Raw genomic sequence first — 288358 nt, forward strand, 5'->3', positions numbered from 1 at the left:
CAATGGGGCATGATAGCTTCTGTGTTTTAGAAGTAGATCTAGAATGTAGGTCTCCCAATTTCTGAGTAACATATGTTGTTAACCTACCAGTAAACATCTGAGTCCTTTAAAATGAAAGCACACACACATATACAGATACCCTTGTCATATCTTAAGGCACATATTTGATGACTGAATGAAATGAACAAGAAACAAGATCACGAATGTGCATTTTCAAATCTCCTCATTCATGTAAAGAAACATTGGCTTTTACTATTGTAAGACTACTCTTATGTTTCTGTTATTGTTGAGTTTTGAAGATAATAAAATAAAGATCTTAATTCCACAAGAGTGGAATCAACACATCAACTCTGTCAATTACATCATGGGTTTATTTCATCTTCCCAAGACTTGCATTCTTTCTATTGAGTTTGATGTGCCAGGTCCCTAAATTGGGAATTGCATCAAGACAAATATTTTTTAAATAAAGTAAGTATTGTTGGTTTCAAGTATGATTGTCTCAAATATAAACAACTACACAAATTCAAAACATGTTGGGTGAAATAGCAGAAATAAAACAGAGGAAGAAGCAAAGTAAAAATAGAAGCCATATACATAAGGGTATAGTGGATAAAGCAGAGGGTTTATTCTGGAATTATATGAAGCCAGTGAAAAAGATATCATTTGGAACATAATGTTGTGCAATTCTAGCCAATGTTAGAGGCAATCAAAATGTTTCAGGGGGGCTGAAATGTTTGAAACATGAGGACAAGTGTTGGCCCATTCAATACCTTAGAGAAAAGAAAACTATGGGAAAATTTTTTCCAAGGGTATATACATGAGCCAAATTTTTCACTCACATACTTGTCCATGGGACCTAATTCTGCACTTGGATATTTGTGGCAACCCTGCATTCTGCAAACTTAGTGCTTGTGTGAAACAGGAGTTAAGCATATGGCAGAATTCAGCTTGCATAGCCATGCACTAGCTTCTGTTAGCATTAAACTGCTCATTAGCATGCAGTGGAACTTTTTAAAAGGAAAACAACATTAATGGCTAGGAGCCATTAGTAAGCTATTTTAAAAGCTGGAATTCAAAATACAATTGAACAACCTAAAGCAGATATGGATGTAATCCACCACCCTACACATCAAGTGCTTCCACTAGCCTCCACTAGAACCCGCTCAGCTTAATCTCAGAAAGTATAAACCCAATTTAGCAGCCCATGACATGTTTTTGAGAGGCATACCAAAGACAAATGGAGGGACCCAATGACTCGTAGCTATATCATCAACCAGCTTCCAGGTTCAGAGGAAGAGGAAGTGCCTGTAGAGGCCCTGCTCTCAGCCTCCTGCACCTCCCTAGGAAACAAATGCTTCCCAACCATTAGCAAAGAAGCTTATTTTTTTAAATTTATGTTTAATTGGATTATAATTGCTTTATGTTGTGTTAATTTCATCTGTGCCAGAAAGTGAATCAGCTATACATATACATATATGTACATATACGTATATCCCCTCCCTCTCAAGCCTCCCTCCCACTCCCCATCCTACTCATTAAGTCATCACAGAGCACCGTTCTGTACAGCAATTTCCCACTAGCTATCTATTACACACACAGTAGTATATATATGTCAGTGCCACTCTCTCAGTTCATCCCATCCTTCCCCTAAAGAGCTCATTCTTACGTTACAGATCCTATCTTCTTTGTATTTACTTGGCCGTAATCTTCAAATTGGGCTTCCCTGGTGCCTGCAATACAAGAGACCTGGGTTAGATCCCTGAGTCAGGAAGATCCCCTGGAGAATGGAATGGCTATCCACTCGAGTATTCTTTCCTGGGAAGTCCCATGGACAGAGGAGCCTGGGTGGGCTACAGGCTGCAGTCCATAGGATGGCAAAGAGTTGGACACGACTGAGCAACTAACACTTTCACTTTCACAGTCTTCCAATTATGGAACAGAGAAAAAATGCTCTTACTTTAAAATGCAAAGGCTTTCAAAAGAAAACCAGTCATTTCTGTGAGCAGAACAAATATGTTCTCTGCATTTTCAGTATTCAGTTCTGTTCAGTCGCTCAGTAGTGTCCAACTCTTTGCGACCCCATGAATCGCAGCACGCCAGGCCTCCCTGTCCATCACCAACTCCTAGAGTTCACTCAGACTCATGTCCATCGAGTCAGTGATGCCATCCAGCCATCTCATCCTCTGTCATCCCCTTCCAGTTTTCAGTACTACAGTTTCTTAAATGGGTGGATGTGGTGTTTCAAGCTACTGCACACTCATGGTCTCCTTCCTCTTCTTCATATGTTTCAATGTACTTGATGTTAACCTATAAAAACACATGTTTCTGCTTTCAGGAACTTCTTGGATCTTCCAAGTCTGTTCTTTCTTGGCAAAAATTTGATCTGACAGCTATGGAGGATGCAGCAAGTGTTGAGTGGAAAAACTAAGACTGGGAAAGCAATTAGCTTTAGTCCAAGTTCATTTGGGGTGGTATGCAACATAATATAAAGAACAAGATCTTGAGAGAGAGAGAGGGAGAAAGAGGTTAGATCTGAAGTGAAACCTAAGGAGACAACTGAAATGTATTAAGGATGGAGGTTTTCACCTGTCTTCTTTTTTTTAACAACAGAAAATAAAGAGTGCAGAGCATGATGCCATTCAACAGAAACATACCCCACACAGAGCATACCAAGGAAATCACTTCATTTGGAGGAGCCACTGCCTGACTATAAATGGACAGAGTGTGAAATCAGAACAGAAGTCTGGGTCAAGGTGCTTACAGAAGGGTAGACAGGGAAAAGACAATTGTCCACTGGAGAACAATAAAATAAAACACTCAACTTCAGAAGTTAAAGAATAAACACATACCTACTAACAGTATGGTCCACAGAACTCCATAGCCAGAGGTGAGGGGGGAGAAAAATTGCCAAAACAGTGCTAAACTGCTATAAAAGCCACAGAAAAGCTAGGTTATTTACTCAAGAGAAGGAGCTCAAGAGGGTACACAGAAAATGCAGTGGGAATAAAGAAACTCAGTCATTTCATGTGCCAAGAGAAATAAGCAGTAGCAACAACATTTTAAAACCCCAATTTATGGGGAAAAGAAGAAAATGACTAGTCTCAGCCAAGAAAAATAATAGCTCTGCATATCTTCGGCTATTGGATTTTTGCATTCTTAAATACATGACTGTGGTCTGTGATTCCCAAGTCCTTTCATGAGTGTGAAAATTGACCTCCATAAGCTTCTCACTAAGCCACTTTTCTCCTACCAAAATGTGGATGAGCTATTTACTATCCTGACTCAGCTGATGTACTCTGTAGCATCAGGATATCATTATTTACTGGGAGAATCTTAAAACTCTCTGATAGCTCAGCAGGTCTTTTCCTTATTGCAAATAAGCCCTTCCTCTGGATTCTTAAGAGGGAAAAGGAACAGAAGGGAGTGAATCATTTGTCTGGACTTTTAAGGTAATTGTAACAGAGGAAAACCTGGGAATAAAAATGAGAGCCCGAAAGGGCATGATTCAACTTTGTCTGCAGAGTTTTACTTCAGTTATTAACATAATTCTAAAATACTCAGCAAATGTGATTAAATATGAACAAGTGTCAATACTGGGTGGTGGAGACATTGATGTTTTATAAATTATTATTCTTTTTATTTTTCTAAATACTTAAAAATATTAAACAAAAATTAGTTAAAAGTAAAAAGTTTGCATGGTGTAAAGTTTAATGGTTGTGGCATTGTGATATCAACAAAAATCATGAGGTTTAAAAGAGAAAAGTACAAAATTGCCTGACCTGTTATTTCAATGAGCTTCAACTCCAGATAAAAATTGTCATTACTTTGGGGGGGGAGTTTTTAAAACTACTACTCCAGCTCTGAACTGCCTTATAACCCAGCAATCCCACTACTGGGCATATACACCGAGGAAACCAGAATTGAAAGAAACACGTGTACCCCAATGTTCATCACAGCACTGTTTATAATAACCAGGACATGGAAACAACCTAGATGTCCATCAGCAGATGAATGGATAAGAAAGCCGTGGTACATATGCACAATGGAGTATTACTCAGCCATTAAAAAGAATACATTTGAATCCGTTCTAATGAGGTGGATGAAACTGGAGCCAATTATACAGAGTGAAGTAAGCCAGAAAGAAAAACACCAATACAGTATACTAACGCATATATATGGAATTTAGAAAGATGGTAACGATAACCCTGTATGTGAGACAGCAAAAGAGACACAGATGTATAGAACAGTCTTTTGGACTCTGTGAGAGAGGGAGAGGGTGGGATGATTTGGGAGAATGGCATCGAAACATGTATAATATCATATATGAAATGAATCGCCAGTCCAGGTTCAATGCATGATACAGGATGCTTGGGGCTGGTGCACTGGGATGACCCAGAGGGATGGTACAGTGAGGGAGGTGGGAGGGGGGTTCAGGATGGGGAACACATGTATACCGGTGGCGGATTCATGTTGATGTATGGCAAAACCAATACAATATTGTAATTAGCCTCCAACTAAAATAAATGAATTTATATTAAAAAATAATAATAAAAAATAAAACTACTACTCCAGTTCAGAGTTCAGCTTGGACTAAGTAAATGTGAGAATCAGTGAATATAGGCCCCAGGCATCTGTATTTCTAAAAGCTTCTCTGATGGTTCTAAATGTGTAGCCAGCATAGAGAGCAACTCATATCTCTTGGGACATTATCCTCTATTAACCTGGGATGAGATCAGAAAGAGTGTGACAACAAAAAGATAACTAAAGTACCAGGAAATTCAAGTTCTAGACCCAATTTTATTACAAGCTGCATAATCTTAAACAATTCATTTAATCTCTTTGGAATCCGTTTCCCTTTTCTGGGCCATGAAAATCCTATACTAGATCAATTAAAAGGTTTGTTTCTTTTTCAAAATTCTATTAATTCAATATAAAAAGAAGAAAACAGTTAACATTGATGTATTCTTTGGAAATATTTTCTACAACAATATTTTCAATAGAGTAATTGAATATGCGATCCCCATTGCAGCTAATTTGTATTTGTCTTGCTTAGTATATAAAAGATCCCTACCCATGGCTAACTCTGGAAGATCCTTTTAAGCCACTTTTGGAAGAGGGGGTTCCATCTTTTCATTATCATGAATCAATGGATGCATTCAGCTGTGAATAAAGGTACCTAACTGTGTTTGATGGAATTGCTTGCCTTGTATTAAATAAAGACGGACCTAGCATTTTCAAATGACAAAAGTAAAGGAATACTCTGCAAAATGATTGATGGGTAGCTAGAGGGGCCCTGGGAATTATACCTAGACAATGAAGAGGAGGAAAAATATAAGCAGCCAGGCTAACAGCATGGCCCAAAGTGGATGATAGATAACCAGTCTACTATGCAACCCAAATGGGATAACATTCATTCCTTCAGTTCTGGCAAAAACCAAGTAAGACTCCTTTCCTGCAAGGCTTAAAGAGCTTGTCAGAGTATCATGAACAGGAATTGGACATAACAAGAACTCGAATATGTGACCCAGGTTACATGGTAGAACTCAAGAACAAGGCAGAAAGCAACCCAGGGACATGCCCAGCATCCCAGAGGAAGAGCAGGGCTAGCAGCAGGATGACTAGTTGCTGAACTTACTCTCTAAGTACTAAGATTGGGACTGAGCTGACAGTTTTGGTTAAGAGATCTGTCCTGTAAAGTTGGGAAAATAGAGGGGCAGTCAAACAACCATGCTCTTGCCAAAGCAACTTAGAATTAACTTTGATGAGCTTTCCTATTTTTAGGGGCAAAAAAAAGAGAAAATCTAGCAAAAGTAGTCATATTTTATGCCAGAAGAGCACCATTAATAGATACTGGAAAAAGCTAGACATACTCTGAGAACAGGAAAAGAGCCAAAGGATTAGAAAGAGGAAAAGATATGGAAAACCACTGGAAGAGAGTCAAAACTAGAGGAAAAGGGCTAAGAGCAAGAGAGAGGGTGCCCAGCGAATCCTACCCATACAACTTCTAGTCCCTGAAAGATCAGTCTCTCCCCTTCACAATTCATCCCTCTGGCTTCTATTTTAATACTTTTGTTTCTTTCTTTCCCACTGAGTGGACAAAGCAAGATCTCTTTAAGGTGGGTCTATGGGAACTTTCTTCTTTTCTGTCCTTCCCCAGTGCCAGTCAGTACTGCTGGTAACATGTGCCTAAAACCAGCTTCCACTCTTCCAAACCACTTTCCTTTCTTGTCCAATCCTCGCTCCTTCCCTCCAGTTATAACCCCCTTGTCTATTTGGCTGCTGCAGGACCTCATACCTCCCATAGGCTTCACCTAGCTCCAGTGCTCCTGGGAAATCTGGCTCTTCCTTACAGCGCTGACAGTGGTCCCCTCTCCATCACAATCATCTTAAGAGATGTCTCTGCTACAGAGAATAAACCAGACTTTGTGGGAAAATTATTGTAAGAGTGCCTGCAATACAAACTACACATAAGAAGGATACTTCTTTTGAACTACCATTTCAAAACAACCTTCCATACACACTTGAAAACAATATGTATTCTGCTGCTTTTGGTTGGAATGTTCTCTGTATAAATTAAGTCCTTTTGGTCTATGTGTTATTTAAGACCTCTGTTTCCTTATTGATTTTCTGTCTGGAGCTTCTGTCCCATTGATGTAAATGGGGTGTTAAAGTCCCCTACTATAATTGTGTTACTGCTGATTTCTCCTTTTAAGTCCATTAATATTTGCCTTATGTATTGAAGAGATGTTAGGTTGGATCCAGGATATTTAGAATTGTTACATCTTCTTGGATTTCTCTGTTGGTTATTATGTGGTGCCCTTTTTCGTCTCTTGTAACAGTTTATATTTTAAAGTCTATAGTGTATGATATAAGTATTGCTACCTTGGCTTTATGAGTTTGGATGAACTCTGGCAGTTGGTGATGGACAGGGAGTGCTGGTGTGCTGCGATTCATGGGGTCGCAAGGAGTCAGACACGACTGAGTGACTGAAGTGAACTGAACCTTAGCTTTCTTTTGATTTCCATTTGCATGGAATGTCATTTTTCCTTCTCCTCACTTTCAGTCTGTATGTGTCTCTAGAACTGAATTGAGTATCTTGTATGCAGCATATATCTGTACCTTGTTTTTGTATTCATTCAGCCAGTCTGTCTTCTGGTTGGAGCTTCTAATCTGTTTACATTTAAGGTAACTATTGATACGTATGTTCTTATTGCCATTTTGTTAATTCTTTTGGATTTGCCTTGTAGGTCTTTTTTTTCCATTTCTTCTTTTGTATTCTTGTGATCTGATTACTATCTTTAGTGTTATGCTTAGATTCCTTTTTTTATTTATTATGTATATCTATTACAGATTTTTGGTTTGTGGTTACCATGAGGTTTTTGTATGACAGTCTGTGTATACATGATCATTTTAAGTTGCTGATCTCTTCATTTCAAATGCATTTTTAAAAACCCTGAATTTGTACTTTCCTCCCCTTCATAATTACTGCTTTTGATATTATCTTTTATATCTAATTGTTCTGTGTATCCCTCAATTGCTTATTGTAGATATAGATGATTTTACTACCTTTTTCCTAACCCTCCCTACTGGCTTTATTTGCAGTTGATTCCTACTTTTACTTCTGTTTGCCTTTACTAATGAGCATTTTCATTTCATAATTTTCTTGTTTCTAGTAATGGCTTTTCCTTTTTCACCTAGAGGAGTCCCCTTAACATTGGTTATAAAGCGGGTTTTGGTGGTGCTAAGCTCTTTTAGCTTTTGCTTATCTGTAAGTCTTTTTTTTAATTGGAATATAATTACTTTTCAACACTGTGTTAGTTTCTATTGTGCAGTGAAGAAAATTAGCTATGTGTATAAATATATCCCCTCCCTCTTGGACCTTCCACCTACTACCTCCCATCCCGCCCATTTAGGTCATCATAGAACACCCAGCTGAGCTCCCTATGCTATATAGAAGGTTCCCACTAGTTATCTATTCCCACTAGTTATCTATACACTACACATGGTTAGTTAGTTAGTTAAGTCGCTCAGTCTTGTCCGAATCTTTGCAACCCCATGGACTGCAGCCCACCAGGCTCCTCTGCCCATGAGATTGTCCAGGCAAGAATACTGGAGTGGGGTGCCATTTATATCAATCCTAATCTCCCAATCCATCCTACCCTCCCTTCCTCCCCCGCCATGTCCACATGTCCATTCTTTACATATGCAACTCCGTTCCTGCCCTTGATTTCTCCACTAAGTCTGAACAAGAGGCTTGCTGGATAGAGTATTCTTAGTTGTAGGCTTTTCCCTTTCATTATTTTAAATATATTGTGACACTCCCTTCTGGCCTGAAGTTTCTGCTTAAAAGTCAGCTATAGCCTTATAGTATCTGTTCTGTTGTATGTGATTTGTTGCTTTTCCTTTGCTGCTTTTCTTATTCTTTCTTTATCTTTAATTTTAAATTTTGTATGCAAATACAAAAGTTATCAAATAGTCAAAACAACCTTGAGAAAGAAGAGCACAGCTGGAGGAATCACACTCCCTGACTTCAGACCATATTGCAAAGCTACAGTAATCAAGATGGTATGGTACTGGCACAAAAACTGACATATAGACCAGTGGGACAGGATAGAGAGCCAAGAGACAAACCCACACACTTATGGCCAATAACCTATGACAAAGAAAGCAAGAATATGCAATGAAGAAAAGACAGTCTTTTAAAAAGTGGTGCTAAAAAAAACTGGACAGCTACATGTAGAAGAATGAAATTAGAACTTTCTTTAACACCATACACAAAAATAAACTCAAAATGGATTAAAGACCTAAATGTAAAACCAGATACTATAAAACTCCTTGAGAAAAACTTAGAACACTCTGACATAAATTCCACCACTATTTTTTTGGATTTACGTGCTAAAGAAAATAAAAGCAAAACTAAACAAATAGAACCTAGTTAAACTTACAAGCTTTTAAACAGCAAAGAAAACCATCAACAAAATGAAAAGACTAGCTACTTATTGGGAAAAAATATTTGTGAATGATAAGACTGATAAGGCATTAATATCCATCATACATAAACAGGTCATATCATTCAATGTCAAAAAATAAAAACTATTAAAAACTGGCAGAAGAACCAAACAGACATTTTCCAAAGACAAAATGCAGACAGCCAACAGGTACATGAAAAGATGTTTAGCATCACTAATTATCAGGGAAATGCAAATCAAAATCACAATGAGATATCACCTCACACCTGTTAGAATGCTATCATCTGAAAGAATATAAATAACAAATGTTGGCAAGGATGTGGAAAAAAGGGAACCCTCCTACACTGTTGGTAAGAATGTAAATTGGTGAGCTACTGTTGAAAACAGTATAAAGTATTCTCAAAAAACTAAAAATAGAACTATCATATGATCCAGTCATTCCAGTCCTGAGTAAACAAAAATACTAATTCAAAAAGATATGTGCACCCCAATGTTCATAACAGCATTGTTTAAAATTTCCAAGATATGGAAATAACCCTAATGTCCATCAATAGATGAATGGATGAAGAAGATGAATGGAATACTATTCAGCCAATTAAAAAGAATGAGATTTTGCCATCTGCAGCCACATGGATACCTTGGTGGGCATTATGCTAAGTGAGATAAATCAGACAGAGAAAAGTAAGTACCGTATGGTAGCACTTATAAGTGGAATCTTAAAAATACAACAAACTACCGACTATAACAAAAAAGAAGCAAACTCACAGATTCAGAGAACAAATTGTGGTTACCAGTGGAGAGATGCAGAGGGGGAATATACAGAGGTGGGGGAATGGGAAATATGAACTATTAGGTATATGATAGGCTCAAGTATATATAGTACAACATAAGGAATACAGCCAATATTTTGCAGTATCAATAACTTAAACAGTAAATAACTTTTAAAAATCATTTAATTTTTATATAAAATTTTTAAAAATTAGAAATAAAAAACGTTTAAGTCTACCAGTTGTTTTGCACTTACATCATTTAATTACATAGGACAAATTTTACAGTAAAGTACTGTTTTTTGCATTGGTAAGGATTAGAACACTCTGGCTTAGAGGAAAAATATATGCATGTGGTTTTCAACAGTTTAAGATTATAGAAAAACTGCTTAAGCACCCAGAGAAGGGTGAAGAGAAGACACAGCAAGGACTTTTAGGCTGCAGTCACCCTAGGTCTCTCCTCATCTATCGGTATGTGGATGTAGGTGTGGAATTGATGGGGGTGGAGGTGGATGGTCCTTCCATGATCCTTGGCCTTTATAATATAATCTGGAGAAGGAAATGGCAACCCACTCCAGTATTCTTGCCTGGAAAATCCCATGGACTGAGGAGCCTGGTAGGCTACAGTCCATGGGGTTGCAAAGAGTCGGACACAACTGAGTGACTTCACTTTCACTTTCATAGCCCTTGTCTTTGTTCCAACATCTTAGATGTCCCACTAATTCCTTATTAAAGCTCAGAAACAACTATGTTAAGGTAAGAAAGATCATAAAATTTCGACGTTTTTGTTTTTTATATAAATTGTATGTTATTTAATGAGTTTGAGTAATATGGATGAGTATGTGTGTTTGTTGCCTGGTGGTAGTCACAGCACATTTAAACTTTTTATATTAGCTCTTATGAGAATATATCCAACTATGTAAGTCTCTCACTATACGCTATATTTTCCTGGTATGTAAACCTGACGTATAACAGAGACCTTCTTCACCCTGAATAATGCTGCTGTCCCCATTTTGCCATCTGGGAACAAGCCATTCTTCCTTGAGGGAATATTGAAAATTTTCTCGAGTTCAGATGGCAAATCCTTTGCTGAATGTTTCTTTGTAGAGTTAAGCATGATAATCTTTAAGCCCAACCCCTTTCCCCCTTTAGAAAAGAGGAGTTCTCTCTTGTGGAAGAAAAGCAGCGTCCCTTTCTTAATGAATTTAATCAGCATTCCCAAAAGGGATGGATATTTTCATTCTGCATCTCTACAGAGCTTCAACTCTAGAACTGTATCAAACTGGCATTGGTTGGAGAAGTCCGCGAATGCTTCATTTTAGAAAAACTGAAAAAGACAAAGAAAAAAATCGAACTAAAATTGAACTTAAATCCAGTTTTTAAGTTCACTAATCCTAAAAACTTTCTAGCATTCCACAAAATGTACCAGGCATAAAGAAAAAGTTTGAAACATCTAAAGGAAAATGTTTATGCATGTATATAGGTAGGAGATAGATACATAGCTCAAAAAACAAATTTTTAAAAAGGCAAGATTTTCCACCATCAGTAAAAACAATGAACAATTTGATATAAAAATATGATCAATGGGTGGTTCAAAGAAGATGAAATACAAATAGCCAAAAAATATGTAAAAATGCTTAATTTTACACATAGTTAAATATATGCAAGTCAAAACAGTGGGATTCTTTTATTTTCTCAATTACATAATAAAAGTTTATAAATGCATAGAACTTTAATGAAAGTTTTACATGTCTGATAGCTTTGGAGGACAGGTTTTTTCATTGATTGTTGATGAACATATAAAATAGTGCAACATTTTGAGAGAACAGTTTGGCAATATCTATCAAAATTCTAAGTATGCATGCTTTTGACCAACAAATACAATGGATATAGTCTCCTGAATTAACAGATGAATGTATACCAAAATTCTAAAAAAAAATTAATTGTACCAAAAAATTATGATACCTCTCTACTGCAGAATGTTGAGCAGCTATTAAAAGAGGGTAATTAGATTTATATACGTTATTTCAAAAAAACTCCTAAGATCAAAATACAAGAAATATGTAGTCTGTAATCACTAGACAGCATATTTAAAAGCAGAGATACTACTTGCCAACAAAAGTCCATATAGTCAAAGCTATGGTTTTTCCGGCAGGATGGATGCATAAGTTGGACCATAAAGAAAGCTGAGTGCTGAAGAATTGATGCTTTTGAACTGTGGCGCTGGAGAAGACTCTTGAGAGTCCTTTTACTACAAAGAGATCAAACCAGTCAATCCTAAAGGAAATCAATCCTGAATATTCATTGTAAGGACTGATGCTGAAGCTGAAATTCCAATACTTTGGCCTCCTGATGAGAAGAGCCGACTCATTAGAAAAGACTGTGATGCTGGGAAAGATTGAAGGCAGGAGGAAAAGAGGATGACAGACAACAAGACGGTTGCATGGCATCACTGACTCAATGGACGTGAGTTTGAGCAAACTCTGGGAGATGGAGAAGGACAAGGAAGCCTGGCATGCTGCAGTCCGTGGGGTCCCAAAGAGTCAGACACAACTGAGTGACTGAACAACAACAATCTCATTTGTATAAGCAAAGAAAAGAACAGGTATGGAGAGAAAAGTATTTATATCCATAGATGTAGTTGTGTATATTCATTAGCATTTGCATAAACCTTTTCTGGAAGTTCAGGCAAGAAATAGTTAAGAGAGTTACAAGGCTCCTTCCACTTGTGCCGCTGTGTTTTCATTTCACGTTTGGCAAGCTTTGAGTAGAAGAAGGCTTTCCTTGGCTTTTCTGTAAGTTAGTGTTTCCATGAGTCCCGAGATGGGCGGCCAGAAAGTCTCATCATACTCTGTACTTCCTGTTCCTTGCCTAGAGAGAAACAACTGTAGTATTACTGGAGTTGTCTTTATGATGGTTCCTTTGTGAAACTCATTTCCAGTGTGATCAACTCTTCATAGGCCACATACCTGATAAGTCACTTCAGTTGTGACCAACTCTTTGTGACCGTATGGACTCTAGCCCACCAGGCTCCTCTGTTCATGGGATTCTCCAGACAAGAATACTGGAGTGGATTGTAATGCCCTCCTCCAAGGGATCTTCCCAACCCAGGATCGAATCCATGTCTCTGACATCTCCTGCATGGGTAGTCCAGTTCTTTACCACTAGCATTACCTGAGAAACCCTCCCAGGCCATGAAGACTCCATATATCAGTGTTGTTCATTAGACCTCAGATGTTACAGAAGCTATTGTCATGGTCAGGAAGGAAGTCTCCTTCACCAACTTAGAACATGATAGCCAGAAGAGGTAGTGAGTGACATTGCCAGGTATCATAGGCGTATGCTTGTCAGGTCTGCACAAAGGCACAGAAACATAGGGAAGATCCCTAACTAGATGTAATACTCTCTGCATAAATCATGTTGAAATTCCAGCCTCTGAGAATAGGGGTTAAATAGGCCAGAGAAGCTTCATTTCATGAGAATTTCAAAGTTTCCTCTACAAATATGTATTAGCATTTCCTTTGTCCTAGCTGGTTATTCAATTTTCAATCACTGATCTTCTCCCGCATTCTATTTCCCTCATCCTACAATTCCATCAGACTTACTTCTTTTAGGAAGACTACTCTTTCTTTGTGTACATGAGTGAATATAGACTCACTGGGGTATGAATGAATTTAATGAATTTCCAAATACAGAACTTTATGCAGTTGCTATATTCATTTTCTTTAAAAAGTAGGTTTGCATCATGTTATATCATTTTCAACTCTGCATGTTAAGTCATTTCAATCATGCCCAGCTCTCTGCAACCCTGTGGACTGTAGCTTGCCAGGCTCCTCTGTCCATGGGATTTCCCAGGCAAGAATATTGGAGTGGGTTGCCATTTCCTTCTCCAGGGGATCTTCCTGACCCAGGGATCAAACCCACATCTCTTATGTCTCCTGCATTGGCAGACAGGTTTTTTTTTTTTACCACTAGTGCCAACTAGGAAGTCCTTTTCTAACCTAGACTCTATTAATTTCCCATTCAGTGGTGTGGGAAAATAATAGCAATTATTTTATGCATTTTAATTTATGCCCTGTAAAAGCATTAATAGATAAAGAATTCTCCAAACTGGAATGGTGATGACTGAACTTGATTTTTTTTAAGAGGGTTGTTTTCTAAAGAGTTTACAGAGAAACATTCTTAAAAGGACTGAGGATTTTGCACAGCATTAATTTCATTGCACAAGTCTATTTTGGGTACACACTGTCAACAGATCCTAGTAGCTAGTTTATTTCAAATGCACAGTTCACATACTTCACATACTGGGATATAATGCCAAGAGAAATCATAACCAAGTCCATGACCTCAAGTCTTGGTCTACAGAACATGAAAATCAAAGAATGCATAATCTAGAAAAATGGTACTGATGAACCTATTTGCAGGGCAGAAGTAGAGACACAGACACAGAGAACAGATTTGTGAACACAGCAGGGGAAGGAGAAGGTAGGATGAATTGAGAGAATAACACTGAAACATATATATTACCATATGTAAAATAGCTAGTGGGAAGTTGCTCTATAACACAGGGAGCTCAACCCAGTGTACAGGGGTGGAATGGAGTGGTGGTGGGAGGCAGGCTCAAGAGGGAGGAAACACATCTATACTTATGGCTGATTCATGTTGTTGTATGGCAGAAATCAATACAACATTATAAAGCAATCATGCTCTAATTAAAAATAATTTTTAAAAAAATAAGAATGCAGATTCAGCCTAGTAGAGTTGACACACTATTCTAGAAGGCTGGAGTCCTAGCTCAAGACTCAGCCTCTCTTCTACCTATCAGTAAGACCTAGCACAGACTACTTAAACACCCAGCCTCATCTGGACAATATGTGAAACAGGTTTGATGATCTTGGAGGTCTCTCCTAGCCTTCCAGTCTCATGAAGATGAGTAGAGAAAAAGTGCAAATGATGTTGCTCAGTCGTGTCCAACTCTTTGTGACCATCTGGACTGTAGCCTACCAGGCTTCTCCATGCACGGGATTTTCCAGACAAGAGTATTGGAGTGGATTGCCATTTCCTTCTCCAGAGGATCTTCCCAACCCAGGGATGGAACCTGGGTCTCCCACATTGCAGGCAGACGCTTTACCGTCTAAGCCACCAGGGGAGCCCATGGGTAGAGACGTCCTTACTAAAACCACATTTTCCACTGCTACCTTTTGCTTCAAGAAACTATCATTCCTGCCTCAGGAAGTTAAATTTGTTTCACCTGAAAACTAATTTCAAGGCAAGAAGTTAGCTGTGAACAGAGACAATACATCTGTTTCAAGCAGCCCCTAGCACAGCACGATCTGTCTTGCTCACCCTCAGATGAATATGACTCCTTTATTTCTATGGTTGGCTTTCCTCATGAATACACACCAGTCTGGTTAGTGAAGAAACTCTTAGCTCAATCCAATAACATGAATCTGATTCAGTAATTAACACATTTTCTAAAGGTAACTCTTCAGCCTTCCTCAGGTATGGCATTCATCCATGTAGAAATTTGTTCCCATCCCTAAATCTCCCCAAGAGACTTGCTGCAGATTTGCTGTCCGAGCTCCTCCCTTGAAGATGTGGCTGCTGAGGTGTGATTGGTTCTGCTGGCATTTTAGATGACATGTTGGCACACACCACAGGATCCGTGGTCATGTGTGTGTGTTTGTGTGTGTGTTAGTCACTCAGTCATGTCTGACTGTTTGTGACCCCATGGACTGTAGCCCACCAGGCTCCTCAATAATATTTGACTTCTTTCAGCCATCCAGATTCTACCACCTGCTCCTCATTCTTCCTCTGATGGTAATATCTCTGAGAGTCAGCATTAGAGAAAGCTTAAAGATGAGTAATATCTAACCAGGAAGGAGAATACAACAAATGTTGAGTGGCATTAATTTCATCACAAAGAAAAACAATTGGTTTGTATATTCTATTTACATGTCTTTCTGTTTATCTGTGTATTCGTCTATTTTATTCAATCACAAGGGAAAATGCCCCGTTTCCCGCTTCCTTCCAAATGGCTTTCTCCATGCTGATTCTGCTCTTAGGTCTCTTTTAGACCCAAACCATTTGTTTCTTTGGACTGAAGGAATCTTCGTGAACTTTTCTCCAAATCCTCTACTTCACGGCTTTATGCACTTGAATCATTCATCTAACCAAATCTAGAAAGTTTGTAATTTATTTATTAAGCTACAATTTAATTGTTCCCAGTTGTTCATTTACTTTCTCCTTTGAAGAGGTAAACTGATTGCTTAAAATCAATCATTTTAGCAATTTTAAGCTTTTCTTCTCTGAAACTTATCTTTTTATTTTTAATTCCTTTTTTATTCTGGATTAAAACTTGTTTTACCACCCTTTTCCCCAACCATCACCAATGACTAAAAATGCCCAGTTTTTGTTCTTTCTGTCCATTTTTTTATCAGTCTTCAAAGAATTTTCTGTGTTCATTTCTCTTTTGTGCAGCCCTCCCCAGCTCCCCCATCATTTCCATTTAGCCAACAAGACAACCGTTCTGTAATGATTTGTTTCTCTTTCTCAGATCTTTACACAACTCTCCTTGCTTTCCCCAGTGTGTTATGCACATACTATTTTTGTTAAGTCCCACATTCTTCTTCTTTTTTTTTTTCAGAAGGCCTGCGGTTCTTTGAGCTTTAATTATGATGTCTCAAAAGATTCTTCAGCTGCTTTCATGTTCGTGAATTTTATACTTCCTCTTATTGCACCTTATTCACCAGATTTCTTAATTCCCCAAAATTTACTTTCTTGAAATCTGATACTTTTGTATAGCCGCATTGTTCGAAACTTACATCTCATTATTCCCAATATGAGTCATCTGCGGACCTGGAAACCCTTTTGCCTGCCCAACTGCTGTCTTCAAATTACAATGTTTTACTTCTTCTTTCACCCCACTGCAAAAAGATACCTGTATTATTTTTTCTCTCCAGCAATTTATATTATTATTAATTCTCTCCAGAATCTCTAAAGATAATCAAAGTTCTAATATATCATTAAATCAAAATCTTTTATTTATGACCAAAATGCTACAATAATCTTCTGCCTTCCATTCATCTCTCAATCCAGGCAATACCTTTGTTAGGATCAAGTCAGAATTACCTAGCACTGTGCCAGACTCTGTTTCTAATCATCAGTAATCAATTTCTTAAGGAAAGTAATCAATTTCTCTAGTCCAGAAAGAAGGAAATATTGTCTATGAACCCAAAATCTGAATCAATTGAAAAGAATTACAAAGAAAGCTAGAGTTCCAGAGAAGTTGGAAATACACATATTAAATGTACAAGCATCTACCTTTTTTAAAGCAAGTGACAGATAAATATAGAATTTGAACATGGAAGAATGAAAGTTAAAACCACTTCCTGGAACCAGATTAGTTTTTGGAATTCTTTTGGCTTGAATGTAAGGTTATTATCGTAAAAGTCGTCATGTACTGCAACCCTGTACCAACTTCAAAGGGAAGTATCAACAAAGACGATCACTCTTCAACATGAGAAAGACTATCTTGATGGAGGCAAGGCAAATAACATATGAATTCTGGTTGGTTTGAGTAGAAAGAGAACCTGTAATTGAGGAAAAGGGTTTAACCAAAAGGATTTGAGCCCATTTGATTAAAAGTATTTTTAAAAGTCTCACATAAGCATCCCTGGATATTAGAGTTCTGAGGTTTATCCATCACTAGTCATTTTCCAATTAACTGCACATCCTAATATCCCCTGATCCTAGTTCAATTGCTTCAGTGACTGATAATTTTGTGTCTTTTCAGAACAGATACTTAAAACTGAAGCCTTAGGATTGTGATTACAATCATTCTATGGGTTTGGGTTTGCAATCCTGATTATTCAGAGAGTGTTTATTTCTTCTGGGCCACCGTTTTGGCATCAGGTAGCTTCCACCAGGTAAACCGGGTGCAACTCTGTAGATGTACTGGTGGGAATTTTTCTCAAAAGAGGAAAATTCAGTATTACAATAGTTCCGTTAATTTATTTAACAAAAGTTATAACCATACATGTGAAATAATTATTAACCGTGACATTTACATCCATGTGTTTAAAATGTTATACACATGATTTTAGCAATAAAAATGAAGAAACTTCAAAAGATACAGCATGGATAAATCTTAAGAAATAATGTTGAACCAAACAAACACAAAGTGAGGAAAATTCTATTTAAAATGGAGTAGGGAAAGTTATGACCAACCTAGATAGCATATTGAAAAGCAGAGATATGACTTTGCCAACAAAAGTCCATCTAGTCAAAGCAGTAGTCATGTATGGATGTGAGAGTTGGACTATGAAGAAAGCTGAGCACCAAAGAATTGATGCATTTGAACTGTGGTGTTGGAGAAGACTCTTGAGAGTCCCTTGGACTGCAAGGAGGTCCAACCAGTCCATTATGAAGGAGATCAACCCTGGGATTTCTTTAGAAGGAATGATGCTAGAGCTGAAACTCCAGTACTTTGGCCACCTCATGCAAAGAGTTGACTCATTGGAAAAGACTTTGATGCTGGGAGAGATTGAGGGCAGGAGGAGAAGGGGACGACAGAGGATGAGATGTCTGGATGGCATCACTGACTCGATGAACGTGAATCTGAGTGAACTCCGGGAGTTGGTGATGGTCAGGGAGGCCTGGCGTGCCGCGATTCATGGGGTCACAAAGAGTCAGACACAACTGAGCAACTGAACTGAACTGATGGTTTTTCCAGTGGTCATGTATGGATGTGAGAGTTGGACTATGAAGAAAGCTGAGAGCTGAAGAATTGATACTTTTGAACTGTGGTGTTGGAGAAGACTCTTGAGAGTCCCTTGGACTGCAAGGAGATCCAACCAGTCCATTCTAAAGAAGATCAGCCCTGGGTGTTCTTTTGGAAGGAATGATGCTAAAGCTGAAACTCCAGTACTTTGGCAACCTCATGCAAAGAGTTGACTCATTGGAAAAGACTCTGATGCTGGGAGGAATTGGGGGCAGGAGGAAAAGGGGATGACAGAGGATGAGATGGCTGGATGGCATCACTGACTCGATGGACATGAGTCTGAGTTAACTCCGGGAGTTAGTGATGGACAGGGAGGCCTGACATGCTGCAATTCATGGGGTCGCAAAGAGTTGGACACGATTGAGTGACTGAACTTAACTGAACTAAGGGAAATGTACATATTACAAAAGTTATTTTTATATTTTAAAAAAAGGAATTATCCCTGATTAGAGAAAACTAAAGAGATATGACAACTGAATGAAGGTGATGGCACCCCACTCCAGTACTCTTGCCTGGAAAATCCTGTGGATGGAGAAGCCTGGCGGGCTACAGTCCATGGGGTCGCTAAGAGTCAGACATGCTGAGCGACTTGACTTTCACTTTTCACTTTCATGCATTGGAGAGGGAAATGGCCACCCACTCCAGTGTTCTTGCCTTGAGAATCCCAGGGACAGGGGAGCCTGGTGGGCTGCCATCTATGGGGTCGCACAGAGTCAGACACGACTGAAGCAACTTAGCAACAGCAGCATCGACCCTAAACTATGTCCTATACTAAAGAGAAACTTTCACTGGAAGGGGAAAATTGCTATAAAAGATTATTTAATAAAAGTGTATTGTGGGCAGTAGATCATATTGTATGAATGTAAATTTATAAACTAATCACTGTATTATCCTCCAAGCAAGAATGCTGAAGTGGGTTGCTATTTCCTCCTCCAGGGGATCTTCCTGACCCAGGGATTAAACCCATGTCTCCTGCATCTCTTATACTGGCAGGCAGATTCTTTACCACTGAGCCACCTGGGAAGACCAATTCCATTTATATAAAGTTGCAAACCAAGAAAAATTAAGCTATGTTCTTTAAACCTGCATAATTAGGTGTAAAATTATAAAGAAAGGCAAGGAAATTAATCGCGATTACAGTCATTCTGTGGATTTGGATTTCACTGATTATTCAGAGTGTTATTTCTTCTGGGTCACCATTTTGGCATCAGGTAGCTCCCACCAGGTAAACTTGGTAAAACTCTGCAGATGAATGGTATATGTAGGTATGGGGGCAGCATAATCCCATAATAGGATACCACAATAGGGTAGTGATTATCTCTGGCAGGGAGGGAGGATCTTAGGGCAGGGACCCCCTGGGGACTTTGGAGTGCTAGAACATTCTATCTTGTATCCTGGGTAAAGATTGTGTGAAGATTGTGCTCTATAATTATTAAACAGAATATCTACATTTTATGAACTTCTCTGTAGATGTTTTCTAAAGGAAGGAAAGAAGAGAAAGAGGGAGGGGAGGAAAGAGGAGAAGGAGGCAGGAGAAAGATGCCAAGATACAATTTGTTACCTGACTTTATACTCTTATTGATGAGTGATTTGCACTACTCTAGTCTTCCTTGTTAAAATAAGAAGAAAATTGCCACTTAATCTTATTTTAGAGCAGAAACCCACTATTGCTTCCAGGTTTCTGACTTAGTACAAGTCTGAGCTTTAGCGCTGTCAAATATCCAGGCATAACTTGATGTAATCCAGGTAACTACAGAAACAGGTAATTGACAGACGCAAGATCTGTACGGTCCCGCTGCAGATTTGGAGAACACCCAGGGCAACAGGTAGACAATGGCATCAAAATGATAAGAGAAGAAACCAACAATAACCAGTGTCAGCCTTCCTACATCTTAGCTCTTTAGATCCTCTTCCTGTGACATTCGACTTAGCATATAAGTGAAGGAATGTTGTATGGCTGCATAGACTGGGAACCCAACCACAAAGCTGTGTAACCACCTCCCAGTTTCAGCTCCACTCCTGTCTCCCAGGCCTGCAGGCTCTGACTTGATGTTCATCAGTACCTGAAGTGAGTTGTCCTCTGTCCTGCATCCATTTCACAGGTGGTCCTTTCCCCACTCTTTGCCTAACCTTTGTGCATCCTCCAGTTCTCAGCTGAAATTTTACTCCTTGGAGAAACCTCTTCTAATTCTCCAGTCTAAATCAAGTCTCCTCGTAATACTCTCTCATGGCAATCCATCCTTTTCCTTCATAGCGTTTATCATACCTTATAATTATATACTCATTTGTGAAACTATTTATTTTCCCACCAGCCTTGAGTTCCTGAGAGTAGTATGCTATCTGTTTGATACCAACTGTTTTCCCAGTTACTAGCATAGTATCTGGAATACAGCACCCAAATCTTTTTTTGTTGACTCATGAGAGAATGAATAAATGAATTATTTGTCAACCAGCCTAACAATTTCTACTCTCTCTTCCAATAGGCAGAGACATGACTGAAATATTAGTTAAATAATATCATCACATATAGAAAACAAACTAGTTAGTGGTTACCAGTGGGAAGAGTGAAAGGGAAGGGGCAAGAGAGGGATATGGAATTAAGAGATACAAACTATTGTGTTTAAAATAGGTAAGCAACAAGGATATATTGAACAGCATGGGGAAATACAGCCATTATTCTGTAATAGCTTTAAATGAAGCATAACCTATAAAATATTGAATCACTCAGGTATATACTTGCAACTAATATATTATAAATCAAATATACTTAAAATTTGAAAAAAATACTATCACCAAAAACCCTCCCATAACCATAAAAGATTTTCTATAACACTGGCAGGCTCAAAGGAGATCATGTTTGTGAAAGTACTTTATAGAGAGAATCATTATTCTCTCCCAAATTTTGTAGTTCATATAGGAGACTGACTCATTTTTCCATCTCTTCATAATGCCTACTATAGATCCAAACACACGTTGTTGAGTGATTGAAAATCTAGTTTAATAAAGTGATTGTACTTTTTAAAGAATATTTTAATAATACCTGAAGAAAAACATTACATAGAGAAAGTGAAGTAGGGAAAGTATCTAAGCATAGTTCACTAATTATTCTGCCCTAAGAATCACTGAAGAACACACTTCTCCGGCTCTAAAGTGCCATTATTAGAGGAAATAGCAAGGGCAGTAATGAGATAACTAGTTTTTAGGCTCAGTAAAACCTGTGTTTTTTTACTGAAAAAGTGAAAGTGAGAGTGTCAGTTGCTCAGTCATGTTTGACTCGTTGACTCTTTGTGACCCCATGGACTGTAGCCCACCAGTGTCCTCTTGTCTATGGAATTTTCCAGGCAAGAATACTATAGTGGGTAGCCATTCCCTTTTCCAGGGGATCTTCCAAATCCAGGGATTGAATGCAGGTAAATTCTTTACTGTCTGAGCAACTAGGGAAGCCCATGGGTTTTACTGATGACTAAGTTAATTTTCACCTAACCTCCCAAGTTTGATTTCCTTACCATCAGTTGACCACTGGATTTGATTTGGGGGGTCCATTATCTAACTATTGGGATGCTTTGTAAGATCAATAATTTATTTAAAGGTTATTAAAATGTAAGATTTTTTTTAAAGCTATGACCAACCTAGATAGCATATTAAAGCAGAGACATTACTTTGCCAACAAAGGTCCATCTAGACAAAGCTATGGTTTTTCTAGTAGTCACGGATGGATTTGAGAGTTGGACTATAAAGAAAGCTTAGCACCAAAGAATTGATGCTTTTGAACTGTGGTGTTGGAGAAGACTCTTGAGAGTCCTTTGGACTGTAAGGAGATCAAATCAGTCAATCCTAAAGGAAATCAGTCCTGAATATTAATTGGAAGGACTGATGCTAAAGTTGAAACTCCAATACTTTGGCCACCTGATGCGAAGAACTGACTCTTTTGACAAGCCCTGATGCTTGGCAAGATTGAAGGCAGGAGGAGAAGGGGACGACAGAGAATGAGATGGTTGGATGGCATCACTGACTCAATGGAGATGAGTTTGGGTAAACTCCAGGAGTTGGTGGTGGACAGGGAGGCCTGGTGTGCTGCAGTCCATGGGGTCACAAAGAGTAGGACACAACTAAACGACTGAACTGAAAATGTAAAATTAAATATTCTAACCAAGAATTTGCTTTCTTTTTTAAAAAGATCAGAGTTAAGAATAATTTCTTTGAGGTTTAGATCTAGAAAAATCTTGTACTATCCATAAGAAGTTTATGTTCACTCTTCAATATAAAAGAATAATTCTTTAGAAAGTTTTCTCACAATTTTGTAGCTCTGGGGATACAGGACTTGCTACTGGGACAAACTAATACAGCATAATTAACTCATAATTCAAGCATCATTTCCATGACATTGACATACAGAACATAAAGAAATTCAACTATACAATAACAACTTATAGAAGAAACTGGAAAACTGCTAAAAGCAGTGTATGACCAGCTCTGCATATAGAACTAATTGAAGAAAGAGGTACAAAAAAACAAATAAGGATTTATATTTTAATTTGTGCAAATGCATATAGAAACCATGAAATTAATCTGTTCTGTGTTTGGGTGGTGCCAACTCCTTAAAATTTTAAGTAACATATGACCAAAATTTCTCTAAACTATGCAAATACAACAAGCTAGATTATAGTGTTCTGTTTACTGGTTAGTTTTAGAAACATTTCCTGCCTTAAGTTTAAAGTAAAAATTATATATTTTTCTTAAGATACAATCTACCCTGAAAGGAAGGGTGACATATTTGTTCTGGTCCTAAAAACACCCCCATGTGCAGTCAAGCCAAACAGTAGAGTGGTAGTTAAGGTGACATTCCACTTTTATTGGGGGTGACTAGACTCTGCTTCCTTGAAGCACACCCATTAGAGACCCTAGAAACCAGCATGGTTTCCACAGGAATGGTCCTCTTGGGCACCACAATAAAATCTTGAAAAGTGGTTTAGAAAAAACATCTCATTAAGGTTTTATATTTACCGATTTCTAATGTGGTACACACTGAGCTTGATAAGAAATGCTTAGCCAATGCGATGTGATTCAGAATCCAAAATGAAAAAGAAAAAAACAATTTGCAAAGCAATGGTATGTATACAAGTGTTCTTCTTCCCAAGGTTGATCCACAGAGTTTTATCTGTTCTTCCCTCCCATCCACTCCACCGTCATTCTAAACCCCAGAACACAGAGGTGCAAATTCCATCACCCCTTAAAGAAACTGAGGCCCAGGATGTCTGCAAGTATAAAGCCTTGGTCCAAGTGTTGTCTTTCTGCAAACCTAGTTCTTAATTAATAGCCCTTTAATACTTGCTATTTGTAAAACATTGGGCTGGACTTGAAGCTTGAGGCATAAGCAAACATCTGTGTGTGTGTGTGTGTGTGTGTGTGTGTGTGTGTGTGTGTGTGTGTGTGTAGTTACTTCCTTGACCACTGCTGGTTCACAAACTTAAGTTAAAACCTATTTTTGTTGTAGCCAAATAAATAAATATTTTAAAATAAATAAAATCTTTTTTAGAAGTAAAAGATATGTTATCTGATTTGAATCACTTGAGATGTTTGCAAGATTCAATGCAAAAGATTAAAAATGCAAATTAAAAAGATTATACTTAAAGAAGAAAAATCATACTCTTCTTAAAAGAACTCTAAAATACATTAGCATCTAGTTAAAGCACCCAGGTGGTAAAAAAAAAAAAAATTTGTCTGCCAACACAGAAGACGCAAGAGACAAGGGTTCTATCCCTAGTTGGGTAAGATCTCCTGGAGAGGAAATGGCAACCCACTCCAGTACTCTTGCCTGGAAAATTGCACTGACAGAGGAGCCTAGTAGACTACAGTCCATGGAGTTGACAAAGAGTCAGACATGACTGAACATGCACACATACACATGCACCCACACCCACACCCGCACACACACATGGATTTTAAAGATTTAGATGCACTGTGAGTCTAAGTATGTTCACCTAAGTAGACCGCCACTATAGGTCTATAGGGTGGATGATAGGGTGATTGCCTCCAGCCGTTTCACGGTCACCAACCTCATTTTCCAACTCCAATATTTTAAAGGAGGTTCCAAAGGAGCACTGTCCTATAAAGAAGTAGTATGCCTTGCTATATTGAAAATGGAAAACCAAGAAGACCTACTGTACAGCACGTGGAAGTCTGCTTAATGTTATGTGGCAGCCTGATGGGAGGGAGAGTTTAGGGGAGAATGGATATATGTAGATGGAGACCTGAGTCCCTTCACTGTTCACCTGAAACTATCATGACATTGTTAATCCACTATACCCCAATATAAAATAAAAAGCTTAAAGTTTGGAAGAATAAATAAATAAAGGTTAAGAAAAAAAAAAGCAGTGTGTCTAACAGCCAAGTATTGAGGTGAGCCCCCCTGGAATGGCAGTTCCGGTTCCACACCTGACTCTCTGCTTTACCATGGGAGCCTGCTTCATCTCACAATGTCTCAGTAAAGTGACTGGAATAGTAACCACTTTATTCATGAAGGGACACTGTAAAGACCGTTTTAAATTCTCATAGCAAGACTCCTCACTGGGCCAAATGAGGCATCTTCTGATTTCAGTCATCTCTTTTCTAAATATATAAACCCATGGCCAGCTTATCAGCTAATAATAATAATAGCTTAATAAAAACAACAAGACTCTAATATGTCAAGCAATAAACTAGGTATTTTTAAAGACATCATTGAATAAATTCTCAACCTTCATGTTAAAGTGTGTAACATGTGAGCCATTTTTTACATGTGAGGAATGTGAGATTCAAAGCTATAAGACGCTTTCCCAAGACCAAGCAACTAATCAGAGTATAAACAATTTAAATCCAGGCCTGTCTATAGGATTCAAACTATAGTATTATTTCCACTAGGTCAGAATTATTAAGAGTTTGCAATAAAATTATAATTTTCAAAGCACTTTTATAAAATTCTGAAAGATGAAAATTACTGGGTTATGAAATTTATGATTGAAAATAATAAAATCAGTAGTATATTGGGCATATGTGGCTAAGTCCACATATTATTGTATTTGCTGCTGCTGCTAAGTCACTTCAGTTGTGTCCGACTCTGTGCAACCCCATAGACAGCAGCTCACCAGGCTCCCCCGTCCCTGGGATTCTCCAGGCAAGAATACTGGAGTGGGTTGCCATTTCCTTCTCCAATGCATGAAAGTGAAAAGTGAAAGTGAAGTCACTGAGTCGTGTCCAACTCTCAGTGACCCCATTGACTGCAGCCTACCAGGCTCCTCAGTCCATGGGATTTTCCAGGCAAGAGTACTGAAGTGGGGTGCCATGCTGATTAAGCTTATCAAGTAAATCAGTTCAGTCAGGCAAATTCAAAACGTCTATTAAGAAAGTCAACCAATCTGACAGAAAGCAACACAATACTGTAATTATCCTTCAATTAAAAATAGACAAAAAATTTTTTAAGTCAGCCAAATTGCTTATGGTTTTCATTGAATTTTTAATTTCCCTGTAAGTTACACAAGTGTGTAGAATACACTCACAAACATGGTCAGATATTTTATGTTCTCTAAGGTCAAACTACTGCACAATTGCACTCATCTCACATGCTAGTAAAGTAATGCTCAAAATTCTCCAAGCCAGGCTTCAGCAATACATGAACCGTGAACTTCCTGATGTTCAAGCTGGTTTAGAAAAGGCAGAGGAACCAGAGATCAAATTGCCAACATCCGCTGGATCGTCAAAAAAGCAAGAGAGTTCCAGAAAAACATATATTTCTGCTTTATTGACTACGTCAAAGCCTTTGACTGTGTGAATCACAATAAACCGTGGAAAATTCTGAGAGAGATGGGAATGCCAGACCACCTGACCTGCCTCTTGAGAAATCTGTATGCAGGTCAGGAAGCAATAGTTAGAACTGGACATGGAACAACAGACTGGTTCCAAATGGGAAAAGGAGTATGTCAAGGCTGTATATTGTCACCCTGCTTATTTAACTTCTATGCAGAGTACATCATGAGAAACGCTGGACTGGAAGAAACACAAGCTAGAATCAAGATTGCCGGGAGAAATATCAGTAACCTCAGATATGCAGATGACACCACCCTTATGGCAGAAAAAAGAGGAACTAAAAAGCCTCTTGATGAAAGTGAAAGTGGAAAGTGAAAAAGTTGACTTAAAGCTCAACATTCAGAAAACGAAGATCATGGCATCTGGTCCCATCACTTCATGGGAAATAGATGGGAAACAGTGAAAACAGTGTCGGACTTTATTTTGGGGGGCTCCAAAATCACTGCAGATGGTGATTGCAGCCATGAAATTAAAAGGCGCTTACTCCTTGGAAGAAAAGTTATGACCAACCTAGATAGCATATTCAAAAGCAGAGACATGGGATCCGTCTAGTCAAGGCTATGGTTTTTCCTGTGGTCATGTATGGATGTGAGAGTTGGACTGTGAAGAAGGCTCAGCACCGAAGAATTGATGCTTTTGAACTGTGGTGTTGAAGAAGACTCTTGAGAGTCCCTTGGACTGCAAGGAGATCCAACCAGTCCATTCTGAAGGAGATCAGCCCTGGGATTTCTTTGGAAAGAATGATGCTAAAGCTGAAACTCCAGCACTTTGGCCACCTCATGCCAAGAGTTGACTCATTGGAAAAGACTCTGATGCTGGGAGGAATTGGGGGCAGGAGGAGAAGGGACGACAGAGGATGAGATGGGTGGATGGCATCTCTGACTTGATGGACGTGAGTCTGAGTGAACTCCGCGAGTTGGTGATAGACAGGGAGGCCTGGCGTGCTGCGATTCATGGGGTTGCAGAGTCAGACACGACTGAGCGACTGAACTGAACTGAACTGAAGGTAGTCATGTAATGGGGTGCATGGGGTCAGGGGAAGGTCTGAAGACTATTTTTCAGCATTTCAAAGACTCTAACAAATATCAAATATGTCTACTAGATAAGGCAGAACAGGCTAACTAAATAACCACATTCTTAAGCTTTTGACCAAAATTACTTCAGCTCAATGCAGTAATACTCATGATCTCATCCTGATCTGAAAGACTGATTGGGAATTGCATATGTCTTTGGTTATAAAAAAGTTTCAAAAAACATAATGATTACTTAATATCATAAAGGTATATGTGCCAAGATATTTATGCTTATTACAGCATTATAGTTACGGTACCAAAAGGGGTGGAGACTGGAAACTAGATGCTCAACAATAAAGGAATAACTATGTAAACTATAGCTTATTCATGTAACAGAATACTATCTAACTAAAAAAAGGCCAGGCATCACTTCAAGATATGTTATGGACTAAATATAGAAAAATATAGAATAAAATACACAGGTCACAGAACAGTATTTATTCCTTGCACACTAAGAGCGTTATGCTCTCACCTAGGTTAAGAAGATGTGGATAGAGATATGCATATTCTCTGTATACCCAGTGCACTAATCAGTTCAGTTCAGTTCAGTCGCTCAGTCGTGTCCGACTCTTTGTGACCCAGTGAATCGCAGCATGCCAGGCCTCCCTGACCATAGAAATATGCAAAATTGCTTTAATAGAAAAGGAGAGAAGTAACTGGAACTGGTAGGCTTGCCTTGCATTTCAGTGGTGAAGAATCCGCCTCCTAATGTAGGAGACGTGGGTTCAAACCCTAGGTCGGGAAGATCTCCTGGAGAAAGAAATGACAACCCACTCCAGTATTCTTGCCTGGGAAATCCCATGGACAGGGGAGACTGGAGGGTTACAGTCCATGGGGTGGCAAAGAGTCAAGCACGACTTAGCAACTTATCAACAACAACCACCTAAACTGGTAACAGCAGTAATTTCCAGGAAAGGAAGGAAAATAACGACAGATAAATAGGGTCTTTCATTTTCTACTCTAAATTCTTTTTTTTTCAAATTTATTTAATTGGAGGTTAATTACTTTACAATATTGTATTAGTTTTGCCATACATTGACATTAATCAGCCATGGGTATAAATGTGTCCCACATCCTGAACCCCCTCTCACCTCCCTTCCCATCCCATCCCTCAAGGTCATCCCAGTGCACCGGCCCTGAGCACCCTGTCTCATGCACCAAACCTGGACTGGCGCTCTGTTTCACATATAGTAATATACATGTCTCAATGCTATTCTCTCAAATCATCCCACCCTTACCTTCTCTCACAGAGTCCAAAAGTCTGTTCTTTACATCTGCGTCTCTTTTGCTATCTCACATACAGGGTCATCGTTATCATCTTTCTAAATTTCATATATATGTGTTAATATACTGTATCGGTATTTTTCTTTCTGGCTTACTTCACTGTATATAATGGGCTCCAGTTTCATCCACCTCAATAGCACTAATTCAAATGCATTCTTTTTAATAGCTGAGTAATATTCCATTGCTTATACGTACCACAGCTTTCTTATCCATTCATTGGCCGATGGACATCTAGGTTGCTTCCATGTCCTAGCTATTGTAAACAGTGCTGCAAAGAACATTGGGGTACACGTGTCTCTTTCAATTCTGGTTTCCTCGTGTGTATGTCTAGCAGTGGGATTGCTGTGTCGTATGGCAGTTCTAGCTCCAGTTTTTTAAGCAATCTCCACACTGTTTTCCATAGTGGCTGTGCTAGTTTGCATTCCCTCCAACAGTGTAAGAGGGTTCCTTTTTCTCTACGCCCTATCCAGCATTTATTGTTTGCAGACTTTTTGATAGCAGCCATTCTGACCCATGTGAGATGGTACCTCATTGTGGTTTTGATGTACATTTCTCTGATAATGAGTGATGTTGAGCATCTTTTCTTGTGTTTGTTAGCTATCTGTGTGTCTTCTTTGGAGAAATGTCTGTTTAGTTCTTTGGCCCATTTTTCACTCGGATTGTTTATTTTTCTGGAATTGAGCTGCATGAGCTGCTTGTATATTTCTGAGATTAATTGTCAATTGCTTTGTTTGCTATTATTTTCTCCCATTCTGAAGACTGTCTATTCACCTTGCTTATAGTTTCCTTCGTTGTGCAAAAGCTTTTAAGTTTAATTAGGTTCCATTTGTTTATTTTTCCTTTTATTTCCATTACTTTGGGAGGTGGGCCATAGAGGATCCTGCTGTGATTTATTTCAGAAAGCATTTTGCCTATGTTTTCTACTCTAAACTCTTATATGGCTTGAATTTGGACAAAGAGCATCAATTGTGTTGTAATTTTTTAATTCGTTAATACATGCAAGAGGGTCCTTTGCTTTGGTAAATGTTTCCAACCAAGGGCTGCACATGGAAACAAAAAGAAAATGAGTCCCTGGTAGTGGAAATTAAGTGACCCGCTGGTGTGGAAATACTCTTCCAGTGCACATATGTGACACACGCATCCACTCCACCAGGGAGAGATCAGGAGTGAAGCATTTATGGAGAATGCTCTGTTTCTCATTGCCAGAAATCTGTACCATGTGACAACTCTTCTCTACAACCTTAGCTGGTAGCTAAGCATTGTCAACAAGTTGGAGGAACAGCACAAAGACCCTTCAGGAATGCTGGTACCTTCCTGAGACTGGTCCTGCTCCTCAAAGGACACAGGTGTCCCTGAGAGGGAAGTCACCATGTAAGCTCCTCCTGTGAGGGGCAGGACCACCCTTGCCATTCCCACAATGCAAATAGGACTGGACCTGCTCCATCAGCTGCAATACCAAACAGCTTTCCATCTGCCCAGCTCCAACTCTGGCACAAGAGCTCCGCCCATAATGATAGATGTGCTGTGTGCTGGAAGTACCCCGTCCCCAACCCCCACCCCCACCCCCGCCGCCAAAGGCTCTGCTAGACAGTGAGAATCTCTCTCTAAAAGGTAAGTGATGGGCTTCACAAGCCTTGTAAAAATGCACTTCTTAGGATGTTCCAGTGCAACTATTTCAGCGTGAGCTCAAAGTAGATCTCAGCCATATGGAGATTGATCAGAAGAGAGGCGGTCTTATCTGGACCTCTTCTCACAACTGTTCCACATTCCATCCAAGTCTCTTTGTCTCTTTTTCTAAAAAAAACTTTTTATTCTATATTGGAGTATAACTCATCAACAATACTGTGATAGTGTCAGGTGGACAGCAAAGAGACTCGGCCATACATATACATGTATCTGTTCTCCTCCAAACTCCGCTCCCATCAACCCAAGCCTTTTATTCCAAGTTTCTTAGTTTGTATCAGACCGGCCTAGCCACCACAAGCTTCTGTGCTCTCTTGGTCCAAGTTTTGCCAGGAACTAAACAAGGATGAGTCTCTGCCAATGCTAAGGTTGTTCTGCTGAAGGGGCAGATGCCATCAAATAAGGACCATGGAGGGTGTGGGAAGAGGCAGACTGAGTAAGGAAGGAAGAAGAGAACTTGCCGCACAACTTCTTGACAGTTTGGCTGAGACTCACCCCTCTCTACTTGTGTTCAGGATGCTATGGGATTGGATACATGTCTCTTCCCTCTCTCTGATAAGGCTGGGGTAATGAAGACAGAGAGGTGACTGAGCAGGTGAGCACATGTGGCAATTCAAGAGCCAGTTTGCATAGGTCAATGCAAGCGTGTGTGGTCAAAGCAAAAGGAGACACGTATTAAGTGGGGGTGTTTCCAAGGGACAGGAGAAATCAGAAACAAAATGCTGCATGAAAGAAAGAATAAAGAAAGGGTGAGCATCTTAAAAGGTATAAACAAAAAGACTTACCACGTCCTTGTTCATTCTCAGTTAGTGGTGCCTTTCCAGCAATTTTACTTTTGAATGTATTGGTGCTGGAGAAGACATTTGAGAGTCCCTTGGACTGCAAGGAGATCAAACCAGTCAATCCTAAAGGAAATCAACCCTGAATATTCATTTCAAGGACTGACGCTAAAGCTGAAGCTCCAAAACTTTGGCCACTTGATGCAAACAGCTGGCTCACTGGAAAAAAACTCTGATGCTGGGAAAGATTGAGGGTAGGAGAAGGGGGCGACAGAGGATGAGATGGTTGGATGGCATCACTAACTCAATGGACATGAATTTGAGCATGTCTGGGAGATAGTGAAGGACAGGGAAGCCTGGCATGTTGAAGTCCATGGGGTCGCAAAGAGTCAGACACAATTTAGCAACTGAACAACAACAACAAATAATGAAAGAGACTTTAAAAGTTTTGAACAAAAAAAAGAAGGCACACTCTCAGCAGCCTTTTCTTTTCTTTTGAAACCACTTAAATGAGATGATCAACAATAGGTTGTCCACTGAAAGCTGGTGGATTTCCAGACAGACAATAGGGAATCAGTGTAGCCCACAGCTGCCTGCCAGGCTCTCGGAGAAAGTGTTCATCCACGGTGGGTCTTTATTCTCTGTCCCTGACCCCCGGGCCTCAGCTTCAGGGTTTCCCACATTTTGTGGCCTCCAACAGGATGTTCTCCTCTTAAATATCCATTCCTGTTTCCATCTGTCAGCTCCCTGAAGTCTCAGATTTGAGCACCCTCCTCACCAAACCCAAAGCCACCCAGTCCCACAATCCATTCGACTCACTCTAGCTCTTCACTCCCATTTCTCAGCGGACAATTCACTTCCGCTTTTCACTGGACAACCCCAGCCCAGATGCTCAGTCTGAAAATCTGCACCATGCTTTCCCAAAATGTTTATGATCTTGAGTCAAAAGATGTGAAGTGAAGTAAAGTGAATTCGCTCAGTCGTGTCCGACTCTTTGCGACCCCATGGACTGTAGCCTACCAGGCTCCTCCCTCCATGGGATTCTCCAGGCAAGAGTACTGGAGTGGGTTGCCATTTCCTTCTCCAGGGGATCTTCCTGACCCAGGGATCGAACCCAGGTCTCCTGCATTCCAGGCAGACGCTTTAACCTCTGAGCCACCAGGGAAAGATGTGGGTTTACTTCAATTGCTTACTCGTTGTTTACTATCTGACTCTTGCACTGGGAGAGAAAGCCTTGTGAAACCAGAGAGCTTGTCTTAGATGCTTCCGCATCCTTGGTGCCTGGAGAAAAGTGAAAGTGAAGTCGCTCAGTCATGTCTGACTCTTTGCCACCCCGTGGACTGTAGCTTACCAGACCTCTGTCCGTGGGATTTTCCAGGCAAGAATACTAGAGTGGGTTGCCATTTCCTTCTCCAGGGGATCTTCCCGACCCAGGGATCAAACCCGGGTCTCCCGAATTGTAGGCAGACACTTTACCCTCTGAGCCACCAGGGAAGCCCTTGAAATGGTGCCTGGAGAGGTGCTGCCCAAAATTACAACCTCAAGTTACAATACCTGAATAGCTGCTCTTCTGAATTATTGTTGTTCAGTCACTCAGTCATGTCCAAATCTTTGCGACCCCATGGACTATAGCACACCAGCCTTCTTTGTCCTTCACCATCGCCTGGAGTTTGCTCAAACTTATTTCCATTGAGTCAATGATGCCACCCAACCATCTCATCTTCTGTTGTCCCCTTCTCCTGCCTCCTGCCTTTTCCAAAGGTCAGTGGAAAAGACCTTTCCCAGCATCAAGGTCTTTTCCAATGAATCAGCTCTTCACATCAGGTGGCCAGAGTATTGGAGTTTAAGCTTCAGTATCTGTCCTTCCAGTGAATATCCAGGGTTGATTTCTTTAGGATTGGCTGGTTTGATCTCCTTGCTATCCAAGGGACTTTCAGGAGTCTTCTCCAGCACCAGTTCGAAGGCATCAATTCTTTGGTGCTCAGCCTTTTTTATTGTCCAGTTTTCACATCTGTACATGACTAGTGAAAAAACCCATAGCTTTGACTATACAGATCTTTGTAAGAAAAGTAATGTCTCTGCTTAATAATATGCTGTCTGGGTTGGTCATAGCTTTTTTTCCAAGGAGCAAGTGTCTTTTAATTTCATGGCTGCAGTCACCATCCATGGTGATTCAACTTCTTCTGAATTGGGATGCATTGTACTCTTTAATTCCAAAGACTCCGTAGAAAGAAAAGAATAAAATATATCTTATGAATAATTTTTGTATTGATTACTTGTTGAAATGATATTTACCAACAAAAGATAATATTTTTAATCTATAAGGTTAAAAAGATGTTATTTAAATTAATTTTACTTGTTTATTTTTTAATATGACTAGAAGAGCTTAAATTACCTATGTGGCTTACATTCTATTTCTATAGAGCATTGTTGACCTTAAATTATGACTGGCACATTTTAGGTGGCCAATACTTATTAAACACATATGCATTCACACATTTATAAAAACTGTGGCTTCTTGGGTCCAACATTTAAACTGGCTAAACTTCTTTTCATTTTCACTATTTGACTTGACAATAAAAATATCTATCTGTCAGGACTTTTTATGAAGACTAAATGAAATAATGCTGCCCAAATTTTAAAATACTACCCTAAAGATATGTTCTTTGTATTTAAAGTATGTTGAATGCTTGAAGAATGAGAAATGCACTGTAATTGGATAATCCCTTAATAATTAAGACAGCTCTATTATCAAAACATGTAAACACTGAGAACAACTACTCTGAAAGAGATAGGATTAATACTCTGAAACCACATTCATTATCAATCTTACAATCAGAATGCAGACTTCACCAGAAAATCAGGGGTTTGCCAAAATTATGGCAGAAATAGATTTAACAGCTTAGTGAAAACATAGATCCTAATCATTTTTCATTCCAGATTTCAGCCCAGGTAGGGTGTTTCCCCTTTGGGTAATTAGCTGTTCCATTTGGTAAAGTACATTTTATATGTCAAGGAGAAAAACGGCTTCAAACTGAAAAATAAGATGGAATAACAAATGGGGTGGGTGGAGTCAAATTAACTCAGAAAGAGACAAATCACAGTCATTTTGACCTAAGTATCTCTGAATGTTTGTCAGTAACAACCATATTCTCAACTCTCACTAATGTGACTGAAATACACAGTTTGGAAGGGGGAGGTAGCAGAATCAAAAAATATCCTAGAATTATTTATCACAGAATAAGAGATTTAAATTTATGATAGATAAAAATTTACCTAATTTTCAATCCAGTGAGTATCATACAAAGTTAAGGAAAAGTGGCTATTGATCTAATTTCAGGCTTCAAATTTAAGCAAATGAAATCCACTTTTAAGCATTGACATATTCAGTTTCTTTAAAAGACACCTTTGAATAGGAAGTCTAGGTTTTGTTGTAGAGACCAAGTCTTTGTTGTTTTTTTCTCTCTCCTTTACTTTGCTATGTGTTTGCAATATACTAAAGGAATAGTTCTCCACTGGAGCTGGGAGATTCTGTTCCCCAGGGCGCATATGGCTATGTCTGGGGACATTTTTGTCCCATCATGGGAGGAATTACTGGCATCTTGTGAGCATAGCCATGGATGCTCTGAACATCCTGCCAGGATAGCCCCCAACAACAAAGAGTTGTCCAGACCAAAATGTCAATGGTGCTACTCATGAGAAACCCTGTACCAAAGGGCCAGTTGACTATAAAATGTTTCAGAAACTTTTTTCAAATCAAATGAAGTGGAGTACATTCTTGATGGTCTCAGGCAACCAACAATGCATGCATACAAAGCCAAGGAGGCGACGCATACGTTAACTGGTTATAAGTCATCATAGAAAAACTTAAAGATTATCCATTAGTTTGTGGGAACAGATCAAGGAAAAGATAATGTTAACAAAATGATTAATGTAGCTGAGGCACAGCTTATAAAGATGAAAGATTTTCCTTGACACACTTCATTCAACATTTACCAGGGAGTAAGGACTTTGAAGGATATAAAAGCAGAAAATCCTAAAGTTTATCATCAACAAACTTACAATAGACTAAAGTTAAGACAGCCCTTGAAGAAATATCTCTGCAGTTTAAGAAAATCTGGGAGGCATTGCACCATAGAAAATAAGAATCCTGGCTTTGGAATCATCAAAGGACAAACCAGGACTCGAATCAAGACATACCCTGGGAGAGCCTCTTAATCCCTCTGAGCTTCAGATTTCTCCTCTATAAAGTGGGGATAATAACACCTACTCAGTGGGGTAAGTGTGAGGATTATGTGTGATTAAGTATGTAAATTGTCTGGCATGAAGCCTCTGTCACGGTGGTTACTCAATACATGCCAATGCCTTGCTTCTTGATTACGCTATTAGTGTTTTCATCTTAGCTATACCTAAGTAACCATGGTGAGGTGACATGAAAAGCAAGACTTCTTGCAAGTGCTATGGAAATGCTGGGGTATTTTAAGAAAAAGCTAACTCAAACAAACAAAAACTCTAAACTCCAGAAAAATGATTCGAAAAGAAAGAAGTAGTAAGAGTCAAGAAACTTGCTTGTAACAATAGCGATGACAAATGCTAGAGGATGTAGAAGTCAGTTGATGATGGAACATTCCCAGTTGAAAGAGACACCGCTCCAGAACACACTACAATTTATGTTATTTGAATAAAGTAAGATGTGACCTGAACTTCGAGAAAGAATCACATGTTTATAGCTCAGCAGAAACAAAGAACTGGTTGCAGAAGTTCTCAGATCAAAATTTATTTGCAAAAACCTTTTAGGATCTGTACAACAGCTCCTGGATATTCAAAGGGTTTGAAACATAGACTTAGTTAAAAACTACTAACTAGTAGTATACCACCTAGTATACTAAGAATTCGTTTTTGTATTGGACATATTTTAAAACTTTCCATAGAAATCCTTGTTAACCTTGGTGCTATCATCAGCAACAGATTTCTCAACAATTGTCTAGTATTTTCATACCTGCATTTTAAGTTTTTATGTGTTACCATCCTAAAAGATAAATAAGGCAGGTATTAACGTTCCCATTTTGTTAGTAAGTATATAGAGATTGTGAGGTTAAGCAGTTTGGGGGAGTCTGTGCCACAAACTGGTGGGAAAATTGACTCTAACACTCTCACTCTTTTCAGCCTTCTTTTTATATAATAATTCTTTCTTCTCAAATGTATGATTCAGTCTAATGCATTTTTGAGCATATAAGCAACAAAGATAAGTAGCTTCAAATACCTACAATCCAACAGGTACGTAAGTATAACATGTGGATGACATACTGACATAAAAAATGTGTGAAAAATATGCTCTGTGAATTGAAAGGAGGGAGAGATCACACCAAGAAGGGAGGAAAGACAGGAGGTAGCATTCCAAGGGAACATTGTGGGTGGCATTTTCACAGAAAATGCAGAGGAAGAGATTCCACAGAAGAGAGAGACAGCAGATATTTGATGATATTTTCAGGAATCAGAGAGGAAAAATCTGGCCGCAGCCTATGGTATCACATAGACAGGAAAAAATGGGAGTTGCAAAATTAGATTGATGCCATATTGTAGAAGCATTTGATGCCTGGGTGAGGAGTTTGTATTTAATTGTGCAAACACTCTGGATACTTCCTAGAGGAGAATCATTTAAATTTCTACAAAGAAAAAAAAGCAGAAGGGTTAGTTGCTCAGTTGTCTCCAACTCTTTGCGACCCCATGGACTATAGCCTGCCAGGTTCCTCTGTCCACAGAATTCTGCAGGCACGAATACTGGACTGAGTTGCCATGCCTTCCTCCTGGGGATCTTCCCAACCCAGGGATTGCGAACCTGCCTCTATCTCCCACTGAACTGTGAATGTAATTCTTTATATACTGGTCGCTGCGGCTAGTCGCTAAACTCCAAAAGAATGAAAACTATATCTTAATTATCTTTACATTTCAGTGGCAAGATTACTCTGCAAAGCACACACAGGCACTTTAAAGTTTTCCAGAAAAAAAAAAAAAAAAACAAGAAAGTATGAATGAACTCAGGGATGAGTCAACGAGCTAAAAAGGGACATGAAAAGGAAGGGAATAAATATAGGAAATCATGTGGAAGAAACCCTGCTATTTGGACTGGATGGACTCAGCAGGAAGCAGTGAAGAGGAAAGAGAGGAATGAGTTTGAGTCTTTGCTTCAGAGTAGCTGGGACGATGCTAGGTATCAAAAAGAGGGAAGATGGAACATTGAGTTTATTTGAGATAGGTGATGATCAGGGTAATAGATTATTATTAATGAAAAATAGAGGTTTTAAAGATCATGATAAATTATACATACTACTCTATATAAACTAGATGACTAATAAGGACCTACTGTATAGCACAGGAAACTACTCAACACTCTGTAATGGCCCATATGGAAAAGAATCTTAAGAAGAGTGGATAGATGTATATGTATAAATTCTTCACTTTGCTGTATACCTGAAACTAACTCAGTATTATAAATCAGTTATCCACCAATAAAATTTTTTCAAAATACATTACAGATTTTTACTTACATATAATCCATTTACAAAGATTTCCGTGCAATGTTATCCCATAATAAATGTTTTTTACATGAAAAAATTAAGAAAGATCATCATAATTGATTACCTGTAATATTAATGGAAACTTGGGATGAAAACTAGATACCAGATTCCAAAACAAACAAACTGAAGTCGCTCAGTCATGTCCAACTCTTTGCGACCCCATGAACTGTAGCCTACCAGGTTCCTCCATCCGTGGGATTTTCCAGGCAAGAATACTGGAGTGGGTTGCCATATCCTTACCAACCCAAGAAATCTGTAAAATTCATCTATGCACAATCCCAATACTGGGAGAACTCAGAGACTAGCAGAGGTGACCACTGCACAAATAGCAAGCTTAATGCAGTCAAGTGCTATAAGAGAGGCATAATCCCATGACAATGAGCGCAGCACCTCAAACATGTTTGAGAGGTTTTTCCGTGAATGAGTGGGTCAATTTGTTTGTGAATAAGTGAATGTTGGCTCAGCAAAACCTGCAGAATGCAAAACTGTTTTCTGTTTTGTGTATCTGTATTTGATATATTCTACAGTTCATTTTAATAACTATATCAACCAAAGTTCTTAAAAATATCTCTAAACAATTGAGACAGATATATGAGAAGTGTTGATTCATTTCCAGGTATTTTAAGGCATTTCACTTCACTATGACAGCCTTCTTCTCCTGTCAGGAAAACAGGTAAGGTTAAGTCTGGATAAAGGTATAAATAAATGGGTCAGTTCTTACACAGGATTACAGTACACAAAGCACATAGACCACATGACCATCACACGCACACACACATAAACTAAAGCCAACTGATTCAAATCCAAGTTTGCTAAGTAGAAGCAGAGCCAAAGGTTAGAAACCAATGAGAGAAGCCACAGCAGCCCTCAGTGAGATATAGCAAAGCAGACAGAAAGCAAGCAAGGCTAGAGGAATTGCCAGATGGTTGAGCAGGTACCTATCACAATTGCTAAAATGGTTCCTATCCACTCGTGTGGTTCCAAGAGGTACAGGAAAATGCAATAAAAGAAAACAGAATAATCCTGGTCCCTAGTCATTGTTAGTGGAGGACATTTCTTACAGGCAGATGTATAGAGTTTCTGTTTTCAAAAATTACCATCTGCAGCTTTGCACAAAAATGTTTCAAGTTGTTTTCTTTCATATAAACATGGACTTACGAGTTTTTTAACTTTTGAAAATATAATATATTCAAATTATGTTTTGATAATGATCTATTAGTTTGGGAAGATTCCAGTACAGAAAAAGAGAGAGAGAGAGAGAGAGCATTAAAAACTATAGAAAAGAATCACAAAGAATAGAAAACAATTGAGCATTAAGATTTCTGTTGTGAATGTCATCATTCTCCCCCACCTAATCCGGACAGAAGAGGCCCAATCCAAAAGTCCTTGAATTGATTGGGTTACTCGGGAGACTCAGCACCGAGACCCTAAGCCCAGGACTTAGGGCTGAAGAGTTCTGCGCATGCGTCAGGAAGACAGTCGCTGCAGTATAACGTCACTGTTCAATGGCCGAGTCCTACCAGACTGTTTGCGATCCCAGGAACTGCAGCGTGGGAGTATGATACAGTCGCACAAAATGCCATGATTTCATCAACAGTGCTGCGCAGCCAGTGGGAGGATAAATAGAATGATAATTGTATGGATGAGGTGACAACTCATGTTGGCGACATGACCACCTCACAGATGACGAGGATGTTCAGGCAACTCTCGTGACTCTGGGTTCAACAACTGTGAACCCAGTTTTCTGGCTTAGTTACTTCCAAGTCTGGGCTCAAGACTCCCTTCCTGGTGAAATTATGCATCTTCCCTCATGTCTACCCCAGCTGCTGAAGGTCAAAGAAAAAGCCAGCAACCACCAGGTACAAATTTCAAAGAACTCTAGGAAGCAACTGACATGAGAACCCAAGAACTTTTCTAGAGAAGTACGCATTTAAAATCATTTTTCAAATGAAGTCATAAAAAGCTTCACTCAAGAAAAAAGCATTTCTGGTGTGGTGATAATTTTAATTTTTTTTGACCAAAATGCATGTAAGTGGTGCTTCTGTAATTAAAGATTCCAGATAACAGAAATGTTCAGTTTTGATTTCACATATTATAGATATTATTAGTATCTCAACTTTATTTTCCTTGGATTTTATACCAATAGATATGGGAGTAGGCTCTGTGGTGTTCTTGCCTGATGAGTAATCTTGACCATGGTTGCAAGATTGGCACTCCATCTACCTGGAGACATAATAGCCTCAGTAGAAACTGTGAAGCAACAAAATGAAGGAAGGCGTATGTGCTATTCAGTGGTAAGCTGGCATTTTCACATTTGCGGTATGTTATTTGGCTTTATGAAAACAGCTATTGCAAAAGTACAGAGACATGAGGAGAAAACAGACTATGGAGGAACATAGAGTGTGGACTGGGAAGAATCAAAGTACTTAAAAGTGGTCTGAAAACTTCAGAATAAGTTGTTTGGAGCCATTGTTAGGGACTTTGGGCCTCAAGTGGTCAAGGACTAATGTTGAAATGTTTACCTGGCAGTAACATTGGGCACAAGCTCCACTGCAACCAATATGAAGGAGATGATCAAATAATGTGGTCAAATTGGGATTTCATTAAGTCAGTCAGTGATTTCTAATCTAGAAACAAGGCAAGTTTCAGGTACTCCTGGGGCTTCTGTTGTTATTTTGTAACTATAGAAAAGTGAAAGTGAAAGTCGCTCAGTCATGTCCCACTCTGCCACCCCATGGACTACTGGAGCAGGTAGCCTTTCCCTTCTCCAGGGGATCTTCCTAACTCAGGGATCAAACCCAGGTCTCCTGCATGGCAGGCGGATTCTTTACCAGCTGAGCCACAGGGGAAGCAAGAGAAAGCAAACTGATCTCTTGCATTCTTTTCGTGATTCTTCAATGCCTCCCTGTATCATCCATGGTTAGAAATGTCTGTTGTATTCCTAAACAGTTGTCTGATCTGATGAAGGGCCCTTTGTTCCATCAAAGAGGCTGCTCATCCTTACCATTTTGTTTCTTAACGCTTTAGAACTTTCATGAAAGATCTCATCAAGGAGACACCAGGTGTCAAAGCACCCTAATTGCTGTAGATAATGATCAAGAGCTTAAAGGCAATGTACATGCATGTGAAACATTTGCTGGGGGCCTGATTCCCAGGCAAGAACATGGAAACAGCTGTCTCCCTGGAGTTTAAGTTCTTACAGTTAAGGGGATATGCTATTTCCAAATCAGATCAGACGAATTAACTTTTAAAATAAAGGCTGTCCTTCTGTAGTTACACAAAACATATGCTTAGTTTTAATCAAAACAAATGCTGGGGATAGAAGGACTTCATTCAAATTAATTAAAGAGTGTGTGTGTGTTATGAAGGAGAGAGAGAGGGAAAATGTGTGTGTGTATCTGAGTGTATGATCTGATCTGGGGAAAACAGAAGAGTTTCAAGCTCAGTTGTTACTTTTAACATATTCTTTTTATCTCTGGTTTTAAGCAAATAGACTGTCTTGTGCTTTGATGTAATTTTCAAGTTTCTTATGCTTGGAATTTGTTTATCTGTTTATGTCTGTGAATACATAGTTTTCATCAAATTTATAAACTTTCTAACCATCATTTCTCCCACTATATTTTCTGCCCTCCCTCGTTCTACATCCTCACCATGGGCAGTACAATTACATGCATGCTTGTCCATTCGAAGTCGTACCACTAATCACTGATGTTCTGGTCTTTTCAGTCTTTTTTCTCTGTGTATCATTTTTAGTAGTTTCTACTGCTGTGTCTTCAAATTCATTGGTCTTTTCTTCTACAATATCTAATCTATGATTAATCTCATTTCATATGTTTTTTTCATCTCAGACACTATGGTTTTTGTCTCCAGAAAACTGATTTGAGTGATTTGCCTATCTTCCATGTTTCTACTTAATAAATTCTTCTGGCTTCTTGAATATATGGAATACAGTGCTAGTGACTGCTTTCATGTCTTTGTCAACTGACACTGTCATCTGTGTCATTTCAGTGTCAGTTTTGATTGATTTTGCTCCTCATTATTTGCCGTATTTGCATGCTTCTTCGCATTTTGACAATTTTTTATGGGAACCAGCATTTTGAACTTCACTTTGTTAGATGGTAGTCATTTTTGTATTCCTATAAATATTTTTGAACTTTATTCTGTGAAGTTAAATTACTTGAAAACAGTTTGAGCCTTTCGGGCCTTGCTTAGTTAGGTAGAACTGGAACAGGGTTTAGTCTAGGTTTTATTTTATTTTCTCTGATACTCAGCAAAAGACCCTTCTTAGTACTCTAACTGATACCTCCTGAATTATGAGATTTTCCACTCTGGCCACTGGGAACAGGTATTATTCCTGGCCCTGTGTGAGCCTCAGACACTATTTTCTTTAATGCTCTTGAATGGTTCTTTCCCAGCCCTGAATTTTCTCCCACACGCTTGCTAATCTCTGTCATTCTTTCCCCATTAGGATCTCATGTTTGGTATTCCGTCCTTCCCATTCTAGCTGCATTGTCTTCCCCAGACTGCCTCTTCAACTCAGAAGAGACTGGGTACATCTTCTTATGTTCTAATTTGTGTACTGAAATCTAGAAACTTCCTAAAGAAAATAAACCGGGACAGTTTCAAAGATCATTTTATTTGCTTTCTATCTATCAGGTATTGGAGGTTTGGTTGCCTGATGTCCAATACCTTGAGGGTTGTCATTTGACTATCCAGTTTTTAGTTGTTTCAAGAGGGAGGGTAAATCCAATCCCTATTACTCAATTTTCATTGGAAGTAGAAGTTCTCAAGTCCAGTTATTACTAAACTACTTAAAATTTTATAAAGCAATGAACATCAAGGCATAATGCAAAGTTTGGAGGAGATATTCTTGAGTGAAAAGAAAAACTAAATGAACAGAGGGGCTTCCCAGGTGGCGCCAGTGGTAAAGAACTCACCTGCCAATACAGGAGATGTAAGAGATGCAGGTTTGATCCCTGGGTTCTTATCTGGAGAATCCCATGGACAGAGGAGCCTGGCAGGCTATAGTCCATAGGGCTACAGAGTTGGACACAACTGAAGGGAATTAGTATGCATGCAAATGAATAGAGAGAAGAGAGAGTCTGCTGAAAACTTTTCTTCTAAAAGAAAAGTCTGTTAACTATTTGTTAACCATTGACAAGTTTTTGTGTTTAAAAAAAAAAAAGTTTGGAGATAAATCATTCTGCAAATGTTGTGAAAATTTTGCTTTCATTCACAATAATCTGAAATTTTGAGACTTGGAACTTAGCAGAAAAAAATCACAGTTATAATAATTTGATATTCTCATGGTGGGAAGAATGCCATACTTAGGAGTGTCTTTATGAAGAGAAAGAATCACTCATGGCACAGTGCTAAACATACACACAATAAATGCTGTGCAATCATAATTATTACTGCAGGAGAATATAGAAAATGATGACCAATAAAGAATAAAAATAGTCTGAGATAGTTATGACACAATGTCAAACTACTAGGTACTTTTAAAGACTGTATTGATTTGCTAAAAAGAAATATGTGTTTAAAGATTCTATGAAGACATGGGGCTTCTGGGATACTCAAATTGTTATTTCTGGGCAGGGACTACACAAGTATTCATTCTACATCTACTTATTAATCTGTTCCTTTATATTTTATGCACTTTTATAAGTGTTGATTATAGTACACAGTTATACCTTTTTTTTTAACAATATGAGAAACCGTAGAAGAGCCAGTTTTGATTGTCAACTTTGAAACTAAAAAGTGGAATAATTCTAATCTTCATAAGAAATCATGTCATTATAATACACTATTTACAAGTTTAAATAAAAATTGAAAATAGTCTCTTTTTTTTCATAAATGGCTTGCAGATAGACTATCTTCTTATGACCCTGAGGAATAGGTATAATTATTCACCTCCATTTTCCAGATAGAAAAACTGGGGCTTGAAAGGCTAAATGACTTGTCCAAGACCATATACAGTAAAGAATTAGTGGAGTCATGTTATAGCCACTGCACCATAATCCTATATTTTTCTTGATTTCATAACAATGAAGTATGTGAAGGGCAATATAGCAGACTAATGGTTATCTTAAGGCATTCATTTCTCCATGCTTTCTTTGTTAATATTTTTTGCACAGTAATCAGGTAGCCACGTCTTAGTAAAGGAGTGGAGTAATCCTTCCCAGCCCCAGAAGGTAATATTTTATTCATTTAAGCCAATTACAGTCATCTCATCCCCTTTCCAATAACTGGTATATGAAATGAGCATGTGACGATATATCTTGACCAGGGAGATACAGGAGAAGACATGCTGTGGGCTTATTGTGTAAAGACATGATATTTGAAGCTGTTTGAACATCTTGACAAGCCAGAGAATAAAAGCAACCTGATGAGGAAGGCTAAGGCAGACAGATGAAAAACCAACCTGGATCTCTGATGACATGGTTGAATCCTGAAAGTCAAATCCTAAAATATCTCCTCTTCCAAACTTTTTGCTATGTGGGATAATAAACTTCTTTACCACTCATGCCACCTGGGAAGCCCAGAAATTATACCACTGCCATTTTTTCAGAAGTCTGACAGCTTAAAAAGCAGTTAGCAATTTATAGCAGTTCATCCAGTTAAAACAAAGATTCAAATCTGTTATGCTTGACTCAGACATGTCATCTGATAAACTCTGCAATAGAATCTTTTTCAAAAGATGATGGCTCAGTCACACGGGATCATTAAAAGTTATTTTGTTGCCATCATTTTAGTTGTGGCTACAGTGAGAATCAATGTGTTTTTCTGTTTCCTCCAGTTCTCAGACAGAGAACCCTTCAGGCAAAATTCTTGACTCATGGTACTCTGCAACCCATTCTTCAACAAAGATTTCCTAAAAGTGAAGAGAAGGCAAATATTCCCCCATTCTAAGGAAGTGCTTCCTAACAGCACATGATTACAAAGAATTATCTCAAGAAGTAGTCAGTTCTCTGCCATAGAGTCTTTAAAGCTAGGTGGCCATATAGTAAAAACACAGTGTCAATCTGGCAGATAACTGGGCAAAATAATATTAATTTATAGTTATAAGGTTTCACGAAACTCACAAGTTTTCTGTGGAATAATTTATCTGTGGGTGTGTGCTAAGTTGCTTCAGTCTTGTCCAGCTCTGAGACCCTATAGACCAGAGCCTGCCAGGCTCCTCTGTCCATGGGATTCTCCAGACAAGGATATTGGAGTGGGTTGCCATGCCCTTCTCCAAGGAATCTTCCCAACCCAGGGATGTAACCCTCATCTCTTAAATTTCCTGCTTTGGCAGGCAGGTTCTTCACCACCAGTGCCACCTGGGAAGCCCCATTCTATTTGTCTTTTTTCTCATTCACATCTTCCTTTCTGAAGAGTAAAAGGATGAATGAAGTAAAAACTCAGATAACTTATGATTTCTCTATGGAAAGGTTTTCTAAGGGTGTGCAATGAATATTGGTATCTTATAGCCTGTCATTTCTTTCAATATGCAAATACTAAGTTTCTGCTCTATGCATGTCACTTTGCAAGATATATTCTAAATACAAAAAGAAAATGTAAGACACATTTCTTCCCTTGAAAAATTTGTAACAACTTACTTGATCAGCTGTTGTTGTTGTTCAGTCACTCAGTCATGACTGCGACCCCATGGACTGCAACATGCCAGACTTCCCTGTCCTTCACCATCCTCCAGAGCTTGCTCAAACTCATGTGCATGGAGTCAGTGATGCAATCCAACCATCTCGTCCTTTGTCGGCCCCTTCTCCTCCAGCCTTCAATCTTTCCCAACATCAGGGTCTTTTGTAAAGAATCAGCTCTTCGCATCAGATGGCTAAAGTATTGGAGCTTCAGCTTCAGCATCAGTCCTTCCAATGAATATTCAGGACTGATCTCCTTTAGGATTGACTGATTTGGTCTCCTTGCGGTCCAAGGGACTCTCAAAAGTCTTCTCCAACACCACAGTTCAAAAGCTTCAGTTCTTCAGTGTTCAGCCTACTTTATGGTCCAGCTCTCACATCCATAAATGACTACTGGAAAAACCATAGCTTTGACTAGATGGACCTTTGTTGGCAAAGTAAGGTCTATGCTTTTCAATACACTGTCTAGGTTTGTCATAGCTTTTCTTCCAAGGAGCAATCATCTTTTAATTTCATGGCTGCAGTCACCATCTGCAGTGATTTTGGAGCCCAAGAAAGTCTGTCACTGTTTCCACTGTTTCCCCATTTATTTGCCATGAAGTGATAGGACCAGATGCCATGATCTTCGTTTTTTGAATGTTGAATTTTAAGCCAACTTTTTCACTCTCCCCTTTCACTTTCATCAAGAGGCTCTTTAGTTCCTCTTCACTTCCTTCCATAAGGGTGGTGTCATATGCATATCTGATGTTATTGATATTTCTCCCTACAATCTTGATTCCAGCTTATGCTTCATCCAGCCTGGCATTTCACACAATGTACTGTTCATATAAGTTAAATGAGTAGGATGATAATATACAGCCTTGTCGTACTCCTTTCCCAATTTTGAACCAGTCCATTGTTCCATGTCCAGGTCTAACTGTTGCTTCCTGACCTCCATGTGTTTGAGTTTGGTTAATATTTCCCCTAATATTTTGGGCATCTTAACAAATGAGTAGTGTATTTAGCCTAATATTTTGGGCATCTTAACAAGTGAGTAGCATTTACCTGAGGAGAGCATGCACTTGAGGAGAGCATAGCAACCACTCCAGTTTTCTTGCCTGGAGAATCCCATGGACAGAGGAGCCTGGCAGGCTACAGTCCATGAGGTTGCAAAGAGTTGGACAGGAGTGAGCAACTAACACTTTGACTTTCATGCTAAGTGAAATAAGTCAGACGAAGGCAAATACTATACGATATCATGTATATGTGGAATATAAAAACTAAAACACAGAAGAGGAAATAGCAAAAAAAAAGAAGCACACTCACAGATAGGGAGAACAAACTAGTGATGACCAGTGTGTAGGGGGAGGGAGGAGGAGCAATATAGGCATAGGGGATTAAGAAGTCCAAGCTAAGGGCTTCCCTGGTGGTCCAGTGGTAGTGATTTCACACTTCTGCTGCAGGGGGTGCAAGTTTGATCCCTGGTTGGAGAACTCCTGCATACCACTCAGTGATGCAGCCAAGTTCTACATATAAAAAATAAATAAGCTACAAGGCTATATTGTACAACACAGGGTATATAGTTGATATTTCATAACTATAAATGGTATATAACTTTTAAAAATTGTGACTCTCTATGTTGTACACTCAGAACTTATATTGTACATAAACTATACTTCAATTAAAAAAATTTCACACACAGAACATAAAAAACCACAAATATTACTATGTCACGAATTTGGTACTTTTTAACATATTTTGATGGACATTTCATTTAAACATAATTGATTTTTTTATAATTCTTTCAGTATTCTTGCCTTGAGAACCCCATGAACAGTATGAAAAGGCAAAATGATAGGATACCGAAAGAGGAACTCCCCAGGTCAGTAGGTGCCCAATATGCTACTGGAGATCAGTGAAGAAATAACTCCCGAAAGAATGAAGGGATGAAGCCAAAGCAAAAACAATACCCAGTTGTGGATGTGACTGGTGATAGAAGCAAGGTCTGATGCTGTAAAGAGCAATATTGCATAGGAACCTGGAATGTCAGGTCCATGAATCAAGGCAAATTGGAAGTGGTCAGGCAGGAGATGGCAAGAGTGAACGTCGACATTCTAGGAATCAGTGAACTAAAATGGACTGGAATGGGTGAATTTAACTCAGATGACCATCATATCTACTACTGCAGGCAGGAATCCCTCAGAAGAAATGGAGTAGCCATCATGGTCAACAAAAGAGTCCGAAATGCAGTACTTGGATGCAATCTCAAAAACAACAGAATGATCTCTGTTCGTCTCCCAACAGTTATCCAAGTCTATGCCCCAACCAGTAACGCTGAAGAAGCTGAAGCTGAACGGTTTTATGAAGACCTACAAGACCTTTTAGAACTAACACCCAAAAAAGATGTCCTTTTCATTATAGGGGACTGGAATGCAAAAGTAGGAAGTCAAGAAACACCTGGAGTAACAGGCACATTTGGCCTTGGAATGCAGAGAGAAGCAGGGCAAAGACTAATAGAGTTTTGCCAAGAAAATGCACTGATCATAGCAAACACCCTCTTCCAACAACACAAGAGAAGACTCTACACATGGACATCACCAGATGGTCAACACCAAAATCAGATTGATTTTATTCTATGCAGTTAAAGATGGAGAAGCTATATACAGTCAACAAAAACAAGACCAGGAGCTGACTGTGGCTCAGATCATGAACTCTTTATTGCCAAATTCAGACTTAAATTGAAAAAGTAGGGAAAACCGCTAGACCATTCAGGTATGACCTTAATCAAATCCCTTATGATTATACAGTGGAAGTGAGAAATAGATTTAAGGGCCTAGATCTGATGGATAGAGTTCCTGATGGACTATGGAATGAGGTTCGTGCCATTGTACAGGAGACAGGGATCAAGACCATCCCCATGGAAAAGAAATGCAAAAAAGCAAAATGGCTGTCTGGGGAGGCCTTACATATAGCTGTGAAAAGAAGAGAGGTGAAAAGCAAAGGAGAAAAGGAAAGATATAAGCATCTGAATGCAGAGTTCCAAAGAATAGCAAGAAGAGATAAGAAAGCCTTCTTCAGTGATCAGTGCAAAGAAACAGAGGAAAACAACAGAATGGGAAAGACTAGAGATCTCTTCAGGAAAATTAGAGATGCCAAGGGAACATTTCATGCAAAGATGGGCTCAATAAAGGACAGAAATGGTCTGGACCTAACAGAAGCAGAAGATATTAAGAAGAGGTGGCAAGAATACATGGAAGAACTGTACAAAAAAGATCTTCATGACCCAGATAATCATGATGATGTGATCACTAATCTAGAGCCAGACATCTTGGAATGTGAAGTCAAGTGGGCCGTAGAAAGCATCACTAAGAACAAAGCTAGTGGAGGTGGTGGAATTCCAGTTGAGCTGTTTCAAATCCTGAAAGATGATGCTGTGAAAGTGCTGCACTCAATATGCCAGCAAATTTGGAAAACTCAGCAGTGGCTACAAGATTGGAAAATGTCAGTTTTCATTCCAATCCCAAAGAAAGGCAATGCCAAAGAATGCTCAAACTATCGCACAATTGCACTCATCTCACATGCTAGTAAAGAAATGCTCAAAATTCTCCAAGCCAGGCTTCAGCAATATGTGAACTGTGAACTTTCCGATGTTCAAGCTGATTTTAGAAAAGGCAGAGGAACCAGAGATCAAATTGCCAACATCCGCTGGATCATGGAAAAAGCAAGAGAGTTCCAGAAAAACATCTATTTCTGCTTTATTGCCTATGCCAAAGCCTTTGACTATGTGGATCACGATAAACTGTGGACAATTCTGAAAGAGATGGGAATACCAGGCCACCTGACCTGCATCTTGAGAAATCTGTATGCAGGTCAGGAAGCAACAGTTAGAACTGGACATGGAACAACAGACTGGTTCCAAGTAGGGAAAGGGGTACATGAAGGCTGTATATTGTCACCCTGCTTATTTAACTTATATGCAGAGTACATCATGAGAAACACTGGGCTGGAAGAAACACAAGCTGGAATCAAAATTGCCGGGAGAAATATCAATCACCTCAGATATGCAGATGACACCACCCTTATGGCAGAAAGTGAAGAGGAGCTAAAAGCCTCTTGATGAAAGTGAGAAAGGAGAGTGAAAAATTTGGCTTAAAGCTCAACATTCAGAAAACTAAGATCATGGCATCTGGTCCCATCGCTTCATGGGAAATAGATGGGGAAACAGTGGAAACAGTGTCACACTTTATTTTTGGGGGGCTCCAAAAATCACTGCAGATGGTGACTGCAGCCATGAAATTAAAAGGCGCTTACTCCTTGGAAGAAAAGTTATGACCAACCTAGACAGCATATTGAAAAGCAGAGACATTACTTTGCCGACTAAGGTCCGTCTAGTCAAGGCTATGGTTTTTCCTGTGGTCACGTATGGATGTGAGAGTTGGACTATAAAGAAAGCTGAGTGCCGAAGAATTGATGCTTTTGAACTGTGGTGTTGGAGAAGACTCTTGAGAGTCCCTTGGACTGCAAGGAGATCCAACCAGTGCATTCTGAAGGAATGATGGAATTCCAACTCTGGAATTTCTTTGGAAGGAATGATGCTAAAGCTGAAGCTCCAGTACTTTGGCCACCTCATGAGAAGAGTTGACTCATTGGAAAAGACTCTGATGCTGGGAGGGATTGGGGGCAGGAGGAGAAGGGGACGACAGAGGATGAGATGGCTGGATGGCATCACGGACTCGATGGACGTGAGTCTGAGTGAACTCTGGGAGATGGTGATGGACAGGGAGGCCTGGCATGCTGCGATTCTTGGGGTCGCAAAGAGTCGGACACGACTGAGCGACTGAACTGAACTGATTCTTTATTATGCATTTAGAAACAATATTCTGGGAAAGGGACCGCTTACCTGACTGCCAAAGGGTCCATGACATGAAAAAGCTTAAGAATCCCTGGGATTCAAATATCTTCCTTCTTGAGTTTTAATGAATGTTTTGCTATTGTCTTAGCAGAGATTCATCAATGTTCTGTGTTTCTGGCTTTGTCCCACATTATAGCTTTGAGTTTTCAGTGTTTCAAAGATTGGAATTATAAAAGAGATCATTAGGGATAAAATGTTAGTTGCTCAGTCGTCCCCGATTCTTTGCGATCTAATGGACTACAGCCCACTAAGCTCCTCTGTCCATGGAATTCTCCAGGTAAGAGTACTGGAGTGGGTAGCCATTCCCTTCTCCAAGGGATCTTCCTGACCCAGGGATCAAACCCACGTTTCCTGCATTGCAGGCAGATTCATTAGGATTAAACAGAACAAAATTTTAGTTACTTTAATTTTTAAACTTGTCTCTTGCATATACTTTGGACATTTTTATCCCAATTCAGTAGAAAGGAAATTGGTCCCCGGTCTTTCTGTAGCAGAAGTGTTCAGATATGATGCACAAATTCACCACGTCTCAGATCTGGAACATATTTTATGGATTTCAGGAGTTTCTACCCTGGAAATGAGCTTTTTCCTGCCATGAGCAAAGGTATAATCTCCTTTTTCTTTCTTTTTTCCTTTAAACTCTCTGAGCACAATTTAACCTCAATGAACTCTGTTCTTAAAGATCAGATGCTTGCTCTTTGAAGGGTTTATATTTCTTTTGTATACAAAGCAAGTTAACTCATATTGTATAAATACATGTTTAAAGGTACATGTTAAAACTTTTGTCCAGGCATACAAATTCTCATTTTTCTTTAGGCTATGTTTGTTGGCTCTGAAATTAAATGCAAGATGCATTTATTTCAAAGAAATAAACATGAAAAGGTGATTTTTTTTTTTGCCATTTAAACTCAGATAGTCAATTTATGTTGCTCTATTCATGATGTTACCTAGTATTGTAGATCAAGATCAATAAACAATAAGCATAAGATAGGCCATTACAAAGAAATGGCTCTTATACTGTTTTATTTAATGTGGATTTGGGAAAAGAAATTTAGGATGACACATTCAGAAAGAATTTTGTATGTGTGGGGTGTTTTAAATTTATGAATTTCTTAAAATTCTCCCATTACAAATAGCCTCTGGGCCTATGTACACACTGAAGAAAGAAAAACAAGAAACTGGCCATGAACAGCAACCCCATAGGAAGTCATGGTCCAACCATGACATTTTCGGCCAGAGCCTTGGTCTACAGACTGCTAATTCCCATGGAAGTCCCAGTAAGAATTTAACCATTTCTGGGTATGCGATTTCTCCCTCAAGCCATGTGGAAACATGTTTTTAAAGGAGTAATTGGGGGGATGGGGGTCTCCAACAAAACTCATCCTATCCTTTTTGTTTTTCATGTGATAAGTCATATGAATTTTATGTAAGGAAGTAGTGCTGTTTCAAGTACTTAACTCTTTAAAGTAAATGAAAATGGTTTCAGCCTCAAGCAAATATCACAGAAGATATGTTCTTACAACAGTTGCCCCAGGGAGATCCATTTTTATGGCTCACACAGTTTCATATCTATAATCAGATAAATTTATTTCTTTTTCAAAGAACCATCCTTTGCCTTGGCTTACATGTTTTTGATCATCTGTACCTTCACAAGAGATCCAGTATGAAATCTAAGGGCCATTCAGAGCCTCAAGTCTTCAAGATCCACGGATGATATCAGTTTTGATATCTCCTTCATGTTTTCAAACATAACTGGCTCATTTCTGTTTTTAAACCCTACAGAACCTACTAGAGAGATTGTTATTGCTGTTGTTTAGTCACTAAGTCATCTCTGACTGTTTGCGACCCCAACAGATTGCTCTGTCCATGGAATTTTCCAGGCAAGAATACTGGAGTGGGTTGCCATTCCTCCTCCAGGGCATTCTTCTCAACTCAGGGATCAAACCTGCATCTCCTGAATCTCCTTGATTGGCAGGTGACTTCTTTACCACTGAGCCACCAGGGAAGCCCCATGAGAGAGATTATGAAGTTGTTTTATGCCTTAGTGTTTTATTTAAAAACAAAAAAACAGGAGTTTGCCTTGAAGTCATAGAGACCTGGGTGGAGGTGTGTGTCGCTGGATTAAGGAAGATTGTGATATCTGATATGCTGATGACACAGAGCAACAGTGGAAGGTGCAGAATGAGTGGAGTATCAGAGCTGCAGTAATTCATGCACACTTAATTTATCTGGAATGTGGCTGTGGTTTTGGCCATGAAATTCTCCGAGGGTGAGTAATTTCCACAACACTCTTCAAGCTTGCAGATGGTTTCACATTTTGAGGAGGGGGTGAAGACTAGAGAAAAACCTAAGATTCTTGTTTTCCAAAATAAAAAGTAAGTTATTTATCCTGAGAAAACCTAGAATGAATGGCAGACATCTAAAGGAGAAAAGGACAAATCGTTTTCATAAGACTCTTTGAACCCCTAAAGATAAACTGATTAATATAAGTTTATGCTCAGAGGACGGAAAAAAATTTTTCACACTCAAATTTGGAATATTCAGTTAAATGTGTTCTGATATAGAGATCCCTAGATGAAAAACAACATAGTGTCTTTCTGGAACCGCTCATGCAGCTTTTGATTGCTTCCTTTCAGGTCTAGGAAGTCATCATTTGACTCACAAACTAAATGAAGGTTGAATACTAGTTTTCCCAATGATGAAGATACTAACTATATAACCAAGATTGATTTTTAAAATATTTCCTAAGAAAAATTAAATTATTTATTTTGACAGCTATTTAAAATTCAAGTGATAATATCAAGTTAACTATAATCTAAGCAGCCCATGTAGGATATGTTACATGCAAATCGGCCCAAATGCAGAGAAAATCTTAAAGGACATTTCAAAGTAGTAAATCCAAGAAGACATGCTGTTAGAAAAAACATGGATTTGCAAACAATCAAAGACTCTTACTATTATTAATATATCCCCCAGCCCAGTTTTTAGCAAATCTCATGTTCATCAATTGTAAACATGCTAAAAACATAAGATCTGGAAATAAATAGATCAGAATTTAAATCCCAGAACATCAGATTCACCCCAGTGTGACTTTGAGCAAGTAATATAATTTTTTCAAACCTAATTCTTGCTATAAAATTGAACTAGTTGTCCCTACTTCACGGGGCTGTGTGAGAATTAAATAAGCAGCTGTCTAGGAGGTGCTGAGCAAAACACTTATCACTCACTCATTAAAGGATACCTATAATTGTTTTCATTTCTATCATCTTATTAGTTGATTCAAGGAAGCTTATAAATATGCATGAAATAAGATGAAATAAATGCACAAGCATATCAGCGCAAAAGGAAAACAAGGGTAAGAAAATAATGTGAAGCCAGGAAAGAAGTAAGTACATGAAGCATGGGCTGTTTATTCTTTCATTCATTGATTCAACAAATTTTACTGAATAAATAAAAGTAATCGTGAGGTGGGACAGTGCAGTGAACAAGACACATGAGTCTGCCTTCATGGAACATATGCTTCTGTATATCTGAGAAAGATGAGGACTATATAAAACACCATCAGTACTAAGGCTTTAAATTTTCTTCATATTTTTGATATGTCATCTTTAAATCATAGTCATGCCAATATAATTCTTCGGATAAGTTTTCTAACGTGGGTAGTTTATAATCTGCAACCTTGCAAGGAATGTAGAATACATGCTTCTTTTATCAGAACAGCTAGGAAGATAGAACCATGTATGTGCACACACATACTCACACACGTGTGTGGAGCGAGTGTAGCATGCTTTGTTGTCTATATCTCAGCATGGCCTCACCACGTGGGGATACATCCCAGAGGATCAGGGTTGTACATCCTGAGTCAGTCTGTCCTGCATCTGGGAGCACTTGCCCCAGTTATCCTCTCCAGTTGTCACGTCAAAGAAGTAGTACTGTGTACCCAAAGGGACAGTCGAAGTGATGACTAAGGTGGAGGAAAACAAATTCAGACATTATAGTTGGTAATATTAAAGACTGTAATATTTAAAAAGAGATAGACACTACTTATAGTTTGTAATATTAAAAAAGATAAATGATACTTTGCTAATATTTAATGTACAGGTTGGCACTAGTCTATATGCCAGGTGGGGTAACCTGAGGGAGGAATAGAAGCTTCCTAACCCAGCGGGACTTGCAGGTAGCACCTGTGCTCAGACTCTCACATGCAGCATACTGGAAAAGTCTGCAGTTCACACGTGCAAGACTAAGCTGTTTTAGGAGTGACGTTATCCGGTTTTAACAAAATGGACTAGTGGATTAAAAAGAGTCTGGCAAAAAACAAAACAGGGGAATGCATTGAAGACAACACAAATAATGAAATACAAGGGAACAATTAAAGCAAATAAAAAAGGCAGAGCTGAGACTTCTCCTGTCCCCAGTAAAAGCTCTTTGGAATCATATCAGTAAAAATAATGACAGTCTAATTGGATCTGGTAGGAGGACCACCAGCAAAACTGGACACAATCAAAACTCTGAAGTATGAGTTTTCATCTACTATATTGATCAATGCCTTTACCCTCAATGTGTTTGATGGGCCCTGAGATATTATTTGATAATGGGTTTCAGTCACAATGATTAACAAGGCAATTTAAAACCCAAGCATCAAGAGCATGAAATCCAAACTGTGACTTTTTTTCAACAATTTTTAACATAATACTCGATCAAGGCTTTACAAAATTGTCTCTGAAATTGAATGGGAAAGGTTTTGAAGTCATTTTTGAGGTTTCTTGTATGATAATGAAAGAGAAGAATGCTTTTCTGGCACAAACACATCATTTGGGACCAAGATTACAGGGATATTAGTACGCTAGAAACTCGGACCCTGCCCCACTCAGAGCTGCTGCAACAAAGTGAAAGTCAGATGAACACCAAGTTCCCGAGGAAGCCTTTCAAGTGCCTCCTTTTCCAAAAATCAGCACTTTCCTATAACAGAATGTTCATCATGCTTTTCATGAGACAGAGTAACAGTGAAAAGGTTTGGTACCACAGAGGTTTCCTCATTGTCCCTTAATTAAGTAATTTTGAAAGTTTCTCAGTTTAAAAAAGTTATATATATATTTTATTACAACACGTATGTTCCAAATTTGTCAACATTTTCTGTAATAACTAGAAATTCTCAGTTGCATGTTACCTAGCAGATTTATATCATATTATCCCTATGTATTTCTGTCTACCTGTGTGTATGTATGGACTTCTCAGGTGGCTTAGATGGTAAAGAATCTGCCTGCAATGCAGGAGACCTGAGTTTGATCCCTGGGTCGGGAAGATCTCCTGGAGAATGTAAATGTACATATTTAAATTTCATCTGTTCTTTCAAAGGTGACAGTTCAATAATAATTGGATAATGATATTGCTTTTAGAGAATAATTCAAGCTATGAATTTTAAGCATTTGAAAGCAAAAGTTTAAAAATGTTTTCATTGTTACATGACTTGTGGAAGGAAAAAAATATGTCACTAAGAAAATTAGGATTTATGTACTCAAACGTGGAAGAGAACTTTCTAACCTGGTTTGAAATCTTCCAAATGAGAAACTTCAGAGTTTTTTAAAAGTTTGTCAAAAATGTAAAAATTCAGCAATTTTTTATTAATTTGAAAAACATTAAATGACATCAGAGAATACAGATATTTATCAGCCAGATTTCATATTGCATGATTAATGGATGGAATTTTAAAATGAATATCATGGTTTAGAAAGCCCAGCCATGGACGTATGTTTTCTTTTGAATCTGTGAATCTTTGAAATGTTTTTCTTCCAGCTATGAAATCTGTTATAACCAAGGGTCAAAATAAACTGAACTTTGAGATGATTTTTAGATAACTGTTTCATGATATAGTTACCATATTTTCAAAATAATAGAGCATGTTTGATCACATGGCTCTCATTAAAACATAATTAGTATTAACTGCATTAAATATGTTAATAATAATTCTAGTGAGGGCAAAAAGAGTAAACTATATAAAATAATGAACAAGATAAGGCTCAAAAATGTATAAAATATAATTTGTTTCTTCTTGAGAGCACTGTAAAATGTTTAACTGTCATTATTATATATGTTTTATGATGAACAGAATGTGCATACATAAAAAAGCAGTATGTGATTTTAGGTAATTTATAAATAAAGTTACTTTATTTACAAATAAGATTACTTTATTTGTAAATAAAGTTACAAATAAAATTACTAATAGGAGTTTAGGTTTAAAAAAAAAGAGAGGTAGATAACCCGTTCCAATGAATATTTCTTAAAATGCGGTCCATGACCTACCTGCCTCTGGATCACCTAGGGTACTCGTTAAAAATTAAAATTCCAGAATTTCACCCCAGAACCGCTGATTCATAATCCCTAAAGGTGCAGCTCAAAACTTTGCATTTTTAGCAAGCTCTTCAGGTGATTCTTGTACATGTTACAGCTTGAAAACCAAGGCCTCTGGGCCAGAAAATATGCCTATCTCTAAGCTATCATATGCACTGCTTGTGCCCGAGACCGAAGATTCAGTATAAAAGGTCCATCCCCTTTTATAATAAACCCATTAGCCCATTCTCAGACTTACTAAGATTAATTGTCAGGGTAAGCAGCAGCTATACGTCCAGGAAAAAGAGATCACACCACATATACTCACCTGAAAGAAAAAAGAATTGGCTTTATTAGGAAATTTTTAACTTTTCTAAAACTTATCCTTCCTAGCATTCACGTTAATTCATGGATGTTAAGTTCTTCAACCACACAGACTCCTATGGGCTTGTCAGAAGGCAAGACTATGAAATTCTGAACAAAAACTATCTAAAGGATAATATCATAAAGAAATATAAATATTAGAATAGGCATTTATACTAGTTTATCTCCAAGCAAAATTACAGGGAAATAAAGTGTCTTTTGCATCCAATATCTTGAAAAGCTTGTATATCCATATTTCCCCCCATTTTAGAAATACATCGGACTTTGCTTCAGTAATGCAGAACCAAGCATAGCAATTCCAGTGCTTCCTGAGCGCCTCCCTGGCCTTATAACCACAAAGTCATATGCTTTTGGGATCTTACCTTACAATTTGAAGGAAAATCTCAATTTTCCTCGTCAAGCAAAGACTTTCTGCATTTTCTTAGTCCTGTTCTGTGTCATCTGCCTGTCAAGAAAGCAGTTGCCTGTTTGATTGTTAATTGCCCTTGTTTTTATTATAGAACACATTTGAATTTTGGTAAGTAACATGTTCTTCTTTGTAATTAGATACAGTAGTTAAAACATCTTTCAATTCACCATGCCATTTTCCTTTAATCAGCACATCAGCCGGGCTTTATGATGATGGAAGTCTATCTGTATTTTGCCATAGCGGTGCAGCTCAAAGAAAATTGTGTTGTGAATACATGTTATAATTGGAATGAAATTCAAAGGTAGGAGTGCTTTTATTTTACAGGCCTGAAATGTGTCAATACATAAAATAAAATGCAGATATTTCAATTATTTATATCTCTGAGATTCAAAGATTTTCTGCAGGCCTTGGGACATCGATAGCTATAGTTACCTAGTGACCACGTACAAGGTCCTTCTGAGAGGTAACTTAGAGCAGATAGGCAAGCTGGAAATTCTGGCAGCAGTCAATGCTGCTAAGAGAATTTCTCCTTTTCCAGGAAACCTCAGTTTTTGCCTTTAAGGCCTTCAACTGATTGGAAGAAGCCTGCCTACATTATCAAAGGTGGTCTCCTTTACAAAGGTCAATGAGAAATAAGTTTGCTTATTCCTGTAGCATAAAAATCTGTGCCTTGGGATTTGGCGAACTCTCAGAAAGCATGCTCTGCCTCCTGCTGGTTGTGGAAACATTTTCCCTGCAAAAAGTTGTTGAGATGCTTGAAGAAGTGGTAGCAAGTTGGCGAGAGCCAAGGTGAATATGGTGGCTGAAGCTTCGTAGCCCAATTCATTCAGTTTTTGAAGAGCTGATTGTGTGATGTGCAGTAGGGCACTGACATGGAAAAGAATTGGGCCCTTTCTGTTGATCGGCGCTGGCTGCAGGGCTGCAGGGCTTGCAGTTTTCGGTCATTCTTTTTTGCTGAGTATGCTTCTCAGATGTCATGGTTTTTCGAGGATTCAGAAAGCTGTAGCGGGTCAGAAAGGAAGCAGACCACCAAATAGTGACCGTGACCATTTTTGGTGCAAGTTTGGCTTTAGGAAGTGCTTGAAACTTCTTAGTCCAGCCACTGAGCCGGTCATTGTTGGTTGTCACATAAAATCCACTTTTCGTCGCACATCACAATTGAATAAAGAAATGATTCTTTGTTGTTGCATAGAATGAGATAATGACACTTCAAAATGATGATTTTTTTCTTTTTTTTTTCTTTTTGGTCGACTTATGAGGCACTCAAGGGCTTCCCTGGTGGCTAAGACAGTAAAGAATTGGCCTGCAATGCAGGATACCTGGTTTCAACCCCTGGGTCAGGAAGAGCCGCTGAAGAGGAGAATGGGGTCCTACTCCAGTATTCTTGTCTGGAGAATCCCATGGACAGAGTAGCCTGGTGGGCTACAGTCCATAAGTTCACAAAGAGTTGGACACGACTGAGCAACTTTCACTCACTCATGAGGCACCCACTTATCAAGCTTTTTTCACCATTCCAACTTGCTTCAAATGCCTGAGGACCATATAATGGTCAACACTGAGTTCTTTTGATGATGCTCTCAGTTAGTCATTAACAACTTCCAGTGGCCTGCCATTATGTACCTCATCTTCAAGCCTCTCATCTCCTTTGCAAAACTCCTTGAACCACCACTACACTATATATTCATTAGCAGTTCCTTGACCAAATGCATTGTTGATGAGGTGAGTTATCTTCACTGCTTTACGGCCCATTTTGAACTTGAATAAGATGATTGCTTCAATTTGCTTTTTATCTAACATCATTTCTGTAGTCTAAAATAAATATATACACAGCAAGTGGTAAGTCATTAACAAAAAAATAAATGGAGAAATACACATTAAAATGGTGTATAACATAACCACATTTATTTAAGAATGTATTCCAGTATTAAGCAGCAAAGTTCAACAATGCAAAACCGAATTTACCGCAACCTGATAAAAAAAGATAGTGGGAAGCTGCTGTTTGGCACAAGGAGCTCACCTTGGGAGGTCCAGGAGCGAGGGGATATGTGTATACATAGGGCTGATTCACTTTGCTGCACAGTAGAAACTAACACAACATTATAAAGCAATTAAACTCCAACAACAACGACAAAAAATCTCAGGGTAACAGCCTAGCTAAGCTGACATGGAAAACGAAGCATCACAGAAGATGAGAATGTTTTAAACACTTCTCATTACATTCCTTTTCACAAATGTTTTATTAGCTGCATTTTAGAGGTAAAGAAATTGAGGATTAGAGAGGTTAAGTGATTTGTCCAAGGTCAACCACAAAAGGAAAGAAGAAGCAAATCAATCAAGCTTTCCTGAGTCAGGCTCAGGATCCATGGAGCATCCATCTTATGTGGTTCTCTCTCTGTCAATCCGGAAACCATAAGAATGGGACTGTATCATCCTTGCTTCCCGTGTTTATCTCCTAGTGAGCTAGACCCACTTCCTCCCTTTACCTTGGAAGGAACTCGTTCATGAATGAAGGATCAATCCTAGTGACAAACTGGAAAGTGGGAATCACTGGATACAGGAAGTGACTGAAAAAATTCTGGAGTCAGTCTCCTATAGTTCAAATTTCAGTTTTGCCATTTACTACTTGTGTGACCCTGGGCAAGTAACAGAATCTTTCTAAGACTGAAAAGGCAGGATGTTCAGTGCTTAGATGCTAGAGCAGAGAGTGTCTGGATGTGACCCCAGCTCTCCCTCTGATCAGCTGAGCGACTCTGGGCAGCTCCCTACTTCTTTTTGCCTCTTTTTGTCTATAAAATGAGGACAGTAATACCAATCACATTCTTTGCATGCACGTTCAGTCATTTTCAACTCTTTGTGACCCTATGGACCATAGTTCACCAATCTCGTCTATCCATGAGATTCTCCATATTGGAGTGGGTTGCCATGCCCTCCTCCAGGGGATCTTCCTGACCCAGGGATCAAACCCACTTCTCTCGGTCTCCTGCATTGACAGGTGAACTCTTTACCACTAGTGCCACCTGGGAAGCCCACCAACCACATAAGAGTTGGGTTTTAATGAGAAAATATATGTGAGGCACTTAGATCCAAGTCTTACACAGACTAAGTACCCAGTTATCATTAGCCATTACCTTTAAAGTTCTACTTCCAGTCTGTAAAATGAGAATAAAAATAGGGCATCAAGGGGTTATTGTAGGAACTAAATATGATGTTGAGAATGGAGTGCTGAACCTAGTCATGGCTCACTGGTAGACATCAACAGCCAACACTGACTGTCCAGTTGTCCACTGAAACACAAGTTCCTAAGAGTAACGACCTGTCACCCCTCCTTGCCACTGTATCCCCACCACCTGATATGGGTCAGGCGATTGGAAACGTTGAGAAAGACACTTAATATTATCTGCAACTGAAGGCCACATCTAGCCGAAAGGTGAACTGGGATTAACACTCACTGGAAAAGAAGAGGGCTAGAATGTATTACTGTGAGTAAATACACAGATAATTGTGTTTTTTGAATCAAAAAACAAAAAGAATTGGAGACAAACTATAGTTTTCTTTCATACATACACATTGTTAAACATGTGTATTTCTCTACTTTTGTTATGCCTCTTCAGAAAGCAGAAACAAACACAAACACAGCACTTAGAAGATGGGTTCCTTGGTGAAACACCTGAGGACCAAATCCTACCACCACCTGTTTGTATATGACCTCCTCAGTCAAGAAGAGGTCCTACAAATGAACATTTACAAATGATTTGATGATGAACCGCTAACTTTGAGCCCAAATTAAATGAAATGTTGAGTAATAGTGGTGGTTTCAGAGAAGGCAATGCCACCCCACTCCAGTCCTCTTGTCTGGAAAATCCCATGGATGGGGGAGCCTGGTGGGCTGCAGTCCATGGGGTCGCTAGAGACAGGCACAGCTGAGTGACTTCACTTTCACTTTTCACTTTCATGCATTGGAGAAGGAAATGGCAACCCACTCCAGTATTCTTGCCTGGAGAATCCCAGGGCAGAGGAGCCTGGTGGGCTGCCGTCTTTGGAGTCGTACAGAGTCGGACACGACTGAAGCGACTTAGCAGCAGCAGCAGCAGTGGTGATTTAGTTACTAAGTTGTATCCAACCCTTGCAACCCCATGGACTGTAGCCTGCCAAGCTCATCTCTCCATGGAATTTCTCAGGCAAGAATGCTGGAGTGGATTGCCATTTTCTTCTCCAGGGCATCTTCTCAATCCAGGGATAGAACCCAGGTCTCCTGCACTGCAGACAGTCTGCTGCATTGCAAGCAAATTCTTTACTGACTGATCCACCAGGGAAGCCCACAAATGAAATGCTATCCCACCCCCCAAAAAATACATTCTTCTCATTAGTGGGCCTGCATTACAAAAATCATACACAGTGAGTATCATGATTATTGTATTTTTAATCTTGCCAGTTAAAAAATCTATGGAAAATGTTTCTGTCTTGTGACATGAGTACCTACATAATATCCCTGATTTTGCCTACTAGCCTGCAAAAATTAAAATGTTTATTCTCTGCCTCTTCACAGAAAAAAAACTGCTGTCAGAGAATCTGCCTTGTGACTTTCTGTTTCCAACAGCTGGTTACCATGAACTACAAGCTTCTCGCTGAGGAGCACATCTGCTTCGCAATGGGAGAGTATAACAGGGCTTCAGAACACTTCTTAAACCACAGGAAAAAACAAGTTCTATGCCTTGGTATCACTGACTCAATGGAGATGAGTTTGGGTAAACTCTGGGAGTTAGTGATGGACAGGGAGGCCTGGCATGCTGCAGTCCATGGGGTCACAAAGACACGACTAAAGTGTCTGAACTGAACTGATGCCTTGGTAGTTTTAAACTAAGGAAACTTTAAACACCCAGTTCCAGTCCCACGCACTTAGGCGTGAAACATATTTATGAAACCATGTGATCAGAAATATTGTGTAGTGTTTTCTGGTCGTGGGAAACAGGGTCGCCTTGTTGCCTAAATGGACCCATTCTTTGGAAAGAAGTTATCTCATATCACATGGTTAAAAGTTAACTTCCAGGAACCTCTATTGAGGTTCAGGAGGCCATCATCCTCTAATTTATTTCACTTATTTATTTCAAATGTCACCTTTTCCCAAGAGCACTTAAAAAGTACGCTGTACTTCAGTTTCATGCTGGATTAAGACATTTGGGCTGTTGACATTTCTTAAATGATGAAAGCTCTTCATTTCAACCAGCTTCAAACATTAAAAGTCTATTAAAGAAAAACATGAGCTGAATTTTCTGTGAGGGAAGACAGCTCTTGCCCAATAGCCAGAAAGTTACAATTTTGGAACTCTGAAGCCTGAACAAGAAGAGAAATTACAGAGACAAAGTCCTTTATCAAGATCCTTATGATCCAAACAAGGTTCTTGCTGGAAATCCAAAAATCAGGATCTACACCAAGTGGGGAAAAAAAGGGACCACCAAAATGAGCTAGAAATTTGTAGCAGTCTCCAGTGAAATGGTATGTATATACATATACCATTTGTTTATATACACACACACTTACATTATATTAATATATATTAGCAAAATATCCTAAAATATGTCAGAATATGAGAGAAGCAGGAGTGCAGAAGTATAGAAAGAGAAAGGCTGTACCAGATGGGCTTGTCTTGCGTTCCTCGGAAAGTCAGTAGGAAAATGAGGTTGAATGCTAATTATGACACTCCTCACTGTCAGATGTGCAGATAATAAGAGAGCATTGCAAACACTGCTCTCCCAAAATAGAAACTCTTCACTTATAAGAAGGCATAGGTCATGACCTCCGGGGTTTTGGCCCCCTTATGTATCATCCAGTCCTAAAATTACCCTCCACTTCTGCCTGCAGGGTCCATGCTGGGAAAAGAAACAAAGAGGTTTTGATGACTCTTAAAAAGTAGAAAAAGAAAAACAGCAATGTCTTTGCCTTTTTTTCCCCCCTTTTCACCCATTTGGATAGGGAACGTTAAATTCTATATGTAGATAGTTACAAATAATTTATTAATACATCCAAGTGTTTAAACAGTTTTGGGGGGCTTAACATGTCCTAAGCACCCATACATCTCTTTAAAAAGGCAAATATGTATAATTTCTCACCACAAAAATTCAAAATACACATTTGAACTAAATAATGTAAACTGTCAAAAGATCTTTAATGGTGCCTTACATTGACTTGAAGTTCTCATAAAAGGGTCTCCATAATTCCATTGCTTCTATAACAAGTTTTACTACAGAAAGAAACAAAATCAAAGAGAAGCCACAGAACCACAAATTGTAAAGATGAAATTGACCTTGAGACATTAATTGCTTCCTCCCTCCCTGCTTCTCCTGCCTCCACATTTACCCCACACCACAATCCAAAGAATATCTTTCTGTTTAAGCCTCAAAATATGAGATACCACAAATTTCCAAAACATGCAACTGCCTCTTATAGAAAATTCAACTTACTAGTGACCTATGTATATAAATGGCCACTTCCTGTTCCCTTTTGATTCCACTCTCACAGGTAGCAGTGCTAAACCTTCCTAAGGAACCCCTCAACCCCCTCACCCTTCCTGAGAAGACTTCCCCTCATCCCACTGCCCTCCTTCAGCCATTCATGTACCAATTCTCATGGCAGCACCTTCCTAGAAGTCACTGGAGTTTCCAGACCCTATTCCCGGTAGACAAATCTCTGCCTCACACCTTCTTCAAGCCTGCACCTGACTACACTTCTGTACTACAAGTTTGTCTAAAGAGACTAAAAGGAGAACCGGAAAAGCACCAAAATTAAAAGGCATGTATTTATAACCATACAAATACACAAGAGCACAACATACACATAAATACAAAGATTCATAGGTATATCTTTACATGTGTTATATGCACATGGAATTCATAGATACAGATAAACATATGTAGAGGAAAGGAAAATTTCTTGATGTGTCAAGCTAGATAAAAGTGTCGTAGACATAACTAGCCCTCCACCAAGGTCTTCATTCCTGACGTCGTACTCCCCAGCTAGTTGAGATGAGGGCTAACAGTTCAGCACTGTACCCTTCTCCATCAAATTACCCCTAACTAGAGGAGAAGCAGCTTCCCTGGTGGCTCAGATGGTAAAGAGTCTGCCTGCAATGCAGGAGACCAGGGTTCCATACCTGGGTTGGGAAGATCCTCTGAAAAAGGGAATGGCAACCCACTCCAATATTCTTGCCTGGAGAATTCCACAGACAGAGGAGCCTGGCAGGCTCCTGTCCATGGAGTCACAAAGAATATGCTAAGTTGGTAGAATTCCAAACCAAAGGTCTGCCTCCTTTCCTCAAGATGGGACGACTCTTGGTGTCTTTCACAGCCCAGAGGTCCATGTGGGGTCAAACTGAGGTTCGGCTTCAGCTAAAGTCACATTCTGCCTGTCTCACATCTCACTCTGCTACACTTCCTCCCTGGCAGTGTCCACTTGAAAGCACTGCCTCAATAAATCAGTTGCTCAAGAATTACTCTCTCTGGTTTGGCATCTAACAAATCCAATCAAAGCCAGAGAGCTGCAGAGGAAACAACCAAACATAAAATCAGAAGAAAGATATGTATGTTCATACATACAAAGTCATCTGTTACTTTAGAAGTTTGCTAAAGAACATGTCAACTGGAGAAGAATCACACTGAGAGGTATTGCTGCTATTGTTCCCAAGAGGGAATTGAACCCAGGCAGAATGGTAGAAGAAGCACAAACCCTAGACTGAGGGGTGATGGTTGTGGCCTGCTGCGTGGCAAATGACAGATACCCACCCAAACTGGTTAAAATTAATGCAAGTGGTGGTGGTGGAAATAAAGATGCAGACTTATGAAATTCAAAGGAACGCTTGACAATCAGCCTCAAAAAGAATAAAGAAAAGGAGAGCACTAGGACCTCAGCAGGATTTTGTGAACTTTTCCTTTCATATGCCACCAAATGTTGTTCCTTTTATTTTTAATAATATCTGATGTAGGCATTTAAAACCTCAAGTAAAATCCCATAGAATTCTAGAGAGATGGCTGAAATCACAGCAGCAGTTTGGGGATCTTCCTGAATCCCTACACAAAAACTACAGAGCAACTGGAAAGCAAAATCAAAACTTCACAGACATTTCAATAAAACAGAGTGACAAGGATGAATGAATAAATAAATCATGATATGTATCTGAAATGGAATATTACCATATTCCATTAAAAGAAATGCAGTAAGAGTACATGCTACAAAGTGGATGAACCTTGAAAACATTATGCTAGGTGAAAGAAGCCAGGCACGAAAGGTCACATAGTGTATGATTCCATTCATATGAAATGTCCAAAGTAGGTAAATTTACAGAGATAGAAGGCAAATTGGTGGTTGCCAGAGGTTGGGGCCCTGGGAGAACAGAGAAAGATTGCTTCATGGCTATGGGATTTTCTTTTGGAGTGATGAAAATGTCTTGGAAGTAGATAGCAGTTGCCCAACATGGTGAGTGAACTAAGTAACATTGGACTGTACACTTTAAAGCAGTTAATTTTATGTTATATGAATTTCACCTCAGTTAGAAACAAAACATTCCCAGCCAATGCACTAAATAAATAAACATTTTTTAAAAAGAAACTGAAGATAAAAACTAAATTATGTGACAAGGCAGTCTTATACCCCAAAATATAAGTAGACGGGGCCAAATTGCCAAAGGCCTCTAGATCTGTATGTTATTGGTTCTGAATAGATGAAAGCACAGGGAAGCATCAGGGCATTTGATAAACCTGAGAAGAGGAAAATAACACAAAAGTAGACAGATTTCCCTGGGAAATGCGAAGGGTCCATTCGAAGTCCACAACTCGAAAGGGTCATGGCTACCCCAGCAGTGGATTCAAAGGAGTTTCCCAAGGATTCTTGAAGAGGCTGGGGCAGGGTAGCCCCTGTGAACTCTCACAACTAGCCTCAGGCTAACTTCCAGAACAGAGATCCAGCCTGAAGAGAAACACTAGAAGAAAAACAAAACTGAATAGAACTGGGACAACAGAGATGAAGAAAAGAGATGGTTCAGATGATAAAGGATGAGAGGAAGAACAGCCAGGAAATCTCAGAAAACAACCCGCCATTTTTATTGAACGTGAAAAACGAAAGGAGGAGTTCTGTGAAGTTGAAAAGCTTTCTGAACCCAGTTCCTGTCTAAAGTTCAGGAAAGCTGCATAGGCAGGTAGATTCTTTGCCATTTGTGCCACCTGGGTAGGGGTTCCCTGGTGGCTCAGACATTAAAAGAATCTGGCTGCAATGGAGGAGACCTGGGTTCCATCCCTGGGTCAGGAAGATCCCCTGGAAAAGGGAATGGCTACCCAATCCAGTATTCTTGCCTGGAGAACTCCGTGGACAGAGGAGCCTGGCAGGCTACAGTCTATGGGTTCACAAAGAGTTGGACATGGCGGAGTGACTTTCACTTCATTTTGTGGGAAAATGAAACTCTCTTGTTACAGCCCTGGTGATACCGTCCAGGGTTCTTTGCCTTCCCCAATCAGTAGAAATTCACACACACACACACACACACACACACACACACACACACACACACACACCCAAAAACAAAAAGAAAGAAATTGACTAGAAACCAGACAAGAAATTCAGACAAGGCTTTACTGGTGTTCCTGCTACAGCGGAGGAAAGTGAGAACCAACAACAGGTTCCCTTGCTCACCAAGGAGGGGGTGAGCTTGTGGAATGTCCTTATATGGGATGAGGGTAGGGGTGTGTCCAGGGCTCAGGAGGAGGGGTGGCTTAAGTGGTTTGCCCAGCTCTCTGGTGTTGCTGAGTGCAGGGAACATGCATGGTACCCTACTTTTGCTCCCAACACCCTGCTAGTGCTCCTGGCTCTTCCGAAGTGGCAGTAGGGGGTTTGTTTTTGTATCTTTTGTCCAGAATTTGCCCCAACTGCACATGCATGCAGTTATTTTTAGTTCCATATAGTTTCTTTGTATTTTGTTGCTGGAGGAGAGGCGTGTCCAGGTAGAAGCGTTGAGGCGCTGCAGCTTGAGGTCCGAGGTCCCAGCCTGTTGGGACTGCCATCCCTTGTTGTGCATGCTTTTGAACTGTGGTGCTGGAGAAGACTCTTGAGAGTCCCTTGGACCGCAAAGAGATCAAACCAGTCAATCCTAAAGGAAATCAACCGTGAATATTCATTGGAAGGACTGAAGCTGAAGCTCCAATACTTTGGCCACCTGATGCAGAGTCGACTCATTGGAAAAGACCCTGGAAAAGATTGAGGGCAGGAGGAGAAGGGGGTCACAGAGGATGAGATGGTTGGATGGCATCACCAACTCGATTGACGTGAGTCTGAGCAAACTCTGGGAGATAGCAGCAGGGAAGGACAGGGATGCAGGTGTGCTGCAGTCCATGAGGTTTCAGAGTCTGACACAGTGACTGAAGGACAAATATTCTGTCCTTCATATGTGGAAGATCCAGTGTTGGAATTCTTTGATGTAAACAAATATTTGTTTTTACTTATCAAGGTTATTCCCCCTGTAAAGATCTAACTGGGTGGATGTCATGTTCACATCTGAGGGGCCTGTAGCCCTGTATCGTGGAACCTTGCCAAGGCCCCCATTTTTATACACCCCTTGATCAACCCATGGTACCAGGCAAGAGAGAGATGCCCTAAAAAGGCACCACAAGCCAAAACATCTCTGGGGATTAAGGATCCTTTGTCATAAAATTCATTTTGTATCTCAGCAGTGCAGGGACTGAGGGTGGGAAAAGTCCCTAGTTTGTGTGTGTGTGCGTAAAGTGGATTTTCCTCTGTAATCCAATCACCTAAGTTTATCAGGTGCTTCCCTGAGGAAGCCTAGTTTTTTAACATGATAGCAAAACCATCAGCTCTGTATTTTCTCCTCTTGTTTCATTGCAATAGCTGCTTGCAGGGACTAAGAAAAATTCCTCCAACATATTTTAAGGGCTGAAGTCTTAGCTCCTCATTCTCCCACTTTCATAGATTCTCAAGTATTTCTCACCTGAGCACTATCAGTTCAGTTCAGTTCAGTCGCTCAGTCGTGTCCAACTCTGTGACTCCGTGAATCGCAGCACGCCAGGCTTCCCTGTCCAGCACCAACTCCCACAGTTCATTCAGATTCACATCCATCGAGTCAGTGATGCCATCCAGCCATCTCATCCTCGGTCATCCCCTTCTCCTCCTGCCCCCAATCCCTCCCAGCATCAAAGTCTTTTCCAATGAGTCAGCTCTTCTCATGAGGTGGCCTAAGTACTGGAGTTTCAGCTTTAGCATCCTTCCCTCCAAAGAAATCCCAGGGTTGATCTCCTTCAGAATGGACTAGTTGGATCTCCTTGCAGTCCAAGGGACTCTCAAGAGTCTTCTCCAACACCACAGTTCAAAAGCATCAATTCTTTGGTGCTCAGCCTTCTTCACAGTCCAACTCTCACATCATACATGACTACTAGAAAAACCATAGCCTTGACTAGACGGACCTTAGTCGGCAAAGTAATGTCTCTGTTTTTGAACATGCTGTCTAGGTTGGTCATAACTTTTCTTCCAAGGAGTAAGCATCTTTTAATTTCATGGCTGCAGTCACCATCTGCAGTGATTTTGGAGCCCCCCAAAATAAAGTCTGACACTGTTTCCACTGTTTTCCCATCTATTTGCCATGAAGTGATGGGACCGGATGCCATGATCTTCGTTTTCTGAATGTTGAGCTTTAAGCCAACATTTTCACTCTCCTCTTTCAGTTTCATCAAGAGGCTCTTTAGTTCTTCACTTTCTGCCATAAGGGTGGTGTCATCTGCATATCCGAGGTTATTGATATATCTCCTGGCAATCCTGATTCCACGTTGTGCTTCATTCAGCCTGGCATTTCTCATGAGGTACTCTATATAAGTTAAATAAGCAGGGTGACAATATACAGCCTTGACATACTCCTTTCCCAATTTGGAACGAGTCTGTTGTTCCATGTCCAGTTCTAACTGTTGCTTCTTGACCTACATACAGATTTCTCAAGAGGCAGATCAGGTGGTCTGGTATTCCCATCTCTTTAAAAATATTCCACAATTTGTTGTGATCCACACAGTCAAAGGCTTTGGCATAGTCAATAAAGCAGAAGTAGATGTTTTTCTGGAACTCTCTTGATTTTTTGATGATCCAGCAGATGTTGGCAACTTGATCTCTGGTTCCTCAGCCTTTTCTAAATCTAGTTTGAACATCTGGAAGTTCATGGTTCACGTACTGTTGAAGCCTGGCTTGGAGAATTTTGAGCATTACTTTGCTAGCGTATGAGGTGACTACAATTGTGTGGTAGTTTGAGCATTCTTTGGCATTGCCTTTCTTTGGAATTGGAATGAAAATTGACATTTTCCAGTCCTGTGGCCACAGCTGAGTTTTCCAAATTTGCTGGCATATTGAGTGCAGCACTTTCACAGCATCATCTTTTAGGATTTGAGACATTCAACTGGAATTCCATCACTTCCATTAGCTTTGTTCATAGTGATGCTTCCTAAGGCACACTTGACTTCACATTCCAGGATGTCTGGCTCTAGGTGAGTGATCACACCATTGTGGTTATCTGGATCATGAAGATCTTTTTTGTCTAATTTTCCTTGTATTCTTGCCACCTCTTCTTAGTATCTTCTGCTTCTGTTAGGTCCATACCAATTCTGTCCTTTATCGAGCCCATGTTTGCATGAAATATTCCCTTGGTATCTCTAATTTTCTTGAAGAGAGCTCTAGTCTTTCCCATTCTATTGCTTTTCTCTATTGGCACTGATCACTGAGGAAGGCTTTCTTATCACTCCTAGCTATTCTTAGGCGCTCTGCATTCAAATAGGTATATCTTTCCTTTCCTCCTTTACCTTTCGCTTCTCTTCTTTTCTCAGCTATTTGTAAGGCCTCCTCAGACAACCATCTTGCCTTTTGGTGACCATTTAGAGTGGGTATTTATCTTTCTTGACCCTTTCATGCCCTGGAATGCTGCAGGGGAGGAGGATACCATGTTGAATCTGTGCAGAAGGTCTAAGCACCGGATGTGCCAGAGAAGCAATCTGTGATTACTTTTGCACTGGTTGGGATTTGAACAGGCCACTTATGACAAATGTATTCTTTCTTTTGAGATGGTGAGGAGGATTGTAAATCAAGACTTCACATCCCACCCCTGTAGCTCAGAGAACCTAGGTGTAATTGAGGCTGATGTGGGAAGCTGCAAACAGCTGAACCTCCTAATACGCATCAGACCTTGCGAGAAACTGAAGGTGAATGCAGAAGACTTGAAACGCCACCCAAAAGCCTTTTAAAAGAAATAGCCATTTTAAAAATGCTACATAGGGAGTCACTGTGAAAGCATTGAAAAAAAAAAAAAAAAAAGACCCAGGACTTCCCTACCGGACCCTGGTTAACACTTCACCTTCCAGTGATGGGGGTGTGGGTTCCATCCCTGGTTGGGAAGCTAAGATCTGCATGCCTTGTGGCGGGGGGGGGGGGGGGGGGGGGGGGGGGGGGGGGGGGGCGAAAACAGGAGCAATATTGTAGCACATTCAATAAAGGCTTTAAAAATGGCCCATATCAAAAAAAAAAAAAAAAAAAACCTTTTAAAAAAGACCCAGTTGGGTGAGGGGCAAGGGTTTACAGAGTAACACCTTCTGTGGTTGTGAATTACTTCCTCTGTGTACCTGGTTTTGGAACCCTTCATCACCTGTGTCTGCAGTGATTACTGATTAGATGGCAGGAAGTAGAATGCCAGTCTGACAGTTGTGCTGGCAATTACTCTTAAAATTTGGGTAGTTTTTTACTTTGTTTGAAGTGCCCCCTCCTCCCCTTTTAAATTTGAAGCCATAAGTACCCACCCTACCCTTCTTGATTTACTGGTTGTAATTGTATTGTAATTGGTATAAATAAAAATTAACTGTGCTGGGAAGAAGTGGGGACAGGAACATCTTTAATTTTTTTAATAAAAACATTTTAACAAAACAAAACTAAAACAACATGCCCAGCTCTTCCTCTTAACATTGCCTTCACACTTTCTGGTCCCTTTGCCTACAATCTTCTTCCCCCAGATCATCACATAGCTAACTCTTTCTTGTCATTCAAATTTCAATATCGCCAAAGCTCAAATATCACCTGTTCAGACACACTGGGTCTAACCCCTTCCCTAAAATAGCACCCCCAACCTTAATCACTTATCTTGCTTTATTTTTCTCCTTTCCAGTTTTACTTAACCTCTCATTTATTTATTGTCTGTCTCTTCTAAAAGGTAATCCTCCCTACATCCCCAGCTCCTCGATGTGTGTCTGTCACATAGCAAACACTCAGTTGACCACAACGCAATCATTGTGATGCACTTGCAGACAGTGGTAACCATCCTTATTTACTTAAATGTTTGCAACACAATGTTTGTTAATATAGATGATGTTATTATTATTCTTATAATCCTCCTAAGAGTGGCTTTCCCTGACCAACCCAGGAATCTCCTGTATCACCTGCATTGGCAGGCTGATTCTTCACCACTGTGCCAGCTGGGAAGTCCAAAATTTCAGATGTTCAAAACAAATACAAAAAGTTTATAAATCAATCTACAATGTCAAAGAAATTGACAAAAAGAGTTAGATAATCTGATACATTGAAAATAAATGTGTATTAAATATACTGTATTTTGCATTAACTTAATCAGTATTAAAAACATATTTTTAAAAAATTCATGGGAATAGCCCTGCAGAAATAAATGACCATTAGTGGCTACCAATGAAAATCAGAGGCACACTTGTGTTACAAGATTTATGAATGTTTTCAAGTCATGGAAAGAAAAAATGTCAGCTTTCAACTCCTAGCTTTCCAGTAAAAGGATATAAAACAGCAGTGTAATTATGTTCTGCAGATGTTGTGCTAATAATTTTCCCATTGCATATGAACTCAGCTGAGTAGTGGGGGCGGGGGCATGGAGGGAATTGATATATTCCCATATTCAGTGGTCTTAGTTCATAAAGAAGGGTAAAGCATGTTCTGCAATACTGCTTGTACTCCCAGAGTTAATTTCCAATGAAACCAGAAATTCATGGGCTTTATCACCAGATAATATCATAAGTAACAAATTCCTCCAAACTATTCACCATACTTGAGTCGAGTTGGTTTTCCTTCTTTTTCTGCCTACCACTTAAAAGAATACAGTCCAAAGCATTCCATTACTGATGCTCCGTGATGAATTAGTGGCATGTTAATACTGATTTATAAAAAGACAGAAAAGCATTATAAGTTATTCCTCCTCTTGAAAATTCTTTTGCAAATAAATCAGGGCTTTTTTTTGTTTGTTTGTTTGTTTTTTAGAAAGTCGGTCTTTTTCCACATTCAGGCGATAATTTGGCTTATCAGGCTGGAATTAGCTGAATAAGGTGTCTACAGCCCCGGTATGATAGGAGCCTTCTATGAGTATTTAGCACAGTATCTTGATTTCAGTGTTCAAAGAAGACTTTTCGTCTTCAAAGTAATGCTTCTCCACCACCGATGGGTCACATTCTTGTTTCAGGGCTCACTCTCATTGAACTCCTGGTAAAGATCTTTCTTTGAAATGGCTTTCTTGGAGCAACTATAACCCAACAAGACAGTTAATGCCAAGAAAGAGTAAACCAACATGACAAAGAAAATGAAGAAATAGGCATTGTCATATGGTTTGGATTTTGGATTTTTTTTTTTCTCTTCTTTAGCATTTTTTACTTCGCGTTCCAGTTTTCTTTCCAGTAGTTGAAAAACCCTGAGAGATGCAAGAACCCAGTTCTCTTGATTCACGCTGTAGTTTTTCTCAAAAATGAAAAACGGTAACATCAGCTTGAGGTCAAACTAGCCTCCTGTACATTTACTTCTTTGAAGGTAGTGACTTCTCTACTTTCTGAGTTCTGGATGAGTTGCCCTAAAACCCTAAGTGTCCTTAGGGTGTCCTAAGAAGAGATCTCATTTTTAAAACTGAAACTAAAAGGCATTTACAGACTGAATACAAATGTAAATATTCGTTACAAATTTAATTAAAATAAGTTTTAATATTAGGGTAACATGCAGACTTGACTTCCCTTTTTTTATTTTTCCTAAGAAAAATAAACTGAAGTGGGAAAGGACACACTGGTTTTCCTTATATATTTTCTTATATATTTCCTTACATATTTTCTTCAAACAAAAGTCTAAATCAAATTTTTTCTTTCTTATATTTCCCTGTGAACAAAATAAGGTAGAAAAAGCAAATTCTAAAATCTTCAGAATAGGTTCAAATTTTCATATTTTCTCTTCAGTTCCTATACAAACAAAACGGGGTTCTCACTTTACTCCCGAGAAAAGGAAATGCTTTTATAAATTTCTCGGAAACTGAAATCCTGAGCAAGTCAACCACATGGGGACGTTTCAGATATCTTTTTGTGTGGTTTGTCCCAGATCAGTCCCCTTGCTTGATATTAGTGACCTGGGCTTCTGTGGACACCAGCTTCCTATTGTGTTTTATCAGCACAGCCTCCTAAAGTAAATTGTTGTTCTACAAAGTAGTGAAACCCAATCTTGGCTACAAACATGCTCAAACACACACAAGCCTTCCATCTCTGGACAAACGACAATCCCAGCTGTTTCTGCCTGGGATCCGAGTTCTCGTGGCCAAGCACGCCCCCTTTGAAGTGGAGAGCACCTCTGCTGACCTGCATTTTGCAAACTTTGCACTGTTTCTCTAAGCCTGACCCCTGAACTGATTGTCTGATGACTAATTCACATGCTAAGCTCGCGGTATATCAGTATCACTGGTCTGCCTGCGTTTGTCATTAAGGGTTTGTAGTAAAAAGAAAGATGAAAGGGAAAGGTGTAATATTAGACCAGCAGCCAAACATCTTATGAGTGTGTTTTGAAAATGTGACTTATAAGAGAAATAGGCAACTCATTGTAAATATGTCTTTCAAGTTAGAAGGAAGGCCTATATATTTTTAAGGTCCCAAATTTTCATTCCTTTCTTTCCAAACTCTTGGCTACTGTTAAAAGTGCACCTTATGCATAAACAGTGTCACTGCTATGTGAGTTTCAAAATTGTGTAAGAAAGTAAAGATTAATTCAATAGTGCTTGCATTTGAAACTAAACTGCCCTTCTGCTCTGTTTGTTGTCACCAAAGTAGTCTAACAGAAATTAAAGATGTATATGGATGCTCCTGATTGAAAAAGCTAAGTGGCTTGTGAATTACCAATTTTCCTGAGTTGTTAGGATAACCTTTTGTCTTACATGTGTATTTGGAAGGTGAAAAACAGAATATATTTTAAAGTTTCATCACAAGAAAATAATTTCATTAAGCATCACTTTGTCCACAAGATTTATGTGCTATTAATACTGTGAAAGATAGTCTGTTGAGATATCTTGGCAAGTGTTGCAATGAAATTCTTTAGAGAAATAGTAGGGCCTCTAACTGTGGATAATGGCTCTTTGAACAGCCTCTGAAGAACCATTTCCATAGACTGGACCAGTTCTTTTAAAGGAGTACATAACGAGAAGTCAAATAAAAGGGGTGGGGCAAAATGAGAAGATTAAAAAGAGAGTAAAAGATTAAAAGAGAGAAAGAATATAAGGAAAATTCAAAAGGGAAAAAGATCAAAAAGAGGATTAACCATGTTACTTGTTGTTTTTCAGAAATTAAAAAAGTATGGTGGATAAGGAATTTGTTTCCTTTTGGCCCAAGAAAAATGCCAATTATGGTAGCTAAACTGCCTGGATCACATATCAGCATGCTTTGGAAATGTGAGAAATGGATGGGAAATATAAACATGGAGCAATAGCTTACAGTTATGTTATGAATTAAGCCAGAAAAATATCAAGATTTAGTCACTGAATAAGCTGCCAACGTTAATTTTCCCTGATGAACTTGAGCAAGATCAGAATAGAAGCGATAGCACTGTAGTTCCATGTTTTGTGCAACACTCCCACTGCCTTCAAGAATCAAGTTCTTCATTTTCTCATCAAACAAACAAACAAACAAAATCTCAGGCAAAGAGAACACAGTCAACAATAATGTCATCAAATCCCCTTTCATTTCTTGATTTTTATTTGATCAGTGCCCTAGGTTCTGAGTTGAAATCTCTGATACAGTGAAACCAGGTAGCCAACACTGCCATGTAGAGTCATTTAATAGTGGTCTTCTTGTATTATTACCTTTTGGCTTTTTTATTATGTCATTTTGATATCAGGAGTTAATCAATTAAATTTACTTTAAAATATAGAAAGTGTTTCAGATTGCATTAATTTTATCAAATTGATTTGAATATCTTAAAATGGAGTATTTCGTTTATCGTTAAATATCTGTAGGTATTAGACTAGTTGATTTTAGTCCTGGTGAATTCACTGGCAGTTTTTTCATTATGTTTTTCCTGGTCCACATATTTCCTTTGGCTTTTTTGGTGGTTGCTGTTGCTGCTCCTTTAGCTTCTGTTAACCCAAAACTAAAGATTTTTTAACCACGAAATCCTAATTGCCAAATACTACTTGCTTGAAAATTACAAAAACTAAGTAACTTAGAAGCTCTAAAAGATAAAACTAAGAACTAGTAAATCATGAAAGAGAAGCCAGGATAAAGAGACAAAATCAAAAAGGTTATTCTATTACCCTAATGCCAACTGAATTCCAATAAAAATACAGATTTAAATTCTAAATCATTTGGTGGAATTATTTAAACAACTGTTTATGGCATTTAGGTGCTCTAATGATGTACTTCATATATTCTTTCTCAAACACTCGAGAAGCATATATTCCAGCAACACAGCTGAATAGGACTTGAAGCAGCAGCACTTTCCCCTCCTCTTTTATGAATGAACTATGTAAAAATTTTCCAAACTTCCCCATATGTTTAATTTTATTCAAAGTTCTCTTAAAGGCAGGTAGTACAGAATTACCATCCAGAAAAGCACATGAATTTTATATTAATTGCCCTCTTTGCCAGTAGTCAAAAGAAGCACGCTGCTTCTGAGGTGGGGTCACTATAAACACACAGCTCAGGTCAGGAGCCGCAATAGCTACTTGACCTCCCGCTGTCGCCACTTGTGTGCCCTTCAGTGGGGCCATTGTGGTGGGAGCCATGACCAAGCCAAGAAAAGAAGCTGAAGGAGACCAGGCCTGGGTGTTCATTGGAAGGACTGATGCTGAAGCCGAAACTCCAATACTTTGGCCACCTGATGCGAAGAGCTGACTCATTGGAAAAGACCCTGATGCTGGGAAAGATTGAATGCGGGAGGAGAAGGAGACAACAGAGGATGAGATGGTTGGATGGCATCACCAACTCGATGGACATGAGTTTGGGTAAACTCTGGGAGTTGGTGATGGACAGGGAGGCCTGGCGTGCTGCAGTCCGAGGGGTTGCAAAGAGTTGGACACAACTGAGCAGCTGAACTGAACTGAACTGAAGGAATAAGTGGAAAGATACTGTTAATTTGGGGAGCTGGAGGGAGCCAAGCAGATTCTAGACTTTTTATAGAGGCACCTCTTTCTAGTTTGGTTATAAAAGGTATAGAATCTTATATACATATAGTAATAGATGATCATAAGAAAAATATATTAGCTTTGCTCTTCATCCATTTTTTTAGATCCTTTGTCCTAGAATCTAACTTTTTGAACCAGCCTTTAGGCTTCTGAAAATGACAAAGAAAACAGAAGGTTTCTAAGGAGGGTTTCTAAGTAGGTAAAGGAAACTGAAGCTGCTGAATATCTGGATGATTAATGATCCAACACAAATAAACAGGAAGTGCAAATGTCCTGAGGTAATGGGTGCTTGAAGTGCTAAGAAAGAGCAAGAAAGGCAGTGTGATTAGGGCTGAATTAATGGGAGAATTAGAACAAGAGGTTGCAAAGAGATCCAGAAGCCAGATTATAAAATTGAGTTTATTTTTTTTTTCTATTGCAACTCAAAGTAAGAAAAAAGAATCTGCATCAAAAAATAGCATAGGTTTAGATATATGTATCACACAGAAACAGACACACACACACAGGGAGATTACAAACCAGTCTGAAAAACACTGAACTTTGTTCTAGGTATGAGAGAATGTCACTAGATTTGACCTGCATTTAAAATAATCACTGTGGCTGCTGTTTGGAAAACAGACAAGGGCGGAGTGCTAAGATCAAATGTGATCAAAGATCACATTTGAAAGGTATTGAGGTAGAGGTCCAGGTACTGAGAGAGAGCAATGACCGCATTCGACTGTTAACAACAGAAATAATAAGAGGTGATTAGATTTGAGATATACTTTTAAAGCTACTACAATGTGCTGATAATTTGGATGTGCAGCATGAGAGAAAAAGAGAAGCCAAAATGACTCCCAATTTGGGGGCATGATCAATCAGGTAAATAGTGTTGCTGTTTACTTAGATGAGGAGCAGTAACTATAGATGGACTCAGACTGGAACCAAAGGAGAATAAAAAGTTCTCCTTCAGATACGTTATGTTTGAAGTGAGAAGGACCATGTGACTTGCTTTGGCTAATGAAATATGACCAGAAGTGAAATGTGTCACTCTGATGAATGTGTAAATTCAGGTGGCATCACAATTTACATGGTTGGCAGTGTGTGTGTTATTCTCTCAGCTGTGTCTGACTCTTTGTGACCCCATGCTAGCAGTAATGCTATGAAACGGAAGGAAGACTTTGAGGGCAGGATTTTCTGAATTGTTAATTGTGGCCATAAAATGAGTGTACATTTCTATTGAAACCACGTGGACTACACAGTTATAAGACATACTTATTAATGGACTGAAACCCCAGATTACATAACATGGACGTGCTAGATAATTATGAGTTCATATAACAAACTATGCAATTCTGTTTATTCTTGATCAGAAATGGACTTAAGTTAATTGATACATTTTTAACAAAATAAATGAAAACTATTTAAGATTGGGCAAAAAAAATTCAGGTTTTATACAATAAAATAGAAAAAATGAATGAGAAAACCTCCACAGTATTTATACATTTGAGTGCTTACTAACTGCTACCTACTATTATAGTACGATTCTGTATGAATAATCCTTTAAATTCAAGTTCAATGATGAAACTGTCACACGAAATTTTTATTGAAAGGCCATTAGGTTTCAAGAAATTATCTCATTTACTTCTCACAAGAGTGCTATAAAGGATGCATTGCTATCTCCTTTTCATAGCTGAAAAAACCAAGATGCATGAGGCTTGAGTTGCCTAGTCAGGTAATCAGTGGGATTTGGGGTTGCAAACAAGATCTTTCTGAAGCCAAGACAGGCTTGTTCTTATTACCTCACAGTAGTTTGATCGAAGTGCACTGTGAGCACTGTTGTCAAAGGAGGCGATTGGAAATCTCCTACCATCAAAAGGGAAGTGGTTAAATGAAATGGTTGGATGGTATCACTGACTCAATGGACATGAGTTTGAGCAAGCTCCGGGAGTTGGTAATGGACAGGGAAGCCTGGTGTACTGTAGTCCACGGGATCGCAAAGAGTCAGACGTGACTGAGCAACTGATCTGAACTGAACTAAGTGAAGTATGGTACATACAGCAATGGCCGCTAATGCAGGAGAACTATATGATGTATAGAGAAAGATCTTTAAAAATATGTAGAAATAAAACAATCCAATAACCAAGGAAAGAAAACACAGAATAGCATTTATTGAATATTGAGTACCCAAAAAAGGATACATGCATACATCTATATACACATTGCATATATTTTTATATGAAGAGAAAATTTTTGAGCATGATAGACCAGAGCCTGTAAATAGTGGAGAGGCTGGAATGAAGGATTGGGAGTCTAGGGTAAGACACGGAATTACTTTTCATCATCTACCAAGTGTGATATTAACCCATATTATCATCACAAGAGCTCTAGTTAGAGTTATTTCTTTCCTCCATCTTTTTTGAGGTTAGGTTGCATGGCTTGCTTTGGTCAATTAAATGTGAGCAGATATAAAACGTGTCTCAACTGAGCAGAAGTTTTAACAGCCAATGTTCAACTTATCTTGGCCCTTCTCCTGCCCCAGGTTTGTAGAAAGTATGTGCAAAGATAAAGCTTCCATCAGTCAGAGCTCCTGAGTGATCAGGATGAGCAGAGCTCATTGGACATGTAGAGAAAGTTAGAAATAAATCTTCATTGTCTTCAGTCATGAAGATTTGAGACTGTATGGGCAGCATTGTCCACTTCTCCTGGCTGATACAACATCAGAAAGAAATCCTCATGTAAACCTAATAATTACATTAGTTCTTTTTAGTATTTTTAGATGTTTAAGAGAAAAAAAGATGCATTTGAAAATTATAAATCAGTTCATTTATTAAACTAGGCAAATATTTATTGAGGACCAAATATATCCCAGGCCATCATAGGCACAGGAGAAATACCATTAAGTAGGAGAGACAAAATCCCTGCTGTCACAATTTACACAAACAAACGAGTGAGCAAAAAAATATCAGGTAATGGGGTGCCCTTGGATGAAAATAAACTGCATAGTGTTACTGGGAGATCCAAGAGGCCTCTGGGAAGAAACCACGTCAGCTGATGGTTGCCGTTGTGATGACAGTTCTCAACCCGCAAGGAAGTTTTCTTTTCAACGTCTTCATAGTCTCCAAATTTTCTCTGCATTTCATTTCAAATCAGAATAACACCATAAAATAAATAAATAACAGGAAACGGAAGGATGGGGTGATACAGACGTCAGTGAGGAAGCCTGGGAAGGACAGCCCTTATTGGGAAAGTGAAGGACCAGATTCGGTTACACCTGCAGATGGAAGCGATCGAGTCCTAAGTGGATGCAGAAGCCAACGTTGGCACCTCTCTAAGCGGAAGAGGCCACCAATGAAAATGTATCCCATAAAACATCAATCAAGATAGCAGTAAAAGGGGTGAAATGTCTACACACGTAAAAACAATTGAAAACATATTTGCCTAATTATGTAGACAAAGATATCAAGATGAGTGCTGAAAGGAGATGAAAACGTAGGAGACGCGGAATCTCTGCTCTAATGGAACCCAACTCCAGGGCTCGTAACATGGCCTCAGGGACAAATGCCACCAATTACAACAACATTAAAGAGTTAATAAAGCCTGTGAAGTGTTTCCAAAGAAAGGAGGATCTGAAAGAAGGAAGCCACAAGTCTGCTTTCATCAGCAATTACTCTTTCATATTTTTGTATCAAGCTAACTTTATTAAATCATTCTGCAAAGGTCAAGTGGGGTGTGTCTTTCCTGAACTATTTTCATATTTCATGACACAGACTGAGAAACTGGGTAACATACACTGTATTTCCAAAGACTGGAAGACATTGACGCCCAAGTGGTGATTTCCTGTGGTGTGATATTTGTCACTTAGACAGTAGGGTTTTATGCAATGTTGTGTGTGTGTAGTAACTCAGCCAATTCCTTTTTTGTGCTTGAAAATCTTCCAGTTACCAGCTGTCAGAAACACAATTTAACTGCTTATCATTACAAAAATGAATTAATTCCAATTCATCTCTGCAGCAGGAGGGCATCAGATCCTCAGGTTGCCATAGTTAACACTTTTTCTTAAATGAAATAAACGATTTACAAGGCATAATATCCATTTAGCTGCTAGGATAATAATTTATGAGATATCAGAGTTCTCTTCCTCAAGATGTCTGCTTTTCCCTGATATTGAAACAAGGCTTGAAGCCCTGAAATACTGACCAGTCCAAAAGAGAACCCCAAAATTTAAATCTTTACAATAATTCTGAAAGTGGCAATTAAACAACAGGGCATTATATTTGTGTAGAATCGTTCATCCAAAATTTTTGAAATTTTCACAAATATCTCAATTTTCTTTCAGCCTCCCTAAGAAGTAGACACTGTCTGCCATATTATCCTCAGTGCAAAGAGACTAAGAAAACCAAAATATTACCAGTGATTATGTTTGGCTTCTGTTTCTCTCAGTTCAGTTCAGTTGCTCAGTCATACCCGACTCTCTGTGACCCCATGGACTACAGCATGCCAGTCCCCGTCCATCACCAACTCCCGAAGCTTGCTCAAACTTATGTCCACTGAGTCGTTGACACCATCCAACCATCTCATCTTCTGTTGTCCCCTTCTCCTCCTGCCTTCAAAATCTTACCCAGCATCAGGGTCTTTTCCAACGTGTCAGTTCTTCACATCAGGTGGCCAAAGTATTGGAGCTTCAGCTTCAGCATTAGCCCTTCCAATGAATATTCAGGACTCATTTCCTTTACCATTGACTGGTTGGATCTCCTTGCAGTCCAAGGGACTCTCAAGAGTCTTCTCCAACACCACAGTTCAAAAGCATCAATTCTTTGGGCTTCAGGCTTCCCTGGTAGCTCATCTGGTAAACAATCTGCTTACAATGTGGGAGACTTGGGTTCAATCCCTGGGTTGGGAAGATCCCCTGGAGAAGGGAACGACTACCTACTCCAGTATTCTGGCCTGGAGAATCCCATTGACTGTATAGTCTGTGGAGTTGCAAAGAGTCAGACACGACTGAGCAACTTTTACTTTCTGTTAATTTAGATGAGCTGTTTTTAAAAATCTTTCTACTTTTCTATGGTTTCTAATTTATTTTAATGGTCCATTAGTATTTTTACAATGAAAACATAATTTTTAATGTTGTGAATACTAATAGACATTGCTACCCCTATAATAGACCGGGGGCTTCCCAGGTGGCACAGTGGTAAAGAATCTATCTGCCAATATAGGAGACCCAAGAGACACAGGTTTGATCTCTGGATTGGGAAGATCTCCTGGAGGAGGAAATGGCAACCCACTCTAGTATTCTTGCCTGGAAAATTCCATGGACAGAAAAGTCTGGTGGGCTGCAGTCCATGGGCCCACACAAATGTTGGACACAGCTGAGCAACTGAGAACACACACATACAATAGACCAAGTAAGGAAAGCAGTAATATCTTTTCTTTGTTTTACTTTCATCAACCCATTGGCCTCAGTCACACACACACACACACACACACACACACACACACACACACACACACCTTCACTAAGTAGAGTATCAGGTCCTTTATCTACTCCCAGTGGGGATGGAAAGAGAATTAACATTTCTTAGAAGTTCACTTTATGCAAGTCTGTGTTGAAACACATAGAATTAACTCAATTAATCTCACTATCCTATGAATTCTTATTCACTTAATTTTGAGAATGGCAGCTCAGACAAGCTATTGCTTGGAGGGAATAAGCAAATAATTATAGGAGATTGAATCAGTATTGAAATCCACATCTAGGTATTCACAGCCATACTCTTTCCAGGACAACACGTACGAGTCAAGTCTCACTATGTTACCTCCCAGGATCTCCAGTCCTGCATCCCTCCAACACGTCCTCCATGAAGGATGAAAATTAGATACTGTCCTTCCTCTGCTTGAAAGTCCTCAGTCCCTTCCCACTGCATACAGAATCAAATCCAAGCCCCTTACTGTGGCCAGTAGGGGCCCTGGCATGACCCAGCCCAGGCCAGCCTCATTTTTCCACTCTGCATACCATATGCAAGGACCTAATTTCAGTACTTCAAACAAGTAAAGTTCATTCTCAAACCCAGGCCATCACAATTGCTGCGCCCTCTGTTTAGAAAATTTCGCTATTCCCTTCCCAAGAGTCACTGTTTCTCATTTTCTGCCAGACCTTCCCTAAAGGCTCAGTCTAAGTCGGTCCTGTTAATCTCTCTTTGCATCTTATTCTTTTCCTTCCCAACACTCAGCACAATTTCTAATTATATGTTTGCTTCTTCTTTCATTTATTTATTTATTTTGGCTGCACTTGGTCTTTGTTGCTGCATGTGGGCTTTCTCTAGTCGTGGCAAGAAGGGGCTACTCTCTAGTTGTGGTGTGCGGGCTTCCCATTGTGGTGGTGTTTCTTGTTTCAGAGCGTGGGCTCTAGGGTGCGTGGGCTTCAGGAGTTGCAGCGATTGGGCTCCATTGCTCTGTGGTATGTGGGATCTTCCCCGAGCAGTGTCCCCTGCATTGACAGAAATGGATTCTTAACCACCGGACTACAAGGGAAGCCCTATGCGCTTGCTTCTTTATTCATGTACATCTACCTTCCCTACATGAGCTTCTGAAGTCAGGAACCACTATTTGTTGAACAAAACATCATAGACAATAAAACAATTCCTGGCTGGCAGAAGACTCTCAAGGAGTGTTTACCAAATAAATGAATAAAAGGGTTAGAACTCAGATCTCAATGGCTCCCAGTTCACATTCTAACTGTTAGCATAATATTGAGCATTTGCCTCACTGTCATCTCAAGAGTGTGTCAGTGGTATTGCTAGAACCCAGTGATTCTTCCCTCCCTATCTATGCCCTGGATTTCACTGGGTTCTACTGACCCCAGTATCTGACTGCAACACAACTGAAAGAATTTGGGGCTCTTTCAGCAAAGAAGAGAGATGGGAACCACCATTTAGGTCGTCAAACAGTAAACCACCTCCTGCCCTGGATCATGAGGTTAAAAGTCCCCAGACTTGTGCCTGCAAAAATTCACTCACTCTTTCTCCCCTGACAAATACACGTTCCTATAAAATCTAAACCCAAAAGAACTAGAAATGCTTCTCCTCCCAAAACCCTGATATCCCCAATAACTGCTCCTTACTGCCATCATACACTGTTAAGTGTCAATCTTGCAATGAGATAGCCCTCTGTGTATAAACATGTATTAGAGACCACTGTCTCTGACTGACCTTTACTGTACTTTCTTTGCATCTTAGAAACATACCTGTTTCACCCTGACAAAAATTGCCCTGATAAATGAGCCATCATCAGTAAGAATTTTTTGGAGCAGAGGTCAGCTTATTATTTTCTTGTGTGTGACTTCAGTCTCATTATTTTGGGAACTCTCAGTGATAAGAGAGAATCATTTAAAAACCATGACCATACATGTCAAAGAAAAAAAGAAACTATGAATATGTCTTCTCAATAAGTTATATTCACATAAAAGAGCTATTTTTTGACTTCTCTATTCATAGTCATTAAAAATAATTCCTCATTATTTTAGCAACTTGGCTAGGTTATTGTGGAAGTTAAAAGTCCAGGAGCACATTTTATGATCTACATATTATGACCAAGGTGATTAACTAATAAAATCAATAGCTAAGATTTATTCATTGCCCACCATCTGCCAGGCATATTCAAGATACCATTTAACCCTCTATAGAGTCCAATAAAGAAATCATCACCATTTTTTGTTCTTTAGGGTAATTTAAATTAGTTTAGAGAAATTAGATGACTTATTAGCAGCACAAATTTTTTAATTGCCAATGGAGAATTCAAAACCTAGGTCTAGCATTCTTCAAATCTATAGCATTAGGCTACACTGCCTTCAGAAAACTACTTTCAGAGCAGTATGTCATTCTTAAAGACGTGAGGATGCAAAGGTATGGGAGAATGGTTTTCTCAGAAGATTGTCCCCTATACTTTGTAACCCTGTCAAGTCTAGGAGCTTGGGGTCCATTATCTCTGAAATCTCTAGGCAGAGATGTCATCTCTTCTCCGGTGTGCAGTGGATCCCATTTCAGTTCTCATCCCCAGCACCAAAAGACAGCTTTCCAAAATGACCTTTCCAACCATGTATGTCTGATTGTATTTCCCCCTGCTTTAAAACACTACCATGTGTAAGATAGCTATTTGACAGGGAACTTGCACAGGGAGCTCGTGCTCGGTGCTCTGTGATCACCTAGGGGAGGGAGGTTCATGAGGGAGGGGAGATAAATATACACATGGCGATTTACTTCATTGTACAGCAGAAACTAACACACTGCAAAGCAATTATACCTCAATTTAAAAAAAATCCGAGTCTAGCAGTCTCATAGGTACTAAGGAGGAAGCTCTTAGAATGCAGGCCCCTTCAGGGCCCTGCAAGACTTAGCCTCTTCCATCCTCTCCGGCAGACTTTCCTAACGGGCAATGCTGCAAATCCCCCTAAAAGAACCAGTCCAGTCTCCCGTCCACTCAGTCCCCGTGCGTGAGCCACCAAGCACAGCTGAACAAAGTCATCCTGCCCTCTCCTGGGTGCTCCACATCCTGTGTCCCATGACAGGTCCCTCACTGCTCCACGAAGCTGTTTTAAATGTCTGCCTCCTCCCACTGTGCTCAGCTTCAGGAAACACAGAAGCAGCAGAGGTGAACTCCTGCATCTTCGTGGTCTCCTCATCCACCCACCAATATGTCTATATTCTTCCTTACTTTCCTTACTTAAGTAGAAAATGTTTTAAGAGCTGCTCTTTGTCCTGAATAAAGCCTGTCCCTAACTGATTCCATTCCTACTATAATTCACACACCCTTGAGGGGGAGATCCTCCTTCAGAAGATCACGTTGGGATAGTTTGAGACACTCTTCATTCATTTATTTATTCAACAGGCAGGCACTGAGTACCTATTTGGGGACACACGTGGGACTAGGTACTTGGGTACCTATCAGGAATACCAAGGAGTGGGTCTATGAAAAAGATAGAACTAGCTTATATCAGGAATACCAAGGAGTGGGTCTATGAAAAAGATAGAACTAGCTTATATCACTGGCATTTGGCAAGAACCCTAAATCGAGTTCTTTATTCCTATCTTCTCGTATATCATCTAACACTGACTGAAGGTCCACGAGTGCTTGCCCAAGGCCAAGGCTTGTCCAAGACCTCTGGATCTCCTTGCGTAAATATTGCCACTTGTCATTTGTTGATGTCTGAGGCCCGCTCTCCTTACTCCCAGGTGGCGCTAGTGGTAAAGACCTTGCTTGCCAATGCAGAAGGCTCAAGAAACGCACGTTATATCTCTGGGTCAGAAAGTTCCCCTGGAGGAGGGCATGGCAACCTTCTCCAATATTCCTGCCTGGGGAATCCCATGGGCAGAGGAACCTGGTGGGCTACAGCCTATAGGGTCGCAAAGAATCTGACACAACTGAAGCGACTTCATGTTCCTTACTCATAAATGATTAGACACCAAAAAACCAGATTCTCAGAATGATTGAGGCCCAAATCTTCACCGCCAAAATGGATTTCCTTCCAAAGAGTTCTCGGTTCTGGTTCCATACAGCAATTATGTAGTTTGAGGAGTGATTCATCCATGGCATGTCCACACAAAGGGCATTAATTAATCCATCCTGCCCCCATTTAAGTCTCTTTCTAAATTCACAACCAGTGACCTGGTCAATTACAGTGGTTCTGTATGCCAACACTAATGAAGATCCCTTCTAACAAAGGATGTTCTCCAAATATCTAAGTGTGTGTGAACATGCATTTTCAAACTGGGCTAATTAAAAGCCTAAAGCAATATGTTTGTTTCCATCACAAGAGCAAAATGTGTCAGTTTCTAGGAAAATTGCGGTCAAGGAACGACTCAGCAGTTAATATTCATATTCCACTGTTTAATAATTTTAAGCTCTAAATTTCTGTTTTTACATTTAAGGTTTTTAGATCAAAGTGTATACCTACATGGACAAAGGGGAAGCGCTTCACACAAAGCCAAGTGTGAACTCAGTTGAATGCTGACAGTTCAAAGTCCTGAGGGCTGCCTGTCCCAGAGGGTGAGTAGGGACCCCAACTAGGGTTAGGACTGGGGGAAATCAGAGCCCCGATACCCTGGAGATGGATTAGATGCCAAAAGAAGTCAGGGGAAAATGATCTATAGAGACTTTCAACGTAAGAAATACAAGCAGAGTAACAGATCTCAGAGACATGTAGAAATAAGAGAAGGGCATAAAGCAGTATCAAAAAGAGGTATGAGCCACATACGGCAAGTTCTGAGATCAGGAAGGAAGGGAAAGTGATATGTAAGATCAGTTCCTATTGAGTAATCCCACGGCCTGGTAGCATTTCTCTCGTGTGTTGGGAGTGAATGATTTTTCCTTTAAATACTTTGTTTTCAACTTGAGTTTGGCATGAGGATAGGTTGACATAATGAAGTGAGTACTGCAAGCAGGATTTGCAGAGATATAGTAACAAACAGTTCCACCACCAGATTGAATGGAAGTCAAAGTCTGCTTCTGCTGTTTCTGATGGTGTGTGACCTCACCCAAACTAATGCACAATTCTGGACCTCAGTCCGTTTATCTATAAATTGGGGCTTATAATGGCCATCTCACAGGATTTTGTGAAGATTAAGCTAGATTACAGGAGTAGGCATCCAGTAAGGATTACCTTCCTCTCCTTGTATTATTTTTGGAATAAATAATTGTCAGAAAAGGGGAAACATATTGACTTGGAAGGATGAGTGTCCGTGCTTAAAAGACCTTAAGGTATTTAAAGAATTTGGACATTTTTATCTACGGTACTGTGAGTCCTTGGAGTTTTTAACAATGATCTCAGATGATTTGTTTTCAGGTGGCACTAGTGGTAAAGAACCTGCCTGTCAATGCAGGAGGTATAAGAGGCATGGGTTCGATCCCTGGGTCAGGAAGATTCCCTGGAGAAGGAAATGGAGACCCACTCCAGTATGCCTGCCTGGAGAATCCCATGGACAGTGGAGCCCGCTACTGTCCATGGGATTCTGCAGGCAGGAATACTGGAGAAGGTTGCCATTTCCTTCTTCAGGGAATCCTCCAGACCATGGACTTTTAAGATCCAGGCCTCATGGTGGGAGGTGAATGGTAGACTAGCAAGCGAAGCTTCTCTGTATTATAGCCACTCCCCATGGCTCACAAGACTGTCTAAGTTCCACCTCCTGTCAGATCAGTGATGGCACTGGATTCTCATAGGAGCGTGGACCCAACTGTGAACTGAGCATGCAAGGGATCTAGGTGTGCGCTCCTCAAGAGAATGATCCCAAAACCATGCCCTCTGCCTACACGGCCCGTGGAAAAATTGTCTTCCATGAAACCAATCCCTGGTGCCAAAAAGAGTGGGGACTGCTGGTTTAATCTAAAAGGAATTAAATTAGAAGTGAAGTATAAGCTTTGATGATTCCGCATTTCCACGTTGTTATTAATACTGCATTCACCAGTTCCCCCCAAAAAAATCAATGTTGGGCAAGTTTTTCATAACTGTTTATTCATTATAAATAGTAAATATTTACTGCACTTTTTTACAGGAAAGACATTTTTACAACACATCGTTGTTGGTTGAGGCTGCAACACGAAGATAGCTCTTCTCTCGATCCATCACCCCCTAAGACCAACGTAGGAACTAAACTCAGTACTATGTCTAGTCTCACTAACTCACTACATCATAGTTCTTAACTCTAAAAGGAATGTATTTGTGCCTACCTCATTCATGGTTCCAAGAATAGAAAGAAATAAATAACACTGCCTTCCACCATCCTGTTCCTCTGAACATCTCAAAAAACAAATTTATTGACATTCTAAAATGTCACCACACAAACATATGTAAACCTCAGTTCCTATCACCTTTCCGTATTGGATATTATTGTATAATTTAAAAGTACATGAGAGCCAACATAGACATCAGTATTGCTGCCCTGCCTTTCATAGAAAAGAGAAGAATGTAAACGTAGTCATTTAAAAAGGATTATTCTCGAACATGTTCTCTCATCAAAAGGGGCAAGCCGGGTGTTGGTTGTCCAGCAAATGGCAAACGTCACTGCATTCTACCACAATGAATCATGGGCTGCAAAAAATAAAGCACCTGCAAAAATAGAATTCTGCTTCTGTTTCTAGGGCCCTGGACTTTGCCAAAGCATCCGTGAGGTACACAGTATTGCACTCTGATAAGCAGCTATGGGAATGCGCACCACTTCTTCACCCCACCCCCCACCCCCACCCAAGGTTGGCTTCCGAATGAAAATAAACTGGGCAGATGTCACACACCTCTTCCACACTGAGAAAGAAAACAAGCTTTCCGCCTGGATTTCCCCACCCTCCCATCCTGTTAGCAACGTGTCCACCCAGGACGTATATTGACAACCGAATTACAGATGAGGGTAAGATAACAAATAATTTATTGGGGACGTCCTTTACGTCTAGTCTAACTTCCTAAAAACGGTGGCACTTATTCTTATATCCATTTCCAGTGTGTCAAAGACTCCTCCGTTCCTGCTTCATGGAGCGAGCAGTTTTAAAGTTGTCGAAGTGTCAGCATCGACGTCAAACTTGTTCTACTTTCTTCTCCGACTATATTTTCAGAATGTTCTGCTTATCCAACCAGTTAAAATAAATCACACACACACATACACACACACACACACACACACACAAATGGAATGTTTTAGCTCCTTGATCATCTGCACTAGAGTTGGGATATTTGATATGTAGCCATGTTAAATCATTGCCTTAAAATGTTGCATTTGTCTTTTATTGTTCCGGATCTTCCTTTTCTCCACTGCTTTTGTTCGACACGTTCAAAAGAATTTGAAACCAACTACTGGAGAAAGAAAATCAATCATTCTCCTTTGTCTCCTGTCGAGACTGCCCCCCCAAGAGGGTAATTTTTTTTTTTTCTGAGAAGATTCTTCATGTCTAGGCTGTGGAGACCGGAAACAGGGCCAGTTTACGCTCCAAGTGGACAGTTCACTTATGCGATATCTGGCTTGAGATAATGAAAGGCACCTGTAAGGAAACACACGCAGCTTTTCAGGTCAGGCTGGGACAATTCACAGCAAGGGGCAAAATCAGCTACAGGCTGACAATGTCATATTTAATACCGGGGTATCAAAGGATCGAGACTAATATTTTTATTCCTGAGACAAGTTTGACAGAACTCTGTGTCCTGGGGATTATACCCCATATGATCCTTGAGCTGACCTCATTAAGAACATGTGTTTCTAATGCCAGGGGTTATTTCGTTTGGGCCAACACTTGTGTTTTACCTAGTGGCAATCAGCTTTCACGTCTCAGCAATTAATAACCGCAAGAGGTTGTTGACATCAGTTAAGAAAATAATTATACAAGGAAGCCCTTGCTGGAACAACCAGCTGGCTTTGCCACAAAATTGATACCGGGATGGAAGGCTTAATCATGTTGGCAGCTCCCCTTTCTCCAGGAAGAGTTAAAGTGTTTCACTCTTCCAGGAATAATCACTCCCTAGAAAGTCCAAGGCTTACTTTGTCCATACTGCCCATATTGATAGCCCGTGACAGGGTCCATACTGTAGCCCGTGGTGCTATAGGTGGGTGGACAATAAGACTGGGAAGTCGGCAGACTGTCCAAGCTCTTCATATGATCTAGTCTCTGACTGCAGCTGGCCGACACCGTGGTGGTAGGTTCCAGGCCCCCAGTGAGAGGCGAGAGCGCGTAGTCAGTCTGGGGTTGATGGGGTACCCCGCCGTGGTTGGTCAGAAGTCCCATTACCTAAAATAAACAGGCAGATGGGGAAGAAGTGAGAATGCAGGGAGGACCAGACCCTAGCCTGTAGCTGAAGGGATAACTGGAAAAGGCCAAGTTTGATTTCTTTGGAAATCTGCTGTGAGAGGGCCGTCCCGAAGAGGGTAACCTCAATTCAAAGTGGCAGAGCTATTACATCATGCCCAGTGATAACATCGGACTGCAGTTTCAGAAACAAGGAGAGAGGGTGGAAGAGAGCGGACACCATGCCCCTAGTGATAAGATCAGGCTGGAAATTCAAGGAAGGAGGGACACAGGGACAGAAGGATGGAAGAAGGGAGAAATTGTAACTGTTCATTTTGAATCATGTTTAACCATGTTATAACTGGGAGTGTCACGTGTCATTTTAAACAGGCATTTGCTTATATTGTTTTTAAGTGACATGAATCTAAATCAAATTCTTTTTGTGTATTTTGAGATCTTTGTCTTTGTTCATAGCGTTCCCTCTCAAGAAAATTACTTTCCTTATGTTGGCCATCCTTCAGTAGTTAGAAATAAAGTACTCCTCTGACATTCCCTTGTGTTTTCCCCATCCTTCTTACTGTGCAATTAACACTTGGTCGCCTACTTTGAATTGTGAGTGTTCTGAGAGGAGTGAACTACTGATTCTTATATTCTCAGCCCCTAACAGTTCTTAGCACTTATCAGGCAGATGATTCTTCAAATAACTTCCTCCATTTACCTAATCCTTTCATTTCTTCTCCAAACTAACATTTTCATAAGAAGTGTCAAAAAAAAAAAAGCCTGAAATGCAAACATATTATAAGAAGTCCGTTTGGCTTTTTAAATAACCCTGGAGAGCAAGCGAACTTTTAAAAAAACAAAACTGTAATAACAGAACAACTTTCTGATTAGCACGGTGACGAGTTTCGCAAACTCAGGCTCGCTGACCCTTACAACACACTGTGATGGAAGCAAGTGGATAATTAATTTTGCAGCTGGAAAACTGCCACCCAAGAACGGAAGTGATTTTTCTCAGCTTCGTACAAGTCGGTGGCAGGGCTCAAAAAGCAATCGCAGAAGAAATAGACTGCTGGGTAAAGAGCTTCACCGGCTCACAAAGTATTTCAATGCAGGGGCCCACCACGGCACAATACTTCCATCCTAGTCCCTCTGTATTTTAGGAAGTCTGAAGCATATGGAGATGAAAACGCACAAATAAAAGCAAGACGAGAGGGCAGTAATGGAATTCAACCTTGACTAGAGGCCTCTGTTACCCACTAAGGTAATTCAGGCCACAGAATCCTGGATGGAGGTGCAGGAGGGAGGGGTGAATCTTGCATTCCAGAAAGCTTCCTAAATTAGATTCCAAAACCAGTGAGGCCACAATCCCCTTTGGGAAGGGTTTGCATAATCCTCATAGCTAAACAAAATCTTCTTGAAACAAAGCTTTAAACTGATCCATCTTCAATTAGCCCCAAAAGACCAAAAAAAGGGGGGGAAGGGGTAAGAAAACAAAAGAGAATCTGTTCACCACCTTCTATGGATCACGCTTTCCTCCTCTAGTCCTCCTCAGCTCCCCCTTCGCCACACACCCAAGTCTCTGTGCTCCTTTTCCTTGTCTCCCTTCACTTGAGTTCTCGTGTAAGATGTGTGAGCCGATGGGAAGGGGGGCCAGTGTAGGGCAAGCAACACAGTGGTTCCCAAATTTTAAACGACATTCCAAGGGATCTAAATTTTCTTGAGCTTGAAAATTTTCAAAATCTCTAAAATTATATTCAAAAAAAATAATTACATGTTTCAGAGCATAGTTCTGTTTTCTTGGGGATTAAGGAAAATGAGAGTCACAAAGTAAGGGAAGAATCAATAGTATTCCCAGCTCTAGGAGGATGAAAGTTACCAGAACTTGGGCTCTCATATAATACTATCTACAGTAAGTTGATTACTTCATTTTCTCATTTAAAAAAACCTAAACATAATGCAAAAGGCATTTATTTCCTGAATGTTCTTCCACCTATACTAGGTTTGTGTTTGTTTGTTTGTTTGTTTGTTTGTTTGCCTTTCTTTGAGCTCATATAGGTGATTTTATGATATGTTGGGAAATTTTGTAAAGGTCAGTTGATATACTAATTTATTAAAAATTTTCTTTTAGCCCAAATTACAAATGTCTATTAGAAGAAAAAAGTCTTTAAAACAGAAGTTGCTCAGTACCAAACACAATCCTTTCAAATCAGGAGTACCTCCTTGTATGCCAGCCTAATGGACAAGAGTGGATAAGGAAAATATTTAATAAAAATATTAAAAATGTACCATTTGGGGGAACCCTCCTACACTGTTGATGGGGATGTAAATTGGTATAGCAACTATGGAAAACAGTATGGAGATTCCTTAAAAAAAAAAAAATCCCACTCCTGGACATATATCCAGAGAAAACCATAGTTCAAGAAGATACATGCACCCCAGTGTTCATTGCAGTACTATTTACAATAGCCAAGATATGAAAGCAACCTAAATGTGCATGGACAGATGAACAACTAAAGAAAATGTGGTACATATATACAAAGGAATATTACTCAACTGTTAAAAAGAATGAAATAATGCCATTTGCAGCAACATGGATAGACCTGGAGATTATCATACTAAGTGAAGTAAGTCAGAAAAAGACAAGCATCAGATGATATGAAGAATCTTAAAAAATGATACAGTGAACTTATTTACAAAATAAAAATAGACTTACAGACTTAGAGAATGAATTTACAGCTATTAGAAGGGAAGTGTGGGCAGGGAGGGATAGACTGAAAGTTTGAGATTGATATATACACACTGCTATATTTAAAATATATAACCAACACAGACCTGCTGTAGAGATCAATACACTGTAATAACCTAAATAGGAAAAGAATAAATATAGCTATAGGTATACCTGAATAATTTTGCTATACGTCTAAAACTAACACAACATTGTTAATCAACTACACCCCAATAAAAAATAAAAAATAAAATTTTAAGTATGATAGTTTTAATGAAAGGGGATTTTAACACAGGGCACAAATAATTTACTGTGTAAATAATCTGTGCTAAGTTTTTTGCAAAAAGCACTTAGGAAAAGCAACTTTGTAACTATATCAAATCAGAGAAGAAAAATATACAGTGTTACTGGATAAAAAAGAAATATATTTTTAATAGTGTTCTTCATGAAGCTACTACTTGAAATTCTGTTAACGGTATATCACTTTAAGGAAGAAATGGTACACTCTATGCACCATTACAGGTGACGAGTAAGAGCAAAATTTTATTCAAAACGTGCCCACTCTCCCATGAGCTATATGTACATTTTTGTGATAAGCTTTTTAATCCTCTGCCATATATCTTTTGTTTACAAAACTTTGAAGGCAGTAATAACTTTGTCCGTGGGGAAAAATACATGAAGACCCTAAAAGAGAAGAAATGAGTCCCTCCGAGAAGCAAAATTCAACTTATGCTGTTTTTGTAGCAACTTATTGGAGTTGCTGAATTAGAAAATACCTTAGGACAGGAAGACCTTGAAACATTATCTACTGATGGATGGAGAAGATACGGTATTATCTCCAAGGCCATATTCTAGGGCAAAGGAAAGAGAGTTCCTTAAAGGTGCCAGGGCACAGTATCCTGAAGACATCCTGGGTCCTGATCCAATCAGGAGGAACAAGAAGGATGCTTGTTAGGTCCTCCTGTCACTATTACCAATGTCACACACCGGAAACTAGTGACAGCTCCTATATCAGCAGCTGCCCTTAGCTCAGCAGCCCAATATTTCCAGAGGCTAATGTGAGGAAATAAAGAGGACCAGAGACCCATTATCCCTTTGACTTCCCTGAGCAAGCCCAAGAGACAGATAGTCTCCCATGAGTTTTTCTTTCCATTGAGATAGTCACACATTGTAACCATGACTTCTTTCTCAGGAATTGTATAAAGATGGAGAAAGAAGCACTAATACGACCCTACATTTGCTCTGAAATGGAAGCTAATGAATGATGATAACTAACACAATTAATTTCAATGTTTCATGCTGAGAAAACGTGAGATGTATATACATCATTTTACTAACTTCTTATTTAAAAATCAAAAAGGAAATCTGTGTTAGGAAAGAAAAATAACTATATCAATACAAAATGTATTACTTTCCCCTAACATAATTTAAAACCTCAATTCTCTGTGGAAGGGTCCTATTACACTTTTATGTACGTTTCTTTGAAAGCAATTTTACTATTCCATGTGGTTCAAGGGAAGCTATGGAAATTTCTTTTTGCTGCACTAAGTTGGGAAACGAACTTCTTAGAACTCCCCCAATATGGTCACAGAATGTCTTCCAGTCATATTTTAAAGAATATTGTCAGGATCTTTTTCATAAATGCTTTTCCTATAGCAAATTGTAATTCAAAGCCTAAAATAAAATCTTCACTGGTTGCAAAGTGGGGCTTTTTCCTCATAAGCTATCAGTAAGGTATTTCTACTACAGGCCATTTTTCCCTGATTTTATTTTTTAATTTGAGATAGAAGAAAACACAATCGCCTGGTTTTCACAGATAATTTCAAAGAAAAAAAAAAATACTCAGGGCTGCTCAGTTCTGTCAACTGAACACCAGTCACATTCTTATTAAATGTCAGATAAGTCCAGGAACAGCAATGAACAAGAAAATCATTCCTTTTCTAAAGATATCTGTCTGTCTCCTTGGGAAGGGAGATAGGAGGAGGATTTTTTTTTAACTTTTAGTTGAGTACAACTCTAAGGAGAAGCATATAAACAAAAAATCTATTAAATATACTGGTAAATATTTCCCAGATGTCATTTCTAAATTGTTTTATGGACAACCTTTAAAAATAAATTCAAACCTTAGAATCATCAACCGGGACTTCTGCCGGTTCCTTAGTCATTCCCATTATTATTAGAAGCTTTTTTGAAGATCCTTTTAAACTCATTCTCAAGTTTCAGAATTCCAAATAGGTTGTTTATATCTTGATTGGAAGATTATATGGTTCAGGAAAAACTAACTTTACAATTGCTTCATGCCGTATTTCTTGAATTAATTTTCCTATTGTAAGATTAAATATAAAAGATTAAAAAAAAAAAAAACTGTGAGCCAAATTAAGATTTACATTTAAAACAATGTGTCTGGAAAATATTTGTCTTGGCTTACGTGTTATGATTTTGCCATCAGTTAAAAGTGCTTAGAGCTTATCAGAAATCTAAAATGATTTAGCATATTATGGTGTACGTCTAAGCACTTCTTTTTTCCTTAGCAGGAATCCTGGTTCATGTCTTTATTTTCTTTTTTGCTCTTAAGTAATCAGATGTTCTTCTAACTTAACATTTACTAATACACATTTAGTTGCATTTTGGAAAACCACTGTGAGTTACAGCTTTGTATGATACAGAGGTTTTATTTTAATAGCTTCTACACTTTTCTTAAAAATCTAATGATTTTAAACTTTTAAAATCTAGATATAATTTATTTCCAGAACCAAACAAAAATTCCAAATGTTTATGCAAGTGTATTTTTCAATACGGGTGCTACTGAACTTATCTGATAGTTAAATTTCAGCAACTATATTTTTAAGGCATTACCTAAACCTAAACTTAAACAGTGGAGACTTTTCTGAAAATGTTGTCTTCAGATTCAAATGCCTTAGGAATTATCCTGCAGTTGATTAGCATCTAAATAATTAGATTTTTTTTGCCCTCTCTGTTTGAAAGCTGTAAGAAGGAAGTTGCCTTAAGGCAGAAGTTTCTCTTAAGGTAAGGATGATGACCTTCTCACCCACCCAGAGTTAGGGAAGGGCATGGCTGACCTCTGCCTAACCAGAAAGAAAACTAGTACATGTAACATATCCAGCCAAATACATACTTAGTCTGTTGGCCAAAAAGTTTGTTCAGGTTGTTCTGTACATTTAAAAACCCAAACAGAAAAACTCAAATGAAATTTTTAGCCAACTCAAATTTTTCTTTAATGTTAATCCTTAGCTAACATTTTTAAGTAGCTGTTTCATGCATGATGAAAAAGTAAGAGTGCCAGACAAGTGTGGTTCATATGGTACATACATTTCCAAGATTTATTTGAAAAAAGCACTGTAAGTACTGTATAAGCTAAACTTTTAAGTGTTACATGTGCTTTAATCTCCAAGTCTGTGATCAGTTACAGAATGATTTTTACTTTATCAGTTCTTTACCATATCTCTTTCTCAATAGACCTAAACTGTCAAATGGATAGCAACAGAGACTTCTTTAGACACTGATGACTATAAATCTAGGCAGAAAATTCAGAGAAGGCAATGGCACCCCACTCCAGTACTCTTGCCTGGAAAATCCCATGGACGGAATCAGCCTCGTGGGCTGCAGTCCATGGGGTCGCTGAGGGTCAGACACGACTGAGCGACTTCACTTTCGCTTTTCACTTTCATGCATTGGAGAAGGAAATAGCAACCCACTCCAGTGTTCTTGCCTGGAGAATCCCAGGGACGGTGGGCTGCCGTCTATGGGGTCGCACAGAGTCGGACATGACTGAAGCGACCTGGCAGCAGCAGCAGGCAGAAAATTAACATAGCAACAGCTTGCAAGAGACATATATACATATACACATACATATAGAGTGTATTTCTAGACAATGATGGACAATCATATCGTGTCCATCTATTATCAATAAAATAAAGCCCATTAAGACAAAGCTCATTTCACCTAAATGAACACTTATGGTTAATACAATTGCTATTTGACTATGTTAGACCCACCATGGGCTGTAATAAAATTCTCATATGTTTTAATTCATTTACGCATGCCTGCATTTAATATGCTTTGTGACCATGTCTACAATTAATATGATTTATGAGAAAAGAACATGTGTGATATTGGGGGGGGGGCAGGGGATAGCATACATATTTTTTCTTCTATGAATGAAAAATACAGCAAAACGGCTCAAGGAAAATTGTGGGCCGTTAGCATATTAAGATGGACTGACAGAGCCCTGAGTAAACTTGAGGGAGTTAATGATATCCTCTTATCTGACCCTGACACATTTGCAGCATGTAATTTACAGAAGCTCTGTCCAGGGAATCTTGACAAATGCTCCTAACGATGTCAGGGCAATGTTCCATTCTAATGTAAAACACATGTGGGTCAGATACCCTCATTCATCACTTAGCACAGAGAGTCTCCAACTCTTTCTGGGAGGAATGACATTACCTGCTGTTAACTCTTCTCCTTTCAGGAAATTTCTCACCACCACAGTAGCCCTCTGAAGAGTAAGTACTCAAACCTATCACTGTTTCAAAAACCTGTCTAAAAAACATGACTGTGGAAAATCAAGCATATATCTTGGTTTAATTTCATGACTACTTCTGGACACGTTTGCTAAATATTAATTGACCTTTTGAGACCTAAGAAACCAAATATAGACAGGGAAAAGCTCTACACCTGGGCATTCCACAGTCCTTCAATGAAATGGCATTTAAAATTCTAATTGCCTATAAACTATGCCTGCATTCAAGGACATGCAGGGCTGATTCACCCTAATAACCATTCATAAAATGCACACCTTACTGAATCCTAACTGCCCAGTTCTGTTTGAGATTCTCGTACAACCTTACAATAATCTAGCATCCACATTACCTTTTAGAAAGAAGGGCCTCAACACTGCCCCCTCTGAAGCAGAAGGATGCTCAGTTATACTACATCTCCAATGCCCCCACAAACTTGGAAGGCAGACATTCCATTTTCTACTAAGGGAGGAAAAAGTTGCCCAGCTCAACAATGAAATTTCTTCTTTCTTCCAGACCATGTGTGATGTAGACAAATATTTTTGTGGTTGCCCAAAGCCCATGTCATAAGACTCCATCTACTAAAAGCCTAAAGACTACAGAAACGGACCTTCCGATTTGGCCTCAGGACAGAGAAAAGAGCCAAGTGAAAAGATCAAGTGATACTGATTTAACAAGTAGCTATCAGGGAAACTCTTCCTATTAACCATGGGAAATGGTTAACAGATCACAGCCTCACAAAAGTCTGAGAATGAACCTACCCTTCAAGAAGGGTTTTCTGGCCTGTTTCACAGGGTTTTGTGTTAAGGCAGAATAAACTTTCATTTAAAATGCTTGGAAACTTGTAACAACTGTATACATATGGGACAACATCTGAGAATGCAGTCTTCTAAGAATCAGAAGCTACTATTCCAGTAAGTTAAAATCCTACCGACTTTAATCCCCCCACCTTCACAATGCCAGAGACACTGGACCAATAAAGACATGGTGATGCTTTTTTCACCTCTAAACTTATTTGTGTCCTTGATTATAATAGGCAGGGGCTATGTCTCCTATTGCCCAGGCAACCTGAAGTAGCTGGCAAGATTCAGAGCCCATGTACATAGATAGTTCTTTTATCTACAGAAATGAACTCTGCTCCTACGGATCTTGACAAAATAGAATCTTTGTAATTTAGTGAAAAAAGAGTATTCCCCAGTCAGTTAACTCAGAATTACTTTAAATTGTCCTTTGCTTTCTAAAACCTTTCTATTGTACCTGCTGTTTTAGCTAACTTTCTCCTTTGTTGGTGAGAGAGAAGTATAGTTCATCAGATTCTCCTGCCTTTGAGGTTATCTAGTATCACAGAAGCAGAACCACTGATTTTTGAAAAATGAGTTCATGTCACTATTGCTTGCTTACTAAGTCACTTCAGTCATGTCCAACTCTTTGCAACCCTATGGACTGTAGCCCACCAGGCTCCTCTGTTCATGGGAGTCTCAAGGCAAGAATACTGGAGTGGATTGCCATTTCCTTCTCCAGGGATTCTTCCCCCCACCCCCCACCCCCACCCCAGGGATTGAACCTGTGTCTCTTGGGTCTCCTACATTTGCAGGCAGGTTCTTTACCACTAGCACCACCTGGGAATGTCAGTATTACATTTCAATAAATCAAAACAAGAATAAGAATAGGAAACAATAAGACAACCCTGTCCCATCCCTACTCTTAGCCCCATGCAACGAAGGATGGTTGCCTCTTGTTTTCATTATAGTGCATGCTGTCACTGAGTCATGTCCAACTCTTTGAGACCCCATGGACTATAGCCTGCCAGGCTCCTCTGTCCATGGAATTCCTGACAAGAATACTGGAGTGGGCTGCCACTTCCTCCTCCAGGGGATCTTCCCAACCCAGGGATCGAATCCAAGTCTCCTGTGTCTCTTGCATTGGCAGGCAGATTCTTTACCACTGAGCCACCTGGGAAGCCACAGGTGATCTGAATTACTCAAACAAAACTAATTTTTGTACAGTGCATGTTGGGGCAGTATCAGATCCCAGGTATATTAATTACAATGACTGCAATCTGAATGGATACCACTATGAGTCCTTGGGCCTTTAAAATGTCTAAGTAGAATAACTGAAAATACCCCAGTCACCAAGAAACTGCTTTTCCTTTGATGGTATTCAGCTTCCACATTTGCCTTCTTCATCAGAGACAAACAAAAGCATGGTTTTTTGTCAGAGGCCCACATGATTTTTTTTTAAGCAAACAATAATGAAAGCTCTATTGCAACAAACAGTATTATCTCTTTACCAAAATGCATTTAGTTCTTTTAAGTACTATGTTTCTCAGCATAGTTCTGTAGGGTGATTCTTTTTCAATACCTTCCAAGTTTAACAAGAGAATGGAACAGAAGATGAGACAGTTTAAGCAGCTTGCCTCAAGACACACAGCTTATAACTGGCTGTCAAGTATTGCAATCTAGTGCTTTTGACTTTGGCGTTCCTGCTGAGATCAATGAGTTACACCCACATCGCCATCAATTCACTAAACAGGAATTCTCTGTTTTTACTCATTTTCATACCTATCGATATTATTTAGCAGTTTATAGCTTCTTTTCTAAAATTACCCCTTTTTCCCCTAAGGTCACCTACAGAGGATGATAATGTATTCAAGCAGAAGATAACATCAGACATTAACAGAAGAAACATTCACTAGTAAAAAATATAAAGAACAATTCTAGAAATGGACAAATCATGAGTTGGGTCTCTACTCTCCACTGCTTTCATTCAGCACTTCCTAGAAAATGTTCCTCAAAACTTAGTAGTCTGATACTCAGCAAAAGGGATCCATAGTCAAATTAGAGAATGCCAAGTTAAACATGTTTTTATACTGCAAGATTTGTCAGAGCCTTTAGTAGGCTAATATGCACGGGGACTCTGAAAGATAAAGGGATATAATTTGAAATATTTACCAGATTTTTGATTCAAAATCTTTTTTCCTCAAACCACCATTCCACAGAGCCCACTTTGGGAACAAGCCTTTATTATGAGACACTGTTTGGTTTCTAGGCATTCAAAGATGATTACAACCTAGTATCATGCCTCTAGAAGCTCATGGTCCGAGGAGGGATGGATATATTATAATACAGTGTGGTATGTGTTTTAACAAGGTATAAACACACTACTGTGGCATCAACAGAGACTAAAGGAATTCTGCCTAGAAGCATCACAAAAGGGATGACATTGAACTTGAAATTTTCCCGTGGAATTGTACATACAGAGGGTCATTTCTTTTGAGGATTTTTACATTTCATCTTAGCCAAAAGGCCGAGAAGTGATACAGAGTGTTTCTTTAATCTGTATTTATCTAATTAGACATTTTAATGCAAGCAGGGCAAAATGAGACGTCAGTATTTCATGGGGGGGAAAAAAGACGGTTATTTCTTTAAATAATACCTGCAGTCCTCTCACAGCTAAGAAATACTCCCTACAAAGTAGGAACAACCCTTTGATTCTACAAAATGCACTGTTTCAAAGGGTCTCCCAAATTTATCATCTTTTCCATTGATCAGTGGAGACAACGCAATCACTAATCTCAGAAACTCTAGTTCTCTGAACTCTAGCTAAATGTCAAGAGTAATTTTTAAATATTATACTACACATTGAAAAATATACGCCTCTGATGGAACCCAGACTGTTTTGCAGAGACAGATTCTTTTTTTAAAAAAAGAAAAAACAACAAAAAATAGTACACAACTAATGACTGAATCCAGTCTTCTGCGTCTGCAGTACAAAGCACACATTCAGCCTCTAATTGAATAAATATGCAAGTATTCAGATTTCTGTAGATATTGCCGTTTTGCGAATGCAGTAATAAATTAAAAGCTTTACGTTGCATTCCAACCACATATAAAGGGTTGATTCAGGCCATTGGCCTCACACTAGAATCCAGCATGGCTTTCCTATGTTTTACTGATTACAAAGAAAAACTTTTTACTCTAGTAGCTTAATTATAAACCAAGCAATCACACTCAATTTTTTCTCCTTGATGGCTAACGGAATTCAAATGGACCTAAAAACCATGGGGTTGTTACATTTGATTTGTTCAGTGTACAAGAGAAAGCAGCTGATAGAATTTCTATTTAAATCAATATAATTCACATACACATACAAATTTAATTCAGCAAGAAAGGTTTTCTCGTGGCTCATTTCAGTGACATGAGTTAAGATTTAGTCATTGGAGGCTGCTGCTCCTTTCTTCTCTTAAAAAGGGAGATTTTGGCCAAGGACTTGTTTCTCTCACAATTCTTTAACTCTGGATAACTAACACAAGAGGCTGTGGCTAGAATTGATATAAACCAGTGCTCTCCTCATACTCTTTAAGGGTAGCAACCACAGCCTTCGGAGAAAAACCAAAGGCACCATGTCAATTACAGCCTGCCTTGATTCAACAAATGGATTAGCAGCAATGTTTTCACCACCAAGCAGGACATCTTGAAAACTTAATATGGCAAAATGGAAATCTGCAAATGGTCAGCGGCTACTCTGGTGTAGCTGAAATGGGCTTATTGATGATCATAAATATCCTTGAGCCTTCATAAACATGTAAGGCTTCTGCACCTCATGAATTGCTTTAGAAATGAAGCAGAAAGAGGCTGAAGCTTCAGAGAGGCTGCCACTTTCTCTCTCCAGGCTTTGCTTGACACCCAACCAATCTCTTTAATGAAAAGCACTCTTTTCTATCCACCGATGAATCTCTGGAAATTGTAAAAAAAAAAAAAAAGAAAGAAAAGCAAAGAAGTGCCTCTGTTGGGAAATGAGTTGGTGGCAGGCCACCTGCTTGCCTGCTCCTTCACGATGATAAAGGTAAGTTGACGGCAGAGGATCTGCAAACTTGTGTGTGAAATGGACAGAACAAATGGCCTGGCATCAAGTAGCTTCTGGATGTGTGCCCAAAATGTCCAGAAAAATAGCTCTCCTGAAACAGGAGCTGCCATGAGGGGAAGTCTTCCTGCTTTCACATGCATCAACAGTACAAAAGAAGGTCAAGAAATTGCCGTGCCACAATGAAAGGGACATTCTTTCTATAGGAAACAGAAGAGTATCCATCACAAGCATTCTTAAGGACGGTACCCCATTCACATAACAAACTGATCTGTAGTAAACCCTTACACCTTCGATGGACACAGATCCTTCATCTTGCCTTGCAGCTAAGGAATTTGAGATAATTAGGAACACTGTGGTCCAAGAAATGACAAGCAAAATCAAAAGCAGTCTTGAGTTTGGTGTATACATATTAACACTAAAATGCATCTCCCTAATAAGTTTCAGGATTAACAAATGTTTGTCAAAAGAAACTGTGCTGAGCAATTGAAATCTGATTTGAAATGGAACCACGACAGTCTAATACATATATGCATGAAATGGAGAAGCTGCCTAACAGGCGTAGCTGACACCAAATATGCAATTTACATACATTACACACTAATAATCTCAATTTTAATATTATTCTTTAAAAGCAACTGGATGGGTGGTGCAGTTAAAGGGTTCCTTTTGTAAAATATGAATAAGAACAAAAGTTGATCCTGGCGTCTTCTGCCATTAACCGCAATCTTGTTAGTATAAAGATCTATCTGCTCTTTCTTGGGTCTGTTTCAGAGACAGCATCTCATCCCCACAAAGCTGTGATGGTTCAACCAGACTTAAGAGAGGTATGGTCCATAAACTTGATGAGATCTGCAGGCCTACTCTTTGTTCCTGAGGTGCTGAGTGGTGAGCAAACATTCAAGCATGTTGAAGCCTGGTACACAAATCTTTATGAGAATTTTTTTTCTTTCCTCAGTAGATTACCCATGAAATAGGACAGGTGTACTGGTTATTCAATTACATCTTACCCAAGACCTGGACAAAATTTGCAGTGAGGTCTGTGAGCATAGATCTTACCGTGGGGATTTATTAATAACAGTTAAACGTTGTCTAAAACAAAACTTTTTCTGTAATTTAAGCCTATTTTCTTATTTTATCATTGGTTTCACTCATAAAACCAGAAACAAAAATCACTCCATCTGTTCTAAACATAAAATGTGTTCATAATAATCCAGATTTATACCAAATGTATTTTTAAGTATTGCTGAATTGAGAGAGTACTCAAAATTTATAGCCTCTGAGGTTGCAAAGAGGACTTCCTCTTTTTAAGGAAGAAAATGCTTAAAATGAACACAGCAAAGGCTCAGAAAGCTTCTTGGGTATCAAATGGCTCCACAGGAAAAAAAAATGTCAATGATATAAGAGTAAATGAATCAAAACCATATGGATCAAATTTTCCCTAAAATACACAGTTTGAAAAATTAAGGAGGAAAAGTGCTTGGCAAAATGTGTTTTAGGTTTTACCAAACCCAAAACATTTGAAGAATCATTTGCAATGGTTGATGAACTCTAAATGCAGCCAAGTTGGCCCATTTTTGCACACTACATAACAACAACAAAAAAGCTTCCTAGAAACCTGTAACCCACTGATACTGTATTTCACTCAAGAAATCATTAGAAGCTGTCACCAAAAACTGTGGAGTTTTGTAGGATTTGGGTCGGGGGGGTTGAAATGATATGTTTGTTCATTTTATTGTCCTTGTTTTGGAGGTTTAGCTATGTGTGTTTTGGAGGTGGGGGAGCAGTCAGGGTAGTATTTCTTGCAAAGGAAAGTTAATTAGAAGAACATGGGCCAAATGTTAATTAGTCTCACGTCTCAAGCATCTGGTTGTATTTCCTTGGCTCCATATTCCAAGTCGGCATTCCTTTTTCTCCACTGCACATGCAGGAAGGTGCTGGGAACATACCAGCTGGGTTTGGAGGGAAAATACATGGTCTCTATTTCCCTGTTTTCTTTCTGTGATGTCCCCACACCAAGAACACACAACTTTTCAAAAGAGGGCGCTACTGCAGGGTATAGTGAGTTGAACGGTTTTCTTCTCAAGGGGTGTTTTGTCCTTTGTTATAAAAGCCTCATCTCCTAGAATGGTGATGTAGAAATTCAGAGACAGCAGAAAATTTCAAGGAAATTATCCTATTCTCCTTCCACCCAACACTGACAATCTCAAGATGTCTTAACAAATCCAGCTTTGGAGGGAGCCCAGTCGTGAAGCCCAGTCGTTCATCTGTGAAGCCTTTCCATTCTCCCCGCTGGAAAACCAGGTTGAATATCAGTGCTGGAGCCCATGGAAAACTTTCTACGACATCATGCCTCTTTGGCAGATTAAATGTGTAATTTGGTTTATTAAAGAACCTACTGAAACTGGAAGAGAGACTTCTCTAGCAGTCCAGTGGTAAAGAATCTGCCATCCAATGCAGGGAACGTGGGTTCGATCACTGTTCAGGGAACTAAGATCCTGCACCACAGGGCAACTAACACTGCAAGCCATAACCCGAGAAGCCTGCACGGCACAACTGGAGAATGCCATGCCCTGAAACTAGTGAGGCCCACACACCGCAACTAGGAAAGCCTGTGTGCTGTAATGAAGACCCAGCACAGTCAAAGAAGCCTGGAAGAGAGACAGACATGGCTTTTACCTCTGCCAGTGACTCTAACTGTGTCGCACCGGCCTCAGCTCTTCCATAAATAAGATGGATACAGTTACGGAGTACCGAAAAACAAAATACACCTGCCAACAATTCAGGAATGCACAGACACTTTAAGCAATTTGAGGAAGGATATGATCAATGTCTCTAAAAGTTTTCATCAGGATTCTGAGATTCAGAATGTCACACATGTTTGTCAGTCTGTTGCTACTCTCATCTGACCAACTGGAGAGTGACCTTTTCCTCGGTCACTGCTTCACACCCATCCCTCCGAAAGCTGAGAATTTCTCTGAGGAAAGCACTAAGGGCATCTGAGAAACACCCTTTGACTCATGGCTCTGATGCCAAGCCTTAAAAGAATCTTTGTTTGAGGGGGCAGATAGATACGTTAGCGGCCCCGGAGGAAAATCAACTAAATCACACACACAAACGTAAGGAATAATTTGCTTATCATAATGATGTCTATTAATTCCATTAACTAGAAAGCTGATTTTACAATAGTTCACACACATTCTAACGCGTGATTTCCAAGTCTGAAGGGCAAATGATACATCAACATCAATGCCAGTAGGAAAAAAATCAAATAAGATGCACAAATAAAATGGCATCTACTAAAGAGATCTACAATGAACTGATCATAATGACTCAAAAAACTTTAGATCCAATTTCATTTAAATTAGTAGATAAGAAAAGACCTATGATGAAGTACAAAGGCAGGGAAAAGGCAAGGTGGAAGCTTACATATTTTATGATATAGTATATACATATACTATCTCAATTATGTATGTATTTTTAAAGCATAACACCCAAAAAGAGCTGGAAGGTAAAATGCAAAAATATTAGCAGTGGCTGCCTAGGGGAATTTTTTTCCTACTCCAGAGAAAGGAAATCCTAAAAAAAAAATTTTTCCCCATTTTCTTCAATAACCAAAAAGTACTTTTTATTACTAGGGGAAGTTAAAAGATTGATAAGAAAAATGCATAAAGCAAAAAAGCATGTAAAGAGTGCTTTAGAAAAGAGTGTTAATTAACCCAAATCCAAAAGTTTAGAAAACTACCTTCTATAAAATTATTTTAAAATATGAATAAAGTCCCCACCTTTTTTTTTTTTTAATCTGTCTTCTCTCCACCCATCCGGGTGCTGTACGTAATGAGGTTCTAGACGAGGAGCCAGGAATTCTGTCTAGTCCCAGCTCTCTCACTATCAGCGATATGGCCCCAAGTTCTCTGAGCCTCAGTTGATTTGTCTGCGTATCAGACTTTCAGCCGGAGATAGGAAGTGCAAGAGTTGGAGAGAAGAGGAGAAATGGCAGTTGTAGGATTAGTTCCTTTAAGATCTTTTTTTTTTTTTTTAATGTGGACTATTTTTACTGAATTTGTTACAATATTGCTTCTGTTTTGATTTTTTGGCCCTGAGGCATGTGGGATCTTAGCAACCACGGATTAACTCCCACCTCCTGCATTGGAAGGCAAAGTCTTAACCATGGCACCACCAGGGAAGTTCCCCATATTTAATATTATATGATCCAGTATATCAATAAGCACTTCCCTATAACAAGCAAAAAGACTCAGCCATCACCATTCTTTGCCTTTTTCTTTAGATAACAGGTAAACTAGCTGTTAAATGTGGATTCTTTTCTTCAATTTTCTTTATAATATTTTCTTAAACTTTTTTTATTGGAGTATAATTGTATTACAATGTGTTAGTTTCTGCTGTAAAACGAAGTGAATTGGCTCTATGGATACAATATCCCCTCCCTCTTGGACCTCTGGCCACACCCTGTGTCATGGCAGACCTAGCCTCCCTGCCAGGGATCAAACCCACACCCCCTAGCACTGGAAGGCAGAGTCTTAACCACTGGACTCCCAGGGAAATCCCTACGATATTTTTAATCAAGACAAACAACCAAAAACAGTGAACACATCCCTCTTTGCTTAAATAGAGGCATTCCTGAGAAGCGGTCAGTCTCAAAGACTATAGAAATGTAAGTCCTAATTCCCAATTCGCCTAATGCTCCTATTCCATCTATTTCGTAGATACGTCTGGCAAGATGTTGATTCACTCAGCTATTTTTCTCCAATTTTGTCTAAGGAAATAAGGAGGAACTTCACATTATTCATCTCTCTTCTAACTCACTAGAGATGCTACAACTGGTGGTTTGAGGAGGAAATATATGGTAGAAATGCAAAATATTCTGGATATCCACAATATAATAAGTAAGGAGTTAACATAATGTTATAAGAGCATTGTAAAGAAACACAGGAGAAGTTGCCCAAGGAATTTTCCATTGCTTGATAATGGAATCATTCCTGCCCTACTGCCAACTCTAGAATCATAGCCAGTCTTCTTGAAATCAAGGACTAACAGTCTCAAAGTCAAGTGCTAGTACTTCCACTTAAATAACAAAGTATAATACGTGTGTTATAATACTCGACCGCTGACACATGCCAAGAGAATCCTGGGTCTCACCTTACAGAGTTGAAGTTTACTTATATGCAAACTCTCAACCGAATTGTGTTCATAAAAAACTTTTCTGTGGCCTCAAACTACTTAATGTTTTAAACTGCAGAGACAACAACTACTTCTGAAGTTACTTGTAATCTGTGGGAGAAGCGTCTATGCTCGAAATGCAGGCCTTTAAACATGAATCTATTAATATAAGTCCATGATTTTCATGCAAAACCACATTCACAAATGCCAGTACTTGGAAATTAAGTCTATTAAAGTCCTGTAGGAAGCACATCCATTGTTTTCATGTTGCTATTTTGCAGCCAAGGTTTAAAGCCACCTCTTAGTTTTTATCCCAGGATGTGCTATAGGAATCTATGAAACTTAATTACATTTACTGTTACAAAAAAGGATTTATGAACTTTTGCCTTTAGGCAGAAATGTTTATTTCATTGCCTTTGCTATTCATTCTTTTCAACTGCAACAGCTTTGAACTTTTCAGCTGCTCAGAGTTATCACCGTTATGCAGAGCCCAGGAACTCCACTCCCAAGACGCAAACCACAAGTTGAAGAAAACGAAGAAGGCAAAGATATATGAGTCCTTATTTTGGCCACCCTTTGTGCCATTAAAATCTCATTTTCTGCCTATTAGAATGCCCTCTTGGTGCTTAGGCAGTGGTGATAGTCAGTGATTAGTGTGTAATTGAGTATAATTGTCTTTTCACTTTTCATTTGTGTCATTCTGAGCTTCTCTCTGTTTTTCTAACCACCAAGAGGAAAAGGGGGGTTAAGAAAAGATAAAGCTGTTAAAACTCTCACTCTCAGCCCTGAAGAGATTCTTGATTGCAATTATAGATTGCAACCCCTTCGTGACATTTCTCCAAATTTAGTGGGCAGCTCTCCTCGCCACCTGGGCCAAGTGCTCTCTAATAAAATCAAGTGATCTGTATTTAAACAACTGCTAATAATGTCAACCCCAGACAGATGCCACATGTAGGAAATTTAACCAACCCTCTGACATGCAATTATCAAGGCAATTTATTAATATAATCTCTCAAGAAAAGCTCATAGTCCAATGCAAATTAGAAAAACAATTACAACATTCAAATTTCTATATATTCCCAAGGAGCAGAAATTCTCCTATATTTTGCATTTATAACTCATTTATCCCAGAGTTCTGCAGCCATCAGATGGGTCATTCTCCACATAACTTGTTAACCTTCTCTCTGAAAATTATAGAAAAGCTGTGGTGTTTTCTTATTAAGCATTCTTGCTCACAACCCTATCAGCTGACCAAATACCATTTTAAAAAATATGTGTGAACTTCTTACCCAAAACCCAGAACTACTACGTGTTGAGCAGATGACACCTTGACAACTAAGTATAAACAGAAAATCTCCCTGATTATGATAAAAGTGGCTTGAATTTTAAGTCTAAGCTCTAACTTTTGATACAGGCCATAAGAAGGGTGGAGAGAAAGGAAACCAGAAAACTGAAATCATGTGGCTTGTATAAAGAATACATTATGGTTTAAATTTGGCAATTCATTATATGACTGCCTCAGGGAATTGACTATTTGGTTCTGGTATACAGCAACTCGCCTGTCTGGAAACAGGGAACTGACCTGAGGTGAAAGGCCATTGCCAATGGCGGGGTTCATGGGGTTGGAGGGCCCGGATGGAGGCACAAAGCTGTCTGTATAGCTGGAAAATCCATGCCTGGTGCTGGGGAGACAGTAGGCAGAGCTGCTGTCCGGGTTGGAAGGAAGAGTGCTTTGGTGTACAGTGCTCGGAGGAAGCGGCTGAGGTCTGTGGACGGTGCTGCTGGGGTCCGACACGGCTGCAAGGAAGAAGGTTATCAGCCATAAATCTCCTTTGAAGGCTGGCAGAGAAGGTTCAGTGCAAAAGTTCGTAGTCACTGACCCATCAGTATATCCACTGGTAAAATAAATGTAAATTTCATACTGTACTTCTTGATATGTAAGTACAAAACCACTCCTAACAAATAGAGCCACATCTCTTCCGCACATATGTACAAGTACATAGTTTATTTATATACTTTCAAGGAACACTTAACCAGAATAGAAATTCAGAAATCACTTTAACAGTAAGAACAAACCTGTATTAGTAGTGAATGTTACTAACCAACATAAAGATTAACCAAGTAAGAATTGCATCTTAAATTTCTTATCAAATAAACTTCCAAAACACCTAAATATTAGTGTGATAATATAGTTTAAAATGCCCACAATGCTATCTTTTGTAATCCAAAATAATTTAGTCTTCTTATTTATCCCGTTCACCTCTATGCAGTAACACTTTTTTGCTGTTGCTAAGCTGTGTCTGACTCTTTGCAACCCTGTGGACTGTAGCCTGCCAGGCTCCTCTGTCCATGGGATTTCCCAGGCAAGAATACTGGAGTGGGTTGCCACTTCCTTCTCCAGGGGATCTTCCTAACCCAGGGATCGAACCCACGTCTCCTACATGGCAGGCAGATTCTTTAGCACTGAGCCACCTGGAAAGCCCATGCTCTAATATAGAAGGACTTTATCAAAGTTTGCTGCTGCTGCTGCTAAGTCGCTTCAGTCGTGTCCGACTCTGTGAGACCCCATAGATGGCAGCCCACCAGGCTCCCCTGTCCCTGGGATTCTCCAGGCAAGAACACTGGAGTGGGTTGCCATTTCCTTCTCCAATGCATGAAAGTGAAAAGTGAAAGTGAAGTCACTCAGTCATGTCCGACTCTTAGCGACCCTATGGACTGCAGCCTACCAGGCTCCTCCATCCATGGGATTTTTCCAGGCAAGAGTACTGGAGTGGGGCACCATTGCCTTCTCTGTTTACCTACTCTCAATTCCTACCCCAGTGAGGAGCCATCAGAACTTCAGTTAATTGCAGACTAGAGTACAAAGGTAGAGGTTTTAACAAAGGAGAAGCCAATTGCGTGCTTATTTTGGGAGATTGTTTTGGTTCATTGTTTGGTTTTGTTTTAAAATCCTGAAACAATATTATATTACAACACAGTTTAACTAGAGAGATTCAGACATGTCATAGAACAAACTATGTTTCTGAAAGGTGACAGGTACTTTCAGGACAGCCCGATATAATGTAACAAACATACAGACAGCCACAGGGACATCACAGAAGATTTCACCATATAAAGCAAGCAGCAGGGAACAAGACTGGGAATTACATTTTAACCCCTTGACTGCCTTCCTCCATACCTTGTGGAATAGCTGTGGGCTGGTAAGAGGTCTCTGACAGCTGGTACGTTGGCAGGGTCGGCATGGCTGTGGGAGGGAATCCCCCCGGAATGAGATGGTTGAAAGCCATCAGTTGATTGGCCCCAGCCTGCTTCCTCCATCTTGCACGGCGGTTGCTAAACCAGACCTATGGATTTAATTTAAAATTTGAGAATTTCACTGATGAAATAATAGTACATTCTTAATGAATTTTTCATGCTAAAACAGATTAAAGGCCCCTTACTGAAAGGGCAAACAGACACAAGAGTCCTCTACCTTCTGGCTTGCATTGTCAGGGGAGAAAGGAAAGTTAGATGTCAGGGGTCAGTAGAGGGACTTCAAGGGCTTTTCAAGGTCTGGCAAGAGCCCCCACATGAACTCTGGGGTGACTATGGGGAGGGATGGCTGAGCAGAGGTGCCACTGGCACCCTCCCACCATCATGTACTACAGCACTTCAGGGGGGATCCAGGAGTCTCTATGGCCCCCTCCATGACATGTGTCCTAATTTGGCCTTGCCTACTGCACTAACCCTTGTATTTCATAGTCTTATCAATGTGTCTGTATTTCTATGGACATTATGTGCACAGCTCCTAGAGAGTCTTATAAAATTGACCAGAAGGATAAGTGGAGCTATTTTTTACCATCTCTTCCAAAATGTGAGACATTATACTGATCTTAATAGAAATTAATGTTGAAGAGGTACTTCAAGGAAAGAAAGCATTTTATCTATGAAGATCCCTTACAAAATGAGTTTGTTTTATTATTTCTTTCCATAACAGCTGTAAGCACCTATCTTTTTATCAGAGGAAAAAAGGAGTAGATAAGATAGGATCCCTGAGCTCAAGGAGCTTACTGTCTTTTCTTCAAGGAATTCACAGAGTGGTCAAGGTCACCAAACTAATTGCTCACTAGAAGTAGAAGTTCCATTTTGGAAATGCAGAGAATCAGGAAAACTTTAGATAAGAGACAGAATGTCAACTCATTTTAAGTTTGAATATGATTTCAAAAAGCGGTCAGTCCAGATGGAAGAGATGATACAAGAGACCAGCATGCTTAAGAAAAGATGACTTGATTTCCCCACAGAACAAAGTTAACACTTAAAAAACTTAATTCTAAATTTTATGTCACAAAATTTTTAAAAGAGTGGAGAGAGGAATGTCTCCCTCCGTCCTTTCTTAAACAAGAAAGCCCAGTTTAATAAACATTTTACCAAGGCATCTGCTTAAACTTTTGCTATTCACTCAAGCATCTGTCTGAAAAGGAGTCTGGTCTTCTCTACCCATGCTGCAAGATACTAGTAGGGAAAACTGTTTGAACTTCCTCAGAACACTAACATTTAATACTCCTTAAGTATCCCACAGGAAAAGAAGGTAAGTCAATATTTTCTCAAGTTGATACATAATTGAATTAGAGTTTTACTTAACTTAATAAATTGCCACCTGGGATAATAGAACCAGGAACGGCATTCAATTTCGGTTCTGGATCAATTGTGTTTTCTCACTGAAAGTCTAAGTGTCTGTTACCATGACTCCCAGAGGCATCAGGGCAAAAAACCTGTTTTCAGGGAAGTGTTTGGAACAAGCTGGTTAGCCTGAGGAGGCTGAGGGTAAGGAATGAGGCTTGTGTTCATGCCTGAGTGTACGGTACTATCCCATGCACCGTGGTCATATTTCATAGTATATAACCTCAAGATCAATGAGGCACACCTGGCTCAAGTGAAGGGTCCTCACCCTTATCTTGACCAACCCATGTGAAATGCATCTTCAGCTGCCTAGGCAGGGAGGAAAGTTGAATTTCCAAAAGTTACGATGTGACTTCACTCATTCAGACTTACTGTCACAAAACCTACTGGTGAGATTCATTATGAAGATCTCAGAAGCTTGCCCTTCTGACATTATCAGAGCATGTCTCCAATCTCTCTGTGCCAACTTCCTGCTGTAACCTTTAGATAAGTAAACCAAATTTGATTTATCCAGTGGGTGGGCTCGGCCTGGTTACTCCATCAATCCCAACCTACTTTTGATTTATGATCATGGTAACTCCTCCATAACCCAATTTTTTAAATAAAAAATGTCTTCATTCAGATAATAAATTAGAAGGAACATCATGACTTTCTACAAATCCCTTCAAAAGATAAACCCAAAGGCTAGGTGTACAAGGTAGTTTTGCTTTGTTTCATTTTTCCACAACGATACAAGTAAACACTGATGACATGGAATAAACCCACCAGGAGGTGGATTTATAAGTTCTTATATTTACCATACAGTATATATTATAACTACTGTAAAAGACAGGGAATAGTTGGAAAGCAAATCTTTACTGAAAAACAAACCTTTAACAGGAGGTTTAAGAGTTTCCCAAAGGAAGGAATTTAAATGTTGTTTAAATTCAGGCTAAATAAATCCAGAGGGCTATTTCTGAGAGAACCAGGGCTTCTTGAGGACTGAGCTGCCTGTCTCTGGTTAACTCAGTTAACTAGAGTTTTCTATCATCTTGCCCCTGGCAGCCTCTGCATCTCCAAGAAGCAGCTGAAACTGCCAGAAGCAGAACTGAAGTAAAAATACACTGAAGTTGCAAACTGGGAAATGGTCCTTGCCTTCTTTAGGCTTTGAAACTCATAAAACACACATCTATTTTTTATAGGAAAAAGGTGCCCTTGAAATCACCTTCATTTTAAGTACCCAAGCGAAGCACAATGATTCTGGGGTGCTGTTATTACCCCATCTGCGACTGAAAGACATTCCCCAGCACTCAGAAGTTCTACCTAACCCTTCCAATATTCTATCACCTAATTCCTAACAGACAATCAAGGAATAATCTACTGAATGACACGTGCAAGTGCATAGGACTGAAAAAATCACTTAAAATGGGTGGAAAGTGAAAGTGTGAGTCGCTCAGTCATGTCTGACTCTTTGCAACCCCATGGACTATAGAACACCAGGGTGCTCTGTCCATGGAATTCTCCAGGCAAGAATACTGGAGTGGGTTGCCATTCCCTTCTCCAGGGGATCTTCCCAACCCAGGGATTGAACCTAGGTCTCCAGCATTGCAGGGAGATTCTTTACCACCTGAGCCACCAGGGAAGTCCCAAAATCGGTAGAAGGTATTTATGATTTGGTTTTTACAATGACTAGAAACTTTTCTGTTTTGAAAAGAGTAACAATAGCAACAATCTGGCCTTTGAGGTTCTAGAGGAGAGTATGAGGGTTCCACCAATTTCTTAGCCAGTAGGGCAGAAGGAACAAGTTTACAAAGTCAGCTTGTGCTTGTTGTTGTTTAGCCAGTAAGTCATGTCTGACTCTGCGACCCCATGGACTGTAGCCTGCCAGGCTCCTCTGTCCTTCACTATCTGCCAGGGTTTGCTCAAATTTATGTGCATTAAGTTGGTGATGCTATCTAACAATCTCATACTCCGCTGCCCTCATCTCCTTTTGCCTTCAGTCTTTTCCATCTCAGAGTCTGCTACCTTCCTGTTAAATGTCACTTTACAATCTCTAATTCAGTGTGATTTCACTCTCCCCAGCATTACCTGGCCTTCCACATCACATTTCGCATAGTAAGAAAGTGGGGCAGGAGGCATATACCAGTGGATAACTACTATCAGGCACAGTTGTTTATAATTGTCTGTGCAATATCACACAACATCAGAACCTTCCCTTGAAGCAAGTTTTTATTTCGTTTGATGAACTGCAGCCTGGTTCAGTTTCACCTGCTCCCTGAATCTTTCCATGCTTGTACGTCTCTCTTCATGCTTTTGGAAATGATCTTCAGGTCCATTCTGGAGTAACATAACATCCGATGCTTTTTTTGAAGCAAAATTGAAATTGATTGAAAGATTACTATTATATCACAATAACTAGGGGGAAAAGATAATCACAAAAGAATAGGTTTTTATAAATTTTCCTCTTCCTGAATAAAATAAGTGACCAATTTGTTCTCAGCAATAAAAGCTGGATAAAAACTCAGTATTTTAAAAAATACAGTCATCCTTTACATTCACATGGGACCAATGCAGGCAAGAGTTGAATCCCAGCTTTTCCTGTCCCTCACTACCTCTGTAACCTTGAAAAATTTGCTTAACATCTGTGGGCCTCTGTTTTCTCATCTACTAAATGGGAGAAAAAAAAAAACTCCTTCACAGGATTAAATGAGACAACATGAACAATTAAATGAGACAATATAAACAAAGCTTGTAAAAGAATACTGTAAAAAAAAAAGTGTGTTCAGTAAATGTTAGTTATTAAGTAAAAATGTCACATTGAGAAATACAAAAATTAAAGCCTTTGTTTTCTGAGTTCTGTCTATAGCCAAAGCCTTTCATGCCCCTGAGCAAGCAGGAAAGTGCCCAAATAACACCTCAAATAATTGAAAGCCAGTCTGGCTTGAACGGAGGCTTAGGTCCAAATTGTTTCCAAGTTTCATGGATTAGTGCTAATTGTCCCATGGTGTAAGCCTAATTTTGCTCTCAATAAATTACTGGTTCACATTTTTGGTGTGGTCCTCAAAAGCAATCTAACCTACATTATTCCAGATGGGTTATTTCAAATACAGTTTGAAAAATGGGAAGAGAGTGTAATGGTTAACCCTTAGAATTTACAACAAGATTACAAAATGTTTCTTTAACTACCAGAGGTGATACTAAAGTGTCAATTACAGTACTTTCCAAGTAGGTAAATTCAGTGTCCTGACAATCTGCTTGTTCCCTGGAACTTCTTACTCACACTCCACCCGCCCAGCCCTCCTACCACAGCTGCTACCCAGCCTTGACCACCATGTAGAGAGCAGGTTGGGGAGAGGACGGTCCAGGCTGACAAGAAGAAATGCCATGCTGCCGTGAATATCACACATGAGGGCATACACAACTTTATACATCACAAGAGCAAACTGTGGCAGAGAATGGTAGGATGACCGCATTTTTGCTTCCTTATGGAGTTCAGGGCCAAATATTTCATACCTATCTTAACTTCTGAACTACAAAGATCTGTTAGATGGCTTTAAACCATCACTGGGCTTCCATGAGAATCCCAAATTATCAGTGTTAGAAGGGTCCTGAGAGACCATGCATCTTAGGGGCTTTTAATTAATGAAATGATCAAGGGGTGGTAATTTGTAAGAATATGAGGAAAGCTAGCGGCCCTCTCCCTACCTCACACTTGTGTGCACACACACACAGGCAAAAGCAGAACACCTGTGTACAAATGTCAAGTTTCCCAGGTCTCCTGAAGTCCATTCATGATTATCCCAGTCATTCATGGACCCAGCCTAAGGCCATCTGATCCAAATCCCATATTTTAAAAATAAAATTTAAGAAAATGAAGCCCGGTAGGATTAGAGCAAAATTAAGTGACTTGCTCGACAAAACCCTTTGGATAAAGCTGAGACCAAAACCCACATCTTCTGACTCCTAGTTAAATCCTTTTTTCCACAAGCAGCTTCCTTTCCTGTCTTCCATTACCTGGGTGGCAAGAATACTTGCCTGCTTCGTACAGTTCTTGGATGGAATATTTACTAAAACTTTTACACATCATAAGTGTTTGCAAGTCATTTCTTACAAAATTGTAGTTTTTGCCATTATTTTCATAATAACAGCTACCAGGGAGATGAATTAAGCGAATTAGGCCTTTGCTGTACAGTAATTCTTAGATTGTGTCCTCAGATTCAGCCCTGATAAACATAACATAGTTATTGTTCAAACAAATTTTTTTCAAATACTGACAAAGGTCTACGTTATTAAAGCTTTAATCTCATCTTTATCCACAAGAGCTTAGAAATTTTCTTCCATGGAGGGAGGGGAATGTAGACACATTTGGGGTTTTTTTGTTGTTTTTTTTTTTGGTATTGGGTTTTCCCAGGTGCCCCAAATTAAACTAACACACTCTCTGGCTATCACTCAACCTGAACTGACGCTGCTACTGCTTTCCCAGATCCTTCTAAAAACTAAAGGATTTTGTTCTGGCATTTTAATCAGTGATTAACTACTCCCTTCTTTTTCCTGCTGGGTTAAGTAAAAGATCCATATGCCGGGTGTTGTAGGGAATTTGTTAGGCTGTAGATCATAGCTGTGGTGCAAGACATGATGCGTCTCAAGGGAACTAATGAAACCATAAGGAATGTAAAGAGTCACCGGGTTAAAGCCACATTAGGACAGCTGTTAGGTTAATGAGGGCCCTGCTTTGGAGAGGGGGTCACTGTACAGAAAAATATGAACCACTCTTTATTGGTTTGATCCCCTGTCCTCTGGAAGTTAATGAGCCATTCTTGCTCTCCTCCACATTTCCTGAACCAGATGCGAGTGTCCGGCGCTGTACAAGCTGCATGCGGTTGAGATGAATTCTGTCCCCACGTACTTGTCTTTGGAGAATGCAACAAGCAGACAGAGAAACAGGGAACACTCTTCTCAGTTTTCTATCACTCTCTTTGTTTGATTTCTTTAAATCCAAAGTTTATTTTTTGACTCTGAGTTCAGAACTGATCTCCAGTCTGTCTTAAGGGCAGACCCAGTATGTGGGCTTGGCCAGCCTAGGGAGATAGGGACCAGGGCACTCAATAAAGGTTTGCCAAAAGAAAGGAAGAATGAATGGACCTCAACTTCACATTTAAACTGGGTGATCACAGAACTATAATAAAAGCAAGCAGATTTGATATAAATAATACATATAGCATTGTTTTATAATTATAATATATATACTGTATATGTTACTATAAATAATATATTATGATCATACATTATATATGCTATATAAATATGATACATGAGTATATGTTACTATAAATAATATGTGATATATACATACATCATGATTTGTGGCTGAAAAAGTGTTAGTCATTCAGTCGTATATGACTCTTTGAGACACCATGTACTGTAATCTGCCAGGCTCCTCTGTCCATGGGATTCTCCAGGCAAGAGTACTGGAGTGGGTTACCATTCCTTTCTCCAGGGGATCTTCCCAACCCAGGAATCGAATTCAGGTCTCCTGTATAGCAGGCAGATTCTTTACCATCTGAGCCACCAGGGAAGCCCAGTTTGTGGTTAGAAGTGGTCATTTCTGGGAAGGAGCACTATATCCCAATGTATTAAATACAGGGATTGAATAGGTCCAGCTGTAAAACATTTGTGCTATAAATCTCAGCATATCTGGGACTCTTCGCTGCATGTACCTCCAGCTCACACAATCAGATGCCTACATTCCACCTTTCAGAGCAGTTCTCTCCTTTCCATTCCCACTACCGCTGATCTGTTTCATGCCCACCACCTTCAATGCCCTTTGCATTAAGTTTAGCTGCCTTGCCTGAAACCCAAGCTCTCCACAAAATGTATGTAAGCACTCAAAATTTCACTATTTTTTATGGACCACCCCTACAGTCCACAGAGTGCCTGGTACATAACAAGGATCCCTGAAGTGGTGAGTGTATAACAAGAATTGACACACCTCTCTATATGTTATGTCTGATAGGATCATATTCTGCCCAGAATGATAACTGAAGTTAAGAATGCACATTTCCTAAGTACCAAAAAATAAGCACTAAGAAATGACCCTGATGCTGGGAAAAATTGAAGGCAAGAGGAGAAGGGGGCGACAGAGGATGAAATGGTTGGATGGCATCTCTGATTCAATGAACGTGAATTTGAGCAAACTCCAGGAGCTAGAGAAGAACTGGCATGCTGTAGTTCATGGGGTTGCAAAGAGTCAGACAAGACTCAGTGACTGAACAAAAACAGCAAGAATACAAAGAAAGCAAACAGATTTCCAATCAGCTTCCTTCCTGCCACGCTACCACTCCCTCTATTTAACCAAACTGAACTATTCACTGTTTCTTCAACATGACTAGAGTGAAAATGAAAGTTCATCTGACATGTAACTTGTGTGCGTCCAGCCCTCTGTGCTTCTGCTCATTATTCTGTGTTACCAAAATGCTCTCCCACCTGCCCTGCCCATTGAATATCTATCTAGACCCAGAAGTCCATCTGAACCCTCCCTTCTTCATGAGCCCCCCTTTTTTACCCCAACAAGATCTCACACCTTTCCTCCTCTCAGCTCTCACTGCACTTCATCTCTAATATACTTATCATATCAGCTTTGCTTTCAAATTATTTGTGTGTTTTTATTACCCCATTAAACACTAGTTCCTTGAGAAATTTCTCCTCATTCTTCTTGGTGTTCCTTGACTTTCCAGCACTGTGATGATCAGATAGAAAGTCAAGCTGAGAAAAGCAATCTGACTTGGCTCTGCAGACTATAAAAGAGGCTATTCCAGAACAATCTGTGATGGGAGAGATAGTTAGATGCATAGGGGAAGGTGTCAATCAATCTAGAGATCACATCAACTGCCAAGTTCGCTGCTGAGTCCTCAGTCTCACTCTGACTATGAAAGTCAAGTATCTGGGAATAACATGACATTTCCGGATAAGGTGACTTTAACTCCTGGGCCAGTAAAGAATTCCAGGACACCCTGAAGCACTTGTAATCTTTCCAGCAGTGCTTTTCTCCCTTGGGGAGACTGTTCATCATTCATAATGAAATATTACTTGATCACCCAATAGAAACAAATTACACCAAAGTAGCCTTTCTCCAGGGTTCAGAACACTTCTAAGTTGAAAAGGTAATTTTACACGTTCTTAAAATAATACAGTTACTTGAAAAGCTTCTAGACTTAAAGAAAAGGATTTTACCTTATACAACTTTGCACTTCTTCATGACTAAATGGCTACAGAGAAGAAATATATGGGATCCAATTACCGTGATCACTTACTAGCTACATGACTTTGGGTAGTTACTTCAATGCTCTGAGTCTGTTTCCTCATCTATAAATTGGGGATATTCATAGTACCAACCTAGGGTCTTAATGATAAGTAAATGAATTAATCCACACAAAGCATTTAGCACAGTGCCCACACAACAACCACTCAAAACTTCGTTGTCGTCCATGTACCACCCTCCAAATCTATGCATTCCCTGGTACATAACAAGGATATCTGAAATGATGCGTGAGTAACATGAATTGACATTCTTCTCTGTATTACATCTGATACGATTATTAACACATTCTCCTCGTAATGACGACCAAAGTCTAAAATAAGAACATACATTTTCATAAATACAAAATATACTAAGAATAGAAGGAAAGCTAATTAAATAGGTCACAGTTTTAAATCAATGCATATAAAATACTCATATCAAACAATGTGACAGAAAAGCCAAATATAGCCATCATATCAATAACTGGACTTACCGAACTAGTAAGAGGAAAAAGAACATTTTCTGACTTACTGGTTAGCATAGTAAAATGTTGCTGTATCCCACAGACATACCTTGAGGAAAGGGGCAGGGGCGGGTGAGGGGGCAGAGGCGGGGGGAGGGGGGGAGGAGCAGTGGTGGGAGGTGGTTGGACCACACAAGTGCAAATAAAAAGAAAAAAGAGATCATGATATTGTTATCATGACAAGGCAAAATGTAAAGGAAAGAAATCAGAAAGGGAGAACTTCAGAATGTGAGAGGCTACCATTCACAATGAAGGACCATTCCTAACATAGTTACTTTCTTGGTTTGAAGTACACCTTAGAGAGGAAGATGCTCTTGCTCCCTATCTGGGTTTACGCAGCACGGGATGTTGGGACATTGGTACCTGTACTCGGGCCTCCGTAAGCTTTGCCCTCTGGGCCAGTTCCTCCCTGGTGTAAATATCAGGATAGTGGGTTCTCTCAAAAGCCCGCTCCAGTTCTTCAAGCTGTTCTGCTGTGAAGGTGGTGCGGCTCCGGCGCTGTTTCCTCTTGAGGGGCAAGTCTGGTTCAGAGTCGATGTCAGAGCCTTCATCTGATTGGGGTGCCGAGGCTAAAAAGCACAGGAGAAAAGAGGTGATCTAATGTGTGTCAACAAACAAGTCGATGGAGTTCCCTGCTAGCCTAATGGTTAGGATTCTGGACTGTTACTGCCAGGGCCCAGGTTTGATCCCTGGTCAGGCAACTGAGATCCTGAAAGCCACTTGCTGGGGCCAAAACATGGGTGGGGGGCGGGGGGAAGTATGACCAAAATATAATGACTCAAATCCTAAAGTACACTGCCAAAGTCAATCCATGGACACCAAGCCCCTCCTTGCAGAAGTACATTAAAAAGTATTTAATCTCTTTTCCAACCCCATCTCCAGGCTCCCCCAGGCAGAAATAATTGCTCTCTGCATCTGTCATTCTAAGTGCATTACAAGCTCTTAAAAAGCAAGGAGAGGCTGCCTCCATTTTTTCTGCCCCTCAGCCTTAGCATTTAATGGATACTTGGTTCTTGTCCAGTATGAATCACATTTAATTTGGTTCCTGATAAATTTTCACCAGCTTTTAGACCAGGAGAAAATTTGTCAAAGAGTGATTTTTAAAAATAAATATTCCAAAACTGACTTTGTATCTAAAAAGGCAATAACAGTAAACTACCATAAGAATCTTATAAATTTGTGGACTGTACCAGTCTTGTTGACATTGTATAGGAGACAGGAATCAAGACCATCCCCAAGAAAAAGAAATATAAAAAAGAAAAATCGCTGTCTGAGGAGGCCTTACAAATAGCTGTGAAAAGAAGGGAAGCAAAAAGCAAAGGGGAAAAGGAAAGATATATCCATCTGAATGCACAGTTCCAAAGAATAGCAAGAAGAGATAAGAAAGCCTTCCTCAGAGATCAATGCAAATAGAGGAAAAGAACAGAATGGGAAAGACTAGAGCTGTCTTCAAGAAAATTAGAGATACCAAGGGAATATTTTATGCAAAGACGGGCTCAATAAAGGACAGAAATCATAGGGACCTAACATAAGAAGATATTAAGAAGAGGTGGCAAGATTACACAGAAGAACTGTACAAAAAAGATCTTCATGACCCAGATAATCATGATGGTGTGATCACTCACCTAGAGCCAGACATCCTGGAATGTAAAGTCAAGTGGGCCTTAGAAAGCATCACTGTGAACAAAGCTAGTGGAGGTGATGGAATTCCAGTTAAGCTATTTCAAATTCTGAAAGATGATGCTGTGAAAGTGCTGCACTCAATATGCCAGCACATTTGGAAAACTCAGCAGTGGCCACAGGACTGGAAAAGGTTAGTTTTCATTCCAATCCCAAAGAAAGGCAATGCCAAAGAATGCTCAAACTACCACACAATTACACTCATCTCACACACTAGTAAAGTAATGCTTAAAATTCTCCAAGCCAGGCTTTAGCAATATGTGAACTATGAACTTCCAGATGTTCAAGCTGGTTTTAGAAAAGGCAGAGGAACCAGAGATCAAATTGCCAACATCTGCTGGATTATCGAGAAAGCAAGAGAGTTCCAGAAAAAACATCTATTTCTGCTTTATTGACTATGCCAAAGCCTTTGACTGTGTGGATCACAATAAACTGTGAAAAATTCTGAAAGAGGTGGGAATACCAGATCACCTGACCTGCCTCCTGAGAAATCTGTATGCAGGTCAGGAAGCAAGAGTTAGGACTGGACATGGAAAAACAGACTGGTTCCAAATAGGAAAAGGAGTACGTCAAGGCTGTATATTGTCACCCTGTTTATTTAACTTATATGCAGAGTAAGTACATCATGAGAAACGCTGGACTGGAGGAAGCACAAGCTGGAATCAAGATTGCCAGGAGAAATATCAATAACTTCAGATATGCAGATGACACCACCCTTATGACAGAAAATGAAGAAGAACTAAAGATCCTCTTGATGAAGATGAAAGAGGAGAGTGAAAAAGTTGGCCTAAAGTTCAACATTCAGAAAACGAATATCATGGCATCTGGTCCCATCACTTCATGGCAAATAGATGGGGAAACATTGGAAACAGTGTCAGACTTTATTTTGGGGGGCTCCAAAATCACTGCAGATGGTGATTGCAGCCATGAAACTGAAAGACACTTACTCCTTGGAAGGAAAGTTATGACCAACCTAGACAGCATATTCAAAAGCAGAGACATTACTTTGCCAACAAAGGTCCATCTAGTCAAGGCTATGGTTTTTCCTGTGGTCATGTATGGATGTGAGAGTTGGACTACAAAGAAAGCTGAGTGCCAAGGAATTGATGCTTTTGAACTGTGGTGTTGGAGAAGACTCTTGAGAGTCCCTTGGACTGCAAGGAGATGCAACCAGTCCATCCTAAAGGAGATCAGTCCTGGGTGTTCATTGGAAGGACTGATATTGAAGCTGAAACTTCAATACTTTGGCCACCTCATGCAAAGAGCTGACTCATTTGAAAAGACCCTGATGCTGGGAAAGATTGAAGGCAGGAGGAGAAGGGGACGCCAGAGGATGAGATGGCTGGATGGCATCCCCGACTCGATGGACATGTGTTTGGGTAGACTCCAGGAGTTGGTGATGGACAGGGAGGCCTGGTGTGCTGCAGTTCATGGGGTCGCAAAGAGTCGGACACAACTGAGTGACTGAACTGAACTGAACCGACCACTCCTTATAAGAAAAACCATGTTAAATTTACTATCTCATTACCAGATATTAAGAAATGCTTTAAGGGGAGTTTAGATATTCTTAATGTAAGTCTCAAGAACAGACGCAGGAAGAAACAGGCATAGTCTAGTGAATTGTTTCTAAACAGAGATTCAGAATCTGGATCTCTGCTAATGGATAGGCAACTGCTCAGAACAGCTGCCTAATTTGAGGCATAAACTGACAGTAAAGAATCTGCCTGTAGTGCAGAGGATGGGTTCTATCCCTGGGTCAGGAAGATCCCCTGGAGAAGGGAACGGCAACCCAGTCCAGTATTCTTGCCTGGAGAACCCCATGGACAGAGGAGCCTGGCAGCCTATACTGCCCACGGGGTCGCAAAAAGTCGAATATGACTGAGAGACTTAGTGGATAAACCAGTAAACAATCCACCAGCCAAGTTTAAAAAATTTAAAAAAATAGAGTGATACCAGTACTCTAACTTGAGGAATCCAGTGCAAAAATGAAAATGCAGGACCCTAAAGTCACATCAGTCGTGTCCGACTCTGTGCGACCCCATAGACAGCAGCCCACCAGGCTCCCCGGTCCCTGGGATTCTCCTGGCAATAACACTGGAGTGGGTTGCCATTTCCTTCTCCAGTGCATGAAAGTGAAAAGTGAAAGTGAAGTCGCTCAGTCGTGTCCAACTCTTCACGACCCCATGGACTGTAGCCCACCAGGCTCCTCCGCCCATGGGATTTTCCAGGCAAGAGTACTGGAGTGGGGTGCCATTGCCTTCTCCGATGTTCAAAAGTTAATCGTGAATTTCAAGATGGCAACAACAGAGCATAAAACTAAGCACAGGGCCCCTCTCTGCACAGGGGGCCCTGGGTGACTGAATAGGTCACATGGCCCTGAAGCCAGCCTTGCTGCAGCCCCCTCCACCAAAGCTTGAATTTGTCTGTGTATGAGCATGTTCAGGGAAGACCTTCCAAACTGAGTATGCAGATGCCTAAGAAAGAGGAGCAGGAGCTGGGAAATTAAGTATAAATTCGTATTCGTGATGCAATTTGGTGTGTGTGACATGTAACAGTAACCGAGCACCTGTTGGCCAACAGCAGGTTCTGCAGTTTGAGGACGCATCACAGAGCGGTTCTCAGTAGGAGAGCAGTCCTCTTTCAGAGTCCTGGGCCTCAGGGCAGTGGCAGAGGCCGTCAGGGGGCTGTCAGGCCATAAACTCTGAGCACAGCGCAGGAGCTGGAGCCACCGTGCTCCTGAACATATCCAAATGCACTCAGAAAATGCCCCAAACAACTGGGGGATCCTCTGGGGAAAGGGCCTATGTTTGCTGCCAGCCAGAAAATTGTAGATTACTAATGGGCTTTCCAGGTGGCACAGTGGTAAAGAATCCACCTGCCAGTGCAGGAGATGAAAAAGATGTGGATTTGATCCCTGGGTCAGGAAGACTCCCTGGAGAAGGAAATCGCAACCCACTCCAGTATTCTAGACTGGAAAATCCCATGGACAGAGCAGCCTGGTGGGCTACAGTTCATGGACTTGCAAACAGCTGGACGTGACTGAGTAGACATACACAATGTCAAGGTAATTCATTTGCCCCCTCAGGCCAGAGGACCTGGGGAAATGCAAGGGGCGCTAGAAGCGATCTTAAAATGTACTATCTCCTACAATACCAATTTTCTTTTCTCTTGAGCTCAAAACTTAATTCTGCCCCATGGAAATTTTAAATTTCATTCAACTTTAGAAGAAGCTATAATTTGCCCCAAAACAGTACCCATACAAAAGAACTGATAAATATAATTCTAAGCTTTCTTTTATTTTAATACTTCTACATTTTATTCACACTCAAATACTGTGAAATTAAGAAAGTAAATCAATAATATATATGACAAATTAAAGAAAACCAATTCTGGTATATAAAAGCAAAAGGTAATTATATAATGCTGTACTATAATGCTGGCCAACATAATGTTAGCCATTATGCTTGGTTTTTCAATTATGTTATCTAATTTAATATAAAATGGTTTAATTTAATATAAATCTTATTTTAGGATATTTTCACATTAACTGAAAGAAAGAAACATAGACTTTCTTTAAGTATGGGAATATTTTACAGGAGTATTAACATGCTGACTGCATGCCGCAGTCCATGGGGTCGCAAAGAGTCAGACTCAACTTAGCAACTGAACAACAAACATCAACTTGCTAAAAAATATGTTGTGCACTGCGTGCTAAACTTAAAAAGCACCCAGTACAACTTACACGTGTCTACCTTTAATAAATGTGAACCAAATTAGAAGAAGAATAATTTGTGCATAATTGTAGGGCCGCTGCTGCTGCTAAGTCGCTTCAGTCGTGTCCGACTCTGTGCAGTCCCATAGACAGCAGCCTACCAGGCTCCCCCGTCCCTGGGATTCTCCAGGCAAGAACACTGGAGTGGGTTGCCATTTCCTTCTCCAAATTGTAGGGCAGTGGTTCTCAAACCTCTGGAGCATGAGAACCACTGGATAAACTTATTAAAACTCAGATGGCTGTCCCTTCCTCTGATTTCATTGGTACAGAATGGGCTCTGAGAAGTCACATTTCTAATACATTCCCTGGTGACTGATGCTGATTTTACTGATCCTGGACTCACACTTTGAGAACCATCTCTATAGAATATTCCAGACTAGTTATTTGCTTCCCCGGCAAAATTCCCGAGTATAGAAAATATTTTCCACCACAATTTATCCCAAAACTTGCCCCTACTTGCCCCTTCAATTATAAATAATATACTCAAGAAACAAATTACTCATCCCCCTAAGAAGAAAATAAATTTTTATGAAATGCATTCCTTCCATGCTTTCAGTTTTTGTTGCCTTGACTTTTTTGTCTAACGTGAATTCAAGTAAAAAACTCGACAGCATTTCAGAACTGACCTAAATCTCTCCTCTGCCTGTGAGAACTTTAAATCTTTGCTTGCACTTTCTCTTACTCTGATCCCATTAGGATAATAGTATGTGGAAATTTTCATGTTTCCTTTGGGAGTCTCTGGGGCTATTAAATCCTCCCAAGTAAATATGATGTGCCATGCACTGTCAGGTCAATTAATCAAAATCATCGCTAGTTTCTGGAGAAAAATGGCTGCTTAGATGTACAAGAACCAGCCAGAGTTAATTGTGAGGGTCAAGACCACTGTTTCAACTTAACAGTTAATACCCGCCCACCTCTACCCCTCCCAGAATATAAACTCTGTGAGCTGAAGTCCCTTCCTTTGCCTTGTTCATTGCTAGAACTACTGCTGAAACATAATATGTGCTCAATAAATACATGCTGAATGGCTAGAAGTACAGGAGAAAAATTAAGTTTTGAACTAAAATTTACTTCTCTGCCATCATTTTAGATCTTTAAAATGGAAATTCTGCTCTTATGAGTCACCCACCATTTAGATGAGCTTTGAGGGTGGAGGTTTTGAATCCTTAAAAAGTACTTGAAAATTGTTGCAAGCATTTGAATGCAATTGAATTTTTTTCTGAGGAATAATTATCAATTCAGAGAGGATTTTTTTAAAAAAAAAAGGTGAGGAACTATCAACCACCAGTGATGAAAAAGACTCAGAATATCTAAGAGTTCAATAGGACAGCCTTCACCACCAAAAATAAATTTTTCTTTAACAAGTTAGCAAATGACTACTTTTATTTCTAGGCTAGTTATTCAAAAGCAATAGAAAGGTTCCATCTAACTAGGAAAAACTCCAAACAGTATAATTTCAAAGGCACTGAGGAAACAATTTGCCTGATTTTTCTGCTGGAAAATTATCCGAACAAACTGATCATTTTTGACACTGTGAAGCCACAGTCTTACAAGCTAATTCTAACTTTTCCCCATCTGTGAATTCCAGAGGGATGTGGGCTTTAAAAAATGTTCAGTGAACCACCCTAGATTAATCTACAAGCTAGGAAATACTAGCTCTTTCTAAAGACAGAAATACTACCATTTTTTGTATCACTCAACAGAATTAAAATGTATTAGTCTCATAGGACATGGTTCACAACAATGTCCTGAATTTGAATCAGTTTTTACCAAAAACAAGTCTAAAACTTAAATCCCATTTTGATAGCACAAGTTAAATCATTCCACTGAAGTTCTAGTTTACATATTTAACTTTGTTCAAAACTGGAACAAATTAGATACTAGACACCAAGTTTCTAACCTTGCTAAATATTACAGCAAAGTAAAAATCAGACTTTTTTCAGACAGCTGGACAGAAAAAAATTATATATATTTTTTCTGTGTAGAATGCTTAAGCTATGACTTTGAAACTACAAGCAGCATTAATAAGATGTTTATCTAAATGTTCATAAATTGCCAGGATATAGCAACTAGATTAAATATAATTTCTTCAGTCTACTTCTACTGTCTGGCCTTAATATGGAAAGATGTTCAGACATTTAAGTTGCTCTATCACATTCTACACCTGCCTTCACACAGTTTATCATTCATTAGAGATACTGTCCCCCAGTTTGAAATTCCACAATTGTTCTCATAAGAAAATCCATTATCGATACATCATGTAGTTTTTTAAGTGGAAATTTTATTATTTTAAATTGCATAAAAATTCTCCGATTTTATCCCAATCCATGTTATCAGACTTTGAAAGTTTTGACCCTATTACCAAAACCTCTTCACAATCCATTCTCTGATTTATACATTAGTTTAACTCAATGTCACCAATGAACCTGGAACAAATCTTACCAAGAGGCTGAGAATTTCTCTCCTTTCCTTATGTAACTAGACAAACATCCTGTAAAGTAAATACTCACCCCATTGCACAGGAAATGGAAAGACTCAGAGAGGTTATTCAGGTCACACAGCTGGGAAACTAGGACTTGACCCAGGTTTATAGGATTTCAGAGAACTCGCCCTTGTAGCCTGGAACGTCCTAAATAGGTGTTGAGTTCCTTTCTCTCTCTCTCTCTCTCTCTCTCTCTCTCTCACACACACACACACACACACACACACACACACACACGCACGCACACGCACACACACACACACAGTCCTTTTGAAGAGGAATACCACAAACACATGAAGTCAGGAATTCCAATATAAATCATTTAGCTGATTGCCACCACTATCCTCATTTGTCTCAAATTTTCAATACTGAGACTCAAGCAAAAATCGACAGAAATGCAATAGTTTGAAAGTGAAGGTGTGAAAATCTTAGTCATTCAGTCATGCCTGACTCTTTGCGACCCCATGGACTATATACAGCCTGCCAGGCTCCTCTGTCCATGGAATTCCGCAGGCAAGAATACCGGAGTGGGTTGCCATTCCCTTATCCAGGGGATCTTCCCAACCCAGGGAGTGAAAGCAAATCATCTGCACTGCAGGCAGATTCTTTCCCATCTGAGCTACCAGGGAAGCCCCCATACATTGAATATACAAAGAATTCAATAAATATTTGTTGAATTAAATTCAATTGGGAAATTGATATATCAATTGAATTTAATTCAACAAATATTCATTGAGTTCTTTGTATATTCAAATAAAGCACTAAAAAAACTAATCAATTTTCCAAGATATTGAATCAATTTAAGAAATTAAAATTGTCTGACCATTTGCAGTCTCCATTAATAATCATCATAGACCCTTGGTCCTAAGATCCAGGATCAAGCTGGAAAATATTATTGATTACAAGCAGTTGAACTGATCACTCAGTTTATATCTGTATTAAAGCCTTCTTTTTTTTATATTAAAGGCACCCTGATGAAAGGATATCAAGAGCTATAAGGTAACCTCAAATTCCTTTAAGATAAAAAGGACAGGAATAAAAATTTGAAATCTGTTGGGATATTCACAAGTTATTCAGCAGAAACCTCAGTGTGATTGCTGGGAAAATATCACCTTTCACCAGGTGCCTACGTATTTCAACCTTGTGTTTTATTCTTAATTTTGAAAGAAGTTCATTTCTTCTTTTTCTATGTCAAGCTAATTCTAAGTGTTAGGAGCAAAAATCTGTTATCCCAACGATCTCACACTAACTCCCAAAAACAACCTTGGGAAAATGTGTATTTTCAGCTTAAAAAAATTAAAAAGGTCAAGCATAGGCAACAATCATACCCCACAGGATTACAAATTCTTCCTTCAGAAACAAACTGGGAGGAGAAGGCAAAAGTCTTACCACCAGCGGACGGACCATGAAGTTTAATTAAAGAAGGAATTACAGAATTAGAGAGTATGTCTTTGTCCGTTAACCCCTTGTGACCTCTTCTGTAGCCTCAGGAAATATTTCATCCTACTTAACGCTATTATACATGAGATCTTACCTCAATTTTACAGGGATTTAGTCACGTGGCGTTCTATAATTACTGGTTTCCACACCAGTATAATTCAGAGATGGGAGACAGGCAAAAACTGGAGAAACTAAATAACTCACAAGAATGCGTTTGGCACACTGTCTTTCTTCTCAGCAAGACCTTTCATTGGAATAATTAAGGAATCAAAACATGACAACCATTTAAACTCTGTGTTTGCCCTGATATAATACAACGCGATTTACAGACATGGGAGGAGGCCCTGCAGGTTTTGAGGCTGAACTTCTTGGTCATTGGTCATTGGTCATTTCTTCCTAGACGGCCTCAGACTGAATCACACAGTCCCAGTATCTGTACTAACCTTTTGGAGCTAAACCTGTCAGCACCGGTCCTCAAATCTGTGTTTCACTGACGAAAGAACAAGAGAAAAATAAAAATGGTTCCTGAAAGCCCCACGAGGTGGTTTCACCCTGTGTTCGACACTGAACGGGTATTTCAGAGGTATATCCCATGAGGTCTTTAACGGGTCAACTTGAAGTTGGATGCACTTACTTGGCATCCAATCGTAGGACCTCTCGTGTGTTTGTGAGTTTCACTATTCAACACAGGAGGAGACAATGGGACAACTAACTGTTTTCTGATCTGAAGTGGTCCTTTTACACTGAGAGATGTGAATGACCTCTCTCGTGTTTACTCGGGTGAAAGCCAGGAAGAGTCTGATATTCCCTCACAGCCCCAGAGTAAATGACAAATGACATTTTCCCTTTGTGATCTTTGGGATTTTTGTTGACTTATTTGGACGCTTTTGTTGGATCCCCAGAAATGGCCTGTGGCCGAGGCCTATTCTACCGATTTCCACGCTCCATCTGTGGAATCCATCAGCGGAGCGTTTACCCTCATTCAGGGCTCTGACACCTGCCTGGCAGGGAGCAGCAGACACAAAGAAAGCCGGAGTGGATGAGAAAGGGGAGGTTGGGTACTTTTTTTTTTTTTTTCCAGAGGCGGGAGGAGGGGGAGGTTGAAATGGACGCACAGTAGGGGTTAATCCAAGCCAGTTGAGAGACTTCAGCACCTGGAAGCTTCTCTTCCACATTAATTCACAAGCTAAAAAGTAATCGGCGATTTTATTTAATTTTTAAAATTGTATATACGTCGAGAGAAAAACTCCGCTGAAAAGAACCAAAGTTTTACAACAAAATCCTAAGGTATCTAAGATCTAGCCAGTGTATGTGACCTAACAAATTCTCGAACTTTCCAGAATTCCTAATTCAGAACTAGAATTTGAGTAATTCTGACTGTGTTCGTTGATAAACTAGGAGAGACGGTTTGGTTTATAACCTGATCAGCGGCCTCGAGGGGGAGATGGGCGGGTAGGGGTCTTGTTTTGGTTTTATAGCCACTACAGTTTCTCCCGCAAAATGTGCCAGCCAGCCCAAAAATCTTTAGCAAATACCAAAAAAAAAAAAAAAAAAAGGCAGGACAGTTTATGGGAAGGATATTCTGGGCTCTCTCGGAAAGGTTCTTTTAGAAACTCTCAATATAATTAAGACCCTCCAGCCCTTCACCTACCCTTGTTCCCGCAGAGCAGCGCCCCCCACCCCCTCTTGGGGGCTGCAGAAACGTAATGCCGGTCCCCTCCCCTCTGACCCAAGCCCTTCCCTCGGAAGCTGCCTTCTCACAGCACGGGGTCATTAGAAGGAAAATAAGCTCCTGCCAGGTTGGTGCTAATCAAAATAGCACAAATAAACCCTGACACTCAACAACTCCCGGAGTCCCCGCTGCCCTGGGAGGAGAGTACAGATTGGTTATGAATATGGCCGGCCGCGGGGGCAGCCCGGAAGGGCCGCGTGTGCTCCGGACCCGGGAGTGACTTGAAAAGGACAACGTGCACCATTGGGTGTTTGTGTAAGATAAGGACTGCGAAGCAGAGGCTGGCTGTACAGCCTAGTTGCCTCCGAAACATTGACCTGCATGGCCCCCAAGACCCCCTACCCACCCATCCTGAGGTTCCAGTGACACTGAATTTCACGTGCGCGTGAGGTCTCCATCCACTTTACACTAAGGAAATGTATTGGGGCTGGAGCTCTCTTCTCACAGCCACTACCTGACCATGAGTCGCTTAAAAGGCCTCTTTTGTAAAAACACAGGTTTATTTATCTCTCATCCATCTCAGCCCTGCTAGTGATTATTTCTAGGAGCTTTAGAAATGATTATTTTGTATTCCTTGATATGTTGAAGTAAAAACAGGCTTCTGCCCTTTCTTTTCCCCTGACACAAGCAACATTTTGTTTAAGGGAGCCACAAAACCCCAAAGGAACTGTTTCGGCATCTCCTTCCAAAGGTATAAAAAGGAAGAAGGAATCCTTAACTGGTTTGGGGGGACTCTGACAGTGACTCAAATGAACCCAGTGGCTTCTTAAACACTTTATTTTGAGATTTACCTAGAACAAGAATTCTGGAATCTCTCTCATGGAACAAAGATGAAGTCACACCTATCTGCCCCTGCAAATGATTTCTACTGGCACATTTTTGTTTTATTAATAAATTGCTTCTTTAAATTCTGTGGTAACCAGAGTATTTCAGCCACCAGAGTATTTCAAAGAGGAAAAGAGATAAAAGCCCCAAGAAAATGTGTTGCTATTCAATTAGGAAAACTGATTAGTTAACTAATTAATCAGCTAACAGCTTTCTAAGAATAGTCTCCCTTGATAAGAACTTTCCTCCCTCAAGAGCTTAAAAGTCAGTCATAATTAAAATTAAGAGCCAGAGCTCCCTCTCTGCTGAAGTCTCTGAGTCTCAAAAAACAGTAAACTAGGTTTTGCTTTACTGGGATTGGATTGCAGGGAGCAAAGAAAGGTAATTTGCACACTGAAGGGGAACAGGAAAACAGTAGTTCTGGTGAAAGGAAAAGGGCCAAGTGACTTTTATTTACAATTGCCAAGAGAGAGGCCATTATTGACCATATGTGCCACAATTGCCCTCTTATCACGGGCTGGCCATCATGTCCTTTGGGAGCTGTTAATGAACTGGGTAATTGAGCTGCTGACATGTGTTACCAAAACAAAACAATAGGAAGAAGAGACAAATGAACATTTTATTTGCCAATCAGAGTAGGTTCAGCTTTTCACCGAGCCGCAGCTAAGTAGCTGACTGAATACATAAAACAGTGCATTGAAAGCAAGCAGATGCAGACACAATAATAGTTAACTGACAGCTTATGGCCCATCTGTGCTTAACATTTTGTTAAAGAAATTACTTGACTTGCTAAAGAGACAAATCATACAGCTGCCCCAAGTGCTGCATTATAAGAGATAAATCATTGGCTAAACTGTTTCATGCTTAAAATGACAATGCTTATTAACAGTTATGTTGGGATATTTTGTCATCACAGCTTGACACAGTTATTACTTACTAAAAATGTGACAACTCGTAGGTATTCAACAGAATTGAGTCAGGAAAGAAAAGCTGGACACAGCAAACAATTCGAAAGAACAATAGGCATTTTTCATCTCTCAGGGTTAACTATGCATTTCTAAGATGTCATGAATGGAAAAAAAATAAATAAACCCAATGAAACAGAAGATTGTGTTCCCTATGGTAATTATATCTCTTTCTTCCACTTACACCTTATTCATTCAGAATTGTAAAATATTAGAAATGCTGTCATTCTGGGTTGCTTACTATTAATATCACCAGTGATATCAGTTTAAGAAATAATTGTGTCAAGCCCCTTTACTATCCCAAACATACTCACCTTCCTTTCCTCCTATGGAAAAATATTTCTTTAATAGGGAAAGAAAAACCATGTCACAAAACACTCTCTTTATGAGGAGATTTAGCTTATGTTTCTTTTCCTGTATCTGAATTGAAACCACATTTTTTGGTCCAAGTGTGGTTCATCCACTGCAATGTAGAACAATTTAATTCTGAAATCATTTCTGTGTAAACTGGTTAACTAGAGGCAGAACATGGATCTCTCAAAGACCTTCTTGTGATCGTTTCTTCAACGTTCTGGGCAAAACCAACTCAATAATAATAATAATAATAATAAGGATATTTTTTTAAAGCTGTTATTCACTGATTTGCTGACACCTCTGCTTCTGGCATTCTTTATATGCATATTCTTTCAAACTTCCCGAAACCCCATATAAGTACTGTCATCCCCATGCTATAGATGAGAAAAAACGACATCTCAAGAGTCCTGTAACCTACCTGATCCATGAGAACTAAGAGAAGCTGCCTAAATGTTAGATCTTATATATCAAATATACGGTTTTATTAGCATTGTCTTTTGATGAGTACGTTGGTTCAACCAGTGAGGTGGGCTGAGAAAAAGACTGGCCACTATCGACACATTTTTTTCCTTCCTGGTCACAGTCAACTCTATAAATTCGTTGTGAAAACATGACCATAAAAGGTGAGTGATATTTTCCATGGTGGTTGGTGTATGTGAAATTATGTTACGTGCAGTCACTAAGAAAGAATTCTGCCTATGAAACCCAAACCTTAGCCATATTTACAGAGCTTTAAATAAAGCACAACTGACAAAGAATCACCCTGCCTTTATTTTCCACGATTGAATATTTTTGCTATAATGTGCATTGGTCATTTAAAAGTCAACAAATAAACTAAGGTTGAATATATAAAAGAGGTGACAAGTTACACAGAGAGCCTTTCAGAGGGCAGAAAACAAAAGAATGCTTTTGCCACTCTTATTAAGACAAGACAACCTAGAGATACCCAAAACCTAAACAACCGCACTTTGTCAGGATTAGCATGACTGGAGATGTTGGGAAAAGAGAAGAAAGGCAGGTTTAAGAAGAAAGTTAAATGCTGCATTTTTGGTGCCAGAAACCTACCAAAGGAGGTATAAGAAGATAAATGACTAAGAGATTTGAAATACAGAACAAAACACTTACAGAATTACAGAATCATCGGAAGAAACTTAAGGACAATCCTTTCATTCTGCAGCTGAAGCTCAGAGAGAGCATGGGGGTTGCCTCAAATCACACATCTTTCAGTAAACATTTACTGAAAGCCTAAGATTTGGCTGATACTGTCCTTGGCATTAGGGATGCAAGTATGGTGCTTAAACTCAGAAAGTAAAACTTAAATCACCTAACTCCCGCTCCAGTGCTCTTTCCACTGAATCCAAGTCCTGTATCAGTATATACGGAAGGTAATTCAGCCATGCCCCGAGGCAACAGAAAGATTAAATGGTCTCTCAAGGCTGAAAAACCCAGATACATTATTTACTAAATAACAGAGCCATAGACTCTGTGTGCCTGTGATCTTTAATATAGAGATCAAATTAATACATAAATGCTTTAAGTGACACCTCCCATATGGCATTTCAAGATTGTTTCTTTGCTTTTCGTTTTCTGCCGGCTTCCACAATGAAGAAAAGAGACAGCGCAGGAAGCTTGTTTAGAAAATCCAAATCTTATCTGGGTCAATTACTGCTTGTTGGAAGATAGGAAGAGGTAATAACTGAATATAAATGAAAGAGGAAACTTTTCCTGGAGGCAGAAGAGGGAGGCTGAGCTTAATTCTCGCTGGCAAAAGCATTAGTAGCAACATCAAGGTCACCATCAGAAAGCACTCATGGGAAACCTACTGTGCAAGCAGTACTTTGCCAGAGGCTGGGACGAAAGGGATAATAAAGAAGAGAGTGGGGTTTCTCTCCTTCATCCTGCAAAGGTATGATGCTCAGCCTTGGAAGGTTGGTTTCCAGATTGGTGTCCTATCCCACCAAAACCCCAGGAGGAACTGGCAAAGCAGTCAAGATGATTAAGTAGATAATGTGAATGATTTATCACTATCCTTAGTTAGATAGGGATGGCTGGTTTACGAAATTTTCTCTTTACATCTAAGCAACAGTCAGCACTGAGTTCAGAAGAGATGATACCAAAGGTTTGAGCAAACAAAGTGGGCAAAAAAAGAAAAAAAAAAAGCTATGGTAAAAGACCTCCAGTTCTAGAGAAAAGTCAGTCTGCTTCAAATGCCCACCTGGCCACTTCCTCTCTGATTTGGGGCCAGCTGCTTAAGCCTCTGATTCAGTTCTTTCATTAGTAAATGTGGTTTTTAAACGCCTGCTTCAAAGGAAAGAAGAGTTTGCAAAGCACACAGCAGCTCCCAATGCACAATAGATCCTCCAAACATGTAGCCCTCTGCATACCTTCACCTTCATATTATCCAACCCCCACCGGGCATTTAAAAAAAAAAAAAAAATTAGCATGAGAAAAATGCTATGTTCTAAGACTGAAGGAGAAAAATGATCACCAAAACTTCGAAGATGTTTGTAGAATTTCCTGAGTTTATGATATAAGATCATCATCCAATCTCCCATTTGCTTCTCTTCTGAAGATCCTGCCCACAATCAGCTAGTATATATGTGTCTGCTTTAAAAGGATGTTCAGCTCTGAATGAGAACCTACTATGTAGTACAGGTAACTCTACTTAATGCACTACAAGTGACCTGAATGGGATGGAAATCCAGAAGAGAGGGCATATATGTATAGGTATGGCCCATTCATTTTGCGATACAGAAGAAACTAATACAACACTGTAACGCAACTGTACTCTGGTAAAAATTAATTTTTAAAATATCTAAAATGTAACCCAATGCACTCTACTCCTCCTGGCCCAGGACATGCATCTGTGCTGTGGAATCGACGATTAAGGTAGCTAGGACAGTAAATAAATTCTGTGCTCCCCCAAATACCTCAGGGCTTAAGCAAGAGGGCTGATCTTAATAAACATCCAGCAAACAGCCTAAAATAAATGAAGGACACTTGGCCTCTACTCTGTGCCAACAATTTTGGTCTCCATGGGGAAGAATTTCCACAGGCAAATTCTCTTCTTCATTTTTGTCTATTGATATGAATCAACATAGGTAAAATGAAGTATAGCTTTGAGCAATTCTCTATCTGCTCATTTTAGTGTCCCTCGCCAATGTGAAATAGGTCAGGCTCCCATCTCCAGGAGAAATAAAATGAAGAACTCCTTCAAAAGCAGGCTTCCAGGTGAATTTTTGGGCAACTGTATTTCCTCTCGACATTCTCTTTCCAGGAACTATCTTGCAGAGCTGAAAGGGAAAGAATGGAAGTACTAGGTAGGACAGAGTAAGGGAGGGGAGGAGAGAAGAGGAAAGAACAGAACAGGGTCCCCTTTCTTACAAAGAACAGTAATAACACAGTAAGTGATTTTAGAATTAGAGGGCTGACCCCAGGAACTCCTTTCTCCAATGGCTCTGATGACAAGTCCTGTTGAGTTAGGAATGCCTGATCTGAGGGGTTCAGTGTTAAGGGTCTAAATATGTGTCTTTATCTTTGGCAGCTTTGAATAAATTAAGGATCCTGCATGACCTGGATGGACCAAAGATAGTCCTACTCATCCTTCCTACCCACACCAACCAATAATGTAACCAGAAATCATCCCATTGACATGTCAGTATAATGCCAACATCTAAAAACTATGTAGCCAATTTAGTTCAAACCGAACCTAGATAGCATATTAAAAAGCAGAGACATTACTTTGCCAACAAAGGTCCGTCTAGTCAAGGCTATGGTTTTTCCAGTGGTCATGTATGGATGTGAGAGTTGGACTGTGAAGAAAGCTGAGTGCCGAAGAATTGATGCTTTTGAATTGTGGTATTGGAGAAGACTCTTGAAAGTCCCTTGGACTACAAGGAGATCCAACCAGTCCATCCTAAAGGAGATCAGTCCTGGGTGTTCTTTGGAAGGAATGATGCTAAAGCTGAAACTCCAGTACTTTGGCCACCTCATGTGAAGAGTTGATTCATTGGAAAAGACTCTGATGCTGGGAGGGATTAGGGGCAGGAGGGAAAGGGGACGACAGAGGATGAGATGGCTGGATGGCATCACCGACTCGATGGACGTGAGTTTGAGTGAACTCCAGGAGTTGGTGATGGACAGGGAAGCCTGGCGTGCTGCAGTTCATGGCGTCGCAAAGAGTCAGACACGACTAAGCGATTGAACTGAACTGAACTGAACTGAAGCCCTACTCCTCATCACCCAATTCTAAGTTTATTCTTAAGACGTGTTTCCTGGACAAAATACATTTCTTATTTTGTTGTATATTTTTGTCTTTACATTATAAAAACACATTACAAACTAAAATTTGATCAGTATATAAAAATAAAAAACAACTATAGTTCCAGAATTCAAAATAATCACTATTGACTTTAAATTAGGGAATAGATTATATAAATGGATGAATGGATGCATGGATGCATGGATGGATAGATGGATCAAGAGAGAGAGATGAATTAGTCAAACTCCTTTATGGTGTTTCTTTCCATTCTTTTGTCCCATGTATACTATTAACAAAATATAAGTTGTTAAAACCTTTCTCTTGATTAGCTACACAATTAAAAAGTAAATAAAATTCTTTCCTCCAGCAAGTATTCAAGTGAATTTGTCTCTGTTGTTTTAGTAATAACAACAAAACTGTTTGATAGTATTGCTGATACATGAAAATTTCAATTCAGCTCTGAGATTACATAGGGTTCTTCCAATTTGCTCATCTATGCTGCTACTGCTGCTAAGTCACTTCACTCGTGTCTGACTCTGTGTGACCCCACAGATGGAAGCCCACCAGGCTCCCCTGTCCCTGGGATTCTACAGGCAAGAACACTGGAGTGGGTTTCCATTTCCTTCTCCAATGCATGAAAGTGAAAAGGGAAAGGGAAGTTGCTCAGTCATGTCCGACTCTTCGTAACCCCATGGACCGCAGCCTACCAGGCTACTCTGTCCATGAGATTTTCCAGGCAAGGAGTGGGGTGCCATCGCCTTCTCCATTGCTCATCTATACTTGTATATATATTTGAATGAACAAATACAAGCATCTGCCCATCTCTGTATATGAAGATCAAGATAAATGGCATGTACTCACATTGCATTCACATAAAGCAGTGATATAATTAATTCAAACAAGCACAGAAGCCACTCTCATACATCTCTCTACTCTCATAATAAATAAACCACAGTTTTAAGAAAGTCTGAGATATCAGAGATGGTTGTCCTTACTAACCATCCTCCCAAATCCTCATTTCTAATCATGATTCAATTGAGTAAGAGAAGGCCCTTAAAATGCTTTCTTCTTCCTGGTAGAAGAAGCCAGAGCAGGATCCGTGTGTGAATGTCTGAGTATAAGATGGGCATAAAGAAAGACAGTGGCTACAGAAGAAAACCAGCTGATACAGGAAGGTGATGTTCCAAGTAACTAATCATGTAAACTACAGGAGGAAAGTATCAGGAATATTGTTTATGTTTTCAATTATTTGCTAGAAACGTTCATGTGCTTGTCATGTGCATGCTCAATCACCCAGTCACGTCTAACTCTTTATGACCTCAAGGACTGTAGCCCACCAGGCTCCTCTCTCCATGGGATTTTCCAGATAAGGATACTAGAGTGGTTTGGCATTTCCTTCTCCAGGGATCTTCCCAACCCAGGGATCAAACCTGCATCTCTGGCTTGGCAGGTGGATTCTTTACCACAGAGCCACATGGGAAGCCCAGAGATGCTCCTGTTTTGTATTAAAATGTGCTGCTGAACACAGAAATTTAAAAGCTGGAAATCACTTTAAAAATCATCAGACCATGCTTTACCTTACATATAAAATAATAACTGAGCTTCAAATGGATGAAATGATCCATCTATCATCTGCCTTTTTAGTGGCAGAGTTAAATCTCAAATCTAGATCTTCAAATTCTAAATTATTCTTGTTTTTCAAATGAAGAAGATATTCACGGTGTTTAAAAGGACCCAAAGTCTCAGGAAGCCAATGAAGGGTCAGAACTAAGAAGATAATCACCAGTCTTCACTCTAAAAATGCACTTAAGTGATTTCTAAATCATCTATTTCTTAGTATCATTCTCAAATTTCTTTGCTCAAGTAATGTGATTATTCAAATACCAAGCACTAATAACCAATTTTTATAAGAAATAATGATTCATATATTCCTGAGTAAATCAGCTTTAAAAATTAGAAAACTATTCATTAACATGAAATTGAATGTGTACATGAGTATCTGTGAAGAGTTCACTGAGTGGAGTTTAAAGGTTTCATTCGACTGAAACAAACCTACTTCCCCGAATCCCATGTACTTGCCAAAATGGACCAAGGATTGGCCATATCTTGACCTTTCTACCTTAACCCACTATCTGTTCTACCTAGAATGCCCTTTCTGCCCATGTCAAAGGACTCAAAACCCCATTCCACAAACCTTCCCTGAACCTTCCAATCCTATACACCCCTCCTCTCTCTGCACTCAAGAGCACTTCATCTTTTCCATTCTGCCAGCACTTTTCCTTCTTAACTGAACTACTGACTAAACTTCCAGATCAACTCTTTCACAATCACACATTTCTCTGATTGAGCACACCCTTGAATGTGTATAATTATGTGTCCCAGTGGTGCTTTTTCATTTAAAAGGTCAAACAGTCAGAGGTCAGCAGTATGTTTTTACAGACAAAGCTGATGAATGCAAATATTGCCTTACTAAGAGTAGGTTTTGAGGGAACTGAGTTCTTTGCTTGCCAGCTGAGTAGTTTTGCAAGCAAAAATTAGAAGCCACTTGAAGAGAAGCAGCTTTGTGTGTCAAAGTTCAATGGTTATTTTGACTGTCCCAATGCTGAAGAATTCACAAAAGAAGAGAAACTGACAGGTGTCATGGTTTTTATCACAAAATAAGGAAAGAATAGGTGCCTGCCTAGTGGCTCAGTGGTAAATAATCTGCCTGTAATGGAGGAGATGTGGATTCAGTCCCTGGGTCAGGAAGATCCCTGGAGAAGGAAATGGCAACCCGCTCCAGTAGTCTCACCAGGGACTCCGGTAGTCTCCACTGAGACAGGAGCCCGGTGGGCTGCAGTCCATGGGGTCGCAGAGAGTTGAACACAACTGAGCGCCTGGGCACACATGCACACAAGCAGAAAATAATTAAAAAGCCCATAGAGAACATTCCATCTCAATCTTTCACAGGATCCCAGTTAATTCTGGAGGCATCCAAAGACCATAAATAAAGAGATGCTTTCTTGGCTTCAGTGGTTACCAATGAGAGAAAGTATGTGAAAGTGTTTTATAAATGGTAACATTCATGTAGCATATGTATTTGTATCATCATCATTACCAGCATTTCATCATCATTATTATAGCAGATAATGCAGCATTAAACATTATCAGCCAGGATCAAATTAGACAATATATGAAGCATTTTAAAATGTTGAGTATATGAGGTTCTTTTCGATCAGCTTCAGATACCTGCCCATCTTCTTCTCAAACATCCTGATTTTTCTTTTTTTCTGGAGGTGGTGGCGTGAGGAGCATAGGAAAACACCAACAATGTCATTCCTCTCTCAGTTTCATGCCCTCTTCCCTAAGAAAATCTTTTACGTTTTCTTCAGTCTGAGGCCTTAAGGAAGATTTACTCACAAATCCCAGAATCCTCCTTATCTACCAACAAAGGTGTTTTTCTTCTCACCTTCCAAAAAAGTGTAAGTCAGTCCCAGCCTGAAAATACAGAGCCTGAAGCAGATCCATGTTTCATGGGGTCTAAAGCTTTTACAGCTTAGAAGGGCGGAGTTCTTTTAAAATAACCCACAAAATGAGGTTATTTTGCATATTTCACAAAATTGCAAGACCACATGACACAGTTTGGGGGCCCTTTGCAAGGATTTGGAAGAGGGGTTCTGAAGTTAGCTTCACTGTAAATCTACTTTTGCTCATGAACCCCTGATGAAACCAGAGTCCTTAAGTGCAATGAACAAAGAAAGACCCTCTCTTTCCACACTTCTTACCATGAATATGGTGCAAACATCCCTAAACAACAGCAATGAAGCCCAGTTTACCCCCCAAAACAGCAGGGACAGACAAGTCAACCAATACTCATGACTGTGAACTTCCTTGAGTCTTTCACAGGGACATAGGGTTTCTTCCTCAATCCCAGTAAAATCACCCTTCAGGGGCAGCCACTTCCCCCACCTATGAGCAAAACCCATTCTATAAACTATGATAACTGAGTTATAAGGTCACAGAGAATGCAGAGAAACTCATGGCAAATAGAGAATGCCATTTTGCTTTGTTTTCAAACCTTAAAGAAATATCTTGGGAACCTGGGACATGTCCCTACCCAAGAAATGCATGTTTGCATTTAAAAGACCACTTAGTCCATCACTTCAATTGTCTCTTAGAAGTATTCCACATGGTGGCTATAACCAGTCTCCAGTGAATGAGGAAGTACTGTTGACACCCCATCACGTGCTTTGCAGCAGAACCAGAAGCGGCCAACAGAACTCTAATAATGGGCATCTTCACAAGCACAGAGGTGGCCCTGTGCTGTGCTGTGCTCAGTTGCTCAGTCATGTCCAACCCTGTGCAACCCCATGGACTATAGCCCGCCAGGCTCCTCTGTCCATGGGGATTCTCCAAGCAAGAATACTGGAGGGAGTTGCCATGCTCTCCTCCAAGGGATCTTCCCAATCCAGCGATCAAACTCAGGTATCCTGCATCACAAGCAGATTCTTTACCATCTGAGCCAATAGGGAAGCTTCGTAGGCAAATAAGACTTCCAAACTGAAGATGTGAAGGTCTATAGCAGAGGTCAGCCAAACATGACCCACTGCCTGTCCTTGCATGTCTGTGACCTGAGGATGGTGTTTACACTTTTACATAGTTGAAAAAAATTATACAATGAATAACATCAGTGCATGAAAACTAAATGAAATATTCAGTTCAGTTGTTCAGTCGTGTCTGACACTTTGAGACCCCATGGACTGCAGCACACCAGCCTTCCCTGTCCATCACCAACTCCCAAAGCTTGCTCAAACTTATGTCCATCAAGTCAGTGATGCCATCCAACCACCTCATTCTCTGTCATACCCTTCTCCTCCTGCCTTCAATGTTTCCCAGCATCAGGGTCTTTTCTAATGAGTCAGTTTTCCCCATCAGGTAACCAAAAGTATTAGAGCTTCAGCTTCAACATCAGTCCTTCCAATGAACACCCAGGACTGATCTCCTTTAGGATGGACTGGTTGAATCTCCTTGCAGTCCAAGGGACTCTCAAGAGTCTTCAACACCACAGTTTAAAAGCATCAATTCTTCAGCACTCAGCCTTCTTTATAGTCCAACTCACATCCATATATGACTACTGGAAGAACCATAGCTTTGACTATGTGAACCTTGTCTGCAAAGTAATGTCTCTGCTTTTTAATGTGCTGTCTAAGTTTGTCATAGCTTTTCTTCCAAGGACCAAGTGTCTTTTAATTTCATGGCTGCAGTCACCATCTACAGTGACTTTGGAGACCAAGAAAATAAATGAAATATTAGTGTCCATAAATAAAGTTTATTGGCACATAAGTTCAGTTCAGTTCAGTTGCTCATTGTTCGACTCTTTGCGACCCCATGAATCGCAGCACGCCAGGCCTCCCTGTCCATCACCAACTCCTGGAGTTCACTCAGACTCACGTCCATTGAGTCGGTGATGCCACCCAGCCATCTCATCCTCTGTTGTTCCCTTCTCCTCCTTCCCCCAATCCCTCCCAGCATCAGTCTTTTCCAATGAGTCAACTCTTCGCATGAGGTGGCCAAAGTTCTGGAGTTTCAGCTTTAGCATCACTCCTTCAAAAGAAATCCCAGGGCTGATCTCCTTCAGAATGGATTGGTTAGATCTCCTTGCACTCCAAGGGACTCTCAAGAGTCTCTCCAACACCACAGTTCAAAAGCATCAATTCTTCAGTGCTCAGCTTTCTTCACAGTCCAACTCTCACATCCATACATGACCAGTGGAAAAACCATAGCCTTGACTAGACGGACCTTAGTCGGCAAAGTAATGTCTCTGCTTTTGAATATACTATCTAGGTTGCTCATAACTTTTCTTCCAAGGAGTAAGCATCTTTTAATTTCATGGCTGCAATCACCATCTGCAGTGATTTTGGAGCCCGAAAAAATAAAGTCTGACACTGTTTCTACTGTTTCCCCATCTATTTCCCATGAAGTGATGGGACCGGATACCATGATCTTCGTTTTCTGAATGTCGAGCTTTAAGCCAACTTTTTCACTCTCTACTTTCATCAAGAGGCTTTTTAGTTCCTCTTCACTTTCTGCCATAAGGGTGGTGTCATCTGCATATCTGAGGTTATTGATATTTCTCCCAGCAATCTTGATTCTGGCTTGTGTTTCTTCCAGTCCAGCATTTCTCATGATGTTCTCTGCATAGAAGTTAAATAAGCAGGGTGACAATATACAGCCTTGACGTTCTCCATTTCCTATTTGGAACCAGTCTGTTGTTCCATGTCCAGTTCTAATTGTTGCTTCCTGACCTGCATACAGATTTCTCAAGAGGCAGGTCAGGTGGTCTGGTATTCCCATCTCTTTCAGAATTTTCCACAGTTTATTGTGATCCACACAGTCAAATGCTTTGGCATAGTCAATAAAGCAGAAGTGTATGTTTTTCTGGAACTCTCTTGCTTTTTCCATGATCCAGTGGATGTTGGCAACTTGATCTCTGGTTCCTCTGCCTTTTCTAAAACCAGCTTGAACATCTGGAAGTTCACGGTTCACGTATTGCTAAAGCCTGGCTTGGAGAATTTTGAGGATTACTTTACTAGCATGTGAGGTGAGTGCAATTGTGCGGTAGTTTGAGCATTCTTTGGCATTGCCTTTCTTTGGGATTGAAGTGAAAACGGACCTTTTCCAGTCCTGTGGCCACTGCTGAGTTTTCCACATTTGCTGGCATATTGAGTGCAGCACTTTCACAGCATCATCTTTCAGGATTTGAAATAGCTCAACTGGAATTCCATCACCTCCACTAGCTTTGTTTGTAGTGATGCTTTCTAAGGCCCACTTGACCTCACATTCCAGGATGTCTGGCTCTATGTGAGTGATCACACCATTGTGATTATCTGGGTCGTGAAGATCTTTGTTGTACAGTTCTTCTGTGTATTCTTGCCACCTCTTCTTAATATCTTCTGCTTCTGTTAGGTCCAGACCATTTCTGTCCTTTATCGAGCCCATCTTTGCATGAAATGTTCCCTTGGTATCTCTAATTTTCTTGAAGAGATCTCTAGTCTTTCCCATTCTGTTCTTTTCCTCTATTTCTTTTTTTTTTTTTTTTTTTCTTTTCCTCTATTTCTTTGCATTGATCGCTGAAGAAGGCTTTCTTATCTCTTCTTGCTATTCTTTGGAACTCTGCATTCAGATGCTTTTATCTTTCCTTTTCTCCTTTGTTTTTCACCTCTCCTCTTCTTTGGCACATACCCACATCTATTCATTTATGTATTTTTATGGCTACATGCTTGGAGAAGAAAGTGGTTCCCATGGACAGAGGAGCCTAGAGGGCTACAGTGGGGTCACAAAGGGTCAGACATGACTGAAGTGACTTAGCACAGAGCACATGGCTACATGCTACAAAGTTGTGACAGAGACCAGTAGTCCACAGAATCAAAAATATTCACTATACAATCCTTTATTAGATAAAGGTCTATACAACTGTACCTGATGTAGGCAATAGCCAACATTTTATGAGTACTTACTATGCTCCAAGTATACTGTGTGAAAAATTTTTACTTGCTTTTGTTCATCTAATCTGTAAATTAAGACTATTCTGCACTTTATGGGTGAAAAATCTGCTGAAGCACAGGAAGAGTTACTTAAGTAGTATGGAGTAGAAGTAGGTTTGATATAATAATTTTCTCATACAGATGCTCATATTTATGAATTCTGTGCCAAATTTCTTCTTCACGTGCCCTATTACCTTCCAAGCCCACCACCACTCTCATTACCCAGGGGTAGGCAAAATACAAAGCCCACACTCTCATTTTTCCGTAGCCTGATTCAAGTCCCACTCCCTCTGCACTGTGGGTGGGGGGCTTCTCATCCTGTCTCCCACTGCTGTCATTCCCCTATCTCCAGGCATGAATGAAGCCAGAGTTGCAGCAGATTTTTTTTCCCGTTGAGAGCCCAGGTCTCATGTGATGTTACTCAGCTTTACAGCGTTGAGTGCCAAACCTAATTCATGAATTAATTACACCCAAAACCAAAGTTATTACTCCATTTACAAGGAGATAGAAAACGGAGAAATTCTTTTAATTGGACAAGAGTTTCCCAGGTGGTCTCAGTCTTGCTGCTGTGGTTACTTTAGCTTAATGTTCGCCTTGGCTTTGACTTTAGATTTGTGCCATGAACTCAGTGACCTCTGACACAAGCCACTGGCTACACCTGCAGAAATGCTAGAACCATACTTGTCGCCTGACTCCGCAGTCCTATACCCTGATGCCCCACACACCACTCTTATCCTTTTTATCTAAGTGGCCACCACCACGGCAGCAAATTTACCTAGTTGGTAAACAAGGAAGTTCAAATAACATAAAAGAAAGAGTATTCTACCTCTAGGATTGTATTCTCAACCCAGACCTTCAGTTGGACAAACAGTTGCCTAAATTGTATCCTTCTTAGACATGCTATCTGTTAGGCAGTCATAAAATGTTCACAGGGGCTTCCATGGTGGTGCGGAGGATAAAGCGTCTGCCTGCAATGCGGGGGACCTGGGTTTGATCCCTGGGTTGGGAAGATCCCCTGGAGAAGGAAATGGCAACCCACTCCAGTATTCTTGCCTGGAGAATCCCATGGACGGAGGAGCTTGGTGGGCTACAGTCCACGGGTCGCAGAGTCGGACACGACTGAGCGACTTCACTTCACTTCAAAAAGTCCACAGATTTACAGAAGTATGAATAAACCTTGAAAAATGTAGAGGACTGTAGAAATGTAAAATAAAAGTTATCATTTTCAAGTATAAACTATGTATCCTGGTTTACATTAGTGTGCTAACTTTCTCAAACACTAAAGACATTCTAGGCTGTGATTCAGGATCCAAATTTTAATGCTAATCAAGGCCTTATTTATACAAATAACCCTAAATGATACACCACCAGAAATAGCAATAAAACAAGTTGGCAAGGTATGACCAGAGTCCAGACAACAGGACATAATCTACCCATACACACGTTTGCACATATGTTTTCCTTTCCTGTAAAAAGAGACTGAAATTTTAAATAACCTCATCACAAAATTTTTCTCTAATTCCTCATTTATTTATTCACCAAATGTTTATTTAGTGCCTACTCTAGGTCCAGGTCTATGCAAAGCAGTACATGCAGAAAAGTGAACAGAAAAAAGCTCAGAGTTTAGCAAATATCAAATTTTTAAGAATCTGACATCCAACCTCCAGGAAATGTCAATTGCAATTCCTTTTTATTGGAGTTTACTCTAAGTTTTCAGTCAGATATATTAGATGGTTTACGAAATAATAGTTGGACTTCTAATCCCACTTTGTGTTCAGTGGATATATTATTTGCCTGGTTGGGGGTCTTTTTTCACTTTATATTTTGTCAGTCTTTTCTCATCTTACGTTTCAATTTTGTTGTACTGAAATATGTTTTTTCTTCTGACATACATCGCCCCACCGTAAGTACTGTCAATACTTCAGACATATATGGTTACTCAGAAGGTCTGAAAGTCAGGGTCTCTTAGATATCCCAGAAGACCTTTGGAAATCTAGGTTTCCCATAGTCTCAGTGAATTATTTTATCATGAAGGCATCTCTGAGACGCATCTCAGGGTCTGCCCTCAAACATGTCTCCATCAAGGCCATGTTTATTTAGGATGTAAGAAAGTATTGTGGCTGGCTGAGACCACTTGGAGCTCTCTGAGATCTTTTTTCACATTATTTTCATGTCACTTTACAGTGTATGCATGTCAAACATCTCAGTTTATATCAACATGCATTTATCATACACTTAAGATTTACTATTAAACTTCCTAATCTCAATTTAGCCAGTTGGGCAAATTGCAACATTAACAGAATTAGAGGTTTTGTTCAACAGCCAAACTCACAAATTTCACTGAGGAAAGAGGGAATGTGTGGTGTTCAAACATGTAAGTCATGGGATCTGATTTTAATACTGAAAATGAGTGAGCTTGTATGATGGGAACCTACTCTCGAGGTTATGAGTTAGGAAGTGCCTGCCCTGCCTAAATATGGTCAAGGAAGATAGAAGGAGGACCTCCTAGCTGGAGAGGCCCCATTAGGTAATTAAGCCTTAATGCTCAGTCGCTCAGTTGTGTCTGACTCTACAACCCCACGGACTGTGGCCCACCAGGCTCCTCTGTCCATGGCATTTTCCAGGCAAGAATACTGGAGTGGGTTGCCTCTTCCTACTCCAGATAAAGTCTTAGCACTGCTATTAAATGGGGACATCATGCAAGTCATCTACCAGTATAAGCATCAGAATCACCCAACATGTTTGTTAAAAATGATGATTTCTGAGCTCCACTACACACATGCAAAATCAAAATCACTTGAAGATGGTCCCAGAAATATTCTCTTATGCAAGAAGCCCAGAAATCAATTATAATAATATTAACACTTTCTAGCACTTACCGTACCAGTCAAAGTTCTGAGAATTTTTTTTTAAGTATTAACTCATGTTCTCTATGTATGACTCTTAGTTTCTGTGAAGTTAGACCCACCAGGCTAGGTTTCAGAGTAAAACGCACATGGAGTTAAATCCTGGAACTGCCATTTTCCCAGCAGTGTGGCTGCCAGTAGTTATTTAACCTCCCCAGCCGCCACCCCAGGGAACTCAAGTGTAAAACAGGGGCAATAATTCCTATTTTGCATGGTGTTGTGATGATGGAATTTCTAATTACACATAAAGCACCCAACAGGAGCGCCCTAGAACTCTGCCGAGAGCTGATCGGGGAGCGTGGGGTCTCCCAAGACGCACAAGTACCCTTAAGGAAAGTTCCAGCCTTGAGCAGCAATAACAAGGCCAGTCTGTTGCACTCTTTGCTGGTGGCTGTGAGATCCTACCTTGAGAATGAGCAACTTCTCCATGGTTTGAGCCCAACCCTGCCCTGGGAAGCCTCTGAGCTCCTGGGCTTTCTTTTTTTTTTTTTTTCTTTTCTGGGATTAGGAGTGTGCTGGAATCAATCACATTCCAGGAGGCAGTGCTCTTAAATGTTTTCGGAGTTTCCACGAAGTACTTTTCTCTGCTCACAGAAAACCATTCTTTCCCTTCAACCAGCCCCGGAGGACTTTGCTCATCATTGCCTGGAAGATGCCTTGATCCAAGCAGGACCTCCTCGCGCAGCTAATACCATCCTCCTTCTCAGAGCCCCCTGCGGTCCCTCCTTGATCCCTCGGGCTCGCACCGAGGCAGGCACTTCCTGATCTCTCCCTCTCCTCCTCTACTCCCACTGAGACAATCCCCCGGGCACAAAGACCCCCTAACCTCCTCCAGGCCCTCCGCCCGGGGAGAATCGGAAACTGCGCTTTGATTTCTCTACTGCAAGGAATTAACTTTTCTTTTCTAGTAGCCTGAAAGTCTCAGTTTTCTCATGAATACAAAATTAAATACTGTATGCAACGGCGCTGTTTAAACGAATTATCTTTTAAATTTCCTTTTCCTAAAAAATTATAAAGTGAATATGAATATGGAACTCTTTAAGCTGGGCTTCAACAAGGTAACTTGTTTCAGGGAACATAACTTGACTCCACCTCGGAAACCAGGCGTGGAATTTGATGGATTGGTTCTCTCTCCATTGTAAAATGCTGCACGATCCCTAGACGGACTCCACCTTGAAAGGTACAGATGTGGCCACACAGCTCTAAACTCCAGTTCAGTCTGAAAGGGAGAAGTGGACTCTGCAATTGTGAGGTAGTTTTGTTTAATGAGGCAAACTGGGAGCAGTATAAATAACTACTGATAGTTGAATATTAGGTATGGCCTGCTGGTTAAATCTAGAAAATATTCACAGAATGAACACACACAGGTACACCATAACACAGCCTCCTTTTTCTGGTGCGCAAAAACTGCCAAATGGGGGGAAAAAAAACTTCCATGTAGATATATATTTTGCTTCATCTATCTACATGTGCTTTCTCTTAACAAGGAAACACAAAAAAGTTTGTTGACTAAAGGGCTCAGCATTTTTAGACCTTCAGGCAATATCTAATTCCTCACACTCTCTGCCTGACTATTGATGCTATGAGGTCATGGTAATTCAAGGTGTACACTGTTTCCCTTTACTTTTTACTTATACAACTAAACAGCCAATTAATAATAGGCTTTTATGTTTTAAGCATTAGTAATTTGCTAGAACAATTGCTTTCCGCATCCACAGCTACCAGAAAAATTAAAACCAGCTTAGTTTGTGAATTGTTTTAATTACTATTGGAGGTTTTACCACCCTAATTACGGAGACTTCTGCTCTCAGTAGCTTCCACTGGGAAACTGTTTCCCAGACATTGGTTCAAAAACATCCTTCCTTTGGTGAAGAAAAAAAATAATTATCAACTAACTGTCTTGGTTGATCTTTTTGAATGCTGATCAGATTGCCTGTAGTCACTGGTCCAAATACCCTCCCGAAATATTTTTCTAAATCAAACAAGAAGGGCTGCTGAGGAGCCAAGGGCCATTAGCATCTGCGAGCAGCACAGACGTTGGGAGGCCTGGCCTCCAGAGGGCTTTTGTGTCCGTGGGGCCTCCTTGCATTGCTGCCGGTGCCGGCCGCCGCCACTGCCGGCATTCCTGTGCGGTCCAGCTCAGAGTCACCACCAGAAATGGCCGGGCAATGTGTAGGCAGAGGGCAAAAGGGGTTTTGGACTGATATGGACAGCAAACCCTTCTAGAGAAATGAGAAGAAAAAAAGAACTGCTTCAAGGAAGAGGAATATTTGAGAGACATTTTCCCTCCTAAAACCAAGTGCACTCAAGAACATTTGTATTTTATGATGAATCAAATTAGGACCAAATCAATATCACACCATTCAGTTTTGGGGGGAGAACTACAGTGGCGGAAAGAACAGTGTATTTACATGCCCCTATGACCTTGGGGCTTTCCTGGTGGCTCAGACAGTAAAGAATCTGCCTGCAATGCAGGAAACCTGGGTTTGATCCCTGAGCTTGGGAAGATCCCCTGGAGAAGGGAATGGTTACCCACTCCAGGATTCTTGCCTGGAGAATCCCATAGGCAGAGGAACCTGGCAGGCTACAGTCCATGGGGTCGAAAAGAATCGGACACAACTGAGTGACTCTTAACATAAATGACCTTAGAAGAAGTGTTTCAATTATTTCATCTACAAAGTGGGAATAATAATATATATCTCACAGCATTCTTTTGAGGATTAAATTATATAATGTACGTGAGGCTTATTATTATTACTTCACATTTATTATAAGTGAGAACAATTTTTCTGATTTCATTATTAAATGACATTTAATAAACCAAATAGGTTAATTTTGTAAAATAGCTTGTCACAAATTTAAATACAAAGCTTATATTCAGAATCTGAATGATGGCCCTCCCCACACCCTTTTCATTGACCTAGAGATAAACTTTGACCTGTTGTTTGATAATCACACTTCTTAAGATGCCTTGTTCCTTTTAGGTACAATAGCTTGACCCCAGAATCTGGAAACTGACATGCATCAATATACCTCTTTCCTCCCTCTTTCACTTGCCAGCAAGAACCTTTAACCTTTGGACTTGATTCCTAACCCTTGCATATTGTTTGCAATTAGAGAATATTTGGGGCAGATGGAGGATTCTTTTTAATCTGAGTTTTACTGGGTACCAACCCTATCTTTCTGAAGTGTGGATCTGCAATTTAGTTCTTCAAAAAAAAAAGTAGTTCTCTTATTGGTAATGCTGAGATATTTTCCCCCTGGGTCTTATTCTCTTGGGTCAGATCTGGGATAGAGTGCATGGCACTGATTTTATACACACTATAAAAATCTCAAACCCTGAGGCATTCCGTGAAGTGAGCCACTAGACTGACCTCAACAAGGAAACTAGAATGAGAAAAATTCTTCCTGCAGATTTGTACCTCAATGAGTTCCTTTTTTAAAAAATTAATCTTAAAGTTTTAAATTTTCCTAAACCTAATTTATTCTATATTTTATCTCATCTACAGCTGCTGAGATCTACCTTCCAAGAATGGCTTATTGGGAAAGGAAGAACCTATTCTTACTGTTTCTAAATGAACACTCACACTTGTGCACAAGCGCACACACAGGGCAGCAACCAACACAATGTATCCAACACAGCATCATTGTTGAATAAGCCCATTCCCCACTTCCTGATACATTCTAAAATGGACATTCCTGATTCCTGTCATCATATTACATTAAAGGCAGGAATTACGTTGCTTCTGCCTGTTTTATATCTAAATCAAAAGGTTAAGACCAAAAGATTGTACAAAACAAATAAGCACTTTGCAGGTACTATGTGATATATCCAATATAAAGACCTGGCATAGCATTATACCAATCAACATCTATTAAGAATATCAAAATACAAGGGCTTATAACTACTAGTCCAAACAGAGAAATTCCCCTGGGAAGTAACACTGATTGTGTTTAGAGAAAGAAAAATACAAATGCCTATGTTTTTTAAAATACTTCAAAGCCAGAGCTGGTGCAACAGAATTCAGCATTTTTGTCCTTTTAGTTTTAATGGAAAAACTCAAAAGATATCAAATAACTTTTGCCATAGAATCTGAACTGCAGGATTCTGGCGTCATTCTCTCCCTTTTCTCACAGATATATGATAAGAATCTGTTTTATCTAAAAGTAAAATGGCCTCAGGAGAATGAGGTTTTCAGGCTGATTCTGCTACGTACTCCTAGCTCAATGACTTCAGATCAACCGCTTCTCTGAGGCTCACTTTCATGTCTGAGGTGGGGAAAGCCATGCCATTCTGCAGCATGTCACAATATGAAGTAGCAAACAAAAACTACATGTAAAAGAACCGCAGAGAAATAAAGCATTATAATTATTTGCTGAACTGTGTTAGTTTCACTGAACTACATGCCTATCTAGTCTTTAACTAAGAAATCGAAGAACTAATGTTCATTTACCTGTAGCTATGTTTCAACACCATAGGGTCTTGACTGAAGAACGAAAAAAGTATTTCTGGAAACACAAAATTTAAAAATGATGCTCTCAATGTAAGAGAGCATTAGCAAAAGCCACCTAGACTTGGTATGATTAGAATGACACAAGTAGCCACATCCCTCACTTCTCAATGTAAAATTTCTAAAATTACTTAACTGATAAACTTTAACCTTGGATATTCATCGCAATATACAGTTTTTAAAGAGTAACTTGAAATAAGCAGACTTTAACCCAAAGCTTCCAAAATTTAGAACAACAAACAACTATTTTGGCAGACCTGGTATGCACATAATGAGCTGCCAAGAGTTTCAAGATAATTGATTTTAACAGCATCCCTCAAAAAACCAACCTTCTACCTGTATGCCAGGTATTAGGGTGTTGAATCCTTAATTATATTTAAGCTCACTTTCATAATGCTCACATTGACTTTATAAGTGTTAAATGTTCATTTTATTCTAAGTGTTAGAAAATGGATAGGGCAAACACCCTAATACCTGGCATACATATCATTCTGTATAAAACATAAGGACATGGCGTCAAAGTTCACTGGAATTTTGCAATGAAGTTCTAGACTCTAAGGAAAAGTTACAAGAAGATTGTGACATCTTCCTAAGAATCCTCTTGTAAAGTGGGGCAGGGGGTGAATTTCTTTCTTCCTTCAAAGCAGAAAAAGAAAACAAAACTTCCTAGCTTCTACTTCCCTTCCTGAGTTCCTGGTGTTCTAGTTTTTAATTCACGGGAAGAACACTTGCCTGGAAACCCTATAATGCTGCACATTTGCAAATGTTTTGAAAGGACCCAAAGGCCTAAAACTGTATAAATTAAATAAATGATACACAAGCCAAGGGCAGGTTGACCTGTTCTTCATGAACATACATTAAATGTTTTACGTATGCCTTCCTTGAGACTGAAACTGATTCTGAGTGTTGCGTGACCAATTCAAAAAGCAGGTTAAACATATGTGGTGTTTCAAAGTTTATCTCTCATGTAGACATGACTCTGCTCAATTTCTCTGACTTACAGCCAACCATTTCACTAAAACTGAGCACTTCACACAGAGGAAGAATTTGTAATAGAATGAAACCTCCAATCTGATAATTTCATTAATTTTGCGTGAAACAAAAATAGACTTATTTTATTTTCACTCTCTCCTTTCCAAAACTATTCAAAACCAAAACAAATGCCTTTCAAAAAGTTAATTTGCTCGCAGGAGGAATTCTCATAGCTATAAGATTAGCAATAGTGAACGTGTAAGTGGAAAATCATTAGAACAGCTAAAAGCAATTTTGAAAAGTTTGGAGGAATCATATCACTGAATTTAAAGAATTACTACAAAACTATAGTGATGAAGACATTGTGGTACTGGCAAAGGAACTGGCTTATAAGTCAATGGAACAGAATAGAGAGTTCAGAAAGAGACCCACGCAAACACCACCAGTTGATTTTGACAAAAGTGCAAGCACAATTCAACAGAGAAAGAATAATCTTTTCAATAAATGGTGTTGAAACATTTGGACATCCATATGCAAAAACAAATAAACTTTGCCCTAAACATAAAACCACATGCAAAAATTAACTGAAAATGGACCACAGGCCTAAATGCAAAATCTGGTATATAGGAGAAAATCTTCATAACCAGGGCTATGCACAAGGTTCTTACACATGATACTAAAAAGCACAACTACAAAATTTTAAATCGACAAACTGGACTTCACTGAAATCAAAGTATTATGCTCTGTAAAAGACACTGTTGGAAGAATGAACAAACAAGCTAAGATCAAGAGCAAATCACATATTTGACAAAGGAGTTGAATCCAGAATAACAAGAACTCTCAAAATTTAACAATAAGAAAACAATGTAATTTTAAAATGAGCAAAACACTTGAACAGATATTTCACCCAAGAGAATATATGGATGATAAATAAACACATTCAAAGGTGTTCAGTATCATTAGGCATTAGGGAAATGTGAATTAAACCATGATCAGATATCTCTAGACATCTATTCAGAATAGGTAAATTTTTAAATACTGACAATATTAAGGCTAGCACCAACACAGAGCAGCCAGACCTCTTATCCATTGCTGGTGGAATGCAGAATGGTATAGCCATTGCAGAAAATGGTTTGGCAGTTTCTTATACATGTAATATATAACCTAGCAATCCCACACCCAGGCATTTACTCAAGAGAAATGAAATTCTGTGTTCGAACAAAACTTTTACACCAACACGTATGCCAGCTCTATGTATAACGAACAAAAACTGGACATAATCTAAATGTTCCTCAACAGGTAAATAAATAAACAAACAAGCACAACCAGTCAGTAGGATACGATTCATCAATATGGTTCGAAAGGACACACGCACCCGCATGTTCATTACAGTGCTTGGCTACAGCGGTAGCCAAGACATAAAAGCAACCTCAATGTCCCCTGACAGGTGACTGGATAAGGAAGATGTGATACGTATATACAATGGGGTACTACTCAGCCATTAAAAAGAATGAAATAACGCCATTTGCAGCACCATGGATGGCCCTGGCAGTTACGCATAATAAGTGAAGGAAGTCAGAGACAGACGGAGAAAGAGAACAACTAACATTATATGATATTGCTTATATGCAGAGTCTTAAAAATGATATAAATGAACATATTTACAAAACAGAAACAGATTCACAGACTTACAGAACAAACTTATGAGTATTAGGAGGGAAAGGGGAGGGATAAATTGGGAATTGGGGATGGACATGTATGCACTGCTATATTAAAAATAACCAACTAAGACCTACTGTATGGCACAGGGAACTCAGCTCAATATTCTGTAATAACCTAAACAGGAAAAAATTTGAAAAAGAATACATACATATGTATAACTGAATCACTTTAGCTACATATCTGAAACTAACACAACACTGTTAATCAACTCCAAACTAAACAAAATAAATACTTCAAACTAAATACTAATTCCAAACTAAAATAAAATAAATATGTCCATTTTTTAAAAAGAAATGAAATATTGACACATTCAATGGCTTTGATGAATCTCAGAATAATTATACTGAGTAAAGGAAACCAGTCTGAAAGACTTAAATACTGTATGATTCCATTCATAGGATATTCTTAAAAGGACAAAACTGGAGAACATACCAGTGGTTGCCAGGAGCTGGGGGTGGAAGGAGGGTGTCCATTCAAAGGGAGAGCATGAAGGGATCTTGGAGGATGAAGGAACTCTACTGTATACTGATTGTGATGGTCGTTACATGAATATATACATGTGTTAAAATTTTTAAAAAGAATAAACATATGTATATACAAGTTCACAGAAGTACTATTCATAATGGTCGAAAGGTGGAAACAGCCCAAAGGCCCACCAACCAGTGGATGCTTGGATAAACAAGCAGTGGTTTATGCATACAAATGGAGTATTATTCAGCCGTAAAAAGGAATGAAGCTCTGACACACGCTACAGTGTGAATGAACCCCTGAAACATGATGCTAAGTGACAGAAGACAGACACAAAAGGTCATATGATTCTGTTTGCATTAAATAATCAGAATATTTAAATCTACAGAGACAGAACACAGACTGGTAGCTGCTGGGGGATGAAGGAAATGGGGAGCAACTACTTACTGGGTATAGGGTCTCTTTTCGGGGTGATGAAATATTTTACAACGAGGCAGAACCGGTGGTTGCATTACATTGTGACTGTACTGAATGCCACTGAATTGTTCACTTTAAAATGGTTTGTATGAATTTCACCTCAATGCAGAAAAAACTGAAGTCTATTTTACTATATGACCATTTCAAACTATAAATTTAAGTCACAAAAAGAAGGAATCTAGAAAACCATAGAATTTATAACTCCAAACTCAGATCACCTCCTTGAACAAAGTATAAAGGAAGAGTTTGAGTTAGGCTGTTACATTCCCAAGGACCTCACTTCTGTACATCAGGCTCTGTTCTTCCCAAAAATGCTTGTCAAAGTGGTCACTCGGAGTGGGAGAATTTTTTGGTTCCATTGGAAAAAAAAATGCTCCTCAAAGTGGTCAGTTTTAGTGAGAAAATTTTTGTCCCATTTAAAAAAAAAGAAGAACTGAAGTATATGAAATCCATTTTATTTTCAAACAACACTTAACAATAAATGTTAAAGAGACATATTTTTATATGGATGGACACATGAAAGATTCATGCTAAGTGAAATAAGTCAGACAGAGAAAGACAAGTTTAAACTCTCCTTTATATGTGGAACCTAAAAAAAAACAAACTTATAGAAAGAGAGACCCAAATGGTAGTTTAGCAGGGGCTGTAATGTGGGTGGAAAAGGGAGATCTTGGTTAAAGGGTACAAACTTCCATTTATAACAATAAGCTCTGGAAACCTAATGTACAGCACAATGATTATAGTTCAGTTCAGTTGCTCAGTCGTGTCCGACTCTTTGCAACCCCATGAATCGCAGCACTCCAGGCCTCCCTGTCCATCACCAACTCCTGGAGTTCACTCAAACTCATGTCCATCGAGTCGGTGATACTATCCAGCCATCTCCTCCTCAGGTGTCCCCTTCTCCTCCTGCCCCCAATCCTTCCCAGCATCAGGGTCTTTTCCAATGAGTCAATTCTTCGCATGAGATGGCCAAAGTATTGGAGTTTCCGCTTCAGCATCACTCCTTCCAATGAACATTCAGGACTGATCTCCTTTAGAATGGACTGGTTGGATCTCCTTGCAGTCCAAGGGACTCTCAAGAGTCTTCTCCAACACCACAGTTCAAAAGCATCAATTCTTTGGCGCTCAGCTTTCTTCACAGTCCAACTCTCACAACCATACATGACCACTAGAAAAACCATAGCCTTGACTAGATGGACCTTTGCTGGCAAGGTAATATCTCTGCTTTTCAATATGCTATTTAGGTTGGTCATAACTTTCCTTCCAAGGAGTAAGTGTCTTTTAATTTCATGGCTGCAATCACCATCTGCAGTGATTTTGAAGCCCCAAAAAATGAAGTCTGACACTGTATCCACTGTTTCCCCATCTATTTCCCAAGAAGTGACGGGACCAGATGCCATGATCTTCGTTTTCTGAATGTTGAGCTTTAAGCCAACTTTTTCACTCTCCTCTTTCACTTTCATCAAGAGGCTTTTTAGTTCCTCTTCACTTTCTGCCATAAGGGTGGTGTCATCTGCATATCTGAGGCGATTGGTATTTCTCCTGGCAATCCTGATTCCAGCTTATGCCTCTTCCAGCCAGCGTTTCTCATGATGTACTCTGCATAGAAGTTAAATAAGCAGGATGACAATATACAGCCTTGACGCACTCCTTTTCCTATTTGGAACCAGTCTGTTGTTCCATGTCCAGTTCTAACTATTGCTTCCTGATCTACATATAGGTTTCTCAAGATGCAGGTCAGGTGGTCTGATATTCCCATCTCTTTCAGAATTTTCCACAGTTTATTGTGATCCACACAGTCAAAGGATTTGGCATAGTCAATAAAGCAGAAGTATATGCATTTCTGGAACTCTCTTGCTTTTTCCATGATCCAGTGGACGTTGGCAATTTGATCTCTGGTTCCTCTGCCTTTTCTAAACCCAGCTTGAACATCTGGAAGTTCACGGTTCATGTATCGCTGAAGCCTGGCTTGGAGAATTTTGAACATTACTTTACTAGCGTGTGAGATGAGTGCAATTGTGTGGTAGTTTGAGCATTCTTTGGCATTGCCTTTCTTTGGGATTGGAATGAAAACGGACCTTTTCCAGTCCTGTGGCCACTGCTGAGTTTTCCAAATTTGCTGGCACATTGAGTGCAGCACTTTCACAGCATCATCTTTCAGAATTTGAAATAGCTCAACTGGAATTCTATCACCTCCACTAGCTTTGTTCACACTGATGCTTTCTAAGGCCCACTTGACTTCACATTCCAGGATGTCTGGCTCTAGGTGAGTGATCACACCATCATGATTATTTGGGTCATGAAGCTCTTTTTCAGAGAAGGCAATGGCACCCCACTCCAGTACTCTTGCTTGGAAAATCCGATGGACGGAGGAGCCTGGAAGGCTGCAGTCCATGGGGTCGCTGAGGGTCAGACACGACTGAGCGACTTCACTTTCACTTTTCACTTTCACACGTTGGAGAAGGAAATGGCAACCCACTCCAGTGTTCTTGCCTGGAGAATCCCAGGGACAGCGGAGCCTGGTGGGCTGCCATCTATGGGGTCGCACAGAGTCGGACACGACTGAAGCGACTTAGTAGCAGCAGCAGAAGCTCTTTTTTGTACAGTTCTTTTGTGTATTCTTGCCACCTTTTCTTAATATCGTCTGCTTCTGTTAGTTCCATACCATTTCTGTCCTTTATCGAGCCCATCTTTGCTAAGAGAGTAGATCTTCAATGTTCTCACCGCAAAAGAAGAAATACTCATCATGTGATATGATGCAGGTATTAGCTAGCTAACGTGCAGTTACAAGTGGATGTTGTGGTAGTCACTTTGCAATATACAAGTGTATCAAATCAACACACGGAACATGTTACACTCACACCATGTTATATGTTAATTATATCTCAGTAAAGCTGTGGGTAGGGACAAAGCAATCTATCTAGCCTTTTGAGAATGAGGTTGTGCTACAGAGTATCACTTGTTCACTTTCAACAGTGGAAAGATGAAAGGGGGTGCTTATTTTGCCTTTTAAGACTGAGTGAGTCTGGCAACAGGACCCCTTGTTGCCTTCAGGGGCTCCCCAGTCCCCAGGTCCTCCCTGGGTCTGACATGCCTTTGTCGTCCATGCTGTTCCCTCTGCCTGTAACACCTTTCCTCTAGTTCGTGCGCTGATCAACTCCTGGTCATCCTCTAATGCTCAGCTCTCACATCTTCTCTTCCAGGAAGCATCTCTGAACCTGGAGATGGCCAGATGAACCTTCCCCGCATTTCCTTGGTGCCCTGGACTTTAAAAGTGTAGTTGATTGGTGCTGATTGTTGTATATTTCTCATAAAATAGTCTGAATTGGTTTCTGAACAAGTGCTGTTATCTCCTTATTCACACAGGATCTGTTACTCTTGCTTTAAAATGACTTCTAATTCCCTAGGTTTTATACTTTCCCAGTTGTTTTGAGTTAGCCTCCTATGGCGTCCTCATACCGACAGCAAGATTTTTCCACCATCTCTCTCAGGATACTGGGAACTAGAACATTAAGCTAACTATACTTCAAACAATTCCAGAGTAGGACGGTGGTTTTGACATCTTAGTGCATGTACATAGAATCTGATGGAACAGATAGAATTCTCAGTTAATGCCTCTGAATCAATCAAACTCTTAACTAATCCATCAGTAAAGTAACCATTTCCCACTCACGCTATAACCTGGCTCACTGGTGCCTGGAGAGGATATCTCTCCAAGGGCCAGCCCAATAGTACGGCCATACCCAGTAGCTGATCCAGGTTTGGCAGGACCTTCTTAAGAATATAAATTTACAACTACAAAAGCCAGGTACAAAGTGAGTATTTATTTTGAATGGGAGAAAAATTTCAGTAAGTTATTATTGGAGTTACCTGTGTGTTTACCTCTCAAGGCAGTTTAGTAGGAATTCTTACACAAAAAGTCATCCTGATTTCCTGTCCCCACCCAGGACTCTAGCACCCTCAGGGGCTCATAGACCTAAAAGCCCTATATTTGAAGCTTTATTTGCTTCCTGGGAACTCACCTCTGAGCCATATCCCACAAATAAGATTAACAAAGACAGTACTTGACACTTTTTGAGGGGCACTTGTATCCCTGTGTAGTCTCTCATATAATTTTTTTTCTCATATAATTTTTATCACAATTTTGTAAGGCAAATATTATTACTGGCTGCACTTCATAGACTTACCAGCTGCCAGAGTTGCTAAGCATGCTCCCTGAAAACAGACCCCCTTCTCAGCACTTTTTTATTGTCACCTGCCTTCCCAGAAGCCACAAGCCAGTTACACAGTGGCAGTTCTGGAGTCCAGCGAACCTAGACCAGCTGGTCCAAGCCCAGCTCTGCCTTTACAAGCGGTGTTACTCTCCCACCTCTGTATCCTTAGACAGAAAATAGGAATACATTTATATTTCTCATTACCTGTCTGGCCCCTGGAGAACTGACTGTTGATCCAAGGATAGGGATAAATTCTGATTTGGGGAAAATCATTAAAACCACGAGATCCAAAAGATCATACAGATACTAGGAATTCCTCATGTATCTCTAGGAAGCAGCCGAGGGGGTGACAGAATGGAGTTCCTTGCATTACAGACCAATGAAAGGATGTGGAATTGAACCTGAATGTAGCAGAAGCTATAAGTGCAGTAACTGCAACTGATGCTCTGTAAGCTAGACTCATCCATTTCAATTCAAAGTCTCCACAGGTATAAGAGCAAATGATAAAATGTATCTTCTCTCAATTCCTCCCACCCTCTCCTTCCATCTCGCTGTGTCAAAAGTCTGTTCTCTATGTCTGTCTCCACATTTCTATTCCTGTCCTGTAAACAGGTTCAGCAGTACCATTTTTCTAGATTCCATATATATGCATTAAAACATGAAATTTGTTTTTCTGACTTACTTCACTCTGTGTAACAGGTTCTAGGTTCATCTACCTCACTAGAACTGACTCAAATGTGTTCCTTTTTATGGCTAAGTAATATCTCACTGTATATATGTACCATAACTTCTTTATCCATTCATCTGTCAATGGACAGCTAGGTATAATTACCATATGTAAAACAGATAGCTAATAAGAAGTTGTTGTATAACACAGGGAGCTCAATCCAAATGCTCTGTGACAACCCAGAGGGGTGGGATGGGGTGGGGGCTTGGGGGGAGGTTCAAGAGGGAGGGGATATATGTATACTTATGGTAGATTCACAGTGTTGTATGGCAGAAGCCAACACAATATTGTAAATTGATTGTCCTCCAATTAAAAATAAAAAAATGTTTAAATGTGTCTTGTCTTCAGAACCAGTCTCCTAGAGACTGCACAGGATTCTGAGTTCAGGAAGGGTGGGCAAGCTTAACACAGGAGACAGAAGGGAACCCAAATTGTTCTTCTTCACCGCTATTCCCCAGCCCTCACTTCTGGCAACAAAACTGGGGATTTGCGTGGGGAAAAGAGGCTAGAAGGGTAAAAGTTTGTGAAAATCTACAAATCACCCAGGATTAGGAAAAAGACAAAGAATAACAAAGATGCCCCCAGTCTTTCTTCCCACTTTGAGGTGATTTTGATCTGAAAGTTATATCAGTTTTTAGCATTCTAAGATGATGGACATTTCCTAATATTTCCAGATACTGTGATTTTTTAAATCATCCTGAAAAACATAAAATTGAGTTCTAAATTGAGTAATTTTAAAACTAAAATAAAACAATTTTTCCAAATCTGTCTGAAAAAAATTTCTCTAGTGGAAAAGTTTCCAGTTTCTTATTGGTGAAAATGTCCTAGATTATTCTATTTCTATTGCCTGAGTTTCCCCTTCTGGCTTCGCTGGTGGGCCAGAGGGTAAAGAATCTGCAAGCAGGTCACCTAAGGAAATTTGTAAATTCACTGAATTCCAGTTTCTTAAGCAGCTATTGCTCTCCATTTGAACTTTGTTTGCAAGTAGAAATACCCCTTAGGCTCCCAAACATTGTTTCACCCTATGTAGCATTACACAGGGCAAGAGACAATTTGTGTTGACACTACTAAATAGCTGAAGTTATTAATATATTAAAAAACTGATCATATAATTCATTCTCCTAGCTCTGTTTACAATTCACCCTGGGTGACATTCAAATCAGATTTTAAGAAGGCAGTTTTCAAGTGCCAGGACTGGTGTGTTAAAATGCCGAGCAATTGAGTACTTAGTTCAGTAATGGACTTTTTACAAAGGCAGAAACTTTTATATTAATAGATACATTCTGGAACAATATGTCAAAAAGCTGCATAACAGACCCTTCAGATCTATTACTGTCCCTCCAAACAAAACCCATTATGCACAAAGCCAACATCAAACAGCCCCTGTTACAAAGGATCCGAATACAGTCCTCAGCGGCCCCTTTAAAAGGCGGCCGCGTTTTACAATTCGGAGATCAGTTCGACCTATCTGCAGACATTCCAACCGGGGCTTGGAGTTTCCCCCATCTCACCTAGACACCCTGACAGAGTTGGAAATCTTTCTAAAATCAAGTTTGCTCACACCATTCAAAGAAGTGTGCGGTTGATGCTCTTTTGTTTTTTACAATGACCCCATAAAAGTGGAATCCAAAAATACCCTTCCTAACCCTAGGAACAGAAACCCATTCTGCCTCCGATCAGTCCTCCAGTCCTGCCTCCTCCCCTCGACCGTCTACTAAGGTTAGGGGCTTATTCTGGACTTTTCTTGCAAGAAAGTGTCTCAACAGCCAGGCACGGTGGGAAGAGCTAGGGTCCCAGTGGCGGCTTCACTCAATTTCCACGGAGGCAGCGGGAATGCTCAGCCCAGTCCTTCATATAATTTGAGCACAGCTTTTGCAGGTTAAGTTTTTTGGTTGTTTTTTGTTTTTGTCCCCCCACCCCCACCCCAAAAGAAGTTTTCTTGGATGGCTCAACGTGTTTGTCTTTAAGGGCTGTGAAAGGAGAAATCATGCATATTTCAGCCAGCTCCAGATGAAATGAGTTAAGTGATTCTCCAGCATGCTAATGTTTGAAAATGCCATATTTGTGCCATATTTGGTCCTTTGACTAGGAACACAACTTCAATGCGACCTCCTCCCCCATGCAGCCCCCTTCCACCTCCTCCCACCCCCTCCTACTCCTTTATGTATATATGTTGCATAATTATGGAGCAGTGAGTATTTATCACCTTTTCTGGGCAGTAAGCAGAAAGAAATACAATACCATTACTTCCAGTTACTGCCTTTCCCAAGATAATTAGGTAACACAGTGGAGGGAGCTCCGATCGCCGAACGCTGTTCAAGTTAAGTGATTGACATGGCTCTGTCTGGCTGCTCTATTAACTGTTTCATTTTGTTGCTATTTGCAGTTTGCTTGGCTAATACTCCGAACAAATACAGACTGTTTCTTTAGCCCTTTTTTTCTCTTTGACCTTCTCCTGCCCATTTTCTTTGACTCACTTCAAACTGTCTTGAAAAGGCCTGTTGAATACACACAGTCCATCAGAGGCCCAGGTTCATCCCTACCCCTGCCCTGAATGCCTTACTTCAAAGATGGGCCGCATTCTTTAATTGCCCTTTGAATTAATATCAAAGGGTCACAATGCGAGTGCCAAAAGAGAAAGGGGCTTTAATGAAGCAAAGAGCTACCATTCATTTGCAGATAAGCACGTTTTTATGCCTGAACGGTCACCGAAGCTACAGGCTTCAGGAAGAGGAGGCTGTCCGTCCTGAGAGGACTGTTTCTTAAGTAGTGATTAGTTCAAACAAACAAGAGTAAACAAATAAAAGAAAAAGTCTACAGACAGAGACAACATACAATAAATAATAAGAAGAAAATCAGGAGCTGCACATCCCCCTCCCATACTTCCCTTAAAAAAAAAAAAAAGCTGCACCAAATTAGCAAATCCATTCACCATTTTTAATCCCATATTTCAACACTGAAATTCCAAGGACGAGGTTCAGTCACATGCCTGAGATGAAATAGTTTCAGTCTGAAATTTTGCACCATGGGTAACACAGAGGGGCAAGTGTATGACTTTAAAATATATGTATTTTTATCTTTCAAAAATACATCCCAGTGCTCAAGACATAATTACTTTCAAAGTGAATATTTGTGCTTAAATAATTGATTCTTCATGAACACTTTCAGTACAGAGACTGTCGTTTGCATTTAAAATAGGAAAATACCTCTGTGTATCTTTTTATTCATGAAGGTCATATTTTCCAACTCTCCCAGATAAATCACCATTTAGTGGCCATTGTCTTCATGGTGGCCCCTGTAATACTGTAGCAGCAAGTCTAGAATGATCCACTAACAGAACCAGAGGTCATTGTAAGGTAAAATACAGCTCAAATCATAAATGATTACAGAGTGAAACAGTAAGCTATGCTTCCCCTCGTCATCACTCGCCTTTTGGAGAGCTTGGTGATTAAGGAAGGATTTCAGTCCTGGTGAATTATCATCCTAGCTGAAACTCAGACAACATTCTTGGTGCCCAGCTACAAAGTACATGGCTGGCTTCTGGTAGACATAACATTTGGACCATTGCCTGGACATTTCTCTTCCATGGATGCCTTGGTAAACAGAGTTTATGTTACTCTCAATGACGTAACAAGGAAAGTCCTTGTTCAAATGTTCCAATCAGTCTCCAAAAGTGATTTGCCAGTTTTGATCTGTGCACAAAAAAAAAAAAAAAAAGATTGCCATGGCTATGTTAAAAGAAAGAGAGAAAGAAAGTGTTCTCCCTTATCTTTGAAGAAATCAAAAGCATCTTCTCTTCACTGGCCTTCATTTCCATGGGCTTGTCCATCTGGTTCAGAGTTGCCAAAACAGAGTGAGAAAAGGGCAGCAAATAAATGTCAGAGAGGCAGCCAATCTGCATAAATCTCCAACTCCTTCCAGAAAGACTCCTTCCTGGCCTGCTGGGCCTTCCAATTTTGTGACATGAGCCAACGGGCATCGGAACAATACGGAAATCAAAAAGACTTATTTTGCACAAATCCAAGCCTTTAAAGCAGCTTCTCCCATACCATTTTTCCACTAGATGTACACCAGTGTGCCGCTCTGCAATAAAGCGGTATCATCCCAGCAACCAGGTCCCACATGTCCTGGATATAGAATTATTTCAGGGTATTCTGGACTGACCACAGGAAGACCCACTTAATTCTTATTAAACTGTACTCTAAGAAAGGACATTAAGGCAAATAGGACACCAAATCTTGTTTCGCTGAACACAAAAGTGATGGGTAGATTACAAACAAGTAATTCTTTATACTTGCCCAGAACTTGAAATGTATTCAGGGCCACTAACACATCACAACAATTCTTGGAGACAGCAGAGCATCTTACTGTCTGCCTCACTTCAGAGGAATCCAACTCGGAATGGCTACTGAGTTTCCCTTCATCACTCAGCTAGCTGGAGATTGAACTGGGACCTAAAGCAAAATCTTTTAACAACAACAACAAAAGAAAATCCTTCATAAAAACCACAGTTACGTCTGGTGCAGAACTAGATCAGCAGTCCAACTGTGTGGGTTTTTGTTTTTTTGTGTTTTTTTTTTTTTTTTTAACCAAAATCCACAAGTGGAATAAACTTCAAGACACTGCAGATCCAGCTTCATGAGCCCCCCAAAAATTGTTTGGACCATGTATTTCAATACTTCCTCAGGATGCTATAGTCATACAAATACAACCATTGAGAGGCTCCATTCAAACACGGTACTGATACTGATGATAAAGGTACTGATGATCACAATGAAGTCTTGCATTCCTCCAGGGCTTTAACTCTTTCGTATCCACTATCAGATGAAATTAAATAATTCTTTGGCATGAGAAAAAAAAATTTTTTTCACTCTCAAGTGCCAAGGAATACAGTAATGTAAGTCTCTAATATGTCAGGTGAAGAAAAGCAATGTGAAGTTTTTAAATCGAAATAACTTAGTCACTGAAGCTACCCCAGTCATAGATTTCTTATCGTTTTTCTGTTACTCTCAGTAAAACTAAGGGGCACTTGGTACTCAAGTAAAATTTGTATCCCCAAGAGACAAATCGTTCACGATAGAGTTCTCTTTTCCAGCCACCTACTCTTTTGCAGCTTCTGAAATTCAGGTTCACGGAAAAGACCCCTATCTGAAGCTTAATTTGCAAGCTGAAAAAATGCAACAGGAAAGGTACTGCAGCTTCACAAACAGCTGTTTTATTAAAGGGGATTTCTAGACTTAAAGCCTTGTCCAGATGCAAGCTACATCTCTCTCTCGAAGTTTTCCATTTTCCCTGCGTCACCAAGTCTCAACCAACAGCACTGCTGGTTTTGCATGCAACCTTCTAGGCAGGCAATGTGGACCTGAGAGCGGATAAATGACTGTTAGTAGTTCAGGAAAAACCACATAGCAGTCTCCACTGTTTATCCCCATTAGGCATTGAAAGCACACTTGCAAGACTCTCTCACCTTGAAGAAAAAGCAGAGTAGGCTGTCCTGAAATCTGGAGACTTACAAAAGTGGTATTAGCTTGACTTCTTTTAAAATGTCAGACTACCTCTTCTGTTCTTGCTGCCACTTCTCCCAAGAAGCAGCACGGTGCCCAAGCAAGGAATAAGTGTTACGTCAACTAAAGAGGCTTAAAGGGGAAGAAAATGTGATCTAAACAAACCTCCCTGAGCAGACATCCTGCTGTAGTCTTCAATGGGAAACATTTGTTATGAAGTAATAAGAATTTGCATAATTTTGGGGAAGACTTTGTTTTCAAAGTAATTCTCTTTTTCACCTGCTTAGCCCTTTGCCGTGTATGGCTTTGGTTAAGTTTTGTTGATGGAGGCTCATGTTTAACCAACTGTTTTTAATTTACAAATTAAACTTGTCAGAAGTAGAAATCCTTTCCTTGGAACTCTTCCAATATGTCAAGAATTAATTCTAATGAAAACGGCATTGCCTAAATGCAGGATAGCCAGTCACTTATTTTATTTACACAAAGTCCTTCTCAGTTTCTTTGATAAAAGCAGCTAAATCTTTTTCCTCTTTCATGTTTTGTCAGCACTTGATTCCTTTTGTCCCTTGGCTATTTGCCTAGCTGTGGACAATAAGGCAGGAAGAATAGAAGCAGATTGTTGGAATGGCCCTCAATAAACCTAATTATGACATGTTGACTGCCCTCACCATGACACAGTCAAGGGACCCAGGCTTATTCAATTACCCTTGCCAGGTTTCTCTTTCAGACCTAAAGTTATCCTTTGACTGTTTGTATTTCTGAACAGTATTCATGTTCATTGTGAAAGAAAATCCCCTGGACTTTGAGGGGTTTTTAAGTTGATGCTGTTATTGTAGCTAATTTTTATTAACTGAATGATAACATGATAAAGAAATAGACTTTTGTTATGTAATAAGAACAAATCAGTGTGTGCTTAAAAGTTACACCTCTCTTTCCCTTCTCTTCCAGCCAGCCTGGCAGGACATGTAACCTGAATTAATAAACAAAATAATTTCTCCAACCTGCATGTCCCTTTCAACGTGATACTGAGTTGAGCTCCACAGATTGGCACTGTCGCTTCAGAGAGTCCTCTTAAGTTAAAAAATAATAATCATATGATTGGGGGTAGCTTGGAGTTCTGTTTGTTTTTTTTTTTTTTTAACCACCAAGAAGGTTCCTTGCCGTATTAACCCCAGAGAACATAAGTTCATGGGTACCTTTATGCCAACAGCAATTTCTTCAGCTGTTGAGATAGACGGGATGCACAGTATTTAATTAAAACTCTGGCTGCTGGTTGGAGGAGCCCTTTCCTCCTCCGACAGATTGTTCAGAGATCATGCCAGTGGTTCCTGCAAAGCCAGTGTATAAAAGCTGCGTGTCAAGTGAACAAAAGAGTGGGAAAATGAAGGAATGCCAAAAATCAGCTCCTGATCCATCCTAGCTTTTAAGTCAACTAGGTCTGATAGAATCAATAGTCAATTGCATTTAAAGCTATACGAAGCCTAGCAGGAGTGACTGTTTTGTAAGTTGCAGCATCTCTGGGTAATTTCTTTTTCTTTTTCCTTTTTGTTTTCTCTTGAGAAACTCATTGTTCTCTTTAGGTAATTTGACAGCTCTTGGGACTATAATCGAGTAAAAAAAAAAATCAACCACAATATAACAAAGTTGGTGCTATAATTTCTTGAATTTGCTCCTCAGTTCACTTCCCTTCATTAAAAAACTCCCATCATTCGAGTAAAAGCAAATCTAAACTGTTATCCATCCTGCAAGTGAATGTGGAGTTTGGTGGGGTTTTGTTTTTCACTTGCTAGGGAAATTATCTTTTTAATCTTAATGTGAGAAATCAACTTCAGGAAGGACTCTTCTTTCTGTATATAAAGATACAAAATCCTTGGCCTCTGAAGAAGTTTAAATATTCCTTTTACTTCCCTAGAACGTTTTTTCCTCTGTGGGTCCCTTTCCTCGCAAATAGCAACAGTTTCAATTTCTCCAAATCCTAAAGGAATATTTTTCCTCTCGAACATTCCAACGGAATTGTACAACAGTCTTTATAAGTATTATTAATATAAATACGTAATGTATATATTATTGTTTGGCAGTTATATTTACATTATAAAATGTCATCTTACTGTTTAGTTTTAGCATTTGTTGATTTCGTTTTCTTTCATTCATATACATTTGCATTCACATTGACTTTTAAGAACTGTCCCTCTGAACAATTACAAAAATGATCATAATGGTACTTTATCTATAAATAAATAGTAGCATGGAAAACAGTAAAAAGTCTTACCACTAGAAAGTTGAATGTCCTTCCAAAGTGTTCAAATTACTTTAATCAGCAAATGTAACCTCATGTATAAAGTTTTAAAAAGTCTGATTTTGCTAGAGTGGAAATGTTATTAAAATATCCAAGATGTCTCAATATTTTAACCTGAAGCATATGTATTTTTGCATTCCCTAAAATGTTTTAATGTTTTTATATAGTTAAATAGAATAACAAGTCTTCTTCGATTCTCAACTAGCACTTCCCTAAGAAAACATGAAAAAAAAATAAGTACAAGAAATCAAATACTCAGATCGAATACTGCTCACCACCCCAAACTTGGCATTATAAATGCCTGCCGTTTTAAAAGTTATAGTTATCTGGCTATTCAAGCTATGTTAAACAAATGAATGCCATAACTCTCACAAATTCGACTTCTTCAAAGCTGATGGAACTCAATTCACGTGGCAGTATAAGTCAGACGTTTGCTTATGGATACAGAAAAAGGAGTCAATAATTTGAATTGTTTTGATTTGTATGGAGTTACTCAACAAAAATTCTAATGTTGACTAAAAGTAGTTGAGATCAGATTTCTTCTTTAATCTATAGGTCAAGTAGTGACTGTCTCTCCTATCAAATAAAAATTTTAATTTGTGATTCAAAGTTCAAAATTGCAAAACATTTGATCTGAGTACAGGATAATCACTAAGAAAAATATAAACAAGTTCTTTCATATGGTAAACAGTAGTACTTATTATTCTGAATGTATGAAGGGGTACAGTTTCTCTTCCTGATATTCTAATTTTATAATGTTCTGCTTCTATTTTTAAAGATTGGTAGATACGTTGTAGCAGTATTCGCTTACAAAATCTATTTGCTCAAGATAAAACTACAACAAAATTAGAGCCACATATTTCAGACACATAAGAAAAGTTATAAATGCAAATATTAGATTGGCTATTTTATATACTCTAAAAATTCCTCAAATAAAAAAATGACTTTTCACAACACATTTTACATTGTTAATTTTGTCATTTGGTCTTTGTAATTAAGGACTGTAGCATTTGAATGAACCATTGTCTATTTTCAGAATATATATTAAAAAGTTGATAAGTAGTATGTGTTGACTTCTGAAATAATTATCCTCCACAAACATAAAAGTTAAAAAGTGAGGGGGAAATTTTTATTGAAATCTTCCCTCGTTAGGCTAAGACATCTTGCTTTGAACTGTTTTCAATGTAACAAAAAAATGCTTCTTACATCCTCTCCAAGTTTCTCAAACGCTTCATAGCAAAGTTCTCAGAAAAAATAAAAACAATAAAAATTTTTAGATGTGAACTGCTGCTGCTGCTGCTGCTAAGTCACTTCAGTCGTGTCTGCCTCTGTGCGACCCCACAGACAACAGCCCACTAGGCTGCTCCGTCCATGGGATTTTCCAGGCAAGAGTACTGGAGTGGGGTGCCATTGCCTTCTCCGGTACTATAACTCAGAAACAAAAAAACAAATCTTGTTTATCTGACTGAGTTTCTGAGAACTACAAGTGAGGAAGCTAATTCAAGTTTAAGAAATGACAGCAGAATTCGATGAAGTGAACGCACCATTGTCTTGATTCTCTCCTCAAGCCCAGGCAGTTTCTAGCTTTGACCTTGTCGGCTACCAGAAATCTGTGCCCCTCTCTGGGTGTCAGGGAAAATGTCCAGGCACAGATGATGTGAAAGAAGGAAAGTTGCCGTCCTGCTTAAACTACTCTAACTTAAAGCAAAGTTCTCTAACCAATACCCCCAGGCCTTTCCAGCCTCATCTGGAAGCTGCAGCTATGAAAGGAGGTCCAAGAAAGCAAGCGTTTCCCCACATGGATGGGGAACAGCCAGTTGTGTCCACCTGCTCAACAGTACAGCAAGGCCCCACTGCCACTATCCTTCCCCTGAGGCAAAAAACAGGCAGGAGCTGCTCACCGTCTAAGACACTGAGGGGCCACAGGCCTCTCCATTCTTACGCTGATTCCCTGACTGCCTGAGGCCCCACTGTTTCCTCAAACAGCTGCCCAGGCCTTCCCAAAGTCTATCAAGAGCTTCATGTGACCACAGCTGCCACAACCTGCCAGGCTGGGAAAGACCATCACCTTTACCTAGTTTTAAATACCTACAAGAAATGTCTAAAAATTGCCAAATACACCTTAACAGCTGAGGGCACCAAGCCCCCACCTCCACCCCCAGAATTACAGTCATACCCACCGACCTGTACGCAGTGAGTGGATGGAGGTTCCTCCAGATTGATGGAGCTGGTGGTCTCTATGATCCCTGTAAGGGTCTCCACGCAAGGACTGAGAAGAATACTGTGCAGTAGAAGGGCCATGTGGGTGAATTCTCAGCACCTTTGGATTGCTAGACACAGACTTTGGCTCCATAAGCAAACAAGGTAGGGCATAAGAAACAAGGAAGCATCCTGGACACTTTTAAAGTCAAAGGTACAAGTGGAGGGTAACTGAGTATCAGAATTATTATTATTATCATTGCTTTGCTCTCAAACACAGCTGTGCCAGGCCTATACTGTATGTACAGGCCGCCTCTACCTTTCCCACACTAAACTGAACAAGGACAAGGATAGATGCAGTTTCATGGGACCCGAAGCTTTTATAATTCAGAGAGCCCCTGGAAGGGACACCCACAGGTGAGGGGCTCTGGAACTGAAGGTTCATCAGCTCTGTGGTAAACCCACCTCTGCCCAGGACTCCTCTCTCATTCTTCACTTGAGAGGGCCAAGGAGAGATGGGGGCTGTTTCTAGGTGCTCGTATGCACTGTTGTTAATACTTGCAAAACATTAATCAAGTCTAAGTGTCAACCTTGGGGGCTCAGCAGTAAGCCAAGATCATAAGAGTCAACAAACCCACATATCACAGTTTCTGAACCCCACATATCACAGTTGGACCAAATGCCAGGGGTCCCTCTGGGACCCTAGTGGCTTACATCCTCCAAAGCCACATGTTTCTGAGCTCTCCAGAATGCCAGCACTGAGACTTTAGGAAACTCTCGCATTCCGGAAGACTCCTGGAAGTGCTTCAGAACACTTTTCAGAAGCTCTCCTAGCCAGTGGATCCATCATAAATGCCCCTTGGGCCCTATCTGTTTTGAGGAGGAGAACCTCACTTCTTCTGACCACTGACAACTATCCAGGCACCACTGGAAGCACGGATACCCAAATCAGATATCTGCTTCCTTGGAGGATTGTGAGCACAGAGGCAGGATGGGCTCCAAAGTGCCCTCCCTGCCTCCAAGCCAGAACAGACGCTGCATGTCCTTCCTCTGGTCCAGCTTTTTGCCGGAAAGCCCAAAGGACACAAGCCAAGGCCCTTCCCTGCCATCCTGGATGTATCGGAAATCCACCTGCAGGGGAGAATGCTCTTGAGCCCCACCTGGCCCTGCCTCCCCGTGAGTACTCAGTGGGGTACCATGCCCTGGAAAGCCACACTCACCAGCAAAGAGCTTCCTTGGAGCAGAACTAATCCTGCCCATCCACAGTGAAGCTGGTATCTGCTGGGGTGTGACCTGAGGGGCATCAGAAACCTGCCCCTTGCCTCCATCAAAAAGCTGTCCTACATGAGTACCTGGAATTCTGCCACTGGGAGTTCATTCCTTTATGCCAGGAAACCAGCTCCCAGGGGCCTTTTAGAAACTGCAAACATCCTTAGGAAGGGTAACAGTTGAGTCTTCATGTGAATGAGGTAAAATAAAGTTCAGTGGAAGCAATGGTAGGTGTGTGCGTGGAATCAGGGTACACAAGGGGAGAGTAAACCAGGCAGAAAGAAGCAGTATGGTAGGGAGACAGGAAAGGAGAGGGAACAGCAGCTAAGACTGACCTCCCCCTTGTTACCCAAAGGCCAGCCCATAAAGCCCTTTGTGAAGGGCAAGTGACAAAAACTTTTCAAGGAGTTTGGGAACAGAGGATTGAGAGCAGGGAGATTATCAAACATCCCTGTGAAAAACCCAAACTTGGGACTTCCCTGGTGGTCCAGTGGCTAAGACGGAATTCCCAATGCAGGAGATCCAGGTTTGATCCCTGGTCAAGGAACTAGATTCCATATGCCACAACTAAGAAATGGTGCAGCCAAATAAATGGTCTTTTAAAAAAAACCAAACTTGTTCTAGTAACATCACTTCTTATTAAACTATGGTCTGAGTGACCATCTTCTAAAGTTTTTCCAAAAGGATTTGCCAAGAACCAGAAATGTCAATGTGAAAGATAGTCATTGTCTTCCCAAATGAATTTAATTTGAGCTTTCAATTTTAAAAATAAATAAATAAAAAGGATTTATTTCAGGGGAAAAATCGTTACTTTTAAACAAGTAACATTAAATTATAGTAATTCAATAAAATGATGAAAGTTCGCCAACCAGCAAAATGAAGACCAAATTCGGCTCTCTCTGTCATTTGTATTTTGTAATAAGGAAATTGTTCCTCTCCTTATCTGCCCAAGGTATCTGCTAGGACTCCACTGGGAATAAAAGCTTGTGCAGTGGCTGTTGGTTTCAATTTTTCTAAAAAGACAAACCACATGACACAAAGGTGTGCCAGGGAATGAGTACTTGACCTGAACACGATTTGTTTGTTTCCACATCCACTTATTGAACCTCTGATGAAAACAAAATGAGGCAGCCTTCCCAGCCCCCAAAGAGCTTTATGCTCATGACGACCCAAGAAAACCCACTTTCCACAGGCAGGACGAAGGCAGAGGTTAAGGCTCAAAAAGTTCAGACAAAAGCCCAGGAGCTAAATCCAGAATAAGCCAGGGCTTGAGTTACCATCCGGGCCCTCTACCTGGAACTGATTCCCTGTAGAATGGGAGAAATTCCCCGAACCAGGCATCCCGCCTCACCCCTGCACTCTTAGCCAGCCGGGTTCTTCACAGTTTCTGATCCGATGCTAAGTCCGCAGTCCTTCATTTCTTTTCTTCTTTCAGACAAAACTTCAGCAAGATTTCCGAGCTTGGCAGGGCTAGCCAGTCACCACAAGCAGACATTGGCTTCTGGTAAGAGACTACACAATTTGCTTTTCTACAGGTCCCTGATAAATACGTGTTGCGTGCACACGAGCCCCAGATGTGTCCTGTAGGAATAAAGTTAGGGCAAATCTACTACCTGGACAGTTTCCATCCTGGTTAGCGTCCCACATCCTATTCGGCCCTGGCGTCTTGTCTTGCAGGTTCCCCGGATGCCTCGAGGAGACCCGGATGCTCTGTGTAGGCAGGACTGCAAGTTCCCAGGATGCGCTGGGAGAGATCCCATTTACCTGCTCAACCTCCTGACATGGGCTATCATTACCCTTTAGAAATAGTCTGAGAGGATGTAATAAGTTCTAAAAGTTTCCAAAATATATCCAATAATTCCAGGCACTGAGATCCCAGTCACTTGGGAATCTTGCAATGGAAAGTTGAAGCATTTCTCCAGATGAATTCATGGGTCTCTTTTTAAAAAGTTATAAATCTAAAATTCAGAGGGGGCAGCTCTCCCAACGAACCCCCTGCTCCCTAATAGTAAGCCAATTCCCCAGAGAACGCCTCAGCCTGCTACTTTCTTTACCTCTGTGATCAGAACAACGTGAGGATATGTGGAGAATCTGAAGTATGGTTACTCTGCAGACATGGACCCAAAAGCCGCTGATTTTATATGGTCTAAATTTCTGTTGAGAGCGTCACAGCAAGCTGACAAACAGGTCAACAATTTTCCTCGTTGGGATTAACCTTCCCAATATCCTCCTTCCTACATGGAGGCCTGCATACTTTTGCAGGTAGTAATCAGATGTCACAAATTATGGGCCTGATTCAATCCAAATTATGCACAGAGCTGGGAGAGGGGAAAAAAGCTGCTTTTGATTCTTCTCAGCTCTTTGCAGATGCTCTAAATGCCAGGCCTGTTTACATCCCCAACTGACTCCTTTGGAGTTCCATAAGCCAGTTGGAGGGGAAGCAGGAAGACAACCAAGGCACCCAGATAGCCGTTTCTATCGAAGCACAAACCAAAGCTCTAGCGTTAGGAAAACCCACTTTCTTGCCTCCTGTCTAGTAGAACACTGCTACATGCTGTGGGGCTGGCTGCAGGAACAGTCAAGAAAGAAGACCTGTGTTTGTTTTTCTGTTATTTTTAAAAACCGAATCAAGATTTTGATTTTCGAAAATAAATCCTTAACATTTAACTTGTTCTCCTGTTTCTGAAAGGCTCAGTCCTAAGAAGGAATGACTTGAAATATTGACCTTAAAATATTTATTGGCATTCACATCTCCAGCTTTCTCTGGGGGCTTTGGAGAGGGTTGTTTTTCTCATGCAATTGGAACACAGTACTTTCTGGCTCATTCTGCAGATTCGAACTTCCAGCTTAGGTAAGCCAGGTACTCAGCAGCATCAACAACTGAATTCCTGAGCATCAGATTTAAGGGAAAATGGGCTGAAATGATTTGAGGGAGGCAAGGCATGTGCAAAAATATAAAAAGTCTTTTGTGCCTAGAAGGGAATGGATACATACCCCCGTGAAAGTTCATAAAATTAAAAACTAGCCCTTACCAAACTCAAGAAAACCCTAGAGAATCAGGCCAGCACTTTTTCAAAAATGAGAAATAGAAGACAGCTTTACTATTCATAACCTGCTGTCTTACCAGTTCAAATCTAATTTGGTAACCCCGAGAGACAATTTCTCTTATAACTAAACAATCAGAATAAGTTGTCTCTGAATTGTTCTAAAAACTACCAATAGTTTTTCGAGTATAGAAAGAAAAATAAGTGCTTAACATATGTGTACTAGTTTCGACGGAGGCAGAGTGAAATAAACAGTAGATAAAAATAGAATAAAAAGAGGCACTAATAAGTCAAGGAAAAAAACCTTTCCTTGGATTTAGAGAATGTTCCATTTGGAGAAATACCAAAATACTGGAGGAATTTCCAAGCAGAAATTTCAAAACCTATGTTCCTAGCTACATACAGTGGTAGAGGGAAGCGTCTCTTTTTTCTCATACAAGTGGCCACGGCCAAACCTGCACACCCTCCATGTTGACTAAACATTCCTTTACCATTTGTTCTCAACCCAGGACCCAAACTCCACTAAAGCTATCAAAATCACTAACGTCGTACCCTTTGTCCCTACCATGGAGGAATTATTTTACAAATAAACTCACACATGCGCCAAATGGTGCTGTGGAATTGGAAACACTCTAAATGCTGGTAAATAAATCATTTGTCAACAGGATGGAATACTATGCAGCTATACAAACAGGCTGAGGAGACCCTCAGCCTCTGATGTGGAGTGATGGCAGAGATATATTCGAAGGTGGGGCGGAGGGGGAAGCAAAGTGCAGAAAAGTGTCTACAGTGGGCTACCATTTGTGCAAACAAAGGAGGAGAGAATATTTTTAAGAGAGAAAGAAATACAATTGCTTGTTTATACAGCCTCTCTAGAAAGACAATCAAGTTACTGAGTGACTTGGGTGAGAGGAAACTTGTCCCTGTACACCCATTTCTATCTTTTGAATTATGCACAGAGTGAAAGGTTTACTCAGTCAAAAATAAATATGATTTAAAAATCTGGGGAATTCCCTGGTAATCCAGTGGTTAAGATTTCATGCTTCTGATACAGGGGACGGGGGTTCGATCCTTGGTCGGGGAACAAAGATCCCACATGCCACGTGGTGCAGCCAAAAAATAAACAATTAAAAATTAAAATGCCATCTGACAAAGCATGTATTTCACTTGAGTGTTCAGATGGACAAGAGGGCAATCCTTGGAATAAAAGATCGCTTCCCTTTTGAGGCTGAGCGTTGGCCCCCATAATCCTGGAGTCCTCTTGCCTCTAAAAGCCTTCAGGGGGCCAGCACGGTCCAGAAGGAAGGCCCAGGGCTCACCAGTGAATTTTTTATCAGTTCACTGGGGGCCGACTGGCCAAGGAGCCGGGCTGCCTGCTGAGACGCCTAAGCCGTGACAGCTGCATAAACTGGCGGTGCCCCAGCCTGACCTATTTCAGAGACAGGTCAGCCCAGTGCATGCGGGGATAAGAAAACAACCTTCCTTCTCTCCAGTGGCTGCATTGGCAAGCTGCTCCAGCGGGGGAACCACGGGGCAGGAGCTCTCCAGCCGCGCCCCTAACCCCAGTCTTACAAACCAGGCTACTTTCTTTTCACCCTCACATAGCACCCCAGTCACATAGAAGTCCCCAGCTTTGCAGACTAGACAGAGTAAAACTGAATAGCGAGGTCACTGAAATGTATGCCACCACTCCACCTCCACCCCCACCCCCGCCCCAGCTTAACAAATGCTATTTTGGAAAATTTCCTTAATATTTCTGAACTCAAATTTTAAAGGAGGGAGATTAAGAAGAATCATGCAGAAAGCTTTAAGAATGCACACCATCTCACATGCGGAGCCATAAAGACATTTTAGAACAAGGAAGCAGGCTGAAGAAGGGATACGATGAGGAATTATACAAACACAAACAAAGGATTGCGCTAAGATTTCAGGAGTGAGAACGTATAGACATAGACGAGATCCATTTTCAAAAAGCAACTTCTTTGTCAGTTAGTAAGGGGAGTGAGGGAAGGCTTGTGCAAATACACAAAGAAAACAAAGTTTGATTTGGAAGAGTTTTCAACAACCAAGTTAGTCTAAGAGAGAAAAATAACCTTTCAGAGCCGGAGAAAAAAGTAATTAAGAAATATCTTTGACATCCCAGCAAATGGTTTTTGAATTTTGCTATTTTTCATATCTATTAAATCAATACAGACTATTCTATTAAAGAGTTTCTTATAAACTCAATTTTTTCTGACTCAGTGAAAGTGGAGTTTGTGGTGTGCGTGAGTGTGTGCATGTATGTGTGTTGGTCTTCATTGTTGCTCCTAAGCCTGAATTAAGCTTTTATCTGCCCTTGGGCAGAGCCCATCTGCCAGCAGACTAGTCACTTTCTGTAAGTTCAGAGGGTTTTCCCTCTACAAGGTTTTGAGTTTTCCTATGAGATAGGTATAACTTGCACCTTCTCATTTCATTCTCATACCTCTCAGGGAAATTGGTACAGTATAATATGCCCCCATCTTACCAGCTGTCAAAACTGAAGTTCAAGGGATCACACCCAAAATGTGCTTGGTCTCAATTTTAGAGCAAAATTAGTGATGTAAGATAGACTACTTTTACCTTGGGTGCTATGCTCTTAAAGGCAAGCAAAGACATGATAAAGGACTTTGGGGTGTGTTTAAGTCAGACAAGAAACACTCAATTGTATTAGTGAACCTCAGTTAGGAAACCAGCCAAGTGGAGATTCAGAAAGAAGGAACCTGTTGCTTTTTTTTTTTTTAATAATAAAATGAATTGGACCAATTAATTTTCTTTAGTTCAGGTTAAGCTTAACCATGGTAATTGGAAGACACACACACCCTGTGGCCAAGATTTTCTTAATCATAATAATATATTTGAATACTGGAAGAATTTTTTAATATGTGTTTGAAAATAGATTCTATGGGTCTATATAAAATAAGATTTTTTTTCCAAAAAAAAAAAAAAAAGATAAACCCTATAAAAGAAACAAAAACTATGCTAATACCCCCAGACAATGCCTAAGTGCCTGTTGACTGGGTAAGTTGATGCTTATACTAGGGCTTGCCAAAAAAAAGATATAAGTATAGTGGCTGTACTTCTCCTTTATCTGTGTACTTGTAAAAATCATAAGCCAGGCTCTCTATTAAAAATGTAAATTTGCACATGACCATGTACGCCTTGACTGTGAAAGTATACAAAAACCAATTCCATAAGGTAAACTGCACAAAGCCATTAACTTTCCTTTCTTAGCTATTCTATCCTAACATACTTATTGTTTCCATCTAATGACATAAGGCCAAGCACACCGAATTCTGCAGTTGTTTCCAGAAATATGCCTACCATCTGATTATAAAATCTTTTTAAATTTCCACTTAAGCCTCCTTAGCTGTACTATTTGAATTCCAATATGATCCTGAAAATTTTTAATGCTGAAAATCAGTGGTATTTCCTCTCCCCCAAACCTATGTTAGCCGGCCAAGAAGAATCTCCCACTCTTGTCACAAAGCGTTTTGATCAGCTATTTTAAAACAGATCTAATGGAATCAGATCCAGAATGAGTGGGAAATTGGTTCCTAGAATCAGAAGTTTATATTAATATAATATTGTAGATACAGTAAAGCTGGCCAAATAAAAGTACGTAAGAATCAAGAAATCACTAAGTGGGTTGAAGGAGATAAACACGGCTGGTTTGCTATTGCCTGTCATGAGTTTCAATTTGTTTTATGAAGGAAGATTTGTTTCCCAGCCACTGCAGTAAAAACTCATTCTACCTATTTTGATCAAGCTGCTTCATCACAGAGAGAAGGGGTTCTTTGTTGTTTGGGTTTGTTTTTTTTTAAACTTAAAATCCTGCAGCTAAAATTTAAATGTTACGAACTTTGTTATACACAACATCTAAGGTAAAACTCTTCCTCAGGAATTTTTTTCTAGGACAAATGTACACCAAATCAAATTCTAAATTTTACACCATTATCCTGTATTAAGATGCAATTACTTCTTTAAAGGGAAGTGGCCATTGCTGTGGCAGAAATTATGTCAGTCTCCTTGGTCTTTATCAGGAAGGAAGAAAAACTGACTTTGACAATAAAAATTCATAAAGCCTTTTATTCCTCAACTGTCTTCAACAACTATTTTCCATGGTTTTCATAATTCCCTTTGACAATGGTGAAACTTCTAACTCATCTGTTTTAAATAAAGATTTTATAATCCTAATGGGCATTTTGATAACTGCATGTTCCAGATACAAACTGGAAAGTATATTCTGTTCATTTGAGGGCATAATTCCATCATAGACAATGTGAGAGGATGCTTTCTTAGAAAAGAGACGACCCCATTCCAGCAAAAGTTCAGCACTATTGGAGTTCAGCATTTGGCCCAATACCACAACATAAAGGTGAAAGCTGAACTGTGCCACTCTCCACCCAAGACTGGGACGAATGGGGTGAGGAAGCCTTTCCCAGCAGAGTAGAGAATGGTCCTCTGTCCCCACTTTAGTGTGTATCTTCCAAGAGAATCGCAACTTCTGAAATTCTCTTTCACTTTCTTCAATCACAATTCTCCAGCTAAGGTAGCCAGCACTTTTCTATTTCAACAATAACATCAAATATTTTTTCTAACCTTATTGAGATATAATTAACATAAGCCCACTGTCAAAGTCAGTAATTCTGCCTTGGTACTGAGGTCAGGCTCCACTCAGAGTAAGACTCTGTGTCCCCCTAGCAGTATATGAACACATAGCCTGATATCCAAGAGGGGACAGTCACTTTCACTCCACATGTATGTGAAACATGAAATACACATATACGTGAAAAATGCAGCAAAGAATTCTCTAGCACTGCATCTGGACCCAGGACAAGGCAGTCATAATCAATCTGCACTGACTCACACTTCCAGCTTAATCTATTTCAGGCAGTTGTCCCAATGCGCAATGATTGGGACTATTTCAAAGGACATTTGAGCACAGATTATTAATTAATTGGGAATTATAATAGAAAATGTTAGAAAATACTCACTAATGATTCTGACTCTGTATGTCAAGATTCATCTTGCTCAAGGGTGAATGACATAGTAAAATAAAATCAAATGAAATAAAAATAAGTCTCTAAGCACAATTATTTAGTAGAGAAGTGAACAGAGAAAGGGCTTCAGAAAATCCACCCCCACAGGCAGATCCATGATGCTCAGTTGAATATTCAAAGCCGAATCTGGCATAAATTTCACAACCTCAGTTAGAGTGATCTGTTGGAATTTGCAAATTAAGCACAGAGATGGTATTTCCAAAAGAGCCTTTGCAGGAATTTTAGCTCTCATAATAAAAGAAAAATCTTTCCAAATATATTAAACTCTTAAACCAAAAAAAAAAAGTCTAGCAGTTCATCGAAAAATCAACAGTCCAAAAAAGTCATAAAATTATTCAGGGAAATATTTTTCCTAGCATTCAACAGCAGTGCTGAGTATGAATTGGGAAGCTGTGCTGTTACTTCAAATTCTGATGACTCTAGAAAGTGTAATCCACAGGACAAATAAACCTTTCTGTGTGTGTGTGCAACTGGGTATAGTTTACTGCCAGCATAATTCATAGTGACCGACTTATAAATAAACTCTAACGATGCACAAACTACACACACAAACAAACACATATCTGCTCCTACACTGTAGGAGGTTTAAAAATATACATGGGACTCATCTAACCATTCATAAACAGAAAAATTGTGGAAACATATGTAGGGAAATGCAGTTAATCTAACTCCCAGTTTCCTGTGTATTTAATTATTCCCCACCTAGTTTTACATAAAACTCTGACATCTTGCCTTTACATCATTCCAGCTTGGAAAGCAACTTCAGTAAAACTTCCATATTTAGAAATTTAGTGGACACTGGGATCTTAGCTTCCATGCCTCCCACCACCTCCCAGCCAAGGAGAATCTATTTGATGATAAATTCACCATCTTAGCTTAAGTTTTAAACAAGAAATCACCATAGGATAATTAAAAACACCCCATGAATCTCTTCTCTACAAACCTAGGACATGTAGCTGGTTTCGGTTCCTATTTCTTAAAGAGAATTCGGTCAATCCTCCTTAGAGGTTTCAGAGGAAAAGGGGGATTTTCCAAGACAGATAAGTTGAAATGATCCCGCTTTGATCTCAGTGGTTAAGAATCCTTCACAATGGAAGATGGCCACTGAGAGGCCGCGATCCTGGCCTTTTAATGCGTAACAATGGTATCAACAAACAGCTACTTAATCAATATTTGGCCAGAGCTGCTGAAAACTTCCTTTTCAGATTTTAATTCCTTGTTGTAAAACAACCCCAGAGCAGCCAGTGAGATAAGGCATTAAACTGACTGCTTAATTGCCTTTTACTGTCTGGTTAGTTATATATGTACATTCTTAATGGTTCTTTAATCTTTATTTACCCGCATAAATAAATTACCTGGGGTAGGACCCCACCAAACAGAACCTTCTCTGCCGCCAAGCCTGGAGAAACTCTCACCATTTGTTTGTTGCTGTTGTTGAGGCTTTTAACATTCATTGACTATCTATGTACGTTAACATTTAACCTCGTGGTTACGAAGGATTTTTGTTGTTGTTCTCAAAAATACATATACTCGTGAAAGCTGAACCTGAGTTCGGTGGCAACACTGCTATTCACCTGATGAATTTCCATATATTCCACCCCTTGAACCCAGGCGCACTTGCTGGTTCCACCTCGCCGCGCGGACGGGTTTTATTGCATAGCCCTGGGGACTCTTAAATGACCCTTCAGTAATTATTACGCACTTGAAGCACCAACGTCCCCGTTCCGGTGCTATCACCCAGCAAATCAAACTTCAAAATAAACATACAATTTCAAGCATTAATTAGAAAATCTGCATGTTTTCAATAAAGCTATAAAGTAAGCCGACAGCAGTCAACCAGACAAAACCAACCAGCGAAAAAGAAAGCTACAATCTGATCTCGGTTGCTTCCTTTCAAATCGGTCCAACGGGAAAATCTTTACCGTTACCTCCTCGAAAAGAACACAGCGTGCTATTTCAATTTTAATTCAAGTTCTGATATTTCCCATAGATTTTTAAATGGGTGATATTTCCTTGTTGAGTATTTTAAGCGCTATAGAAAACATTAAATTTACCCGCCCCCCCCCCCCAAGACAAGAGACGGCATTGGGGTCAAATTCGTGATTCTGACAAATGGAGACCTGGCCGTCCACTTTAATAAAGGTTCCGATGCCACAAACTTAAGATCTTATAGCTCCTGATTTTAATCTGTGGGAAAGATTCCCCCCCCCCCCCCCCCCGCCCCCGCCTGACCCCCGCCCTTTGCCTCGCGCCCAAAAGTCCTTCCCTGCTAACCGGTGGGGTGGGGTAGAGAGGGGGCAGACACAAACTGCCTTCAGTTCCCCCTCGATTTCAATAGTGCTCCCGTTAATGATAAAATGTTCATGATCCCACAGGAAACGAAATCTTTCCAGAACCTTTAAAACGTCAGTACGTGTTTGTTTTATCGTATGCCCAGCTGAAAAGATGACGTAGTCTTCGTTAATTTTAGAAAAGCTCACAAGTTTGCAAACTCGACCAAAGCTTTTGTCACTTTTACTTTCTCAAATCAAAAAAAAAAAACCAAAAACCAAAAACAAAAAACAACTGCTTTTCATAAATGTCAAATTGAAAGGGATCGATATAAAAGGAGGGTAAGCTCCAACCGACCTATGCTTGGGTCTCTCGGCTCAAACTTTGAAACTGTTGCAAACCTCCCACGCTAGCTGGTGATTCTTAAAAAGGGTTAGGGTCCTATGAAAGTGTATCTCCAGCCCCAATCAAAACATCAATTTGGCAATCTGGCCTCTTTCCCCCTGCACCCCCGAGCTGCCACTTCAAAGCTGCTGCAACAAGTCAGTAATTGTAACTTTGCATCTAAATATTTAAGCGAGAGTCTTGCAGTCGCGTGTCCATTTACAGTCCTCATCTGTCCTCTAATTCCATTACGGCACAAAGCAAAAATGTTTCCCAAAACTCACAAACAGGAAAAGCGTCACCCTGCCGCTGGTGGAGGAGGAGGAGGAGGCTGGGGGGAGGAGCTGATGAAGGAGCAGTTTCTATTGATTAGTCACCGCTTTTGTGTTAAGGGCTTTCTTTAAAATAAGAGGGGGAAAAATGGGGGGAGGGTGCAGAAATTTCACTAATGTGAGCCTCAGGCAAGGAAGGGGAAAAAAGAGGAGAAGAAGGAGGGGGAGGCGGGTTGTGTCTAGATGAAAGTGAGAAGGACATAAAGGAGGCAATTGAGTCGGCTGCAGCCGGGCGAGCTAAGCTTCGAGCCGGCCGGAGCGCAGAGGAGGGGGCGGCGCGGCGCGGCGCTTTGGCTCCGGGCGCGAGAGTGGGGGCCGTGCCCATTGTGGCGGCGCCCGCGGGCCCGCTCCGCCGCGCCGGGGGAGGAACAGAGGCGCCCATTGAGTGGCCGCGGCTCGGGCCGTGCCCACAGCCCCCCGTTGCCGCGACCGGGGCTGGGTTTCTGCGGCTGCGCCCGGCCGGCTCTCGGTGCCGAATGGGGAGGGAAACGAAGGGGAGTGAAGAAGGTCCTGGGAAGGGTGGGGGATTCCTGGCCGCCCAACCCTCTCCTTCCACCCTGGCAAAACAGCTAGACGTGTAGGTCCAACGAGGGGCGCGCAGTCTGTTCCGTGCCAGGGCGCACGGGCCTGCGCGCACCGGGTCGGTCAGCCACGGTCTTCTTGGATGGGGCGACGCACAAGGCAAAGTTGGGAAAGTGAATGGGGCCATCTAGAACGCGACCCTGGGGAGAAAAACGAGAGCTGTTCTGACCTCTTTTAGGGTGCCTCTCACCCTATGTCCTAGTCTCTGACAAGTATAAAGATGCACCAGAGAAGAGCCAGTCAGCAACAGCCGGCAGGCCGAAAAGGAATCCGGAACCTTCAGAAAGCGCGCGCCGCCCTGCTCAGGACGCCCAAACGGCCTTCGTTAGGCCCGCCTGGGAGCTCAGACCCCTCTACCAACATTCATTCTATTTTCCAAGGCGGACAGCCTGAGACTTTTGCTGCCCAAACGACCGGGAATCTTTTTTTTTTTTTTTTTTTTCCTTTTTGAGATTTTTAAACTTCCCTTCCAACTCCATTCCCCTCTGTCCTTTCTCTGGGCCCCTCTTGCCCTCCAGGGCTCATCTGGAAAAGGAGCTAGAGGTGCTGAAGAGACTGACACTGCCTCTTGCTTGACAACTCCAAATTAAATTAGACTTCAGCCTCCGAGTTGTGTGTGTGTGTGTGTGTTTTCAACGGTTCAGCCCCGCTGGGGAGAATACTCTGCTTTTAAAAATGGTAGCAATTGCCCTTGAATGGCAGCAGCCCCAGCTAGACAGCCCGAAAGACTAGAAACATTTTGTAGGTGAAATGGCCACTTTTTCCACGGCTGGAGAGTCCATAAAACTTCCTGGCGCAGCAGCTCTTGGGGCTCATTGAATAATTCATCCCTCATTGCAAGCCCATAATGTCTATTCTCGGCCCTTTGTGGGGCTGTTTTCTCTTCTTTTCTCCTTGAATTATAAAAAGGTTGCCTTCCTTTGTTCACATCAAGCTGCTGCGAGCGGGAGCTTTGTCTGGGCCGAGCTAAAGTGTGAGTTTCAATGGACTCTCCCGGCTTTGTCTCCCAAGTTCATCTCCAAGTGTAGATTGTGTAGAGAAGGCCTTCTTTGTAAAAGCTGGAAAAGTTGTACAAATGTTTGACCAGCTCATTTGGGGCGTTTTGTCTCCTAGGCCCTCGGTTGCTGGTGCGGCGATGGAGCTGCAGCGCAGGCGCCTCTAGCAACAAGTAGCAAAGCCTGGCCACCTCCACCCTCCTTCCCAAGCCTCCTTCTGGGTTCAGTGCCTGCAGGGGCCTGTTGGGTTTGGGGTTGGCTGGCTTCTTGCCTTCTTCCCTCCCCAGCATCTCCAATACAGCATCTAGACCAGGACTAAAAGCCAGGCATCCTCTCAGAGACCAGGGCAGAAAGGCACCCCTTCCAAAAGAAGGGCTTACACTGAGTCTGTGTGAGACCTCTGCTTCAAAGGAGGGAAGCCACAGGGTATGTGTCTTCTTCACTCAACCTGCCCTGGGTTTTTATGTCTTGATTGCCTGTGTGTGCCAGAGCACCTAGGCATCGGTTTAGCCCTACAAACTGCGGTTTGGATTTGTAACATCTAAGTCTGTGTCTCTTCGAAGTTGTGTACAGATTTGGTATTGATTTGTAAAGCTGCCGGCTCCGGAGGGCCAGTGGCCTGCGCTGGAGTTGAGCAATGAAAGTAAAAAAAGCGACCAGTTTCCCGAACCACAGTCCTGCCCAGGACACCACTGGCGGAGGGCTCAGATCCATTAGGTCGAAGTAGTTGACCGCTCCAAGCCCACCTGGAGAGCCGTCTGCCCTTCTAGGTCAACTCAAAAGTCCACGCAGCCTCAGGAGTCTCAGCCCCCAGCAAGGGAAGGCCATGCATGGGTGGGAACACTGGGCAACTCCCGACCCTTTGGGCCTCGAAAGAGGTGCAACCATCCCCCAAGCAAAAAGTGCTGAGAAGCAGAACTGTGGAGACTCTCCTTGTGCCAGGATCCCTTCCCAGTTCAGCTCCCACGGGGTTGACTTTTTCCGTGGGGCTCTGAAGATAACCCCAAGCCCACATGTAAGGCTCCACAGGGGAGGTTTTTCTCTTGAGGCTGACAGATCACAGCCAAGGAGAAGACACCCCTGGGAAGAGAAAGTGCACCCATATTGTGAACCCGAGAACCCAGAAACCCCTTGCTTGTAACTAGATCTTAGGCTTGTTTTTCTTCCCAGGCACACACAGTTCAAACCCTACCGCACTTGAAGATCAATTTAAAACAAAGGAAAAACCACCGACGTACATATATACATTTATAAGGCAATCAGTGTGATGTAACTTTGAAAACCTACTGCCTTCAAGAGTTTTGAGTCTCTCTTCCTCTCCCCTGTCTACCCACCTCCTCAACCAAGGAACTCTTTGGAGACTCTGGGCCCTTCCTAAGGGCGCAAAAATTTCCTTTAACCTCAGGAGGCTCAAAGACTGGCCCCCAGGCCCCAAACTGCTCAGATTCAGTCTTGCTAGCCTGCGGGCAAGAGGGTAGCCCCTTAGCCAGACCGCAATTTGTAGTTCTAGATTCCGAGAGACTGTGAGTGGTGCGGAACAAAGATTTATGAAACAGAAAAGAGAGAGAAAAAAGATTTTTGTTTTCAATGAAAGTGCATCTCGGGTCTTTCTCTTCAATGCTCTTACCCGGGTGCAGTGGATACGAGTGAGGAGGGACCGTGACATGAGCCGGGGAGGCGCAGCCCTGGAGCCTCCAAGGTCAGAGCTCGGAGTCCGAGAGGCGCTGGCCCGCAGGGCGCCGCTCAGAGCGCCGCCGCTTACCTCGCTCGCTCAGGATGCCGTCGATGCTGTGTTTCGCTTTCTTCTCACTCTCCTCTGCCTCCTTCCTCTCCAGGTCGGCCTCCTCCTCTTCGCCTTTCCCGAATTTACTCCTCAGGATGCGGCTGATGGAACTCACTGGGGGCGGGAGGAAGAAGGGGGCGCAAACGACTGAGATTTGCAGGATCATGCTGGAAGGGGCTCCCAGCTCCTAATCGGAGTGGGAGTGAAGAAGGCCTGCCCTGCAGTTTGCTTCTGTCCCCTCCTGCATCTTTGGGCATCCTTGCCCTTCTACACCCCGCCTCACCCTCCCACTCAACCTGCCCCCACCCCACCCCCATTGTATGATCGTCTTCTAGGATCGCGGAGACCGCAGCCTGGAAAGCTCACACCTCCGGGTTAGGGGCTGGGAACAGCCGTACGGGTCCTCTCTCCCCAGTAGGAAGCCTCCCTCCTGACTCCACAGACGGGTCTCTAGATCGCCAGTCTCAGAGCATTCTCCCGCCAGCCCATCCGGCACACCCCCACCCCAAGCTGAAGGCATTGCGCCCCGCGGTTCGCGGTATGGCAGGAAGAAGGAGAGCGGCCCCATCCCCTGCAATTCGACTTTTTTCTTTTGAGACCATAAAGGGTTTAAATTTCAACTGCAGAATCGTTTCCTATTGTAAAAATCAAAAGAAAATGCACTCTTCCCCGTTTATTTTTTCCAGATTCCAGTCTGGTAAACAAATCCATCCTCTGAAATATCTCGTTCTCGCAGGGGGGGGAAAGGGAGTTTCCTTCTAATTAAAAACAAACCCGTGCGCCCTCGCGCTCGCCCTGCTCTCGCCCCTATTCTCCCTTCGCCTCCCCCTGGCCGCCGGGGGCGCCGGATGGTCCCTGGGACTTTCCCGGAAAAAAATCTCCCGGCCATTGCCGAAGCCTCCCCTCCCGTGAGCGCACGGAGAAGCCTCGGCTGGCGCGGCCCCATCTCCCTTCGGTTAGGGTTACCAAAACATTTGTTTCTCTTTAAAAGGGAACATCAATATTAATAAACGCTTGGCCTCCGCCTCGCGTTTCCTGCCCTGCCCCTTCGACAGAAACCCTCTTTGGGGAGCCCTGAGCGGCGGTCTCTCAACCCCAGGACAAGCAGCTGATCACTCCCTCCATAAAACGGCTAGTTCGTAAATATTTCAGAGTCCCGGGAGAGACCGCCTCCCGATCATCCAGATCGATCACTGGGGGTGATTACGGTTCAGATGGCCCGCCCGCGTAATAGCGACTGACGCCTAGCCTTGGGAAGACGCAGATGAGCCTGGTACCTGAGGGTACGGTGTTTCGATCACAGACCGCGTCCTTGAGTAATTTGTCTCGAATTTCCCAGCTGAACATGCCGGGGTTCTCTCTTTTGTATTCCTCTATTTTCTTCTCCACGTCAGGCGTTGTCACCTGCTTTAAGAGAACCGGCAGACCGGTTGGTACCCAGTTCTCTGGGCCAGATGTGGCGGCCTCACCGCCTCCAGGCCTGGTGGGATTCTCCTTCTTGTGCCCCATGGCAAGTTTCCCCTGGTTAGCAAAAGGACCCCAACTCTCTGAGCAGTGTACCTTAGAAAAGGGCAGAGAGAAAACCATCCCAACCCTCTCCTCCCTAGATCAGCTCTCACAGTTGGGATAAAATAAAAAGAGGTATGACCTCTTGGAAGGGGTGTACTTTCTGATCCGTGGGAATAAAGAAAGGCAACCCTTTACGCTGAATCAACAGGAAAACGAAACTAAAAAAGGAAGGCTTGAAAGAGGAGCAGAAAAAAATCAGGTTAGATCTGTAACTTGGGCCTTTTCAAAGGAATTCAAGGTTTTAGCTCAAGTGAAGAGCAAAATGAAACGCAAAAGTTGAGTGTCCATTAAAAATCAGAGTGGTAGCAAATATGATTAATTGGAAAGACAGGCTCTTTATTCCACTACCACCACCACCACCACCACCCCCCTCCCCAAGAAAAAGAGTTTCCAGAGATTCTTAGAGAGGTTGCAAAGCGGGCTGGCATGCAAGGAAAGGCAGTTGTCTGGAAATTTTCAGTTTACCAGAATCCTCCTTTTGGTTTTGCCCTGTGGCAACCAGAAAATTATACTGGATTTTCCCCACATCCAGAAAAAAAGGGCAGCTGTAGGCAATCCCCTCCCACTCAGCCATAGCCAGTGTGATTCTCTTTCCTTTTGTAAGGAGAACCAAAATAGTTTGAGGATAGCACCAAACTGCCTTTTAAAAGCTAAGTCATCGGCTCATTACAAAGAAAGCAAATCACCCTAGCTTTTGACTCCTTGAAGACAATTTGGACTGGAGGCAACTGGGGAGAAGAGTTGGGAGTGAAACCATTCAAAAACCCAAAGTGGCTCCTTGGATTAAATTTGGAATGGGCAGTATAGTCGCTGGGAGCTTGGGAGATACTTGGAGAAGAAACCAGCAACAGGTGAGTACAGCTTGGACGCTTTGGGTGTCTGCCTATTAAAACAATTTGATGAGAATTCTAGGATTCTGAGGCATATAAAACAAATGCTTTATCTCCTTTGCAAAAATGCTAGAGGTTTTCCTTAGCACTTATCAAGAAGTACCAGCTCAAACAGCACTGTAGACCGTTCTCTTCACCACCACCACCCCCGCAACACACACACACATACACACACTTTCCCAGACTTGCAAAAAAACACCTCAGAAAGTCCCAGCTGGCAGTCCTTTCCCACTGCCCACTCTGCCCTAACTCCAGACAGGAGGCCCCCAGGGCCAGGCCTGCGAGCTCACCTTGGGCTTGCTGCCACCAATGGCACCAGGGCGGATGGAGCCGGTCTCCTGATACCTGCATAGGATCTTAGAGACGCAGCCGTGGGACACACGCAGCTGGCGGGAGATGACACAGGGCCGGATGCCATGGTGGGCCATCTCCACGATCTTGTGGCGGATGTGGTTGGGTAGTGGCCTGCCGTTGATAAAAACACCTCCAAGCTGGTTGACCCGGCCCTGGCCGAGGGGAGTGGACACTGGGAACAGAAGTCAAGAAGAGAGGCAAGTGGAAGATCATTTGGGGAGAGAGGAGAGCAGCCCAAAAGATGAACCCCAATTTCACACTCTTCTGGCCAATCAGTAAGTTACAGCCTTAGCACTGAAATCGCTCCATTTGGGCTCCCAACCTGAGACCCTACTTCAACCACACTTGTTCAAACTATTAAGCAATTCAAGGGCACATAATCTTGTGTGAAAGGAACTCGCTATAGTGAACCTGTCTTCCCTTTGGACCCAAGAAAGGGGACAATTTGCAGGGACAGGGGGTGGGGTGCGGAGACCTAGAGGCTGGTGAAAGAATGGCCTCCCTGCAGAGAGACGTTCACCCAGGCCTTCTGCGGCTGGCATTAAACCCTGTCTAACTGGGGGGGCCTTTCTTTCTAAGAAACTTGGAGGAGTTGACAACCCTTTGGGTTTGGGGCTAGGAGTGCTGCAGCCAAAGGTCAAAGAGGGTACTGAAAGCAAGCCGCAGGTGTCATCGCGAGTCACCTGTTACACCTTGGGCCAGAGACGACAGTCCAGTCTGCTCACAGGCCCCTCGGCTCCACTGGTGCTCTGGTTATTATTAATAATACATCCTATTTCAGACTGAGGGCCAAGCCCAGGCACCGGCAAGGTCAGCATCCCAGCTCAGGCGCCCCAACCTCGCAAACTGTCTAGAAAGTCCGAAAAAGGACTTGCAAGGTCTCCTGCCTCCCTGGAGTCCAGAACCTTCAGACTAACTGAAAGGCGGTCTTCCAAATGGGTTGTGGAAACTTCCAGATGAAGCTGGAGATAAACGAGGCCCTAATTGAGGAATCAATTAATACTAAAAATTCCCCAGCACGATTCTGCACCAGCATGTGCCACCACAACTTCTCACCCCCTAAGAAAATCCTTCCAGAATTATTAACAAGAGTTTAGCGACTACAGGAACAGCCGAGGTAGTTTTGAGATGCCTTCGGGGGCACAAAGTGCTGAGAAGTTGCTTGCTGGTGCTCAAAAGCCGGTTGACCCCTACCCCACCAAGGCATTTTCAAAACAACAGGGGAAAGCATACCCACCCAGGAGCAGGCCTGGCCGCCAAGCTCCAGCAGGAGTTACAGTGAAAAGGACGCTTCGTTTACCCAGAGAAAATCGAGAGGGGATCTCGCCCGACTGTTCCCTCCGGATATGCGGGTACCCCGGGAATAGGCTCCTGGACGCGTCGAAGGAGCCCGTGGAGACCCCGGCTGGGTGGAGCAGCCTGGCCGCGGACCCACGATCTGGGCGGCGCTGAGGCCCTTTCTTACCTTCCAGCGGGAACCCGCTGCGCGGGTAGTTCTGCCCTGGGCCCGGCCGCATCATCCTGGGCACAGCTCCGGCCAGTGTGGTCATCCTGGGGGCAGCTTCGCTTGGAAATTATATCCAGGTGAAGGCGAAATAGACGAGACAGGCGCTGGTGACCCCAGGCAACTCCCCCGAGCGTGGAGAGTCCCTCCCCGAAAAGGCTGGAGAGAAAGGAGGGACCCGGAAAAGGGGGTTTGCTCGCTCTTAGTCCAAAAAGAGGCTCGAGGTGGAACCGGGGAAAGAGGGTGGGCAGGGAGGCCCCGGAGTCCAGGATCCCGAGCCCAGGGCGGAAAAGTTTAGTGCGAGTCTGGGCCGGCGGCCCCGCGGCTGGGAGCGCTGGGGAGGGGGCTCGGAGCTCGGCAACGAGCCGGGGAGGGGGGGTGGGGGCGGGAGCGTGGCCGGCCTGAGAGTCTCCTCCCGTCGTGACACCGAGTGCGGGGATCTGGGCTCGGGAGCATTTATTAGTTCTTTCACCCAAAGCTTGGTCAGGAGCCCTGAGCTGCGATTGGCCGACGGCGAGACCGTCCCGGGTGGCGGAGATACGCGCTGATTGGGCGACAGCGGCCACTTTCTCTTCCCATCCCCGGCGGTGCCCAAGCCTCGACCGGCCCCGAGAGGGACCCGCGCTGCGCCTCTAACCTGGGGAAAGAAGGGTAGACCCACGGAAGCCCGGAAAGACAGTGCGGAGGAGATGCCGAGACTGAAGAGGGGTCCGTGCCTCTCTGTCACTCCATGTATGCCTCTCTCCTTGACTTTCTCTGTCTGCCCCCTCGTCCCTCTCTGTGTCTCTGTATGTCCTTCTCTGTCTCTGGCTCGTCCTCTCATTCTGTCTCTCTGTCTCTCTGTCTGTTTTTCTACCTGTGGCTCTCCCTCTCGCCCATTTTTCTTGGCTTACTGCCAATGAAGGGGGCGCGGTTCCAATAAGAAGGCTTTGGAGCCCCCAGACCCCTTTAGTCTTCCTTCCTCTGGCCCCTGCCCCTTGGCCTAGGCTTATTATGAGGGTCTTCCCTATGGGGTTCCTCCCAGAAAGAGTCCAGGATGTGCTGATAAGTTCTTTTGTCTTCACCCTCTGGCAGCCAGGACACTGAAGCTTACTTAGGTAGTGGCCGGAGGCCCCAGTCCTGGTTACCCGAAGCCTGGGAAGGGGAAAAGAAAGAAAATTATTTCCTCTTCTTGATTAAAAAAAAAAAAAAAAAACCCTCTCTCAGAAGCCCCAGCTCTAAATCTAGAGGTACAGATTCCCCCAATGCTTCGGCAGAGATTCATCTATATGTTAAAGTTTTGCCCGGCTGCAGCGTTTGTTCTCAGGAATTTATTATGGTATTCAGACTAAACTGCTGGAAAAATAAAAGGAGCAAAGTCTTGGCTAGGAGCTGAAGTGTCCCCAGCAGGATATGACGCCAGGAGTGTTGTAAAGACTGTCTGTCCTTCGAGAAGGTGCTATTGTGCACAGGCTTTTATTTATAACTTGGTAAGTGCCAGTGAGCTCGCCTCCTTCACACCCCCGAGTGCCAGCCCCGCGCTCTGCACTGCGCTTTATTCGCTCGAGTCTATTCAGAGACTGTCACTCTGGGCCTGTGAGGTATTCAGGGCCTTAATCAATCAAAAGGATGAGAATCGGGCAGGTTTTTCCCTTTGAAATAAAGGAAACAATGACTTCTGGGCTTCAAGTTCCCCCTTTTCCTTTTACGATTTTTGAATTTTTTCTGTGTTGGAGTTCTCCACCCTCTCTCGTCCTTTTCCCCCTCAACTCATTTGACAGTTTTTACGTGAACTCAGCCCCCCCAACCCCAACTCTCCACCCCCTAATTAAGTCAAACTAAGAAGGCAAGATGGGGGGTTGGGGGGAGTATAGCTGCTCAACTGTGTGGGAGCCGGCTTTTTAAAACTCCACTCGCAAGTGGAAAAAGCAGGCAGCTTTCATCTCAGCCCAAAGTCAAAAGCTTTGGTTGACTGAGAGATGGGCAATGGAGACACCAGAAAAAGTCTGGACACCCCCTCACCCACCCGAGGGGGGAGGCCCCGTGCATTCACATTACACTGGAGGGATGCTGCTTAGCACGCAGCCCTGTTTAACTTGGTTTTACACAAAATGATTCAGTTTGTCAGGGGGAAAACGTTCTCATTTCCTTCTTGCACACTTGAGGGCCACCAAAGCCTGTGTCCTGTTTCCTACGCTACTTCTCAAGAGCTGGGCTTTTTCCAAGTTTTCTGCCACTAAAGCTTGAGCGGAGCAGCCAGAGCACCTTCTAGGGTCCCTGGCTCTTGTTGGAGGAGGGAGGTACCCAAAGTGCGTTTCACGGGAGCAAATGCAAACTCAACTCGCAGTTGAAAGGAACCCGGGAGCCATTCCCCACCGCCGGCAATGATGGTGTAAAAAACTTAACGGCCAGGGCTGTGTCTCATTTGTTGCAGAGCCGAGGGGCTCGGGCTTCAAGCTCTCCCCGCGGACCCAATGCTCTCTCCCTGGGCGTTCTCTCTCCCCAGGGCCCGTGGATCCGTGAAGGGACACAAAGCCAAAGACTCACTCTCCCAGCTTTTGCATCCTCCTTGCAACCATAGAGCCGGCAGGACCCTTGAATGGGGATACTGCCGATTGAAATTGATTTTGAGTGCCCATAGGTGCCTGGCCAGCACGCGCATCCATAAACTGACCAACCCTTTCTATGAAAATGTACAAATGGAAACCAGAAAGGGTGGAGTGGAGACCTGTGGCCCAGGAGCCTCTCATTCCCGGACTCCCCCACCCCCGCCCACCAGATCGCTCTGGCATTTATATGCTACCAGTTAACTCGACTGTTCCCCACCCTGGCAACAGCTTGAGGAACCTGAAGACCCAGAGATGGGTGGGAGGACATCCTAAGGTGCTTGGGCCCATAAGATTGCGGGATCACTTCCAAATTCCCCAGAGTCCAAATTCTCTGAGGTTGGTAGACCCAGAGTCTGACTCAGGAGGGCCAGGACAGCAATGTTGCTTGAGACTCCCTGGCTGGTGGTACCCACTGCAACCAAGTCAGACAGGGGGGATGGGGAGTGTCTCGCATCACATGAGCAACTGATCACCAGAGGACGGAGTGGTTACTGGTTTCCCACATGGTTTCTCAAGAAGGCACCTGATTCTGCATTCCAGCCACTCCTTCCCTGTCTTCGAAAGCTTTGGCCTCCCCTTATTTCTTTCCAAAGTCTCTCTGGAAGCCAAAGCTAGCCCACCGCCTGACTCCTGCAGCAGGAAGCGAGTCTCTTCCAGGCCCCACTCCTGCCTGGAACCTGTAAGCCACCGAGTCCCCATTCTACTCATTGGCAAAGGAGTGACCCTGAAGTGGGCTCAGAAGATGAGTGCCTGCACCCTTCAGCCCTGAATCCAGGTTTGGGAGGCAGCATCCTTTCTGCTGACAAATTACCCAGAAAGCAGCCAGAGAGTCTGTAGCTCAATTTTGTGAAGGAGGGTGGTGTCCTCCAGTACTATCTGTGCATGTGTAAGATGAAACTTGAGGACAACAGTAGGATAATTCAACCAAAACAGGATCATAACTTACCACTGCTTCCTCCACCCCCCTCCCCACAACCCTGTTTCAGAAGCCCTTCAGGTGAAATAGACAGCAGCTTCCCCTCCCAGTTCTGGGGGAGGGGAGGACAATACCCAGCTCCTAGAAAGTTCTCCCTCCTGGCAGGATTGGATGCAGGGGTCTACAGTCAAGTCAGGTTAAGTGAAGTCTGCCTGGGCCAGGTGACACCCAGAACACAGCTCCCACACTTGTGGGCCCCAGGCCACAGTCTTTCATGATCTATGGACTTCTTGGGCCTCTGAGAGACAATGACCTTATTCTATCCGGACACAGGCCTTAAGAGGAAATTATGATCTATATGAAATAATGTGCCTGAACTGGAGGGTGCCTGTCACCCAGATCTTTTTTTGCCTTATCTGGAGGGAGTAGCCTCTGAGGGAGGCATCTGACCTCCCGCCGGGTCTCAGGCATCTCAGGAGGCAGTCCTAAGGCTTGAGAGAAATGCAACGGGAAACCGTCAGTTCTTGAGAAATGTTCCCCAGGAAGAAATCAAAATGCCAGATCCTGACCACGCATTTCTTCCGGGCACCAGATTGGTGATTGCTCGGAAATAAACCCAGGCCTATCTCAGAGCCGGACTTAGCAACTGTCATCAGGCTCCCTGCAGTTTTTCGTCAAAAGCTGTGGCGCCTGTTCTCCCGTGTTGGAAAATCGGTTGGGATGGGGTCGGATTTAGGGACTAGACGGAAGTGTGGGCATCTCACTGAAATGTGGAGTGGATCAGCTGCAGTGGTTTTGCCCCTGTAGCTGGGGGAGCCACCCCAGAAGGGGTTCTCAATAAAGAACATATGGTTTGTGAGAAAAGAAGAAAAGGAGGAAAGGAAAAAGAAGGGAGAGAAAGGAGACATAAAAAGTATTTTTTGAAAGGTGGTGAGGGAAGGAGAGAATGAATGTCACAGCAGCTCGTCTCCTATTCATGTTCATTTGGTTCTGCAAAAATTATTTTTTATGCAAATAAGGAAGGCAGGATGCCAGAGCCTGTTTGGGGCTGGGGGGGGGGGGTGGCGTGGGGGGGGTGGCGTGGGGCGGGGAGTTCGGGAGAAGAGTCTCATAGAATACTACCTTAAAAAAATGTCCTGCCCAAATAGGAAAGAGTGAATGTGTTGGGGGCTGGGTGGGAGGTGTTGTTGAAATTTAGAAGAGAAATTCCTGGTAACTGCTCTGCTGGTGTGTGTACGAGATGCAAACACGAAGGACCCCGTATGAAGGGATCCTGGTGTTGAAGGTAAAGATTGAGGGATCTTGGAAAGGGGGTATTATTGGGAGCAGCCTGGGTCTTGAGGAAGAGAGGAGGTGCGCAGGCCAAATTGGGGGTCTGAAGTGGGGTTCGAGAGCAGAGCTGGGAATGTGCCCATGACCGCTGGGGCAAGCAGGAGGTCTTGGGGTTTCCTTGACATTGGGAGCAGAAAGAAAGGCAAATGACCACACCTGGAACTCCTGCCCCAGGGTGCCTGGAGGGAGTGTCTGGACTGTGAATTCAGATGGAGTGGTGTGGGGTGCAGTGTCCAGTGGGGGGTCCGGGGCAGGATAGGAGCAGGAGGGGTGGGCAGGGAAGGAATGGAGCAGGGTGGACTATTAGGCCTTTCTCTTTGATCAGGCCAGGTCTCTCTCAGACTCCGAGCCAGCATGGTGAGCCACCACTGCCTCTCGACCTGAATCCTTTCCAAGTCCACAAACAATTTCTCTCCCAGGGGGATTTCACAGGGAGAAGAGTGAGGCGGGTAACACAAGGAACAAGAGAGATCCGGCAGGCTGTTCAAACTCAGCCACAGTGAGGCCCCGGGAGCCTAGGGCAGCAGGCTGTGAGTGAGTCTGGGACCTGCGGTCCCTGGGTTTTCAAAGCCAATTGAGGGGTGGGGACTGTGCTGCCAACTCGGCAGAGGAAACGCAACAGGTTGGGGAGCTGGAAGAGGCCAGTCTCGGGGATTTGGCTAAAGCCCTGAGGAGCACGGGTGGGGACCAAAGGGAGATTCTTAGGAAGAGGGTTGCTTGCAGCCTGCCTCCCGACCTTCCCACCCCTTGGAAGCTCACCTGGCATGAGGGGAGGGGGGTTCCTCACCCTGGGGTACAGCCTGATCACTCTTCTTTTCAAAGGTGGAGGAGAGGAGGAAGAGGAGAAAGAAAGGAGGAGGGAGGAAGAAAGAAGAAAAAAACGGAAAAGGAATTCACCACAACCAAAACTGGTTACCTCAGCCCTTCAGATCTCTAGATACTACGACGGACACCATGTTCCTTTCTGAGTCTTAATCTTGCTCTCCATTTCTCTTCCCTGCTGGAAAACACCTATTTCCCTCTTCTAAACAAAGTTTCTCTTTCTGGTGCTGCTGCTGCTAAGTCGCTTCAGTCGTGTCCAACTCTGTGCGATCCCAGAGATGGCAGTCCCCCAGGCTCCCCGGTCCCTGGGACTCTCCAGGCAAGAACACCGGAGTGGGTTGCCATTTCCTTCTCCAATGCATGAAAGCAAAAAGTGAAAGTGAAGTTGCTCAGTCATGTCTGACTCTTAGCGACCCCATGGACTGCAGCCCACCAGGCTCCTCCGTCCATGGGATTTGCCAGGCAAGAGTACTGGAGTGGGTTGCCATTGCCTGCTCCGGAGACAACCGTTAATCTAGCCTTGGGTTTGGGGTCGAGGAATGGAAGAAAACCTTTGATTTAGAAGTTTGGAGTCAGAAGAACCCTAAGGGGAAACTCTGCAAAGATGAAAACTAATCATCTCATACTGTGAAAGCAATGGAAAGAAGGCAGCCAGGAGAAGTCTGAGCTGGAGCAAGCGTTCGATAGAAGTGCAGACCCGGGGCTAACAGACTGCCCAGAGTCCTGTCACAGAAAACTGCCCCGGGTCCCCTGGGGGCCCCGCGCTCAGGTCACACTGGTGGCTTTTCTTTCCCACCCCACCCCTGGAAAACCCTGCAAGAGGCATGCTGGCCCCCAGACCCCCAACACCCTGCCCGGGGCCAAGAGTTAAGACAAGTAGCCCCAAGAGAAATGAGCTTCGGAAAGCCTTTCTTCTTCTTTTCATTTCTAAACGAAATCTAATACTATCTGGCTGCAAAAATATATATCACTGGCCCAGAGTCTTAAAGATTAACATTTGGATATGTAGGAAATGTAATCTGCATGGCGAACTGATTCCCAGCGTATCAGTTTAAAGGATAAAGATCAATATCTACATGATGGATATTATATTAATAGGGACATAAATAAAGGCCGAAGAGTCATTCCCCAAACCTTTGAAGCCGCTTCCCCGCTCCTGGGCCCTCCACGCTGCCACTCGGCGGCGTCCCCCACCTGCCGGCCCCCAGCCCCTGCTGGGAGGGAACACTCCCCGCCCCCCACCTCCACTAGGAGGAAATAAGTTTCCTGCTCAAGGGGGAGGGTTTTAATGCAGCGAAGCTCGAGAAAGAGGCAGCACTGTTTTCCGGGGCTGTAGCAGGTGGACAGTAGGCCGGGAGGGGGGCGGTATTTTAGCAAAAGGCGCCGCTAAGATACTTAGAAACAGACATAGAAGACCCCCACGGGGACACACACAGTCACAGGTTCACACACAGGTTCTCACACGCACAGACACATAGAAATACACACATGAGCATACTAGCCATACAGACACACAAACATCCATTTCTAGATTTGTTTACACGGTGATACACACACGTACATTCCCACGCAGGAGTGAATTCCCAGCATTTTCTGCGCGCACTTGGCCTTAGGGATTCGGAACTGGCTTCTTTCCTTCCCACAGCCCTCTCCCTGCGGAGCATCGACAGAGCCCAGGGATCAGCGATCCCGGCTCCTGGAGGTCCTCACTAGACGGGATGAGGCTGCACCGCCGGGAGCGAACTCGGCGGAGCGAGAGAGAGGCTTGCCCGCGAGGTCCCAACGCATCCTTTGAGGGAGGGGAGGGCCACCTCGACCTAGAGTGGCTGCAGCCTGAGGAAGGGGGTTGTTGAGTACCGGGGAGCACGTCCCCGAGACGGCGCGGTGAAGGGGTACTGGCTGCGGGACACTTCGATCCGGAATGAGAACGCCTCGGTCCGGGAGTGGCCTGGATACCAGCGGCCCCCTCCACACAGCAAAGCCCCTCCGCCGAGGGACTTTTCCAAATGCCAATGAATCACCCTTCGCTTCCTCCTCTTCATTAATTAAGAGGGATGTTTGGACAAAACGGTCGTAATCTTTATTAATTACTCAACCCTCGGTGTGCGGTCGCATCCATCAGGCCCGAAGCGAAAGTACTGGGGACGCCTCATCTCTTCCCACAGCGCCTCTGGGGAGCCAGCCGAGGAGCCGGCGGTGCCCGCCGCGGGCGCACCTTCCTCGGCTGGCGCTGCAGGGGCGGCCGGAGGAGACGCGGTCCTCGGGGCTACGCCAGGCCTCTCCCAGAGCTCAGAGACGGCTGCGCGCCGGGTTCCTAGAGCCCCGACAGACCCCCGACGTCCCCCGCTCCCGTCCCTCCCGCATCGGGGCACTCGTTCGTTTACATACACACAAACTCACAAGCAGACTCGTTCGAACACATCGCCCGGCCCCCGGTTCTTCTGGCCGCCGCCTCCCCACATAGCTCCCCGCCCTTCTCTTTCATGCTTCCAGGAGCAGCCGGACTAAAATCCATTCTGCGGAGCCCCGAATACTGGCTGAGCCGTGTTCCAGGGGTGGGGTGGAGGTTCATTTACTCCTGGGTGAAGCGACAGGAAGGGAGAGCAGAAAACCCAGTCCAGTGGCCCCAAGGACGTCCCCCCCTCCCCGAGAGAGCTGCCCTGGAGGGCGTGGCTGGAAGACCCTAGAAGCCTTCCAGGAAGGGGCGGGGGGCAGGGTGCAAGAGGACGCTTGCTTTGCATAGGAGGGGGTGGGATTGGGGTGGAGGCTCTACTTCTTGGCTGAGAAATCGGGAAAACTCCAAGCTTCCAGGTCCCTTGTGGGGAAGCTGGCTGGAGATGGGGGTCGCCAAATTTAGGTTCCTTCCAGGCAGCCCTACAGCACTCTGTCCTCTGAGGGCAGAGACCCTTGGGCTCACTCAGGAAAGAGTCCTGGAATAGGATGTCTATAGACCACCCCCCTCAACCTGGTCAGGACTGGTCTCTTGGTCTGAGCTCCTCTCACCCCCACCCTCACCCCTCCAACACTATGCTAAGCAGGTCCCATCCTCTCTGGGCTTTGAACCTGCACCATCAGAGATGAGATTCTTCTACTGGAGCCCCTTAAAGAGATTCTGGCTGATTAAAGGGGAGGGGGGCAATTCAGGACCCAAATCTAATAGGGTAAGTATTTCCAGGGCCATAGCAGCTGAGGTGGGTGCTCCGCAAGCTCTCTTCGTGGCCTCTCTGGGCTGGAACAGTGAGGATACGACCTCAGGGAATGTAGGGTGCACTCTTAGCTGCCTCTCTTGGTTTTTGCAACCTCAAGTCTGGCATGGGGGTTGGGCACTCAACCTCCTATGCCCTAAAGGGCTGGTCCATCCACCCTTGCATCCTTCAGCGTCCAAGGCCAGTGGGCTTTTCAGAGCTTCCCCAGGAGACCGAATGTCTCTCCACCTAATCCCAGCTTTTCTCATGATTACGGTGCCCAAAGCTACCAAACCCTGGCCTGCGCCCTGGGGACGTGAAGGCCTGAGGAGAATGGGAATGTGCTATCCTGCTTTGGGCCGAGCTGGCCAGGCCAAGAGGTGCGGGATGCGGTAGCTGGCAAGCACCACCCTCCTGGCTTAAGCTTCATCCTCTGAATGCATCATCTCCTTCTTTCCTGCTGCTTCCTCTGTGTGGAGGCTGGGTACACTCCATGTCCCACAGTCTCTCAATCATTCCTTCCCTCTTCTGAAAAAATTTTCATTAAATGTACGGGTTCATTTACCCACTGGTCACCCCCAGGCCCTGAGACATTTGCAAGCCTGGCCTTTGAAGTCTTTCCCTGGGGCAGTTTTGATTATCTTACTCTACGCACTGAATGGTTGACTTGTCCTCTGGCTGAGTCCCAGAGCCACCCCAGAGCTTTTCATTTATTACACACATACTTACTGAACTTCTACTGTGAGCAGTTCCAAAAGCTAGGGCTAACCTTGTGATGAAAACAAACCAGAGTCCTCATCCTGACAGAGCCGAAGTCCCAGAAAATAACCAAAAAATAAATAAATAGATGCAACTTGTCAGGAGATTGACTGTAAGTTTGCAGCTCAGCTCTGAAGAAGCTCAGAGGACTTGTGGGGAGAAGGGGTATGCAACCCTGGAGTGAGATGGGGTTGGCACATTGCTATTTCAAAAGAGTAATTTGGGGTCGGGCTCAGTAGAGGTAGGTTTCTGCAGAGAGCTAGGGTTGGAAGGAGTGATGGCTAAAGGAAGGAAAAGGGTGAAGGTGAAAATACCCAGTAGACGGACAACAGCTTAAGGAGCTACTACCGCCAGTGGGCGGGGCGTTCTGACGTCATCCTGGCGAACTGGGGGCGGGATCTGACCTAGAAAGAGGAAACTTTGGGGGCTGCAAGTCCATCCAGATGTTTCCCACTGTTCTCTTTCCGAAGACACTTCATTCCAACTACTGAAAGAGTGACGGGGGACTGAATCTTGCCACCAACAATAGAAGCTTTCCTTGGAGCCATCCCTCACGCCACCTCTGAGAGTAAGGTAGATGTCACTGTTGGGGGTCAGGAGATTGAGATTTCCCTGTCGCTCTCTTCCAGGTGTCCCTGGCTCAAAAATTCAGCATGAGCTTGAGCGTATTCTTCTCCTCGATGCCCATGGTCCAAAAATTTAATTTTTATTTGAAAGAAAATGGGGGACCCAGATGTCCAGGTGGCTTGGTGTCCAGGTTCCCCCAGTCATCTGGACATGTCATTCCTGCTCCCTAACTAGGAGAAAACTCCTTGCAGGCTGGAGAGAGTTGGGCAGACTACACATGCCCTGCTTCGCATAGCAAGTATGCATGTCCCTCCTAAATGATTCCCATGTCCGCTACCATTCGGAGGGGAAGGGGAGAGAAAGGACTCCAGAGGAGGAGCCCAAGACTCTAGCAAACCAGTCGTCTTTCCCCAGCCTTGTGAGGTAAATGGGAAAAAACCAGCAGGACCATACAGGAGAGAATGTCTTCACAGGGCTTCATACATTATTAATAGAAAGGCTTAGTAGCTCAGTCGGTAAAGAATCCTCCTGCAATGTGAGAGAATGGGGTTTGATCCCTGGGTCGGGAAGATCCCCCTGAAGGAGGACATGGTAATCCATTCCAGTATTCTTGCCCGGAGAATTCCATGGACAGAGGAGCCCAGCAAGCTACAGTCTATGTTGTCAGAAGAGTTGGACACAACTTAGCGACTGAACCACCACCACTGCCACTGGGAGGGTCTGGGATCAAAGGAACCAGCAGATGCAGCAGAAACAGCAGCAGGCAGCCCCCGTGGGGGTCTGAAAGAGGGCCTCGGTTCTCTCAGAACAGCAGGGGACACGCTGCTCAACAAAAAGGAGCTGTTCTTACTTGTCAGGAAACAACTGAGAAAGCAAAGTCCTACTCGATTTTGGAGCTACTTGGTAGGGGAGAACTCTCCCTCCTAAAGGAAATCGGTCCTGAATATTCATTGAAAGGACTGATGCTGAAGCTGAAACTCCAGTCAATACTTTGGCCACCTGAGGCGAACAACGGACTCATCAGAAAAGACCCTGATGCTGGGAAAGATTGAAGGCAGGAGGAGAAGGGGACGACAGAGGATGAGACGGTTGGATGGCATCACAGACTCCATGGACATGAGTTTGAGTAAATTCTGGGAGTTGGCAATGGACAGGGAGGCCTGGCGTGCTGCAGTCCATGGGGTCATAAGAGTCAAAAACGACTGAGCGACTGAAATGAACTGATAGGGGAGAAAAACAGAAGCAGGGTGAACCTGCAGCAGAGGTAAGAAGGCCCACGCGGAAAGGGAATTCCTGGGGCATCTCAGATCTGTTTTCTATCTCCACAGCAGGCTGAGGAGGTTCTCAGACAGCCTGGGTTGCTGCCCTGTGTAACGAGATCATAAGAGTCATCCTTGCAATAGAAAGGATCATCACATGTCCCCCAGAACAAGGTCATGTTTCCAAGTAGGGCAGGTGTGCAGCACACTCTTCTTCTCTGATTGGTGAGGAAGCTACAGTATCAGAAGAGCAAACAGTGTGGTTTCATTGGGCAGGATGACCAGGGTGGTGGGAGCTAGATTCTGGGGGCACTGTGAACTCTGGAGGGATTGGCAAGTCACTCTGGGAGGGGAAATCAAAGACTTCTGAGCTCAAAAAACAGGAAAGGACCCTGAAAATCGAAGTTCTCAGAGACAGACAAAAGAGAAGAAATTGGAAAGTCCTGGAAAAGAAGAGAATTGCTTTAAGATTGAAAAGGGGAGAGGGAGAGAAAATTACAAAATACTGAAGAAATATGATAAGATATTTCTGATTTTGAAAGTTCTACTTGACATTAGTCAAGGTGGGCTCATAGTAGACAGCACAGAATGACTGTTTCTGATTTGAAGGATACATTTGTGCTGGGAAAAGTCACCTGAATCCCCATTTCACTGTTCCAGAATATGTGGGGTGGGGGGGATAGTTGTATACTAGGGGACAACAGGATACAGAGGGTTGTGAGGAAGAAAAAGATATTAGGAAGAAAAGTATGAAAGTGATGATCCTTCTATGTGCCAGACACAGCACACGCATCCTTATTTAGTATTGACTTAAGAATATGTCATTTAGTTTGCTCCCATGGTTTTATAATTAATTTGTGTTAAAAAAAAAAAAAAAGACGAGGAGAAATAGAGATTGGACTTTGCCAGCTCACACACTATACAAGTGCAGGTTGATAGGAGAAAGGATGCATAAAATCAACACTTGGACCAAATCCTTTTAAGGGTGATTTAGTTGCTAAGTCATGTCTGACTCTTATGATCTCATGAATCATAGCCCGCCAGGCTCCTCTGTCCCAAAGTACCAAAGTAGGGAGATGAGGCTTATCTTTTACACTGCACAGCATGCAGGATCTTACTCACCTGACCAGAGACCCAGCCTGAATCCCCCCGCAGTGGAAGCACAGATCCTCAGCCTCTAGACCCCTGGAGAAGTCCTACGTCAACCTTTTCTGATGCCATCATCCTCTGACACTACCACAGGTGGGGGCTAAGCCATTTCTCCATCACCTGTCACAGTCTACCTGCCAGGAATCAGACCACACTTTCCAGAAGACTTCTCAGAACATGCCTGGTGTCCTGGGGTTGGGAGAACAAGTGCTCAGAAAGCCGAACAACTCCTTGGTCCAGAGGCTTGGGTTCCCCGTCTCGAATAAACTATCTTGGGAAAACAGGGGAAATTGTGCAGTGACAATAGAACTTAATGATACTGGCACATTTTCATTTTATAATGAATTAATAGTAATATAATACTATCTAAGAGTAATAGCATATATGCATTGAGCATTTCATAAGTACTGGCATCTTCAGCCCTTTATAAAGACGAATTTACTTACTGTTTAAAACCACGAGATTGTATCCAGTTAAAATGAGGAAAAAGAGGACCAGCAAGTTTACTTAACTTGCTCTAGGTCACACAGCTAGCAAGCAACAAAACTAGGATTTAAACCCCAGACAATGTGGTGTTGTCACTCCTGTTCAATCAGAAGCCCAACAAGTTTCTAACTCTCCAATCAGACCGCCAAAGGGATGGGATCTGGGAGCTGGCCAAATACTTTACCTCTCACTGTTTGCTCTGTTCTGTAAATAAATTTCAACAAAAGTGAAGTGAAGTCGCTCAGTTGTGTCCGACTCTTTGCGACCCTGGGGACTGTAGCCCACCAGGCTCTTCCGTCCATGGGATTCTCCAGGCAAGAATACTGGTTCAGTTCAGCTCAGTCGCTCAGTCGTGTCCGACTCTTTGCGACCCCATGAATCACAGCACGCCAGGCCTCCTTGTCCATCACCATCTCCCGGAGTTCACTCAGACTCACGTCCATCGAGTCCGTGATGCCATCCAGCCATCTCATCCTCTGTTGTCCCCTTCTCCTCCTGCCCCCAATCTCTCCCAGCATCAGAGTCTTTTCCAATGAGTCAACTCTTCTCATGAGGTGGCCAAAGTACCGGAGCTTCAGCATTAGCATCATTCCTTCCAAAGAAATCCCAGGGTTGATCTCCTTCAGAATGGACTGGTTGGATCTCCTTGCAGTCCCAAGGGACTCTCAAGAGTCTTCTCCAACACCACAGCTCAAAAGCATCAATATTTCGGCACTCAGCTTTCTTCACAGTCCAACTCTCACATCCATACGTGACCACAGGAAAAACCATAGCCTTGACTAGACGGACCTTAGTCGGCAAAGTAATGTCTCTGCTTTTGAATATACTATCTAGGTTAGTCATAACTTTTCTTCCAAGGAGTAAGCGTCTTTTAATTTCATGGTTGCAGTCACCATCTGCAGTGATTTTGGAGCCCAAAAAATCAAAGTCTGACACTGTTTCCACTGTTTCCCCATCTATGTCCCATGAAGTGATGGGACCAGATACCATGATCTTCGTTTTCTAAATGTTGAGCTTTAAGCCAACTTTTTCACTCTCCTCTTTCACTTTCATCAAGAGGCTTTTTAGCTCCTCTTCACTTTCTGCCATAAGGGTGGTATCATCTGCATATCTGAGGTTACTGATATTTCTCCCGGCAATCTTGATTCCAGCTTGTGTTTCTTCCAGTCCAGCGTTTCTCATGATGTACTCTGTATATAAGTTAAATAAGCAGGGTGACAATATACAGCCTTGACGTACTCCTTTTCCTATTTGGAACCAGTCTGTTCCTTCTCCAGGGGATCTTCCTGACCCAGGGATTGAACCCAGGCCTTCCGCATTGCAGGCAGATGCTTTGCCCTGTTCTGTAAATTAATTTCAACAAAAGTTACCTTTAATGCCTCTGGGAGGCACCGATCTATCTTATCTCGATTGAAAATAATTTGGAAATCTACTCCATGTCAGTTCCCTTCAAAACGCTTCTAGTAATATAATCCCACTTTAATTTTTTTGCTTATTTTAAACAATCATTTTTTCTTACTCCCAGTTAGAGTTTATAACTCTGTCTTCCCAGGCGGAGAAGAACCAGAGACGCTTAACATCATTAAGCCGCCTCTAACTCGGGCTAGAGGACAAGTGGCAGGCAGCTGATGCATGTTTGCAGAGGAATCCAAATCTTCGTGCCTCCCGCGGATCAGCGCTCTATTTGGATCGTGTCGTGGGCCGGGCTTCTTGAAGTTCTCGTAGGCTCAAAGCCTGGTGGTGAACCTCGCTTAGGATGCCTGCGACGCTGGTGCGGAGAACCGCGAGGAATTTCCAAAAGGAAACCGAACACACCAGAACTACTTCCAAGTCTCCATCCCTTGGTGTCCATGTTCCGCTGACCCACGCTGGAAAAACGCGGTGGTGGTGGGGACAGCGAAAGCCGCCGGGGAAATGGGAAAGACGGCGGGAGGCTGGAGCGGGTTTTTGGCTTCTCTGTTATTTTTAGGAATAGATGCGAATGCAGAACTTTGGGACGGGCGCTGGGATGGGCCCGTGGACATCCAAGAATGGTAACGACGCCACCCGATCAGAGACCTTCAGACTCTGAAATCCGGGCGTCACAAAATCCGGAGAGTAAGGGCTGAAGGAAGACCAGTTTTCATACATAGGCAAAACAAACAAGCCTTTAAGTCTCTTTACTGAGTGGCTAGGTTGACAGGATACCGCACCAGCGGGTTCTCATGCGCTCTACAGTGGGTTGGTGACAGCGTTGTTGTGCCTTCTGCTTCACCCGGGCCCGCGCCTGTCCTTCGGGATCGCCAGTGTAGGGGTTGCTGGGCTGGGGATTGGGGTCGGGGGCTGCAAAGAGGTCACGTTTGTGTCGCCCCAGTTGTGCGGGAACCAGCCTGTTGCCCCGGGCGGTCTCGAGTTCTCTTCTGCACCGGAGGCTGCGCCGGTGCGGGCACAGCCCGGCCCCAGGAGGCAGACCATCCGCCCGCCATCCCACCCGCCCAGGAGCCTCCCCGGGAACTTGTCGCGGTGGCTGCCCCGGCCCCGGGTTCCCGCGGAAGGGTGAGCCTCCGCTTTCCGCCCAAGAGTCCTTGCATTCAGCCACGAACCGTCTCCGGCGTCCGCGTTCAAAGGGGGAGAAATCAAGGTAATGTCCCCCGCCTTCCACCGCCCGCCAGCCGCCGAGTCTCAGCACAAATCCCTTTACACCTGGGTCCCAGAGCGTGGAATTAATTTGCACGCTGATCGGCTACTCGGAAGGGTCTTAAAAAAAAAAATGTAACTCTTCTAGCAAATATTTTTAAACAGGACTTTCTGAGCTGGATCTGCTCTCAGGCCCACACCTGCCGGCGACCAGCGGCTTCGCCCTCAGCTGCCATGGTCGATGACACCCAGAGCTGTCAACTGGCCAGGTTTTGTTAATTTAACCTCTAGACTTTTCCTGGTTATCCGCATAATCCGCCCTCAAATCCCCACGTTGTCACTGAATTTTGATAACTTGCGGGATTTGGAAAAGCACACACTTATTTTGAGGGGCCGAGGGGAGCCCACGGAAAAGCCTTGGGGAGGCGCATCTTTCATCCCCACTACATTAGGAAAGACCACAAAGCGCGCCAAATTGGGCTGCAAATATTTACCTAACTTTCCTGGGAAGACAAAGTCAACAGGCGTGTGTGAGTGTGTGTGTGCAGAGAGAAAGCGATAGAGACGCAGAGAGAATGTCAGAAAGTAGAGCAGCAGTCAAATAGTTATTCAAATTATGGCCACTTCCAAAATCCAAGCATTTGTCCACAATCTCCCAGTTTCTTAGAAACCTGGCGGCCTTTCGTTCATTAAAGTGAGATTAGGGAGAGCGTCGCATTTCAATAAAAAACGTTGTGAAGTATAATGGCTTTCAAATCTCGCTGCCCAGTAGAATCACCTGCGGCGCCTTTTAAAAATACTGATGCGCCTCGCCTCTTTACCCCTATCCCTACTCCCAGACCAATTAAAGAAACGTCTCTGCGGCGGGACTGGTGCTTTCGCTTTTTTTTTTTTTTTTCCTTAAGCGCTCTAGGTAATTTTAACCTGCGGCCACAGCCGAGAACCTCTGCTAAGGCTCCAATCAGGAAACAAGTTTGTTGTGTGTGAATTTAATAAGAAATTGGCTCTAGGGACAAATCTTGCAGAGTTCAGTTCCAAAGTTTCTTCCGCGCAAAAACTATCTACTTCACAACTTGAAGTTAATCCTTCCCCCAAGCTGCAAGTCAGGTGCTATTGTTCTCTACCTCTCAAGTTTGACTGCAAACTACTTTTAAATACGCGCACACTAGACATATAAATCCTATCAAAGTATCATTTCCATATGATAAGGAGTTTCATCATTGTGATCAGAGATAGCTGAGTCATTCAAATACAACCAGACCATGGTTCTTGAGATAATAATTGCTGAAATAAAAGTGTTCTGTTCTTGCAAAGATTAAATGCTTTCACTCCCGTTTATTTTGGAATGTGTGTTTGTAATATTAGGGGTTAGGAGAACTTTTTTGCACATCTTCTCTACCCTCTTTCTTCCCACATCAGCATTTCCCTTCTTCCAGCCCGTGGAGATGTGGTATTTCTAAACCAAAGATAATCCAATTTTACATGCAAAGACAATTTCTTCTAAGGGAAGTGTGCACATTCTTCCTGAGCTCCTAGGAATATTTTTGGAAATTGAACATTTAATACTCTCATTTCCCTGAATGTATTTCAAGAATGATGGTGAATTTATGACCTCGCCTCAGGTATGACTGATGGATAGAAACAATGCTAAGGGTGTGTATTACAAAGCTTTCCTTAAACGAACAATGGGAAGAAATCTAGCAAAAGATAGACAAAATCTCTCATGATTTCTTTATTCACATAACTCAGAACTAAGACCTGACTGCAGTCATTTCTAATATTCATTTCAGAAATATTTACTGTAGCAAATACTATTCTGCAGACAAACTCACACTATAACATATACAATAAAAACATATTATTTCAAAGAAAGAAGAATGCAATTTACCTTAACAAGGATGCAGTCCAATGCTGAAGGCGTGAACATAATTGTCTTTGTATCATAACAGAACTTTAAAATACAAATATTAGCTAACAGGAATTAAGTTATTAAAGAGGATGAGTTGGATCACAGACTAATGGCGGATTACTCAGCTACTGAGATTATAAATTTAGCCAATCTATGAAGGATAATTTATGTAATGTGGCAAAGACTGAAGAATTAATAAAACAGGGGGTAACAAATAATGAGAAATTTGATAGATCTTAACATAAATGTTGTGAGGAAATGTCACTGCAATGTAAACATATCCCAAATATGTAGGTGCTGCTGGCTTTGGAGGGGATGGTTCAGACACGCTTATAAAGAAGGAAGCCAAAAGGCATCACATCTTGAAATCTTGCAGTGCAGAAAATGATTAGAAATGGAAGCCAAATGTCTTTTAGTTTCTTCAGTGTCTACTTTCACTGACTATATTGCAATCAGAGTTTCATTGTGTTTGAACTGATTTTTATCAAAACTCAGGATGCTTTGGGGGTATATTTTTTCACCTTTGAAAACTCCACATGAAGTTGGGAAAACCAATTGTTTACCTAAGTCCCCCAGGGTTTCAGGAGTTACTGAGTGGCAGTGTGCGTAAATGGAGCCAAGGCATCTAACATTTAGAACAGGGTTTCCCATTAAGGCAAGTCAACAGACTAGTTAACTGTCACTTACCATATACCTAGAGCTGGTTAAGGTTTTTGTGGATAGAATGGGTGACCAGACAAGTTTTCTTCTCTTGTTTCCATTCTGGTTACAGGAGATTGAGATAAAGCATACAACAAATTAGACCATTGCAAATAGTAGTATTAAGAAAAAAAGAGAAAACTTCAGTAGATATTCCCTTAGGAATAGAGTGGTCAGGGTAGATCTATCTGTGCTGCTGTGCTTAGTCGCTCAGTCGTGTCCCATTCTTTGTGACCCCATAGACTGTAGCCCACCAGGCTCCTCTCTCCATGGGAATTCTCCAGGCAAGAACACTGGAGTGGGTTGCCATGCCCTTCCTCAGTGGACTTCCCAACCCAGGGGTTGAACCCAGGTCTCCCGCATCGAAGGCAGATTCTTTACCAGCTGAGCCACCAGGGAAGCCTTTCTCTGGGGAGGTGATATTGGACCCTTGCAAGCCTGAATGAAAGCAAAACTATAGATCCACATAGGGATTGTTTCCAAAGTATTTTCACCTGTATTCCCTCTTTTGTATACAAGTCCTTATATCAACCCCAAAAGGAAAGGAGGGCTGATTCTTTTTGTTCCCACTTTGTAGATGAGGAGCCTGAGACTCAAAGAGGTTAAATGACTTGCCAAGGTCCTTCCAAGAAAAGATAAAGTTAGTTTTCAGACTCATAACTGCTGATGATGTTACTGATTTTCAGAATCCAAACCGATATTCTTTATGGACGTGGACCCTGTTCACCAAATCATATTACATTCAGAGGCCAAGTATTTAATCTATCACTCCAAGATGAGTTTCTTTCACTTGAAATTTAGATACTATTGAAGTCTCATGATAATTCTACCTAATCACAATAATTCTACCCAACAGTCTCAGAACGTAAGCAGAACCTGGACCATGGAAACCACAAGTTCTTGAGCATGTGTGCAGCCCAGACCAGTCTGGCGTTTTGCAGTGACTTTACTGGTGGTTTATATTCATTAGCTAGAGATGTGCTCAGGACTGAGTTACTGCATTTTTATAAGAAAGGAGTCTTCTACTTTGACAAGAGTCCTCCAGACATCTCCTTGGTCACTTCAACAATTACTGCTAAATTCATGCTCTAAGGTGATGGTATTCCAGGACTTTCCAAAGGAGGTGGAAATGATGAAGTTATATCTGCAAAATGGGGGGCACCTGAGAATGCCAGAAAACCACTCGAAGTTTGAAAAATGTTTTCCATCACCTTATCCTGCCACTCAATTCCTGATAAAGAATTCAGAAATTAGCACTAAAACAAAGCAAAAAAGTGAAGGAAAAAACCAATCTCTCCATGTTCAGATACTGAGCTCCTAATTGTATCTACTTGATTTTAAAGTATTCACATTTCTCATTATAAGAGCTCTACATGTATACAACCTATGAAAGAAGTGCAATGTGGCTTGTATAGTGACTCAGGCAATTCAAAGATCTCTTTCTCATTTATGAGCAATAATTCAGTTTATGTCATTGTTGTACCTTCCTCTCTGGAACACAAATTCAAGCAAGCTGGTCCCCAAGTAACTTTAGACACACTTCTAGGTTGTCAGTTTGAGGGAATGAAATAGCAAACACATGGGTGTGTGCACACATGTGGATGTACACATGGTTACATTCGCAAAGCCAAGTTCTGTTACTAGCACGTACTATACATATATGTGTAGTTGCCCGTGTACAACTGAACATCTGTGAATGCTAGACTCTCAGCACTGGAGGCAAACAAAGTATAAAAGATAAAAATGAATATAGAAATTAAAATAGCCCAAGTAACTTGTTGGAGGTAAAAGCAAATTGAAACCAATCTCTGGAATGTGATTGTTCATATTAGGAACCTGAAAACATTTTACAGAAACTGAGAACAAAATCTGACAACAGAGTTTCATTTTAGGGGAATTCTATAGTAGTGGGTGGGTAAAACTTTAAAAATACAACAGATCTCACTTGGCCTTCAGGAGTTCCAGTAATTCCATGAAATGTCCTTGTAGTGCATTCCCACGTGTGAATTCTCTCTCAGCCCTATTCAAAATGTGAAATTAGAATCTGGATGAGGATATGTGTATTTCAGAAAAATAAGTGCTGCCCAAATAACATGGGCATGAGCATGAGCGATTTTCCCATGAAATAAGTTTCATGAAAACAGGTTTTTCTAGAAATACTTCTTGTTTTTATTGACAGTGCAGACATAAAACACATCATATTGTGATTCCTAAATTACAGCCATACCACTTATCAATGGGCAGTAAATTACTTCACTCTATGATAGATACAAATGCTCCATTCAAGTTCAGTTCATAGAATAGTGTCAGGATATCATGCAGACAGCTTGCATAAATACATGAGGAATAACAGCATACCCTCAATAGCTTCTGTGGTGTTTAGGCATGAAAACTTTGTCTTATTCCAAACTTCAAAAGATGGAATAAAGAATGTTTTCATATAAAACACATTTGGATCAACTATTTTTTTTCTTTAAAAAAGCGTTGACTCCACCTACAACATACACTCCAATTCATCTTTTCAGTTACAAAACCGGATAGATATATATTCTTTTTCATCTAATGTGATGAGAAGTGAACATTTCAGTGATTTCTAACAATATCAAATAGCTACATTCAAAATAATATATATTTGTAATCAAAGGAAAAAAGACTTGGTATTTGATTTATCGGTTTCGTCTTTGGGCAGTATTTTCTTTTTTATCAGATAATTGAAAGTCAGTTATTTCACAGTATAAAATCTTGAATCAACTACCAACACGCGTTTATTGTATACCCCTCATTTCTAAATGTATTCGGACTAGAGGTATGGGAGAAATATTACTGCTTATCAAACAACTTTTCCAGAAATTTTAACGCATAAATTTTCCAGATTTATGTACTCTAAAATAAATTATTTTAAAAATGAAATTAAGAAAAAAGGCAGGGGAAGCCTACAGTTTCTATTCTGCACGAATAGCTTTCAGTATCTTCCAGGTGGGGGCAACAGTAAGTCAGTTTTGAGAGGAGAAGGGAGAACGGGCTCTTGAAGCTCCCTGAGTCCAGTTACAGAAGATGAAATGACTTCCTGGTAGCAACATCGAGAATAAAGCGATCACAAGTTTCCAGGAGGTGGGACTTCTTGGACTCTGTCGGGCCACTAATAGAAGGATCCACCGCCCAGTGCGCTCCACCACCATTCTGCTCGAAATAATCTGGACGCAGATGAGGGCGCGCACGCGCGCTGAGCACCTGCTCAATTGCGCACAGATGCTGGGCGGTTGTTCTATCCAGCCTTCCCACGCGTGACGCCCCCGAAGGTTGTACATCACTCTCAGCGAGCCGGCTCACTCACTCTCCAGGACCTCCAGGGGGGCAGGGAGACCTTTCTCTCACGTTCACATCTCATTCGTTCTTCCTCAGAACAACTTAGGTCCATTCACAACTGCTGCGGGCGTGCGCGCGCGCTCACCCATACCCTCAAAGAAACGCCCAAGTCACGGCAGTCAGAAAAACAGCTTCCAGGAGAGGCCATGGGTGTCCCACTCCTCTTTCCCCCTCTTTATGCAAATCTTCGCACTCCGGAGAGGGATGGTTGTGCATTCTGGCGAGGATGAGGACGGTGCATGGAGGGGGCTGACCTTGAACAGTCCACAGAGACGTAACTCCCCACCAGCATCCCTGCCTCTTCGGTTTCCCTCTCTGGCCCAGCACGAAGTGGACGGTAAAGGGCAGAGAGGCGGAAAACCGAGGCTCCTCAGTGGCCGGGTGGCGAAGGGGTGAGCGTCTGAGGCCCAAGGGGAGAGGGCGGAGAAGCTCGATCGCACGGGACCAGAGGCCCCCTCCACTAGGGCCACGCGGGGCTGGAGGTGCGCGAGGGAGGCCAGGCGTGCGGCCCCGCTACGTGCCGCTCCTCCGCGCGCCGCTCGCCGCTGCCACCGCCCGCGCCCTCGGCCCGCCACCGCCCCCGGCCGAGCCCGGGGCCGCGCCCTCGGGCCGGTACTTGAGCCAGCAGATGATCCAAGTGATGACGACCGAGAAGAGCGCCAGGATGCTGGCCACCGACAGGCAGATGGGCCCCACGGGCGAGGGCGAGGGCGAGCCGGCTGCGGGGGCTGCACCAGAGGGCGCCCCGCCCCCCGAGGGGGCCCCGCCGCCGCCGCCGCCGCCGTAGTGGTTGACGAAGATGAGGCCGGTGAAGAGCAGCACCACCATGGAGAGGAAGGAGAAGACAACGCACACGCAGCCGGCGGTGAGCGCGGCGCGCTTGCAGTTCTGGCAGCTCTCGTAGTTGCCCGGCGCGCGCAGGCCGGCGCGGGCGCGTGGTCCTCCGGCGGAGTCCTCGGAGGACGGCTGCGGCGGCGGCGGGGCCGTGGCCTCGGCGGCCGACGGGACCGAAGTGGGCGCTGGGCGGCGCGCGGGCAGCGGCGGGAGGCGGTCCTGGGGCAGCGGGTCGTGCGCGGCGCGGAGGGCCAGCGGAAAGGCCTCGGCGAGCTTAGTGTTGTTGGGCAGGCCGTGCACGCGGCTGTCGGGCAGCGGCGTGCGGTGGCGGCACACAGGGCAGGCGATGGCGCCGGGCGGGCCGTGCCAGGGCGGCGGGCGCGGCGTGCGCTCAGGCGCGGCGGCGGCGGCGGCAGCGGCGGCGCGGAGCTGCAGCTGGCTCAGGCACTCCTGGCAGAAGGTGTGCAGGCACGCCAGCAGCTTGGGCGCGCGCCGGTCTGCGTCGAAGTAGTTGTAGCAGATTTTGCACTCGTAGTCCTCGAGCGGAGGGAGGCCGGGGACCGTCACCGCTGCGCTCCGGGCCCCCGCCTCCCCGCCGTCCCGGGCTCGCCCCGCGGTGCCCCCGGTTCCAGGAGAGCTCCCGGGACTGCTGGTTGGGCTCCGATCGCCGCAGCCGCCGCCGCCGCTGTCGCTCGCCGGCTCTGCCATGGCATGATCCGCCCCTCATCGGGGGCAAGGTGAGGCGCCTTGCTCCCCCTGCACCGCCGTCTCGGCTCCGGGCGGGGAGGAGGCGCTTCTGCCGCCCCCGACCGGCTGCTGTCGCCTGGCGGGGGAGGCACCGCTGGCTGTGCCGGGCGGGGGCGCAGCGGCGGCCGCCTCCCCCGCATCCCCCCCCTCCACTACCCCGAGGAGGCGCGGGCGTCGCGGTCCCTCCCAGTCCCCAGGAGCCTCTCTGCCCAGTCCCCCTTGGACCTCTCAAGGCGACTTCCCTTGCCAATTTGGATGTCGGAATTGAGAGTTGTGGGCGGGTGGGAAGTTGGAGGGGGAGCGATGCGGGAATGAAATTTGGGGTGCGGCTGCTTAAGAACCAGAAGCCAGTGCAACACCCTCCTCATATTCGGAGGGGTAGTGGGAAACCTGGTTCTCCTTTTTCCTTCTCCTCTCTCACGCGCCCCCTCCCGCTACATCCTTGCTGTTTCGTGTTTATCCTCCGGAGTTAGGGGCTACGACCCTGGTGGAGCCTCCTCTCCCCAGCCCCCTCCAGGAGCTCACCGGTGATGTAATACGGGACCCGCGCTGGGAGAGGAAGCGGCAGACTCCGCGGTGGCGGCAGCTGAGGTTCTTGTCCTTCATGAAAACCGTGATCTCGCTTCTCCGTCCAAGGGCGAAAGCTAGTCATCACCAAACCGTTTACACTTTCCGCTTTTATTAGCAAAGCCCAGGCGGCCCTGCAGCGTTCTTCTCAGGGTGGAAGCCGAGAGATGGCATTTTCCTTTTAACCATCTAGAGGAAAATTTGGGAGCTGAAAAGTACGTTTTCCTCCCCTGAAATATCGCTTCCTGAAGGAGGCATGAAGACACCGACTCGCTGATTTCCTAACGTTGACCCTTAGGGATGGAGGTCGCTACTTGGTGGCTGTGCATATGTTTACAGACCAGAAAGGGGAAACGTTATTGGCACAGAGGTTCACAGAATTTCAAGGTCCAGCTTAAATCTACCCCTGGCATCACTCCCCACCGTGGTCGACTTAAACTTTTAACACACACATGCAGAGAGCTGAAAACACCATGAGTAACAGGAGAGGGATCTTCTTGATGTTATTAATTAAAACCAAGCGAAGCCCATGTGAGCAGGTTAGCAAGAAGCAGCACTTCCTGAAGGAACGCTCAGCAGGGTAGGAATGGAGGATGGGCATCTGAGGGATGATGTTTAGATATTCCTAATAAGAAAGTTCTGTTCCTCTATTTCTCCAGGTTGGTCCTCACTCTATGAAGAGAAAACCTCCCCAGCCCCAGCAGGGAAGGGAAAGGAGAGAGCTCTCTGGGTTCCCATGAGATGAGAATGTTCCCACTTTCTCTCTGGATTCTCTGCAGCAGAAAGCAAGATACCCCAGGGGATATTTGTGGAAAGGATGAATGAATGAGAATCAAGCTGAAGGAAGAGAGAAGCTGAAGGAAAGGAAGATACCAAGAAATCACCAATGTACAGACCAAAGTTGGAATTGTCATAAATAACTGTCAGGTTTCTATGACACTTGAAAATAAATAGACCTTTTACTCTATGTGAATAGTGAATGTGATTGATATGGTAAATCACATGATAGATTTAGGTGATTTTGAGAGACCTTAGGTGAGGCTCATTAAAAACCATGAGTTTTCCATTTCCTTGTTTTAAATTTTACTGTAAATTAAAAAAAATTATATTAAAAAAAAGTGTATCATTTTGTGATGGAGGCTGTGACAAACAGAGGGCAGGGTAATGAACATCAGAAGAAGACCCTAGTCTGGCCTTGGAATAGTACAGTTTCACAAACCAACCTATTGTGGACAGAGTTAAGGTCCTGTCCTCTTCCTGTCCTCTCCTCTCTTTCCCTCCTTTACCTGTTTGATTGTGAAAAGCCTTTGAAATTGCATGTACAGCACAATTTTAAACTGGTTCTTCTAAATATTTTAAGCCCTGAGCAGCCCTAAGCCGAGAAGATAGATAATGCTGATATAGGGGGAAATTTTTTTTTTTTTTAATGTATTTATAGTTTTGACTGTGCTGGGTCTTGGTTGCTGCGAGGGCTTTTCTCTAGTTTCAGAGAGTGGGGACTAGTCTCTAGTTGCAGTGGGCAGGCTTTACTTGTTGTGGAGCAGGGGCTGTAGGTCATGCAGGCTTCAGTAGCTGCAATATGTTGCTCAGTAGTTGCTGCACATGGGTTTCTAGAACACAGGCTCAAGAGTTGTGGTGCACGGATTAGTTGTTCCTGGCCTGTGGGATTTTTTTGGTTCAGGGATCAAACCCGTGTCTCCTACACTGGCAGGCAGATTCTTTACCACTGAGCCACCAGGGAAGCCCAAGAAATAAATTTTTAAACAGGGCATGGGCAGAAGAGAAATTCAGAAACATGAGGGGCTTGTGTGCATTTAGGTCCTTGTCCATCCCACCCACCCAGTTCCTAAGACACTGGCAACCTCCGTGCCAAAGGGGACTGAAAGTGTTCCGAAGAAGATCTACACATTTACATGTGGTGTGCATTTGGACAAAACATTTAAGATTTCAAAATGTCACTCTATTATGCATTCTCACCACTGAGTGAAAGAACTGAGGAATGGAGCATGTGGCTCCACCAGGGTTTCTCAGCCTCAGCTGTTGACATTTTGAGCTGGAGAATTCTTTGCTGGGGGTGCTGGTGTGTGCATTGTCAGATGTTTTGCAGCATCTCTGGCCTCCATGCACTTGATGTTAGTAGCAACCCTTTCCAGCGGTGACAACCAAAAATGTCCCATCGGGGCATAATCACCCCTGGTTGAGGATTTACACAATAGCCACTGGTTTGGTTAAAATGAAACCAAAAGCAGAACATTTCCCAAGTATTAACTGTGCAAGGAAAGTCGTCAGCATTACTAGTCAAAGTAATTAGCTAACAGTTATGGTCTCCTATAGCTCATGGTACTTAGATACCACCGCACTCTTTGAGAAGACCAGGCTTGGATTTTTTCAGTAATATATTCTGTTGATGGGGTCATAATCAACTGCCAACTGCCAGAATTTGGGTTAAGACTGGAATTTACTCTATTTGACTAGTTTTTTTTTTTTTTTTTAAACCAGCGTTTCCAGTTATTTCATATCCTGCTAATGCTAAGTCACTTCAGTCGTGTCCGACTCTGTGTGACCCCATAGATGGCAGCCCATCAGGCTCCCCGTCCCTGGGATTCTCCAGGCCAAGAATACTGGAGTGGGTAACCATTTCCTTCTCCAATGCATGAAAATGAAAAGTGAAAGTGAAGTTGCTCAGTCATGCCCGACTCTTAGCGACCCCATGGATTGCAACCTACCAGGCTTCTCTGTCCATGGGATTTTCCAGGCAAGAGTACTGGAGTGGAGTGCCATTGCCTTCTCCGATTTTATATCCTAGTACCAGTCATTCACTTTTAGGACTCCCAGGGTGTGACATGGGGTTTTGATCCATGGAATGAGAAACTATTGATGAAGAGTATGAGTTTGCATGACACAGACCACAGGCATCTTCTCTTACAGACTGTAAAGCCCAGTGCTCACAGTGTTACCTGCAGCAGCGTGTAGTGAAGTCTGGTCCTTCAAGCAGGAGTTTCCACTGCAGTGAAAGATCTGTTGAAAGAGGTCTTATGTCAGAAACAAGGAACTCATTTATATTAGGATTTGAATTGACTTTGCAAGAATCCTGGTCATGCCTTGAATATATTAGACACTTAGTATTTGCTGAGTCATTTTCTTTTTGAGGACCTGAGAAAATGTGAGGCAACAGTGGTTTCAGGTAATCTCCTGTATATATTCCCTCCATATAAATAGAGCCTATATTTAAGTTTTGGGGGCAGCTATCTCACAAAGGACTTAGTGGGGAACAGAGAGTGGGGATTGACTGCTCTGGGTCTGAATTTGAGATCTGTTCTTCACCTTCTGTATAGTGTTGGATTGCTAGCTAGCTTCTCTGTGCCTGTTTTCTGAACTGTAAAATGGGCATAAGAATAGTTACCGCCTAAGTCTGTTGTGAAGAGTGAACATGATGTACACATAACATACACAGAGTTCCCAGCCCCTGTTAATACTTACTATTTATGGTCAAGAGTTTCTATTCCTAACCTCAATAATTTTCTCAAATGCCCTGTGACAGAGGCCCAGAGGATTTGTGTCACCACTCCAAGGTGACCCAGCCAAAAGAGGTAGAGTGGTCCAACTCTTCCATTATTTCAAAGGTAGAGATACAGGTAGGATCCCTGTCAGAAGGACCAGGTAGGAGGCCTGACCTGTGAATCTCACCATGCATTATTGATCTGTCAGCTGAAATAAATAAAGCCCTGCATGAAATAGGAGGACAAAGTGAAATTTCATTGGTAATATTGGAAGAATAAATGTATAGATGGATAACGCCACTCAGAAGCAACTAGGAAATGAGTCAATCAAACAGTTGACATTTTCAAATACAAACTGGGTTGATTCAATCTGACATTTATTGAAGTACTATTCTGGAAGGCATTATGGCTGTGTGATAAGATAAGCTGACTTCCAGAAACCGGGAGTTTAATAGAGGATATTACACCGATGTGCAAAACCAGGAGACAAAATGAAGCAGGTCTGTGGTCCAGTTACAAGTCTGGTGAGAACGACGAGTGAGAAGTTATTTCTGCTGTGGGATGAGGGAAATTTCTGCAGACTCATGTTCAGTGAACTGGGGATTTAAGGAAGAGGCAGAGAAAAAGACTGTCAAGGCAGCAGCAGGGAAAGCGTACAGTACATGCTGAAGGCATTGGAAGTAGCCTGCTTCAGCAGTTACTTGCTGTCCAGGAAAGCTCAGAACCATAGTAGCAAGGCTGGACTTAATTTTGTAGACAACTGGACATACCACGTCAGGGCCTGGCAGGAGTACCCATGGGAGTGTGGGGTGGACAAGAATTGGAATTGTCTTCATCAAGAGAAAGCATAACAATTAACATAACTTTAGGAGCTAGAACTCTTTGCCGTATATTGCAAAGATAAAATTAAGAGTATTCATGCAATAAAACTATTATATGACCGAACAATTCCACTCCTGAGTATATATCCAAAAAACCCCCAAAACCATTCATTTTAAAAGATACAAGCATTTCGATGTTCATAGCACCATTTTTCACAATTGTCAAGATATGGGAGCAGCCTAAATGTTCATTAACAGATGAATGGATAAAGAAGAAGTGGCATATAGAGAAGAATCTGTGGTCTACAGTCCATGGAGTCGCAGAGTCAGACACGACTGAAGCAACTTAGCTAGCACGCATGCACCCTTGATATGATGTGTTGACAATGGCACTTTCCATGATATTCCTCTCAAAAATCCATAATCCATTTAATCATGGAATAAAACACAAAGCAAATCCCAATAGGAGGACATTCTACAAAATAGCTAACCAATACCACTCAGAACTGCTAAGATCATCAAAAAGAGGGAAAGTCTAAGAAATAGTCACAGCCAAAAGGAGCCTAGGCAGACAGGATGACTAATGTGGTATGATATCCTGGAGGAGAGACTGGAACCAAAACAGAGACATTAGGTAAAGAGTGAGAACATATGAATAAGGCATGGACTTGAGTGAATAATCATGTATCAATGTTGGCTAATAAGAGAAATGTGGCATATTAATGAAAGATATTAATAATAGATGGAACAGTGTGGAGCAGATGGGAATTCTCTGTGTTATCTTTGCAATTTTTCTGTAAATCTAAAGCTATTCTGGAATTAAATGTTTATCTTTTAATGTGATCAATTTATGGGGGTTTGCAATCACAAGCCACCAAAATTCCCTGGGATAAGGCATATCAGCTCACTGTGCATTTTTTTCAAGTAAAATCCATTAAACAAACTTGAAAAAAATGTTCTAGGAAAATATCTGAAAATCAATCAGAAAATATCTGATTTATTGCATTAGGGTATCTTAATACTTATTATAATAGGCAAATGATGCTGATTTTTAAATATGTATAGAAATAGTGCAATTACTTTAAAGAAACTTCAGAAAAGAGAGTTATGTCCCAAAACTTTGGCATAACTATTCCTATCACTAAATTTATTCTTATAAGCAAATGTTTTTACATATTTGGGGTAATAATGCACATAACTTGCTTCACTTCAATTTGATTTATTCATTCAAATTACTATTTATGGTGTCTACTATGTGTCAGACAGTGTTTTTGAGGCTGGTGATATAAAACAGACAGTGAACAAAACAAAATGCTTGTCTTCATGGAGCTTGTAGTCACGTGTATGTGTGATATAAAAAAATAAACGAAAGTATTTAATAGTAAAATGACTACTGGAAATTTCCTAGTTTTTCCTACATGACTGTAAATTCCAGAAAAGTCATGTACCGAAATTCCAGGTTTTTCCAGTGGTCATGTATAGATGTGAGAGCTGGACCATAAGGAAGGCTGAGTGCTGAGGACCTGCTGCTTTTGAACTATGTGAGACTGAGAGTCCCTTGGACAGCAAGGAGATCAAATCAGTCAATCCTAAAGGAAATCAAGCCTAAATATTCATTGGAAGGACTGATGCTCCAATCCTTTGGCCACCTGATGGAAAAGACCCTGATTCTGGGAAAGATTGAGGGCAAGAGGAGAAGGGGGAGACAGAGGATGAGATGGCTGGATAGCATCACCGACTCAATGGACATGAGTCTGAGCAAACTCCAGGAGATAGTGAAGGACAAGGAATCCTGGTGTGCTGCAGTACATGGGGCAGCAGAGAGTCGGACATGACTAAGTGACTGAACAACAACAATAATATGAAAGTAAGTCTAAAGTCCTACAAAGAAAAATGTAGCAAGATAGGAAGACAGGGTGTGTTGGACTGTGGAATGGATGGTTTGTTTTTTTTGAATAAGGTGGCCAGGAAGGCACATCTAATAAAGTAACATGTGAACAAAGAACTTAAGGAAGTGAAGCACAGAATCATGTGGGTCTTCAAAGGAAGAATACCCTAAGGAGTGAATTGCATGTGCAAATGTCCTGCGGTGGGAACATAGTCCATGCATTCCAGGAACAGCCAGGAAGCCAATGGCAGAACAGAGTGAGCTAGGGGAAAGGACAAGATAGGAGGCCACAGAGGAGGTCAGGGTAGGGATGATCTGGACTTGTTAGAGTAAAAATGAGAATCCATTGAAGGGTTTTGAGCAGAGAAGTACATAATCGATTTAGGTCTGAAAAGAATCACAGTTATTGATGTGTGAAGAATAGCTTAGAGGGAGCAAATTTAGAAGCAGCAAACCTGGGAAGGGGGCTCTGGCTAAAGAGGCTAGAGAGAAAACAGTGCTTGGATTGGGTGAGACTTGTTGGATTCTGTATGTGAAGGTAAGGCCAGCAGGATTGGTGTGGGGAGAGAAGGAAAAAGCATTTTTCAAGGCTTTTGTCCTGAATCCCCAAACCCCAAACTTATATATATAAGTTTGACTGACTCAATGGACATGAGTTTGGGTAAATTCTGGGAGTTGGTGATGGACAGGGAGGCCTGGCATGCTGCAATTCATGGGATCACAAAGAGTTGGACACGACTGAGCGACTGAACTGAACTGAACTGAATTTCCTTAAGCATTCTTCCATCAGTGGATATTTGGGTAAAATATTTGGCTACTACAAATCATATGGCAATTAAAATTTTCATCATATAGCCTTTTCCATATTTTGGATTAATTCTCCAAGGCTGATTCTCAGAAATTTTGTAGGCCATCATCCTCAAAAAATATTTTACAAAATACTATTAGCTGGTGACTTCACATCCTATTAAGCATAAAGCCTTTAAACAATTGGTGTTCTTTATTAAAGAACACATTTTTATCACCCAGGCAAATACTTTTATTCTGTTAACATTCATGTTTATGAAGGAATAAAAAATTTTTAAGAATTTATTTTTTCTCTTCAAGAAGATCATTGTAGGTGTTAAAATCATTCCTCTACCTATTGCTTGTTTTAATTTTGTTTCACTATCAGTTTTAAAAAAAAGAATAAGTAGGTCAATTTTATACTTCATGTAATTAATTTATCCCATTTCCTCACAGGTGTTCTTGTTTCACTGGACTTTGATGTTTCCGTACTTGTTGCTACTTTATGTTCTGATGGTCTGTCATGCCTCCCGGGGACTATTAGAAATTGCTCTTGAAATTTTTCAGTATTTTATAAGTGTAATTATTAGAGGTGCCACCAAAAGAGGAAAGCCAGAGGTTCCAGTTGTTGGTAATCCTGTGTATTTGTTATCACTTATACAAAGCTGTGAAGTGTTTAATGCCCCAGAGCTTATACCAGGTGGCAGGTTGATTGGCGCTACCATTGGGTTCTGTGTCAGCGGACAGTCACTAAGGCCAATCAAGTGTCTGCATACCAGAGCTAAACAGAATCAAGTCTAAACAAGTTTGGAGACATGTAAGAAGCTCACAAACTCTGGTGTCTTGACATTTTTTTATATAAGAAACTTGAAAAATGGCTTTTATGCTCTTAAATTTGCCAATTTTTGAAGCATTATTTTGCAATGCCTTGATTTTTCTATTTCCATTTTATGATCAGTGTGCTAATACAGAACACAAAGGTCCAAATTGCTTACCCAGGGCCATCTGGTAAGTTTAGCTAAAATCAAAAGCTGTATTCCTTCCGAAGCTTTTAGGGGGAAGCTCATTCCCTTGCCTTTTCTAGCTTCTAGAGGCTGCTGGCATTCTATGGCTCGGGGCCACATCACTCTGAGTTGACATCCCTTTCTACCCTGACTCTGATCCTCTTGTCTCCCTCTTAAGGACCCTAACCTAGGGATTAGGATGTGTACAGCTTTAGGGGCCATTGTTCTCTTGGCCACAGCCGCTCTGTAGCCCCCTCAAAGCTGCTCACAGTTGGTGACTGGCCCTTAGGTTGCAGCTGTCCCAGGCCCTCCATAGCTGCAAAAAGGCTGAGGGCTCAGTATCCTTTCTGGCCCTCCAGTGGGTTGCTATTCACCAGTCGGAAACTATCAGAAAATATAAAATAATGTAAAAGCAGATTTCTTGTCAGAGAAACTGCCAATACCTGTATTTATTTTCCTGACAACTTTCTCCTGTGGCCGAATCTCCTTTGCTGCCTGAAGCACTGAGGAATTAATACACGCACTCAGCCCCCTCCCCTGACTCCTTCCCTGACCCGGAGATCAGCCCTCCACCCCTGACTAATGGGGATTCATGTATCCCAGCTCCCTCTCCCCTTGAGTGAGTTGATTCTGAGGCATGTGTCTTCTCTCTGCTCTCAGAGTCTCCCCATCAGAATTTAGCCCCAGCCAGAGCGATGGCTGGATTGACAGTGCACCCTTCAGTGGCTATCTTTCCTTCCCTGCTTCCTATTCCTTCTCCCCTACTGCTGGGTCCTTGGGAATCACCTCTTTTCTCAAGGTCTGTTTCTGGGGAAACCCAAGTTAAGATGTGGGGACAATCTTGGAAATGGAGAGAGCAAATACATTCAGATACATTTGCAAAACTTTTTTTCCATATTTATTTAGTTATTTGGCTTCACTTGGTCTTAGTTACAGCAGGATCATTTACTTATAGCATGTGGGATCTAGTTCCCTGACCAGAGACCAAACCCAGGTCCCCTGCCCTGGGAAGCCAGATTCTTAGCCACAGGACAACCAGGGAAATCCTGCAAAACCTTTGCTTGTTGAACCACTCTTGAAGTAAAATCTGGAGTTGGGAGGTAATAGTAGCTTATTTTAGCATGAAGGTTTGTGTGCCATTTTCAGAGTGTATCCTGGGAAGATTCCAAACCCAGAGAAGGGAGTAAAATGGTGCTGGGGCAGATCAGTGCAGAGAGGCTCAGACATACCTCATCCCACCACCAGTTGCTTGATGCTCCAAAGAGTTCCAGGATTGCATGTGGAACATCCTGAGCCCTGGGTGGGGTGCAGAAGTCAGTTCAGAGGGAGATCCTGGTTCAGAGGGGGAGGAGGCAGGTAGACTTCAAGAGCAGAAATCACAGCAGCACAGCATTAGGTGCACCAAGAGCCAAGGTCAGATGACAGTCACCTGAGCAGGGGCCAGGAAGGACCCTCTCGCTCTTTCCCACCTCTTGCCTCTGCTTTCCTTGAATCCATGTGCCATTCAGAGTGAAAGGAAGAGAACCAGAATCCCAAAATGACTGAACCGTTACCCCCATAAAAGGTGATGTTTAAAAGTGGAAGAGAGGTGACTGAGTTACGAAAATAAGTTTGTTCTTTTGCTTTTAATTAAAAAAGAAAGAAAGGAAAACATCTTAAAGAAGAAGAACAGTAGAAGTTTTCTTATGCAATTTGACTTTGTCCAAGCAATGGTCAGTTAATCAGAAAAAGAAAAGAAAAATGGGGAAGGGGATGCTTATAAATTCGGGGCATAAAATATTGCACCTAGCATTAGAGAAGGTATTTCATTTCCCATTATTTGTTTTAACTGTGGTCCGCCATTCATTCATATGGCACCATGAGACCAGCCATAGGAAACAATAGGTTAATTGGATAATGTGGAGTAACATACACCTGTTAACGACAACAAATGTATTTTCCAACCCTCACAGGTGTGTGCAAGTGTTTCCCAGAGCGGCTGTGCTTTTATGGCTCTAAGGAAGCAGGAGGGTGAGTACCATCTTGGAAAAGAGAGGGACTCGTGAGGAGAGTGGGCTTCCCAGGTGGCGCTAGTGGTAAAGAACCCTCCTGCCAGTGCAGGAGATGCGGGTTTGATCCCTGTATAGGGAAGAGCCCCTGGAGGAAGGCATGGCAACCCACTTCAGTATTCTTGCTTGGAGAAACCCACAGACAGAGGAGCCTGGCAGGCTATAGTCCATAGGGTTGCAAAGAGTCAGACACAACTGAAGCACCTAGCGCACACACACGGATGTATGAGGAGCACTAGCCCTACCTGGGAGGGGTTTGAAGGGAGAAGGGCTCCGAAAGAGTAAGGCGTCACACAGGCGTGCTGCGTCGTGGCTCCCTCCTTTCTCCTTCCCCTGCCAGTGAATCCGTGCAGGCGAGGTGGAACCCCAGAACTTAATAGGCAATATGAAGGGCTTATTGTTGATTTGTTTGTTATAATAATAGCAGTGGGGTTAGGGGAAATGTTCTTATCTGCTATAAATATATCCTGAAGGATTACTGGCATCTATAATCTTGAATGGCTCCCAGAGATTAAAGTGGGGGCAATTTTAGCCTCATACATTTTCCCTGGTGAGGAGAGGCTCTGTCTCCAAAACCTGTATCTCTTTGAAAAGATCTGAGCAACAAAAAGATTGAGCCTTCCAAGCCAACTCACTGCAGGCTCACTTCTAAAAAGCAGTTGCTTACCCTGTTATCACTTGGCAACCTTTGTACAGCAAAGGCAAGGTAAACCGGACATGCAGGAAACGTACTTTTCTCCAAAAGGTTGGGACCGTTTCCATCAACTCTGTATGGTGGATAGAGAAAAAAGTTTTCCACTTACAAAAGTCTGCCCTTTGATTAGATGCTATTTAAAAAAAAATACTTAGGTAGCAAATGCGTTAAAGCTTTCTCTTGGAGCTACGGATCTTCTTTGAAGAACAAAAGTAAGGTACAGTATTTTTATTTTATTTATTTATTTATTTTCACAGAACACAGCCAGTTTTATTTGCCATACTGCTCTGGAGACAGGCAGGCTCACTTTAACACACTGTCCTCTTGGGCTGCTTCTGCCAGTTCTCTCTCAATGAGCCTCTGCTCATCCGGCTTCTTTTTCTTCTCAGCTGCTATACTCCTCTCCTCTTCTGCCTGGGTTTTCAGGTAATGGTAGCACTCAGTGCTGTAGGCCGCCCGCCGAGAAACACACTTAAGAGCAATGGCTGAGCTTGATGACCCGAGATGGACCTGCACGGGCAGAGCCATCTTGTCCGTGACCTTCGCACCGAAGGACAATCCGGACGGAGGAGGATGACACAAGTGCCCAGAAAAGTGTATGGTTTTGTTTGTTTTTTGACTTGGAAAATAACTTTATTTTGTTTGGGACAGTGGACAGGGGTGTAGTATCAGAACTTCTGGAACTTCTTGGTGCCGGCAGCCTTGGTAACCTTGAACACATTGGAGCGCACTGTCTTGCTTGGGGTCGTAGTTCTGGACACCATTTCTGTTGCTGTTGCTGCTGCTGCTGCTAAGTCACTTCAGTCATGTCCGACTCTGTGCGACCCCATAGACGGCAGCCCACCAGGCTCCCCCTTCCCTGGAATTCTCCAGGCAAGAACACTGGAGTGGGTTGCCATTTCCTTCTCCAATGCATGAAAGTGAAAAGTGAAAGTGAAGTCTCTCAAACGTGTCCAACCCTTAGCGACCCTATGGACTGCAGCCTACCAGGCTCCTCCGTCCATGGGATTTTCCAGGCAAGAGTACTGGAGTGGGGTGCCATTGCCTTCTCCATCGAGGTGAGGGGAAAGGTGCACTTGTACTTTTGGATGTTCGGAGGTAGTCTCGGCTGATGACAGGGTCCTCTGCATCTTCATCTTGGTCACCATACCAGATAGGATCTGCCCTCGGAGATATTACCAGTAAAGGTAATTAAGATATTATTTTTAATATTTTTAAAATTTTAATTTAATTTAATATTATATTTACTATTTTAATATTATTTTAATATTAATATATTATTATTAAGATATTAAGAGGTATAAAGATATTACCAGCACTTCTTGTCAATCTAGGTGCCCTCCATGGCCTTCTTCAGTGTCTTGAAGCCCAAACCAATATTTTTGTAGTATTGCAGGAGCTTTTCCTTGCCAGTTTCCCCTAAGCAGGACCATCTTCTTATTTTGAAAGAATGATCGGTTGCTTTTGGTACCTACGCTCAGTCTGAATTTCCACCATCTTCACTGCAAAAAAGGTTAAAAAAGGGGGGGTGAGTAAAAGGGGTACAATATTTTTAATAAGAAAGGCAGCTTCTTGGATGCCGCAAATAGGAGTAAATAATGCAGCAATCATATTCCATTTTTCAGTAAGGTTTGTTCTGGCCTTCTATTATAGCAGAGCACAGTGAGCCCAAGCCCTTAACCCGTTGCTCTGGGTCATTACTCATCCCTGTTACCATGCAATGGGTCCTGCTCAGCCAGTGGACACTGCAGCAGTGGGCCCCGCCCACAAGTGACCAACTGTTAAGGAATTCTAGTTAGTGAGGGGAATCAGACCACAGTGGAGTAGTGGTTGTGCGATGAAGAGTCAGGTAAGAGGCGAATCCTGGCTTCTCCTGGAAGCCCTCCAGCTCACCCCGCCTTAGACCAGCAGGTGAGCTTGGTGGGGGCCCAGAGAACAGGCTGGGAACCGTGTCCTGCAGAGCTCCAGAGCCCTCACTAAGGCCTTCCACTAGCCTCCGCCCAGGCCTTGAGGCAGTGGTGAACCTCTCCCCTGTCCCTGTCGCAGTGACCTAATAGTAGTGGCAGTCTGCCTGGGTCACAGTCTGTGGGACCTGGTCTCTCCCCTTTGGGTGACCTGAGGAGCCTGAGGGCCAGTTGGGTTGGGCACCTGGCTCCCTCAGAGGTGACAGCTGGGCAGAGTCTGGGGACCTAACCCTGAGTGCACTGGCAGCTGAGCTCTGCCTCCTTTTAGCTAGGACTGGGACCTTGGAGGGTGAAAGTTGTACTTTGGAACCTTGCCCTTTCTTGTCAGGATAGAGAATAACATTCATTTGGTAGAGATTTACAGGAACATCATTACCTGCCCCAGGACCTGACTTCAAGAGCAAAGGATCTGACCACCAGGAAGTTTACAACAGTTAGCCATGTTCCTCCCTCACCTTTTGCTTTTAAAAGATCTTTGCTAAAAGTTTTCAGTAACTTTGTGCCTCTTAGGGCATGAGCCTCCCATCTCCTTGCATGGCCCTGTAATAAAACTTTCTCTGTTCCAAACTCCAACATTTTAGTTTTGTGTGACCTCACCATGCATCAGGCACATGAACTTGTGGTTTTGGTAGCACTATCACAGCAGTGAATCCCCAGACTCTAAAGACTACCTGAAAGTTGTGAAATACTAAAGGCATTGGAGTTTCCAACCTAATACCAGGACTGTCTTAAGCTCTAGAGAGTGTAAAGGCCAAAGATGGTATGTGCTAAGTTGCTTCAGTCGTGTCCGTTTCTTTGTGACTCTATGGACTGTAGCCCACCAGGCTCCTCTGTCCATGGGATTCTCCAGGCAAGAACACTGGAGTGGGTTGCCATGCCCTCCTCCAGGGGATCTTCCCAACTCAAGGACTGAACCCCTGTCTCTTATGTCTCCTGAATTGTCAGGTGGCTTCTTTATCCCTAGCACCACCTGGGAAGCCCCCAAAGATGGTATAAGTCTATACATAAAATAACCATCCCTTCAACTGAAAAAGAAGATGCTGTAGGTACTCATGGACTCAAGGGGGGTGAGGAGAAGGCCTAACCTCTGAGCGTCTCTTGAATACTTTGCAAAGATCTTTGTAGTGAAAGGTTTCCCAGACGTGTGTGAGTCAGGCAAGTCCTTGATGTGTTTAATCACCAATAGCAAAATTTGAAATCAAAGGGAATTTCAAATAAAAACATTTCAGACCCATTGTGAAATTCTCACTCTTCAGCTCTCTTGTTTTCTGTTCATAATCTCTTAAGTATTCTGGCTTCAAGAGGAATTTATTTAAAGAACTGCATTTGATCAGAACAAAGGTGAACAGGAGAAGTATTAGAAGGTATGGATGTAAATATCCTCAGCTCATCTTTGAATATCTCCAGGACAGTCTGCTTTTATTTATAGTAAAAAAAAACACACATAAAAATTGTCATCTTAACCATTTTCAAGTGTATAGTTCAGTAGCTTTCAATATATTCATATTGCTTTGAAACAGAACTCCAGAAGTTTTTCATCTTGCAAAACTGAAACCTTATACCCATTAAACAACCCCCTTCCCCCCTCCTCCTTGCCCCTGGTAACAACCGTTTTACCTTTTTTTTATGTATAGTTGATGTGCAATATTATATAAGTTACAGGTGTACAATATAGCGATTCACAATTTTTAAAGGTATACTCCATTTATAGTTATTATAAGACATTGGCTGTATTCCTCACATTGTACAAGATGTCCTTATAGCTTATTTTATATATACAATTTGTGCATCTTAATCCTCTACCCCTATATTGCTCTTCCCACTTTTATATCTACAGTGATAACCACTAGTTTGTTCTCTGTATCTGTAAGACTGTTCCTTTTTCAGTATTCATTTTTTTGTTGTATTTTTTTAGATTCCACATATAAGTGGTATCATAGAGTATTTTTCTTTCTGTGTCTGACTAATTTCACTTAGAATAATATCCTCCAAGTCCATCCATGTTGCTGCAAATGGCAAAATTTCATTGTTTTGTGGCTGAGTAGTAGTGCATTGTGTCTATATACACCATATCTTCTTTATCCATTCATTTGTTGATGGACACTTAGATTGCTTCCGTATCTTGGCAGTTGTATATAATGCTGCTATGGACATTGGGGTACATGTATCTTTTTGAATTAGTGTTTTTGTTCTCAGATACCTACTCAGGAGTATCGTAGTTCTGATTTCAGCTTTTGGAGAAATTCTTATACTGTTTTTCCACATGACTGCACTAATTTACATTTCTACCAACATTTATATTTACATTCCCAGTGTATAAGGGTCTCTTTTCTCCACATCTTCATTTGTGTTCTTTTCAATGATAGCCATTCTGACAGATATGAGGTGATTTCCCTTTGCGGTTTTGATTTGTATTTCCCTGATGGTTAATAATGTTGAGCATCTTTTCATGTGCCTGTTGGCATCTGTATGTCTTCTTTGGAGAAATGTCTGTTCAGGTATTTTGCCCATCTTTTAATCAGGTTGTTTGCTGTTTTTGATGTTGAGTTGTATGAGCTGTTTATATATTTTGGATATTAAGTACTTGTTGATCATATCATTGGTAAATATTTTCTCCCATTCACTAGATTACCTTTTTGTTTCATCAGTGGTTTCCTTTGCTATGCAAAAGATTTTAATTAAGTCCCATTTTTTTATTTTTGTTTTTATTTTCTTTGCTTTGGAAGACAGATCTAAAAGAATACTGCTATGATTTATGTCAAAGAGTGTTCTGCCTGTTTTCTTCTGGGAATTTTATGGCTTCCAATCTTTCATTTAGGTCTTTAATCCATTTTGAGTTTATTTTCATATATGGTATTAAAGAATGCTCTAAGTTTATTCTTTTACATACAGTGTCCAGTTTTTTTTCCAGCACACTTATGGAAAGACTGTTTTTTCTCCATTACATGTCCTTGCTTCCTTTCATAGAGTAATTCATGGTGAGTGCTTGGGTTCATTTCTGGGCTCTCTATTTTGTTCCACTTATCTGGGTTTCTGTTTTTCTGCTAGTACCATACTGTTTTGATGACTGTATCTTTGTAGTATAGTCTGAAGTCAGGGAGTATGATTCTTCCAGCTCTGTTTTTCTTTCTCAAGATTGTTGTTGTAGAAGTTCTTTATATACACAGGATATTAATTCCTTTTCAAATATATGAATTGCAAATATTTACTCCATTATAGGTTGCCTTTTCACTTTATGGTTGTGTCATTAGGTTTGATGTAGTCTCATTTGCCTACTGGGACTTTCCAGGTGGCTCTAGTGGTAAAGAACCCACCTGCCAATGCAGAAGACCTGAGAGAAACAGGTTCGATCCCTGAGTCAGGAAGATTCACTGAAAGAGGGCATGGCAACCCACTCCAATATTCTTGGTTGGAGAATCCCTTGGACAGAGGAGCCTGGTAGGCTATATAGTCCATAGGGTCACACAGAGTCAGACAGGACTGAAGCAATCTTGCACACACACACATTTGCCTATTATGCTTTGGTTGCCTGTACTTTGGGTATCACATCCAAAAAATTATTACCACATTCAATCTCATGAAACTTTCCCCCTTCTTCTCCTAGGAGTTGTACAGGTCTCATGTTTAGAGCTTTAATCCATTTTGATTTAATTTCGTATATGGTGTAAGATGAGAGTCCAACTTCATTCTTTTGTATGTGCATATCCAATTTTCCTAACACCATTTGTTGAAAAGACTGTTCTTTCCCCACTGGGTGACCTTGGTATCTTTGTCAAAGATAATTTGGCTATATATGAGTTGACTTATTTCTGGGTTCTTTATTCTATTCCATTGGTCTACTTGTTTGTCTACTACCACCAAGCTTTTATTACTGTAGCTTTGTAATATTTTCTGAAATTAAGACCCATGGGACTTCCATCTTTGTTCTTATTTTTCAAAATCATTTGGTTATCCAGGGTGCTTTTAGATTCCATATGAAATTTAGAATGAATTATCTAATTTCTTCAAAAATGCCAATGGGATTTGATAGAGATTGCATTGACAGTCACTGTTCTTTAATATTAATAAATGTAGTGGAAAAATCTCAAAAAAGTAGTGAAAGTACTGAGGCAGCAGATAGAAGCTTCATAACTAAAAGCTTGTATAGTTGTTTCTTAACCTCTTTTTAAAAGAAAACTACCACAGAGGAAAATTATGAGAGCAAATACATCTGTCTTAGTTCATCTTTTTCTCGTAAACAAATAGTTTGAATGGTCCCAGTAGAAAGAAATGAGATAATCAATCGATTCCTTTGAACATGGTGGTCATAATAATAATAATAGTTTTTATCATAGTATCATATAACTCATTTAATTTTTATATTCTATAAAGCATTTACATCCCATTAACTCCCTTTATTTTAGACCAAAGCAGGATTTTTCAGGGTTATAGCCCATTTTCCTCATTACAAAAAAGGTTTGTGTGATCAAATAATTTGGGCAGCACTGCAAACTACATTCTTCTATACCTTGCACTGAGAGATTCAAACTCCAAGAAGACTTACTGTTGTGTATACCAGTGTTAACCAAACTTTTATGGCTCCAATTTTCTTCTTAGTAAACCAATTGATATCCTGTGAATCTAAGATATGACCAAAGACACTTGGAGCAGAGAATTTAAATGAGCAGTTTTTAAATGATGTTTTGTAAATACCGAGATTGTTTGAAGTGGTGCAGGAAATACGATGCATAGGACAAAAGAGCATACCTGTCATTGTAAGGATTGATTTCTCCCTAAGCTATAGGGGTAAATCCCTTACCTATAAGCTGCGAAGCTGTGAGTGAGATTCAGCATGCACAGAGACCCGAGTGTGTTTGTAATAGCTTCCATAAGCTTTTTGCATCATCTACATGAAACCACGTACCATTCTATTTGCAGCAATGCCCTTGCTGAGAAAGAAGAAATGGATTCTGAGGTTATATTGAGCCAAGCCAGACTGGCTCTGTTAGACAAGATCTGCTTAATCACCGCTTCCCATGACAATGATTTTGTAGTATTTCCTATAGAGGGAAATAAAAGATAAATCACCCTTCGTCTAGCATGGTTAATCATAATTGATTGTTTATATATTTCTCTCCCTGTCCATGATGTACCCTTCTCCCTAATTTCTTTTAAAGAACAGCTTCTTCCAAAACACTGTTAGAGATCAAAAACCTTTAAATGATGTATGATTTATCCGTCTGGCCACACAGATTCCTACACAGTCACTAAATCCATCAACAGTACATTTGCTGACTTAATAATAAGCAGATTTGGTTTTCAGGAGACCAAGGCAGCTTAAAGGACAAGTTTATTAGGTTTTATCACATCCACCACCAGCATGCAGGGGCAAGGTGCTCACTTCAACTGAGGGGCAGATCTACGGGCCTGAAGCTCATACAGATTTGGAGGCCCTTTTTTATTAAAAAAATTCAAATTATTAGATAGGAAATTAAATATTCATTTAGAATTATAAACAAACACAATAACAGCAACACATTTAAAGCCGGCAAATTCTGAAGAGATCTCAAACTGTAGAAAATAACATTTTTTGATAATTCAGTTCAGTTGCTCAGTCATGTTTGACTCTTTGCGACCCCATGAATTGCAGCACACCAGGCCTCCCTGTCCGTCACCACCTATCAGAGCCTACCCAAACTCATGTCCATTGAGTCGGTGATGCTATCCAACCATCTCATCCTCTGTCATCCCCTTCTCCTCCTGCCCTCAATCTTTCCCAGCATCAGGGTCTTTTCAGATGAGTCAGCTCTTCACAACAGGTGGCCAAAGTATTGGAGTTTCAGCTTCAGCATCAGTCCTTCCAGTGAACACTCAGGACTGATCTCCTTTAGGATGGACTGGTTGGATCTCCTTGCAGTCCAAGGGACTCTCAAGAGTCTTCTCCAACACCACAGTTCAAAACATCAATTCTTTGGTGCTCAGCTTTCTTTATAGTCCAACTCTCACATCAATATATGACTACTGGAAAAACCACAGCCTTGACTAGATGGATCTTTGTTAGCAAAGTAATGTCTCTGCTTTATAATATGCTGTCTAGGTTGGTCATAACTTTCCTTCCAAGGAGTAAGCATCTTTTAATTTCATGGCTGCAATCACCATCTGCTGTGATTTTGGAGCCCAAAAAATAAAGTCAGCCACTGTTTTCTCTGTTTCTCCATCTGTTTGCCATGAAGTGATGGGATGAGATGCCATTATCTTAGTTTTCTGAATGTTGAGCTTTAAGCCAACTTTTTCACTTTCCTCTTTCACTTTTATCAAGAGGCTCTTTAGTTCCTCTTCACTTTCTGCCATAAGGGTGGTGTCATCTGCATATCTGAGGTGATTGATATTTCTCCCGGCAATCGTGATTCCAGCTTGTGTTTCTTCCAGTCCAGCGTTTCTCATGATGTACTCTGCATATAAGTTAAATAAGCCGAGTGACAATATACAGCCTTGACGTACTCCTTTTCCTATTTGGAACCAGTCTGTTGTTCCATGTCCAGTTCTAACTGTTGCTTCCTGACCTGCATATAGGTTTACTCAAGAGGCAGGTCAGGTGGTCTGTATTCCCATCTCTTTCAGAGTTTTCCACAGTTTATTGTGATCCACACAGTCAAAGGCTTTGGCATAGTCAATAATTGGCTATCTGATATAACAAATAAAAGCACTGCCTGCATGTTTGGTGACCTCTTCTTAGGACAATGGTTTTGCTGCACTTTCTACCTAGAGAACAGGAGGAATCAGTTTCCCTCTAGCATGGTGGATCAAATGAATTTTTACTTTTTAGCCACCCCATGAGGCATGTAGGATCTTAGTTCCATGACCAGGGGCTGAACCTATGGCCCCTGTATTGGAAGCTTGGAATCTTAACCATTGGACTACTAGGGAAGTCCTCAAATAATGTTTGGGGTTTTTTTAATGATTTATGGAATGGGAAGCTTTCTCTTAGCTTCACCACGTATTATTGGTATTGTTATTGGTATGTATGTTTTTAGGATTGTTGTCAATTTTAAGAAAACTTCACTCAGGTGTCTTTCATATATGAGCTGTAAGATGTCAAGATATTTCAGAGGTTTGTTGCAGGAACGAATCTCAAGTACTATTTGAATTGACAACATTCACTAACCAGCTTCTCTTTTATTCCTGATATTGTGTCATATTATGAAGGTCATGTCCGGCCCTGAACTTTCATTTTTCAAGGTGGAGTATGTTGGTATAGAAGGTGGTGGGACCATTCCTAAAATTTGTTCTTGTACTGGGACAGCTAACCGTAACTAAACCATACATGCAAGAGGCTGTGGACCGCATAAATATTACACTTAACCAAAACTATATGTAATCTCATCAGCTTCCTTAGTCAGGGTCCAAAAATACCATGGGCTCCTCCCATACCACCCAGCACAAGGGGAAATATGACTGATTAGAAGTCAAAGTGGAAAGAGACAGTGGTCCCAACCATTTGCGATTAAAATATTGTACTCCTTAAATTTCAAAAGCCCAGATGGTCACAGAAGCACTTACAAGTTCAAGTATGGAGCCCTGAAACTTAAGCTGTATTAGTTTCATGGTAAATCCACTTCTCAATTTTCTTCCACTCAATTTTTTTTCCCACCAGAGCTACTGCTGTTTCTTTAGGAAGGTTGTGTGTTTGCTTCTTGAACTTAAGGACCAGATCTTAAAAAATATAATGCAAACAAACAAGACACATGTATCCAACTGTTTTCCAGCTGACCAATTTATTGCTTTTAATAGAACAATTACTTGGCATTGTGCAGATCAGTGGCTTTTAAATCTGGCACTAGATTAAAACTATCCCCATAGCTTTGAAAAAAGATACTTTCCTTGGCCACAAACCCAGAAATTCTGATTCTGTAGACCTACATTGAGGCCCAGTAATCTCCAATTTTTAAGTCTCCCAGTTTATTCTAATGTGCTGCCAAATTTGAGAACCACTGATGTAGACAAACTATTTGGATGAATGCCTATGCCACCGAAGTTCCACAGAAATAAACAAAGGGTAAACTTATAAAGAGGTTTTTTATTTGGTGTAAGCAAGAGTGTTGAGTTCTCCATCATATCCGCTGTATCAGCAATTAGTAAGGAGGTTATGAGAGGATTTGTATTAGCCCAGGCTTTTTTGGGCGGGAAATAGAAAAACTAATTTCCAGTGAGTTTAGACAAAAAAAGAAACTTATTGGCTCTTGAGGCTGAAAAGCCTATTTCAGGCATGGCTGGACTGAGGTTTAAAATAGCCTACACAGAGCAATTCCCATGGAGAGAAAGCACCCTTTCAATAATATCTGTTTTGGAGTAGAGTTTTATTGCCATGGTTGAGTTGAGTGTCCATTTCTAACATCATCACTACATCCAGGTTGGCTGAGTGTCCAGACTTGGCCCACAAGACCACCTCAGGCACACAAGGGTTGGTTAGCCTCCACCCATGTGACCTGAACAAGAGGGTGGTTATTCCTTTAGGGCAGGGGTCCCCAGCCTCCAGGATCTAATGCCTGATGATCTGAGGAGCTGATGTAATAATAATAGAAATAAAGTGCAGTGCTCTTAAATTATCCTGAAACTATCCCCCCACCCCCAACTCCGGTCCATGGCAAAACTGTCTTCCATGGAACCAGTCCCTCGTGCCAAAAAGGATGGGGACCACTGCCCTAAGGCAAATCAGGGTTGCAGGCAGAAACAACTGATGAATGGGTGGCGGGCTCAAAGACCTCTCAAACCACTTCCAACTGGGGGCAGACTCACTTTGTCTTTGCTGAATTCTCTGACCTGCCCAGCCCCTGGTGTCATGCATTTCTGATGCTCTGCTCCTGACAACTAGGGTGGGGGCTATGGAACCTGTGTGGTGATCTGCTGGTTTCTACCTACTTTTTGGGTGAGGTTCCTGCAGGCAATGTTGAAACAAAGCAGGTCGTGAATCAAATAAGGCTCAGTAGAGAGAGTGTGTCAAGGTGCAAAGCCAAGGAAGGCAGAAGTTGAAAAGGGGATGTTTCTAAATGCTTGGCTCAGTGGATCCTAAAATCATTCTTGAGAAGAAGCAAGATGGCTGAAGCCATCTACAAAGCCATTTCCCATAGCCATTGTAGGGCCCGGCATAGCTAATCAGAAGCTCAGCTTACCAGATCTGTTTAGCCACAATAAGGTAGGTGTTTGCATTTAACTATCACAGATCTGACCTGCCTCTTGAGAAACCCATCTGCAGGTCAGGAAGCAACAGTTAGAACTGGACATGGAACAACAGACTGGTTCCAAATAGGAAAAAGAGTATGTCAAGGCTGTATATTGTCACCCTGCTTATTTAACTTATACACAGAGTACATCATGAGAAACGCTGGGCTGGAAGAAGCACAAGCTGGAATCAAGATTTCCGGGAGAAATATCAAGAACCTCAGATATGCAGATGACACCACCCTTATGGCAGAAAGTGAAGAGGAACTAAAAAGCCTCTTGACGAAAGTGAAAGAGGAGAATGAAAAAGTTGGCTTAAAGCTCAACATTCAGAAAACGAAGATTATGGCATCTGGTCCCATCACTTCATGGGAAATAGATGGGGAAACAGTGGAAACAGTGGCAGACTTTATTTTTCTAGGCTCCAAAATCACTGCAGATGGTGACTGCAGCCATGAAATTAAAAGATACTTACTCCTTGGAAGGAAAGTTATGACCAACCTAGATAGCATATTCAAAAGCAGAGACATTACTTTGCAACAAAGATCCATCTAGTCAAGGCTATGGTTTTTCCAGTGGTCATTTATGGATGTGAGAGTTGGACTGTGAAGAAAGCTGAGTGCCGAAGAATTGATGCTTTTGAAATGTGGTGTTGGAGAAGACTCTTGAGAGTCTCTTGGACTGGAAGGAGATCCAACTAGTCCATTCTAATGGAGATCAGTCCTGGGTGTTCTTTGGAAGGAATGATGCTAAAGCTGAAACTCCAGTACTTTGGCCACCTCATGTGAAGAGCTGACTCATTGGAAAAGACTCTGATGCTGGAAGGGATTAGGGGCAGGAGGAAAAGGGGAAAACAGAGGATGAGGTGGCTGGATGGCACCACCGACTTGATGGACGTGAGTCTGAGTGAACTCCAGGAGTTGGTGATGGACAGGGAGGCCTGGCGTGCTGCAATCCATGGGGTTGCAAAGAGTTGGACACGACTGAGTGACTGAACTGAACAGATCAGCAGTGAGGTAGACACAGAGATGAGCAACCCAGCTTCCCCTCAAGAAAGGTTCTTTGCTCAGTTGTGGGGAATGTGACCAGAATACAGCTTTCCTACTGACTGTTGCTTCAGGGTCTGCCTGGGTTGCAAACAGCAGCTGGGTCTGAGACCACTCCCGTCATGGGATAGCCTGCCTCTAGAGGTGGGTACAAAGGACCAGCCATTTTAGTCCAATGGGAAGACAACTTTATGAGGCAAGATTTGCTCTAGAGCTCCCCAGTGGTCCAGGGGCTGTATCGGGCATTATAATTCCTCTTCTCTCTATGCCAGTTCTCGCATGCTTTCACAGATGTTGATATCTATAAACATCTCGCACTCTAAGCTTTGTTTCAGCATCTGCTTCTGGACAACCCAACCTGTGCTAAGTGTCATTAGGTTCCATTATAATTGAACAATTAAAGTAGGAGGAAACATTAAATATGCAAATTATTTCTTAAATATTAAAAAAGACACAAGTCTTTTATGATTCCTTATCTTTTCCTTAAAAAAAAAAAAGGATATCACATTTAAAATCCTAACCTGTTTATTGTGGTTGTTGTTGTTTAGTTGCTAAATCATGTCCACCAGGCTCCCCTGTCCGTGGGATTTCCCAGGCAAGGAATGGGTTGCCATTTCCTTCTCCAGGCCTGGGAATCAAACCCTCATCTCCTGTGTTAGCAGGCAGATTCTTTACTGTGAACTACAGTCATAAAGGAGAGAGGCGAGAGAAGAGTGGAGAAGCCTGCTTATATGCACAGTCATAAAATATAACATAGTGCAGTTGATTCTAAGTCGATGGATCTTATATGCAGATATTCCCCTCAGTTCTTTTTATTAGTTTCTCTTAAGAATCAAAGTAGAACATCTTATTTGATTTTTGCCAAAATTTGAAGACCAGTGAAAAGTTGTACAGAGAAAAAGACCTAGGTTAGTCAAACATTTGAGTAGTTAAGGAGTCATTGTCTTCATCATGTGTTTTCAACTAAAATTTTTTAAGTTAAAATAAGATTTAACTCAAAACTGAAGCTTTTTAAAGCACAGTATAATTTTCATTAATAAAGTCATATTAGAATCTCAAAACACATCTGCACGATGATTTTGAACTTCAGTTTTACTTCATTACAGCTGTGGAGAGTAGCCAGTTAGCAGAAGCCTGTAGTTTTTAGAGTCTGTTAAATTAGTTTCTGTAAATGGGGTTAAAATATCATAACTGAGGGGCTTCCCCAGTGGCTCAGCAGTAAAGAATCTGTCTATAAAGCAGGGACCACAGGAGGCAAGGGTTTGATTCCTGGGTCGGGAAGATCCCCTAGAGGAGGGCATGGCAACCCACTCCAGTATTCTTGCCTGGAGAATCTCCATAGACAGAGGAGCCTGGCGGGCTACAGTCCACAGGATCTCAAAGAGTCGGACACGACTGAAGCGACTTAGTGCGACCGCATCAACTTAGATTTTTAAATTTTTTTTTATTTTTTAAATACAAGTAACAAAGCACACAGTTAAAAAAGAATTCACACAGTTCAGAAAAACTTGTAAGGAGAAAGAGCAGTCCCCACATCATGGCTCCTTATTGTCAGCCTGTCTCTCCAGAAGCAGCCACGGTTAATCATTTATGTTGTGAAGTTCTGTTCGTGGCTACCTAATGCATCTGTAAATCATACACTCCCATTACCACTTCTTGATCTGTCAACTTGAGATATTAAATATTGACTTTCTGCTATCACAGGTGAGGCTTTAGCTCCCCCATTGTCCCATTTGTATCTCATATTACTATTTTTAGTCTTTTGTAACTGTAAATAGTATGCTTCAAAACTGCTTCTTATTCCATTGGCTTTCAAAAGCCCCTCTCGACTGCTCATCTTTTATGCTGAGGATGTTAACAACCCTCCCCCTTCTTCTTATTTCTCTCCCCTCCCTTATTTCCTGCCCTCTGTTAGCTGTTCTTCAACCTTTATATTGTCAATGTTGATGATTCATTATCTGTTTTGTAATCATAATTAAACCTCCTGTGTTTTGTCTATAGGTTGAGTCTATGTGTTGAGGCAAAAAAAACAAACCAAAACAGCATTTACTCTTACATGAGCCAGGACTCTGGCTTATCACAGAGCCATATAACATGCGATAATCACACCACTCTCTCTGGTTCCACTGTCAAGAACCCTGAATCTCGCAAAAGGAAATGTTTGAGGTATCAGCATCAAATATCTCCTCCTTTCTTACAGTCTCCCAGCTATTCCAAGCCACACTCCAATTTAGCTGCCATATATTTGAATTATGATTTTAATAGACTTCCCCTAGTTGCTGACTGATTTTTCCATTATATTTCTAGTGAATGAAAAATAATATGCTTTAGTCACTGTATTCTGAATATCTTATGGATTCTGCCGATTTTTTTTCTCCTCCTCCTCCTTCTACTTATTGGAAGGTGTTTCCTTGAAGTCCCATGATTTTACATTCTAATTTGGACTGATCTTTTATCAGAATAGCTGCTCAGTTGTCACCTTGAAATTTACTTTCATTAGATTCCTTTTTAGTGACATGGCTTCTATCTTGTTTCATCCTCTTTCTTGGTGTTCATCTTTAAGTAAATTCTTTTGAAATAAATAGTACAAAGCAAACTCTGCAAGTTCTTGCATGCATGTTAAAAAAAAAAAGGAAAATCACCATTTCCATTCAAACTTGATAGTTTTTACATGGTACCCGTCTTTCAAAGTAATTTTTCCTTAGAAATTTGATGCTGAGAAGGCTAATGCTGTTGACTTTTATTTCCTATAATTTTTATTACCAAATTTTCTTATTTCAAGGCATTCATTCTTATTGTTTTTTCTGAAATTCAATTGACATATAACATGGCATTAGTTTAAGGCATACAACATAATGATTTGATAATTATGATATTATAATGATAATAATTTGATTGTAATATTATCTAAATAGTAAGTTTAGTTAGTGTCTCACTGCAGTTACAATTTTTTTCTTGTGATGAGAACTTTTATGTCTCAGCAACTTTCAAATATGTAACAAAGTATTAACTATAGTCACCATGTGGGTGTATTACATCTTTGTGACTGACTTATTTATTATTGAAAATTTAGTTCTTGTTTTCTGAGGGCCCCTTTATATAAATACTTTTCATGAGTGCTATGTGTTATAGACTCTCTGAAGATACTGACAGAGATTTCTTAAAAGGGTTCTTAACTACCTGAATTATTTCTCTTTTCTCCATATCAACCTTCCAGTCTAACAGAAAGGCTGAATGGGAGATGTGTGTATGTATATGAAACTTGTAGGCTGAAGGATCCAGGAGGTGGATTTTCCCTGGAGACCAACAAAATGACAAAATATGGCAATCCTTTGTTTCTCCGCTGGTAGTTCACTATATTTCTTTAGAGGAGAACACTGGGGGTTTTCCTCTGAGCGTCAGTGCTAGATGGCATGTCTATTTTAAAGTAGGAATGGGAGAGATATTCAACTTGCAGTCTATCCCTTTATTTTCCACTCCTCCCAGGCTTCTATCCTATCTATCATAGCTGCACCCAGAACCACACTTGTTGCAAAGATGGAGCTTTGTTGCAAAGATGGATTCCCTTCTCCACTGCAGCCACCTCCTAGAATGCTCTAGACTGCAGTTTCCTCAACCATTAAAAAAATATGTATATATCAACTTCTGTCTGCTGCTGTCTTCCAGAAATTTATCTCTCTTATCTGTTAAGGTCACTCTCTCAAAATAAAAGTTTTGCTTTTATTCCTTTTTAAATTTCTGTACTATTATTTAATGAAATTTACAGAGAGAAGGGAGTAAATATGTGTGCTTAAAAGGAAACCATTAAAAAAGCAAACTATAAACAAGATGAAAAGATAACGTACAGACAGGGAGAAAATATTTGCAAACAATGTGATCAACAAAAGGTTAATTTCCAAAATATACAAATAACTTATATAACTCTATATCAAAAAAAATCCAATCAGAAATGGGCAGAATAGCTAAATAGACATGTCCCCAAGGAAGACATACACATGGCCAACAGGTACATGAAAAGATGTTCAACATTGCTAATAATTAGAGAAATGCAAATCAAAACTACCTCAAACTGGTCGCAATGGCTATCATTAAAAAGTCTACAAATAATAAATTCCGGGGAGACTGTGGAGAAAAGGGAACCCTCCTACACTGTTGGTGAGAATGGAAATTGGTACCGCCTCTGGAAAACAGTATGGAGGTTCCTTAAAGAAACTAAAAACGAGAAATAGAGTTGCCACATGACTCAGTGATCACACTCCTGGGCATATATCCAGAGAAAACTCTTATTTGAAAAGACACATGCACCCCAATAACCATAGCAGCACTCCTTACAATAGCCAAGACAGGAAAGCAACAAAAATGTTCATTGACATAAGAATGGGTAAAGAATATATATACACAATGGAATACCAGTCAGCCATAAAGAAGAATGAAATACTGCCATTTACAACATAGATGGATCTGGAGGTTAGCATCCTAAGTGAAGTAAGTTGGAGAAAAACAAATATCATATGATATCACTTAGATGTGAAATTTTAAAATAATACAAGCTTATTTACAAAACAGAAATAGACTTACAGACATAGAAAACGAACTTATGGTTACCAGAAAGGGATGAGAGGGGTAACTTAGGAGTTTGGGATTAACGGATACACACCACTATGTATAAAATAGGTAAACAACAAAGATTTAATGTGTAACACAGAGAACTACACTCAATATCTTGTAATAGCCTATAGTGGAGAAGAATATGAATATATATATATCTGAGTCACTTCGCTGTACATCTGAAACTAACACGGTATTGTAAATCAACTATGAAAGTGAGAGTGAAATCAGTGAAATCAACTATACTTCAGTTAAGAAGTCTGTGCTTAGCATGTGGATGCCACTTTGAATCCAAAAAAATAAGGATTTTACATCTTAACCTTGATTTAAAACTTACACACGTTCATTGTAAAAAATCTAGAAAGTTTATGACACGTTTCTCCCAAAGGACCATACAGGGATAAACTTCTATACTGTTAAAATATAAAACAGTGAAAATACCAAACCCAGTTGGATCTGGATGCCCACAGAGGAGAGAATAATTGACATTTACTGAAGGCCTTTTTGTGCCTGATACTTGATAGAACTTACCTCATTGAATACTGTTTTACAGATGAAGAAACAGAGACTCAGTCAGGAAGTTTACACAAGGTCACAGGTAGTAAATGGCAATTCTGTTTCAAAACCTTTTCCCTTGGCTTCCCATACCATGCATCTTTACCACCAGAGGCCAAAAGCTGGTACAAAGCATGGATGATGCTAACAAAGGCAATTTCTGAGTATGAAACAGAGACCTAAGTATCTAGTTCAGTGGGTTGTAGCCATCACCCATGTGTACAGCAGAGGTGATCAGAAAGTTATTTGTGAGAAGGGACTTGAGAGTTTGCTCCCCTAAGATGGAACATTTCAAGGGAACTGGTTTAATTGGCTTAAGTCTCCTGTAGCTAAATGGCTGTTGTCTTCCATTTTAGTTCTACTCTTGAGAGGCTCTACTGAACTCTGCCCTCAGCAGATGCATTATAATCAAATTGACATTTAAGTTTCAGATAAAAGAAATCATTAATTAAAGTGTACATTATTGAACACCCATGCCACATGTAGGATTCTATTATGGGAACATCAGTAAACAGACAATTTATTAATCAATTAGTGTTATAGATCTAAAGCATACTGACAATACTAGTCATGTGATTTTTTTTTTTAAAGATGGAACTGATTTACTTACATTCATCTCCTGTTTCCTTTCCTCAGTTTGAAGTTCTAAAAGACTGATGGTTTCTGTGGGTTAGTTAAATCAAATATTTATTGCTATTTTTGAAACCTATTTCATGACAATGCATCTTATATATGCAGATAGGAAAAAAAAAAAAAAACAACAAGAACTGTGGCTTTCCAAATGGAAGCTTCTCAGAACAGATGTCATTGTCCAAATGTGTGCTGTGGAGGAAGAGAATTAATCAAAATAAGGGATAACAAGGTAGTTCTTAATGGTTATGGCTGGTTTCTAATTTACAAGATAACTGATGTGTGTGGGGGAGTCAGAGCATACTTAGGCAGAAGCCGAGAGTCTCTGCTTCTTATAGTCCAATTTGCAAGGGAGTGAGGAACAAGAATACATCTTGTCTTATTTTAATTATTGTTTTAATTGCTTGCTGCAAGTGCAACTGCTGTCTTGAAGCCTCAATACAGGCACAACAATAAGGAGACAGAGACCTTACCACGAGCTCAGGATCACAGTCTTAGGGATCTAGTTTTGTCTCTTCTGCAGCTTGATAGAAACACATAGCCTAGGGAAATTTTTATCCGCTACTATTTCTTTCCGCAACGTATCCGTTTCCATTAAGCCAATAAATCTCTGAGAAGTGTTCTCTTTTTGCATTTCATAGATTGAGAATTGGTATTTTGTCTGTGCTATTCCGAGAAACAAAGGAAGATTCCTGGCAAAATAATTTTTTAAAAATGTTGCTGTTAATTAGAATGGAAAGACTTGATGAATTCAGATAAATTCTACCTACGTTCTGCCAAATATTTTTTAAAGAACAACTAGTAACAATTTGCCAAAAATTTCTGCACTACATTCAAATACTAAAGCCACATTTACCTTTGACTTCTCTCTGAAAAGTTTTCCAAACTTGGTGTACTTAAATGTAAGTAAGGTCAGTTAAAGAACCTGTAAGCCTGGGGAAAGTTTTAGAGCCAGAGCTGGGTAACACTTGCCGGTAAAATCATCTTTATGAGAGAGAAGAAAACCTCAGTGATGTAAGATATCAGGATGATATGAGATGCTGTACCTGAACTATGATCCTTGGAGTTAAGATGCTTGGAGTTTAGATCCCTAAAAGGGAACTAAACTCTGGTTTAATAGAACCTCAGGTGCCTCAGGTTGATGTTAGAAATGAACTTGGAACCACAGATGACGTAATGTAGTTTTAGACCAATGTTCATATCCAAAAGGAAATGGAGAATTGAGGCCATAATCTAGATAGTGAAGACATATCTTTCTTTCCTTTTGGACGTATCTTTCTTTATTGGTGATTTAAAAGACTAGAAAAACAACTCTTTAGCCTGGGATGGATGAAAGTTCTCTATGGAGACAAGAGGACGCGCTGAAAGACAACTGCTATGATCTCGTGTAAAAGACCAGGGGAGGCATATTTTATAGTAAAATAGAAGTGGATGTGCAGTGACCTAGTAGTTCATTCATGATAACAGCAGAGAAATATACCACGTAACATCAAACTATGTAATAATCACAAACAGTCCAAGGGAAGGTACACATTAAAAATTCTGTATTGAACTTTGCTTTTTAAATTATGTGAACTCATGTGTATTTTAAAGTAGTGGCTGGTAACTTTTAAATGATATGGTAGAGTTGGAATTTAGAAATGCTATTTTAATCTTTGGAAGTCAGGATCAATTTGATTGGTTACTCTCACAATAAATAAAGATCATAACTTCAACTCTGTCCCACTAACACTGTAACTGGTAAGAGTATTGGGGCAGATAGGAATATCCTGCAAATTTCTTGCAGGGTTCTAAGTTAATTGCAAGTGTTTAAAAAAACCTGGTGGCTCAGACTGTAAAGAATTCACCTGCAATGCAGGAGACCCAAATTCGATCCCTAGGTCAGAAAGATCCCCTGGGTAAGGGAATGACTACCCACTTCTGTATTCTTGCCTGGAGAATTCCATGGACAGAGGAGCCTGGTGGGCTGCAGTCCATGGGGCCACAAACAGTTGTACACAACTGAGCAACCAACACTTTAAACACTTTGAAAAAAACCTAAAGTGCTTAAGAGAAACGTTTAAAGTTACAAATATCCTCTCTTCATTTTGCCAACTCTCCTGTACTTTCAAGTTAACTACTAACTAGTCATGATGTTTAACTGCTAAACTTTAGCAAAACATTTATATTAACTAGACTTACATAACACAGAGCTTAAAAGTTTCATTTTACTGTGAGTACAAAGTAGGCTATATAGGGCAATGGCTAAGCCCTGAAGCTATAGTCAGAAAAACCCTGTGGGAATCCTGTGTCCCCTGTGAAAGTGACTTCTAAACCCTGTGTTCCTAAATTTCATTTGATGGTCTAATAATAGTACCTGTTCTTTAGCTGTTGTAAGGCTTAAATACTAAAGTACTTAACGAATGCCTGACTTACAAGATTTTTTTGTTGTTGTTACATATTGGTGAACTTTATTCAACATACTACTATTTTAGTAGATATCGTTCAGGAGCATAAATATAAGGAACTTCAAATAGAAAGCTCAAAATATTACATCATGTTAAGATAGACGATGGCTCACTATTCTTACCAAAGTCATCTTTGCAAAATTCTACCTGTGGATAATTGGGGCAAATAACTGATTTCAGTGGTTTATCTTCAATTAATTTTCTAGCTCCAAGGAAAGTAACGCTGGATTTATCCATTTATTGACCCATTCATTCACACATATGCTCATTCATGGGTTCAACAATCACACTCCCTTTGCCTAGAGTCTCTACTAAGAGACCCTCCAGGAAATCGAGCCAAGGAGGAGAAGAGGAAGCAGAAGCTGGGAGAGAAGGCAACAATGGAAACCTGTATGAGTGAAAACAGACTGAAACACTGGCAGAGACAATGAGCAAGGCCTGAAAGATGGAGGCAAGGCTGTGGTTCAGGATTTCTTTCTATTCCTAGACTCATGCACCATGATGACCCTTAGGTTCTGGGAGTCTTCCTTGATGCCCTAAGTTATTGCCGTTTCTCTCCCCATTTCTACCTATGCTAGTTTGCATGGGTTTCTTTGCCTTAAAACTCAAAGAACCTCGTGTATACTGGATGCTGAAAAAAGAGGTTTCCTTTGGATCTGATGATTTTGGGGGGTTGCCTATTGAGTCAGCTAAAAACTCCTGGAAGCTGGAGGAGTCAAGATATACTAATATCAAGATCTTTGTTCTAGTGAGTTAAGAGGATTTAAGACAAAAATGGAAGGGAGCACTTTTGGGGAACTCAATGGTCTTGACCCTTGCTTGGCGTCATTAGCTTACACATCTGTTGCCACTGAGTTTGCTGCTTGGCGAATGGATATGGTTAGGACAGCATGAACACTCAATTAGGTACAGAAGGAAGAAATTAGAAGGTATGTCTTTTACTGATAAGTCATTATTTCTCTAAATAATGTGATTATTTACAGATTATATCTCTAAAGATATGATTATGTGATCTGGTTACATGATTATTTAGAGATATGATATATGCTGTCTGGTTAGTATGGGAGGGACAAAGGCTCTAGGATGCCAAAAGATGGTCCAGTAAGACTGTATGAGGTAATATTCCTCATTTTCCCCCAAATTGTGTTTCTGTATTGTATATGGTAGTTCTCTAGCCTCTCTGTTATGATATGCATGAGCAGAGTTTGTTATGCTGAATTTACATAATGCTTATTTATTACTATTAATATGACATTTTCAAAAGCCCTAGACACTGTAAACACAATTGTTTTAAGCTAATGCACAGGAATGTCAGCACGGAACTACAGGAGTTAGCTAATGGAGGCTGAAATTCCACACTGCTAATGAAACATGATATTTAAGAGTTGAAGCAAATTTTAAGATTTCAACATTGAGCTCTAGGAAATAAATATTTTATAAAATTCAAGGTAAGAGTAACTGCCCAAATACTACTCCAGTTTAGTTCAGTTCAGTCGCTCAGTCATGTCCGACTCTTTGCAACCCCATGGATTGTAGCACGCCAGGCCTCCCTGTCCATCACCAACTCCCGGAGTTCACTCAAACTCACCTCCATCGAGACAGTGATGCCATCCAGCCATCTCATCCTCTGTCATCCCCTTCTCCTCCTGCCCCAAATCCCTCCCAGCATCAGGGTCTTTTCCAATGAGTCAGCTCTTCACAGCAGGTGTCCAAAGTATTGGAGTTTCAGCTTTAGCGTCAGTCCTTCCAATGAACACCCAGAACTGATCTCCTTTAGAATGGACTGGTTGGATCTCCTTGCAGTCCAAGAGACTCTCAAGAGTCTTCTCCAACACCACAGTTCAAAAGCATCAATTCTTTGGCACTCAGCTTTCTTCACAGTCCAACTCTCACATCCATACATGACTACTGGAAAACCATAGCCTTGACTAGGCGGACCTTAGTTGGCAAAGTAATGTCTCTGCTTTTGAATATACTATCTAGGTTGGTCATAACTTTCCTTCCAAGGAGTAAGTGTCTTTTAATTTCATGGTTGCAATCACCATCTGCAGTGATTTTGGAGCCCAGAAAAATAAAGTCTGACACTGTTTCCACTGTTTCCCCATCTATTTGCCATGAAGTGATGGGACCAGATGCCATGATCTTCGTTTTCTAAATGTTGAGCTTTAAGCCAACTTTTTCACTCTCCTTTGTCATTTTCGTCAAGAGGCTTTTTAGTTTCTCTTCACTTTCTGCCATAAGGGTGGTGTCATCTGCATATCTAAGGTGATTGATATTTCTCCTGGCAATCTTGATTCCAGCTTGTGCTTCTTCCAGCCCAGTGTTTCTCATGATGTATTCTGCATATAAGTTAAATAAGCAAGGTGACAATATACAGCCTTGATGTACTCCTTTTCCTATTTGGAAACAGTCTGTTGTTCCATGTCCAATTCTAGCTGTTGCTTCCTGACTTGCATATAGGTTTCTCAAGAGGCAGGTCAGGTGGTCTGGTATTCCCATCTCTTTCAGAATTTTCCACTCATCTCACACACTAGTAAAGTAATGCTCAAAATTCTCCAAGCCAGGCTTCATCAATACGTGAACTGTGAACTCCCTGATGTTCAAGCTGGTTTTAGAAAAGGCAGAGGAACCAGAAATCAAATTGCCAACATCCACTGGATCATGGAAAAAGCAAGAGAGTTCCAGAAAAACATCTATTTCTGCTTTATTGACTATGCCAAAGCCTTTGACTGTGTGGATCACAAATATTACTTATTGCCTTATAATATTCAGTTCTTTATCCCTTAGTAATTATGATTATTTACTAAATAAATATTACTATTACTAAGGGGTAAATACTATATGTAAAAACAACTATTATAAATAAAGTCATTATTTATATGTATCATATAGAACTTTGCTATTATCAGTTCAGTTCAATTCAGTCGCTCAGTCATGTCCGACTCTTTGCGACCCCATGGACTGCAGCATGCCAGGCCTCCCTGTCCACCAGCAACTCCTGGAGTTAACTCAAACTCATGTCCGTTGAGTCAGTGATGCCATCCAACCATCTCATCTTCTGTCATCCCCTTCTCCTCCTGTCTTCAATCTCTCCCAGCATCAGGGTCTTTTCCAATGAGTCAACTCTTCACATCAGATGGTCAAAGTATTGGAGTTTCAGCTTCAGCGTTAGCCCTTCCGATGAACATTCAGGACTGATTTCCTTTAGGATAGACTAGTTGGATCTCCTTGAAGTCCAAGGGACTCTCAAGAGTCTTCTCCAACACCACATTTCAAAAGCATCAGTTCTTCGGCACCCAGCTTTCTTCACAGTCCAACTCTTACATCCATACATGACTACTGGAAAAACCATAGCTTTGACTAGATGGACCTTTGTTGGCAAAGTAATGTCTCTGCTTTTGAATATGCTATCTATGTTGGTCATAACTTTTCTTTCAAGGAGCAAGTGTGTTTTAATTTCATGGCTGCAGTCACCATCTGCAGTGATTTTGGAGCCCCCCAAAATAAAGTCTGTCACTATTTCCACTGTTTCCCCATTTGTTTGCCATGAGTGATGGAACTGGATGCCATAATCTTCGTTTCCTGAATGTTGAGCTTTAAGCCAACTTTTTCACTCTCCTCTTTCACTTTCATCAAGAGGCTCTTTAGTTCTTCCTCACTTTCTGTCATAAGGGTGGTGTCATCTGCGTATCTGAGGTTATTGATATTTCTCCTGGCAATCTTGATTCCAGCTTGTGCCTCATCCAGCCCAGCATTTTTCATGATGTACTCTGCATATAAGTTAAATAAGGAGGGTGACACTACACAGCCTTGATGAACTCCTTTCCCTATTTGGAAAGAGTCTGTTGTTCCATGTCCAGTTCTAACTGTTGTTTCTTTATCTGAATGCAGACTTCTCAGGAGGCAGGTTAGGTGGTCTGTTATTCCCATCTCTTTCAGAATTTTTCAGTTTGTTTTGATCCACAGTCAAAGGCTTTGTCGTAGTCAGTAAAGCAGAAGTAGATGTTTTTCTGGAACTCTTGCTTTTTTGATGATTGGATGTTGGCAGTTTGATCTCTGGTTCCTCTGGTTCCTCTGCCTTTTCTAAAACCAGCTTGAATATCTGAAAGTTCTCGGTTCACGTACTGTTGAAGCCTGGCTTGGAGAATTTTGAGCATTGCTTTGTTGGTGTGTGAGATGAATGCAATTGTGCGGTAGTTTGAGCATTCTTTGGCATTGCCTTTCTTTGGGATTGGAATGAAAACTGACCTTTTCCAGTCCTGTGGTCACTGCTGAGTTTTCCAAATTTGCTGGCATATTGAGTGCAGCACTTTCACAGCATCATCTTTCAGGATTTGAAATAGCTCAACTGGAATTCCATCACCTCCACTAGCTTTGTTCGTAGTGATGATTCCTAAGGCCCTCTTGACCGTATTCCAGGATGTCTGGCTCTAGGTGAGTGATCACACCAGTGTGATTATCTGGGTCCTGAAGATCTTTTTTGTACAGTTCGTCTGTGTATTCTTGCCACCTCTTCTTAATATCTTCTGCTTCTGTTAGGTCCATACCATTTCTGTTCTTTACTGTGCCCATCTTTGCATGAAATGTTCCCTTGGTATCTCTAATTTTCTTGAAGAGATCTCTAGTCTTTCCCATTCTATTGCTTTCCTCTACTTCTTTGCACTGATCACTGAGGATGGCTTTCTTATCTCTCTTTGCTATTCTTTGGAACTCTGCATTCAAATGGATATATCTTTCCTTTTCTCCTTTGCCTTTCACTTCTCTTCTTTTCTCAGCTATTTGTAAGGCCGCCTCAGACAACCATTACTGTTATATGACAATTCAAATATTAACCATCCACATCTCATGTGTCTGCTATTCACTGTATTACAATATATAATAAACATTTTATTCTTATATAATCACCAATATTTAATAATACTAGTGTTTTGTACTGGTAATACTAGCAATTGGTAATCACTGACTAAATAATCATTGCTATTATTTAGGTATAAAATATGCTACATGTAGTAATGTATCAAGTCAAATAATGTAGCACTGCATTCACCCTTTAGTGATAATATCTCTATACTTAAAGTTCTAAAACACTTGTAAGAACACAGTGCTATATAGTATCAATTATTTCAGAATATTTCTGTATTTTCAGAAAATACAGAAAAATTGTTTCAAGAAAACATTTTTTAATTTAGATTTTTTGAATTTTTTAAATTAAGTCAACTATATAGTTGATTTACAATGTTTGTTAGTTTCTGCTCTACAGCAAAGTGATCAGTTATACATATACATATGTTCATTCTTTTTTAGATTCTTTCCCCATAAAGGTCATTATAGACGACTGAATAGTGAGTTCCCTGTGGTATACAGTAGGTCCTTATTAGCTATCTATTTTGTATATAGCAGTGTGTATATGTCAATCCCAGTCTCCCAGTTTATCTCTCTCCCCGTCATTTCCGGCTTGGTTTAAGTTTGTTTCTCCATCTGTGACACTGTATTCTGTAAATAAGCTCAGTTGTATATAAGGAGCATTTGTTTTGTTTTACACCACACATCCTGTTCCACAAAGTCTTCTTTCACTTACTAATATACTATGGCTATCTCCAGAGCAAAAAGTTACAAGAAACATCCTTTACAAAAGATGTATAACAGTATATAGTGTGAATATATCATAATTTATTCAACTGTTTCTTACCAGGGACATTCTGGTTATTTGGAGTTTTTTTTTAATTTACTTTATATATAATGCCAAGATGAAAATTCTTAAACATATACTCTTAGGTATTTGTTTTTTAATAATTTAATTGTTTATTCATTTTTAATTGGAGGATAATTGCCTTGCAATGCTGTGTTGATTTCTGGCATACATCAATATGAATCAGCCATAGGTATGCCTATCTCCTCTCCCTGTTGAACCTCCCTTCCATCTCACACCCCATCCCACCCCTCTAGGTTGTCAGAGTACTGGGTTTGAGCTCCCCATGTCATACACCAAATTCCCACTGGTTATCTATTTTACATACGGTAATATATATGTTTCCATGCTTGTCTCTCAATTTGTTCCACCCTCTCCTTCTCACACTGTGTCCACAAATCTGTTTGCCTGTGTTTCCACTGCTGCCCGGCATGTAAGTTCATCCGTATCATCTTTCTAGACTCCATATATGTGTTAATTACAATATACATTAGTATACAATATTTGTTTTTCTCTTTCTGACTTACTTCACTCTGTAAAATAAGCTCCAGGTTCATCCACCTCATTAGAACTGACTCAAATGAGTTCTTTTTTATGGCTGAGTAATATTCCATTGTAGGTATATACCACAACTTCTTTTTCCATTCATCTGTCAGTGGACATCTGGGTTGCTTCTGTGTCCTAACTATTGTAAATGGTGCTGCAATGAGCATTAGGGTGAATGTGTCTTTTTCAATTATGGTGCCCTCAGGGTAAACATGCTCAATAGTGGGATAGTTGCGTTGTATGATAATTTTATTCCTGGGTTTTTAAGGAATTACCATGCTGTTCTCCATCTGCTTCCCAGGTGGTGCTAATGGTAAAGAACACACCTGCCAATGCAGGAAACATAAGAAATGTGGGTTTGATCCCTGAGTTGGGAGGATCCCCTGGAGGCAGGCATGGCAGCCCCTTCTGGTGTTCTTGTCTGAAGAATCCCATGGACAGAGGAGTCCAGTGGGCTATAGTCCAAGGGGTTGCAAAGAGTTGGACACAGCTGAAGTGACTTAGGTCACACATATTGTTCTCCGTAGTAGCTGTATCAATTTACATTCCCACCAACAGTGCAAGAGTGTTCCCTTTTCTCCACACCCTCTCCTGCATTTACTGTTTGTAGATTTTTTTGATGGTGGGTATTCTGACCAGTGTGAGGTGATACCTCATTGTAGTTTTGGTTTGCATTTCATCAATAATGAGTGATGGAGAAGGCAATGGCAACCCACTCCAGTACTCTTGCCTGGAAAATCCTATGGACGGAGGAGCCTGGTAGGCTGCAGTCCATGGGGTTGTGAAGAGTCAGACATGATTGAGCAACTTCACTTTCACTTTTCACTTTCATGCATTGGAGAAGGAAATGGCAACCCACTCCAGTGTTCTTGCCTGGAGAATCCCAGGGACGGTGGACCCCCTCTATGGGGTCGCACAGAGTTGGACACGACTAAAGTGACTTAGCAAAATAATGAGTGATGTTGAGCATCTTTTCTTGTGTTTGTTAGCCATCTGTATGTTTTCTTTGGAGTAATGTCTGTTTAGGTTTTCTACATAATTTTTAATTGGGCTGTTTGTTCTGATGTTGAGCTGTATGAGCTGCTTATATATTCTGGTGATTAATTCTTGGTCACTTGTTTTGTTTGCAATTATTTTTTCCCAGTCTGAAGTTTGTCTTTTAATCTTGTTTGCTGTTTCCTTTGCTATGCAGAAGCTTTTAAGTTTAATTAAGTCCCATTTGTCTGTTTTTGCTTTTATTTCCATTACTTTAGGAGGTGGGTCAAAGAAGATCTTGCTGTGATGTATGTCAGAGTATACCTCCTATATTTTCCTCTAAGAGCTTTATAGCTTCTGGCCTTACATTTGTCTTTAATCCATTCTGAGTGTATTTTTGTGTATGGTATCAGGAAGTGTTCTAGTTTCATTCTTTTACATGTAGCTGTCCAGCTTTCCCAGCACCACTTATTGAAGTGCTAGTTGCTCAGTTCAGTTCAGTTCAGTCGCTCAGCCGTGTCCGACTCTTTGCGACCCCATGAATCACAGCACACCAGGCCTCCCTGTCCATCGCCAACTCCCGGAGTTTACGAAAACTCATGTCCATCAAGTTGGTGATGCCATCGAACCATCTCATCCTCTGTCATTTCCTTCTCCTCCTACCCCAAATCCCTCTCAGCATCAGGGTCTTTTCCAATGAGTCAGCTCTTCACAGCAGGTGTCCAAAGTATTGGAGTTTCAGCTTTAGCATCAGTCCTTCCAATGAACACCCAGAACTGATCTCCTTTAGAATGGACTGATTGGATTTCCTTGCAGTCCAAGGGACTCTCAAGAGTCTTCTCCAACACCACAGTTCAAAAGCATCAATTCTTCGGCACTCAGCTTTCTTCACAGTCCAGCTCTCACATCCATACATGACCACTGGAAAAACCATAGCCTTGACTAGATGGATCTTTGTTGGCAAAGCAATGTCTCTGCTTTTGAATATACTATCTAGGTTGGTCATAACTTTCCTTCCAAGGAGTAAGAGTCTTTTAATTTCATGGCTGCAGTCATCATCTGCAGTGATTTTGGAGCCCCCCAAAATAAAGTGAGCCACTGTGTCTACTGTTTCCCCATCTATTTGCCATGAAGTGATGGGACCTGATGCCATTATCTTAGTTTTCTGAATGTTGAGCTTTAAGCCAAATTTTTCACTCTCTTCTTTCACTTTCATCAAGTGGCTTTTAGTTCCTCTTTACTTTCTACCATAAAGGTGGTGTCATCTGCATATCTGAGGATATTGATACTTCTCCCAGCAATCTTGATTCCAGCTTGTGCTTCTTTCAGCCCAACGTTTCTCATGATGTACTCTGCATAGAAGTTAAATAAGCAGGGTGACAATATACAGCCTTGAAGTACTCCTTTTCCTATTTGGAACCAGTCTGTTGTTCCATGTCCAGTTCTAACTGTTGTTTCCTGACCTGCATATAGGTTTCTCCAGAGTCAGGTCAGGTGGTCTGGTATTCCCGTCTCTTTCAGAATTTTCCAGTTTGTTGTGATTCACACAGTCAAAGGTTTGGCATAGTCAATAAATGAGAAATAGATGTTTTTCTGAAACTCTCTTGCTTTTTTGATGATCCAGTAGTTCAGTTCAGTTCAGTTCAGTTCAGTTCAGTCGCCCAGTCGTGTCTGACTCTTCTCAACCCCACGAATAGCAGCACACCAGGCCTCCCTGTCCATCACCAACTCCCGGAGTTCACTCAGACTCACGTTCATCGAGTTGGTGATGCCATCCAGCCATCTCATCCTCTGTCGTCCCCTTCTCCTCCTGCCCCCAATCCCTCCCAGCATCACAGTCTTTTTCAATGAGTCAACTCTTCACATGAGGTGGCCACAGTACTGGAGTTTCAGCTTCAGCATCATTCCCTCCAAAGAAATCCCAGGGCTGACTTCCTTTAGAATGGACTGATCAGATCTTGCAGGCCAAGGGACTCTCAAGAGTCTTCTCCAGCACCACAGTTCAAAAGCATCAATTCTTTGGCACTCAGCTTTCTCCATAGTCCAACTCTCGCATCCATACATGACCACTGGAAAACCATAGCCTTGACTAGATGGACCTTTGTTGGCAAAGTAATGTCTCTGCTTTTGAATATACTATCTAGGTTGGTCATAACATTCCTTCCAAGGAGTAAGAGTCTTTTAATTTCATGGTTGCAATCACCATCTGCAGTGATTTTGGAGCCCCCAAGAATAAAGTCTGACACTGTTTCCACTGTTTCCCCATCTATTTGCCATGAAGTGATGGGACCGGATGCCATGATCTTTGTTTTCTGAATGTTGAGCTTTAAGCCAGTAGTTCAGTTGTGTTCAGTTCTTTGCAACCCTATAGACTGTAGCCCACTAGGCTTCTCTGTCCATGAAATTTTCCAGGCAAGAATACTGGAGTGGGTTGCCATTCCCTTCTCCAGGGGATCCTCCCAACCCAGAGATTGAACCCATGTTTCTTATTTCTGCTGCACTGCAGGCAGATTCTTTACCTTCTGAGCCACTGAGCCACCTATGGTGTTAGGAAGTGTTCTGATTTCGTTCTTTTACATGTAGCTGTCCAGTTGTCCCAGCCCCACTCATTGAAGAGTTTGTCTTTTCTCCATTGTATATTCTTGCCAACTGCGTGGGTTTATCCCCGGGCTTTCTATCTTGTTCTCTTGGTCTGTATTTTTGTTTTTGTGCCAGTACCATACTGTCTTGATGATTGTAGCTTGTAGTATAGTCTGAAGTCAGGAAGGTTGATTCCTGCAGCTCCATTTTTCTTTCTCAAGATTGCTTTGGCTCTTCGGGGTCTTTTGTGTTTCCATACAAACTGTGAAAATTTCTGTTCTAGTTCTGTGAAAAATACTGTTAGTAGTTTGATAGGGATTGCATTGAATCTATAGATTGCTTTGGGTAGTACAGTCATTCTCATTGGAAGAATATTGATTCTTCCAATCCAAGAATATGGTATATCTCTCCACTTGCTTGTGTCACCTTTGATTTCTTTCACCAATGTCCTATAGTTTTCTGCATATAGGTCTTTTATCTGTTTAGGTAGGTTTATTCCTAGGTATTTTATTCTTTTTGTTGCAGTAGTGAATGGGATTGTTTCCTTAATTTCTCTTTCTGATTTTCATTGTCAGTGTATAGGAATGCAAGGGATTTCTGTGTATTAATTTTATATCCTATGATATACTCATTGATTAGCTCTACTAATTTTCTGGTGAAATCTTTAGGGTTTTCTATCTATAGTATCATGTCATCTGCAAACAATGAGAGTTTTACTTCTTTTCTGATCTGGATTCCTATTATTTCTTTTTCTTCTCTGATTGCTGTGGCTTGGACTTTCAAAACTATCTTGAATAATAATGGCGAGAGTGAGTACCCTTGTCTTGTTCCTGATCTTAGAGAAAATGCTTTCAGTTTTTCACCATTGAGAATAATGTTTGCTGTGGGTTTGTCATATATGGCCTTTATTATGTTGAGATAGGTTCCTTCTATGTCTACTTTCTGGAGAGTTTTTATCATAAATAGGTATTGACTTTTGTTGAAAGATTCTTTACATCTATTGAGATGATCATATGGCTTTTATCTTTCAGTTTGTTGATATGGTATATCACATTGATCGATTTGCTTATATTGAAGAATCCTTGCATCCCTTGCATCAGTGATACTGGCCTGTAATTTTCTGTGCGTGTGGTATCTTTGTCTGATTCTTGTATCAGGGTGAAGGTGGCCTCATAGAATGAGTTTGATAGTTTTCCTTCCTTTGCAATTTTTTGGAAGAGTTTGAGCAGGATTCAGCTCTTCTCTAAACTTTTGGTAGACTTCACCTGTGAGGCCATCTGGCCTTGGGTTTTTGTTTGTTGGAAGATTTTTTTAAATCACAGTTTCAATTTTAGTGCTATGATTGGTCTGTTCATGCTTTCTCTTTCTTTCTGGTTCAGTTTTGGAAGGTTGTATTTTTCTAAGAGCTTGTCCATTCCTTCCAGATTGTCATTTTTTTTTGGCAAATAGTTCCTCATAATAGTCTTTTATGATCCTTTGTATTTCTGCATTTTTTATTTCTAATTTTATTGATTCTCCCTCTTTATGCTACATTCTTCTAAGTGGAATCCTTAAGGTGTTTGAACTCTTTAGTTTCCAGTATATCTTTCCAAGTTAATTTCATAAAAGTTTGTAGTAACTGACATTCTTATCAGTTATATATGAAATTGCTAGTTTCAGCACCACCCTCAACAATACTAGAATCTGTTGCTCTTAATAATTGGCAATATGAAGTTGAGAAATTGTCTTGCTTAACTTGTATTTCCATACTACTAATGGGGTTAGACATAGTTCCTTTTTATTGAAGTATAGTTGATGGACAATACTATATAAGTTTCAGGTGTAAAATATTGGCTACATTCCCTGTGTTATACAATATATCCTTGTAGATTACATATTTTATATGTAGTAATTTGTACCTCTGAGTCCCTTAACCCTATCTTGTCCCTCCATTCTTCCTTTGCCCTACTGGTAACCACTAGTTTGTTTTCTATATTTTGAATCTGTTTCTTTGTTCTTATATTCACTAGTTTGTTGTATTTTTTAGATTCCACAAAAAGTGACATCATACAGTATTTGTCTTTCTCTGTCCAGCTTATTTCACCAGGGATCAAACCTGCATCCCCTGCACTGGAAAGCAAATTCTCCACCACTGGACCATGAGGAAAATCTCTGTATTCTTTCTTTTATTTCATAATTTCAGAGATTTTAGATTAGATCACATCTCGTGCTGTCTTTTCATCAGTCTTTATTATTTTTCATGTTTTTTATTTCAAATGCTTTTTTTCAGTCTTTGAACAATTATAGGAACTTTAAACTTTTTTTAAATCATAGTTTTCATTGCAATAAACATTTTAAATGTAATTTTTTAAATATTTAGGTTTATTCTCTTTGTAGTGATTCCCAGAAGTCAGATAAGTTGTTGGAGAAAAAAATTTTAAGGATCTTTGTAACATTTTAGAAATTCTACCTAGCTCCTAAAAGCCCATCTTATAGAAAGCCATGTATAGGAGAGAGCTCAAAAAGTAGCACAATTAAAAAATAAATTGTTTGGACAGATTTTAATCATCTCTACTACTTGAATTCTATATCTAGCAGAATTGTTTCCTCCTTGAGAAGTGCTTCAATTGTACTTAGTCTAGTGCTATGGAATTTATTAATTTGTCCTAAAATCTATATTCAAAAGAGATTGTATGTTCATGAAAGAGCCTTTTAATTAAAAACATGGTAGAGAGGAGTACATTGTAGTTACCACAATAGTATGACCTTTATAAATGAGGTTGAATGAGAATACTATGATTTGAAGCACACAAACAAAAGGATATTTGCTGTCAGTTTTAGATTTTCTTATTTCATCATAGCTTTTGAGCTACTTTGTTAGCTAGTAATTATTTAATATGATTTGAAAATTTTGCACCTCTTCACCACATTAATCTTTGTTCATATATCATTGGTTCATATAGCAAAGAAAGATAGATGCATTGACAGGGGGAAGGATTGGGAGAAGGGATAGTTAGGAAGTTTGGAATGGACATGTACAAACTGCTATATTTAAAATGTTAACCAAGAAGGAATTACTGTATATCAAGGTAACTCCACTCAGTGTTATGTTGCAGCCTGGATGGGAGGGAAGTTTGGGGGAGAATGGATACATGTATATGTATGGTTGAGTCCCTTCCCTGTTCATCTGAAACTATCACATCGTTAATTGGCTCTACTGCTTCTGCTGCTAAGTCGCTTCAGTCCTGTCTGACTCTGTGTGATCCCATAGACAGCAGCCCACCAGGCTCCACCGTCTCTGGGATTCTCCAGGCAAGAACACTGGAGTGGGTTGGCATTTCCTTCTCCAATGCATGAAAGTGAAAGGTGAAAGTGAAGTTGCTCAGTCGTGTCTGACTCAGCGACCTCATGGACTGCAGCCTACCAGGATCCCCCGTCCATGGGACTTTCCAGGCAAAAGCACTGGAGTGGGGTGCCATTGCCTTCTCTACCCCAATACAAAATAAAAAGTTTCTAAAAAAAAGCAAGACAGACATGACACTGTGTGTGATAATACAACACCATTGACACAATTACTGATTATGTCATTAATACCTTCTGTTTGCACTTAACTGTCTCTATTTCTAGTAATGGATCAACCCTGTAATGGCAGAAATATATTCAGTAGCAGACTTATTTTCCAATACTGACAGAGAAAAGTAGGTAAGAATTGTGTTCAAAATACAGCATATAATCTAAGGTATTATTAGCCTCAAATATAAAAATAAGATAAAGACTGACTTCCCTGTCACTGCTTCTTATGCATAGGACCAGAGCTCTGTTAATAAACTCAGAGAAGCCTGACAGCTGAATAAGCCTAAGAAGAAAGAAAAGAAAGTGAAGTCGCTCAGTCATGTCTGACTCCTTGTGACCCCATGAAATGTAGCCTACCAGGGTCCTCTATCCATGGGATTTTCCAGGCAAGAATACTGGAGTGGGTTGCCATTTCCTTCTCCAGGGTATCTTCCCAACCCAGGGATCGAATTCCGGGTCTCCCACATTGCAGGCAGACGCTTTACCATCTGAGCCAACAAATAAGCCTAGGGCACGTTAAAAAAGTGGTGAAATGGACTTCCCTGTGGTCCAGTAAAGAATCTGCCTGCTAGTACAGGGGACATGGGTTCTAGCCCTGATCTGGAAGGATCCCACATGCTGACGGGCAACTAAGCCTTTGTACTACAACTACTAAAGCCCGTATGCTCTAGAACCCATGCTTTGCAGCAAGAAAAGTCCTCCCACCACAATGAAGAGTAGCCCCACTTGTCACAACTAGAGAAAGCCTGTACGCAGTAACAAAGATCCAGCACAACAACAACAAAAAAAGAGAAAATGTGGTGAAACAATTGGTTGAAAAAGACAAATCTGTAAAATAAATAAATAAGGCAACATTTGACCTTTCACCTCTTGAAGTAGACTCTACAAGAATGAACTTAGACATAGATGGTGGAAGAGATCACCTCAGTTGTGAGGTTTTAGGGCAATGGAAAAGCTGAATGCTTTGTGAATCCTACTCTAACTACTGAGAAGTGCCTGAAATTCCCAGAGTTTCATTCTTTTAGCAGCGTTTCTTACCTTTTTAGGTTACGGTACTGCTTTGAGAAACCTACTTTGAGAAACCAAGAGAAGCAATGACGAACATGACAGAAAAAAGCCTATAAACATGAGCCCACAATGTTTTACATCATTTCCAACAAAGGAAATTCCTTTTTCATACTTACAAATGTATAAACAATCTTTATGCTTAAGCTTCATGTTTATGCTTAAGGACCTTTCAGAAGCAGACGAGATTAAGAAGAGGTGGCAAGAATACACAGAAGAACTGTACAAAAAAAGTCTTAATGACCCAGATAACCATGACGATATGTTTACTCACCTATAGCCAGACAACCTGGATTGTGAAATTAAGTGGACCTTATGAAGCATTACTATGAACAAAACAAGTAGAGGTGATGGAATTCCAGCTGAGCTATTTCAAATCCTAAAAGATGATACTGTGAAAGTGCTGCACTCAATATGACAGCAAAGTTGGAAAACTTAACAGTGGCCACAGGACTGGAAAAGGTCAGTTTTCATTCCAATCCCAAAGAAGGGCAATGCCAAAGAATGGTCAGATTACCGCACAATTGGATTCATTTCACATGCTAGTGAGTTAATGCTCAAAATCCTTCAAGCTAGGCTTCAACAGTATGTGAACCAAGAAGATCTCTATAATTATATATGGGCAATTTTCTTTTCACTTAGGCATGTGGTGAATAACCTTGAAGAGAGATTTTGTGAGAGGAAATATGCATTTTGACAGTTTTTTTTCCGCGGTTGGGGTGGGGGTTGGATTTGCAATTGCACTCATCTTATATGCTAATAAAATAATGCTCAAAATTCTTCAAACCAGGCTTCAGCAATACGTGAACCGTGAACTTCCAGATGTTCAAGCTGGTTTTAGAAAAGGCAGAGGAACCAGAGATCAAATTGCCAACATCTGCTGGATCATGGAAAAAGCAAGAGAGTTCCAGAAAAACATCTATTTCTTCTTTATTGACTATGCCAAAGCCGTTGACTGTGTGGATCACAATAAACTGGGGAAATTCTGAAAGAGATGGGAATACCAGACCACCTGACCTGCATCTTGAGAAACCTATACGCAGGTCGGGAAGCAACAGTTAGAACTGGACATGGAACAACAGACCGGTTCCGAATAGGGAAAGGAGTACGTCAAGGCTGTATATTGGCACCCTGCTTATTTAACTTCTATGTAGAGTACATCATGAGAAACACTGGAAGCTCAAGCTTGAATCAAGATTGCCGGGAGAAATATCAGTAACCTCAGATATACAGATGACACCACCCTTATGGCAGAAAGTGCAGAGGAACTAAAAAGCCTCTTGACGAAAGTGAAATAGGAAAGTGAAAAAGTTGGCTTAAAGCTCAGCATTCAGAAAACTAAGATCATGCCATCTGGTCCCATCACTTCACGGGATATAGATGGGGAAACAGTGGAAACAGTAGCTGACTTTATTGTTTTGGGCTCCAAAATCACTGCAGATGGTGATTGCAGCCATGAAATTAAAAGACGCTTACTCCTTGGAAGGAAATATGACCAACCTAGACAGCATATTGAAAAGCAAAGACATTACTTTGCCAACAAAGGTCTGTCTAGTCAAGGCTATGGTTTTTCCAGTAGTCATGTATGGATGTGAGAGTTGGACTATAAAGAAAGCTGAGGGCTGAAGAATTGATGCTTTTGAACTGTGGGTGTTGGAGAAGACTCTTGAGAGTCCCTTGGACTGCAAGGGGATTCAACCATCCATCCTAAAGGAGATCAGTTCTGGGTGTTCATTGGAAGGACTGATGTTGAAGCTGAAATGCCAATACTTTGGCCACCTGATGCCAAGAGCTGACTCATTTGAAAAGACCCTGATGCTGGGAAAGATTGAGGGCATGAGGAGAAGGGGACGAGAAAGGATGAGATGTTTTGATGGCGTCACTGATTCAGTGGATGTGGGTTTGGGTAGGCTCCGACAGTTCGTGATGGACAGGGAGGCCTGGCATGCCGCGGTTCATGGGGTCGCAAAGAGTCAGACACAACTGAGCCACAGAACTGAACTGAACTGAACCTGCTTTTATTAGGGCGAGTGCGACAGGCCCACTGTGGTCGGATTAGTGTTCTGCCCTCAGAGGCAGCTAAAGATAGAGTTTTAATCCTTGTTGAATTATTATCAGTTGTCTTCAAAATGTTTTTTGCTTTTTTAAGCAAAATTCAACAAAGGCTCATATGTGGCATAGGTCATTCCTCATCAATTTTTTCTCATGTATCGACTTTTTGAAGAGACTAGGAAAATTGTCTTATAGAATATCTCACATTCTTGATTGGCCTGTTTCATATCTTAATCCCCCCATCTATCCCTGGTATTTTCTCTAAACTTGAAGATTTGATACGATTTAGGTTAAGCCTTTTGTGTAAAGATAGGTTGCTGTGGGAACTTCCCTGCAGGTCCAGTGGTTAAGAATCCATGGGCAAATGCGAGGGACATGGGTTCAAACCCTGGTCCCGGAAGATCCCATATACCGTGGAGCAATTGAGTTCATGCCATTACTACTGAGCCCACATGCCCTGGAGTCTGTGCTCTGTGCAAAGGGAAGCCACTACCGTGAGAAACTCCCACATGGCAACTGGAGAGGAGCCCTATCTCAAGGCATCTAGAGAAAACCTGATCACAGCAATGAAGACCCAGCACAGTCAAAAATTGAATAAATAAATTTTCAAAATGGATTGCTGTAAACTTAAGTACTAAGTTATAACAGGAGGCACTTATTGCCCTTTGTCCCATTAGTAATATTAAAATTTATTAACTGGTTACCATGACAACTGCCAGGTATCTGTTTCATAGGTTGGTTTCCCGCTTTTAAATTAGCAGTGAAGCTGTAGGATAATACTTTGTTGTTGTTTAGTTGCTAGGTCATGTCCAACTCTTTTGCAACCCCATGGAGTGTAGCCCATCAGTCTTCTCTGTCAATGGGATTTCCCAGGCAAGAATACCGGAGTGGGTTGCCATTTCCTTCTCTAAGAGAGCTTCCCCATATAGAGTTGAACCCGTATCTCCTGCATTGCAGGCACATTCTTTATCACTGAGCCACCTGAGAAACCCAAGCTAATACTTTGGTAGCAGGCAAACAGTGTATCAACTTTTAAAAACATCCTATATATTGGGATATATTGGCATATAATTGCCATATATTAAACTGCCCATTTTAAAGTGTACAATTTGGTAAGTTTTCCAATGTGTATACAGTTATGAAATGATAACACAATAAAGGCAATGAACATATCCATTATCTCCCCCGCAAGTTTCCCCTTGTCCTCTCCCCCATCATTACGGCAACCCAAGGTCTGCTTCTGTCACTATAGATTAATTTGCGTTTTCTAGAATTTTATATATAAGTAGAATCCCAAAGCAGGTACTCTATTTGTCTGGATTCTTTCACTGAGTATCATTATTCTGAGATGCATCCCTATTGTTTGTGTATTAATAGTTCTTTCCTTCGTATTGAATGGGCTCCATGGTATGGATATTGCACCATTTGTTTATCCATTCATATGTTCAGGAATATTTTGGGATGTTTTCCAGTTCACACCATTACAAATAAAGCTGTTTTGAATATTCACAAATAGGTCTTTGCACAGACATGTGCCTTTGTATCTTAGCGACTATGTTGTTGTTCAGTCGCTCAGTCGTGTCTGACTCTTTGCAACCCCATGAACTGCAGCACACCAGACTTCCCTGTCCTTCACTACCTCCCGGTGTTTGCTCAAACTCATGTCCATTGAGTTGATGATGCCATCTCTATCGTAAATAACCTGAAGATTAACCTCTTAAGACACTACCAAACTGTTGTTCAAAGTGGTTGTACCATTTTACATTCTCACTAGCAGTGATGACAGTTCCAGTTCTACATACTTAATAGCACTTGGTATGGTCAACCTTTATAGATTTTTGCTATTTTAATTGGTATGTAGTTGTATCCCTTTATGGTTTTAAATTTTAATTTCAAATTGTTTCTACTATATAAGAAAGTAGAAAAATAAGAAATGAAGTTGACTTTTTATATTGAATTGGGATCTTACAAGCTTGCTAAACTCACTTATTTCTAATTGCTTTTATATAGATTCTCTAGGATTTTCTATGCAAATAATCATGTTATCTGAGAATACTTTTATATCTTTCTTACTAATCTGTACGACTTTTTCTTATTCCTTTCTTCCTTTTCTCTCTTTCTCTTTATGCTTTGCCTTATTGTGCCAGCTATAAGCTCCTAAACAATATTGGATAGAAGAAGTGAAAGTTTGTTCTGGGGGGAAGGATTCAGTGTTTTACCACTCTATATAATGTCTGCAGATTTTTTTTTTAAAATCAGATTGAGGAGGTTCTCTTCTGCTGTTAATTTACTGGGTTTTCTTTTTAGAAATATTAAATTTCAAATGCTAAATCAACTTTGAATTCCTGGAAATGCAAATGATGTATTATCCTTTTCATTTACTGTTAGGTTGAACTTGTGAGCTTTTGTTTAGAATTTGTACATCTATGTTCATAAAAGATACTGGTCTGTAAAAGTTTTTTTTTTTTTCTTTTTTAAGAAGTCTGTGTCTGATTTTGGTATCAGAGTAATCCTGGCCTCATAAAATATATTAGAAAGTATTCCCTCCTTAAATTTTCAGGAAGACTTCGTGTTATCTTGATATTATTTCACCAAAGAAACCATCTGAATCCAGAATTTTCTTTATTAAAAAGTTTTAATGCAAATTCAGTTTCTTAACATGTTTAATCTTTGATCCAGTTTCTTGAACATATACAGTACAGTTATAATAAAGGTTTTAATGTTCTTTTTCTGCCACCTGTGTCATATATGAGTCACGTTCAGTTGATATTTTTCTTCTCATTATGGGTTGTATTTTTCTGCTTCATTGAAGTTATCTATTCAAATATTTTGAATTATGCCATATGGTCCCCCTTTCCTCCCATAAATGAATGCTTTCAGCTTTGTTCTAGAACAGGACTAAGTTGCTCATGAAAGTGAAAGTGTTAGTCGCACAGTCGTGTCTGACTGTTTGCAACCCCATGGACTAGAGCCCACCAGGCTCCTCTGTCATGGAGTTCTCTAGGCAAGAATACTGGAGTGGGTTGCCGTTTCTTACTCAAGGCATCTTCCTGACTCAGGGATGGAACCTGGGTCTCCTGCCTTGCAGGCAGATTCTTAACCATCTGAGCAACCAGGAAAGCCTGAGAGTTGCTTATAGTTTAATCCTTTTGGAGCTTACATTTAAGTATTGCTAGGTGGGACCAAAACTGCATTAATTCTAGGGTGAATTTTTCCCACTATTGAAACAAGATGCTTAAAAGTACTATATCTGGTTCTCTGTGAACTGTGAGATTTTCCACTCTGTCTGGTGGACACAGGCACTATCTCTAACTCTGGGTAATCTCCAGACGCTGTTCTCTCTGACCTTTTCTTTCCTTGATGTCAGATAGCTTCCTCACATGCATGTGCTAAAGAACACTCAGTTGAATATATGAGGGACATTCCCTTTAGATCTCATGTTTCTTTGTTCAGCTCACTTTTATCCTCCCCTGCAAACTCTAGGCATCTTAACTTCCCTGAATTGCCATCTCCACCAGCTCAAAGCAGTTCAGGAATATCACTGGGCTCTGCCTAAATTCTCCTTCTTCACACTGCAGCCTAGAAACTGAAGGAATAAGCCATGATATTCAGAGGACTCATTTCTCTTTGCTTCCAGTTTCTTGGGGATCACTGTCCTTAACAAGCTGATGTCCAACATCTTTTGGGTGATTGTTTCATATATTTTTGTCTGGTGTTTCGGTCGTTTTACAATATATCTTATCTTTGCTACTTCATCCATAACAAAAGCAGAAATCCTGTTAACATTTTATTCAGTATTATCACATTTATTAATGACTGCTGTATTAATCAGTTATTTCATTGGAGCTTGGTGATTTTTTTAAGTCTTCCTTTTTTTTTTCTTTTTTTAATTAAGTAGCATCCATTAAGGGAAGAGATTTCCATCATCACCTGGAGATTAGTCTCTGTTCTTTCTATAAGGATAAAATTACTATCTAACTCATTTCTTTCAGAATAAAGAGTTATTAATAGTCACCTCCATAGTGGCAAATAAATTTCTCCATTTTTTTCTGGTTCTTTTTCTTCCATCTTGAGTATTGTTGTTGTTGTTCAGTGACTAAATGGTGTCTGACTCTTTGCTTCCCCGTGAACTGCAGCATGCCAGGCTTCCCTGTCCTTTACTATCTCCCAGAGTTTGCTCAAATTCATGTCCATTGAGTCAGTGATGCCATCCAACCATCTCATCCTCTGCACTACCTTTTCCTCTTGCATTATGGACTGGGAATTTTTATTTATTGTTCTGGAGTCACTTTATAGTTACTATTTCTTCTGATGCTCAAATTGTCCCAAATTTAGCCAAAAGGAGCTCCTTCATTCGGGATTCAGAGCCCTTTTGAAACATCTCCATTAGCCTTTGAGCACTTTTTAAAATTCTATTCATTTATTTAATTTGGCTGTGTTAGGTCTTAGCTGTGGCATATGGGATCTTTACTGTGTCATTCAAGATCTTTCACTGCGGTGCACGGGTTCAGTAGTTGTGGCACGCAGGCAAATGGCTTAGTTGCCCCTCAGCATGTGGAATATTAGTTCCTTGACCAAGAATCAAACCTGCATCCCTTGCACTGAAAGGTGGATTTTTAACCACTGGACCACAAGGGAAGTCCTAGATTTTGAGCACTTTCTTGTTTTAATGCAAACAGATGTCTTGGCCTTACCATGTACTTCCCATGCTTCAGAACTGAAAGTGCTTATTGAAGTTTTGGTTTCCTTTAATAGAAAATATTATTTGGAAATTAAGATTTGTGTTCTAGTGGAAAATCATGTTATGCAGTTGTCAATAGGGAAAAATATTTTAGATGTTGTAATCTGGCAGCTGCATACCCTCTTTGCCCAATAGCATCCCTGGCTCATTGTTATTCAGTCGCTAAGTTGTGTCCAATTTTTTGGGACCCCATGGGCTGCAGCATGTCACGCTTCCCTGTCCTTCACTATCTCCTGGGGTTTGCTGAAACTTACGTCATGTTTACCCTAGCTAGTATGGCTTTTAACATTTTTTTAAGGGTGAAATGATTCTTTAATAGTATATTTGGAAATAATTTATTTTTTCAAAATGAATTTTGTCATCAAAGAAAAGGATCATGTTGGAGATGGTTTAAAGAATCCTTTAAAGGCTCTTCAAAGACTCCCCAGAAGTACCTGGACTTGTGGTTAGGAACTGACTTTAGGTGACAGCTGTTGTTCTTACAGGCTGCAAATTGATATCACCTGAGAAGCTTTTTAAAACTACCTTGTTATGGTGGGCTTCCCTGGTGGCTCAGATGGTAAAGCTTCTGCCTGCAGTGTGGGAGACCCGGGTTCAATCCCTGGGTTGGGAAGATCCCCTGCAGAAGGAAATGGCAACCCACTCTAGTACTCTTGCCTGGAAAATTCCATGGACTGAGGAGCCTGGTGGGCTACAGTCCACGGGGTTGCAGAGTCGGACACGACTGAGCAACTTCAGTTTCACTTTCATGGACCCTTTGGAGAAGGCAATGGCAACCCACTCCAGTACTCTTGTCTGGCAAATCCCATGGATGGAGGAGCCTGGTAGGCTGCAGTCCATGGGGTCGCTAGGAGTCAGACACGACTGAGCGACTTCACTTTCACTTTTCACTTTCATGCATTGGAGAAGGAAATGGCAACCCACTCCAGTGTTCTTGCGTGGAGAATCCCAGGGACGGGAGAGCCTGGTGGGCTGCTGTCTATGGGGTCGCACAGAGTTGGACACGACTGAAGTGACTTAGCAGCAGCAGCAGCAGCAGCATGGACCCATACTGGGCTTCCTTGGTGGTTCAGTGGTAAAGAATGCACCTGCCAATTCAGGAGATGTAGGTTCAATCCCTGGGTCGGGAAGATTCCCAGAGAAGGAAATGGCAACTCATTCCAGTATTCTTGCCTGAGAAATCCCATGGACAGAGGATTTTGGTGGGCTATAGTCCATGGAGTTGCAAAAGAGTCAGACATGACTTAGCGACTAAACAACAACAACAATGGACCATATTGAAGTCCTACTGCAGATCATATTAATTCAAAATATTTAGGGATATGTCCCAGCATTGTTGTCTTTGTCATTTTGTTTTAACTCTTCCAAATGTGCTACCAGGATTGAGAACTACTCTCTTAGGATCTTGATGCTATTAGAAATGCAACCACCTGCTGAGAACAGTGACACCTAAATGTATGATTGCTTCTTTTTATATCTCATGGATGCCAGGGAGAAGAGAAATAGATAGGACACTTGAGTGTCTGAGCAACTGTTGAAAACAGCAGAAAAAAGAAAAGACAGCAAAATATACAAAATGAACTTGCTTTTTTGCTTGGATCAAATCCAGTGACTAAGGTCTCTAAATTGTTTACTACAGAAGCAATAAAATCTTATCAGAAGTACTTATTTGAGCTACTGGCAGAGGGACAGAGTTAATGCACCATTTGGATAATTCAAGCATTGATGTGCCTTATCCATGCCACCATGTCCCAAAGTTTGCCAACTGCCATCGCTGCTGTTTTGTGGTAACTTGGAACTGAAACTCAGGACATTTCCTGTTCTGTCCTTTCATTCTGTTGCACAAAATCATTTTCCAAATCAATCATGTCACTGAGTGTCTCTTTAGATGTAATGGCCTGAAATCTGAAACAATGAAACTGCTGGTGTAGTGAGAAATGGCTTCCTCATTTAATTTGTCAGACTTCCAACTACTCCTCTATTCTCTAAACAAAGTTTCAGCCAAGTCTCTATATTGCAGAATTCTATTATAATTGATTGAAAATATTTTCTTAAGAGCCAGTTGAATAGAGAGGATGTCCTGAAAGGTTTTGTCCTTCCAACTTTTTATTACATGAATTTTCAAACCTGCAGAAAAGTTGAAAAAAATATAGCACAACGAACACCTGTATATCCCTCACTTAAATTTAACAATGAAAGAATTTTACCATGTGTGTTAGTTTGCTAGAGCTGTCATAAAAAGCAGCATAGACTGGATGGCTTAAACAATAGAAATTTCTGTTCTCATAGTTCAGGAGTATGGAAGAACAAGATCAAGAAGTCGGCAGGGATGGTTTGTCCTGAGGCCTCCTTTCTAGGTTTGTAGACAATTATCTTCCCTTGTGTGCTTACCCCTGGAGAGGGAAATGGCAACCCACTCCAGTACTCTTGCCTAGAGAATATCATGGACAGAGGAGCCTGGCAGGAGTGTCGCAACAGTCTGATACAACTTAGTGCTTACACTGTCATTCCTCTCATAGACTTTGTCCTAATCTCTTCTTATAAGGATACCAGTCAGATTGGATTAGAGCCCATCCTAAGAGCCTCCTTTTAACTTAATCACATTTTGAAAGTGAAAGTATTAGTCGCTCAGTAAGCTACCTGGCTCCTCTGTCCATGGAATTCTCCAGGCAAGAATACTGGAGTAGGTAGCCATTCCCTTCTCCAAGGGATCTTCCTGACCCAGGGATTGAACCCAGGTCTCCCACATTGCAGGCCGATTCTTTACCATCTGAGCCACCAGGGAATCACCTTTTAAGGCACTGTTTCTAAGTACAGTCACATTCTAAGGTACTGTGGTAAAAACGTCAACATAGGAATAGGGGAGGCACAGTTCAGCCTCTTACACTGTTTTCTTTCTGTATCATATATAAACACACAGATGTGCTGATTTGATGATCCACTTTAAACTATATTACAGGCATTATGACATCTTACTCCTAAATAAGTCACCTTACATCTCTTGAGAATAAGCATATTTTCTTACACAACTTTAATGCCATTATCACAATTAAGAAATTTAAAATATTCTGTGTATTCAATCCATATTTGATTTTCCCCAGTTATCCACAGACTTTTTAATGACCATTTTTATTTTCCTGACTAATGATCCAATAAAGTTCATCTCTGAATTTGGTTGTTACATTGTTTTAGTCTTTTACAGTCTCCCCTCCTCCACCCATCATGTTTTTCATCTTTATTTTCTCAATAGCATTGACTTTTAAAAAAATATGTAAACAAGTTATATTTTGAATGCTTCACATTTTAAATGAGCAGTTATTTCCCTATGACACCATTTAACTTGCTCCTCTCCATACTGTATCTACAGAAATGAGAAATTAGATGTTGTGGGGACTTTTCTGGTGGTCTGGTGGTTAAAACTCTGCCCTTCTAATGCAGGGGGCATGGTTTCCATCCTTGGGGAGCTAAGATCCCACATGCTGCATGGTAAACCACTAAATTTTGGGGTGATTTATCCTGCAGCAAAAGCAAATGCTACAGATTTAGAGGCTTAATTAAATTTCAGGTTAAATTTTTTGTCAGGACTATTTCATAGATGATGCTGTGTACTTCTATTATACCACATCAGAAGGCTCCTAAAATCAGTAGCAGGCCAACTTTTGAACCTAGTTAGAAGTGGATTAGGAAAGAAAGAAACCTGCTTATATGGTTCCTCAAGTGAGCATTTCCCCTGGATTAAAAAAAAACAACAACAACAATATTGAAGGCTAGATCATGGAAAAAGGAAGAGAGTTCTAGAAAAATATCTATTTCTGCTTTATTGACTATGCCAAAGCCTTTGACTGTGTGGATCACAATAAACTGTGGACAATTCTGAAAGAGATGGGAGTACCAGACCACCAGACCTACCTCTTGAGAAACCTATATGCAGGTCAGGAAGCAACAGCTAGACAGGACATGAAACAACAGACTGATTTCAAATATGAAAAGGAGTACGTCAAGGCTGTATATTGTCACCCTGCTTATTTAACTTATATGCAGAGTACATCATGAGAAACGCTGGGCTGGAAGAAACACAAGCTGGAATCAAGATTGCCGGGAAAAATATTAATAACCTCAGAAATGCAGATGACACCACCCTTATGGCAGAAAGTGAAGAGGAACTAAAAGCCTCTTGATGAAAGTGAAAGAGGAGAGTGAAAAAGTTGGCTTAAAGCTCAGCATTCAGAAAACGAAGATCATGGCATCTTGTCCCACCACTTCATGGCAAATAGATGGGAAAACAGTGGAAACATTGTCAGACTTTATTTTCCTAGGCTCCAAAATCACTGCAGATGGTGATTGCAGCTATGCCATAAAATTAAAAGATGCTTACTCCTTGGAAGGAAAGTTATGACCAATCTAGATAGCATATTCAAAAGCAGAGACATTCCTTTGCCAACAAAGGTCCATCTAGTCAAGGCTATGGTTTTTTCCAGTGGTCATGTATGGATGTGAGAATTGGACTGTGAAGAAGGCTGAGTGCTGAAGAATTGATGCTTTTGAACCGTGGTGTTGGAGAAGACTCTTGAGAGTCTCTTGGACTGCAAGGAGATCCAACCAGTCCATTCTAAAGGAGATCAGCTCTGGGATTTCTTTGGAGGGAATGATGCTGAAGCTGAAACTCCATTACTTTGACCACCTCATGTGCAAAGTAGACTCACTGGAAAAGACTCTGATGCTGGGAGGGATTGGAGGCAGGAGGAGAAGGGGATGACAGAGGATGAGATGGCTGGATGGCATCACGGACTTGATGGACATGAGTCTGAGTGAACTGCAGGAGTTGGTGATGGACAGGGAGGCCTGGCGTGCTACAATTCATGGGGTCGCAAAGAGTTGGACACGACTGAGGAAATGAACTGAACTGAACTGAACTGATACTTGATTTACAATGCTATGTTAGTTTCTGTTGTATATATAAACACATATCTTGCTCAGAGTATCCTGAGTTCAGTTCAGCTCAGTCGCTCAGTCATGTCCGACTCTTTGCGTTCCCATGATCGCAGCACACCAGGCCTCCCTGTCCATCACCAACTCCCGGAGTTCACTCAGACTCATGTCCATCGAGTCCGTGATGCCATCCAGCCATCTCATCCTGGGTCGTCCCCTTCTCCTCCTGCCCCCAATCCCTCCCAGAATCGGAGTCTTTTCCAATGAGTCAACTCTTCACATGAGGTGGCCAAAGTACAGGAGCTTCAGCTTTAGCATCATTCCTTCCAAAGAAATCCCAGAGCTGATCTCCTTCAGAATACACTGGTTGGATCTCCTTGCAGTCCAAGGGACTCTCAAGAGTCTTCTCCAACACCACAGTTCAAAAGCATCAATTCTTCAGCACTCAGCCTTCTTCACAGTCCAACTCTCACATCCAGACATGACCACAGGAAAAACCATAGCCTTGACTAGACGGACCTTAGTTGGCAAAGGAATGTCTCTGCTTTTGAATATGCTATCTAGGTTGGTCATAACTTTCCTTCCAAGGAGTAAACGTCTTTTAATTTCATGGCTGCAGTCACCATCTGCAGTGATTTTGGAGCCCCAAAAAATAGTCTGACACTGTTTCTACTGTTTCGCCATCTATTTCCCATGAAGTGATGGGACCAGATGCCATGATCTTCGTTTTCTGAATGTTGAGCTTTAAGCCAACTTTTTCACTCTCCTCTTTCACTTTCATCAAGAGGCTTTTAGTTCCTTTTCACTTTCTGCCATAAGGGTGGTGGCATCTGCATATCTGAGGTTATTGATATTTCTCCCGGCAATCTTGATTCCAGCTTGTGTTTCTTCCAGTCCAGCGTTTCTCATGATGTACTCTGCATATAAGTTAAATAAGCAGGGTGACAATATACAGCCTTGACGTACTCCTTTTCATATTTGGAACCAGTCTGTTGTTCCATGTCCAGTTCTAACTGTTGCTTCCTGACCTGCATACAGATTTCTCAAGATGCAGGTCAGGTGGCCTGGTATTCCCATCTCTTTCAGAATTTTCCACAGTTTATTGTGATCCACACAGTCAAAGGCTTTGGCATAGTCAATAAAGCAGAAATAGATGTTTTTCTGGAACTCTCTTGCTTTTTCCATAATCCAGTGGCTGTGGATGTTGTCAATTTGATCTCTGGTTCCTCTGCCTTTTCTAAAACCAGCTTGAACATCAGGGAGTTCACGGTTCACGTATTGCTGAAGTCTGGCTTAGAGAATTTTGAGCATTACTTTACTAGCGTGTGAGATGAGTGCAATTGTGCGGTAGTTTGAGCATTCTTTTGCATTGCCTTTCTTTGGGATTGGAATGAAAACTCACTTTTCCAGTCCTGTGGCCACTGCTGAGTTTTCCAAATGTGCTGGCATATTGAGTGCAGCACTTTCACAGCATCATCTTTCAGGATTTGAAATAGCTCAACTGGAATTCCATCACCTCCACTAGCTTTGTTCATAGTGATGCTTTCTAAGACCCACTTGACTTCACATTCCAAGATGTCTGGCTCTAGATTAGTGATCACATCATCATGATTATCTGGGTCGTGAAGATCTTTTTTGTACAGTTCTTCCATGTATTCTTGCTACCTCTTCTTAATATCTTCTGCTTCTGTTAGGTCCAGACCATTTCTGTCCTTTATCGAGCCCATCTTTGCATGAAATATTCCCTTGGTATCTCTAAGTTTTTTGAAGAGATCTCTAGTCTTTCCCATTCTGTTGTTTTCCTCTATTTCTTTCCATTGATCACTAAAGAAGTCTTTCTTATCGCTTCTTGCTGTTCTTTGGAACTCTGCATTCAGATGCTTATATCTTTCCTTTTCTCCTTTGCTTTTTGACTCTCTTCTTTTCATAGCTATTTGTAAGGCCTCTCCAGACAGCCATTTTGCTTTTTTGCATTTCTTTTCCATGGGGATGGTCTTGATCCCTGTCTCCTGTACAATGTCACGAACCTCATTCCATAGTTCATCAGGCACTCTATCAGACCTAGACCCTTAAATCTATTTCTCACTTCCACTGTATAATCATAAGGGATTTGATCTAGGTCATACCTGAATGGTCTAGCGGTTTTCCCTACTTTCTTCAATTTAAGTCTGAATTTGGCAATAAGGAGTTCATGATCTGAGCCACAGTCAGCTCCTGGTCTTCTTTTTGTTGACTGTATAGAGCTTCTCCATCTTTGGCTGCAAAGAATACAATCAATCTGATTTCAGTGTTGACCATCTGGTGATGTCCATGTGTAGAGTCTTCTCTTGTGTTGTTGGAAGAGGGTGTTTGCTATGACCAGTGCATTTTCTTGGCAAAACTCTATTAGTCTTTGTCGTGCTTCATTCCGCATTCCAAGGCCAAATTTGCCTGTTACTCCAAGTGTTTCTGGACTTCCTACTTTTGCATTCCAGTCCCCTATAATGAAAAGGACATCTTTTTTTTGGGTGTTAGTTCTAAAAGATCTTGTAGGTCTTCATAGAACCGTTCAACTTCAGTTTCTTCAGCATTACTGGTTGGGGCATAGACTTGGGATAACTGTGATATTGAATAGTTTGCCTTGGAGACGAACAGAGATCATTCTGTCATTTTGAGATTGCATCCAAGTACTGCATTTGGGACTCTTTTGTTGACCATGATGGCTACTCCATTTCTTCTGAGGGATTCCTGCCCACAGTAGTAGATGTAATGGTCATCTGAGTTAAATTCACCCATTCCAGTCCATTTTAGTTCGCTGATTCCTAGAATGTTGACATTCACCCTTGCCATCTCTTGTTTGACCACTTCCAATTTGTTTGATTCATGGACCTGACATTCCAGGTTCCTATGCAATATTGCTCTTTACAGCATTGGATCTTGTTTCTATCACCAGTCACATCCACAACTGGGTATTGTTTTTGCTTTGGCTCCATCCCTTCATTCTTTCTGGAGTTGTTTCTCCACTGATCTCCAGTAGCATATTGGGCACCTAATGACCTGGGGAGTTCCTCTTTTGGTATCTATCATTTTGCCTTTTCATACTGTTCATGGGGTTTTCAAGACAAGAATACTAAAGTGGCTTGCGTTTCCCTTCTCCAGTGGACCACATTCTGTCAGGCCTCTCCACCATGACCCACCCATCTTGGTTTGCCACACAGGCATGGCTTGGTTTCACTGAGTTAGACAAGGCTGTGGTCCTAGTGTGATTAGATTGACTAGTTTTCTGTGAGTATGGTTTCAGTGTGTCTGCCCTCTGATGCCCTCTTGCAACACTTATCATCTTACTTGGGTTTCTCTTACCTTGGGCATGGGGTATCTCTTCACAGCTGCTCCAGCAAAGCACAGCCGCTGTGCCTTACCTTGGACGAGGGGTCCCCTTACCGCCACCGTTCCTGACCTTCAACATGGGATAGCTCCTCTAGGCCCTCCTGTGCCTGCACAGCCACTGCTCCCATGTTGCTCCTCCCGGCCGCCGGCCCTGGCCTCCGACGTGGGTGGCTCCACCCAGCTGTTCCCCCTGGCCTCGGCTCGGGGCGGCTCCTCAAGGTCACCGCTCCTGGCCTCTGGCGAGAGGTGGCTTCTCCTGGCCGCCCCTGATCTCGGATTCGGGGTAGCTCCTCCCAGCCGCTGCCACTGGCCTCAGATGCGGGGTAGCTCCTCCCCGCCGCCGCCCTGACTTCGGACCCGGGGTGTCTCCTCCCGGCCACCGCCCCTGACCTCGGACGCAGGGTAGCTCCTCTAGGCCTTTCCTGTGCCGTCGCAGTCTGGCACTCTAGGCTGCTGCCCCTATCCTAGGTTGCTGATTTTTCCATTTCAGGATTTTTAATATCTTTGAATATACCTTTTCACACCCTCTGGCCTGCAATATTTCTGTAGAGAAACCAGCTGATAGCTGTATAAGGGTTCCCTTGTAACTAACTCTTTGCTTTTCTCTCGCTGCCTTTAACTTTTGTCATTTTGATTATATGTTTGGATGTAGGTCTGTTTGGGCTCATCTTGTTTGAGACCCTCTGTGGTTCCTTTACCTGGATATCTGTTTCCTTCTTTAGGTTTGGGAAGTTTTCAGCCATAATTTCTTTAAATACATTCTTGACCCCCTTTTATTGTCCTTCTAGGATCCCAGGTATTCATAGATTGGCATGCTTTATATTATCACATAGGCTTTATGTATTGCTTTCATTTTTTTAATTCGTCTTTCTGTCTGCTGTTTTCACTGGATGACTTCCATTATTCTGTCTTTCAGATCACCTGTTCCTTCTTCTGCATTATTTAGTTTGCTGTTTATTTGCCTTTAGCTCAGCAAATCAGTTTTCTAGTTTTCAACTGGCTCTTCTTTATAGATTCTAGTTCCCTTTTTACAGTGATCTACATTTCTGTCAATAGCTTTTCTTAATTCCTTCAGTATTTTAATCACCTCCTTTTTGAACTCTGGATTTGATAGATGGGAGGGGTCTGTTTCATTGTTCTTTCAGGGGAATTCTCTTGATCTTCTGTTTGGGAGTTATTCCTCTGCTTCTTCACTGTACTTATATTTCTCTATTTCTATGGTGGCTCAGTGGTAAAGAATCCACCTGCCAATGCAGGAGATGCAGGTTCAACCCTGGGTTGGAAAGATCCCCAGAGAAGGAAGTGGCTACCCACTCCAGTATTCTTGCCTGGAGAATTCCACACACAAAGCCTGGTGGGCTACAGGCTATGGGGTCGCAGAGTCAGACATGACTGAGTGAGCACACACATGTGGGTTTAGGAGTCATGAAGGGCTATTTTTATGTGGGATCATCCCTTTGTAGCCTGCAGAAGTCTAATATTTTTTGTGCAAGTGCTGTTTTTAATATGGATATCTGCCACGTCTTTCCTCAGTGTGTGCTGACCATTATCCCCTTGATAGGGGTTGTGACTGGTGTTGTGATGACCACTGGATGTTCAGCAGGGCCTCCTCTGTGCTACATGGTTATCACAGCACTGTCTCCAGCAGGGTTTTCTCCCCAGTTTGGGGGGTAGAAGCACGCAGATCCATTTCTCAGTTATGGTGTGAGATAGGTGGGAATGCAGCACTTCCCCTAGGAGAGAAGCCACTGAGTATTCCTCTGCCAGACCAGGCCACCAGGAGGTGCACACTGGGTGTCATCTGTCGCATGGACTCACAAAGCACATTGTTGTTGGCATTGCCCCCAGCCCCACCTTACCCATGGGAACACAGGCAGTCAGTCCCATTGTCCCTCGGGCACTATGCTCAAAAAGCACAGATTCGTTGGTGCCTGCTAAGTCACTTCAGTTGTGCCTGACTCTTTGTGACCCTCAAATCGAGAATGAGGCTGCGATGGGAAGCCCCACCCTGCCCTTTGCGTGCTTGTGAACAGTGAGGCCCCTCTGGCAGACCCGGGCTGGGTCCTGTGTGCACCCCAGGTTGCTTGGACCTCACTGCAGCCCCTTTAGGCTGTCTCCATTCAACCTACCCCAGTTCTCTTCCCAAGTCTATCTGCTGAAGCCCATGTTTCGGAACCCACTCCTGTGTGCACCAGCAGACATGCATCTCATGTTGGGGAGTACAGGGAGTGGCCAGGACCCTCTGTGCTGCTCTCTGTCTGTTGTGTCTGCTGCACTCTCCCCTGAAGCTCCCTTTCTGCCCTAGCTGATCTCTCAGCTGGTGAAGGACATTTTTGGAGAGATAGGACCTTTGATCTGTCACCACTCCCTCCCAGGGGCACAGGTCCCATCCCCATTCCATTTTTTTCCCTTCATCCTACCTCGTTATGTGATGATCTTTCTTGCAATTTTGGCTGTATGAGATCTGTGAGCTTTCAGTAGGTATTCTGCAAGAATTTTTCTACATGTAGATATATTTTTGATGTATTTGTGGGAGGAGGTGAGCTCCACGCCCTTCTGTTCCACCACCTTCATCTCCTCTTCCTCCCCTGGATTTCAGTATCAGGTCACCCTTCCTTCATCAGGATTGTAGGACACTAATGGTGACAAGTAGTGATGCTGCTCCCCTTTGTTCAGACTGACCAATGACCAAGGGTAGCTACCAGCATTTGGCTCAGGGAAGACATTATCCCCTAGTTTATAGCCACATGTGGCCATATGTTCTAACATAACGCTGATGGGTATATATCTAAAGATTTTGCCCCATCTAATTTTGGAATTATACAGATACCCTTCTGTTAGAAGGGTAATACTTTCCTTAAGATAACCAAGTGGGTAACTATTCCATTTTTGCATATTTAAAATAAGCAAGTAGTTATCTAATACAAGAATAAAAGGAGAGTTTCCACTCAGTGCTACTGGAAAGGCAAAAAATAGCTAAATTATGATACTGTTTTTCTCAAAAGCTAAAACTGAGTAGAAAAGTTAAAGAATAGAGGAAAAAGTAGAAAGATGGCATTTTTATTGATTATTTCCAATGCTCTGGGCTCCTTGGAAATTTCCAGTTGCCACAGTGGTGAGGCTTTCCTGGTGGCACAGATGGTAAAGAATCTGCCTGCAGTGTGGGAGACCAGGTTTGATCCCTGGATTGGGATGATCCCCTGAGAAAGAGAATGGCAACCCACTTCAGTATTCTTGCCTGAAGAATTCCATAGACAGAGGAGCCTGGCAGGCTACAGACCATGGTGTTGCAGAGTCAGACGCAACTGAGTGACTAACACTTTTACTTTCACAGTGGGGAGGCAACACTGCTTAAATGATCCAACATCTTGGATTTCTATCAAATTCCAACCATTTGTTTGTTATTGAATAGAACCCATCCTGGAGTAAAAGAAAGTTTATTGGACAAATAACCAGCTCCGAACTATTTCTTTAAGCAAGTATGTGTAATAATAATTTAAAGACCAGGAAAAAAAAACCTTATAATTATTTCTTCAAGGGATCTCTTTTGTTCCTTCTCAGATCATCAATATATGATTTCATGTACTTTCGTCTTCTCTTTGCTCTTTGCTGTGCCATTTATTTATTTATAATATTTAGTATATATTACCTTTATAATTAGAAGCAAAATAGTAAATGAAGTTAGTGAGAACATTTAGAAGTTGAAAAAGTATTGTATCCTTTAAAACTTTTTTCTATGTCTTCTTTGTAATGTTTCCAAATTAGATTGAATTTTATGTTGTATAAACTTTTAAAACAGGCACAAGAATAGAGACTATAACAAAACTTCATGAATTTACTGCAAGAGTTCACCAATCATCATTAATCTTCTATACTAATTTATTCTGTTCTCTCTCTCTCCCTCTCTCTCTATTTAAACATTTTAAAGCAACTTCCAGGTTTCACGTTAGTTTAGCCCTTAATACTGTAGTATGAATGTCAAAAAAGAAAGGGCACATTTTCTTACCTAACGATATCGTGGCCATACACGCTGAAACTAAAATTCCTAATGCCATCTCAAGCCAAATTTCCCCCATTTGCTAAAATACATCTTCTTAAAACTTGGTTTGTACATATCAAAATCCAAACAAGTTCCGTTCATTGTGTTAGGCTATTCAGAATCGTATACCTGTCTTAACTCTTAATCTAGAAGTCTCTTCCCAGTTCTATTTGTTTGTTCTGGGCCATGGACTTCTTGAAGAAACCTGGCCAAATGTCCTATGGAATGGCCCACATTGTGCGTTTGGCTGAATACATGTTTTAAAAATAAAAGGCATTCCAGTTGTGATTCTATAACATTAGCCTTTTTAAACATCTCCAAAACATAAAACCCCTTTCAATGATAGTGATGAACAACAAACAACCCATAGTGGGATTCTTTGGGGAAAGATTGATTTAATCAAACAGCGTACTTAATGGATGGGCTGCCCAGGTGGCTCAATGGTAGAGAATCTGCCTGCCAATGCAGGAGACATGGGTTCAATCCCTGGGTTGGGAAGATCCCCTGGAGGAGGAAATGGGAACCAGTATTCTTGCCTGGCAAATCCCATGGACAGAGGAGCCTGGTGGGCTACAATCCATGGGGTCAAAACAGCTGGACATGACCTAGCAACTAAAACAACAACACTAAATGGGTTTAATACATTTCAATCCCCTTTTGAATGTGTTGTTTATGATAAAAAATAAATTAAATTTATAGAGTTTTTAGGTTTTTAAAGAACATTTGAAATAGTGCCTTAAGAAAAATATTCTCTACTGTGTGCCTTGTAAAGGAATACCATTGTATAAATTGAAAACTGATGCTAGAGAAGCTAGCAAGGAACAAAACGGTCTTTGAATGTGAGAGTATAGATGCTGTGACTCTGTTTCCATTTATTTGATATGTTTGGATTGCCAGAAAAGAAATACAGGGTGCCCAGCTAAACTTAAATCTCAGATAAACAAAGAATAAGGATTTTTAGCATAAGTATATCCCATGCAATATTTTGGGACTTACTTATACTAAATATTATTTATTATTTATCTAAAATTCATATTTAACTAGGCATCCTGTATTTTTATTTGCTAAATCTAACAACATATGGACAAACTCTCTATCACAGTAGGGTGGGGAAGACCCAGGAAGGAGCTTTAATACTAGAGAAGAGTATTATTTGAGGACACTGTCAGCCTCTTGACCCCACTTCTGAAATGTGGGAACAGCCACGAGTCTGTGGTACTGCCAAGATGTTTGCTCAGGAAGCCTAGATTCTTATTTCTGCACATAAACTCCCTCGGCTGAGATTCTGTACAGGGCCTGCCAAAGCAGAGGACAGTATGATATTCTTGTTTCTCTGAGAAACAGCACTCACAGAAGCCAGAATCACAAGAGATTCTGGAATCAAAATGGGGGCTGGGATCCACCAGCAAGCTCCTCAAAGCCCTTTCTGTACATGTCAGAGATACGGTAAGGCTGCAATCAAGCTGGGGTCTCCTGCATTGTAGGCAGATTCTTTACCAACTGAGCTATGAGGGAAGCCCCACAATAAGGCTGCACATATTATGAAATATAAGACAGGAGACAAGGGAAAACATAAAATGAGTAGAAAAATTATGCCTAAAGATTCTGGCTTAAAAATTCCCATCAGTGGACGATAAAACTTAACTCTGAACATTCTAGCAATCAAGACAAAGAAGAAAGCACTGGGTTACAGAAATGTTGTGGCTAGGTTAGCAATGATTGTTTCTCAGTTCATTTAGAGGCAAATGGTTTTCCCAGCCTTAGTTCTGAAGAAAATTTGTGCTGGAGATCAAGCATATTAAGAAGACGTAAGATGTGTCCCTGGTGGCTCAGTGGTAAAGAACCCTCCTGTTAATGCGGGAGACATAGGTTCGATCCCTGATGCAGGAGGATCCCACATGCCTTGGACCAACTAAGCCTGTGCGCCAAAACTACTGATCCTGTGCTCTAGAGCCTGGGAGCTAGAGCCCATGCTCTTGTTGCTCTCTGCAACAAGAGAAGCCACGGCAATGAGAAGCCTGTGTACCACAACTAGAGAGTGGCCCCTACTCGCTGCATCTGGAGAAAAAGCCCAAGCAGAAATGAAGACCCAGCATAGTCAACAATAAATAAATTTAAAAAATTTTAAGAATATATAAGAATTGTGTAGAAGCAACTATTTCTTCAAAGCAAGATGAGAAACAAAACTTCCTTGTGGAGAAATTTTAGAACCTCTACTCTCTGTAGGTGCTGGAATATTTTAGTGACAGTTAATATAGTTTATGTCCTGTATGCCCTTTAATATGCAAAGGTTTCTTTCAAACATATTCTTCCAAATACATTCTCGTTGGGAAAGGGTGAAATGACTCAGGCTTGTCTAAACTCCAAGTCCCCATTCTAGACCTTTCTTCTTCTTTAACCCCTCTTTATAGAGGCATACCTCAGTTTTGTGTCTGATTTCTTATTTGGTCACTCAATTTGGACTTGGACTTCAGATTTTTAATTGGGCTACTGTTACCAAACTGAAGTTGACGACTCACCCATTCTCGCGTGCTCAGTTGCTCAGTCATGTCTGACTCTTTGCAACCCCTTGGATTGTAGCCCACGAGGCTCCTCTCTGTCCACTGGATTTTTCCAGGCAAGAATACTGGACTGCGTTCCCATTTCCTTCTCCAGGGGAATCTTCCCAAACCTGGGATTGAACCCACATCTCCTATAGCGCCTGCATTGGCAGGTGGATTCTTTACCTCTGCACCACCTGGAAAGGCCCATCCACTTACCCACTAAAAAGCAAAGCCAATTTACTGACCCCAGGATGTGGTGAAGGTAAGTACAGTGTTTACTGAAAATGCCCAGCAAGGAGTACAAGCCTCTCATGCTGAAAAGACTTGAACTCCCTGAAGGTTTTCAGGGAAGCATTTTTGAAGGTAACATTTGGAGCAATAGCTGCAGGGTGCAAGACTTTCTTCTAACTGGTTGGTGAAGGTCAGTTTTCATTCAAGTCCTAAAGAAAGGCAATGCCAAAGAATGCTCAAACTACCACGCAATTGCACTCATCTCACACGCTAGTAAAGTAATGCTCAAAATTCTCCAAGCCAGGCTTCAGTAATACATGAACTGTGAACTTCCAGATGTTCAAGCTGGTTTTAGAAAAGGCAGAGGAACCAGAGATCAAATTGCCAACATCCGCTGGATCATTGAAAAAGCAAGAGAGTTCCAGAAAAACATCCATTTCTGCTTTATTGACTATGCCAAAGCCTTTGACTGAGTGGATCACAATAAACTGTGGACAATTCTGAAAGAGATGGGAATACCAGGCCACCTGACCTGCCTCTTGAGAAACCTATATGCAGCTCAGGAAGCAACAGTTAGAACTGGACACGGAACAACAGACTGGTTCCAAATAGGAAAACGAGTACGTCAAGGCTGTATATTGTCACCCTGCTTATTTAACTTATACACAGAGTACATCATGAGAAACGCTGGGCTGGAAGAAGCACACTGGAATCAAGGTTGCCAGGAGAAATATCAATAACCTCATATATGCAGATGACACCACCCTTATGGCAGAAAGTGAAGAGGAACTAAAAAGCCTCTTGACGAAACTGAAAGAGGAGAGTGAAAATGTTGGCTTAAAGCTCAACATTCAGAAAATGAAGATCATGGTATCTGGTCCCATCACTTCATGGGAAATAGATGGGGAAACAGTGGAAACAGTGTCAGACTTTATTTTTCTGGGCTCCAAAATCACTGCAGATGGTGATTGCAGCCATGAAATTAAAAGACGCTTACTCCTTGGAAGAAAAGTTACGACCAACCTAGATAGCATATTCAAAAACAGAGACATTGCTTTGCAAACAAAGGTCCATCTAGTCAAAGCTATGGTTTTTGCAGTCGTCATGTATGTATGTGAGAGTTGGACTGTGAAGAAAGCTGAGTGCCGAAGAATTGATGCTTTTGAACTGTGGTATTGGAGAAGACTCGTGAAAGTCCCTTGGACTGCAAGAAGATCCAACCAGTCCATTCTAAAGGAGATCAGTCCTGGGTGTTCTCTGGAAGGAATGGTGCTAAAGCTGAAACTCCAGTACTTTGGCCACCTCATGTGAAGAGTTGACTCATTGGAAAAGACTCTGATGCTGGGAGGGATTGGCGGCAGGAGGAGAAGGGGACGACAGAGGATGAGATGGCTGGGTGGCATCACCGACCCAATGGACTTGAGTTTGAGTGAACTCCGGGAGTTGGTGATGGACAGGGAGGCCTGGCGTGCTGCAACTCATGGGGTCGCAAAGAGTCGGACACGACTGAGCGACTGAACTGAGCTGAAGGTAACGGGATATCAGCAATTTCCATCATCAGCCTTCTTGTTTCAACCAGAAGGTTTAACCAGAGACTGAACCTGCGCCTTTGGCATTGGCAGGCAAATTCTCATCCTCTATTTTCAGGGAAGTCCTCAACAATTGTTTCTTAACTCTCTTTCCTTTGTTTCTGCATTTCCTCACTTCCGCAATTAGTATCTACTTGAATTTGCTGTTTGGAACTCAGGCAATGCCCGGGAGACTAACAGCCTTTTCCTACAAACAAGGAACAGGGGATACGGAAGGGTCCCAGAGAGTCCTGCTCAGTTTCAGTCCCCCCGCCCCCCGTTTTCTTTGATATTTCTCAATCCTGAGGGAACACAAAGGGAGTAAAATTTTGGACAGAGAGGCCAGTCCCAAGAGGAACACAGGTTTCTGTTTTCTACTCATTTCTGGCCGCACTGGGTCTTCACTGTGATGCACGGGCTTTCTCTGGCTGCAGTGGGCAGGGGGTGCTAGCTCTAGTTGTGGTGCGTTGGCTCTGCACTGCAGTGGCTTCTCGAGCTGCAGAGCACAGGCCCCAGGGCACATGGTCTCAGCAGTTGTAGCTTGTGGGCTCTAGAGGGCGAGCTCAGTAATTGTGGCACATGGACTTTTAGTTACCCTGCAGCATGTGGAATCTTTCCAGACCAGGGATACACTTGTGTCTCCTGCATTGGCAGGTGGACTCTTAACCACTGGACCACCAGGAAAGTCCCAAGAGGAACTCGGTTTTAGGAGGACTCAGTTTCCCTATCTTCGGTTCTATTTCCACTGCCCCTGTCCCTGTGTCCCCACACATTCAGCAACATAAGAAAGTGACCCTTTTCCTGGCTTTGGACTATTGTGCTCTGATCATATCTGGGTACAGGTTGGCCTCCCTCTAGGCATGCCCTGCGGTAATGCCCTCCTAGTCTACTTCTGCTGCTGCTGCTGCTAAGTCGCTTCAGTCGTGGTCGACTCTGTGCGACCCCATAGACGGCAGCCCACCAGGCTCCCCCGTCCCTAGAATTCTCCAGGCAAGAACACTGAAGTGGGTTGTTAGACTTAGTTAAATAACTTTCTTTATTCTATGGGATAAGAGCTAACTTGACAAAGCAGAGACTTGAAAAGTTTGCATATTTTTGCTTCTGCTTGTTCCCTTGCACAATCAGACCCTCCTTCTCACACATGGGCTACCACCCTGAGAACATGCCTGAGCTAGCCTGCTCTGGGAAGGTGAATAAGACACGTGCAAGAGAACTGTCATCAGCTGAGGCCATTCTGGACCAACTAGCACTTTAGCCAACTGAAACCAAGCAGAACCCTGTAGGGCCCTCCCAGGTACAAAAGCCTGTCCCCTGATTCTCATTTATAGGACAAAGGCTTCAAGCTCCTGGATCTTCCCTGAGTTCCAAACAGCAGATTCAAATGGTTACTCATTAGGGAGGTAAGTGGAAGCAAAACCAAAGGAAAAGCAGTAGAGATATTAAAACAATACAATCAGTGCAGTTCAGTCAGTCAGTCATGTCCAACTCTTTGCGACCCCATGAACCACAGACCTCCAGGCCTCCTGTCCATCACCAACTCCTGGAGTCCACCCAAACCCATATACATTGAGTTGGTGATGCCATCCAACCATCTCATCTTCTGTCATCCCCTTCTCCTCCTGCCCTCAATCTTCCCCAGCATCAGGGTCTTTTCAAATGAGTCAGCTCTTGGCATCAGGTGGCCAAAGTATTGGAGTTTCAGCTTCAACATCAGTCCTTCCAATAAACACCCAGGACTGATCTCCTTTAGGATGGACTGGTTGGATCTCTTTGCAGTCCAAGGGACTCTCAAGAGTCTTCTCCAACACCACAGTTCAAAAGCATCAATTCCTCAGCCCTCAGCTTTCTTTATACTCTAAATCTCACATCCATACATGACCACTGGAAAAACCATAGCCTGGACTAGATGGACCTTTGTTGGCAAAGTAATGTCTCTGCTTTTTAATATGCTGTCTGCTGCTGCTAAGTCACTTCAGTTGTGTCTGACTCTGTGCAATCCCATAGACAGCAGCCCACCAGGCTCCCCCGTCCCTGGGATTCTCCAGGCAAGAACACTGGAGTGGGTTGCCATTTCCTTCTCCAATGCATGAAAATGAAAAGTGAAAGTGAAGTCGCTCAGTCGTGTCCGACTTTTAGCGATCCCATGGACTGCAGCCTACCAGGCTCCTCCATCCATGGGATTCTCCAGGCAAGAGTACTGGAGTGGGGTGCCATTGCCTTCTCTGTAATATGCTCTCTAGGTTGGTCATAACTTACCTTCCAAGGAGTAAGCATCTTTTAATTTCATGGCTGCAGTCACCATCTGCAGTGATTTTGGAGCCCAGAAAAATAAAATCAGCCACTGTTTCCCCATCTATTTGCCATGAAGTGATGGGACCAGATGCCATGATCTTCGTTTTCTGAATGTTGAGCTTTAAGCCAACATTTTCACTCTCATCTTTCACTTTCATCAAAGGGCTCTTTAGTTCTTCTTCACTTTCTGCCATAAGGGTGGTGTCATCTGCATATCTGAGGTTATTGATATTTCTCCCGGCAATCTTGATTCCAGCTTGTGCTTCCTCCAGCCCAGTGTTTCTCATGATGTACTCTGCATATAAGTTAAATAAGCAGGGTGACAATATACAGCCTTGACGTACTCCTTTTCCTATTCGGAACCAGTCTGTTGTTCCATGTCCAGTTCTAACTGTTGCTTCCTGACCTGCATACAGATTTCTCAAGAGGCAGGTCGGGTGGTCTGGTATTCCCATCTCTTTCAGAATTGTCCACAGTTTACTGTGATCCACACAGTCAAAGACTTTGGCATAGTCAATAAAGCAGAAATAGATGTTTTTCTGGAACTCTCTTGCTTTTTTTGATGATCCAGCAGATGTTGGCAATTTTATCTCTGGTTCCTCTGCTTTTTCAAAAACCAGCTTGAACATCTGGTAGTTCACGGTTCACATATTGCTGAAGCCTGGCTTGGAGAATTTTAAGCATCACTTTATTAACGTGTGAGATGAGGGCCATTGTGTGGTAGTTTGAGCATTCTTTGGCATAGTGCAGCAGTAAAACAGAGTCCTAGTTCCTCCTCAAGGGCCATACAGAACAATTCATCTTTGAATTGTTCTATAGGAACTAAGGCTCCCACCCAGGTGGAGGATGCCTACTTCCACCTGAGCCAAAGATTCCTAGAATACCACCCTGTTACGTCACCCACCAACCAGTCAGAAGGAAGTCACATACCCTGTAGCCCTCACCTCAGATTTTGCCTTTAAAACTCTCCCCTGAAAACCTTTGGGGAGTTTCGGTCTTTTGAGCATGAGCCATATGTTGCCCTTGCTTGGCCCTTGCAATAAACCTTTCTCTGCTCCAAACTCCGACATTCTGGTTTGTTTGGCCTCACCATATGTCAGGTTCATGAACGTGAACATAGATTTAACAATACAACCAGCCAATTGACCACAGATGCACAAGCAGGCCTAGCCAAGATCAGAAGAACCACCCAGCTGATTGACGGATTCAAAAGCAGTAAATAGTTGTTGTTTTAAGCCATTAAGTTTTGTGATTGTCTATTTACACAAGCAATAGTTGATTTATGCAGTTGGGAAGATAAACCTCACACCTAATTTAATAGATAGCCATCCTATTTCTGCACAAAAGTGAGCTTCATGAACTTATAAATTGGATGAAGGCATTTTCTTTTTTCAGAAAATACAATTCTGAATCTTCTGACATTCAGTGAGTTTTTAAAACCCCAAGTTCTACCCTTTTATGGATGAAAGTCAGAGATGACAGTCATTGACCTGAAAAATTTTAAGCAAAACCTTAATATGACTCCTCAGTCATCAGATATGAGTAAAATTATTTCAAAGCCAATGGAGTTTGCATTTGGGTCAGAAGATTCTGGTATCTCTTAAACGGTACAGATTGATACCATTAGCTTGTGAACCGTGAAATTGGTAGCTCCTCTCTGATAGTTTTGATCTAGCATTTGAAGCTGACTTCACCATTTCAATTCAAGCGTGAATACTTCTGTGATTAAAAAAAGAGAAAGACACTATAGGTGGAGAA

At 41.3% G+C, this 288358-nt stretch overlaps 2 protein-coding genes and 1 non-coding gene across 4 annotated transcripts; all 3 read right to left on the reverse strand.

The window, feature by feature from the left end:
• Positions 1-32271: 32271 nt before the first annotated feature.
• Positions 32272-32344, reverse strand: TRNAS-GGA (transfer RNA serine (anticodon GGA)). Its single transcript has one exon. It is a non-coding gene; the product is annotated as a tRNA-Ser (tRNA).
• Positions 32345-88323: 55979 nt separating this feature from the next.
• Positions 88324-191876, reverse strand: PAX3 (paired box 3). 2 transcript variants are annotated; one of them, XM_042244303.2, is made up of 9 exons: positions 191404-191876; positions 189875-190110; positions 188403-188529; positions 187105-187239; positions 120721-120926; positions 111078-111243; positions 109482-109696; positions 90349-90595; positions 88324-89854 (listed from the first exon to the last, which is right to left on the reverse strand). In XM_042244303.2, exons 1-9 carry the CDS (start codon positions 191486-191488, stop codon positions 89820-89822), a joined length of 1452 nt encoding a protein of 483 aa, XP_042100237.1. In that variant the 5' UTR covers positions 191489-191876; the 3' UTR covers positions 88324-89819. The 2 variants fall into 2 exon arrangements, with proteins under 2 accessions (XP_042100237.1, XP_014949037.2); XM_015093551.4 differs by having other exon boundaries at positions 188403-188532.
• Positions 191877-213608: 21732 nt separating this feature from the next.
• Positions 213609-214812, reverse strand: LOC132659336 (RING finger protein 223). Its single transcript, XM_060411343.1, has one exon. It carries the CDS (start codon positions 214635-214637, stop codon positions 213609-213611), a length of 1029 nt encoding a protein of 342 aa, XP_060267326.1. The 5' UTR covers positions 214638-214812.
• Between the last annotated feature and the right edge of the window lie 73546 nt (positions 214813-288358).

The sequence above is a fragment of the Ovis aries genome, chromosome 2 (genome assembly GCF_016772045.2).
Source record: "Ovis aries strain OAR_USU_Benz2616 breed Rambouillet chromosome 2, ARS-UI_Ramb_v3.0, whole genome shotgun sequence".
In the NCBI taxonomy this organism is placed as follows: domain Eukaryota; kingdom Metazoa; phylum Chordata; class Mammalia; order Artiodactyla; family Bovidae; genus Ovis; species Ovis aries.

Coding starts and splice junctions, on each gene's coding strand:
- PAX3 (XM_015093551.4), bottom strand. CDS start 191,488: ATGACCACACTGGCCGGAGCTGTGCCCAGGATGATGCGGCCGGGCCCA. Junction 109,697..111,077: donor GCCCACAGCTATTCCACAAG/GTATGGAGGAAG, acceptor TCTTCCTTGCAG/CCGTGTCGGACCCCAGCAGC. Junction 89,855..90,348: donor ATATGGGCAGTATGGACAAA/GTAAGCCTTGGA, acceptor GTTTCCTTACAG/GTGCCTTTCATTATCTCAAG.
- LOC132659336 (XM_060411343.1), bottom strand. CDS start 214,637: ATGGCAGAGCCGGCGAGCGACAGCGGCGGCGGCGGCTGCGGCGATCGG.